The sequence below is a fragment of the Amia ocellicauda genome, chromosome 8 (genome assembly GCF_036373705.1).
Source record: "Amia ocellicauda isolate fAmiCal2 chromosome 8, fAmiCal2.hap1, whole genome shotgun sequence".
Taxonomy (NCBI): Eukaryota; Metazoa; Chordata; class Actinopteri; order Amiiformes; family Amiidae; genus Amia; species Amia ocellicauda.
The window spans coordinates 11256043-11531783 of NC_089857.1; the positions used below are offsets into that span (position 1 = coordinate 11256043).

At 40.8% G+C, this 275741-nt stretch overlaps 5 protein-coding genes and 1 long non-coding RNA gene across 8 annotated transcripts; 4 read left to right on the forward strand and 2 right to left on the reverse strand.

The window, feature by feature from the left end:
• Nucleotides 1-76936: 76936 nt before the first annotated feature.
• LOC136755431 (alpha-internexin) lies at nt 76937-161176 on the reverse strand. Of its 2 annotated transcripts, XM_066712007.1 has the most exons (11): nt 161017-161176; nt 129510-129559; nt 125394-125493; nt 123705-123793; nt 122230-122344; nt 106964-107086; nt 98604-98834; nt 84596-84754; nt 82630-82777; nt 80841-80975; nt 76937-78347 (listed from the first exon to the last, which is right to left on the reverse strand). In XM_066712007.1, the coding sequence occupies exons 1-11, from the start codon at nt 161053-161055 to the stop codon at nt 77866-77868; spliced, it is 1671 nt and encodes a 556-aa protein (XP_066568104.1). In that variant the 5' UTR covers nt 161056-161176; the 3' UTR covers nt 76937-77865. The 2 variants fall into 2 exon arrangements, with proteins under 2 accessions (XP_066568104.1, XP_066568105.1); XM_066712008.1 differs by lacking the exon at nt 129510-129559 and having other exon boundaries at nt 76939-78347.
• A 232-nt stretch (nt 161177-161408) lies between these two features.
• Nucleotides 161409-169758, forward strand: riok2 (RIO kinase 2 (yeast)). Its single transcript, XM_066712012.1, has 10 exons — nt 161409-161585; nt 161927-162065; nt 162244-162360; nt 162704-162879; nt 163395-163483; nt 164738-164929; nt 165063-165155; nt 165570-166043; nt 166573-166669; nt 169468-169758. Exons 1-10 carry the CDS (start codon nt 161520-161522, stop codon nt 169627-169629), a joined length of 1605 nt encoding a protein of 534 aa, XP_066568109.1. The 5' UTR covers nt 161409-161519; the 3' UTR covers nt 169630-169758.
• Nucleotides 169759-173257: 3499 nt separating this feature from the next.
• lix1 (limb and CNS expressed 1) lies at nt 173258-194754 on the forward strand. Its single transcript, XM_066712013.1, has 6 exons — nt 173258-173582; nt 182264-182427; nt 191819-191959; nt 192309-192404; nt 193717-193794; nt 194458-194754. Exons 1-6 carry the CDS (start codon nt 173501-173503, stop codon nt 194749-194751), a joined length of 855 nt encoding a protein of 284 aa, XP_066568110.1. The 5' UTR covers nt 173258-173500; the 3' UTR covers nt 194752-194754.
• A 5120-nt stretch (nt 194755-199874) lies between these two features.
• On the reverse strand, nt 199875-204623 carry LOC136755234 (uncharacterized). The gene is made up of 5 exons (XR_010817640.1): nt 204451-204623; nt 203793-203953; nt 201925-202111; nt 201360-201533; nt 199875-200971 (listed from the first exon to the last, which is right to left on the reverse strand). It is a non-coding gene; the product is annotated as an uncharacterized LOC136755234 (long non-coding RNA).
• Nucleotides 204624-204745: 122 nt separating this feature from the next.
• epg5 (ectopic P-granules autophagy protein 5 homolog (C. elegans)) lies at nt 204746-230487 on the forward strand. Its single transcript, XM_066712014.1, has 45 exons — nt 204746-204839; nt 205606-206065; nt 206768-207751; nt 208471-208714; nt 208911-209047; nt 209350-209457; nt 209760-209833; nt 210162-210276; nt 211094-211208; nt 211630-211780; nt 212219-212380; nt 212656-212813; nt 213013-213167; nt 213479-213619; nt 213706-213870; nt 214296-214418; nt 214791-215053; nt 215191-215331; nt 215697-215841; nt 216084-216281; nt 216404-216514; nt 216646-216768; nt 217157-217323; nt 217756-217983; nt 218331-218454; nt 218619-218766; nt 218961-219132; nt 220200-220362; nt 220697-220839; nt 220960-221116; nt 221262-221456; nt 221658-221871; nt 222347-222489; nt 223226-223433; nt 223656-223731; nt 224064-224167; nt 224612-224787; nt 225034-225219; nt 225499-225708; nt 225829-225973; nt 226233-226475; nt 226589-226808; nt 226973-227194; nt 227300-227414; nt 227791-230487. The coding sequence occupies exons 2-45, from the start codon at nt 206009-206011 to the stop codon at nt 227971-227973; spliced, it is 7812 nt and encodes a 2603-aa protein (XP_066568111.1). The 5' UTR covers nt 204746-204839; nt 205606-206008; the 3' UTR covers nt 227974-230487.
• A 27867-nt stretch (nt 230488-258354) lies between these two features.
• Nucleotides 258355-275334, forward strand: dnajb5 (DnaJ heat shock protein family (Hsp40) member B5). Of its 2 annotated transcripts, none has more exons than XM_066712017.1 (4): nt 258355-258436; nt 260754-261009; nt 265607-266238; nt 272522-275334. In XM_066712017.1, the coding sequence occupies exons 2-4, from the start codon at nt 260799-260801 to the stop codon at nt 272753-272755; spliced, it is 1077 nt and encodes a 358-aa protein (XP_066568114.1). In that variant the 5' UTR covers nt 258355-258436; nt 260754-260798; the 3' UTR covers nt 272756-275334. The 2 variants fall into 2 exon arrangements, with proteins under 2 accessions (XP_066568114.1, XP_066568113.1); XM_066712016.1 differs by lacking the exon at nt 258355-258436 and adding an exon at nt 258443-258591.
• The last annotated feature ends 407 nt before the right edge of the window (nt 275335-275741 follow it).

Sequence of the window (275741 nt, forward strand, 5' to 3'; positions counted from 1 at the left end):
CTAACATGACAAAGTTGTATTTTAAGCAGTGAAATAAAAGTTTTAGATGTCCAGCATTCCTCTGTGTGGACACAAAGCTTGTGTAGCATAAAATGTTTGAATGGCAAGTACTTCAGAAGGTTTTTGTCTTTGTAAAATATAGATAAATAAATAAATTAAACTTTCTTTGTCTTACTCGTAGACTAAACTATTATGCCCCCCCGAACCTCATTCACAGTGTGAACATTGATCTGCAGACTCTGAAATTCCTGTAAGACAGAATTCAGACAGAATTTTGTGACAGCCAGACAGAATCCTTGAAATCCCCAGACATTCTTATACTAAAATAACAAAATAAATAATTCAACACAATGAATTTTTCATGGACTTGTCATTTTAAGTAAATGATGCATATAATACAAAATACGGAAAAAATGTTTATGAGGAATAATGATTGTGTATAGTTTTTCTTTTTTTCTTTTATATGGAATAATAATGACAATATTATGAAATCAAACTGATTAAAATCCAATTGTTAGATATTCAAAATTAACTCTACAGCTATTTTAATAAATAAATCATAACTTCCCAAAATGAAAAACATGTAATGCTAGACACCTATGAAAAATTATTATTCTTGTATATATTTTATGGCTAAGTGCTACAGCATTTTGCAAGAGAATTAACAAAACCTTAAATGACATTAAGGATTATTGCAAATCAAACCACATTTATTTGCATTTGAATAATTCTAAAAATAACCAAGTGCAAAAATGGTTCCATATGATCTCTGAATGATTGAATTTGATAAAATCCTGCTTAATGGATCAGAAATTAATGTTCCCCAGCCTTTATCAATGTATGTAACACTGCAATATTCTCCTGGGTTGTTTAAGGGTGACCTGTATATGTACAAAAAATAGAATGTCTGAAAATAGTTTGTAGTCCAGTTTGTCTGTGGAGGATAATCGATAGATTATGTGTCCTTTTTTTCAAGCTTTTCTTGGAAAGCTGTATAACTAATACACTGGCTATGTGACAACAGTGAATTTGAGTTTGACAAAAAATTGTCTGTTTACAGTAAAAAGGTTTACTCATATATTATGTTCAATATTTTAAATTTGAATTTAAATCATGTAAGGCACAAAGTTATTGTTTGAGAATTGGAAAAATAATGTTAACATGCTGGCTTTAATGTATTCTTATGACATATCATTGGAGTTTTAAGTATGCCTCAAAGAATGTACACAAAATCAGTGAACTTGTATGCAATCTGCAGTTTCCTTTGCTCAGACCATGTGTGAATCTTCAATTGTTAACAGTCAGTGTGTAACAGTAGTCTAAATTCAAGGCCAAAGCAGTCTCCGTGAATATACAGCCCTCTGTGACCATTGCATCAGCACTACAACCACAGTCTGAGTCACTTCCCTTTAGCCAGACGCAACAGTATCTCCAGTGTTGTTGAAGCTTTGGGGACTGTTCCATATAAGAGAACCGCCTATTTTAATGCCACTGCAGAGATTGTGATTTTGATACGCAAAGACCCATAAAGATCTGGGCATGGAAGTGTCATAATTGGCCCAATGAAAAAAGCAAGAAAGCCAGTCCAATGCTGCCATCCCTAACATTTATTATTTTAGGAGTTTTCAGAGAGGATGTTTACTTGACCTTCGGTCTCCAGAGAAATCCCCAGCTGGGAAATGAGCCCACCAGTCCGAGAGAGAATGAGAGAATGAGAGAGAGAGAGGAAGGGAGAGCAAGAGGGAGAGAGAGTGAAAGAATGACATGACCAAGCAGTGCTGAAAGGCTTTCAGTGCTCCTGCTGTCATTCCAGGTTTTCTTTTCTCAGGATGCATGACTGCAGATGTTGATCCCATGGGTATCTGCCAAGCCTACGGTTCTAAGTGAAGCTGGAATTCCTGGGATACAGTGTGCTATTGTTCTAAGGGAAATGCATGCACCTCCATTTATATAGTCTTCGGAGTGATACTGTCTCAAAGAGCTGAATACAGCTACAGTTCAGAACACACATTATATAACATGTGTCTTCATGTCAACAGCTATTGGTAATTTACGTGTATTGTAATTCTGACTGAGAGAAGGAGCAGAAAGCATAACAAACAGCTAAGCCAGGCTGCTAATGAAAGATCCTTTTTGATCTACACCATGCTAACAGATTTAAGAACACAGCGTTTGGCAGGAATGGGTGTTACTTGTAATTTATCTCTTATGCTTAAAATCTTACATATTATAATTGCATAATCTGAAACAAAATAAAAATCAAATGAGAGTTCATTTCATTGCCTACATACTGTACCACTTATCAAATTCCTACTGCAGGAACGACACACACCAATCATTCCCCTTTCAGAGTAACAGATTCTTTATTGCCATCACTCAGATTACAACCTACCACTGAGAAAACCTTTATTTTACCCATACAACCTTCATTTTTTATGCTGCTGTTGATGGGACCTGACTAGACTGCTTTCCGTTAATATCTTAAGTTGTTTTCTGATGTGCGTAGTCTAAATTCTCTCAAAAGAACAATACCTATTTGTGGCCAAGAAGACACTGTAGAATAAATAAAGCATCCAAAAGAACAAGTTCTGGACTACTGTGCATAAATCTGACTTCCTGATGTAAAGGTAGGGGCATTCACTTTTTTTGTGTGTGTTTTTAAACCTAGTTAAGAAGCATCTGGTCAATGTATTTGTTGCCTTTTAAATTTGTATGGATAATTGGTTGATATAATAATAATCATAATAATAATATTAATAATAATAATAATAATAATAATAATAATAATAATAATAATAATAATAATTTTTAAAGTCCTCTCTTGTTTTTACATGCTTGAAACGGCTATATTTAGTAACCCATTGTTTGTGTAAAGAATTGTGTTGCTTTGCTTTAGTGGTCAGCAGAAGGTCACAAAACACTCAACTTCTCTCTGTGCCTCAAACCTGGAATGGCAGAAAGAAGGGAATATCACTGGGGGTGGTTCACCATCTTGAGCAGCCTCCAAGTCTTTATCCCACCCTCTCCCCCGCCACCCCAGTTTGGCTCATGGCCCTGACAGGCGGGGCTGAGGAATGTCTGGGCCAGACTGAAAAGAAATTGATCTCATATGCATCAAGGGACAGCCACAAATTCTGAGGAGCGGTGAGCCCCGGCACTTATGGGTTCAGGCATGACCATGGGATTAAGGGTCTGACTCCAGTATATGTTACAAACACCAAAATATGCAGGTTATTAGTATATTTATTAGAGGTATTAGCAAAGACGATACCACTACTTCAGACACTTCAATTCTTTTTCTTGTTTGTGTATGTGTAGCTTGATGAATGTCTTGCTATAGATGACACTCCTTTACTGTGAGGATAACCCCAGCAATCACAGAGCAGAGCTAATCAGGAGACTAACACCTCCTTAATACGCAGCCAAGCAATATATACTCTTGCTAAGTATTGGGAACACTGAATCACACACACTTTAGAATGGAAAGATAAACCGACTTGGGGGTGAGTGGATGGGGGGGGAGAGAATAAAAAGTAAAATCTCAAGTTAGCATGAATAATCATAAAACAATAAAATGTGTTAGATTCTCTCACTGCAGGCCTCATCTTTGTGTAAATTACACCATTGTACGAAGGAGAAATGAATCATTGCTTTTCTGGAGGTGACTGGTCTCCTCCTTTGCAAATTGCCCACACATGTGAGCACATGAGTCTGTGTGCATTTGCCGTTCTGAGGAATAGGCCCTAGCTGTCAGATACTACAGTTGATGCAGACTGGCTCTTCAGCTGGAAACTTGGCTGCGGCCCCCCCAAATAAAAGAACCCTGTATGATTTATATAGCTTTTTTTGTGAGCTGAGTTGTGAAATGTGTCCTGGCAGCTGCTGTGCTTGCTGCTCACTCGTTGAGTGCTGCTCGTTTGGCTCAAACTTAGGATTCCTTTCACCCCTGGCTCTATAAAAGAGCTTCATTCAAAACAGCACTAATTTGAGTACACCCTGTGCTGTCAGCGAGACACCTGTAACAAAAAAAACACGAAATTAAACATGTTGATCTACTTAATTAAGGTTTGTAGAAAGGAAATCCATGTAACCTTTTTAATTTATTAAGCTAAAATATATCTCCCCAAGGTTAACTTTTTGCGAACATTTGCTGATTTTTCCAGAACTAAATTAACACAGCAGGAAAACAGCATCACTGGGAGGCATTTTAAACAAGCAAAATTCACAAAATAGCCTTTCTAGAATGTATATTTAACATGTATTATCAATCTAAAATAGACACATGACATATATTATTGGACTCGGAGGAATGAAACTCACTGATTTAATACATTTTATAGATTCACTTCATTAGACCATTAGGGAGGGTGGGGAGAGGTAAGTGTTGATGTATTAATCAAAAACCACATTTCTGTGGCAATGGAATAAGTCTGCTAAAAATGAACAACTCAACATTTGTGTTCCTCTAAAGTTTGAGGCACATTGCATTTTGAAGTTTGAAAGTGCACAATGCTATTTATATGGTCATTATAAAAAACAAACAAAATCCCTTAGACTCCAAATACATTTTTTTCCTGTTATTCTGCACACCTTCTTGATGTTTCTTACTCAGATCACTCATGCACTTCTTAGAGACACATTCTGACTAAACCATGCCATGCATTACCCTGGCAAAGACTGTTGAGCTGGATTCACCGGTGCTGACTGAACCAGCCCGGTCTTAGACCCAAGAGAATTAATTGATATGAAGGACAGCAAATGCTTTACTGCACCATAATGTCAGTTAACCTGAATCTGCATGTTGCTTTGCAGATTCAGAACACATCACAATGTTGCACTGGGAATCAGTGGCGAAAACGTGATTTGAATTATTTGTGTGAATGGAAATGCAGTTGAGAATAGCATGGTTATCTTAAATGGTCAGTCAGCACAGTTTCACTAGTTACCCTGCAGCTATTTAGTCGTCATGCTCTGAAGAAGATCGGTATGACCAAACACAATAGCTGCCTCTATAAATAAACTCACAAATTGAAAACTGTGTAGGAGTGTTCCTTTGTATTTTTTGGTGCTCTTCTCTGGCACACCTGAGTTTGATCAGGTGCACATATGTTCTACTCTACTGGAAATCAATCACTCATGAAATACATCAGCCAGGACATTATTCACAAGCAACTACTTCCTCCGCCAATGACAACTGAAAAACTATTTGAGCAGCAGAGGCAGGCAGCACTGGCTGAGGGTTTAGTGAAGTTGTATTGCAGTTTGTCTTGGAGAACGTGAACAGCATTAAAAAGGGCAAGGGCAAAAAGCCGTCTTCTGATCAGATCAAAATCAATCATTCCTTTTTAATTTAGTATAGCGTCCTACGCAAGGTGTCCAGAAAGCACATTCAGGATTGTGAAAATAAACACATACACAAATAAACAATCCTTCCATAAGATCCTGAAATTCTTCTTTAAGGCTGAAACTGAAGTGTGTCTCTAATTGTATAACAGACTTCACACCAGAAATAGTGTCTTTGTTGTGCGAGACCAAGACACCCCTTCTGGTGTGAAGTGTTAAGTTACATCGCCAAAGATTGGTATAATTGTCTTCCTTCACAACCCACAGCTACTCCAGACCACACCGAGCTTCAAGTTGGCTCCACACTAGCAGCTCGGGCTCAGGTTGTACTCTCTCGTCTGTCTGCAGCAACATTCGTGTGAATTAGAAACTGCAAAGTGTTCATAACGAGCCAACCACACACATCAATTGTAAACATTTGACCACCCATCGTGGAATTAACACAGCGACATCTGACATGATCAGTAGGATTTGAACGTTTCAATGGTTGTGAAAAAATTGAAAAAATTGAAAAGCCAGAGCCCTGCTAATATGGGAGGCTCTTCTACATTCAGTCGTGTGACTCTGCAAACTACAGTACTGTGCAAAAGGTTTAGTGTTAAAAAATGCTGTAAAGTAAGAATGCTTTCAAAAATAGACTGCTGATGCAGTAGAACTACCTTGTGTCTTGTTGCTGTGCTCAGTCTTGCCATGGTGTTTGACTTTTGACAGTAATCTGTCTTCAGCGACCTCACATTGTTAGCTGAGTTTGGCTGTTCCTCACCCAGTTTTATTCCTCCTGCACAGCTGTTTCTGTTTCAGTTAATGATTGTGTTTCATCCTACATATTGGATTGATGATCATTAGCACCTGTTTGGTATAATTGTTTAATCATACACCTGACTATATGCCTACAAAATCCCTGACTTTGTGCAAGTGAACCTAGAAGAATTGATGCTGTTTTGAAGGCAAAGGGTGGTCACACCAAATTTGGATTTGATGCCGATTTTTCTTCTGTTCACTCACTTTGCATTTAGTTAATTGATAAATATAATCTATTAACAAGTCTATTTTTGAAAGCATTCTTACTTTACAGCATTTTTTCACACCTGCCTAAAACTTTTGCACAGTACTGTACATGCATCAAGAGTGCAAACTGGTATGTTTAAACTGCTCCAGGCTCCAACTGCACCACTAAGATATTCTCCAGTTTGCTTTATTCTGATGTTCTGGTATTGTCAACTATTTCAAAAAGGATTGCATCAACCTGAAAGACCAGGTCAAACACAATGCTCACCCTTACACAGGCATCGTGTTTCCTAATGAACAGCGGGGTTCCTTTTACTCAGGATTTATCCTTTTCATTTTCTGTCCAGTAATCTGAGCTGACACTGTGTATGCAAACTATTATGAGTAAAGGATTACATAAATGATGAGTCCATATTAAATCACCTAATTGAAAAGAAGCAAATTATGTTTTTTTTTTTTTTTGCCTAATTGTGCTATGTTTGAGGTTTCATAAACCTCTTTGTTTATTGCTACTCTGTGGTCCCAGGACAAGATCCTTACAAATTCATCAATCACACTTCATTAGGACGGTGCTCCAGTTTACACTCATCACAAACCCATCCAATATTAAAATGTAGCAGGCTTTTGGGATGGTTGATTATACGCTGGGATTAAAAATTAAGATGCTTGAATAATTTAAAGGGTTCAAATCACAGTTGATACTCTACCCTGCATCTGAGGCACTCTCTTGATCAGAAGAACACACCAGTGCAACCAGCTCTGTGTTCCTCCTATAATCCAACACTCCAGCTCCTGTCCCTATACTTTCTCTAAATACTTCACATGCCATTTCCCAATTACTGCGCACCACATTGTCTAACAGGGTATATAATTTTCTCCACTGCATCATTTAATCAAATGCCAAAATAAATAAATAAGGAGGATAGAGATACATAGCTACAGGAAATGCATCTGAGCACAGGACAGGCCAAAAAACGATGAACTCCAATGCTGGGGGCCTCAATAACACGGATCCCAGAATGTGATGCACATGAGTCCAGCACTGATGATACCAACAGAAGCAAAGCGACATTAGGGCTTATTTTGTCTAACCTGAATACAAAACAATCCTTTCATGCGGCCAAATACATGGTCCGGCCTTCCTGAAGAATGCAGCCTCCCCCTGTGTTGTGGTCTGGGAGCCTGGGTGTAAGCTGAGCCTTAAACAGGCTTCAGGTAATGTTTTTGTGACCCTTGCTTCCCTGAACAAAAGCCACCATCGATGTTCAATGAAAATTACCTCCTCTGTATCACACAGGAATTTTGTTATTGATTTTGCAGGTGTTCTAATTTCAAAACCTTTTTTTCTTTTTGTTGTTATTTTGCACTTCAACTCACACTTCAATTCCAAGGTCCAATGAATGCTATTTTGTAAATCACATCAGTCAGTAATGAGCTATTGTGCAGGTTTAAGCAACTCCCACCCCTTTTCGCCCCTACCTCCCTTAGCTACAGAAAGGAAACTCATTTGTCAACTGCAGCTTCTCATAACAAACATTTGAAAACTAAGATAGCTTTTTACATTTCTTTCCTTTGACACACAGTAACTCATCACATGCGGTGTGTTGGGATTGCTGTCACAATGATGTAGAATATTTTTGTTATCTTTCAAAATATAAGCAATGATACGGAGCAATGATACTGTTGTGATTTTTAACTAAACTGACCCCCATCAGATGAAACATCTGATATCAAACACCTAAAACACAAATTCACATCTCCTGAAAGGGCAATACAAACACTCTGTACTGTGTCTTCAGAAATATCTCAGAACCCACACTTCAGTTGTGATAAGTTGGCTAATTCTGCATTGCTGCCAGCTTTCTAAGGCCAGTCATCCGACATCTCAAAACTCAATTCCAACACATTTATGATTTCAAAGTCAAAACAAATTGCTACAATATTATTACACTTATAAAGAATTATTCGGTTATAGCTTATTCCGCAGGTGCTGAGAGGAGTTTGATTATATTTCAAGCATGACATTTCTCTTTATTGTTTTTGTTTTGTTGGGCATTGAAGAAAAGCCTGATCTTAAGATTTTATTGCTTTTTTAATGCTTTACATTTATTCCTATAGCAATATAACATTTATTTTTTACTGGGCGTGAAACTGGATTAAATAAAACTAAAAAACAGGGCATTCAGAAAAAACATAAATGCAAGCATCCATTGCAAATCCTGTCTCAGGTGTGTTTCCAGAGTTTAAAATGCAGTCAGTGAACACCCCAGGCTACCTTGAACATTTTCCATCGCAGTCTTCTAATTATGCCTCCCACTGTTTTTCTGCGTCTATGATTTGTTCTTTCTCTCCTCAACAGAAGTTTAGAAAGACGCTGGGTAATATTACTCCACTGGAAATACAGCTCTGAAAAAAATTAAGAGACCACTCCAAGTTCAGAAATCAATGTTAAGTGGTCTCTTATTTTTTTCCAGAGCTGTATATTCCAGCTTTGTTCTGTGTACAGGTATACACTGCTGATAATTTGTAATTTTCCTGAAAGTCATCATTACTTTACATGATGTAAAATGGTTCCAAGGCAACTTCCCTGCAAGATATAATTAGCCTTTTGCTATACGAACTTTATGCTTTAAGTGTTATAAGTACATAACACCTCACACAAATAAGTGAGACATTTGTGACGGCATTCCCTCACACAAACCCATGAGTTATGAAATAGGTTGGCCTTTCAGGGGGTTATTTTCCATGCCCTGCTAGAAGGCGCAGTTAATGAGGTTGTGGAAACCATTCCAAAACAAATAGCTGATGAACTTGGGCCTCCCGTTGTTAATTGAAAGTAAAGTATTGCGTGCTCTCTACATCAACACAGTCATGTCAAATTATAATTTGCCTGAAAATGTTAGAGAAAAAAAAATAGAATTTCTGTCCAAATACTTTTCCGTTCCACTTCTGAATACAGCATTAGAGATCTTGCCATTATCCCAGGGAGACGAGGCTGAAAAACGGCGGTGGACTGATTACAGAGAACCTTTTCGGTGCATTTAAATGAGAGCGAATGCACCGATCTCCAATTAGCCCAACGCCGTTTCACCAGGGGCAAGTAAATTGTCACAACACTTTAAATCACGCCGACTCCACAGCTTCCAATGCAATCAATGGGTCATGACATGTCAGTTAAAAAACACCTGCGTGATTTGAAATTATTTAAATTTTTAGCAGCGTGGGGCAGAATATGACTGGATGTAGAAAAGGTAACAAAGTGATAATGCAACAGCACTGTATCAATCACACTGCCTAGGCACTGAAAAATAACTAAAAGCACAATCGACTTTCAAGTGTGAAGTCCTCCGAACATCTTTGTGTTGAACTTTTAAATTATGGTCAGTCAGTGAATCGGTAAAATGTTTGGGTGTACTTGAGCAAGACGTGGATCAAAGTTGCTACTCTGGTCAAGGGCAGCTGACCCTTCCCCCTAGAACTGCCAGGAATTGAACATCATCTCATTCGCCTGTGAAATGTGTGACAGCTTTAATTTAGCAGCTCCTCACAGCATGTCTGACAAAGTGCTTCCTGACCGAGCTTCCTCCTCTTGCAGAGATCCATTAGCACAAGAAGGCAACCAAGCCCTCTGAGCGGGTTTTCACAGGATGCCAGATAAATGGCTCTGCAGATAATGGAATAAGTAAGCTCATGCACAGACAGATACACAGATACTGTACAAGCAAGCACATCATGATCCATTAAGGATGCTGAATCTCCATGGGCATTTTATGTCTTAGCTATAATTATTGTTTTTGATGGTGTTATTATTTTTTATATATTATTACTAATAATAATGATCAGATACACAGTATTAGTGTTGTGCTTTAAATAGCAGGCCTACGAAAACTACATGCATCAAATATTATTCCAGTATTATTCAAATATTAGCCTTTCGGCACTGAAAATGTTAATATTTTGGATTAAGATTAAGAAGCTATTAGAGTTTGAGTTGATGTGTTTTTCACAAACGGTATTTGTTTTGTTTCTATTTTCCTACTGAAAAACTAAAAGAATAAAGCAAGTCTAGCAACTTAAATATTTGAAACACAAACAGCTGACATCAAATATTGAAGAAACAAAACACTATTTGGTTTGACCGACTACCTTCAGGATTCTTTTGTAGATATAGTGGAAGCAGAGTAGGTGAACTATTGAGCTACATTATGCAGATGCTAGCAAGTTCTCCAATGAAAGCTTACATTAACAAAAGATTTCTTGTCAAACTGGGACTTTGTTCATTTAAATAAATGGAAATTTACGTTAAATATATTTGTATTATTTTTTTAAAGGCTGATAATCACATCCTCAGAGAAAAAGGATGACTCGTTTATTTTTTTCCTGACAGGCATCAAGACTGTTTAGAAGATTTCTGCAGAAACTAAGACTGTACTAATTTAAACATGAAGTGTGATTTTTCACTTCTTTCATTTTTTGTGTGCATTTAAAATGCATCAATATTATTCAGTCAACAGATCTTTAAATGAGAATTTGAAGGTATTAAATACAGCAAATATTCTATCACAGATTTAAAACAAAGATTTATTTCATACTGCATCTGAATTTCTAAATCATCTGACAGAATAATATGTTCCTCTGTGGCCTATCCGTCAAGTATTGGAAGAGATCAAATGAAAAATTAATCATACATACAAACAAGCCTTATCAATACAGTACAGGGCAAAAATACACAATGCTCTCTGGTTCACCTTTATCACAGTGAAACTGAAGAATTAAGTTCAATTGCTTGCTATTATGGTGAAATCCTTATGACATGTTAACCATTAGGACAGAACCCAGGCATAAAATTACACTGCTTTTACTGAGCATCCACTTTACACTGTCTACAGCTTTTAACAACTGACAAGCTGCTTAAAGGGGTGAGAAAAAAAGCATAAAATATTGATGGCCAATCCTGCATAAAACAAAGATTTATTGCACTCACAAACCAATTAGTGTTGTTTCAGTGCTTGACCCACTGACCATTTTACAGACGCAAGGTTAAAGTAGGGCAATATACAACACTCTTGAGTCAGTTACGCTCAAACGCATGGCTGAGCTCCACGAGCAACATAGTGATTTCACTTCTGCCATCATATAGAACTTCTGTCATTTCCTACTGACGATACTCTGCAACACATCAGCTCAAGAGTCAATTAGTGCCAGCAAAGTTATGTCACCTTTAATAAGGTAAAAATAATAATAATTCACCAAACTTTTGTCTCATTTTATGTCTCATGCAATAAATGAAATATCACAGATTTTTATATAGCAGCTGAGAAGCAAAATTGATTTAACAGGGTTAGAATGTAAAATATCCAGACATCCTGCTGTCACATTGCTGTGCCTAAGGGCCCTTTCGCCAGATTATACTCCAGGAAGGTTTGTTGATATGCCCAGATCATTTCCTGACATGGACCATCACTATAAATTATAAATATTTGTATGTGTATAAATACGAGACCCATGTACATCAAGTTCAATGACAGATAAAGCCACAGCCAAGATCAACACCTACTGGAGTGTGCTGTGCTTTTATCACTGAACGTAAAACTGAGCAGAACATTTGTGCAACTTTCAGCACTCCATGAATCAGCTGCTCAACAGGGGGCCCCCAGCCCCTTCTTACAGCCCAGGCAAGTCAGGATCCCCAGAAGCACATCTTATCTACGAGTCTGTACTTATCTGGTAACAGGCCAAGATCTGTCACCGTGCTCTGCAGAGGCAACACCTTGCCCTGCAGCCAGTGCATGGCTATAAAAACCTACCCCTACTATTAACCAATTGACACAGGTGAAGGGAAAGCTTCCGTTTCACAAAGAGGTCTGCCTGCAGGCCTGTCAGGTGTCTGACGCCGCCAGTGGCCAGCATGATTTGTTATGTCAGTCTTGGCCCCAATCTGGCTCATAATTAATTACTTCTCCGAGCTGTACTTTATTTGTCAGGATTGTCCATGACAAGGAACAAATTACTGGTTGAGAACTCTATAAATCCAGGACAACTGTTAGTGTTAGGCAAATATTTATATAGTGTAACTAAACTGAGTATTACATGGATATACTTTGAGTTCATTTGTTAGAGCCAATTCAAAAGTTTGACCCAACCACAAACACAGCCTATAATTCCACTTATCTAAACTCACCGTCACATTCCCCTTTTTTATTTTTAAGAGGGCTCAGACACAGACGTTTGATCTGCTCTGGTCCCAAGTTGGCAATCAATCATTCTCACTTTCTTTGTTTTACCGTTAGCATTGGCTCCATTTTAACAATGACTTTTAAAAACCCAGAAATTAATAAGTTATGTTCACCATATGAAACAAGCATGAGTCTTTGCATCTTAAGGGTGATATGCTATTATAAACAAATTTAGAAGTAGAGGTGAAGAGTGAGGTTGTGCTTAATTGCAGTCAGAATACTCATGATGCTAAGAAAAACAAATCGCAAGGTTGCTTTTTTTAACTTTCTACTTAACGCTTTCAATCACCACCGTCCTGGTTTTCAGATGTAACTGAGAAAAACAACAACAATAATATATTAGGTATATCAGCTGTGATTGTTTTCATGGTAAGTTCCTGAAGGCAGTAGAATGAAGTTGGTTCAGCTGAAAAGGATAGTATTCCTTTTGACTCAATTACTGCAGCATCTTAAATCATTGCTCCCGTTATAACGTTTCTGGCTGTTGTCGAAACCACTCCGCCAACATATCCCACAAGGCTGAAATTACGACTTGTCGAATTACAAGGGAGTTACATAACAAAAAAAAATGCAGGGGGGGTGGGGTGCTCTTCTCTCAGTCCTGTGATATAGTCATTCCTGATTAACAACAAATACCCTTTCACATTTATGAAACACTTATAATATGCTTTTAAAGAAGCAAATCAATAGCCAAACTACCATCTAAAACCAATGTGTCACCTTTCAATATGATAATCACAGATTCCTGATATAGGGCATACATTTATGTTTGGGTAATAGCATCTGGACGATATATTCAGATCCACCATTGTTGTGGTTTCCTATTCGGCGAATGTTTCAGAATTCTGATCAGCTTCCACTCCCACTCCGTTTGAAACTGCTCCAGGGTTCCCTAGACTCATGTCAGCATATTGGCTCTGCTGTCCTGAGGCAATGCACCTGGGTATGGTGATGTAATCCTCTGCTGACAAAATTTATGGTCACTTCAGGGTGTCCACAGATGTCTGAACATCTTTCGCATTTAGCTGGTCCATTTAGCTGGCGGTTTTCACCTGAGACCTGCCAGGCTGTCTATTGTCTGCACACAAGCCTCCCGGAACGCTCCCCGTTTCATTAATTGGCAAATGATCTATGCGAGTAAATGACAGAGTGCCAAGTGAGCACCCCACCGCACAGCACACCACACTGACACACAAAGCCAAGAGGAGAACGACTACAATGAGTGGCAAGGGGCCTTCAGCGATCTCAAGCAATAGAGAGCACGGACCCTCGCTACCTCTTACACTCGACTGCCAGTCATGGGGATGTATCATAGTATTGATATAACCTCAACCACTGTCCAGCTGATTGGTTTTTATAACGTCTTCCTTTGTGTTCACATTGGTCTCCAGCCAAAGATATAAAACCTCTCTTTTTCTTCAGATCAGTGGCAGATTATGACTGGAATGTGCAGGCAGCAGCTGAGCCAAAAAGGAGAAACTTTGATATTAGTCATGCAACTGAAACCTTCTTAGTTTTGTGCCTGTAACTGCAGAACTAGTAAAATGTATCTTGTGTGCTGCAGTTAACCTTGTCATACTTGATCAGTTTGTTCATGTTTCCCACTGCTCAGTATTTCTTTATTCTGTGCTATGAGTTGACTGTTAGCCTGATCACCAATTTCAATTTCAATATCACTCTCAGCTGCTAAAGCAGTCAAGATGGAAGCAAGATGTCCTCACAGAGTTTCCATTGCCCTGGCCATTTGATTGATAAATAGTGCTTTCTTGAGAGGGGCAGGGGGAGACAACTACTCTTCTTTCCCTTTTCTTTTTTAATCAGTTCAGTACAGAGAAACATTCTGTGCTAGCATTCACAAAGCAAAGTAAATATCAGATTTCAAAAACATCATGTCACTAGATTCTAAAATCTGGAATCTCTCTCCCAGCTCAGTTCCTCTGTTAGTAAGTGAATGCATCAGAATAGGCACACCATTCACACATGATTTACTGACACCATCACAGATATGTTCAATTCCATCACATTCTCAGGTATGAAGCTTCTTTAGCCTCCAGCAGAACCATGAAAGAGTTTGTTTGTACATGCACAAAAATGCAAATAGGCTAATTATGTTCCTTTCAAACAAGAAATAACAATAACAATACAAAAACATATTTTTGAGTAAATGAAAACCAGAATTCCACATGTCATAATAAATAATTTCACATCAGGCCCACAGTGATGATGTGCCAGCGAGCTGAACGATATGAATGTTAATTTTTTAGTTATGTGCTTTTGGTATGCATAACAAATCCACAGGCATTTTCTCTCTCATCTGGTTGGTATGCACAAAGCACATTTCCTTCACCCAGAGTGAATACAGAGGCATTGTGTGTTTGTGCAAAGGCTATGCATGTGCATCCAATCACTAATGCTCTTTGGAAATGGTATAAACCACTGGTTAGTGCTCATCATAAATGTGTCTTCTGTAAGCACAGCGAGAAATGGCAAGGCTCAGTCAGATGAGAAACCACACAGAAGAGTTCCTGGGAATACATGACCAAATGATGGCAAGAGACATGTTAGCTTGGTAATAGGTTGTTGTTGTTCTTTTTGGGGGGCAGGGGTTGTGTCTGTTTTAAGTAGGTTTGAGTCTACTGATCTAGATGCTGTGTCTAATGAGGAAACCTTAATGAACCCAGAGGATCAGCACTATACCATTAAGATTGGTAAAACATTAGAGAGAGTACAATGGGCAGAGGAAACATTCCGTGTCCTACATATCTATATTCAGTCAGTAAAGAGATAAAATCAAGGTTATTTTTGTTTGAACAAAGAAAACAATGCAAATGCAATATAAATAGCTTTTTAATTTACAATATACTTTATAATAATGAACTTTTGTAATAATAAAAACAATGCACTAAAATGCAAATAAACATAATAAACAAATGCTGAAACACAAATACAAATAATACGCAATACAATGGAACTCATATGAAAATAATAAACAACAAAATACACCGCAACAAAAATAAAAATAACACACTGAAATGCTATAATAATAAAACAATAATAATAATATAATAATAAAACTCACTATCAAAACCTGTGCCATCACCGGCTTGCTCTATGCCATTTATTGAAATGTTCAATACAATAAGCTTGGAAGACTCTGCTTCATTGCCTTCTATTGAGCACTGTTTTTTGAACGTATTGACATAAAAAAAATATATATATATACATAAACATACAAATAAACAAGTACAACTAACGATAAAACTAGCAATAATAATATACAACTATTTATATACTTGTAAAAGGTGAATGGATTGTCGCAATATACCTGAGACATCTAGATGCGCACAGGTAGGCTACATTGGCTCTAAACAACATGCGATTGTATAAAAACTTCACATGATCGCCCTCCCAGGCTTTCAATATACATTGTACAGTAAGCACTGCCTTTGGGAATGAAACCTGAAATGCTGGACTGATAAGCCACAAATAGAATAGAATAAGAAACTTGACGTATGCAGATATGGCATGGTACTGTGTGAGGGTTTTCATTTGACGTATGTGTGTACATCATGGTGCTGAAGTGGTTAAGGTTAGAGGTTATGTTACCAGTACACAAACAACAGGCGACAGTTAAAATAAAAGATTGCAATTCCATTCTGCAACGTCATGCTTTAGCCTCACTATGGTGACTTATTTCCCAACAATTACTTTGTCAATATTCAAATGCCCCTCGATAGATAGCCAGGCTTAACCTAAACTGAGACATCTTTCAAACTGAATATATTAATAGTTTTGATTCGTTTTAAACATTTAAACATTTTAAAATGTCTGGTTTATATGAGTTTCAATTAAGTTTCTTCAATCACAGACACACACACTCTCTCTCTCTCTCTCTCCCTCATATATATATATATATATATTAGGGCTGTGAATCGATTAAAAAAAATGACTAATTAATAGCACAATTAATCACATTTTTTCCCCAAGCTTGTAATCATCAATATTTAAACCTAATTAAATTAATCAACACAAAGGAAGTCTATTTTAAATAATATTTTTGTGAACTGTAAACAGACTCTCCTCAGAACTACAGAGTAGTCATTCCCATCAAATATACTGAATGCAGCAACATTATAAACAAAGTGTAAGTTGAATATTAAAACCATCAAGGTTATCAAAAAGACTGGATTAGCTTAGAATGTAAGCCAATAGGCCAAAATAAATACTTTCTTTATATGCACCAACAATATCAAACAAAACAAAATGTTAAAGTGCCAGTCTTTGCAGTGCCAGACATAAGTCTTTGCAATAAGAATAACAAAAGGAGAATGTTGATTTTTTTTTTTCACCCCAAGATTTTGTCTACTCTTTTACATTAAGCCAGCAACTGAGACAGACCAGTCGGTTTACATTATCAGGGGACAAAGCAGCTCTCTTTTTCTGGACATTGTGTCATTAAAGTCATTAAAACAGAGGCAAAAAAGTACTGTGTCAATTGCGTTATTTTTTCTAAATGCGTTAAACATTTCAAATTAATCGCAAAGATTAACGCGTTAATTCCCACAGCCCTAATATATATTCAAGTTCAGTTACTGTGCTTCCAGACATTTGCTATAAGTAAGGGGAACTGGAGGCGTTACACTAGATTAGACTATAATTGGAATATTACATTCTCCAGAAATAGAGAGGAAAGGGCTCTCCTGTCACTTTGGAAAGATAATATTGCTTTATGGTGCAATGACCTTCCTTCAGTTTCGAAGACTTCTCTCACTCTGCAAGTGACTTACCTCTCCAACATTAATCTCCAGGGTCTCACAGTGTCACCTGTCTTAATTAAAAAAAAAAAAAAAGTCCTCAAAGAAACCATTGGAGGATAATGCTGCATGGCAGCCCATTGAAATGAACTATGGAGCACATTTTTTACACAGTGAGACAAAGAAAATAAATCTTTAGTAGCCTCTGGCAAGACATAAAGATTCCTTATGACATGGAAGCAGTAAGAAGAAGCAAGCCTCTGATTGACCATTTGATGTTCATGACAATCCTTCCTATGCGCTACTTTAAATAATATTACATTTCGTACTTGGGAAAAACAAACGAAAAACACAAAAACAAAAATAATGATTCATGGATGAACACAATACGGATAAAATAAACTCATGATCATGTCTAAAATAAATAGTTCTCATGAAATGCATTTCTCCAGACGAAACAGACAAGGCCTGCATCCTCCCATACCGCCACTCAGGGGAACCCTGGGAATTAAGGGAAAGCCTTTGATAAATGAGCAAAACCATTCAATAAGAACACGCAGGGCCGAACGGTAAGCCTGAGCTCTCAATTCAGCATGAGAGAACTCTTCGTCCCTTACAGAATAAAGACATAAAAGAGGATCAAGGATCGTCTGTCCATTCTACTAAAGTGATAAATGATTATGAACATGATACTAGTTAGATGATCAAATAAAGAATAACTTGATTTTACCCACTCAGTCTTTGGCAATTGCTTAGGAACAGTCAGATATTAGGCCAGGAGAATGCTGAATGATTATTACATTAGGTTTAGAGAACAGTGATCTTGACATTTACAGAAAAAAAATTACACTGACTATTCTGATAAGGGATGAGAATTTTTCATATTTTTTTTAATGTTGATTGCATATGGTTACAAATCTAACTATCATGCATACAGAAACATTTCAGAAGATGGAGATGCTTGCCTGTTTGAGGAGACAGAAGAACAGTACTTCTTTGCTAATCACTAAGCCTGAGAAAAATGAAAAACAAAAGCGGTATTAAATATATAATAGGTCTGTAGTGCATTATTGTTATTCTTATTGTCATTGTATATACTGAACTTATTCTTTGCACGCTTTGTTTAAATAATCTAATTTTGCATTCTTAAAATAAAATGGATCTCCCAAAGGCATGCGTTCAAGCAGAAAATATTTTTTCCAAGATCCTAACAGGGAGTCTTCAGTCAATTATGTCTTATAGGCTGGGTTTTACCATTACTAAGAGATGGCTGCTGCCTGTCAAATCTTATTTTTCTGGCATATAATGAGTCACCTTCACAAAAACTCATCTAGATTGTTACAGGCCTAAAGAGCAATCTTATGATTTTAAAAATGAAGCATGAGGCCTTTCATACATAATATTGAAAGGTTATCAGTCTTCTCTAGGGCCAGAAGCTTGTATTTAAATATCAGCCAAATATTAGCTTGCTTTGTGCATGACAGTAAATGAGACATTAACTATGGCCTGGACCTCATCAAAAACTCTGACCCACCCAATCACATCTTCCAAACATGGTGCCTGATGATGGTTTAGAGAGAAGGAAGATTGTTCAAAAGTCACCATCAGGTCTGCGTATTGTAATTTCCCACTGATGTCACAAGTGGGTCTGGCTCCATGTTTTGGACATCATAAATATCAATAGGGCACAGTGTCCAAATGGCACTCGTTTGGTTCTGAAATCAATTGAATGACATCACACTTTTGAGAGGAGTTGTAAAATCTGTTCTTGTTATCATCTCACAGGAAAATAACAAAATGCAATATTAAATACAGGGTTTCCCACAGCCATAATCAAAAATCTGTGCAGCCTGAGCCAAACGAATGCGATTGCTCATCCCCTCGTTCGCTACCACCACCCCCAGTCAACAAATCAGAAAAAGATGGCCATGCCTATGTACTTCTCTGGGGGAAACACTGTTATAGAAATTAAAGACAACATTTGTTTACGGTTTATAAAAATGACCTTCAAGACTAAAATACTACTACTACAACTACTGATAATACTAATAATAAATAATGACTTGGCAACTGCTCAAACTGTGGCAAAAGGTCAGTCTCTTATCACAGTGGATTTGAAGATTTTCCCAAAAAGTGACAACAGTGTTGCAGACGTATACATATATAGCTATAAATGAATCTTTGGTTTTCCAATGAGTGTCGTCACAACGATTGCTTTTCTCTTGCTATCTCCGGGTCATGTAACACATGTAACACTTCAGAATATACTGTTAATTAAGCTCCACAGGTTAGTGAAGGTGTACAATTAATAGGATTAATGTGCAGATGTTGTTTTTGTTTGTTTTTAATCATCATGAACAGATTCCTAACTGGTCACCTTTTGGAAAGTAAACAAAAAAACAACACAAAGAATAATCCCCAGAGTTTGTGAACTTTAGTGGGAATGATAGTGAATTTGCCAATACATTTGCTAATATCACTTCTAAGACAACCATACTGTCTTTCTTAAATGGACAATATAAATGTCCTATGACCAATGCATTAGATTCAGTGTTTACAGAAACATACAGTTTTGTGAGATCTATTGATCTTTGAAACAGACTTGACAGGAATTATAATCAAACTCTGGACATACAGTAGCTAAGTGGGAATGATAAAGGCACATTGAAAAGGTTTTACTTTTTTTTTCTCGGTTTATGAATATGTATTTGTGTATCGAATAGATTTGTTCAATTTTATCTTCCTATGTCACATTAATCTCTTTAAGTCAGGTGTACAACACAAAAGTCTGAAAATTGAAAAAAAAACAGACATTTGATGTATCGATATGAAAGGATGCAATTGTGAAATCCACTATAATTAGCCTGTCACAGTCATTGCTGAATAGTAATTACTGACTAATTAATTTACCTGACATTGGCAAGCATATGAATGATTGCAAATCTCTATGCAGGGTACATGAGCTGAATGAACATTGATTCTTTGTTTCTTTATCTTTTATTTCAAAGGCAGGACTGGATTTCCCCTTTATCTTTTACTATTATTCATATTATTACATTACAAACCCAGATTTGGCAGGTTCATTATCATTTCTTAAATATGATTTGAAATAGACCAGCATAAAACTTGACTAGTTCTTTTCTTATAGATAAATAGCCATTACAAAAAAAAAGAAAAACATAATTTAGATAAATGGCTTTTATTGCAAAGCTGAACATAAATTTCAGAAAAATGAAGGTTCACTTACTAATCAATATTTAATCTTGATGAAAAAAATTAAACCCATTTTATCTAGTTTGAAGCAGACACTTCTATTTTTTTGTTGTTGATGTCTGAGTAGAAATGCTCAAGGGGAAGATAAATTACGCTATCTTGTAATAAATTCACTTTTTAAACATTGCAATTACTATCATTTGTCAATGTTTCCTTTGCTTCCCTGCTCATTAAATATGTTAGAGTGATTAGGCTCTGTTATTAATTTGAACATTGCATTCAAATTTTTTGAAGGTATAACCTTTGCCTTTCATTTATTTATTTTTATTTGCTTAGTTCTGCATTAAATCATTGAAAAAAAACAAAAACAAAAAAACAGCCATAACATTATGACCACCTGTCTAATAATGTGTAGGTCCCCATTTTGCCCTGACCCGTCGAGGCATGGACTCCACTAGACCTCTGAAGGTGTGCTGTGGTATCTGGCACCAAGACGTTAGCAGCAGATCCTTTAAGTCCTGTAAGTTGCGAGGTGGGGCCTCCATGGATCGGACTTGTTTGTCCAGCACATCCCACAGATGCTCGATTGGATTGAGATCTGGGGAATTTGGAGGCCAAGTCAACACCTTGAACTCGTGATTCATCAGACCAGGCCACCTTCTTCCATTGCACCGTGGTCCAGTTCTATATATATATATATATATATATATATATATATATATATATATACACTCACCTAAAGGATTATTAGGAACACCATACTAATACTGTGTTTGACCCCCTTTCGCCTTCAGAACTGCCTTAATTCTACGTGGCATTGATTCAACAAGGTGCTGAAAGCATTCTTTAGAAATGTTGGCCCATATTGATAGGATAGCATCTTGCAGTTGATGGAGATTTGTGGGATGCACGTCCAGGGCACGAAGCTCCCGTTCCACCACATCCCAAAGATGCTCTATTGGGTTGAGATCTGGTGACTGTGGGGGCCAGTTTAGTACAGTGAACTCATTGTCATGTTCAAGAAACCAATTTGAAATGATTCGACCTTTGTGACCTGGTGCATTATCCTGCTGGAAGTAGCCATCAGAGGATGGGTACATGGTGGTCATAAAGGGATGGACATGGTCAGAAACAATGCTCAGGTAGGCCGTGGCATTTAAACGATGCCCAATTGGCACTAAGGGGCCTAAAGTGTGCCAAGAAAACATCCCCCACACCATTACACCACCACCACCAGCCTGCACAGTGGTAACAAGGCATGATGGATCCATGTTCTCATTCTGTTTACGCCAAATTCTGACTCTACCATCTGAATGTCTCAACAGAAATCGAGACTCATCAGACCAGGCAACATTTTTCCAGTCTTCAACTGTCCAATTTTGGTGAGCTTGTGCAAATTGTAGCCTCTTTTTCCTATTTGTAGTGGAGATGAGTGGTACCCGGTGGGGTCTTCTGCTGTTGTAGCCCATCCGCCTCAAGGTTGTACGTGTTGTGGCTTCACAAATGCTTTGCTGCATACCTCGGTTGTAACGAGTGGTTATTTCAGTCAAAGTTGCTCTTCTATCAGCTTGAATCAGTCGGCCCATTCTCCTCTGACCTCTAGCATCAACAAGGCATTTTCACCCACAGGACTGCCGCATACTGGATGTTTTTCCCTTTTCACACCATTCTTTGTAAACCCTAGAAATGGTTGTGCGTGAAAATCCCAGTAACTGAGCAGATTGTGAAATACTCAGACCGGCCCGTCTGGCACCAACAACCATGCCACGCTCAAAATTGCTTAAATCACCTTTCTTTCCCATTCAGACATTCAGTTTGGAGTTCAGGAGATTGTCTTGACCAGGACCACACCCCTAAATGCATTGAAGCAACTGCCATGTGATTGGTTGGTTAGATAATTGCATTAATGAGAAATTGAACAGGTGTTCCTAATAATCCTTTAGGTGAGTGTATATATATATATATATATATATATGCACTTTTAAAACTTCATTTATGTTCACTTATGCACTTATGTATTGGAAAACAACTAATTTCCTGAGATTGTCTATGGCTACATTATCTATTCCTATTATTACACATGTAGTATATTTTATTCAAATTTATAAGAAAATAGCAATGCCTTAATGATTCACACATACACAATCATCTTTTTGTAGTGGTAAAAATACAAGATATATAACCAGTGGAAATATAGGCTAATTATTGGGCTTGATATTAAACCACATTTCCTATGTTATATTATTAAAAGCTTTGAATAGACAGACGACACAAACCAAAAGGGCATTGTGAAGAGGATATTATCATTCATTCTATTCCACAGAGTTCTGCCTTCATGAATAACAAAATACTGTTGTAAGTAAAGAAAACATACAAAACGAAAATAACCCGAACAAACAAAATTCCTATATGGATACCTGATTTATAGGTTAACCATTCAATCAGGCATAACACTAGACTTTCATTACAAAAAGAAAACAGACTAGGAATGCCCTCTTCCCTTATGGCTGAGGATGGCAGCAAGAATTACAGAAAAGCTGCACTTGATGTCGACTTCGGGACATCCGGGCAAACAACACTCCTGAAAAGACAAGAATGCAGCTATAGATGGTACCAGTACACCTCTCTAGCAAAGTAATGGTGTTTCATTTAGGGGAAGGACGTCACACCTACCTAAGAGAGGAAAAACGTACACGTATTAATGGTGTGAGAGCGCAAAATGCAATCAACTCTTTGCAGTGTTTAAGGTTAAAAACGTGGCATACAATGTCTGGATCAATAAGTGAAATATTTCCATATTACATAGTTTTTGCCAATTTCATTGTAATGCAACAAAAGCTACAAAAAAGTCATATTTTAGTCTCATAAGACAACAAGCTGCCACACAGATTATTTTAAAGTGCTGTAATTAAGTTAATATTTCTAAGTGTCATGCTTCATCCTGGCTTAGTAATTAGTCAAAGATTGATACTGAGAACACGCTTCACTCCGAATACAATCTTCTGAAATACTTGCTTTTTCTTCAGTCTGCATTAGGTTTTCCATTTGGGTGTTTTTTTTTTTTTTTTTACGGAACAGCTGACTAACAATGCTAACTGAGAAATGAGAAATCTTTTACTTTCGGAAACAGCTCACTGGAAGTCAAGCTTGGCAGTTAATCTCCTAGAAGTTCTATTACAATGGAAAATGAGGCCCCTGTTTTATATCGTAATCCCTTTGTTCCAAATATATGGGATCAATCATGGATTTGAAATAAAATAACAGCAATAATAATAATGCAAAAAACATTAATGAAAAGCACATTCTTTTCCGTTGGAAACCTGGCAATCTTGGTCAAACCTTCCATGAAAAAATATTTTCTGTGGGAAATGGGAGCACAGTTTTCATAACTGTGTTCTTTTCATTCACGTAATATATATTGTTTTAATAGCATTCAATACTACTGATTAGGCCTGGCCCTTGCATAAGCCGTGGACCCCCAGAAATGTATTCTCACCTATAACAGTCTGTCATCTTAGAGCAGTTTCAGTTTTTCTTTCCTGTGTGCCTAATGGTTTAGTTTTTCTTTGTATATTACTATGAACTTTTGTGTTATTTGTGTCACTGTGTGAAGCGCTCTGTGGCAATTTTGCGATACTAAAATGAAAACTGACTGGTTAATTGAATGATAGTACATTTTGTCTGTCTTATTTCTATATCAACCTGAATATATACTTAATGAAGTATTAAACATCTGTCCAGTGGCAAGCTCATACAGTAGATGTTGTTCGTGGGTGATCGTCACTCATGCTGTCACGGCAATGGAGTGGTTGTCAAAGGTTTAAACATCCTCTGTCTTAATGCAGTTTAATCAACTAGAAAAAAAAATATTGATTGATGAACAATATTTATTAAACTAAACTGAGCATCAAGTTATATTCTTTCAAATTAATGGCATGAATATTTTTGACAATATCTGTACATACACGCATGCATACATATTTTTAATCCTAGAATTTGCAAATAGACCCTGCTGTTTATTTGTAAGTAAGATGAGCTGCAGATCAATGTGCAAATATATAAAAAAAACACAGATAAAGTGAATCATCTTCTAATCAGCCTCAAGCAAAGTATTCTCCTGGTCATAGCCCATTACTGAGATCATCATCTTTGCTACTGGATCTGACCAATAGTATAAACCGCCTGAGGCAATTCGAGCTGCAACTTCTTCACACTTCTTCATACACACAGAAATTCTCTATGGCTTACGTACACTATTCCACACTATCTGTGTCAAAAACAGACTTAATTTCAATCATTTTAATAAACTTGTGTATTAATAATGAATCACCTTGATAGCCAGTCATGCACAGCTGTGCGTTGGGTTGCCAACATACAAAATAAGGGTGAAGCAGAATTGGTTCATTAAAATTCATATGAGATCAACTTAGTTTACCTAAGTGTATGCCAACAAGATCAGTGCGTCATTATCAGTGTTTTGCTTATGACTCATAACAGACTATAAATTGAAAGAAAGCAATACATTTCAGTCTGTTAGTAGGCAACCCTAATCTGGAATTGGATATCAAAATGCATGTTGTACTTAATGCAAATGTTTGTACCAAAACAAACAAAAAATGATTTGGGTCTTCAGACTTTCCTTTGAGAGCTAGATGGAGGTAAGATGGAAAAAAGCAAAAGCAGCAGTATATTTTGTCATCCAACATTTAAATAAAAGGAGGGGAAGAACAAAGAATTAGCAATAACTGTCACATATGCCTCTTTGCCATTTATAAATACAAAGCAGATTTCTAAAAGAGGATCTCCCCAAACCCTCCCAATACTATACAAATAACACTCTTCCCCCTTGTTCATCACACAATAGGCTGTTTTACTACCTGCAGCACAGTCAGCTGGAGAAACCTTTCAATGCTCAATAAACAGTCATACTCACTGACTGGGAAAGAAGAGATATTTAAAGTCACGTCACCCATCATACCTTGTTGGGCATTTTAATTCTCCTCCTCCCAGGCTTCCTACTCTTCTCAATTTCTCTGAATAGGGGAGTGGCAACCCTGCCCGGGATATGGCATGCTAAGCACCATGGCACTCCGGTGGCAGTGGGAGCTTGAAGGAAAGGCCCGATACAGCATTGTAACACTGTAACAGCAAGTGCTAACGCAGAACACTAGAGTGGCTACCCTCCAACTAATCCTGACTGAATTCAAATATCATCATCCAAAAGAAGTGAAACTGCTCCCATCCCTGAAGCAGTATGCGTCAGGAGGTGTACTCTGTATGCCACATTGTTACAGTGTGACACAATTCCCCAAGAGATATGATGAACTGTACTGACACACTTGTACAAAGTAGGCTGTGGACTGTGATTACAGAACTCGGGTCTGAGTGCGATGTAAATGCAGGCCTGTGCTCCTCAGTACAGAATGACACTGACAAAACAGTTTAACTGTAACAATAGCCACCCCTGCAAGAGCTGTGCTTCCTGCTGCCAATGCTTTAACATTAGCAGGATTAAATATTGCTCTTACGAAAGCACAGTGTCTAATGTATTGGGTACATTGAGAAACTGGATGAATAAACCATGATCTGTCCTATGATATTTTCCAAAATAAGGGGAAGTAAAAGGATGGTTCTCCTTCAGGAGTAATTGGATCTCATGTGACTTTAGGTTATGGTTGGTGAAACTGCCCTGCTGTCAGTAAACTGTATATTGCTGATCAGTGTAGACAAGTACGACTTCAAGACAAGTACACTTCAGAACTTAAAGAAAGCTGTCATCTTTGTTTTTGATGGGAGGAAGCATAACACACTGGTCAAACACTGTTTTCATCAGCACTGGAAGAAAGCAAGTGGATTAAATTATATAAATTGACCATAAAAATGGTTTGTGTATTCCAGGTAGTTCAAAGCACATAATATAATTGATACCATTTAGAAATGCTCATTCTAGACATTCCCCAGAGAGCTGTATTACTGTAGTACTCTTTAATATAATAATATAAGCAATTAGGAATATTGTTTTTTATTTCCTTATCCTCATGGTAACACAGCCATTGTATCACTAATGTTTAAAACAGCTCTTCAGAATTACCAGAATGTCTTTCTGTTTTGTAACAAACTGCATCCACAATTTATCAATTGAACACTTCTCCAAAATGACAAAAAAAAAAAAAAATACACAATAGAACTGGACAATGAAATGCATATGTGCTTAAAAAAATGTGAAGTAAAAAGGAATGGTTGAATCTCTTAGTTTTGTAAAAGATGCCTGGATCTGAGCCAGGAAACCTAAAGCATATACTGATCTTTTGAGAGGTCATTAAATACTATATGAAATTACCCTAATTGTAAAAAAACAACTAATACCACTAAATATGTATTTATGTATGTACGCTTCTATGTATTCCCATTAGAAGCCAATCAAATAGTGAATGGAGCATGGAAATGTGCCACAAGGGAGAGGTTAGTTACGTGAGGAAACGTCTGTCTGTATGTCTTTGTCTTTCATCATCTATCTGTCTATCTATCTGTCTATCTTCACAGACACAGATCTATTCAATTCAGAGCTGGCAAAGATGGGAGCAGAAGGATATGTATATTTTTATAAGGTAATGTAAAATACTTAAGTTTAAGATCCATGAGCCCCAACAAAGAAGAATAAATCAGTATGTCTTCCACAGACGAGTCCGTAACTACACCTTCCTTTGCCTTGGTTTCCAAGTCTTAAGAGATGAGCACTGAGCCCAAGGTTGCTCAAGTGATGACAGGCCAAGTACACAGTCCGCATTTGGTAAGCAAAAATGAAGAATGTAATTTCAAACGACTCCATGTTTTGCTGATTGAAGTTTATTGTTTAGGGTCAGAAGGTGTTCCCGCAATATATGGAGACTCACTTGGGGCTGATAAATCAAAACCTGGTTATAAATTGGGACACCAGGATACCACTGGGCAAGACAGGTGTCTGGAGCTGTTATTGTTACGCAGGAGCAGCGGAGTTCAAGGACAAAGCTTTTCTCCATTACTTCAGCGACAACTACGAATGTGGAGCAGCGGCATTTATTTTCATTCAGACCTTATTTTCTTGAGGACATACATTACTTGTTCTCCTGACCTATGGAGACGTATAGGAAATAAGCTACACCACAGCCAGAGTACCTCCTTAAACCACATCCAAGCCTCCTCCCAAATGTTGTTGTATTTCAGATAGAAAATAAAATTTGTGAAAGATGTGGATATCAGAGGTACTCTTTCATAGGTGTCATAGAGAAGTGCTAAATATTAAGCCTCACTCATAAATTAGCCAATGTTGTGTACTATTATAAAGATTAAATACATGTAATACAAAAAAATATACATAATTGAGAAGCATGTTTGTTTTGAATGCAGATTTTGTTCCTTTCAGTTTTAAATGGGGGAACACAGTCTCAGCAGTGAAGAATCTTATTTCCGTTGTATGATATACAGCTCTGGAAATAATTAAAAGACCACTCTGAGTTCATAAATCAATGTTAAGTGGTCTCTTAATTTTTTCTATAGCTGTATATCCAACATAGGAAAGACCATTGTAATGCCGAGCATTTGGTCTAGGTACGTAGCTACACGTTTGCATTCTTTATCTACCGTATATCAACTTTAAACTAACGCAATCACCGACACTGAAGGTTGCAATTGCGAATCATATGTTGTTGATACGGAGCAGGTTTGCAAAAAGGGGGTGATTTGCTGAGTCAACTGGACAATCCAGCCCTTATTCTCTACAGTCAGTGCGGAGTCAGTGCAGTGCAGTGCATGCGAAACCACTTACATACTCCGTAGTTGTCAAAACACCTACATTAGAGACCATCATGAACTGAAATCAACAAAGCCTCCCCACACTACTGTGACTTAGGGCGTAGGTACTCCACAAGACAAAAAAAAATCAAATGGTTGTTGAATCTGACATACCAGGCCATTATAGTCAGCTAAGGCTCTCTGAATTCTCTGCATGAGTACATGCCACTGGCAGCATAAAGTGGTAAACCGTAATTAAAATCAGGTAAAATGGTGGTTGTTAATCTGCGCTTTAATTCATTCTGTATGTGGTGTTTTAAAGACGTTGGTCAGAAACACTCAACTCATTTTACATTGAACTCAACTCACAATTAATAGCTTACTCAAGGTTAATTACTTCAATGCCTTATCCTGCATTAAAATATTTCAATTTTCACCACAGGATGGTGTCATAACCACACCCCTAATCCTACATTTTGAATTCTATGCAAAAAATATTGTTTTAATGAACAGGTTTAAAGGAATTTTTATATTGTGTGATCAATACAGTCACCTAGTAAAGAGTTCAAAGTAGCCACATGATTAATAGGCTGTAGAAATATGTAGGCCAGTTTCGCAAATGGACAGTGCACCGACCGTGCCTTATCATTCTAACCATGTCAGTATGTCGGGTTTATTTTATTCATTTATTTATTCCTACACTAAATGCCAATGAGAAGACCGAAACTCCCTTATTAAAGCTGTATGTAAAGGTTTTTCAGTTGTTTAATAATCAGCTGCAGCTCCTCTGAGCGCAGCATTGCGTGCACTCTCGCTGCTTGGCCGCGTATTCACCCAGACAAAATGCAATGAAATTAGATACATGTCACAACCATTGCATCTATAACAACTTGTGCTTTACATCCCGTTTGCAAGTAGTGCTTCATTATTCACTAACCACTGAACTCTCCGAGACCCCTCCACTTCCTCATGTTTGCAGCAGAAAATGGGATGAATTATTCACCGCGTGCTGATGAGAGCGCGTTTAGACCATCCCATGAGTGGTGCTGAACTCAGAGAGAGCAAAGCTGCCGCTTTCTCCACGGTGCTTTCATTTCTATCAGGGCCAGAGAAGGACGTCTGCCATCTCAGAACCAGATATAGTCGTACAGCTTTCATACAAATACAAACCGGAAATAAGTGCATAAATAAGCAAGGCTGGTATTCTGCAGTCCTTCTGAAGAGTATGAAATTAAATGAAATGGGAGAATTGAAATGCACAGCTTAACATTAATTTAACTAAGTTACAGTGCGTAATGCTTTTTCAGGTCAGCCAGGGGGGAAATAATGCCAGTGTGATTTCTCCAGTTCACTATACAATCTTTTTCTATGTGCTTCCACTCATGCTTTTACAGCATAATGGCAACCAACAGAGAAAGACATAACAGTGAGGAAAGTGTGAAGAGTACCATTTTCTTTGTTCATTTTTTTCTTTAAACATTTAGTTTCCTTTGAAGTCACAGACGTAAGTATATTGCAAAGTGGGGACGCACACTTTAGGATTCATGCCTGGATAAATACTTCCGCATACAGACTCTCCAGTCTGTTGGACCCAGATGCAGCCAGCATATTTGCACGGCTTTAATATTCTGCTTGCTTAACCTCAGATATCGGTATCAAGCTACATGGGGTATTAGGAGAATAACGGTTTGTAAACCCCAAGCACCAAATTAGTAATATGCAGCAAAGAGAAAGGTCAGACATACTGCAGTGTGCGGTATATGGGGTCAGATTTGCATTCTGGTTTGATGGAGAGAAGGTCAAGCTGGCTGAATCAATATGAATGAAGCCTCGTTCTGTTTTTTGTTTTTTTCCTCAGATCAAAGGGATTAAAGCACCAAAGTGTGTGTGCCGGCTGAATTAATGCCTCGGTTCTCCTGGTTTCAAAGTACTCTGCATTCAAATCTTCCTGCAGGAACAGACAATACAAGGGATGCCCCAATTTACCCTGGTCATGAAACTAATGGGAAATCTGGACTTAAAACACCATTATCTGTGCAGAGAAATCCACATTTCCATACTCATAGAAGAGGTTTTGGAAGGAAAACAGAATTGTATGTCATCATCGTCCCCCCACCCGTATACTCAGAGACACAGAGATTAGTTACACACTGACTCAATGGTAGCTTTAAGCGATGTAAACAAAATTGTGTTTGTGCCCAAATTAGGAAAAGGAATGAGGAGGTTTTACTTTTATACTGTGTTAATTTATGTATGTCTATCTATCCAAGCAGAGTACCTTCATGAATGGACAGCTGCAGACCTGGCCCAAGATACACAAATTGTCCACCTATACCATTCTGTGCTGACATGATCCGGTGAAGATGCTCCTATAGTTCAGCAATGTAATTATTGTTTGTGTTGAATAATTACATTCCAGTCACGGCAAAATAATTAATTTCATACATGTACTCTACTGCAGGATACATTTACAGGCACCATAGAAGGGTTTTGTTGTCTTTTCCTCAGCTTCTTTACTTGGAGGGAGTTTACCAGTGTTGAGTTTCTCAAGAGTTCAGTGTGATGCAGTGGCTTTAAGAAAGGCACTTGACCTTATTTTCTCAGTAGTTCATCCAGTATCTTGTATTATTGCACAGAAAATATTTAATTTGCACTGGAGGATTGCTACTCTCAAAATTACGATCAGCGGCCTTGGAGTCCCTGTCCTTTTAATGTCCTATGCACACTACCACTCCTGACAATTCTATTAAGGTATACTGACTTTATACGCAGAGATTGCTGCACGATTTATTTTTGTTTGTTTGTTTCTTAGTCAGAGTGGAGGTGACTTGGCTTTTGTATTCTGTTTTGTCTGTTTTGCAAGTATAAAAAAGGTAGGATACTGAAAATGGGTCTGAACCTAGGATTGTCCATTTGCAGAAAAATGTACACCATTAAAATCTTGAAGATTAATGAGATTGCATTAGGGGTGGAACTATCCTGACACAGGTGAGTGGATAGTGAATCTCACCACTGTAATACCAACCAGGGAATGAACGCGTGGCTTCTTTTCATGAACACTGCAATCTGGTTGTTTCTTTGAGACAACACGAAAGTCTTGCAAGCTCAGGCGGCCTTTGAACGAAACGATTTTGTTTTGTTTTTGGTTTCATCCACATATATTCATAATAACAAAAAAAGGAAAGGAAAAAAAAAAAAAAAAAAAGGAAACATGACCCACTGGGACCTCTGGCCAGCATCAAATCAGTCGGCCACAGTTGAGCCTGCAGCAATATTGTAATGAGATAAGTATTCATCACACAATGTTTGAGAAGAGTAATTAAAAAAAGAATAATGAGCCAAGGGGAATAACTTGCATACCTATGTTCTTTTTCTTTTACCCAGTTTAACAACTCTTAAGGGAATGCAGCACATTGTGAATACTGTACTGATGTAGAAATGGTAGAGCTATGAGCATCTCCAAACAAACACTGCTTCCTGCCTTTTTGTGTGCAGAGACTCTACACAGTGAGTGGCCTCAGGAATATTTGGGGTGTGTTCCTGTCTCTCCTACAAGCCTTGTTGCTATGCTACCTTTCAGGAGGCTTATTCCCCATCATCTGCCTAATACTCCTATTACAGTTTTATATATATATATATATTTTAACGTTTAAACTCAAATTGAAAGATCCATGATTATGAGTCCCGCCACATTTTTGTTTTTTCTTTTGTGCCTTAGCAAATTTGTGAATTATTAGACTTAGCAAAGTCCCCCCAACATTCATTTTCTAATTTATTAAAGCGTAAAAAACTCAATAGCAGATCTAGGTATGGAGGCCAGAACAAGGGGAAAATCAAGGAGTATTAAAACCTCTATATTAGCCATGAAACAGGCCTGCTTAGGGACACATTACAGGATCTTGTATCCAGCTCCAAATCTCTTCTGCAGAAAAATTGCTTGATGTTTATGGAGTATGACCTAAGCTGTGCAAACGCACATGCATATTCCAAGATTGTGTGTTTGGTTTTAGGGAAACTTAATTGAGTGCCTGCAGCATGAGGCCTCTGAGCAGTAGTGTGCTTGTTCGATGACCCTTTGCAACAAAAGATGATGAGTCTGTTTTGCAAGGCAGATTCTTAATCACCTAGGGGCGACCTCTACCACAGAAGCACAGGGAATTTCCTGAATTTGTCAGGGGGTACAGAAGCACCATTGAAATTGTTCTTTTTCTTGCCACTGCTGCACATCTTCCTGTCGAATCCCCAGACAACTGCTAGTCTGAGTCTTTTCTGACTTTTCCTTCTGTAATTCAAAATTACTATGACCTATGTATTGTGAATGTTGCAGGGTTATGATGCTGCAGGGGTCAGCAGGAGTTGTCTGAATATGACTTATATTCTATAGCTTAGTGGAAAAAGGCAGCTTTAAAAAATCTATATCCCAAAGGGTTGGTTTTATTTTTATTTTTTTTGCTCCTGACATTATTCTGACGCACTGAATTGAACTGAGGTCTGAAATAATAAAAATAAGTATTCATGGAACTGTTGAGATGAAAGGCCATTTAAGGTCAAACTATTACTTGTACATTTTAGAGAAAACTAAGTTAGGAAACTGCCACTTAGGTGGCAGAACTTGTAGTCCGTTAACAAAAGAAAATATTATTTCCAATTAATTTGATCTTCGACAGTTTATTTTAGTACCTCCAGCCGAAAAACTTTGCAAATGTATTAGCAACTTTCCTCCAGGGAAAGAAATGTTATGTTTCAGAACCCAGTGCTGTACAAAACACAATAAATAGGCTGTGTGTAGTAAAGATTTTTTATGAGATGTTAAATTTCTTGTAAATGACATCCTATTTCCAATTTGTTATTGTGTCACTGAATAGTTATAGAACACAATGTGAAGCAGACTCCTCCAAACATACTTTTCCCTTTTTATCCGTTTTCTAAATTATACCTGTGCCTGTATGCATAAAACATCTCAGAATTACACCTAGGAATCATGCTGAAAGTTAGTTTAGGAATAAAATTAACTACTACCTCCTACTCTGAGCGAGGAGTAGTCCTAAAGTCTCTTACATCTACTTTTAGCTGGGAGTAGGATCCAATCATAGGAAAAACATTTTTGCACATTTTCACAACAGTTTAGGTTAGAGTACGGCTCACTGTGACGTATGTTCTTCATTTTGGTTGGCGGGGAAATGCGTAGACAAGCAGAAGCGAAAATACAAATCAGGCATTCTTAACAATTGAGACAAAACTCATCCAGCCATACCATGTTATGTAATTTAGAGTAAAAATGTAATTAGAAATTGGAAAATGTGATCAAGTCTTTACTCCAAGTTACACACATACAGTATGCTTACAACTGATCAGGTTATTATGGAAATATTTTAAAATGTTTCCCTATTAAACTGTTGTGTCTCCCAAGAAATCCCCTCCACAACACAACATACTTCCTGATGCCTTTGAGTGCAAGAGAACTGCAGATGGTCTGAAATGAGTAACAATTGTTGATAATTTCAACAAAATATAATGATTTCATCATGGTCACAACCATAAGCTGTCAACTCCATCAGCCATAACCATTAAGATTTGATATTGATTTATGCACAAAATGGTTGCTCCCTGTTCTGTTTTGTTAAGAGTTGACTAACACATTATCTTCCTCTAATAATCAACTGTTATCAGCAAAAAGGTTACTTATAAAGCATGTAATAGAAGGGAATAAAAATAATTTACATTATTCATATAAAGTCTTACTGTTAGAACACCTTATTGTTTTCATGCACAATTTAATATACATACTGTAACTGTTATGATACATTTCATTTGATCAATACAATTATGAAATTAGAAATTATAAGGTGCAGATTAGCATTGAAAGTTTAATTTCAATTTGAGTAGAAAAAGTTGTGTGCATGGTTGGATAGCTTGTTCATGTGCTCTGATGTCAACTCCATCAGATTGGTTTTTAAATGAATAATACAATTAATGAAAATACATTAAGATTTTTCACAGAAATAAGGTTGATATACAAAATACTTGTTATTTAACACCCAGTGCTTTTCCTTTGTTTTTAAAGTGTTTTTTTTTTGTGTTGTTGTTGTTGTCATTTGTTTAAACAAGAGAGTAGGATTCGACACCAATTGGTGATGGAAGATTTCATTTAATTATGGCTATAATGATAAATGTATAAAACACTCTTAGGTTGTTTATATAAAATGTAATAATTTAATAATACATTTTAATAGTGTCACAGAGTTGACCAAATATTGGTCCTCAATTACAAAAAGAGCTTTTCACAAACATGCGCATTTATATGTAGGCTATTTGTTCATTTACTTATTGTTAGTAACATCAATAATCTTAAATGGATATTGGGGTATATTCGTGGTTATACTGAGGTATTTATGTTTTTTTTTCTAAATGGAATAAAATACAAGTTAACATTTTCACCCTGGAACAGAGGAGACTACGTGAGGACTTGATTCAAGTCTTCAATATCATGAAAGGCATCGACCACATCAAACCAGAGGAGCTTTTCCAGATCAGCAGGGACACACGCACCCGGGGACACAAATGGAAATTGGGCTTCAAGACATTCAAGATGGAAAACAGGAGACACTCCTTCACACAGAGAGTCGTCACAATCTGAAACAAACTCCACAGTGATGTGGTTGAAGCTGAAAATTTGGGAACATTTAAAATCAGACTGGATGGGATCCTTGGACACCAAATGAGCACAATGGGTCGAATGGCCTTCTCTCGTTTGTAAACTTTCCTATGTTCTTATGTTCTTCTTATGTTTAAGAAAAGGACTCCAGCAGCAAACTTTGTGGTTTCAGTTTACACACATTTATTTACACACTTTGAGGCCTTGTCCCTGTCTTGTGCTGGAGGTTTGACATGGGTTCCCACCACTGGCGTGCATTTCCCCACAGTGGAGTGCGTCTGTTTGTGAAGGAGTATGGTCTTCTCCACCAGTGGGGGACAGCACATGCAGTCTAGGCTCTGGGTCCTAACGGGGCCCGATGGCTGTGTTTTGTGTTGCGGATTTGTTTCAGGCGAGACAGCAGTCCTATCTGCACACGCCAGCCCTGCTCTCCTCAGACCCCGACATCAAACACCTTGGCAAAGGGTCCTGGAGGCACCTCGTGCTCCAGGGGGCTGGAGCTTCTCCTTTTGTCTGTAGCAATTGACCGCCACTGACCACGCCTCTCATTGGATCCTCTGGGTGGACTCCGGCACCTCTCCGTTCAGCTTCTTCCAAAGCTCTCTGCCTTTGCTGGGCTGCAGTCTGGATGCCACGGTTTTCCTTCAGAGACAGTTTAGCTCTGCTTTTTGAGGTGTGCCTCCACTGGGAGGTTCTGGAATGCTTGGGAGGGGCAGATAGGGGGTCTCCAGCCTTGACCACCCCCACCGCCCTGCCCCTGTTTGTTCTCCCCTTCGCTGGAACACGCGTCCCTCTCAGATGCCTCCCAGGTCACTCCAGCCCCACCAGGAGGTTCCTTTTTGAATTGGGTCTCCTCACCTACCTGGGGTCACTGACAGCATCCACATCTTCCTCACTGGTCGGCTCGGGGGTCGATGAACTGCCCACCGCTTCCTCCTTGATGTCCCCGACAGCTGGCCTCTCATCTTGATCTAAAGCACAAAAACATGCTAGCAATGTGGACCAATTTCACATGCAGACATGGGCCAGAGACATTCCCCTTTAAGAAAGAAAGAACATCCCTTTAACTGCTCCTTGACTTTTATACAAGATGGCTTCAGCAGATGAAGACATTTAATTGAACGGCTCTGTTAGAAGAAAAGGTTTCACTGACTAAATTAATCTCAGTTTTCAATTCTGGGATTTTATACCAGACTCCAGCTCCACAGAGACTTCCAGGCAAAAGTCAGATATTGAAACTAACAATTTGTCACACACATAATAAAAACTAGAAGAAGCGGTGGACCCTCGTCCCCCATGAGGAGTTAGTGGCCATGGCCAGTGCCTCGGCAGCCCCTGAAACACAGAGCGAAACACACATCACTGTTTCTGTCCCCCAGCAGTAGGAGGGGAGGTCATGAAGATGCTGCAGCGCCACAAGCAGACACACCTGTCTGCTGCCCTAGGCGTTGGCATAGCGCATGAAGTTCCGGGCCACCGCACCGCTCAGCTGCAAGGCCGGGCTCTCCTCCAGCGCGCCCAGAGGCAGGTCCAGGGGCAGAGATGGCTGCAGCTCCTGCAGCACAGGGCAAACGACATTGTACACGGGGTCAGCGCACGGTGGATCTCGTTCCTCTCTGGTGATCTCTTTACCAAACCCAGCACCTGCTCCCACAGCTCTCTCTCAATTGCCGCCTACCTGTGGAGCTCCCCACATGTCCTCTGCACACAGGTGCCACAGTATGCAGCTCATGGCGACCAGTACGACCTTGCGAGGGTCAGAGCTGGGCCTGATATTATGTCAAGCGTGCCAGGCTGCCCGAAACTGCAAGTAGGAGAGGAACCTCGGCTCATCCATGCTGGGAACCACACTGGAACCTGGAACCACTTCGGGAGCCACCAGCTGCGGTGACGTCGTCAGCCTGGACATAAAATGAACACACATATAACACATTAATACACACACAGACCACATGAACACAAACACACACCTCACTAGGACAGCACAGTAATATGAACACACATCTCACTAGCAGAGGGCAGCAAGACACTCACACACCCTCACGACAACAGCCCAGGATCATTAACACACTGAGTAACGCACTGACACACATGGTGCTACAGCGATCTGGACTGTGCTGTGGAGGGACTGCAAGTGTGTCTGTGTGTATGTCTGTCAATGCTGTGTGCTGGGGGGGCGGGGGCAGTTTGTTTGGGGCAGGGACTGCCAATCCAGTCCTGGAGGAACCCCAGTCCTGCTGGTTTTTGTTACAACCGAGCTTAATTGAGCCTTGTATTGTATTTTAAGTTCAATTAAGGATGCAGTTAAGCAATTAAGATCTCAGTTGGATCAAAATCCAGCAGGACAGGGGGTCCTCCAGGACTGGTTTGGGAATCGCTGGTTTAGGGGATTGTTGTGGTTTTCGGGGTTGGGAGTTGACCCCTCGTCTGCGGGAGCCGGTCACGGGAGGGACTCACCTCTGAGGGAAAGGGAACGAACGCGGCCAGCTTCTCCATGGCGATGTTCCTGCTGTCCGGCTTCAGTGGCAGCACAGACAGCTGGTCACCCTGGGCCGGCACTCATTATACAGCAGGTGTTTGGCCTGGCACTGAAGCATGGGCGCCAGCACGTGCTCAAAGCACACGAGCCGATATTGCGTCAGCGGCTGCAGCGCTGCAGGACTGATACAACGAAGACCAAAAACACTTCAAAAATACATCTGATAAGGAACAGAGGAGGAAAAAGGCTCGTCGATCAAGGGAATTGAACACTGCTTTGCTCTAAACTAATGGGACAAGTTAGATCAGCCTAGAAATATTAGTAAGCAATACATTTATAAATATAGTGTCTCCTTGTGTAGGTATATGGTGATGGCCCCCCTAACATTACAACTGGCCCCATTCAGGCCCCCCCCAGCTGAAATGGTCTAGATCCACCACTGCAATGCTATACAATACTTTCATTTTATTCGTATTTTGTTATTTAAAACATTTATGGATGAAATACCATAACTGGCCCAGGCAGAAGAGAAATGCGAGTAACAGCAAAGAGAACTTGTATTATAGAAGTGTGGTGTCTCGGTGGAAATCTGTTAAATAATGGAGGAGGAAAGTGATGTCTCTAAAACACCAAACTTAAACATCTGTTGGTACTCAAGGATGCAGATAATTGGGGAAATTACACAGAAAACAAAAGGGTTATCAATCATTCTCTCTCCATTACTGGCACTCTGATTGGGAAAATTGATCTCGGGCAATCAGACTTGCTAAGAGCTCTTTGAGGTGTTCTTCTTAAATGATGGGAAGTTGTTCACTTACAGTCAATGGCACTGACTGATATGGAAATTAAAGGCAAAGGAAAACACAGGGAAACGTGGCTACTGACACGATTCCTCGGCAGGGATGTGTTCCCTGTTCAGGCCTCATCAGTTCTGGAAGTGACTGGAAGTTTCACTACCAGTATTTTAATCTATTTCTATCTACCCATCTGTCTACCTGTCTGTCTGTCTATCTATCTATCCATCCATCAACAAACACTCTTACTACCTTCATTTTCCTGCATACAATACAACTACACAAATATATTTGTTAAGTTTGACAGCGCCTGTTGTTTTCAGTTGTCATACAGACATATTTTCTCTATTAATCAAAATGATTTATTTGCCTTCAGGGAGACATAATATTTATTCAGAGCTCAGTTTGTACCTGCAGTCTCATACAAAACAGAAAATAAATGTGTATTTTTTAAGTGGTGAAATGCAAACCACTTAATCTGATTAAATCTTCTTTACAAGATCTGCTAAGGGCTTTGCTTTGGTTCTGTGTGTCACATTTATCACACTCCTTTCATGTTTCACTAGTGCCTGTATTGGCAACCACTATTACAATAATAGCTTTATAAACAGTGTTTGTACCTAAAAGTATATGTAAATGCAAGTGTTTGCTGAAACTTGTGATTACTTTGCATTTCCATTAGTGTAGGTTATATATTTGTTATTATGATTATATACAATTTACTATTGTGAAGCACCTATTGACTTTTGTTTAGCAAATTTAAAATGAAAAACCTTTCAATTTCCTTCTTTGTAAATATTGTTTAAGGGGCTTGTTTATTCCTGGAGTGTGTCAAGGCACTCAAGCAGCTTGCTGGAGGTGTGATGTGGCGGGAGCAGGCATGACAGTGCGAGGCCATAGCTACCGGAATTAGATTAAGAGCAGTACTAGTAGGATTAGAAGAATGTAAAATCATATTCTGAAGTGCTTTGTTTTCAGCGAAAAGGACTATTCACAGTTTCACACTGCCTATCTGTCTACAACTACTGTGTTTCATATTTGTGTCTTCTCATTGCTGTTTTACAAGACACAAGCCATTGAAAGCAGAGTTTTACAAAGCATACGGGGCTCTTGAGGGTGCTGAGGAACCTTTAATTGTATTTTAAATTACCCTACAGAACTTACATTCAGACCTTAAAAAGAAATATAGACAGCAACCATTCATTCCTAATGCTTTCTTTGTTTCACAGTGGTCTTGAAAATTGTCTGAAATCGATTATATACTAGAAAAAAAAAAGAAAAGAATATAAATTGCGAGTCAGTGGGTGTTTTAGAAGAATATCCTTTCTATAATATTGACTAATGATGGAAGTGTTCAGGAAATACACCTGCACTTCCAACACACACTGATGAGCTCTTGTTGTGCATTAAGATGACAAGTACTTCTGTGGAATCTGATACCTCATTACCCAGTGAATTGATGTAATTGGTATGCGTCAGCTATGCACTGTTAAAGCATGTTTAATTCATGCCACATTCTGCTTTAATTCAGCACAATGAAAAGGAACTTATTGTAAAGTGTCAGCAATATATAACATCTATGGCGATCCACTCAAAACTAGCTATATACCCTTCGAGTGAGCATGTTGAATAGCTAATATTTAAAACAATGTGATCAACTGTGCATTACCTAATCCATTGTAATTCTACCACCTACTCTGTGAGGAACTATACTGCAAATGTCTACTTAATTCTACAGTAGCTTCAGCCCATTGACAATGCCTTAGACATATATTACACCATGCTGTTCCAGGGAGATTTCAGAACAGGAGCAAACTGTCATTATGATTCTGTGTGTCCTTACACAAATATTTACAGGACACAGAGAAGAATACAACTACAGTTTCAACGAGTAAAGAAAGCCTTCTTAAAAGTAATGACAGATCCACTTTACATTAATGACTGTAATGTATTTATCTATCTATCTATCTCTCTATCTATCTATCCATCCATCTACAGTGCATCCGGAAAGTATTCACAGCGCTTCACTTTTTCCACATTTTGTTATGTTACAGCCTTATTCCAAAATGGATTAAATTCATTATTTTCCTCAAAATTCTACAAACAATACCCCATAATGACAACATGAAAGAAGTTTGTTTGTAATCTTTGCAAATTTATTAAAAATAAAAAACAAGAAAAGCACATGTACATAAGTATTCACAGCCTTTGCCATGACACTCAAAATTGAGCTCAGGTGCATCCTGTTTCCACTGATCATCCTTGAGATGTTTCTACAACTTGATTGGAGTCCACCTGTGGTAAATTCAGTTGATTGGACATGGTTTGGAAAGGCACACACCTGTGTATATAAGGTCCCACAGTTAACAGTGCATGTCAGAGCACAAACCAAGCCATGAAGTCCAAGGAATTGTCTGTAGACCTCTGAGACAGGATTGTATCGAGGCACAGATCTGGGGAAGGGTACAGAAAAATGTCTGCAGCATTTAAGGTCCCAATGAGCACAGTGGCCTCCATCATCCGTAAATGGAAGAAGTTTGGAACCACCAGGACTCTTCCTAGAGCTGGCCGTCTGGCCAGACTGAGCGATCGGGGGAGAAGGGCCTTAGTCAGGGAGGTGACCAAGAACCTGATGGTCACTTTGACAGAGCTCCAGCGTGTCTCTGGAGAGAGGAGAACCTTCCAGAAGAACAACCATCTCTGCAGGACTCCACCAATCAGGCCTGTATGGTAGAGTGTCCAGACGGAAGCCACTCCTCAGTAAAAGGCACATGACGGCCTGCCTGGATTTTGCCAAAAGGCACCTGAAGGACAAAATTCTCTGGTCTGATGAAACAAAGATTTGAACTCATGTCTGGAGGAAACCAGGCACCGCTCATCACCTGGCCAATACCATCCCTACAGTGAAGCATGGTGGTGGCAGCATCATGCTGTGGGGATGTTTTTCAGCGGCAGGAACTGGGAGACTAGTCAGGATCGAGGGAAAGATGAATGCAGCAATGTACAGAGACATCCTTGATGAAAACCTGCTCCAGAGCGCTCTGGACCTCAGACTGGGGCGACGGTTCATCTTCCAACAGGACAACAACCCTAAGCATAGCCAAGATGACAAAGGAGTGGCTACAGGACAACTCCGTGAATGTCCTTGAGTGGCCCAGCCAGAGCCCAGACTTGAACCCGATTGAACATCTCTGGAGAGATCTGAAAATGGCTGTGCACTGACGCTCCCCATCCAACCTGATGGAGCTTGAAAGGTCCTGCCAAGAAGAATGGGAGAAACTGCCCAAAAATAGGTGTGCCAAGCTTGTAGCATCATACTCAAAAAGACTTGAGGCTGTAATTGGTGCCAAAGGTGCTTCAACAAAGTATTGAGCAAAGGCTGTGCATACTTATGTACATGTGCTTTTTATTGTTTTTTATTTTTAATAAATTTGCAAAGATTTCAAACTTCTTTCATGTTGTCATTATGGAGTATTGTTTGTTGATTTTTGAGGAAAATAATGAATTTTATCAGTTTTGGAATAAGACTGTAACATAACCAAATGTGGAAAAAGCGCTGTGAATACTTTCTGGATGCACTGTATATGTCTATGTACTTGGAGGCACATTTTTGGATGCTGTCTGCTTTCTCCCATTACCCTCACTAACAACTGATTCTGAAAAGAACATTTATATTCTCTTGCATAGGCTTTCAAGTCCATAGCTGTTTAATGCATTTATTTTTGCAACTTTTTTTTTTTTTTACTGCACTTCCTTCATTACATGTTTTATAAATTCAGTTTTAAATTCCTTTCTAAAAGGGAAAACATGTCCTGTCACAGACATTACTTTGGATTATGAATTTATGTTCTTTAATGTTCACTTTTTCTTTAGGCTAAGGCTAAGAAGAAATAATTTAATGCATAACTGAATGTTTCTTCCAGAAAAGTTCCTAATTTTCAGCTCAGCAGTAAGATAAGATGGTGTATATCAATACATCTAACAATCTAGGAAATTAAATCTAGATTTTTGTCTGATTTTCAGCTAAACGGTGATGCTGTGGCTTTATCCCTTCATCCAAACATTGCGAGCAGCAGACTTCACAGCCAGGCTGAAAATCTGACAGCTAAGACAGAATTGATCTGCATTCGTACTTGGTCTGCTTAAGCCCTGCAAGTACTCCAGTTACACTTGGGACCAATTCTGAAGCAGCACTGTAATTCCACATCATCCCTTTTGAGCTTTGAAGTAAAGTTCTCCCAATCGTTTGAACTGAATTAGTGCCGTTCCATTGATGTAAAGCTACCCAAATTACACTTCTGAGTGGGCAACACCTGAGAATGGCCGACTTCTCTCCCTCCTTCTCCAAGCTAATTGGCCCACTGAGTATAGGATAAGCTCTCAGTGACCTCCCAACGTGCAGCTCTGGCCAATCAGACAGGTGCTCCTTCAGGCAATGCGCTGAAGCATAGACAGCACTTTATCTCTTCCCTTTCTGCACCATTTGCGCCAATTACCACAGCAAGGCTAGGGATTCAATTAAATTGATAGCTGTGACATTAGGGCGTAGATCTGACTTTATCTTTAGAATATGTTTTTGGGAGGGGGGGAAGGGATGACCTGAGAAAGAAACTGCTTGAGTATGTTTATATTATCTGAGCATCAGCTTTACCTAGAACCATGCTGCATAAACCTTCACTGTTCCAAGGGATAGTGACAAGACCTTTGGAAGAAAGACGATTGCATTATGTATTGAATTATATATAGTATATATAAACTGGTATATACAAATATATACTTATATACCAATATATACCAAAATAATGTATTGGTACTGCTTGGTCACATAGCACAAAGAGGAATGTTGGAGGGCAGGGTTGATTAGAGAATAAGTGGGAAATGCACTCTGTTGTTTGTAGGATAAACCACTACATATGTGGAGGAAAATCACTATTGACTGAACAGCTGGTTATTGAGTCTATCTTTGAAACAACCTTACAGGAACAATAGAAGCTGAGGAAAAAGGGGAGGAAAGAAACAGTGACCAAATACTCAAAAGCATGGAGGGATTAAAAACAGCTGTTGAGCTTGTTAATAAGTTAAAAATGGACAAGGTAAAGTGCTGTGACTGGACAAGGCATCATAGCTTCCAAAGGTTTCCCTGTGCTAGCCATTATACACACTGGAAGATCCCCTGCTGTCAGAAATAACTAGTGGCTTAGCTCAGTTTCATAAGAACACAGACACCCTAGGTAAATGTAAAACTATGGGATAACAAACCCCACATTAACCTCTAAAGCTAACAAGCAAAATCCCCCGTCCTGTAAAAAAACAATTTGTTAACAACTTACTGTGAACGGCAGTCAATCTAAAATGGCAGATTTTCAAAAGGCAGAACAAAACACAAAGTAATATGTCTGTCTTAAATGCCACATCACGGCTGGAAGCCACACAGGCACAGAAACCCAGAAAGATGATCCTGACCTTCTTCCCTGGATGTCTTCTCAGTAGGAGACTGTGTGGAACAGAAAGAAAAGTAAATCAATCTGTGCAGGACTCTGTCTGAGATTAAACTGCATTCAGCATCACTTGGCAAACAGAGCACAATAAAACATTTTTAAGAAGTCTAACTAAAATTACGTATAATCATTTAATTTCTGAGTGTTTATTATTTTATTGTGATGAATCTATCGATATCTATATTTAAATCTATAACTATACATATACATATATGCTCTTTGTGTACAAGCAAGAAAAGCAGTGAATAGTTATTATATAAATCTATATGTATGCATGCATGATCAGAATTAATATTTTTTTTGTAAGTTTTGTAAAATATATATGTAATTTTAAATCTTTCTTTCAAAAATGTCCACTAATATTTTACCTATATGTGTATCTGTATGGCATTAGTACTATGTAAAATATGTATCCCACCAAGGTCTCAAAACAATGCTTCAATGCTTACTGGCACTGGCTAAATGAAATTATTCCTCATACAGAGCTGCCATTTGTGTGCTAATTAAACAAGGTCTTTGAAAATCTCCAAAAATCCTCTCCCTCACTCAAAGCCAAATGGCTTTGTAGGAATTGCTCTAACAAAATATTTACTGAAGCTGTTCAGCTAAAAAGTCAATTCAGCACATTCAGATAGTTTGGACAAAGTGTTGCATATGAACACAGGGGCTTTAGAAAGTTGGCAGTGCAAGGGTTCCATCTGTGGTGAGAGATAACCTGGTCCAAAATGGAAGAATGAAATAGCTGATCTTTATTACTCTGTGTGTGTATTTATTTATTTAGAAATTACTCATGAAAGGACAGTTTTGCACAAATGCAGTTCCTTATTTGAAGTAGGTCACCACTGCTCTTAGTTTCTATAGCAGCAGCATAGATATGGAGGGCAGTTAGCTCATTCCAGGTCAGATGCTGAATTTTTATTAGCTTCCTATTGTTACGTTGAGGTTGCAATTCACTTCCATCAGGACACCTCATTTCCACGTTTGTTGGTTTATTTAACAAATCTACATTTATATTAGAAATTCACAGAAAAAAGTCTATAATCCTCCTGTTTTATTCATAATCATACTCATCATTGTTTCATTGTGTGACCTGAACATTTGTAAATGAACAGAATCATGCAAGGGAAAATCTGTAATATATTATTGTTGTTTATGTGGTTGTTTTTGTTTAGGAAAAATCAGATATTTTCAGGTTTAATACAAACTTGCACCCACTGATTGTTAATTCCAAACCCAATACTTGGGAAGTACCCTGAGAGAAGCAGACTTGGAATATGTACAGTGAGGGAAAAAAGTATTTGATCCCCTGCTGATTTTGTACGTTTGCCCACTGACAAAGAAATGATCAGTCTATAATTGTAATGGTAGGTGTATTTTAACAGTGAGAGACAGAATAACAACAAAAAAATCCAGAAAAACGCATTTAAAAAAAGTTATAAATTGATTTGCATGTTAATGAGTGAAATAAGTATTTGACCCCTTCGACTTAGTACTTGGTGGCAAAACCCTTGTTGGCAATCACAGAGGTCAGACGTTTCTTGTAGTTGGCCACCAGGTTTGCACACATCTCAGGAGGGATTTTGTCCCACTCCTCTTTGCAGATCCTCTCCAAGTCATTAAGGCTTTGAGGCTGACGTTTGGCAACTCGAACCTTCAGCTTCCTCACAGATTTTCTATGGGATTAAGGTCTGGAGACTGGCTAGGCCACTCCAGGACCTTAATGTGCTTCTTCTTGAGCCACTCCTTTGTTGCCTTGGCTGTGTGTTTTGGCTCATTGTCATGCTGGAATACCCATCCACGACCCATTTTCAATGCCCTGGGTGAGGGAAGGAGGTTCTCACCCAAGATTTGACGGTACATGGCCCTGTCCATCGTCCCTTTGATGCGGTGCAGTTGTCCTGTCCCCTTAGCAGAAAAACACCCCCAAAGCATAATGTTTCCACCTCCATGTTTGACGGTGGGGATGGTGTTCTTGGGGTCATTCCTCCTCCTCCTCCAAACACGGCGAGTTGAGTTGATGCCAAAGAGCTCGATTTTGGTCTCATCTGACCACAACACTTTCACCCAGTTCTCCTCTGAATCATTCAGATGTTCATTGGCAAACTTCAGACGGGCCTGTACATGTGCTTTCTTGAGCAGGGGGACCTTGCGGGCGCTGCAGGATTTCAGTCCTTCACAGCGTAGTGTGTTACCAATTGTTTTCTTGGTGACTATGGTCCCAGCTGCCTTGAGATCATTAACAAGATCCTCCCGTGTAGTTCTGGGCTGATTCTTCACCGTTCTCATGATCATTGAAACTCCACGAGGTGAGATCTTGCATGGAGCCCCAGACCGAGGGAGACTGACAGTTATTTTGTGTTTCTTCCATTTGCGAATAATCGCACCAACTGTTGTCACCTTCTCACCAAGCTGCTTGGCGATGGTCTTGTAGCCCATTCCAGCCTTGTGTAGGTCTACAATCTTGTCCCTGACATCCTTGGACAGCTCTTTGGTCTTGGCCATGGTGGAGAGTTTGGAATCTGATTGATTGATTGCTTCTGTGGACAGGTGTCTTTTATACAGGTAACGAGCTGAGATTAGGAGCACTCCCTTTAAGAGAGTGCTCCTAATCTCAGCTCGTTACCTGTATAAAAGACACCTGGGAGCCAGAAATCTTGCTGATTGATAGGGGATCAAATACTTATTTCCCTCACTGTATATAATCATCATCATCATCAGTCTTTATCGATCCACTGCTGGATGAAGTCCTCCCCAAGATATTTACACTTGTTTCCATGTACAGATACCCAGACTTCAGCTTTCATATTCTCATCTTCTTCTTGGTCTTTTTTCCATATCTTAGGATCCACTCAATAGCTTTATTCAACCAACTTTGATCTGTTCTTCTTGCAATCTGTCCGGCCCATTGCCATTTTTACATTTTCACTATTTCAATGATGTTGAATTTTTTTGTTTGTTCAGTGCCAGTGTGTCTCATTGGTGCAAGAGCCCAAACAAAAGAAACTTGTGCAATCAGTTACACTAATAAAATATACATTAATAAAATTAGTTAATTAAATCAAACACATGAAGGAAGAAAATAAACACTTCAAATGAGGTAAAACAACCAATAAGTAAAAAAAAAAAGAAATGAAAATAAAGTGAATAAGGTCTGTGCTCTGGCACTGCACGTGACACGGCGCACATATGATTTTGATACCCCTCAGACCATTTACTTGTATCTTGTGTTTGTGCATGCTGCGCTTGTTAAATTAAAAGCAAAAGGTTTGGCTGGGGCCAATGCCAGTGCTGTCTTAACATAAATGCCCTGGAAATCAAATCTTGGATTAAATTTATTTTAAAATCATGACAGTGTCAGACACAGTTAAGGTAATTGATTGTCAAGTTTTTGTCTTGTGATGTCTTTGTCATGGATGTCCCAAAACCTAGCCAACATTTCAAGCAAGATTTGTTTGCAAAAAATTGAAGTGCTGTGGCAAGCAGGATAAAAACTAAATGTTTATACTCTGTGGACTCAAAAGAGAAAATAAACGCTGTGTAATAACTGCTGGGTAAGGATTACTTTAAATGGCATGACACTTTGTAAGATTAATGCATTTTAAGCAACAACGCATTTTGAGGGCAGTTATTCGTAACATGTACAATAGCTATATGATAATGTTGATAATATGATACAAAATATTGACACTTTGGTGTGCACTAGTAGCCTAAATGATTTATAAAATATAAGAAGATATGTATTGTTATTTAAAATAAACCTTACTTTATTATATACTTATATGATTTGTTTCCTCATTTTCTATTTACTATAAATATTCTTGAAAAAGTGTATTACCATCAGTGCAAAGGAAAATACATATTGCTTTGTGGAAGCATAGTTACCTCAATTACCTTAAATTAAGATTAAGAGCTGACATAAGAAAAATATACATGAGTCTTCAAATCAAAACTGATTTTGCACAGCTGAATATTTATAACTAAGTCACTCTGTATGGATCCATTGCAGAAATATCAAAATTGAAACTATATACTTTTTTTTTTTTTAGGAATTTCAAGGTTGATTGTGTGAAAGTCTTCAATATTAATAATCCATTATTCATGTATTTGCTTTTTACTTTTCAGGTGTTGTATTCATTTGAGACAAACTATGAGTCACAAATTCAATGCATTCAATATGCATGAATCAGTTTTGACTGGTACTAATGCATAGTATATGATGTGCACACTTGTTTCATGTAGAACAATCAGAAGTGGTCAGGACTTCAACCTCAAACTGCAAACATAATAAATTGCTGTCAAAAATAATCTTTTAAGGCTGTACTGTAATGACAGGCGAAACGGATTATAGATATTTTAGCCTTCAGTCATGACTGCAAAGATACTGTGACAGTCACTGTGACATTATACTTGGCTTGGCTGTGTCAACATAAACGTCACTGGGGGATTTCATGTATTAACTTTCTTATCTGGAGTTCTTTCACAATTCACATTCTTTATAGAAAAATACGTCTAAAATACTTTGCACCCTAGCCTCTAGTTGGGTGTGTTATTTATGCTTTCTGTCCCCTTGTTTGTAAAAATAAACCCCTGCATTGTAAGAGTGACTGTTTCCTTTAGCTTGTATTGATGACTGGTAACCAGACACTTGTGGAAACTTTGCTGTGGGTAACAAAGTCTTCTAACTTTGAACAATACTAGGTCCTGCGGAGATTGAAATCCAAAGAGTATACTACTTGCAAATATATTGTAAACTTTGTATTCTGTCTTTTTCTTTTGTCTTGGGCTTATGTTGGTATCCTAATGCAATGTATATGTAGAATTAATAAAACAAGAAAAATACCTTGATGGTATCTTCAGAGAAAAAAGCAATATTGCAGAAGCAAAGCAAAATCTGCTGAATTCATGAAATTATTAAAACAACTTGTGAGAGAATGTTGTAGTGATAAATCTTTGTTTATGACACCTCATTCTTCACATTCCCCCATTTTATGCAATTCCAACACTACTAATAATATTGTTCTGTTCTTTCTGAAACAAAACTGATTTTTGAAAAGGAAATTTAATATGCAACCACAGGACTGATCTACAGTTTATTCGCATTGTCTCATAAGTGAGGTGAATTCATCATTTACATTTTACATCTGTTTGTTTGTTTGTTCATTCTTGGGCGTATAACCACACAACCTGACAAACTAAATCCTGTTACACTTTATTGGACAGCCTTCATAAAACCTTCATAAAGGGTACTTAACAGGCCATGAATACATTCGTATTTCACTCATAACTATGCCTCCTGATGACACAACAAGCACAGAAATATCCATAATGCTGGTACAGCACTCATTTAGAATTAGGGTTAAGGAAAGAGGGTTTGGGTAAGAGGTTAATTTAGCACATTCTTTATTATATTATAGTCTTTATCATAGCCACACACCTTCGCTGTTGCGACCTCTGTCACAGATTAAGCTGAAACCATTATTGTTGACCCATGCAAAGACATTGAATCATTTGCCTTCTTAACCTTTGGGAAACCTTTAATTAGTGGAGGTCTTTGCTCTCACTGAAATCTTCAGCCTAGCCATGACAGACATTGATATGCGGGTGACGTCATTATTTTCCCTGGTTGGGGCCAGCTGATGTGCCACTCTTCGAAGACGAAATGGATGGTGTCCACCACCACAGTTTTTCTGTTTACACTGTGAAAATGTCGACTGTTCCTGTAGCTAATTTGTTTGCTTTCCCCGCTCCTCCATTACCTAATGTGAAGACTGGCATCTGCTGTTCTCGAGCAACAGATCGATCCCGCTTCCGATCTGCAAACTTTCAGTTTAAAGCAGAGCTGTATGACCCCCTCATCCCATTTATCTTGATATGTGTCCACCCACCCCATCCCATTCACAACAAGCTGCCCTCAAAACAATAGCACTTTCACTGAATGAACTCACTCTTAAGGCTAAATAAACAAATAAGAAACCACTTTTACATTGAATAGCTTTTCACTGAAACCACTCAAGTGTCACCATTCACAGCAGAAGGAAAAGACAGCACTTAAACAATCCTACACAAAGCAACACACTTATACTTCCTTAATGACTTTCTGTACCACATGAATAATCAGCGACAAATCCTTTATCATACTCCTACTTGTTCTTCTAATTTGTGTACATTTGCAATGTAAATGATAACAAAAGCAACATAACAAACAGACTAACAAACAAACAATAAACAACAATTATTGCATGATATCACAATGCAATGTTTCATGAAAGGACTGTTTTTGAAAATGTCCCCAAACTGGCAAGGCATTATTTAGCTTCAAGGAAGTCTTATCCCTGACAGCTAGTTGGAGTTCTTTCATTTCCCCTGACAGTTTGCATTTGTTTTAGCTCTTGGTTCAAAACTGGGATTATGTCTACAAATGTTTGTTCTTCTTCTGTAAATAGCATAGCTTTATAAAGATTACAACTAAAACTACACTGACAGAAAAAACAGCTTTGCCTGCTTTCAATTAACGGGAACAGAACACAACCGAAAACTACAATAGCTGCAACAAAAAGGGACAAAGCTAATCTGGGAGTTAGAGACACATTTTGTACCTCAGCTCCGCTACTCTGAACCCTCGAGGGTTGCGCGCACACTCTTATAATTTACTTCAGATCCGAAAGCAATTATAATAGTGACAGCAGCTGGCTGGTTATAGTTATGCCAACTTCTTATTATTTTGTGCTTGCAGAAGAAATTGGTGATAATTTAAGCAACAGAAATACACAATAAGCATTATCGGAAATCATGCACTATTCATTAAGATATCCATTATGTATCCTGACTCAAATATAAAGCTTGAGTGACACTTCATTGCCGTAGAAGTTATCTCTGTGTCTGAACCGTTTCGCCACTATGTTTTCTCCGCTTTGTTGGCTGATTGTCACATATGCCACTAATTGCTTGTGAACTTGCATGGAACCCCCACATGTGTCCTCTTTTGTCTTTGACTCTGTATCTGTTTTGAATTAAAATTGCCAGTGCAAGATAGAAAGGCTGTCTGCAGTTGGCATCAATATTCGATGGGGTGTTATGGAAAATGTCTTTCATGTCAGTGCTAATGAAATGTGTCAAATTGATAGAGATGAGGACAGAAGACCTTTATTTATTGACAGAAGAAATGCATAAAATTAAGTAACAGGCTGCAAGGTGGCTTTTCCTTCCTGTCTTGGAGGCTGATAATAAAGTTGTAAGTGTATTTCTATCTGTCTTCCTGCTTTCCCTTGACAATGGCATGATGGGAATATATCACTACACCTACCCCGGCAGTGGTGTCAGTACCAAACAAAATAAAATAATTTCACTCAAATCTTATGGATGTGTTTCTCAGAATATATCCCATGGGGCCAAAACAGTCCATCAGAAGCCCAAGGAGTGACTCCTCAATCACTTTGGTACCATATGTCAGATGTATACACTCACCTAAAGGATTATTAGGAACACCTGTTCAATTTCTCATTAATGCAATTATCTAACCAACCAATCACATGGCAGTTGCTTCAAAGCATTTAGGGGTGTGGTCCTGGTCAAGACAATCTCCTGAACTCCAAACTGAATGTCTGAAAGGGAAAGAAAGGTGATTTAAGCAATTTTGAGCGTGGCATGGTTGTCGGTGCCAGACGGGCCGGTCTGAGTATTTCACAATCTGCTCAGTTACTGGGATTTTCACGCACAACCATTTCTAGGGTTTACAAAGAATGGTGTGAAAAGGGAAAAACAGCCAGTATGCGGCAGTCCTGTGTGGCGAAAATGCCTTGTTGATGCTAGAGGTCAGAGGAGAATGGGCCGACTGATTCAAGCTGATAGAAGAGCAACTTTGACTGAAATAACCACTCGTTACAACCGAGGTATGCAGCAAAGCATTTGTGAAGCCACAACACGTACAACCTTGAGGCGGATGGGCTACAACAGCAGAAGACCCCACCGGGTACCACTCATCTCCACTACAAATAGGAAAAAGAGGCTACAATTTGCACAAGCTCACCAAAATTGGACAGTTGAAGACTGGAAAAATGTTGCCTGGTCTGATGAGTCTCGATTTCTGTTGAGACATTCAGATGGTAGAGTCAGAATTTGGCGTAAACAGAATGAGAACATGGATCCATCATGCCTTGTTACCACTGTGCAGGCTGGTGGTGGTGGTGTAATGGTGTGGGGGATGTTTTCTTGGCACACTTTAGGCCCCTTAGTGCCAATTGGGCATCGTTTAAATGCCACGGCCTACCTGAGCATTGTTTCTGACCATGTCCATCCCTTTATGACCACCATGTACCCATCCTCTGATGGCTACTTCCATGTCACAAAGGTCGAATCATTTCAAATTGGTTTCTTGAACATGACAATGAGTTCACTGTACTAAACTGGCCCCCACAGTCACCAGATCTCAACCCAATAGAGCATCTTTGGGATGTGGTGGAACGGGAGCTTCGTGCCCTGGATGTGCATCCCACAAATCTCCATCAACTGCAAGATGCTATCCTATCAATATGGGCCAACATTTCTAAAGAATGCTTTCAGCACCTTGTTGAATCAATGCCACGTAGAATTAAGGCAGTTCTGAAGGCGAAAGGGGGTCAAACACAGTATTAGTATGGTGTTCCTAATAATCCTTTAGGTGAGTGTATATCAATTATATTACTTGTTTTTAAAAACTCACACACAAATTAAAAGCAAGGGCCATCATTTCTGATGTTGCAGGGAATAAGGATACATTAGAAATGCATTACTTGTCATGTTTGGCGCTGATGTGGCCTTGCACTGTATCATAGATGGGAACATTGCCTGACAACACACTTCAGTTTTTTCTAGCTCCCCTTGCTTTGTACAAATAAAATATGCAACTAAGAGATTTGTTTTATGAAAATAGATTGTCACTATGCAGATCCTTACTATGCCTTCTCATTTCTGCCATTTAACCTGTCCAGTAGAAAAGTAATCTACCCGTTTATGCTTTGACAAAACAAAGAGAGCAGGCTTCTGCTGCTACCATATCTGTCTTTGAGCAAACAGCACCTGCTTATTCTGAGGAAGGCAAATGGTACAGTACATGTTGAAGCCCAGATTAATGTTTGTGAAATCCGTTTTTTATTCTATTTGCAGTTCATCAAGCAAACCTTTGCACATTTATCCTGGTTTTCTGACATGTGTCTGATAACCTAAATACACAAAGGATATTGTTCCTCTGAGCCACTAGCTGAGAAGACGCCCAAGCATAGATGAAACTACTCTATTATAGCCGTCTGGAGACTAAGCTGGGAGTCTAATGGTCTTTAAGCATATCTACAATGGCTTGCAGGAAATATTTACCTCAAGTGGAAATGCTGTTGTTAACAAAACACATAGTGTAGCTTTTCAAAACAGATTCAACAGTCGTGGAGGAACCACCGCAGGGTCCAGGATGTATGATCCCTTCAGGTACAGTTCAGAGACAGAAATGTAGACTTAGGAAAAAAGTTTCATTGAAGGATAAGGATAAGGATGAGGATTTGTTCCCTTGTCAAATGCAATCACAAATTCCAGTTTAGAAAATGGCCAGATTTAAAACCATTCAGCTACAGAGACATCTGTATACGTTTCCATATATTGACTTTTTCTAACTGTAATGATTGGTTGAATAGCATAAGGTTTTCTGAAGCTGGACAACAATAAAGCCATTTATGAGAGGTTGCATTTGCCATCTCTGTTGATGTTGTTTTTATTACACCTATTTAATGGTACTTAAGCATGTGTCCTAGTTGGAGTGGTGAATTTGCCATGATTTTTTTGATTGCTTCAATAAAATAAGAAAACAAAGCTAGCAGCGTTCATCCTTAACAGAAGCCCGCATCAACCACGCCATGTACCCACTAAAACATTAGCAATGCTAATATGAGCATCCCATTTGGGATTTAACATGTAGCTGGTAATTGCACATAATTATTTAGCATTGATAACAGTGGAAAGGCACATCTGTGAACTGAAGGGGGCCCAAATTAACTCTAGCAAAACCTCTTTCTGCCAAGCTGCCAGCCACCATTGTCAAACCCTTAATGTAATTTAGTAATCACAGTCACAGAGGGACAGTTTCTTGAATTGAAGAAAACTAGATTGAATGACCTTTTTGTACTACAAGGACTTTCCATATATATAGATACATATACATATACACACAGACACACTTATTAATCCAAATTAATCTGTGTCAGGTCTGTTTTCCTTTTTTTTTTTTTTTTTTTTTTTTTACCTTAATGGTGAAAAATGTCAACATAAAATAAAAAAATGTATCCCATAAACTGCACCTTGGAAATTATGTAGAATTGCTTGTATTTTGACAAGTTGGGCTTTAGCAGTAAATCTAATACGATCATAAACTAACAAAAAAAAACAGAAACCAAGGAATACACAAAATATAGCATGAAATCACAATTAGGCCTATACATGGTTTATTCTAATATAGAAGCTTCAGACTTGCAATATCAGAGACTTTCTGTCATCTGAACATTAATATTAAACCTCTAAATTGCACTTTTATAATGCTCTTATATTTTGTATGTCACCCTGGATAAGGGCGTGTGCTAATAAATAAATAATAACAATAAACATATTTGTTGCAATAGCATCGCTTTACTGATAATCAGGACAAGCTGTAAAGCAGCAAGTTCAGCAGATATTCAGGCTACCGCCTCACTGAGAATATTTTTATTGCAAGATTTGTTTTTGGATAAATTCAATTGAATTGATTGAATGAGCTAATCCAATGGGATTTTGAACATGTCTTGGCATAAATCAAGGTTTAGATATACAGTACTAAATTTTTATATAGCATGTTTAACTGAATTAACATCTTTTGAAATGTCTAGAAGTTTAACGTAATATCTACACTAACTAGTTTCCAGGTTCCATTGGATAACTTAGCTGTGCAACTGTAAATGTTTTTATAGTCTATATCACTCTACTTATATCATACAATGTTTAAATTACTGTTACTGAATGAACTCATTTCACTTATCCCTTTCTCCCCCAGGAACACCTCTCAACGGTTAAACAGCAATTTCTCCGAAAGGAGTGAGGCAATAACTGTTTTCACATCAAGAACAGTGACAGATAAGAGAAAAAACTACATTTCTCAAAATAATAACATAAGGCATTCTTAAGGGAGGACCAACTGGTTTAAACCGGAAATAAACTTTACTGCTATACTAATAATGACAGTTATTATTATAGATTTCATGAATGTCAAAGGCTGCCATAAAACAGTGAAAGTTGCGTTGCTAGATTCCTCCACTCCAGGGCACAGCATCTGTATTGGCAAGTGCCAGGCAGGCTGAGCTGATGGACAGGCGAATGGAGGGACTCGGCACAGAAATGGGTCAATGTGACACACACTGTCATTTGACAAGACACACATAACATCCAGGAAGCAGGCACAGGACATTGCAGTTTAAAGTTAATCTGTAATGATACCTGCATTTTCAGAATCAGCAGGCTGGTAAAGCCAGATCCCTGTGGCACCATAAGAATGACTACCTAATTAGCAGCCATGTCATCTAATGAGTAATAATAACAATAACAGGTACAATATTAATAACAATATTAATAAGAATAAGAATTCATGCAGGTTCCTAAATATTTGGCATGCAATGTTGCCCTTGCCAAGAACCAGCCCTCAATGCCATAAAATATAATCACGGCTGTATTTCTCAACATAGAACATAAATATACATTTGTATTAAAATGATATCCGTTGTCTCTGTTTGAAAAGGCCTAATCAAGAAACTGCACTGTATGGTGCTTTGCTGTGTCATACTGTACAGCACGTGTTTTCATGTCTGTTCTCCAGCAAGATGCAGTTCATTCTGGCAGTGACAGCACACCTGCAAATAACCCTTCAATCAAATAAAGCCATTCACACTGTAGTTTGCCCTAGGCTTCAATACAACACCACTGGAGCAAGAAAGCAACCAAAATGGGAGGGGACCCTACGGACCTCTTTGGCCAGGATGTTCTCAATAACAAGGATGATGGTTATTACTCCGAATAGCAATTGCAGAAAAGTACATTTGTAAAAGGAATGAGAAGCAGTGATTACCTTCACAAATGTGTTTTTATTACTCATTAAATGTAATGTGTTAAAGTCTTTAATCTGATTAAACCTAAAATAGAAAACCTCAGAACTACAGTAGTAATGGCATTCTTTTGTTACTTTTCAGTAACTGCTGTATAAGACATTCATAATAAATGCTTTCAGCTGAATGTGGTGTATCATGCAGATCTGCTTGTTAATTAAACATTCTCAAAATTATGTTATTGTAAAATTATAGCTTGACTAATACAGCTGAATACCTGAGGCAGCACAAGACCTACAACCCCACCAAGTGCTCATGAATATGAAAGTGTCATATAACTCTGTACAAACATATAAATGTCAAGTTAGCATTAAAGCATCTCCATTTGAGTCATTGTAATTGTACTTAATTGCAGGTAACTCCACAAATGTAAAGTAAAAAAGGTCAGAGGAGTGACGCTTTATAATGTTATTGAGATCGGGCGGCTGGGTGCTTAGCTTGCTCAAACAGACACAAATGTCACTCTTCACACCTCCATCATGAGCTATTTACTTCATTTTTGTGTGTTTTGTTTTAAAGGCTTACCTTTTACTGTCGTAGGCTTACAATATCACCAGTCTCATTACATGGTTAGTTTCTCAGTGCCCTGCACTTTCAGTATAGAACATAAAAATTACTTTATGGCTGGTTAGTTTTATTTTTCCTCTCTCTATCTTTCTAGGGCTGATCCCTTTGCTGCTTTTGAAAAATATGTTCTAACAGAAATGCCGTGAGAGACTTTGTTTAAAGTTTCCTTTTCTGTTCTGTTGTAACCTTGTGCAGGTGTGGATTCAGGATGTGCTAGAGCTGAGAGTCTATGAAATATGAATCAATTTGGACTTGCATATGGACTTGTTTTCACACAAGTAGAATTGCCTCAGATTTATTCCCTTCTAAGAATGATGCTGAGACCAACAAAGGTACTGTACAACAGCTTTTTTTTGTTTTTCCAAATGCTTTGCAGAAATTGTATTCAAGCACTTTGCAATGTACCCAGAGGACTGATGGACACCGGTATTTGACGACCAAACTGCTGTCAGTGCTCCAGGCAGTCACCATCAGGTTGCAGGAATGATTCGCACGATGGTGAGAGAACCATCCAAACCCCTCCCAGTCGTCAGAATGATCCCACCCAGCGTCGTTGCCTTTGTTGCTGCAGTGATCTGGGACGAGGAATGGCACAGGGCAGTATGGGTACTGTAGCAGGGGGCAATGGAGCACAGACACCACCTCCCTCCCGCTGCCTTTGTGATCGTCAAGCGCCTGTCTGTTCCCCTCGGCGCTGTGCGGTTGACATTCTGTTCAATGCAGTTATTTTGAAACTTTGAAGTGTAAAAAAAAGAGTTCAAGCCATGAGACCTCGCTGGCTCTCTCTTCATTTTGAGTTCTCTCTTCGTGTCTCAGCTGAAGCATATGTTATGTAAAGTTACATTTTTTAACTTTATAATTACTATCAGAAACATGGCTTGACCGCCTTCCTTTTCACTGATGTCATCCAGTTTGTCTCACTAGCACAGGTTCACCTCTAAGGTCTAATCCATTCAGTCTCTATAGTCTGATAACGGTATTTATTTAGTTAGCCTGCAGTGCTTTTGGTAAACCTTGAAAAGTGACCGTTCATGATTAACTGTGTTCAATACAGCAAATACAGTGGAAAAAGGAGGAATGTGGATGGATATAAAAAAGTATGAATACTCACAATAATACTTAAATAAGTCTTTACATTAAAGCTTACTTCAGTAGGAAATTAAAAAAAAACTCCATTTGTAATTACAGTAGAACTACAGAACACACTGGAATATATTTCTTCTAGGACGAACACACACACACACGTACACACACACACACACACTCACACACACACACAGACCAAAAAAACCCTGGTGTCAGACTGTTGAGTTTTATAAGATGAGAATTCTGTGACCTTCAATAGCTGGGGAGAGTGACTCCATTAATCAGAGTAAAGCCTGGCTCTGTGCTGCAGGAAATGTCTTAGAATATGATGACAGGCTAATCCTGGTCCTGCAACAGATAAAGGTCCTCAAAGTCAACACTCTAATGACAAGAACGTGAGGCGTGAAAATATTCTCACCATGCAGGCAAACCACTGCATCAGCCTCGAATCCGCTCCCAGGACAGACAGCGCGGACGGCTTATCACCGATGGCTTCTCATAATGCTCATCAGCAGTGTCTGCAGCCCGGCTTGTAAACAGGACTATTTCCCCCTGCTGTGCAGTGTTATCTTCCCCTCAAGGAACCAAAAAACACTGCTCTGTTTGTGTCATTTGCGTTGCTTCTAAGAAAAGAGTGAGGGGATTTGTTTTTTTTTAAGCAATGCAGTGTTTATAGACAGGTCGTATCCACAGTCGAGGTGTAATAATTGACAATAATCCGCATTAGAAAGAACCACTGCTCCACAGTCAGATGCCCAAAGTCAGTCAGCTGTGGATGGGCTGGAGTCCCCTAGTGCTGGCTTAGTGCTTATAAGCTCTTCAAGGGATTACATCGTGCATTCACAATGTGTCACACAGGACAAACTCATTTACACACACGTTTCTTCCTCATTGTGCACTGAAAAAAGGGCACAAGGAGATCTCAAGGTTGAGTGATCCATCCTGATAGAAACTGAGCGACCCCAGGGTTGTCATCAAAACCCCTGATGATTACATTTTTACACCAGGCCGTGTGACATCATCTGTTTTTTTCTGGGGAGGGAAGAATTATTGACTTGCTGATGAGATGCAAATTTTGGTTTTAAATAGAACATGATTACACTTTTTTTTATTTTTCACCCCAAATAGACCTTCTCAAAGAGACTATTATTTTAAAACGTATTCCTTACGGTTCAGAAAACATCAAATTTTGCATTGTCTGTTTAAACGACTGTATTGAGGCTGTTCAGAGCCTGACACTGAGATAATACAGTGCATCCGGAAAGTATTCACAGCGCTTCACTTTTTCCACATTTTGTTATGTTACAGCCTTATTCCAAAATTGATTAAATTCATTATTTTCCTCAAAATTCTACAAACAATACCCCATAATGACAACGTGAAAGAAGTTTGTTTGAAATCTTTGCAAAAAAAGCACATGTACATAAGTATTCACAGCCTTTACCATGACACTCAAAATTGAGCTCAGGTGCATCCTGTTTCCACTGATCATCCTTGAGATGTTTCTACAACTTGATTGGAGTCCACCTGTGGTAAATTCAGTTGATTGGACATGATTTGGAAAGGCACACACCTGTGTATATAAGGTCCCACAGTTAACAGTGCATGTCAGAGCACAAACCAAGCCATGAAGTCCAAGGAATTGTCTGTAGACCTCTGAGACAGGATTGTATCGAGGCACAGATCTGGGGAAGGGTACAGAAAAATGGCTGCAGCATTTAAGGTCCCAATGAGCACAGTGGCCTCCATCATCCGTAAATGGAAGAAGTTTGGAACCACCAGGACTCTTCCTAGAGCTGGCCGTCTGGCCAGACTGAGCGATCGGGGAGAAGGGCCTTAGTCAGGGAGGTGACCAAGAACCCCATGGTCACTCTGACAGAGCTCCAGCGTGTCTCTGGAGAGAGGAGAACCTTCCAGAAGAACAACCATCTCTGCAGCACTCCACCAATCAGGCCTGTATGGTAGAGTGGCCAAATGGAAGCCACTCCTCAGTAAAAGGCACCTGAAGGACTCGCAGACCATGAGAAACATAATTCTCTGGTCTGATGAAACAAAGATTGAACTCTTTGGCCTGAATGGCAAGCGTCATGTCTGGAGGAAACCAGGCACCGCTCATCACCTGGCCAATACCATCCCTACAGTGAAGCATGGTGGTGGCAGCATCATGCTGTGGGGATGTTTTTCAGCGGCAGGAACTGGGAGACTAATCAGAATCGAGGGAAAGATGAATGCAGCAATGTACAGAGACCTCCTTGATGAAAACCTCCTCCAGAGCGCTCTGGACCTCAGACTGGGGCGAAGGTTCATCTTCCAACAGGACAACGACCCTAAGCACACAGCCAAGATAACAAAGGAGTGGCTACAGGACAACTCTGTGAATGACCTTGAGGGGCCCAGCCAGAGCCCAGACTTGAACCCGATTGAACATCTCTGGAGAGACCTGAAAATGGCTGTGCACCGACGCTCCCCATCCAACCTGATGGAGCTTGAGAGGTCCTGCAAAGAAGAATGGGAGAAACTGCCCAACAATAGGTGTGCCAAGCTTGTAGCATCATACTCAAAAAGACTTGAGGCTGTAATTGGTGCCAAAGGTGCTTCAACAAAGTATTGAGCAAAGGCTGTGAATACTTATGTACATGTGCTTTTTTTTATTATTATTTTAAATTTGCAAAGATTTCAAACAAACTTCTTTCACGTTGTCATTATGGGGTATTGTTTGTAGGATTTTGAGGAAAACAATAAAATTAATCAATTTTGGAATAAGGCTGTAACATAACAAAAACTTTCCGGATGCACTGTATATCAGGTAATGCGTTTCATTAGGTTATTAAGGCCAACTTCACTCCTTTACTCGATTCTCCATTTGTTATCCAGTGTGAGATCCCTACTGAGCTCCTGTATATTACTACCAAAATCCCTTTCAGTAGAGCCCTCTGCTTCCACATTTTTGTGATGATAAAGACATTGGCACTGTTGTATACAATGACTGGGGGGTTTGCAGAAGCTTAGTCTTTGGGAAACAACTCTGGGAATGGAAAAAGGAAGGCTGAGAGAATCATTTTGTTCTAGCAGCCAACAAAATCCTAATAAGTAATCTTGCTCTACATCCCCCCCGCCCCCCTTCACTAGCAAATAAACAATTTGTGTTTCAGGATACAACAGACATGAGTTAGACCATGTCCTTTTATTTAAATGTGTAAGCTGCAGATATGGTTAATTTAATTTTGGACCTGTAATTCATGAAACACGCTGTACTACGAATCATGACACTGACTGGTAAACTGTGCAGCAGGGAGGTGGGAGGTGTCGAGCTGTGTGTATATGGTAGTGATGTTAACAACCATGGCAAGGCAGTGTCCTCCTCCTCCTGTCTGTGTTTAAATAGGTTTGGCTGTAGCCCATTCCGCAGTCTTTGTTAAAAGCCAACAGAAATGTGAAACATCAAACTCCTCCCACACAGATGGACAGGAGACTGCTGTTAAAGCTTCACGATTCCTGACTATAAGAATAATCTTTGCTGGACAAAGAGCAGTGAAATCAATTGTGGGTTTGATTTACCCTGCATAAAAAGTCTGTAAAAGTGCACAAGGGGGGCAAAAAAAGTGTGAATTCATGTATTTTTCAAAAACTGCCATTGATTTTGAAACTGTCATGTATAGGGGGGGTGAGGTCAATAAAAATTAAGGTCTTCTGTCTGTTTCTGTGTAGTAGCCTCACTTAGGGTGGGGGGGGCGAACGGGAAAATATAAGTATAGTATATAAAGTCTCAGAGCCAAGATAAGGACCGAAGCTGTGTTTGTGCCTTCAAGGACAAGCTTCACTTCACAGCAATAGGTAAAGGTCAGGTGATCAGTTTTTCTCAGAAACAATAGTCAACGTGTGTGTGTGCATGCATGTGTGTGTGTGTAGTGTGAGTGTGTGTTCACCGCTGATATGGATAACAGAGACACAGTGACTCGCAGTATGGAGGAAGACAGACATAGACACTATCTATATACATACCTCCTGTGCCGTGTAACTCCCAGCTGAAGCATACATAGATGTCTGCTTCCAATAAAGAAGAAACTCAAGGTGAGCACAAGCAGCCTGCACGAGTTGCTGCATTCATGTTTCATGCCACTGTCGGATACTAGACATCAGTCAAAGATCAGACAGGGAGGTCAGCCATAACTTCTGTATGAGACAAACTGAAATATTTCAGTTGTGACAACATTCTATTTATGGTTATTAAGTTGGTTAACCTCCACTTCCATCCATCTCATGTGACAATGGCCTCTCTTTCCATCCAGCTTCCTCTTCCATTTCAATCATCAGTTACACTGGGTAACTCTTTTTGTTCCCCTCTATCCCATCAAATAAAGCTGGAGTAGGATATTTCCTTTGACAATCTCTCCCAATCTCCTACTCCTCCCCCCGATGAATCCTTAAGGCAGTCTAGGTCCCTGGGCTCTGCAGAGCCTCTAATTGAAAAGCCTTTTGTGCTTGTTGCACGTGTGCGTGTGTGTGTGTTTGCGCGTGCTGCCTTTCCACAGCACCATAATGAGCTCTGCTGTGGCTATAGAGCACTGGAGCCCCCAGTCCATTGGGACAGTGATGCAAAAGCCATTTGGAGCCCATCCTTGACTGCAGATAGCATCTTTCATTAATTCAGTGGGGCTGCCATCGTCTGGCACACATAGAAAAGGAAAAATAATGTGAAGCCTTTCATTCCCCCCAAAACCTGTATTGGCTCAAACATGAGCTTACAATCTCATTCCAGAAGCTGCTAACCAAACTTTATCATGTTTCCTGCCAATATTGCTGTATACTGTGATGTACAATCTGTCTAGATATCAATGCAGGAGCTCTGTAGAAAGCAGTACCAATTTGTAGAACAGGAAGCATTGTGAATTGTGTGTGTGCGTGCGTGTTTGTGGGGGCGGGACACATAACGGGAGACTGGACTGAACAGTTTAGAATCCATAGTTTGTTTTCTTTACAATACAACCACAGTCTCCGTGATTCTAGAAAATAACTACAAATTTAAACTAAATGAACAAATATTAAATTCCATAGAGGCTGAATCTTGCTTGCACCAAGTTTTACAGCTTGTTCCCTTTCACATCCAGGGCTTTTTTTGCAGCACACTGCCTTGCAAATACATAACTATTCAAACAATTTGTCTGAATAGTGATTTCTGTCAATTACACACTGTGTATGATGGTGTGTATTTACATGGTGGCTGAATGCTAAATTCTCTTCTCTTGTGTGTTCCTCAGCACCTGAGAGTTGTATTAGGATTACAATATTCTCCTTGCTGCCATCACTTTCCCCACGCCTCACTGGGCACTCAAGATGGGGCTGTCCAAATATCCCAGGGACTTGGAATCAAGCATCATGAAAATTCCTCTCCACATTTGAATGTAACCAAGTCAACCCTTCACATGGTGTAACCAGATCTTGGCTTGAGAGGGTATAGTAAAGATTCATCAGTCCATCTGGATATCTAGAACATGCAGTGCTTATCCCACATAAAAATAATGTATTTGTTCATCCACTTTGAATAAAATCACTGAAAATGATTATTCTACTGGTAAAGTATTGTTCTTTAAAATAGGGTGGCAGGGATTTGAGTAGATAATATAAAGATGTTTATCTCAGACATGCAAATAAAGCAGGAAAAAATACATGAACAATGACCTGGACCATTTGCAAAACCTGGTTCATCAACTTTAACACCTACATCCAACGACAACAAAAATAAACAAACAAACCACTGTTTCCTGTGACAACATGAGCCGACACACTGGGGATTTGTCCAAACTTTCACATTTATTTGAATTTCTGCATCCAGACACCAGAGCTCTTATTCTGGCACTGCAGCAGAGAAAGGCAGCATCAGGACTGACCACTGCTGTCCACCTGAGGGCCAACAATTGAAGCTTCTTGGACGTTTGCAAAATGCCTTACAGGCAAAGCATTTAATCACATCTGCAGAAAACACAGAGACTGCCAATGCCATTTGCCAACGCGTCTGAAAATGTGGCATATTTGCGGAGATCCCTCTTCCAGCTGACCTACAGCAGGAAGTCTGAGTGGGCATGATGCCAAAATCAAAGTGTGTGGAGACGACACAGATGACACAATCCTCAACTGATGGCAGCAGTCATGGGGATATAGGCTGCAGCTTGAACGACACTGCCTGGCTTCTTTCTAAGGATGCTTTCCAAAGTCGTAAAGGTCAATGGCAACAATTTTAGATATTTTGGCAGTTTGCATTTTGGAGCTGAATGGTTTTATGCTGAGTTGTTATCATCTGAAATTCCCCAGATGAGAATAACTTGGCACTAGGAATACTAGGGCTTGAGTCCTTAACACCTCCTATAAGAATGCTTTAATAAAACTGTCCCCAGTTTGACATTGCCCAGCGTTAATCAACACAGCACACCATACCATCAAAGCAAAGATATAGACACACGCCCTTCAAATGTGCAGACTGTTCGATCCTTTCCCCTCAGCAAGTTGACCTAATAACAAAGGATAGCTGTATTACCTATACTTGTGTGTTCCTTAGCATGAAATGAGCCACATAAGAGTAAAGGAAATCCATGGGAGTTCTCAGTGTAACTGTAAAATTGTCTACCAAATATTCTAACTCAGCATTCTGTGAATCGCATTTAGACTAATTAATTTCACAGCTCCAGACTAGAGCATCTGAATCTTATACAGCAAATAAAGGGTGGGAACCAAGAATGGCCTTTAGTGTGACAGATTTCATTTCTGTTAACAACCAAAAAACTATAAGGGCTAGACCAAATCATACTTATCGCACCATGATGGTTTACCAAGATTGTACCACGCTTTAAGCATATTTCTACTGTGTTTTGTTCCATGCTTTACAATATATTACCATGTTCTCAGATTTACATATTATAAAGAGGTTAAGATGTAAAAGCAGTTTAATTACTTTTATTTAGTAATACTGATGTATACTATCTATATTCAATTATCATTACTGCCTGCTATTATTAGTATTATTATGATCTTTAACATTTTTCTACTTCTTGAAAGTAAGAGAATGTAAACGCAAAAGTGGACTTAAAATAATTAAAAGTTATTATTATTATAAAATAAACAAAATCAATGAAACTGTCTCATCCAATGTCAGTCAATCACAATCGAATCCACAGTTACCCATTGTTTAAAAACTAACACTGTCATCATTAATTGTAACCTGTATCCTCAGTACACTTTTAATGGAGCTTATTCACTGACAGGGTGACAGATCCCCAGTGACTTTGATGCCTTTGGCTGGAGGAATGACAGAGTATCTGCCTGAACATCTAAAATGAGAAGACAGTGTAAGACACTGGCAAGGGAGTCGATGGTGGCTGGGGTAGGACTGGCAAATCACTCACTATCAATCATGGGCAACGTTGCCTTCATTTAAATATTCATTCCAATCTCATTAAGTCTCCTCTCTTTTATCGCTTTTGTCTAATTTACACATCACTGCATGTAGGCAAAAAAAAAGCAAATGTCAACCAAAAAAATTCTGGGTCTGCTTTGCATATATGCAATTAGGGTGCTCCTACCTTTGTGTCTTCTCCCCAGGGTTATCTGACATGAATGTGGAGCATGCAAAGAATTGTGGACCGAGCTAAGCAAAGTTAGTCAGCCTTTGCAAACAGCAGGCTTTGATTTGTGAGCTGGTGGCATATGCGCTGAGAAGTCCCGCCGTTTGAATAATGCTGATGATAATTGTTTGGGAGTACGAGCGCAAGAGATCAGTGGTTTTGCCATTTCAAAGCTGGGGGATATTGATTTCAAACCCTTTAATTTCAGCCTCATTAGATGAGGTAGCAGGTTAGTGCTCAGGTGATAATGCAACAAGGAGGATGAATGCCCTGCTTAAAGTGAAAATGTATACTGAGGATGCATGCAATACTGTAATACACTAAAATATTTACACCAATCAGCCATTACATTATGACCACCTGCCTAATACTGTATAGGTCCCCTTCTGCCGCCAAAACATCCCTGACCCGTCGAGGCATGGACTCCACTAGACCTCTGAAGGTGTGCTGTGGTATCTGGCACCAAGACGTTAGCAGCAGATCCTTTAAGTCCTGTAAGTTGCGAGGTGGGGCCTCCATGGATCGGACTTGTTTGTCCAGCACATCCCACAGATGCTCGATTGGATTGAGATCTGGGGAATTTGGAGACTAAGTCAACACCATGAACTCGTGATTCATCAGACCAGGCCACCTTCCTCCATTGCTCTGTGGTCCAGTTCTGATGCTCACGTGCCCATTGTAGGCGTTTTCGGCAGTGGACAGGGGTCAGCATGGGCACCCTGACTGGTCTGCGGCTACGCAGCCCCATACGCAACAAACTGCGATGCACTGTGTGTTCTGACACCTTTCTATCAGAACCAGCATGAACTTTTTCAGCAATTTGAGCTACAGTAGCTCGCCTGTTGGATCGGACCACACGGGCCAGCCTTCGCTCCCCACGCGCATCAGGTAAACTCAGTCTACAATATCAAATTAGCAAATGTTGGATTAATGACCCAAACCGGATTGTCGCCAACTCACCATACAAGACTTTCATCCACTTTCTGTTCCTATAAATAATAAAACAGATATGTAAATAATTTCTGGCACAACATTTTACTTAAAGCAGTTGTTTTCTCAGGCTTTTTCTGGATTAAATCATCTGCCAGGAGTAAAATATTGTCTCTGTATAAACAAGATGTTTAACTGAGATGCAAATGTCTCAGCACACATCACCAATTCAGAATAATCCTTACGATATACACACTCATTATATTGTTTAGTCCTCTTTGTTCTATATGATAGAATACGATTGTCATTCTGTTGAGGTGTTCCATTTGCATATTTAATTGCATCACCAGTAAAGCTGTAGATCAAGTCTGTCCTCCTAATTGATTGCTATGTACTGCACCTGTGTTTGGGTGAATCCATCTTCAGGCTGAAGCTGTTATTCAGCATGTGAAATATGTACATTGTAGCTGTGCTGAGTGTGTGTGGTTATTCAGTTTGAAATGACTTTCTTTTCACAGTCATTTCTGTCTGACATTGGTATATGACAGACCTAAACTCCCCATTTACTGTGGATATGTCAGAGTACCTATAGCAGCACTTTAGATCAGTTGGAAACAGCACAGTAGTCAATTAATCTCAGTAGTCCTGAAATTACTGATGGCAACAACACCCCCGTCCCCCCACCGCCAATTATAACTGCGGTGACTCGTTCACAGCTGTGCTGGTTTCATGGGTCATTTTGTGGCTCGGGTGATTCCATTTTATTGTTTGTGGGACACAAAAGTATGTTATTAAATCGTCTTGTCTTTTAGCTTCGGGCTGTTGCATGTCTTTCAGTGAAGACAATGGCCTTGTAACCTTTATTGTTCCACTTCATTTAGTATAAATTGAATTTATGCATAATTCTGTGAGATCCATTTACAATCATTTCGAAGAACACGATGAAATTTGTAGCATGATTTTTATTAAACCGTGTAGGGTTTCAAAACAGGAGCAGAACAGAATGGATGACAATGATAGTGTAGACAAACTGAAAGGGACTTTCTTCAGCATTAATAAAAAAATCATCTCCTCTTTTCAAAGTGTGATGTATATTTTTATGTATGGATTGTAATGTTATATGAAATGTTATTGATATTAATAAATCATGGTCTAATGTTCTCTTTGCAATGTGGGTTATGGAGTTCTATTGATAAATACACAGTCACATTAAACATTGGTGAAAAAAATAGAATACGAAATCTTATCCACAAAGAAGAAGAAAATAAAGCATTAACGCATCATGAACGCATCATCCTAATCAATTAACTCAGACCAAGAAAACTCAAAAACAGGAATCAAAACAAAGCAAGAAAAGCAAAAAAGCTGAGAGCACGGGTCTATTCTCAGGATTCAAATAAGCGTCACTCTTGGGCATTATGAATCTGAACCCATTTACTGTAACTCATCACAGCAGACAGTAATCTGCAGCCTCTTCCCATCACTGTTTGCCATAATATCAGCGAGGTTGAAAGGATCTTGTATTCGTTGTCGTGTATGGCTGTGGAATAAGGTGACATTCATCAGATAGCACTGGCACCAGGCGAGCCCATTGTGATGCCCCTGCTAACAATGTTCATGTCAGATAAGCAGCGGCAGCTCCTGGAGTGATGAGGCAGAGCAAACCTGTCTGTGTGCCTCTGTGGGAAGTGTTCACACTGGAACTTTTCAGCCATTATTCCTGAGCAGCTTCCATCTGAGCCGAGTCCACACCATATTGAAACATTTTACCACTCATAACTACTCACTTTCAGGTGTTTATTGTCACTCTCAATGTAAATCTGTTTTGTTTGTATAGAATGTGAATAAGAGCAGCCTTGATTATGTTTTTGGTCATTTTACTTGGATTGCTTGGATTGTTTTAGTATTAATTGTAGAAGTTCATGCAAAATTACATTGTTTTGTTTTTGTTTTTAAACTGCAGTCCAACATGATTGCATAGGAACTAGGATTTATATATTTATGTGTATATATACACACACACACACACACACACACCATTGGTTTCTGCTTAGAGAATTTCAACAAGGCAGGGTGCCAGCCACTCGCAATGTGAGCAGATGTGGGGATCGAACTGCAGACCATAGAGTTATCAGCGGCACACTGAAAAAGACCTACTTTTCTAACCCCCATATGCAGTATATTATAATATTAATATTAGAATTTAATATTAAACTCTCTCTCTCAGATAACCTATCTACAGAGAGAGATATGGACAGTCTTTTCCAGTTTCTGTTGGGAATGCTTCCATATGTATACCTGAATTACCATTGTTTTAATGCCATATGATTAACACATCTAGCTTTAACCTTCAATAGCATCAGACGTGTGTGGAAACAGACACTCATGTGGAGGACCTTGAGAACTGTCAGTTAGGGCCATTGATTTTAATAAGGAGAGAAAAGGATTTTGCGTTTTTATAACACATTTCTTTCCTTTTATTTTCTTTATTTCGAAGAAAGATCAAGCACTGTCAAGCACTAGCCCTGTTTTGGCAACTGAGCTTCCCACTGAAGTCAAGACAGCAGAGTCCTTGACCTCCTTCTCGCGCTTACTCAAGACACATCTTTTCAGACAGTACTTGTAATTTAGTAATTTACTCTCCTGTAAGATTTCACTTATACAACGTTTACCATACTACTTGCCTTGCATTACTAGTACTCGTATTGTTTAATTTCATTTCCCCTATGCTCCCTTCCCCTGGCCCTTAAATGTAACCTAACATCTTGTCTGCACTTATCATCTTTTACAATCTAGGATGTAAGACCTTATATATTGTGTACATTAGAATTTGTAAAATGTATTACGCTTTGAATTGCACTGTATTATGTGAACTGCACTGTATTTTTGCACTTCGTATTGCACTTATATTTTGTAAGTCGCCCTGGATAAGGGCGTCTGCTAATAAATAAATACTAATAATAATACTACTAATAATAATAATAATAACCTTTGGAAAGGGGAGATTTTGTATTTCATTGTCCTGCTGTCTGGGGGATTGAGGCCTGCTCGCTAGCTGCACAAAAATAGGGTGCAGCTGTAAGGGCAAGGTTTGCTTCACAGGATATTGGTCCCCGAAGACAGCCCTCCTGGGGCCCAGGTGAAGCCAGCGCAGACCTTTAAATAAGGCAGGGTCTTTGCACAAAACATTGCTTCAGCCAAGAAAAAAACACTTCCCTGACACGAGCAGCAGCACTCCCTTAGATGGCACTATGGAATCAGAGAGAGGGAGGAGAGCTTTTATTTTAATGATTCAAAAAGAGCTTTAATGGCATTACACCCATTTGGCCAAACCATTTACAGGGGGTTCCAGTGCAAATACAGAACAGTGCAATGGACAATAATATCAATAAAATATACACAGGTGTACAGATATACATTAATATACCTCATACACAACATTTACAAAACAGTTCAACGTTGACATATATATATATACATATACATATATATATATATATATATATGTACACATGGTAAACAATGTCTCTACACTGCCTCTCTCAGTCTGTTGCAGGTGAGCACATAGTCAGCAGCCAGCTCTCTGTGTTCATCTTCTCCTTCACACAAAGGCCTCTGGTCTGGGAAAGGCACAGCTTGATGGCAGATTTTAAGTGGACTGATCTCTCCAGGGGCCACTAGTGTCTTAGAAGTATCATATAGTGTCCCGCCTATTGCTTTCCCAGTTACACCATTGGGACTAGTCCAAGACCTGCATTTAAATTTTAATTGAATTTGTAATTCATTGTAATTCATGTAATTAATTTGTAGTCCACTGTGTTTTTCTCTTACGCTGTAGCTGCATATTCGTATGATAAAAAGTTCAGGAAATATAGTAAAATAAAAATCAGACAGTAGCTCGTTTGACTACAAGATCCCAAGGTTTTCCTTCACTTTAAGGAACAGGATGTGCTTCAGGCCCTGGAAGTTCAGAAACCCCTGACATTCTCTAAACCCTCCTGTGGTTGGACAAACATTCAACGAGTCAAACGTTGGCCAAAGAAGCATTTTATACAAAACCTGATTGTATTAGTTTCATCATCATCATTTTGAGGGAGAATGCACACCTCAGATGGGACACCTTCTTCACAAAGGAGAAACAAGCATGTATTCCAAACCAAACTGGCGGAAATGCCAACACTTTATTGCTTAGGGATTTGACTGCTTCAACAAAAGGCATAGAAGGTGAATAACTACATGATAAGACAGACAAGGACTCATTAAAAGACTCACAAGGTCTCTTATGTCAGTCAAATCCAGTGAAACCAAAGCACACATGGTTTCACACATTAGCAAGGCATTTCATTTCAAAACTTTACACACAACAAAACAAAAACCACAATAGGCAGTGGTTAGATGACAAGCCACACAGTCATCATTAGCCAGTAAAAACATGAACATTGACTGCATTTCTAAAGCAAATATAGTCAACATAGTTAGAAACTCGTATGTGACTTAAATTTAGCTCTCCAGCTTATCCAACTGATCTAAAGAATATCAAAAGAAATGCTTCTGTGCAATGAGTTCAGATATGTTTAGTGTTATCACTGTCAAGCAAAGTGCTTAAGGGATATCATAGAATATGAGGAAAATAAATACCACTAATTCCACATAACTGCACTGATTAGCATGCTTTCATTTTGTAGTATACACACACACATATGTATAAAACATATATATTTTTTACTTTTCATCATTTTCTTTTAGTTTTTTGGTATATATTCAGCTAATGATAAAAATCAAATCAAATTAAATAAGAAAAACAATGGTGTAACCTAGAAAGCAACATTGCTTTGGCTGATAGACCCGTCCCTATGGTAACTCCTGGGAGTCCTGTGTAAACCTTTCTTCTTTACTCCCTACATTCTTGTAGCTATGCAGGGTGACCGCTTTTTGCAAGGCAGCTGGTACTGGAATCCATCCAAAATGGCTAATGTCTGTAAGGATATAATCAAACCCCAGCAGTTACAATCCAAAGGAAATGATTCATTTATTGAGGCTCTAATTACAGGTAATGAAACAGCTGGTTGTGGGCTCTGAATTCAAGACCACATTACTTTCCAACAGCTGTTCTTGAGAAAGACTGGGGGGCTGGGAGGAGGGGGCTGACTGTCTTAATCTCTGCACTAACTCCCTCTGACCAGCACTAAATGGTACACACCAATAAAGGTTAGGCAAGGAGTAATGGCCAGGTATGAGAGAAAAATGGGTTTGCTATAGCACAGCATTTCTGAATGTGCGTAGAGGCCTCATTGAAACATGGACTGTTAATGTTGTGTGTTTTTCAAAATCATTCGTTTACAGTTTGTTTGCAGTATTTCTGAGCTGTTACTCTTGCCTTGCCTCTAGAGAGTCATGCTTGCTCTTCTCTTCCTGCAATATGAGCACATGCTATCTGTCTTTATGTGATACTATTACAAGAAAAATATTTAAAAAGCTGGAATGCCAGGTAAAAGTTAACATGTACATGTGAATTATGAATTCGGAACATTCAGTGCAGAAGGGTGAAAAAGATCTTTCTCCAATGTGCTGTCCAGCTTTTAAAATGTAGACAGTGGAGAAACTTTAGCAATTTATCATGCGTGACTGTAATTGCATGTAATTAACTTTAGCCCATTTGGAAAATGAATGAACCACAAATGATGATCAGCACTGACTTGCTTTGATTGTGAATGATCTCAGAGGCACAGCGGATAGCTCTCACTAAATAAATTTGTGTGTGATGCTTTTTAAATGGCACAGAGCTCCCACTATCAATAAAAAGTCTGGCTACATGGCTTTGGTGGCCCTGCTCTTTACTAGGACAAGTTGAGACCCTGCTTGTTGAAGAGTATGGAAGAGCAGATGTCATTGCAGTTGTTGTCAACAGTGTCTCAAAGCATGCTGGGTAACAGGACTTGTCAGTTAGTCTTTACAGTGTTCTAACTACAGGAACACATGCACTACATTGTCACAATGTGTTGAGAATGGAATGATATCTGAAGAAACAGCTCCATATATGTCTGTAGGGTTGGGTAGCTGATTAACACATCTGTTAAAGATACAGATTTGTACTTCACTGTATTTTTGCACTTATGGATAAGGGCGTCTGCCAAGAAATACAAATAATAATAAAAAGAAGAAAGAGATGTCCAGTAAAAGTAGGCTATGCACACAACATCCATTGTCGCCTCTCTGTTGGTTATGCTTGTACACGTTTTTTAAAAGTAATGTTCTGGCAGCATAGCCTCCTTTCGCTCTTACCGAGACCAGACTGTCTTCGGTATCAACACAACTGAATGCCAATGTGTTTTCCCACTGCACCCTCACTGCAATATACAGCCATAGGAATGCAAACCTAGGTAACCTTTTAAAAGGAAAACAGTATAGCAAGTCTGAGTGTCTGAAATAAAATGCAGTAAATAATGTTCCGTACACCGGTCACTCACAGGATCATGAAATATGCGTTCCTCTGGGTACAGAATTCATATGCTGGTGTAATAAATATTTTGAGAGTTTTGCTCTCTTCTCTAGGCTCTGGAAATGCAAAACAGTTTAACTGGCTATCTAGCTCTATCCCACATGTTGGGTCTCCGGAGCAATGGATTGTCATCACCTATTTAATTTTTCAGTGCATGCTGCCTCAGCTTCATCTCCCTCAAGTACAGAGTATAAACTGGATAATACGCCTCAGCTCATAGTTTATGCAGCTGATGTCACTCGCTGGGTTTTGATTTAAAATCTCCTAATCCGCTGCTCCCAGTTGTGCCTCAACCACCAGAAACAATTCCTTCCGCCTGCACCAACCAGACAAACAACAGCAGAGTGGAAGAAAGTACATGTGAAAGTGTTGTAACTGACCCCGCAGTCTTGAGAAGACTGTCACCGGCCTCTTGATTGGGCACTTCTTTCTTTCCTGCTAGAAAGAGGATTGCCCTGAACCCTGAGCAAAGTCTAGACATATTTTGTTCATGTATTAAATCCATTTGAACCAATTAGAATCCAAAAACTACGCAACGCAGATTTATAGAAATACACCCTGATAATCAAAACAAGAAAGTGAAAATCCACTGGGACAAACACAAATTATTAAGACCCAAACTATATTCTTGACTTCAGTTCTATTACTTAAAGGCAACAACAACAACAACAACAACAACATCAATAATAATAATGACAAAAAGGAAAGCAGTAAAGCAGTACCCTATAGAAAATAAAATTAAAAGCTGTATTTCTATACTAAGTACTTTTATTATTATCACACTTCTTCATAGGAGTACTAAAACAGCAAAGACCAGACTCATTTCTATTACCAGCAGTGCCCATTATTAATGGTGGAACATTATATTCATTATTATTTAATTTAATGAATCCTTTTACTGTGCATCCTGATGGGAAAATGAGCTGGTGAAGCATTCCCAGGGCTCTAAGTTAAGGAAACAGCCAGCCTTAATGTCCCTGTTCACATTAATGAGCAGGGTCAATAAAGCAACCCAGCCATGGATTGCAGGTATGGCTATAAAGACACTTGTGTGAGACCCACCTTGCTCTTCTCTGAGGCCGGTTATTTATTCCAGTATACAGTTGTCCTCCCCCTCCTCCCAGCAAGCTCTACCCCCAATTGTGCACACGCATTATCACCGCTACACGTGTAATTAACTCACCTAGGAATCTGGGCCAACTGACTAAAAGCAGGTTGTTTGGCAAAGACAACAGATTTGTATTGATACTGATTAAGAAGCAAAACAATAGAAACAAAAATGCATAATATACATGTATGTAGTCACCTAGACTCTCCTACCTTCCACACCTCTGGTCAAAACTCAACATTCAAACCTCCCAAAATGTATTTTCTCCAAAAGAGAAAGTTTTTGAATTGGGAAAAGAACAACATTATTAATGAGGCTGAACTGACAGGAGCATCAGAGTGAGGAAGAAGCAGCGTTTGTTTGTATCACAACACAATCATCCTAATTATTGCAATACTAAGAACAAGACGAACACAGAGGATGCCAGCAATGAGTAACACCACCTGCAGCTGTAGTAATGATGTAAGCATAGATTCATATGAGAGTAAACATTCATATCCAGATTATCTCCCTATTTAGTTTAAAGCATTCTGTTATTGCGAGCTATTCGGCTATGTGGCTATTCAACACGTCAATAAACTCGATAAAGACTGGACGGCTCACGTTTGCGGCAGGATTGGAAATATTTGGTTCCCAACACATGTACAACTAAAGACCATACACTATCAGCACTGAGATCAAAGAAAGAAAAAAAGAAAAATCACTATTCATCATTGGTAAGTTCATAAAAACATTTTTGCCAGCCAGCTTGTTTGTCTGTAGAGGTCACTATGGGGATGGATTTTCTTCTTTTTTTTTCTCCATAAACAAATTTGGAGTCAGTACACCAAAACAGAACAACAGGCTAATCGAGTTAGGGCCGGACTGAGAGGAAATGGCTGGCAGAAATCCATTTACATCTAAAAGGCAATGGGGAGAGGCAGCTCATACATTATGCATAGGTAAGCACAGAATTTAGGGGATACATTCTTTTAAAAAATTAAGTGAGAGCCGTTGGCATAAAAAAGGTTTTTTTTCTTGTTATTTCTCTCTCTCTCTCTTTTTTTCTTGTAGCTGCCAGAACAAGACAAATGCAACTAGATGATTCTAATGAATCACACTTGTATTTTTGTCTAGGAAGAAGACAGGCAAGAAAATGGAAGGAGAAATTTCAAATACAAAAATCTCTGCGGCCAGTGTTGGGGACATTTATTTTTCATTATTCCGAAGGTGACTGCCACCTTGCATTCATGGAAATGCAAAAAACAACACTAACAACAAAATAATATGAGTTCATTATCATATGGATATTGGACTAAATATTCACAATCACTTTCCTAATTTCAAATACAACCATGAAATAGAACACCATACACAAGCTTAGAGACATTTCACCATGTATTATCTTTCTTTCTTTATGTATTTATCGAGATAAGTCCACCTATCTCTTCCTGATTTGCCATTGCAGATCATCCCAGAGGTGTTCTGTCAGTCTGAGGTCTATATAGTGTTGAATGATAACTGTACAGCACAGAAAACACAAGCCTCCACACTTTGGATAGAAAACTTTATTGAAAAAATATACAGCAATTTGTAGTTATACAGACACACACAGGATCACTGTGGGATCACTGGGATGAAATCAGACATAGAAGAAGCAGAATCGTCTTTTAATTTGTATGAAAATGGATTAAGTGTGAAAACAGGTTATGTTTGGCTGGAGTCCTACTGCAAATGTCTCTCATTAAAATACTATACCATATTATTTCAACGGGATTAAGGTCTGGTTACTGGGGAGACCACAGCAACCATTATTAACACCTGTTGTTCTCCCACCTCACTTTCTCTTAATTAGGAGAGCAAATCCAAAGTCACCAATTATAAATTAAGATCTCAGCAGCTGATGCAGTATGGTTATAATAGGAGGAATTATTCTCTCCCTGATAACCATCATCACAGACAGTGATGTGCAGTTTCTGGGCTGGTCAACCTGGTTGCTTCAAGTCACCTCTTTCTGTACTGCAAGGAGTAGAAGAGCCACAATAACCCACCATGACAACCTTCCTGCATTCATATAGGCATCTGGTGTGTGTACAATTCAGCACAACAACTTTCTTGTGGTTCCCTTCACACAGTACCATTCCTTGCACAGGCAAACTGGATACCCAATATCATTTTATTGCAGTCAACTTACAAAAAGCAATATGAGGAATAATACTTCAATGGAGGTAGAATGCCACTAAAATGTATCCACTGTTGTGTTTACAAATGGCCACTAAACATTTTCATGAAATGTTTTGTGTGTGGCTGTTCCCTGCTTTGTAGGATTGGAGTAAGAAACACAGGTGATCATGTAATTTGGACCAAATATACACTCACCTAAAGGCTAATTAGGAACACCTGTTCAATTTCTCATTAATGCAATTATCTAACCAACCAATCACATGGCAGTTGCTTCAATGCATTTAGGGGTGTGGTCCTGGTCAAGACAAGCTCCTGAACTCCAAACTGAATGTCTGAATGGGAAAGAAAGGTGATTTAAGCAATTTTGAGCGTGGCATGGTTGTTGGTGCCAGACGGGCCGGTCTGAGTATTTCACAATCTGTTCAGTTACTGGGATTTTCACGCACAACCATTTCTAGGGTTTACAAAGAATGGTGTGAAAAGGGAAAAACATCCAGTATGCAGCAGTCCTGTGGGCGAAAATGCCTTGTTGATGCTAGAGGTCAGAGGAGAATGGGCCGACTGATTCAAGCTGATAGACGAGCAACTTTGACTGAAATAACCACTCGTTACAACCGAGGTATGCAGCAAAGCATTTGTGAAGCCACAACACGTACAACCTTGAGGCGGATGGGCTACAACAGCAGAAGACCCCACCGGGTACCACTCATCTCCACTACAAATAGGAAAAAGAGGCTACAATTTGCACAAGCTCACCAAAATTGGACAGTTGAAGACTGGAAAAATGTTGCCTGGTCTGATGAGTCTCGATTTCTGTTGAGACATTCAGATGGTAGAGTCAGAATTTGGCGTAAACAGAATGAGAACATGGATCCATCATGCCTTGTTACCACTGTGCAGGCTGGTGGTGGTGGTGTAATGGTGTGGGGGATGTTTTCTTGGCACACTTTAGGCCCCTTAGTGCCAATTGGGCATCGTTTAAATGCCACGGCCTACCTGAGCATTGTTTCTGACCATGTCCATCCCTTTATGACCACCATGTACCCATCCTCTGATGGCTACTTCCAGCAGGATAATGCACCATGTCACAAAGGTCGAATCATTTCAAATTGGTTTCTTGAACATGACAATGAGTTCACTGTACTAAACTGGCCCCCACAGTCACCAGATCTCAACCCAATAGAGCATCTTTGGGATGTGGTGGAACGGGAGCTTCGTGCCCTGGATGTGCATCCCACAAATCTCCATCAACTGCAAGATGCTATCCTATCAATATGGGCCAACATTTCTAAAGAATGCGTTCAGCACCTTGTTGAATCAATGCCACGTAGAATTAAGGCAGTTCTGAAGGCGAAAGGGGGTCAAACACAGTATTAGTATGGTGTTCCTAATAATCCTTTAGGTGAGTGTGTATATATATATATATATATATATATATAAAATCATATACACACAGACACACACGTATATAAACTCTTTCAGAACATGTTCACACTAGATCAGTGTTGAAGCCCTCAGGAGAATTGTGAAGGTAATTAACTCAGAACACACAAGCAGCAGCACTCAAACATTATTCAGCCTTACAGAATTTGAAATGATACCAAAGGCTACAAATCTGCTCCCAAATGAGGCACTTGCCATTTTTATTTAGCTCTGGAAAGACGTGAGGTCAGTATTAACTTTTTATTAACATTTATTTAGGTACCTCTTATTCCTCGTCTCTCTCACACCGTCCTAAAAAGCAGTGAACGCACCACTGGAGCAAGTGAAAGATGATAAAAATAGACGTGTACTTTGCATGACACCAGAAAACAAGGCTCCTAAGTGCTTTTCATTTCCTTAGGAAGTGGTAGTACAGTCAAGCAAGCTATTAACGCATGTTTCCCTCTCTGTTTTATTCTGTGCCCTACTTCTTAGCCCTCACAGTGAGGCCAGGTCACAGCCAAGCTTTGGGTAGCGAGGTTCTATTTTCCCCTCGTCTCCCCGGAGAACGTCTGCTGCTAGTTTTGCCAAGATGGCCTCACCCGCGCCCTCATGCTCCCGCTCCGATGTAGGCTTTTTCCTCTCTTGTCATTGGGTGGCCTCCGAGTGCCTAGCGCCTGCTGAGAGACGCCACCCTCGGACACCGAAGACGTCACGTCCACAGACGGGGCTCTTTCCAGCACACTCTGCTGTGGTTTCACCGCCACTATGGGAGTTGGCTGTAAGGCGGATTCTGAACGTTCACCTTCACCTTTTATTTTCTCGCTTTGGCTGCCGCCTTCTTCTGCTCCCTCTGTGCTCCCCGCCCCTGACCTGCTCTGGCTACTCTTCTCCCTGCGCTCAGCCTTAAGCATCTGCAGGCTCTCGCAGGCACGCTCATATTCGGCCTTCAGGTTCTTCAGCTCACCGGAGGCACTGTCCCTCTGATCTGCACAGTCCTTCAGCAGCTGTTCTACCGACTGGAAGAACTCCTTCCCGTACCTGGAGAGGGCCTGATCGCCTGGAAGGAAAGAGGGTTGCAGGCTTTAGTAAGGAAGATATCAGAATAACAGTTATGCTTTGGAATACGTGTGTGGGTTACTCTGAAGTATGAGAAAGATGAAATACGCCATAATCAAGAGTTAGGTGGCAAAGCTGCTGGAGGTTTGTGTTTATGGTAAGACACCCGATTGATTAACACAAATTTTGTTTGTGGTTGGTAGTTTTATTTTATTAAACATTTAATTACCCAGCACAATAAGAACCAGTAAAAGTCTTATTTATGGTGGAAGGCTCCTCTGCCAGCATTTTAAAAGCGCTGGGGAGTTTAGTATAGAAAGTTCAAAACAAAGGTCATTCAGCAAGTCAGTGTACGCAATCGGATTCAAACATGGCAATGTGGGTTTTGGTATTTGGATTAGACTGTCGGAAGGGACAGCCTGCGAGAATCCCAAAGCACTTGACAGTTAAAGATGGTTATTATTCCTGGAAAGGAGCTTAATTCTCTACACCCATCACCACAGCACAGACACTGGTGTTCACATGGGCTTTCTCTCTGGCCTGCATAAGTTCAAATGACACAGCCTGCAACAGCCGGTTTACATTGAACAAGGCGATGCCAAACAGATTTACGACCCCCCCCCCCCCCCCGCATGTTTTAAAAGGAGAGGAGTGTGAAATGGAAACAGAGATAAAGCAGGGCTGCTTCTGACATGGTGTGGAATGTGTCAGGAATGCTGTAAATCTCCCGGCTTTAAGGGATCACCTGGCTCCCTTCAGCGAGCTCCGGCAGCCCAGAGGGAGCCTCTCTCTGAAGCGCCCCAGGGTCAGCTGACCCCAGGCAGGGGCTCATGCCAATCAGAAGGACACGGCAGGTGCTGGCATGTCGGGCGTGCTGCGGTGCTATCGAGCAGGTGTGAAATATGCAAAGGGACAGATTTACAACTGCAGATAGGCAGGCTGAGAGACAGATATATTGACAGACAGATTGACACGGATAGACGTTCAGATTGCAAGCAAAGACAGAAGCGCCAACAGATAACAAAAGGCACAGGCAGAGACTGTCACAGAGTCGATTGATGTGCAGATCGCTGCAAAGATACTCTTGGACAAGAAGACACAGTGGAGAAGCACTGGAGCAGATAATGTCTGGAAATAAAGCCTAGCAGTATTTTCCATAGTATCTCTTGAAGGTTACAGAGAAGATACACTTGAGCTGGGCAAGACAATATGGACAAAGCTTACTGACAGGCCGAAGGGAAACTAGGGTGTCACAGTGACACACTTGAAGTAGAAACAGTGTGCAAAGAATTGAGAGAATAATCACCTGCAAATAAAGTGGTCGGACAGTTACATTGCATAGTTTTTACTGAAGTGCATAATGGCAACTTGGTTATTATATATCGAAATGGAGATTACTAGCAGATGAGAAGAGACGATAGAACAAACAGCCTTCCACGAGGTACATGAAACACTGTGGTTAAAAAAAACAAAAAAACTGCAAACCACAGAACATGTAAAGACACGGCCAGATACAAATACATAACAAAACACCTAGAACTAATAATAATATAACTTGATTTTATCTTGGAGTAGTTATAACAGAGAGGCACTTCACAAGTCCTTGTATAAATATTTACGATGAACAGGCCTCGCTGAAATGTACCGAGTGTGCAGAAACAGAGGCCGTCCTCCAGGCCTGCGGTACTCAGCTCAGTCAGAGCTACAGGGGGCGGCCGCAGTGTGAGTTTCTCTCCCAGCCTTGCCAGTGTGGCCTCAGCGCTGCTGAAAGGAGACCACACACTGAGCTGCTCAGTGCCAGGCCACCTCAGTAAAACTGTGAGCAGGCTCTAGTCCTCTGCTGGTGTTAAATTGGCCAGGTAGTATAGAGGCTCTGGTTCCAGATTAATAGGAAATTCACAGCGTCTTCAGCTGGGTATCTTTAGAGATGGGTATGCATGGTAACCTGCAAAACCAGCTTGGATCCAAATTGATTGTGACTAATAATGCCTCGATGGGGTCCTTGGCCTTCTTCCAATAAGGAACTGCAGTCATTTGCGCAGTGAAATTAGATTTCCCATATTCTTGTGTGTGTGTGTGTGTTTATATAAATATTGAGTGAAAATCAAAATTAATCAGTGGGCTATCAGTCGGCTCAGCATGACTGTAAAATAATTTCCATGCTTGTCTTTTATTGCAATATAACATTCATAAACCAAGTTCCAGATGTTTCCATTGCGTTTTATTGTTTTGTTTATGTAGAAAGCAGGCATAGCTGTCTGTGAGGTGTCCTTGGAGAGGTCAATACCTTGATGTACAATGAATAACAACACATTTTCAGCAGTGGAACTCTTTCCTGTAACCCCAGCCGGTCACAAAGCTGTGCTTCATAGACATAAAACACAGCTACGGTTATAAAAACTACGAATCGCATCGGCATTATAACCGCTATTTTAAAGAGAGCTGCTACTGTGGGCTACTGAGGTTAGTAGGGAAGTGGTGCTGGAGGTGTTACCTTCATCCTTTGAAGGCCTCAGTGCTTCCACAGCCTCCTGGATCTGTTCGGAGTTGTTTTTGAAGACTGTCAGAAAGTCTCGGAGAGCAGCCTCAGAAGCTGTGCTTTTCAAGGCACCGTAACATGAAAGAACATCTGTAAAAAACAAGAGTCTGCTGACAGGCCTGCTATCACAACACTGGCTTTGAGAAACATCCATTCATAAAGAAAATGTATTATTATTTGAAATCTATAATTAATTTTCAATAATCACCTAATTTTAAATATGCACCAGTCCTGCTGTTTCTGTCTTTTGCTGACAATGAAACGTAAAATCTTATTGAACGTGTTTGAGCAACATTTTCCATCTGGGAGATCATAAAACATGTGGCCCTCTTGAAGGCCCATATTAGGACTGGTCTCTGTCCTTTTGGTGATTCTCTCTTGTGAGTTAATGATGTAACACTGTGACCCCACAGATCAGGTTTGTAAGAAATCAAAAGACTGAAAAGCACAATCTTTCAAGATCACTGGTTCATAAGTGACCTATTGAAGAGCACCTCAATAGTATATATATCAAAAACAAAATATCCTTCATGAATACTATGCAATAGGCTATATATTAACTGTAAGTGACAAGTAAGTGAAACCCTGTCAGTGGAAGCTTCATAGAATCCAGTGGAAGAAGTGGAATCAGAGGCTGTAATAGTCTTATATAACAAGGTCAAATCAATTAACAATTGTAGCACTATATAGTGACAGGCCAGAAGGCTTGTAAGCGTGTGGAAATAAATACATAAATAAATAAAATAATCTATACAATCTGAATGATAAAGAACACAGAATAAAGAGGTGGAAGGGGCAGTGGTGATCACTGCTGCTTCACAGCTTGTGGGACCCGGGTTCATCTCTGATCCAGGGTGTCTGCCTGTGTGGAGTGTACATTAGTGCCTTTAAGACAGGGCCTACAAAGGGCAGTGTATGTCTGGTACATGTGTGTTGTGAGCATGGGCAGTGCCAGGACAGCTTTCCTGTACAGGGAGATACCTGCAAGAATATGTCTGCAGCTGATTAGCACGGTAAGACTAGTGACCCTGCAGGAGCTGCACGTTGAGGTAAAATTATAATGGTCCGTGTTATACTCCAGGGCTCCGTACATCAGCCGCAGTAATTGGTTGGGTTCCATGGTGAGAGGAGGAAAGGGCCGGGTGGTGAGATCACAGGGTCTGCTTTGCTTTCAATCACTGTCCTTCACACGTAGGTTGCAGTCAAGTTATTACTCACACGCTGCTGGGTGAATTGCGGTAGATGCCACAGTCCCCCACAATGTGCGTTAGGTCATTGTCTCATGTTATTTTTGCCCCCCCCGGCGTAAATTATACAGTCATGTTTTAAGAAATACAGTCCCAATATCAAGCATTCCCATTGAGAGCCCACAAAGAACTGTCAATCCAGTCCAGGACAGAGACAATTGAAACACAGGCAGCGCACAGGCTCTGTCACAGGCTCTGCGCTCTGACCTTGCCTGACCCCTAAAGCCCAACCAGGTATCAGTCTGAGCAAGGCACACTGCAGATCTGTCACTCAGCCTTAACAACGGAGGGGAAATGTCAGGTTCTCATTGTCATTCTGCACCTCAGCAGGACTATTCAAACACTGACAAGTCATGAATTAAAAAGAAAAGAAAAAAACAGAGTTTTTTTACCACTTTAGTAGACACATGGATAATGGGCTCAGAATAGTTGAAATGGCATCATTAGACAGCACATTCCTGACTTTGATTTCAAGTAAAAAGCCAAATGAAGTGTACCTTGCAGAGGAGAGCATAGGCTCTCAGTGACGCTGTCCTGGAAAGCCCGGTAGGCCTGTCGAATCCCCTGGATCAGGGCCTCGGTGTACTTGATCTGCAGGTGGTATAAGCTCCGGTGGAACTCCAGCTCGGCCTGCAATGCCTCCACCTAGATCTCAAAGACAACACAACATGAAACTCCCCAAATGCAAGTGTTGCAGGTCCCATTTGAAGACAGCATGCAGTGTTGTGTTTTAAATTTTTCAGCTGGTTTTAATGAAGAAAATGCTCAGTTTCGTCGATCTGTTCATACCCTATTAGAAGTAGAGAATGTGCTTATGGTCCCTCATAAGTAATTGGAAATGGTGTTATGACTGGGGTAAGAAGACAGCAGAATACCAACAGGCAGAAAGTAAAACAAAACAAAAAATGAAAATGAAATATGAGGTCATATTTGACTGCACACAGTATGATTTTAATTCTCCGAGATCTTACTCAGCTTTACTTTTTTTTTTTATATACAATTTATTGATGTTACTGCTTATTAAATGAGGCTTAAAAAAAGTTTCGCACAGACTATGTACATGACTAATGCAAAAGCAAAATAAACAACAGAAAAGTCCATATTAGATATTCAAACATCAAATTGATATATCCCAAAAAATTTAGTTAAAAAGAGTCCTGTACGTATGTAAATTTCAGCCTCTCAGGTAACACATTAAAAGTCTAAATGATTACTGCCAAGGATCCTCGGCTTCTATTTAAGTATGATAAGTGTTTGTTAATAAATGCAGGCATCTTGTAAACACAATCTATAAATAGTTTAAATTAAAAATTAAAAAAGAAAATAGACAAAACCTGTCTGTGATTAACAGAAGGATAAAAGGGATAAAAGTCACCCCTCTAAATGCCTGGGAACTGGCTCGACTGATGTGCTGCTCTTTGAAGGCCATTTACATTAGGTTATCGTCACATTTTAAGTCTAGAATCTGTGATCCTTAAAAATGCATTAATGCCCCATAACTCCTATTCGTGAGGAGACTGCCTGTGACACTGAATGAAGTGTTGTGCATTAATCAGGGCACTTAGCTGGGGAGGCCGTTGTTTACTACTAATGATTGATATTTTCTTCCCCTCTCAGAAAGCGAATGCTCGTGTGTTACCTGAAACAGCTGCTCTGATGACCGCCCAGAAGAGAATCAGAGAAAAGGCCTCCCCGTCTGGCAAAATCATAACCTGAATGTTTCAGAGTGGTTTGATACCTGCCGATAATCACCACTGTAGAGGTGTGTGTAATTATTGTTATTTCATTTAGACTTTAAATACACAAACAGATTAGGAAACTCAGAGGAAAACCACAGTTTCCAGAATAAGCAGCATAACATGACAGGGCTCCATTATTTGTTAATTATTATGTTGTTCTAATTGAAGGTCTGATTAATTAAAGCCATACATTTTAGTCCACAAGTCAAACCTCAATCGAGGAAGCTGAACTTCTTCTAGGTTTGATGACATCTAGATGGGGGAATCACACCATCGACTCTTCAAAAAAGAATATGGTATTTGATGTTTACCTAATTAGCTGTGTTCACACCATTGAATAAATAAAATACTTGATTTGTTTTAATCTTATCTTTTCTTGAGAGACTATACTAATTACTCACAGTAAACTACATATTGTTCCCACAATACAGTACAGAAGGAATACGCACAAAGAAATCTCCGGACAAAGAATGTATGTCACAAGGTGTGCTCGGCACTTTGTATAGACACAAAAATAAACCAAACTGGGGGTGTTGGGAGTTGGACGATTGAAAGGGTATGTTTTTTTTTTTATGTCAGTACAGTGGAAGACAGATTAAAAGAATATGCCGGGTCAACCATGAGGCACCACACATCCTGCTGAAGAAAACAGGAACCCGGGAAGCCAGTAATATTCCATTGGCACGGCTGAGGGTTCTTACCCCACCCTCTCGACGGAGCCCACCTGCTGCAGTGCCATCAGCCGTGAGTAATTGGCGGTCTTGACCAGGGCCTCCGCGGCTCGCCGGGCCCGCTGCTGGGGGGCTCCTCTGGGGAAGGCCGGCAGCACGGCCAGCACTTTCTCTGCAGTGAGGTTCTGGCTCACCTGCTGCTGTGATCTGGCCTGTAAAACATGGACACTGTCAGGCTATGCATGTCCAGGAGCACTCTTCTTCAGTTAAGAGTGCCCTGAGAATGCTTTTGAAATCCAAAAGAAAGTTGAGTGCACACACATGTGAAGGCATTACCAAAAATGATATATATATATATGGAACTTAACATCTGTAGCAAAAGCGAGCCACTCTACACATGAGCTCATTGTTTTATTTCATGGAGTGGCCATTACAGCAGGCAGCTATTTTTAGTCTTTACGTCACACAAGATCCAAGCAATAAGTTGCAGTAAAGGCAGTGCTCACTCCAGTTTTGTCATCTGTTACACCGTCACACTTCCCTGACTCTGTCTGGCGGGGACCACCTTGCAAGCGGCTGATATTGCTCATTCTCATTGCACACCCTGTCCTTTGGCCTCCGTTTTAAGCTGCTTTCAAGGTCAGAAATGGGCGTAAAAAACAAAACAAAAATCACGTCACTGTGGTTGCCGAGTTGTAATGGAGGACAGCGTGGGGACTGAACTCTATTTACTTTCGCCCATCAAAGGTCCCATTTGATAATCTCCTGCATATGTTGTTAAACCACAAGACACAGCTCAGATGCCTGAGATTTTCCTCACATTCTCAGTCTGTTTAATTGTCTGCTTGAGTGTCCTTTGGTAAACTTTCAAGTCTGACGTCAGCAATTGGTGAAACATCAAATCACGTTCACCCACAATGGGAAATGAATTACATGTAGCTTGTTAGCAGGCACATTCTCTAGAGCTATTTTGATTTACACCCAGCTGATATTTCATGCTGTCAACTTTTGTTTCGAATAGAATCATATTTTGGAATCAATAGTAATGGAAAGTAGTATTGTTATTCATATTGTGATGCTCATAATGGTTTTATAAATATTAGAAGAGGATAATGATGAAGAGGAATAGGAAGAAGACGAAAGGGGTTGTTTTTAAGCTACAAAGGCATGATGGCAATGAAGTTAGAATGGCAGGGAAATTAAAGCTGTAGGATTTAATTAGTGAGGTCTATGGGGACAGATCTATTTGTTTGGGAATAAAGTTTGTGACAGAGCCTGGGGAATGCAAAAATAAAGACACATTTATTGTGCATCTAGATTATTTTGAAATATAGCTGGGAGGAAGCAAGAACGCTGTGTGAGTTTTGTTTTGAACTAGTGTAAAAGGCGGGTGTGCTGGGACCAGCCCTTCACTCTGGGCTGTTGCTTGCTCAGTAAAGTCTCCTTCTTGCCTAAGGGAACTTTTGTTTTATTTCCACCATGTATATTTCTTCCATGAGTAGCCTTGATGTAAATAATAAACATGCAACATAACACAAAACAAAAAATAAACCACACATGTACACAGCCCTGGCTGGCCTTCTGCATCGTGTAGAGTATGCTATAGACACTTAGGCTGAACACGTTTTGAACCTCAATAATAAAACTGGACAAAAGGAATTTAACCATCATGGGTAACTTCTTCTTTTTTTTTTTTTAAATAGAGTTGTTTCACAAATACTCTGCACCAAATATATAATCCAGAAAGTCCTTAATTGTCCCTAATGAGAATATCTACTGGAGATAAACTTGGAAACCATCTTCCAGTGTTATCTACCAGGGAAAGGGTTAAGCACTGAAGAGAGGTAGGCAAGGGAGGCTTAAACAGTCAAGGAAAGTGATCAGTACTTGTGAATGATATCAAAAAGGTTAAGGGTTAAAAGCCTTCTACCTCACTGTTTACTATTAACAGTGATACATTTGTTATAAAACCTGTGATCTATCCATCTCGTTTGTATAAACACCATCTATTCTTGTGACGCGGAGAGAAGCTGCACAAGTTCACTTTCCTGGCTCTTGAAAGGATGAAATCCCTTTGAAGCCATTGTTGGTTTATTTATTTATTTCGTTTTTTAAATGGAAAAATAAATAAGTAGATGAGGGCCAACCCAAAGTACCAGTCCGTAGAGAGGAGGAATGGACCATTTTCTGTAGGTTATACAAGATGTTTATTTAGTGATAGTAGTGGAGCACTGCCTATTACTGTATAACCAATCCAGCTTAAAAGGAAACTCACCATTATTCATGGCAAAATAAAGCTTAAAAACTGCATACCTTTAGTCAACTCGGATTGAACTGTGTTTAAAAAATGCACAAACACTCGTAACCTCTGTTAAAAGCTTTACCGTCAAATCAGCTGAAATAAAATTTTCTTGCAACAATCCTCATTAGGAGGAATGAGTTTCCTGACAGAGCCAAACTCCAGCAGTATTGAGAGACATCTGGTCAAGTGCAAAACACCTGCACATGCTGCAGCCAAAATATCGAAAGTTACTTGACAGGTCTTATAGGTTTAAATCCTCCTCAGTATGTTAAATATGAAAATAAAAATGACAGTGATTAAAGATGTGTAACAATACTTGGTTATGTACAATATACATTTTTGAAAATGTGATGATACAATTAGTTGAAAACTTAATTTGAATTCTGAAACCCATTCAGACCATTATACCAGGGAACAACACACCTCTTTAATAAAAAGTTCCACAGCTGTCATTAATTTATGTCTTTTTTTTTTTATAAAGATAGTTATGGTTTAAGGGAATCCAGACTGTTTAGTAGGCCACAAGTCTGTGTGAGGGAAAGTAAGCAACACAGTTCCCACCCTGAGTTGCAAATGTACATCATTTGCTGTTTTTAAACTTTTTACCCTTTATTCAAGTAGCATTCATCTTTTAGTTATAATGTAACGAACACAGCATATTTTTCCAATCACTGTAAACCCTTTCACCAAGACTGCAGTCTTCCTGTGACATCTCCTTCTTTGCCCTTGCCTGATGATACACAACCATCCCACCTCCCCCATGGAGGGACTCTACCGCCACCTGGATTTCGTCTCCGCCTGTTTACACATGCTCAGTGAGTCTGTTTAGCAGCATGCCTATCAGGTGCAAATTAATTGGTGACAGCTCGTGTTGAGGTACTTCAGTTCCGTTCTCTGGCAGGACTTTGATCCCATCTGACAGATAAGGTGTCTATGTTGTGTCTAAATCTCAGTTTGGAGTATATCCAATTAATTAAATGGGGGGGTTACAAAAAAATGAAAAAAGTCTGAGATATTCTATTGTAAAGAAACTATATACTTGAAGATTTATAACACTGTTCCTTTTTCCCCCAAATTCGGTGAAGACCAATTTCTGAAAGGGGAAAGAACAAATGCAATGGGCAGATTCACTGCCAAAAGAAAGACAGAAAGACAGAACAAAAACAACTGAGTAGCTAGACTTGTACTTAATAATGTGTAACACCTTTTCAATTCAAACTGGCACATTCCGTCTGCTTCCGAATGACTTCAATCAGAAAGCCATACGAGAGGTAGCTATGTCATTCTGCTTGACATTATCACACACTTTCAGGGGCCTCTTGGTGTTAGCCATATCATCATTAGTCTAACTCCTACCGGGGGAACACAGACTCAGAATAATCTATGGAGTTAATTTGTTCAACAGCTAGAAGATGACCTTATCCGTTTAAAGTTTGAAGCGAACTAAAAACTTTTTGACACTTCCCGAATGTTAGGAATTACTTTCAGGATGCAGAAGTAAATGACCGGGACAACAAAGGCAGGTATATCTCACTCACAGCTGAGCAACCATAAAAAACAAAAACAAGATTTTAAACTTGCCCAATGTGTATGTCACACAATACCAGTATCAAATGCAAAATGCAGTATGCCATTGGACACTTGATTATCTACATTCATGTAGAAGACTTTGGGGTTACAGTTGAGATCCAATATACAGCATCTTATATGATCATAAATAATATCCAGATAATAAAACAACAAATAAATTAGGAGGACAGTGCAGATGTTTAAAATACAACAAAACTTAGTTTTAGAAGTTTAATATGTTGTTTCAGTATTAGGCTATTCAAAGTCTTTTACAACGTACAAAAAAATTACACACATATTACATGCAAGGCCCAAATAAGTTGTCCTGGCATATATTTCGTGCACTAATCTCGTCCCAGTGGCAGCTTTTCCTGCTCTCACCAGCCTTCAGCCTATTATCAGGCACACGGTCTCCTGTGGAGACAAGAGCCTTCTCCCTCCTGCAATCAGTCCTGCTCTGTATTCACTGAGCCTTGCTTTTGCTTTTACACAGTATGGGTTTATACTTCAGAATGGGCTGGTGGTGGACCTCCCCTGGGATGATATTCACATTCATAGCAGACATAATTTCCCACCCGTGTGCTGAGAAATTGCAGGAGTTAAATGACTAGGTTTGTACATCTACAATCATAGTAATTAGTACTCTATTTGATTTGTCAAGGTATTTCAGCAGCTCAGAGCTCCCACACTGGGGCATTTTATTTTAACACATTTTATATATTTTATATATTTTTCTTTTTCTATTCACTCTTGAACTACAGCAGAAGATTCACGAATTAGGTTGGACTGTAAGTGAGATACAACTGTTTACCTTGAACTCTTGTTAATGAACAAAATGCAATAAATTAAAACATCAAATCCAATCTTTTTCAAAGAAAGTTTCTTAAAAGTTTCTCTCTCAACAAAGCCGGCTAAGGTGGCATGCCTTTTCACTGATCATGCAAATTAAGCCACAGCGAGAGTCCCCAAGATTCACTGAACATAATGTCTGCACTATTTCTAGAGGTGAAACCACAAGTAAGAGGCAGTTCAATTTATTAAGTATGTGTGTAAGTAAGTTGTGCAATGTATTGTTTAATGAATTCACTTATTGATAAAGGAATAAATCTGGGTTACAAATTACTACCTGCAGAATGATCCACAGCACAAGCCTTCACCGAAAATACTGCACAAAATGTTTTTGAAAGGCAAACTGATTCTTAAATGGGAATGTGTGAGCCTGAGTATAGTGTAATGTGATACATGGTTCTACATTAAAAATAAAACTATTAGAGATGACAATGTTTATAAACTATGGAAGGCTATAATTTGGACTTTCTGGCTTAAATATTCACACTAGCTCAACTCATTAACACAAACAGCATTCGGGCAGAGAGGAAAATTATTAGTATTTAAAGTATAACCATTACTTTCAAATGCTGACCAACAACAAATAATTCTGCAAGGGAGAAACAAAGCTGCTACCTGCTAAATACAGTTTGTTCAATTGTGCCCTGGAGAAACTGGTGCAAACATATGAGAAATACTCCTCTGAGAAATGTGGGATCACTACCTCAAACACAGTCTATGCTTTAAACAGCGCTGTGATACAGGATATTTCAGGACAAAGGGAAGCATGTGTACATTGCTTCACACGGTATTGATTAGGCTGTTTTCATGAACCGTTTGGAAATGTGTTTATCGCCTGGTCTTGCGTAGACAGATTGCAACTGGTGGGGCTCAAGAATGAGTACTGACAATCACAATGCCCTTCGCAGAACTCCCTGACCCTAATCCAAATCACAAGAAACCATTTTTTTCCCCCTTTACATTTTGGGTTGCATTCTTGAGCTCTACGTCTAGGAATTCACTTCCTTTCATATATATATATATACACCGATCAGCCATAACATTATGACCACCTGCCTAATATTGTGTAGGTCCCCCTTTTGCCACCAAAACAGCCCTGACCCATCGAGGCATGGACTCCACTAGACCTCTGAAGGTGTGCTGTGGTATCTGGCACCAAGATGTTAGCAGCAGATCCTTTAAGTCCTGTAAGTTGCGAGGTGGGGCCTCCATGGATCGGACTTGTTTGTCCAGCACATCCCACAGATGCTCGATTGGATTGAGATCTGGGGAATTTGAAGGCCAAGTCAACACCTTGAACTCGTGATTCATCAGACCAGGCCACCTTCTTCCATTGCTCCGTGGTCCAGTTCTGATGCTCACGTGCCCATTATAGGCGCTTTCGGCAGTGGACAGGGGTCAGCATGGGCACCCTGACTGGTCTGTGGCTACGCAGCCCCATACGCAACAAACTGTGATACACTGTCTGTTCTGACACCATTCTATCAGAACCAGCATGAACGTTTTCAGCAATTTGAGCTACAGTAGCTCGTCTGTTGGATCGGACCACACGGGCCAGCCTTCGCTCCCCATGTGCATCAATGAGCCTTGGCCGCCCATGACCCTGTCGCCGGTTCACCGCTTTTCCTTTCTTGGACCACTTTTGATAGGTACTGACCACTGCAGACCGGGAACACCCCACAAGAGCTGCAGTTTTGGAGATGGTCTGACCCAGTCGTCTAGCCGTCACAATTTGGCCCTTGTCAAAGTCGCTCAGATCCTTACGCTTGCCCATTTTTCCTGCTTCTAACACACCAACTTTGAGGACAAAATGTTCACTTGCTGCCTAATATATCCTACCCACGGAAAGGTGCCATGATATCGAGATTATCAGTGTTATTCACTTCACCTGTCAGTGGTCATAATGTTATGGCTGATATACATATATATATACATATATATATATATATATATATATATATATATATATATATATATATATATATGTATACAGTGAGGGAAAAAAGTATTTGATCCCCTGCTGATTTTGTATGTTTGCCCACTGACAAAGAAATGATAAGTCTATAATTTTAATGGTAGGTGTATTTTAACAGTGAGAAACAGAATAACAACAAATAAATCCAGAAAAACGCATTTCAAAAAAGTTATAAATTGATTTGCATGTTAATGAGGGAAATAAGTATTTGACCCCTTCGACTTAGTACTTTTTCTGGATTTTGTTTGTTGTTATTCTGTCTCTCACTGTTAAAATACACCTACCATTAAAATTATAGACTGATCATTTCTTTGTCAGTGGGCAAATGTACAAAATCAGCAGGGGATCAAATACTTTTTTCCCCCACTGTATGTATGTATGTATATATATATATAGATAGATAGATAGATAGATAGATAGATAGATTGATTGATAGATAGATATAAGTAAATCTCAGATTACCCTGCATACTATTAGGAGAACAGTTGTAGAATGACTTGCCAATTATTGAAAAAGTTCTGTGTTGATGGCATTTGTGTTACCTATGAAAGGGAAGGGAAATCTCTGTGATAAAAATCTTAATCACACACAGAGGCACAAAACAAGAATGTCACCAAAAGGACAAGAGAGGCGATAAGGAACATGGCAGTGCTGCCTGGAACTGCCTACAAATGGGAAGGCGTGCATGACTTTCTCCATCTGCGATTCTTCTATCATAGCTTTGCCCTTTCAACTGACAAGCTCCAGATGCACAAGGTGAGAAGAACAAGAGAACACGTTGGAGTTGATCTTTTCAATCTAATAAAAAAAAAGGAAAACAAATCTGTACTTTATTTTTATTGAAAAGAGGTAAAAACGTATGACTTGTATGTGGCAGTTTTTGTGTGTGTGTAAATAGGACAGTACAAATTACAAACACAATGAAGAAAAGATAAACAGGTCTGGTAAATGTTTTGAAGTGCTCCGTATTTTAAATGTACTTAAATCAAATAAGACGACTTCAATATGTGTACGTTAACATACCATATTTAAAGTATTCAATGACTGACTGTGTCCTATTAATCAGATTTAAGTATACAAATGAAATCCCTTGAGATACCAGGGCCACAAGCAATATTTAAAAGTAAGTGAAATTAATGTTTGTGCTTATTTTTCAAATGTTCTCCTTCATGGTTATGCTTAGTCCATATGGAAGTTGAAAATAGTTAATTTGTTAATGGAGCAAAAGCTCCCTAGGCTGAGATTCATACTGCAGTTTTCAAATAAATCCAGTTCAGTTAAATCAGAAGTTAGCTGTCTTTCAAAGTCTTTAGTTCAGGTTTGTATTTAAATACTGGTTCAAAAGAGAACAGAATCTGCAGTTTAAGCTAAATCTGGAATCCTTTGGGGGCTAATTATATTCTATGGTAGGATCAAGCCGAGTACATCAAAAACTCAGAGTAATAAAATTGAGTCGTTTCATTTGTAGTCACAGAAAGCTACATTTGTGAGTTCTGCAAAACAACCGTATATGTGTGGGTTGTATTTTTATCTTGTGAAGCAGCACACCAAATAATCAACATAGGGGCCAAATGCTATGTCAAACCTTCTCAATCGGTGATGGCATGGGTTTACTTCAAACACCTGGGACTGAAAAATTGCTGGGAGACTGATTTTTTTTTTTTAAGAATGAACATTTTACTTACAATACAATTCCAACTGCCAATTCTGCAGTTTTCTGTATACATGTATAATTTTATATTTATGAAGCAATACGAGTAAAGTTGTTATAGGCATTATTGCAATTGCTCAAAAACAATAAATATCAACCACATCACCAAATGCCTGCTGAAACAAAGAGCAACAACTCAAATGTCAATGTTTTCCTACCTATTCCCTGAGCAATGCACTCTGAGATTAAATAAAATAAAAATAGGCCTACAACTTGTGCAATATCAATCAATAATCAGGTAAGTCTGTCTATGAAATACATTTTGATACCCATAAGACTTACATCTCCATTTAACACAGTTGAAAACATGTTTTTGGGGGGTTTATTTATATGATTTTTTAACAAAATGGCAAAGACCAAATTCTTCTGAATCCACTGACCGAGAGAAAACAACCTTATCACATATCGGAACACAGAGAGCTACATGTTTTAAAATGTATGTCATAAAGTACATTTTTAGAATTAACATTTTATCTAGACAAACTCTCTAGAGTGCCACACTGGGAATATACCACAACACTTCAGTCTCTTAATGGCTTTTCACTGAAGAGACACTGGAAAGGGCAGGGTTTGGCAAACACTGCTCTGCACCTAAACTTCTTTCCAAATACATGTGTGCCTTTATGTTTTTGAAAGGAGAGTGTTTCGTACACTCATTCATCATTTTTCCTTCACTACAAGGCTGTAACAACAGAGATAAGAGATGTCGCTCACATGATAACAATGTCCAGAGGTTCTGGGGTACAACTGAACAAAACACACTAACCTGAATAATGACACCACATCTTATCAAGCAATTGTTTTAAAATAATCCCCTTTTTCAGTCTGTCGTCACAACGCTAATATCCCAGTTGTCTTATTCTAGTTGAGGCTTTGTTGATGGATCATGTTTACTTACAATACAAAGTCTTAAAGCCCCCCAAACCCATGCACACAGTCTAATAAGAGTAATCACATGGTGTCATAATACATACATATAGATATATCCTATTTAGTCCCCCAAATGGCATTTTAGGTAACCCTTGTTGTGTACCCTATGGGGTGCTAAGTCTGAAACTAATTTAAGCTTGGGATGATTAGCTTTAATGCAATGCTTGAGTGAAATCCATTAAAATGGGCTGTGGGAATGAGGGTATACTCATTTCAGAAGATATTGCTCACAACTCAGGATCACGGTGTAGGATCATTAAAGTGAAAAGTCCACTTCACTCCACACCCATGACTTCGGCAAATTAGGGGTTACTGGTTTTAATTCACTCTAACCTGGCTAGATATACTGTAGCACTGGGGGGTGGGGGGATGTGGAGCATTTGATTCCCTGCCACAGAAGTGCAGAAATGAACATCTTCACTGTCGTCTTTGTAACATATTGAGTTTGAAAAGTTCCTAAATTATATACGGTTTACATAGGTTTAAGGAGTGAAAAAGAACTGAACTTTTTCAATAATCTCACACAATCTGGTATTCATTAGCTTCTCTCTATTTATTTTTTTAATTACAGGCATTTTCCTGATGAGCTCCATCTCCAAGAATTTTTGCAAATTACTTAAACATTTCTAGGCCAATAAACAAACACACAAAAAACAATACTGATATACACACACACTGACACAGACAGAGTGGCTCAGAAAGCGGAGAGACATCTGGGGTTGCACTGTGGCCTGATCTGTCTACTGTTTACTCACATGTCACACCCTGTTCAAACCAGCAGCTTTTAAAAGGTGCTATTTGATTGAACAGCGCCCCAATTCCCCAACCAATTACACGCCTACACCGTGGCTCACAACTGCGCTTAGTATTTCTCTTGCATTGGTTCTCGCTGTTCTGCATTCATGCTGGGCTATAATCACCCCTAATGTTTGCGCTAGCATTTTAAACAGGTTTAACCAGCTCCATTGCACGTACATAACTGTAATCAATCGGGTGACCAGTATTTTCTCGTCAGGAAGCTCTGATCCTGTGACACGGCAAGGTCATGACTCCAGTTGGAGCCTCACTTTAACACTGGGTCACTTCAGCCTGCCCCTTGTGAGCATCATGTTTAAGGCCTGACAGCTATACTTAAGTTAATACGTTTTGTCATGAACAGTCACATGATCAGCGTGCCCATCAAGGTATAAGCTGGAGAATTGAGTCCTGGAACATGATTTATTAATTGACCTTCATCCCCAGGCAATTTATAGGGTTAATGAGAATCAGAATACGATATCTTCCACATTTACAAACGATGCACGAGGGCCGTTATGGGCATCACACTGGAGTAAAGTAAGCAAAGCACATACACAGAATGACAGAGCCCTTACAAAAAATCATGCAGGTTAGAAGAGCAGTCAGACAGGCTCAGAATAAGAAAGAGAGACCCAACACCTAAGCACTAGTCGAGACCTAGAAAAACCAAGAGGTGAAGATTATGGATCAGTTGACTGAGAACAGCTTAGCAGAATAAATGAAGAACCATGAGTACTGCCAGCCAACCCGGCGGTTTGTAACGGCACGGGATGAGAAGTGACACTGGTAATTGGCCAGTACAAAGACAGTGCGCTAGGTTTCTGTTTGAAGTTGTGAACCTTCCTTTTATTATTTTTCTCGGAAGGTGGGGGGGGTTAGAGGGGGTGCTCTTTCTGTGTGGACAAACAGCCTGCGGGGTCTTGGAACTCTGACGGATGGACGGGGGCTGCAGGGGACACAGCTGCAGTTATTTTCGATCAATTTTAATGGCAGGTACACAGAACCTCCCTGGACCTTCTGGAGTCCCTCCTGAGAGGGCAGCCTGACTTCAAAGATCTTCATATCTAACTACGAAATCCCACGGGCTACATCTTTCCTTTCTTGTCTTTCTGATGCTTATCGAGCTACAGTATGTAAATGCACCGATCTTTGAAACTATGAGAATAACCAGGCCTGACACCAAACCAACTCCAACCTGCTGTACGAGAAAGTAGTCGATGTAAAGGTGCAGTTCAACAAGATCCGTAATGCAGAATGCTCTTTGACACTGCTCAAATTGTGTACGTTTTGATAGCTGTAAGTAGCATCACTCTCCTTTATCAGCAAGGTACAACATGTATGAAAAGGTCACAGGGTAAGTCATAATACAAAGCTCAGCACCCCAAAATCCCATATATCTACAGATTCTAATAGTAACTATTTTTGGTGACTATCAAGCTAAGGTTAGTGAAGAGCAAATAAAAACAAAATACTGCATGAAAGGGCTTGTTATTATGCCAGTACAGGTGCAACTGACAGGTATCTTAAATTTGTGTGTTTCAGTTGAAGAAACAAGTCACACCCAACTAATCTATTAAACTAGGAAATGCTCACTGTTCCTCATCAATGACTCTGCCATCAAATAACATAGGCAGAACGTTTGCAGCCATATGATACTGTGATGTTTGAAGATGGTGAACTTAGATAAGAAAAAGTCTGAAAATATATACAAATGCACATCGGAATCTTCTGAAAATATAAATCCTTCATAAAAAGGAAGATATAAGGTTATAATTTTTATGCAGACAGCTACACCAAGCAGTGAAAACAGACAAATATAGAGTTAAAAAACAAACCATTATGGAAGACTATTTCTATTTCTGATATAGTGAAGTCAAATTATGACTATAAATGAGGTCCTGCTGATGTCGCTCTCACAACAGTCCTGTACAACAACAGGGAGAAAGGAAATAACGATCCTCCTGGCAAGACACATGGTTCAGGCCAGACAAATGAGACCTTCAGGAAACCCATCAGGAGGATATTCACACTGAATTCAGCCTCACGCTCAGCATCAGACAGAGAGGAACAGTCCTCCTATACAAGCGCAACAAAATACATTATTACAGTTCCTGCTGTTTTGCTTTTGACCAGGCAGGCACACCTAATAACATTTGTATATACACATCTAAATTAATAAATAAATCACCCTGACGATTTGTTATCAAACCAGATGGGACTCTTTATTCATGTTTAACAGGATGCCCATTTCAAGCTGCCTCCATATCTATCTTGTCAACATGCACACGGGGAGCATTTGGGGAGCAGTGGGGACCTGGGGTCCATTTCTGTTCTCTTCAGAGGGCTACAGCAGTGATGGATGTCCCACTGCACTCCTAATTAAGTTTTTGTATGTGCACCTTCACTCAGGCGGAAAAAGGGACCCATGCATGGCTTTCCATGGACACCAGCAATGTGATCAGTGTGCTTATTCATTGTGGCTCCCAAGAAACACATTTAACAGATGGGACCTACACCACCCCCCACCCCCACCCCCACCCTGTCTGCGGACCCCTTGTCTTGCGGCCAACAAACCAAAGATTCTTCAGTTTTGTTCTTGTGTGTTCAGTGTGTACAATCACAACAACAGACAGATTACTTTGAACAATACATTATTTAGATTCCTTTCTAATGTAACATATCCACTTATTCCACTTATGTCTTTTTGCCTCAGTGTTTTCATAAACTTTCTTAACTTCTGTCTTCTGCCCTTATTTCCTCCGATAACCACAGTGGGGCTGATCTCTTGCTGCTCTATTTTCTCTATGCAGCCTCCATTCTTCTTCAGAACACGTGTGGAAAACAGGTGAAGACGGATGTAACACAGACGCATGCCTGTTCATTAAACAATGCCTGTGCAGGAAAGGAGGACACACCAGCATACCCAAATCAAACGTGGAGAAATGAAAGTGCTGGGAAACCTTCAACGACAGAGCCTCTCACGACCTCATTGATTAAAGTTAAAAGTATCAACACTGAATTCAATTCAACCGTGATGAATGTACTTCTGCCAATGAGACAGTGTGCTGGAGGAAATATTTGTATCTGACCTGCAGAGCTAATGGAAGAAGACAGGCCTTGCATGAAGGGGCTTATGTCTGTAATACAATCTTACAGACAGGACAGCTTGACTCAGCGGATGTGTAGTTTTAATTTGGGAAAAGTATAGCAGAGTGATTTGAAGGCCTCTCCCCACACCATACTGCAGGCTGATCCTGAATGTTAATTCCAATATTGGAAGCTGACCACAGTCTAGGACTTTTCCTGTGACCCCAGTGACCTACCAAGTGTTGCCTGAACCCACCTAAGAATGTGTCCTGGAGGCTGGGTCAGAAATTGGGAAAGGTAACAGCACCCTGGCTAGAACAATCACCCTCATGCATGCATGAAGAAAGACAAAACAGTAACAATTATATCCATCTGTAAGAGAGCAGTACCAGAGAGCTGTGTGTTCTTGCCTGTACTGAAAGGACCAAACCACGACAATTAGATTCCATGTGTGTTTGTAAGTCAATTCAAATTTGGTGTGTGTTTCCAAGTAACATTTTTATTATTGTATTTAGTGCTTTCATTAAGATCATTTTTAAGGCAGTCACAGGCACACTGTGCTGTGTGTGTATTGAATTTAAATTCAGCATGATGACCCTCCTTGAAATCAGTCACAGGCTCTTAGGAACAAATACTAAGATGCGGACTGAGCAGCATCAAACTTTGCATTGGCAAAATTAGATTTAAAAAGAAAGGTGTCTTCCCAGATGCAAAAGAAAAGTTAAAGAAAAAAAAACAACTCTTCTCTAGGACATAAGAAGGCCACTGTAATTGTCTGTTAAAAAGTTCGTCCATTTTTTTTTTAAAATGGGGAAAAGACAAGGAAAACGGCCAACTTACCCACGGTGCTGAAGGTATGATTAGAGATAAGGTAAGCAGGTCTGAGCAGCAGTCCTCCAGGGACCGCTGGCACTGGCTGGCGTGATTGAACAGCCTGGCGTAGACAGTTGGCACGAGGAGCTGCCTGGCTTGCTCGCTGGCATTTGGTCCTGGGGCGAGGATAAATCCCAGCGTTTGTCTCACGCCGTGCAGCTGTTTGAACAGCTGGCTGAGCTTTGCTTCCAAGGCACTCTGATGAGACACAAGAAAAGGAGACAAGAACTGTCAGCGTTGCCGTACAGCGATACCCCCTGCAGGTGAGAGGTCAGGGAACTCGGGCACGGCACCTGCCAGCACACGACCATGCAGCGCTCACAACGAGAAGACTTGCTTTGACTGTGCATTAGGAGGCTTGTCAAAATTGTCAGTGCAGCAGGCCTCTGGGTTTTGAAACCTCCAAGCAAAGCTTTAGGTGGTGTGAACAAAAACAAACACCATGTGCTTGGAAAGCCACCCCACAACGACCAAAGTGCAGTTATTCATGAAGTTGGCCTTGAACTATGAAAAATAAAGATCAAACGCCAAGATCCGATACAAGCAACAGAAACAATCAGAGGTGGCTGGGTCTATAACATGGCCTTTTAGCCTTGTTGCAGGAATCATTCTGGAGGTGAAAATGGCAGATTTCAAATCCACATGCCATGCATTTTTAAGGGTTACTTTGTTTGTGACTAAAATTGGTGAAAGACATTCAAATTACAACACAAGGCCATCTGAAAATAATGAATAATGAAGAAAGTAAACATGCTTGAAGACAGCATTGTCAGTTCAGGGAAATCTATAAAAGTTGATCTAAAATTAATTCCTTTAAGGAGAAGAGATGAATATGTAAAAATATCTGCTTTCAGTTTGCATACAAAAAGATAACATTCCTCGGCAGGAGAATTCAGGCCCTTGCATCACAACATTAAGGATAATCGCCTTCACACAATAAGCACTTCATTCTGAAGATTGTTCAAATGTGTTCAGAATATTAATTACTGTAAAATTCCACTAAATATTTTTAATGGACAGTATAGGCCTAATTGCTCACTTCAGGAGTACTAAAAAATAACCACTACACTTGGAGTAGAAAAGAACATATCAAGGTTATTCTTTGCTTTTATTACCCTGGACAGTGTGTAAAGAATGCACAAACAGTTGAAACATTATGCTAGTATCCCATGTACAATAAACAGCGATTTTACACATAGAGTACTACACGCTTTAAACAATGTATTCAATATGAAACTGCAACGTAATTATTTTGTTGGAATAAGTGACGCACATTTTTTTTCTTATAGATTACACTTTTCATACACAAACTAAAGACGACATTTATTCCATAGGGTAGTTTATTAGTATAAATGTTGTTTTGCCCGATATCCCAGAAATTGTACTTTAAGCAAATTTCTTTCTTCTTTTGAAATGTATTATTGTACTATGTTTTTATCAATTATCATCCTCGTTATTATTATGACTTACATATTATTTGTTATATTCAAACATTTTATAATCTACAGCACATCTATAGAGAGGCTTGTAAATGGTCTACAGACATGCCTCCAAGCCAGATATGTAGGACAAAGGGGCCACAGATCCATAGCTTCATATGCAACTCATTACAGCTGACTTGTGAACAACGTGTAAAGTGGGCTGCTGCATGTGAGATTTAGGGGGTACACACAGTGCTTAACAATTGCAGGAACACGTTGCAGTGTGAAATCATTCCAGATGACATACTTCACCTCGATGTTCACCATATCTAACAGCCCTGTAAGTGCTAACAGCCTCTGGGTGCTAACTCTCAGACCAGGAGAGAGAGCAGGATCCAGTCACTGGGATGCCACACAATTCTTTTTTTTTTTTTTTACCCCCAGCATAATACAAAATGAAGCATAATCTTCTGAGTGTGAGAAAGCATGTGTTTTCATTTATTTATTTTTACTTTACTTGTTTAGTGAAATATATTTCTATGTGCAATATTAAATAAGTAATGCACATGTTTGACCAGCAGGGATGAGCAAAACAAGCACTCAATTTCCACTTCTTATACACACAGTCACACACACACAGTGACACACATACAAATACACACACACACACACACACACACACAGACACATCAAGTATATTAATAATAATAATATTATTATTATTATTATTATTATTATTATTATTATTATTATTATTATTAATAATAATAATAATAATAATAATAACTGACTATTACACTGACTCATTTCCTAAAAAGGGATATTTTCAACCTTCTGCAAGTAACGTCTTGGTTGCTTCAGTAATTTTATATATTTTACATTTGTTTAAAAAATTGTTTTTATTCTTGTGGCTTGAGAAGTTTTCATTATTTTCATTATTTCTTGGGCACTTTTATTCTGACAGAATGTTCCAAGGCTTTTTATATGTATTTGTTTTCAACGCTGATCTTTTCGTTAATGGCCTCAACAGCTGTATGCCTATAATCCCTTTCCTGGCTCATCTCGGTACATGCTATTGGATGAGAGGGCAACACTGTCAAGCACTGTCATAGACAAGTGGGAATCAGGAATTTCAGAACTGCTCTTTCTTGTTTATTATTTCTCTGTGTCTAAGAAAATATGGATGATGTCAGCTGAGCAGAAATAAACTAACAATTTAATCAAATTAGTTCTTTCCAGGAAAAACAAAAAGCGTGGCAGGTGATACCACTTTAACCATTCCTATTACTAAACACCAGAAATGCAAAACACAGGTCAGTGTGTTCACAGAAGTGACATTCATAATAATCAGTACTAAAGGTGACTGCTGCTACTACTACTACTACTTCTTCTTCTACTACTACTATTACCACTACCACCACTACTACTATTACTACTAATAAAAATCTAAAGTCTAAAAGCACAATATTTTACAACATAAGCTATCACTGTCTTTACCTCTGGCTCTTCTCTATCTCTAATTACAAAAGCAGCACTAGCAGATCACTACAGTCAGGCCTGCCAAGATTGACGATGACGAGTTTCTACACATCAACATCAATCACGGCGAGCTGTGGCGCTCCCTGTGCAGGAAGTGCTCTCCCGTGACTGCCGCGAGCTCGGTGGATGGCGAGGAAGAGGTAGAGCAAACCCAACATCTGCTTCTGCCATCTGGACTGGAGGAGCGCTTGGCAAGCTGAAAGCCCCTCTGCTAGGACTGTCTGTACAGATTATTGAAGGGGAAGGCTCCTGAATCAACATGTGTTTTACATCAGTGCAATGATCGGATCATCACCTGTCCTTTCAACTTTTTCTTCCTCCGCACATTAGACCTGCAATATCTATTTCTGGCTCTATCATTTTCTTTAATATCAAGAAAGAAAGGTTGTGATCACATGTAAAAGGAATATATCTTATTGTGGGCTAGGGTCAGGGGGATGGAATCGTCCACCTCCTAAAACAGAAGAATCTTACGTGATGTAAGCATTCTGGAAACCTTTTTGAGTGATAGACAGAAAAAGACAACACAAACACAAATACAATAAACCAGGTATATGAATAACTTTTTTACATTTTATTTTAATACTTAATTACACAATAACTCGCCATTGTCCATGGAGTATACGGGAATGCATATTTATGCTTGGCCTGATTTGACAGAGCTAGAGATCGGAAGTCTTATAATGTGTTAGCAAAAAACATACCAAGAAAGAGAAACCCTTCACAGAAGTGTCTTATGTTAGTAAGCACTTTATTTCTTGGATCCCATTTTTGTTGCACATATTTTAAACAAGGACAGGGACTTGCTACACACTTGATTAATTCAGACTCACATTCCAAAGCCTTCTCTGTGCTCTTCAAGAGGTCTGAGCTCAGTACTGACAAGCTTAAAGAGAACTGACAAAGAGTGCATCTGCAAATGCACTGAATCAAGGTAAAATCTGCTCTCCACCATTCTGCAACTTTAATCACTGCTTCCTCTAAGTCTGCAAGATCATGAAAAATAATCACCTGCCTCATTACTTTCATCTGGAAATCCAAATTTTGTTTTCTGAAAAATAAGGGGAAAAGGGCCTTAATATACATACTGAAATCCTAGTTTGGTGCTGAAGAAGAAACAAATCCTCTTCTAGCAGTTTAGTACAAGTCCATTTCCACCACAAAAAACAACACCTTGTAACATTGCATACTAGTGACTGTATGTATGCCTTAAGTATATTCAGAAAACATTTCCATCATGATTCAGTATTACATTCAATGTCGCAATTAAGCAATCTCCCAGCAGGGAGAACGTACAGACAGTTAAATACATTGGGGAATTTTATCACCGCAAGCAGAAGGGACTTGCCTGGATGGCTTCATTGTTTTTTCATGCGGCATAAAATTAACAAAACTGACACTTTATCACAATACATCCAATAAAATCACAAAAAGGCAATTTCTGTAGTAGAACTAGTGAATTATGTTCAAAGGTGTTAATTATCTTCAGATGAAAACTTTTTACGATGTACGAATGTTGGAAGCCTCCAGGATTGAATTCAAAGCTTTCGACTGTCTCCAACTATAGTGAGTATGGAGATCTAAATACTGAAGCACTGGGACCTTGTGGATATGAAGTAGCCAAGTCAAGTACAGAAGACGTCAGTGTGAGAAAGTATATTGCGCAAAAACAGACAGCATGGCCCCAGGAAGTTAAAGCCAGCAAATTAAAAGAAGTTAGTTCATTCCAATATTTTAAAGACAAGTCAATAGTCAAAGTCAATAAAACTCAGTAAGTAAGAAAGATGGGAAGGAAGGAAGAAAGTACATACACACCCATTCTTTGAAACAGTTATTGAACTATACTTTCATTTATTAATCACTGATATCTTTACAGTATTTGTTGAACACTGATACAGCCTGGATCAAAATGCAATATGACCCTTTGAAATATACAGAATTCTTCAGTTATTTATCTTGAGGATAAGAAAAGGAATGAAAAGGAACACAGCAACAACCCAGAAAATAAGAGATAAATAATGCTGGGATTGTTTTGCTTCCTTAGTCGTTAGTTACACTCACACAATATATATATATATATATATATATATATATATATATATATATATATATATATATATATATATATATATATACACACACACACGCACACACTTAGAGAAATGGCGTTCCCCGTTTCTGTCACACAGATCAAATAAATTTGACTTAACACACAATTTAGAGTAACACAAATTAAATACTTGTTTAGAGCCTCCAGGAAAGTTTACACTAGTAATAGATAATTGGTTTTGCCTTCCAGTGTGTCAACTGTTAAATACAGCAACTGAGCCTGAAAGCTCTCCAGACAGTATTACTGAAGACTGAAGTGTTATTAATAGGCTAGAGAAAGTGTTAATGCATTCTTTTCATACTAGAGTTTAGAAGGATTAGCAGAGCAATGGCCTGTATCAATGACAAACTCAGAATATGCAAGAACAATTGGAAAACTGCAGGAATCGGGATGTTCCAGACTTACTATCCACCCAAATATAGAGATTGAACCCATTCACTCCAAGCAACTCCAGTGTGCTGTTCTCTGTTCAGTGTTGTGTACTGTCGTGTCTCAGATGTCTCAGATGCCACTAGGGAAAAGACCCACTTTAAATTTAAATTGCTCTATGGGATTCCCTGTTGTTATTTTTTAACAGGAATAATGAAGCTCAGTAGGCGAGAATAAAGGAAATAAAATGAAAACTGGGTAAAGATTAAATAGTTCTCCCCCCTCCCAGGCAGAAAGAGATGAAGAATAGGTAATGGACATATGCACAGATGCCATTTTAGGGTGTGTGTGTGCTTGGACATGCATGAGTACTGTACATAGGATACTAATGTATAAGGCTTATTTGTTTTTTTAACTTCTCATTTATTTATTTATTTTAAGATATTTCACTACAATCAATTTTTCATGTTCATCAGAGATTACTCTCTTTTTCCTCAAAAAAAATAAATGAAGAACAGCTAATGCACAGGTAGTAACTACAATCCAGTATAACTAGGTGACTCAATTAACTGTACAGTCCACAAGAGATGCCTTTTCAATTGTGCCCTGTGTCATCAGAAAGTGCACTTCCACAGAAATTCAGAATTCCTGAAACCTGAAACAATCTTTAAAATATTTAGAAGAAGAACAAGAAGACGCCGAAGGAAGCGCCGACTGGAATAATTAGCAAAATATGTATTTAAAACATAGAAGGAGGATTGTTTGAAAGTACAGCCAGGAAACCAAAGAGAAGCACGCGAAGATATGCAGACAAAAAAGGATACCGCCTGGTCCCTTTAAAACTCCACCAAGTTTATTCTCCACTCAAAGGAAAAACAGCTCTTGAAAATGCAGCAGCAGCTTGCATTGCCTAAAGGTAATTCAAGTTACTGACTGCCTGAAGCCTTTTCAATGAGAGGAAACTGCTTTGAGGTAGTCCCAAGGGATTCTGAAGAGAATCTGCTCTGGTGAAAACACCGTCAGATTTTCAGGAAGAGTGGGCTGCGGTCCCTGGAAGTATCTGTAGACAGCATCTTATTCACTGTAGTGATTACTGCTCCACATCTCTTTGAATGGTAAATTAATTATCAATAAATTCAGCATTATAATGCAATGATCTGATATAGACTATAGTGAGGACAACCATAATTTACTATTCAGTACCTAATTAGAGCTGTCCCGATTTAACACAAAGGTGGCAGTAATTATAGAGCCAATTTAACATGTCTGCTTTAATGAACACTGACTCACATTCATGGCTGCAACTTGAAATGACCACATGTGAAAAGCTTAAAGCCCACAGTGAACAGTCAAGTTTTCCTTTCACGAAAACAGGATTAAACGCATTTAAGTACTAGTGAGACTCCAAAGCCTTTCTGAATAAAGATAAAGAAAATTAACTCTGGAGATTCTTAAATTGTAAGAATTTGAAGTGTTGTTCAGACAGTGTCAAAGGATTTGTAATAATCTCTTAGGCACGTGAGAGACAAGAAAATGGTTCAAGTTGGGAGAGTGAGGTTTCTAAATGGGTTAAGCACATTCTGTGGGTTTGAAGCAAATATTTGTGTGACATACTTACACCCCCCTGTGCTTAACAGGAGGAGAATTAATAATTAATATAATAAAAAATAATAATAAAACATATTTTTTTAAATGTGCTTGTCCTTGTTTTTTATTTAAAGGTGCTTTTTCGATTAGTTTTATGATCTACACCAAAAGACTACTGAAGAGACCAGCTTTAAGTTTGTCTGAATGTAGTACTGACTGACCATTTTTCTGAACATTTCAAGATTGCTGCCATGGTTCCCCACGAGTGTATTTCATGAATCTGAGCACAGACGTTGTCGAAGCTCACTGTTCGTGTGTATGCATGTGTGACTTGCAGCACTGCCTCCCCTTACCCATGCCACAAGCACACCTTGCTCAGACGTGAAACTGCTGCTGCCCAGATGAATGCTACATCTGCCAACAGCAATTACTCCCTTAACAGGAGCCCTGCTTGCAAACAGCAGCCTTTCATTCCATGGAAACAATAGAATTCAGATTTCGTTAGCCGGGCCACAGCGAGACCAGATGGGGCTGCCCAGATAAACCGGAAAGAACAATCACCCCTGTAGCCGAGGGCAGTGCTCATCTCTGGGATTGTGGTCCCAAACGCAGGGGTCAGGAACACAGAGCCTGTCGGAGGTGTTTGGAGACAACTGCCCAGCAGCTCTCATTTTATTACAAAGCTGTGCATCAAAAAACATCCAGCATTACTCTTCAAAGTCAGGAGCTCTCTGGAAATCCCTTCAATTAGGAAAATTATGTTCCCTGATGAATCCTTAAAGAGGCTATTTTAATAGAGTCTCTGACTGGTGTTAAATAAGTTAAATAATATATTATAAACTGGCTGACACTTAACTGAAAGGCTTCCGTTGTTCCCTGCAATGAGGTACGCTGGAAAAAATGTACAGTACACACAAAAAAATCCCATTACCCATTGTATTCTAGATTGAAATAAGTTCAATTAAAAGATGGCAAAATAAATTGAATTCTTCACTGGTATCAATTTATATCAGGCAATTTCTCTATCTACCCAGTCTTCATGTGTGTATGCAATAGTTAATATATAGGGCAAATAAATTATACAATAGCAGGAGGAAAGAAAATGTCTGGGGAGAATGGAAAGCTTACCTGTTAAAAGGCGGTGCAGCACACAATGCAATGGCATCGAATCTGTCACTCTTTGTCTCTGCTCAAAAGAACCTGTCTGCTTACCTAACCAATGATTGATCTGGTGCTAAAATACAGGCACAAGCTGACAGCAGAGAAATACTGCTCAGGGGCCTTCGATTAACTGGACTCACCACTTGCTGAAGGTTCAGGTTATTTGTCTTCCCATAGCAAAGATCCAGTAGGGTTATGGGCTCTTTGGTAAAATTTCTTCCAGACAATAACCATGGCATAGATAGGTTCTCCACACTGGTCACCTAGATGTACAGAACAGAAAAGTCAAGATGTTTTATCAGCATTACAGGTAGACTACAGGTTTCTTAACAGGTTTCAGTGGAAACTGTTTGTTTTAGTCCTTCCAGCTTTCCAACATTTTTTTTTTCTTAAGCAGGATAACTCATACATGTAACACCTATACAGGCAAGCACAAAGGCTCCTTGAATTACTGCTTCCAGCTTCCATCTTAGATATATATGGCTGGAAGTTACAATAGCGCTACTAATTACTGGGATAACTTACACAGGCATAACATTATAACGTTCTCTCCATAACGCTGACAGAGTTGTGCTGCTTTCTGGTGCGGCGCTTGCGAGCATTTGAAAAGCTATTCAATCTGGTGTGAAATTGCAGTCAGCAATCAAAATGAATGGGAACATGTAACAGAGGAATAATGCGAGAAAGCTTAAGTGCAGCATTTATCATTACAACAATAGATTTGGGAAGAAAGGGAAAGGCAGCGGATGAAATGAATATCGGAGCGCGCTTTGCACCGTAGTGGCTTTCTGAAAGCCGCAGACGGAAAAGGGCTGCAATTCAAAACAACAAAGGGAAATGGTACACATATTGGCATCTGAACAAGATACTGAATACATTGTAAAGATATTACAGCAATAATGTATGATTGCTTACATGTAAATGTACACGGTATCACCACATGACAACATTTATCATTAGAAAACAGAACAATGTCCCCCCCCACCCCCCATAGTAGAAGCAGACAGTTACTGCATGGGGTCTGGACTTCATGAATCCCCCGCGACAAGTCTCATCATCTGTCTCAATTGCAAGATGCACACAAATCCAGACTGCATTTTTCACTGAGCCAGAAATCACAGGCTTTTAAACCCTTACTGTACAGACTATGATTCCTCTTGGGAGTCATTATGAATTGTAAGGACTGGAGAAGGAACAGATTTGGAGGAAGTAAAGACATTCTAATTTTAAGATCCAATAAGAAGGAATCATTTAAAAAAAGATTCTTTCAGATCTAATCAACTAATAAGGGCAGCATATGGGTGCTACACAAGCCTGGGCTTTAAAGGTGCACCCAAGGCGTTCGTGCAATGCCATTATTAATCACACACTTGGCCTAAGTATGTTGGCACTGAGACACCTGACACTGTAGAGATGCACAGACTCTACTTTGTTTTAACATCAGTACCACATCTGTTTGTTTCTATCTTTTCAATGCAATTTACCCCAAAAGGCGCTGTCAGTCCGGCAACTGAAGTCTCCCCATGTTTGTGTGTTTATTTGCTTTTTTCAGCAGGGCTTTTTGCATTCCAATTAGTGACCTGGTTTACAACAGAATTAGGAGTCACGGCCTCATTATCGTGTTGACTCCAATTAATCAGCAGACACCCCTCAGGTATACCATTTGCATTTCAGAAGGATGCACACACATTAAGTACAGTTGGCGTGCCAACAGATGTTTTCCATTTGAAGGAGAATACAAGAAAGACACAGAACGTAGAAAGGCCATTACATCTCCCTGCTCCCCTTCATTGCCACTGCATCTCGAAACAGAATCCAATCTGCTCTGAAATAGTCCTGCAATATCAGAACTGACAACATAACTAGGTGGTGAGGAATTCATCCTGTTTCTCTGAAGAATACATCCTAACCTCAGTGCCAATTCTGACACTGCTTGGTTTCCAGTCTGTGGTCTCTAATCACGTTTCCTACACTCGGGAAAGAAAGGGTATAGAAATTGACATTTCCCATATTGATTCCTTTGAAGATTTTAAAACTTTGATAACCTTCCTCTAACCCCATCTTCTTGCAAAGCTGTAAATGTTTAGATCTTTCCACCTGTCCTTATAGCCGCTCTCCTTTCCCATGAGATTAGCATTGTTTCTGTGTTCTGAACTTTTTACCCTTTCATATTGTACTTCAAAGAAGTGTGGGGTGGAATGAACACAATACTCAAGGTGTGCTTTCATCAGAACAATATAAAACCCTGTCCAATCATTGCTAAACTTGCACTGTGAACTTAGCAATATGTCATTGTAAAATGGAAAATCACAATATTCATGAGGAGCAGTAAAATAACTTGTGTTGCAGTGCTTACCCATAGATGCAAAAAGGATCCAGGTTTTTTATTGTTAGAAAGCAGAGCACAGCATCTTTCCTTAAAATGCCCAATTGTCTACAAATATTCCATGTCATGCACATTATTCCCAAAAGGAAGGAGACCAGACATGAACCCTTTGTCATGTATGGTTTCCATTACCACTAGAGAGACATTCTTGCCTGTGACTGACCCCTTTGCAAACCATTGTGATGCGAAAGATGTTTATTTTAAACTGCAGACTCTGGCATAAACTAATCTGACTAGATGCAAGGAAACTACAAAATGCATATTTTTTGCATGTATACAAATGCTGGAATGGACTAACATTAAAGGCACCATGAAAGTTTATGACATGTTTGTTGCAATTGTGTGTCTGAATGAATAACTGGCAGTTAACTCCATGCCAATATGGCAAACAAATCTACATACTGCAGGACAATGGGGGCTGTGTGTGAAAAAGAGGCAAACAGTTATACTTCTCACACCTATCTGAACACACATGCATTATATTTTGATGAAGACACAGAGGAGCTAAACGTGGAGAGTTTGTAATTAATTGCAGATTGTGAATAACCGATTTAGGAGCTCTCCTGACTAACAGAATAGTATTCAAAATATCAATATAATATGTCCCAAAACTGCTTCCTTAAGTAGACAATTTATTGCTATGACGTGTAGCTTTAAAGTACTGATTTGGTCACTGAGATGATACCCATTTGTATAGTTAATTATCGGTCCAAAAGGCTTACATAACACAAAATTATGAAAAATACTTTTTAACACTCTGAAAGGTGATCCCAGTTATTCTATGGAATGAGGTAGACTCACTCACTGCCTCATCATTTCTGAGAGGAATTCACTGGCAGCCAGATCCCAGTTTGTAATAGAAAGACCATACAATGAGCACTGATTATGCCTTAGGCTCATGCATACTAAGTAGCAAGCCAGCACAGTTTAAATCTGTTAATTCAGAAGTCCTGGGGAACAGCTTTAAACTTTCAAATGACAAATACCCATCTTTGTCACTTAAATCATATTCAGTCTCCAGCTGTGGAGACTGTGGTCTTGGATGCAAGTGGCACACTACATGCCAAAGTTAATTCCCTGGAATATCTCAGCATTGAATCAGATAATGTTATATGCTCATGAGCCACTTAGTGTCTCTGGATAGCTGGGCCACAGACCCAGCCAGGGACTCGTATGTTTGAAGCACAAAAGCCAATCCACCTCATCTGCTGCATATAATATTAACTAAGCCACTTCCAAACAGCGACACAAACAGAAATTTGACAATGTGTTGATTTTCTGCTTGATTATGTGGTATGTAAAGAGTAGACACTGAATATTAAAGGCTGTGTTCAGGCCACCAAGGAAAATACCAAAGATGTTCATACTCAGTCCTGCGTAAACTGCTGTTCAGCTTCAGCAAATTGCAGTAATATTCCAGTAGCTGTATTTAGTTTTTGCATTTCTGACAATATTTTATTGCTTGTATTGCCCTATTCAGACAGACAGGGTTGAACAACAGTTCTGTGCTGCCATGCTGTAACTAAATTTGATACAATTTAAATAGAAATCTAAATCTATATCATTTTATGGGGGAAAATCCTGTAGTCTTAAAGCATAAAACAAATGATTCAAATGAACAGAATACACAAAAACAAATAAACAAGTTTAGAAAGATCGTTAGTGTAGAAGCTAAGGCAAAAGTGGATTTTGGCACATCGCTCCCCATAATGTCTTCAGACACATGGCAAGAACGCCTTCCAGAAGTATCCCATTTCAGAAGGTGTCCCTTTCCCAGCACCACTGTCTCAACCGCAGAATAAATACAGCAATGATCAATGGCTCTAAATACTCAACATGTGTCATATTTTGAAAAACTTAAAAGCAATGCTGCCATTAATCTTTTTATTTTTATTTTTATGCAGACAGTGACTCAGGCTAGCAATCCAAGTTAATTTGCCTGATTCCAACATTAACCCCACAGCAGCAATCCCTGTGTTTTTATTATTGGTGGCAAAACATGTCCTTGCACAAGGTCAGCAATTAATAGGAAAGAAGCCTCCCAGATAAACTGAGAGGAATAAATACACTCAGCAGAGTCCCTCACTGATCTGCCTTAGCCCCTCTAATTCAGTTTTGAAGCAGCTGGTTTTCCTTTACAATAAACATCCTAGTCATTTGTTTTCATTTTCCTCCCGCAGAGGGACTGTAAATCAGTTTGTTTTGTTGTCCATCCCCTCCAACTCCCTCCTCAAAAACAGACTATCATTGTAGTATTAAACTGTACCAGTTACTATGCAGTGCTACACAGAGTTGAAATCTCATCATACATTTCTAAAGGTTTCCCCTTTGCGTACCACAGTCGCTTTCCTATCCTAAACTGGTGACACACAAGCTATGATAAAAGCCACAGCCACTCTAGTGCTCACTGTGTTGAGCTGCCGCAGCAGGGAGGCCCAGGCCCAGCCCCAGGGGAACACAGCCTGGATCTGACCTGGTGATTTCCAGACCTCATCCTGGACTCTGCGCACAGACTTTTCTAGAACAAGCCACTTGGGAATCCAGCGAGAACCCACAAATAATTGTTTTGCGAATGCTGTGCATATGCTATGTGCATGGGTCTGCGTGATTTATACTTTCATGATTACAGCTGAGCACAAGACAAACCATTGATATTTGTATAATCCTAACACACTCTGGGAAAGTCTGTTAACTCAGGAGACACACCTTCAGGCACTGGGGGAGAGGGGGGTTAGACCTGAAGAGAAGAAAAAGAACAATCACACACCTAATGAGGGAGTACTCTTTTTAAAAGGCATGCAATTTGTACCCAAATCAGCACCACAGAATGCTTTCATGCTTATGCAACTGCCAAAAAGGAGCACCATTTCCTCTCCACTGCGGGTCTCCTTTCTCATCTGCTGCTGCCACTTTGTGACGGATGATGAGCTGACTGGAATGAGAGCCAGTTTTACACCTCCTGTACCTGTGCCAAGTTTACCATCTGGCATGTACCTCTGATCTACGCTGGTGCAACCACTGCTCCAGAGACCCATCTCCCAAACTCTTTCTCAGCAGGCTTGGGATCAGCCAGAAAGCTGTCATGTAGAAGCTAGCAGAGGTGTGTGTGTGTGTGTGCGCGTGTGTGTGTGCATGTGCATGCGTGCGTGCTTGTGTGTGGTGGCGAGTAGGGAGGATGGACATCTATTTTTGTATGCTACCTGCCAACCATCACCTGAGTATTTACATGAAACAACAGAAAAAAAAGAAGACAAATACCAGAAGACACTTTGATATAAAAACTTGACAGCAAGTACCACTGCTCCATTTATCAAAATCAAATGCTTTGTATTACCCACAGTAATTCTACACTAGGACATTCTCCAACACTAAAGGTGACTGACAGCTAGAAAATGTTATAAATAAGTTAAGAAAAAACATTGACCTTAGATTATTAATTTTATTATTGCCATGTTTTAAAAATAGTAAAGGTGAAGCACAAAGATGGCAGGAAGTTAAGTTTACTGAGCTAAAAATAAGAATACATGTGTTTTTAGTTGCAGAACCTTTGACACTAGAAAAAATATTAAAATATTTTAAAGTAATAAACATACATTTGTTCAAAGGGGACGAAATAAGTTAAAGAAGGAGAAAGAGAATAAAAGATCCCCTGGTACCCCCCAACCCCAGAGTTATAAACTTAGCAAGACTATTCACACTGCAAATCAACGCCTGCTTTACGCACCCAGCGAGTGAAACTCCATCATTGTAGGTTGTGCCCGTGCCCGCGCCCTTGGGATTGGCAGAGAGAAGGAACGTCATGCTGCCAAATTGTGCCTGGGGGCGTAAGAGATCAGGCGAAACAAAAAGTAGAAAATCACTGAAATGATCCAGTGGGATGACCAAAGGCTGTCCAGCCAAAACTACTGAATATTTAACAGTAGAAACAAAACAGATTTACCCTGTTCTGGACAAATCCAAAACACAGCACCCCCTTTCAGGAATAACATCTCCTGGACAGTTCTTGACACTACCACTACATGTTGTTGGGTTTCTAATCAGATATTTGTTACTGAATCGCTGAAGCTTAATATTTATGTGCTTTCTAAACAGCCTGCCATTTACATTTGAAAAGATCAATTATAGTGCTTTGTATTCTGTTTCATTTGAGTGTGAAGAAGGGGTTAATCATTAATTCAAAATGAATAATATAATATTTTCATGAAAAAAAGGAACAAAACGATGAGATGTCAGGCCAACTGTTAAATAGTTGATAACAGCTGTACAATCTGAAAATGAATATACTGTGAAGGTTGTAATTACTCCCTTTGCCTCTTTTTTCCCCCCAATGTAATAAAAGACCAATTCTCCTTACTTCTCTTCTTGACTTCAGCCAAGACAACACAAAGCTTGGTATTTGCTGTATGGGAGGAATTCCCAAGTGATCAACCAAAAACTAAAATCAGAAAATGTGTTGCTCTGTAATGTCACTTATGAATGAGGGAGGTATTTGCTGCAGGCCAAATTGCTTACTTACAAAAACTAGAAATACAAATGTAAATATGATTAATGAAATAAAGAGAAGGGTCAAAGACCCAACAGGACAATTGAAGCTGCCAATAATGCCAGTGGAAATATTACATTTGTGCAAGATACTAAGATATCATACAGAAAGTATACAATATATTCTTGTACCTTCAATAAAAAAAAATATATATATATATATATACACACATGCAAGTCCTTTTTTTTTCTTTAAGTAATATGTTCTAAACCTGAGAGTAGCACGAAAGACAATCTTTCACCCTAGGGGTTCTAATGACATTTATAAACCACTCAGGCTTGGTGAACATAGGTTACTGATGTCAACCAATCCCCCTCTAGTAAATTACAATCTAGTATCTTCTTCACAGGTAATATTGCTTCTTTCCAATTCATACAGTCACTGCTACACTGCCCTGCAGGGACCCTCATTACAAAAGAAAAAAAAAGTGCATCTTTGCTCTACTCCCTGGTCTTTCAGAGGCCCGCAATAAAATATAAAAAAATAAAAATAAAATAACAATATCAAACTCTGGACAGTATGGAGGCACAAAAAACATACTCACTCACACTTTCTCTCTCTCATACACACACATATATATGTACACACAAAGAAACACACACACACATACAAATAAAAAGAAACTGTGGATATTCTTGAAAATCTGATTATCCCCCCCATACTCCTTTTAACAAAGGGAAACCTGCCAAAGGAGCATGATCAAATACCTAAAATCCAGTCAATTCTCTATGCCTAATATTGACTGTGATGGCAGCAGCAACTCAGCCATCCTCAATTCTTTTTCATCTTTTAAAGATTTATCAGGCTTCTTTGGCATTCTTTGAATTTCCATAGACAAAGAATCTTGGTTTTGGTCCCCCCTCACCATTTAATTATCTCAGAGGTGCTTATACCCTCATTTAAACAAAAACAGCACAGCAGGACTACTGAGGATAAAATACCTTCATCAGCCCCTACACATTCAGTATGAAACTCAAATAATCATAGTGTGCATTTTTGTTTACAGAAGTGAAAGTCATTGAAAGAACGCAACCTATAACATTTACAACCTAGTGAAAACATTTACAAAATCAGAAATGTACAAGTATTAAATGAAATAATAGCATAATTGAAAGACACAGTAAATGTAAATAGGGGCTTAACCCATTTGCACTTCTTTTATACAAAACATTATTTGAAGCGCAAGTTAAAATTTTACAAATTTTATTTCTAGCCAATATAATAGTTGTACAGCAGGGATGGATAGACCTTTTTGGTGCTTTTTACTATTGGAGTTTCTATGGAGATAAGAAAATCCCTGCTGATCATTCCTGGAAAGAAAGTGTAAAACAAGTTTCTAATTATATCTAATTGGTCAATCTTGATAAATATAAAGAAAGGCATGTTAAAGTGGGCTCCAGAAGTTGGCTCTTCAAGCAGTGCATTAAAAGCAATCTGGTTTATTTTGCCACTTGCTCTGGTTTCTGTAGAAAATGCTCGCTACAGTTAGCTCTAGTTTGACCTTTAAAAATTTATTTCCCAAGTGCTGCAGTTGAATAATCTTTTATGAGGTTTGTAGACAAGATAAATGTAAGAAGACAAGATAAATAAGGGAACAGTTGGCTCGGGGGGAAAAAGTACTTCTTTATTCTGCAGCAATGTTGCAGGACTCCCAATCGATTCTCATAACTGAGAACCAAGTCTGAATTTGGATGTATGCAAAGCGAAAGGTTCTTGTATGTTCCTCAGTACATGAAAGACAGACAGCGCATGCACGAGCCCCATAGAGCAGCTGTTCAAGAGCACATCTACAGACCCATCTAACCTCTCCTTATCACACACTGCAGTTCAACCAGATAAACTGAGACCACAAATTACATGTTTTCTAGACCAGCTAGCTGAGAGAAATGCGAGCCAATAAAAACACTTCAGAAAGGATCTTTTTGTTGGAGTACTTTTCTTGCATAGAAAATAGAAAACACAGACATTTCCCCCGGGCTTTAACCCTGTGTCTTCAGCACACTTCCACAGTAGTGTTTTCTTACATGAATAAGACTAGTCTTCCATAAGCCTTTTTGGCATTTATTTGTTTATTAAGAAAACTACAATTTGGTGACACCTTCTGGAACAAGCTGACACAAGTGCAGTACAGCTCAGCATCGGACCAGGAATTTCTTTGATCAGAACAGCATTCTCCCATGCTTTTTACATTCTGCTATTCACTGCAGAAATGTGTCTGATCAGACAGATGCATTTATGGACAGACGGTCAGACTTAGACAGAGAGACAGACAGGCCTGACAGATATAGAAGATAACTCTAAACTGAGTTTGTATTAAAGCTGAAAATGCTTGTCTACAGCCATCCAGGAATAATTTGTCTTTGACTTAAATTAATATGCTTTTGTTTTTCATTAGTAGAAGCTGAACTTCACAGAGTCCTGTATAGCTCAGGAGAATACTTTGTGAGTCATAGTCAACGTAGTCGACACAAAACAAATCACTGGCAGGTTACAGCTAGGTATGCTATGTCAGCAGATTTGAGGTTGTAAAAATGTATTTTAGCATAACATAACTCAGTGTTAAACAAAAGAGAGAGACAGAAAGCTCATGAAGCAAAATGGAAGAATAGTAACCTTAGACAGAACAAATTAGGTTTGAAATACGTTACTGCAATTTTATTTTTCCTTTAATCTAATAACCACCTCGCCTCTGTGAGGTAATTACAGCGATCCACACACAGCTGACATGGTACAATTCTGGCTTCTGTTCAGGTTCAAGAGCAGGTCTGCTTTTGATGACTTCCAGACAAAGGGCTGCTGCGTACAAGCAATTAATCCAAGCAATTACATTTTATAGACACGCTCAGAGCCCAAACCTACAACTCTCCAACTCCTGTGCCCAAAAACCTACACACCTGACCCTGGTAACCTTGGACTTGCTGCATTTCACACTGATCTTCAGCTATTTAATTTTATACCTCGTGCACACACTTACTTTAAACGAACAAACATACATCCATTTGGCACATGTAGCACTGTCATTAAAAAGCTTTTTTTATTTTTCAGTGAATTATTTTTTTCAATATCTTTCTTTTGAGTTTTCCACATGAACATAAACCAGCTTCACAACTACAGCAAAGAACGAACAACCAAAGCCAGTCTTAAAGGAGATGAACAAATCATGTATTCATAACACAGATGCCTTGATTTCTGAACTGTATAACCCTGAAGGCATCTAGGGCAATGAAACAGTCTTCAATGCAAGCAGAATAATAATTTATTTATTTCCGATAATTAATTATCAACTGAATTCACAGCTATGATTCCCCCAAAATTGTTTTTCTCTTTCATTTTTTTAACATCATAACAAAGGAGAGATTGCTGGCTCAAATGTCCTTCTTGAATTCCAAATTACCAACATAAACTAAGCATCATATGCAGCTTATAACTTTGTATCAAACAGCAGCTAGCCTCACACACAACCACATCAAATAATTTTTGGTATTTAATATATATGAGAAAATGGGACCACTATTAAGTCTTAAATCCAACTATTACATTGCCTCTTCAACACCCCTATTTAAAAAAATATATATTTTAAAGGTGTGGTTTGATTAGAAATGTAACTGCTCGGGTTCCTCAGGAGAGAGCAAGTAAGTAAAATGCTATGTGGTATTTTTATGCTTCACAGCCATAAGTAAATTCGATTACATTACATTTTATCTTCAAACATTTAAAATAAGATAAAACAGGATACCACAAGTTGGACAACGCTGTAACTGGACAACACAAAGTGACATGACAGGTATCGCAATGTATTTCTTGAAGGAACAAGCTTCCTATTAATAGAAGTGATAAACAAAAATAAGAAAGTAATCATGTTAGTGTTGTTCATTCCATACTACTTGGCAGGAGTCTGTAGCAGTCATCCTCATCACCTTGCACAATGAGCACTGCCGTAATAGCAACATACCATTATGATTATTACTTTTTTATGTAAAAGGCACACAAAAAATAAAAAAAAAAAATTTTCTTTTGGTCTCAGTACAAATCTGTGGGCTCTTTGACGCAGTGTGTGATTTTAACAAGCCATAACATTTATCTGATGAAACCCAGATGGAGTAGCACCAGCAATCCCAGCACAAGCTGCTAGCCAAATAAGGCTCTTCCCTCTCCACTCAGATGAGAGAATGTGAAGCAACTGAAGGTTAAGCCCCCGCTCACAAACTCTCCAGGCGCTGCTAGATGTCCTACGATTACACTGACCCAAAGAACCAGTTGCTATTTCGGCGCATGGAAGCTCGCTATCAAAAGTGCTGTGTCTGAATGTATGTCCTGATTCACAGCTAAGGGAGTTACCTGTGTTGTCGGCATGTATGTACAATAGATACTTTCACATCAAATCAGGAAGAAGTAGAAATGTGTTATAGGTTTCAAAACAAAGAGACTAACCAATCCTTACGCTTAAAAAATTATTACAGTACAATACATAATAGCAAACAGATTTTACTATTTTAATCAGAAATGCAATGATATGGATGGTTGGCAGGCAAGAAGAAGCACGTTGGTCCAAAAAAATACAAACTTTCTCGCCTGAGGAGCCAAACCTCACTGAGAGGCAGATCTAGCGCTTGTCACACAAACACAGGCGCAACGGCAGGCAGACGTGGTGAGAATTATCTGGTTAAAAACGCAGACAGAGTGGCAGACATATAGAGTGAGTCTTGCAACTGAGAAGCAAGTGTTTGCCATTAGTGTCATAAGACTTTCTGCAGATTCATTGCTGCATGCCCCATCCCCCGCGCCCCCAAGTGCCCCATTTTGTGGAACATACCCCACTGAAGTGCTAACCACTTGGCACACTTTGCATCCCCTACATCAAAGAGCTGTGTATGAATCTGCATTCAGATGATGATGGATGCATGTTTGAGTCTGTGCAGGCCAATAAATAAAGGCAGACAAAGTTTAATAAGCCTTGAAAACACAGACCAAATTTTTTCATACGAGCTGCAATACCTTTTGCGTGCTATTATCTCATGGGTAAATAGTTACGGTGAAAGTAAGGTCTCCCAGAGCCACCAAGACCTCCTCCTGGACAAAAGGAGGAATTGCAGCATTGTTTGACTACTCAAATACAGTGCAGGTGGAGGGATAAGTGGTCATATATCACGGTTACAAACTTCAGTAACACTACAATAAATGGGCCAAGATTCCTAATCAAATCCTTCATGAATAACACAGGATAAACACATAAATAGCTCATCTTCTCAGCTCTAAAGTTCATCTTCTGTACAAGCCCCAGCTCCAGGACTAGTCTGTAACCTTAATCCAGAAACCTGACCCATCTATCCATCCATTTTCAAGACCTCTTATCCTAGAGAGGGTCCCGGGGAAGCCGGAGCTGATCCTGGCAGGTATAGGGCGTAAGGCAGGATTACACCCAGGATGGGACACCAGGCCATCGCTGGGCAACACACTCACACACACACACACACACCTACAGGGCAATTTAGTATTGCCAATGAACCTAACCTGCATGTCTTTGGACGGTGGGAGGAAACCAGAGTACCCGGAGGAAAACCATACGGACACGGGGAGAACATGCAAACGCCACAGCGCTAAGCACAGTGCCACTATGCCACCATCAGAACCCTGACCCAGGGTTATTTATATGTATGCAATTCATGAAATAATTAAATAGAGAATCCATGGCCATTACTGTGAGGTGTGACCCACATCTTTATCACAGATCGAGCATGTGTATTCACAGCCTTTCTGGTTTTGTTTCAAGAATGTCAGAATAGGGTCACCCCGGTTAATTGACAAAGAATTCACGATGAACATGACGCAATGCTGTTCTGCTGTACTGCTGCTCTCATCCACATGCAAGAATTAGGTTCTGACTCCCAACGGAAAGATGTGTTCCACCCAACCAGCACAAAGGAGGAATGGTAGAGACAAAAGCACCACAATGTGACAATGAGGATGTAAATATTATCCTGTAAGTCTAAAAAACCTGATTGTTCTGGATTGTTTAGAGAGCAGTGCCAAAGCTGGTCAGTAGGGAGATTTTTATAATTACAATGAGTAGTCAGGCACGAGATAATGCATCTAGCTGGTGCCTGGTAGTTTCAGACAAGAGGAAGGTTATTGCACTGTGTTGCAAAAACAATAACACTACTGGCAAGGGAAATAAAGGAAATTACTTACTCTGGATGCTTGAAGCTGGTCTTAGTACAACAAAAGCAATCCATGCACACTCCTTCTCTCTATGTCATTTCACTTGACTAGTCTTAGAACCACATTCACCATAGATGGCTGGTGCAATTAATCAATTAAGAGCATTATGCGTGCTCCACTCAGCCGTATTTAAACTTGTCCGACATAAATCAACAAACACATTTCTAATAAATCAAGACAGGGGTGAGGGACTAGTGGGAGGCAAGAGAGCCCTGGAGAGCAAGGGTTCCAGCTTTGGGGTTTGATGCACTTAACACAGCAAACCCATTGTTGGCAGCTACTTGTCTTTTGACTTGCATGACAGATGGTTTTTAAGTTTAAATTAAGACTGATGGGAAATTGATCATAATATGAAAAGAAAAGGGCAATTTTGCACTTACTAAACAGCTGCTGCAGGCAGAAGTCTTAGCAGGGGGTGCTGTGAAATGTTTCTTTTAATAAATTGTTTGACTTTATTTTGTTTTATTGAGGTTTATTTTTTGGGTGTGGGGTGGTTATTTCCAAAAAGTGTTATGCACACCACCCCTCAGAAAATACAGTATATATGGTGACGTGGCAGTTTTCCTTTGGTTACACAACACATTGATTTTGCTTTGCTATGGTTTTCATCTCTACCATGATTTCACTATACTTACTAGCCTTGGATTTCAAGTAATTTAAAGATCTGGTATTTGTAAGAGGTTGCTGGCCTGCTCCACTGAGAATAGGCCTTCCCCTCTCAAATTGCCCAACACGTTCTCCCATGTTTTTTAGTGTCACAATGTAGGGCATTGCATTCTCTGCTCAAATGCTTGTGTGCATTACTGTGAGAAAGAGAAAACCACCAAGTTAAGTCTATTAAAGATATGAAACAGTTCTTATTGATGGGAACAGGAGCTCACACAAAACAGGATATCTCTCAAGATGATCCCATTACTTTGTTCTGACAGGTATACAAGATTGTCTGTGAGCAAGCAAATGATAAAGTGCGTAATAAGGCCTTGGCTATTATTTAACAGGACTTTCTATCACTGTGGCATGTTATTAGCTAGCAGATAGAAGTGTTACATCATCCTTGGCTCCCAATTCAACAGAGAACCAGCAGGCAATGGGGGGTGGGGATAGTGCACTGCCAGATACAGTGCGATAACCAGAGACAAAATAAGTCAAGGCAAATAAATTTCCCAGCAAAAATACACCTCCTATTACTGCACACAGGAAATCCATGACATTAATGGAAACAATCAGCTTGTGTTCCCCGAGCTTAAAAGGTTACAAGTATCTGAGGCATGAAGGATCACCATCTCCTTACAAGAAGTGGAGAACACTAATTTTTTGTGTGCAAACAACTAAAAACAATGAAACAGTTGTTTTCTGAGAGAAGAACATTTACATACCAAGTAGCTGTAGAGCCCTGTTGGTTTTGAGCCTTCTGGTGTTTTATCTCATCACAAGGGTAATTAAAAAAATCCACCAAACAGTAAAGCACATTTGAGAAAGTTCACACGCCTGAAGCTTTTTAAATCCGGTACAGCGGGACATTACAGAGGGGACACGATCAGGTTCCCTAATCACGAATGCTGAAATACAGGATGTAAAAAAGCCATGTGAGGGCTAGTAAGGTTTTTAGTCGGTACTTTGATTGGACTGGCATAAATGCCCATGCTTGTAAATCTAAAGGTCTTTCACAGTTCCCGTTTACGTTGTTCCCACTTTCAGTGGCATGCGCCAGTATTTTAATTTATATTAGGCATGTTTGATTCATTTCTGTTTGAAGCAAGTGTGAGATAAAGCTGCCTTAGCAGATGATACTCAGCTGGCACTTCAAAGCAGATGGAGAGATGCCTTTCAAAAAACAGTTCTAGTTAAATTCTGAAACATGAAGGGGTTGAAAAAATAACATTTAAACCAGATATGTCCCACTAATCCAGATGAGGAGGTTGGAATACCAGTGTTCAGCATGAGAAATTCTATATATGTTAATGGGAGACAGATACATATATAATATTGTCTGGTTATTAACTTTATTCTGATTTTTTCCTAAAATTGTCCAAACAATGCTGCCATCTTTTACCTTCAGATTTAAGGATCGTTCACTGATCTTTTTCACCTTTGCAAAATACTAATTCAGGTTCTATTTATTGGAAAATGCTTACTAGCCTATGTATGTATAAACACACACACACATACTGTACATATTATATATCTGTAGGTAAAAAAATATTTTCTTGCTAAAAGTGATCAAAAGTCCTGAGCTCTATTTCCCTTAACTGCCGTACCTTGTTGTTTCTGTGCAGTTTCTGCCTGATCTCTCCACACGTCTCAATCAGCTGGGTGAGCTCTGGCCGTGTAATGGAGACCTCTGGAGAATAACTCTCAACGCTAAGTAGTGCTCTGTTTGAGAAACAAACAGCAGGAAAACACAGGTAGGAATTACAGTGCAATCTAGAAAATCCATGATGCACAATAAGCATTTATGAATGAAAATCTATATGGATTCCAAGACCCTTAAAATAATATCATACTTCATACTTTCAAACTTTAATACACAATGAAGATTAGTTTATTGATTTTGTTTGTTTGTTTTCTTGAAAGGAAGTTCTAGGGAACTAAGAGTTTTTTTAACTGTCATTTTACCAGCTAAAGAAAGTAGAAATATTAGGGTAGATATTAATAAAATACATAAGTTGACAAATTCGATTAACAAAGCACTTTCCTGAAATAAAGAGATAGTTTGAATCAGAGCCGTGACTTGATCGCATTTTTTTATTTTCGTTTTTAGTTTTTTTAATGCTGGTAATCACTTCACTCACTTAGTTATAGACAATAACTAAATTAAATTATGTTAAATAGAAGTACTATAATACCAGTGATTATTGGATTGCAATGCTACAACACCCACTGAGCTCTTACACACCATGGAGTTTATTATCCACCTTATCATTTCAGCTCATCACCCACAGAGAGCCACATAGGAGCCCAGCCACAGCTGCCTGCCTCGCAGTGCCCCGGCCTGGTTCAGTGGAGTATGCAGACTGAACCAGAAGTGTGAGGAGTTTCTAAACATCTTTACTGAACTGAAGACACAAATTAAGTCTCACAGGATAGACTTGCAGACAGGACCCAAATCAGCACTAAGCACCACACAGCAAAGGAATTTTATGGGCTTTATAGATGAGAATAAATTAACTCCTCACTCTCCATTCATCTTGGGTCCGCATTATTGAGGCTTTCAGGAGTTTGGACAACCCCAATAGACTTTTCCTGAAGGTAAATGGAGCTTATTGGGGCCTAGAATCGCTAAGGGAACGATGACACAGCCATGAGGACAAGGCCACCAGGTCAAATGAGCCAAGGAGCTGCTGCAGGGGTGGTGTTTGGGGTGGAGGAGTGAGGCAAAGCCACAAAGGCTGGGAAAGTGCATTTTTTGCCAGGTCTACACTAATGCTGGGCCAGGCGGAATCAGGTGCGAGAATGGGGTTGTCCAAACTTCAATTTAAAAATCGATTCAAACCCTTAACACTGACTTCATGGTCCACAACAGTGTGTGACTTCTTATATGCTTATTTGCTGAATGGAGAACCAGCCAAACTCCAGCACTGGAGAAGCGCTTATTTGGATCCACATTCTCAAAACATTACTGTAATCGTTTACAGTTTAACTGAGAGAGGCGTTTCCGAGCAAATTCAAGTTCACAGTATGCCAAACACACATCACAGCTACAGCTAATTTAGGGAAGCTGTTGAAGAAATACCTCAGTCTGTCTGTGAGGAAACCAAGAGCGTTCTCCACCTCCAGACTGCGAGCTGCCTGTGAGCTCAGTCCTTCTGCCAACAGGACCACCTGCACGCATGAAAAGCATTATAAGCAACAGGACAAAATACATCAATAGCACTTAAGTAACTTTATCAGAAGAAACAACATTCAACACAATAACGGTATGTACTACATATATAAATTTGGTAAGTCCAATTAAATGTAATACATTTGAAAGAAAAAGACAAGTTTAACTACATTGAGGACTGGATCAAATATGTCGCTTTTAGGATGTGCAATACTGGCCATTTTAGACCATAACATTTGAATATAACGCCTCAAAAAAGAAATCTCAACATGTTGCACCACAGTGTTTTTACACGATAGGGACACATTGAAAACCCTTGTATACACTCGGCTTACAGTGCGCCTAAGTATACCCACAAACATATCTCACTATCTCTATGGCATACTGGAAAATTCCAGCTATAAAAGAACAATATCCTTGATTATTAAAATATGGCAAATATACAATGGCAGCTGTATGTTAGGCAGTTTGGGTTTGCTGTGCTTGGCAGTCCCTGCTGCGGCCAATTTGAGTCAACATGAATCTGCATTAAAACCATGCATGCTCACCACACTCCCTGCTGCATTCTCCAGGATGTTTCGCAAGAAGGCAAGAACCCATCCCTTTGTATCTAATAATATACATACATTAATTTGGGTCGATTCAACGTTTCTCCCTAGCAAGGCTGATGCTGAACAATCCTCTTTTATTCACTGAGAAACTGTAAGTAAGTGGCTCCTTTAAAGCCACAGAAACTTGAATGAGTACCGTTTATTACAGAGAAGTTTAAGTCCATAGGATGTGCTGAGTATTTCCTACCCAAGAGTCATTAATGCTGATGCTTCCTTCTGAAATACTGTAAACTAAAGTGTAAAGGGTGTAGAACCTCTTGCTGTACCATAGTAAAATATTTAGCTTTCTGTCACTGTCCGAAGTTTCCATTATGTTGCGATAAGCCAATTGTCATGGTGGAAAACAAATTACTAACCCCCAACCTGAGCTCACAGAGGCCTGATCTTAACCTCAGTAAATCTTCAGTATGGTCATTTTCATTGATTTCATTAAAACAGATTATTCTCCGAGTCAGCTAAAGTCAGCTAAAGCAGATGTGGTCTTCATTTTTTATTGTCATGTTTTCACAATGTACCTCTGCACATCTGATCTGTCTACCTGGATAAAACTGAAAGGTACACCATTGTAACAAACATTTTGACTTGTTTTCTTCATTTTATTTTAGCTGGTTTGAGCGTAAATTGCTACACAAATTATAATTAGTAAGCAATGCAAATGCATGGTGATCAAATCAAATTTGGTCATGCTGTATTTTACGGACCAATTATTTGAATTTATCAACTTATCTACTAATTATTGTTTAAATCAAATGTTTGCCAGAAAACAGCAGAATTTAAAAGATTTGAAAATGTACTTCAGTCTCAATCGGCTTTGTGTTTTTAACCTAATCCCAGTCCGAGTGACATTCAGATAATTCTGGTGGAGACGGTGTTCATGTTGTGCCTTGGACAAACGGCTCGTTCTGAGATGAAGCAAATAAAGGACTCATCTCTTGGGTTCTACAAATAAGTTCACATTTGATTGGACTGAATCAGCTTCCCTGGTTACCTGTCTCTCCAGCTGCATCACCTGAGCCTTCAGCAGGCTCACACGCCTCTCCTCAAATGTCTCCTCCTTCCCTTCCTCCAGAAGCTGTTGATACTGAGCCCTGTGTTGAGAAAGCAGAAGAAATGCTGTAAAGAAAATCTGCCCAGCATGGCGGTTATAGGCGCACCGCTGCTTTACCTCAGTGTTAAGTCAAGAAGCAATGTCAACAATCGCCAAAGTTCTCCTTTTCTTTTGAATCCACTTTTAGACAACAAAATCTGTGTTCTCCTTAATTTTTAACCAGATTGCCTTTGAACGGGATCTCTGGTTTTCCAATACGGAAAACAACCATTTACTTTTGATATACATTTCCTCAATGTATTAGAACTGGATGTAGTCAGACGTTTTACAAACACACTGCAGACCTTTTTTGTTTTGTGAGCCATTAAAGTGATAGATTTTGTTTTTCCACCTGCTAGTGGCTTGGGATTCTTCCCAAAGCGAGTTACCAGCTAAAGCCGTGTTTGCAGAAGGTTTGGGTGCCTTTGGGGCCTTTAGAGAGGTGACTCATGAGAAAATGCAGCTGAAAGGTCTTTAAGAAGGCTTTAGGCACTGAGGAAAGCAGATACTTCCCTTGACATTTAACTTTCATTCATGTCTTCTTTAACTAGTTTGTACTGAAATGGTGACATTTTGTAGGCTTTAAACATATTTTTTAGGAAGTAATTTCACAAAAATGCTACCCGTAATTTATTATAATCTAGAATTTGTAGTTTATAACATTATTTGCTCATTATATAGCTCAACTGGTTACAATTCATCTAAAATTTACTGACCAGCTGTTCATTTCAGTCCAGTTACTAATATGGGTTAATCTACAGATTTCCTATCATTAGCAACTAATGTTGTAATTGATTAACAAGATAATTAACAGGTTTCCTATTGGAATACATTTAAAATAGTTGATATAAATATAATAAGGGGATGCAAAAGCATGGTTTATCGAGGAGAATAAATCCCACAGTTGTATTACATTGCTAACTTCAATACAAAACAAAACAATGGTAATTATACAAATAGTTTAATATATACACTATTGGTCAAAAGTGATAGAACCCCTCCATTTTTCCAGTGTTTATTGAAATTTAAGCAGTTCAAGTCCAGTGAATATCCTGAAATGGTTCCAAGTTAAGCAGTAATCTGCCAGAGGTTTAAAAAAAAAAAAAAAAAAAGGTTAGGTTACCAAAAATTTAAAAATAATGTACATTTCAGAGTTATACACTCACCTAAAGGATTATTAGGAACACCATACTAATACTGTGTTTGACCCCCTTTCGCCTTCAGAACTGCCTTAATTCTATGTGGCATTGATTCAACAAGGTGCTGAAAGCATTCTTTAGAAATGTTGGCCCATATTGATAGGATAGCATCTTGCGGTTGATGGAGATTTGTGGGATGCACATCCAGGGCACGAAGCTCCCGTTCCACCACATCCCAAAGATGCTCTATTGGGTTGAGATCTGGTGACTGTGGGGGCCAGTTTAGTACAGTGAACTCATTGTCATGTTCAAGAAACCAATTTGAAATGATTCGACCTTTGTGACATGGTGCATTATCCTGCTGGAAGTAGCCATCAGAGGATGGGTACATGGTGGTCATAAAGGGATGGACATGGTCAGAAACAATGCTCAGGTAGGCCGTGGCATTTAAACGATGCCCAATTGGCACTAAGGGGCCTAAAGTGTGCCAAGAAAACATCCCCCACACCATTACACCACCACCACCAGTCTGCACAGTGGTAACAAGGCATGATGGATCCATGTTCTCATTCTGTTTACGCCAAATTCTGACTCTACCATCTGAATGTCTCAACAGAAATCGAGACTCATCAGACCAGGCAACATTTTTCCAGTCTTCAACTGTCCAATTTTGGTGAGCTTGTGCAAATTGTAGCCTCTTTTTCCTATTTGTAGTGGAGATGAGTGGTACCCGGTGGGGTCTTCTGCTGTTGTAGCCCATCCGCCTCAAGGTTGTACGTGTTGTGGCTTCATAAATGCTTTGCTGCATACCTCGGTTGTAATGAGTGGTTATTTCAGTCAAAGTTGCTCTTCTATCAGCTTGAATCAGTTGGCCCATTCTCCTCTGACCTCTAGCATCAACAAGGCATTTTCGCCCACAGGACTGCCGCATACCTGATGTTTTTCCCTTTTCACACCATTCTTTGTAAACCCTAGAAATGGTTGTGCGTGAAAATCCCAGTAACTGAGCAGATTGTGAAATACTCGCCCGTCTGGCACCAACAACCATGCCACGCTCAAAATTGCTTAAATCACCTTTCTTTCCCATTCAGACATTCAGTTTGGAGTTCAGGAGATTGTCTTGACCAGGACCACACCCCTAAATGCATTGAAGCAACTGCCATGTGATTGGTTGGTTAGATAATTGCATTAATGAGAAATTGAACAGGTGTTCCTAATAATCCTTTAGGTGAGTGTATATTGTGTTACCACACCCTCTTAAGCATTATTTGTAAGTGTTACGCGCAGCTCCTGTGCATAGAAGTTACACTGTATTCCTACAATGTGCACATCGTTTGAAAGCTTATTCTCTTGGCTACCAGTGCGTTTCATTCTCAAACACAGTCTGCTCCAGGTGGGCGGCCTCATTCAGATGGTCACAGATCACTCAGTATTGTATTTATTTGCAAATAGGCTTGTTTTGTTCAGAACAACCTAACGATTAATCCAGTATATATTACTTGATGTTCTATCAAACACAGAGAAGTTCAGATCCAATTATGTAAAATCATTGTGTATTAGTACACTATAAACTGAGTTTTCCATCTTGACATTCTGAGCTCTACAGGTGTGTGTTGCTTCTACCAATACGTGGATGGTCTTGTTTTGATCAGTAGAATGTCTGAATCCAGAATTGTAAATATTTTCTGAGATTTTGTATTCCTACTCAGACCAAGTATCTCCCCACCCCTGGGGGGTGTATAACGTTCTTAGAAAGCTGTAAAATCTGAAAGCTGAAATTCTCAGCTTTCATGTGATACCAAACACTTGGCAAACAACACAACAGTGAAGACGTGCTTCTCTTTAATCCTATGGATTTGGTGCCCTTTAAAGGGTACCAGAGGGGTTTGTCATCTTAAGGGGTTACATTTTGTTAAACAAAACGATTCCATTATTTCTTTCTTATCTCCAATTGTTTATTTGTTCTATGCTTTCATTCAAAGTACATTAAGACATTAAACTGCGTAAATTTAGATAAAAACTTGAAAAATTGAGGTGTTCTAAATCTTTTGACCGGTAGTGTATACACACATACACACACACACACATATATATGTGTGTGTATCAAATATTTATTTTTATTTTGGCAAGAAAATGATCTCATCAGTTCAGTTCCATCTTTAAGGGAAATATGCCTGAAAGTAAAATGTTATAAAAATACACATATAAGTATTCTTCACTTCAGGGATGCATCTAGCCTACCCCTTCGGAGATGGAGAGACCAGTCATCTAACCCCATCTCCCACATATGATCCCACCCATGCATGTCACAGCTGAAGTTTCCTTAGCCAGATAGGAACTGAAGACATGATGCTTTCCTCACCACCCTTTTTACTTAACCAGCTCTATTAAGACAACCACATACCTTGTGGGTGGTGAAGCTGCACTAATTGTAATTCAGTAGAAAAGAAACCGCAATATTCACAAAAGCCTAAGTTTGGGGCACCTAGCCTGGAGCAAAACATAAACCTAATTAGATCTCTAAATTAAATTATAGATAATAATTAATGTAAAGTTCTCAAAATATGACCCTATAAGTCAACCTGAATGTGACCGTAAGACCTCCATGCCTTCGGCCTTGCGCACTGGTAATGCCAATTCAGCTGTGTGAATGTTACAGGATAGCAGTTGAATTTCACATTGCCGTTCCTACAATCCTTCCTTTTATGATGTCTTTCCTACTTAATGCTTGTATTTTAACTCTAAAAAATACAAAGAAATGCACAGAAAAACATGTAACAATAGAAGAAATTATACGCAACAAATCTATTTTACAATTGTCAAGAAATCTTAAAATCCATTACTTTTATAGATAAAATTCCATTATAAATGTCTTTACCTTAAATCCTTGAGCTCCTGTTTCAGCTTGAGATTCTCCCTTTGAAGTTTCTGGAGTCAAAATAAATAACAAAGACATTTCATTTCAACTTTATTGGAACCACTAGCTTTCTCAGGTACATTGTAATATACAACTATCATCCATAGGTTATCTATAGTAAGATGATTTGTCATGCATTTCTTGGATCGAAAATAGTTTCAGGTGAATATTGGTTACATTTTGTGGTATTTACAAGAAATAAAAAAGCAATGTAGCAAACACAAACACCCCCACTGAGAGACACAGGGCTCATAGACCAATAAACAGGTGTTTTACTAAAATCCCACAGGTGGGTCCCAGGAGGTTAAAAATGGGTCGCCAATAGCTAAAATAAGCCAGTACTTCGTTGCTTTTGCCTTTTACAATGTCTTATAAATGCAATATGCGATTTTCTGTTTTGACAAGAATAAAGACAATGTGCAGAAATAGACTGAACTCTGTGCCTGATATGCACGTTGCCCTCTCATCCTGCACATCTGACTGGACTGTTATATTGACAAAAAAACAAGCAGCTTATCTGTCCCATCAATTTTGAAACACATGCAAGCATTTAGACAAGGCTCAGCAGTGAGCAGTTCCCTTTCAAATCGAAAGACAGCCATTACCGAATGGGAAGATCCTTCTGACCTGCCAATCATTGAAAGCATGTACCAAAGCTGCCCAATAGGGGCCCTGCTGTCAGGAGAGACCTGCCCCCGGCATCTGTGAAAAGTCTCCTCCTGACTGCAGCTCCCTGCCATTTCTTCTTTCACCTTGCCAGTGAATGTGCTGATGGTTTCGCTTGCAATCCTAAAGCTTGAGAAGTGCACCCCCCTACTCCTCGGAGTTAGGTTCTATCGGATTATCCTTGATTATTCTTTTCACCTTCTCTTCGGAGCTCAGACTACGGTCTTTTCCTTTGTATTCTTTGCGTTTTCACCTTCTCTTTGAGGTAGGCGTGCATTAGGAGTCTCGCTTGCAGCCGGCTTTGGTCCCTCCTCTGAGATCTACTGCACGATTTTACCTTCTGTACCATTTAATTTTTTTTTACAGATTCGAGTGGTGTAGGAGAGGATAGAGAAGGAGTCTACTACAAGGAGCAGTCTTCCGCAGTTGTTCAGCCTGCTCTATCCTGGTATCTCGACCTCTGTCGGCGGATTTTAACCCGCTCAACATGCCGAAAACAGCTCTCGACACACTGAGCTTGTCGATCCCTTGACCTTGTTGACATCGACCAACCCCGATCCCTCGCCCCAGCTGCTCGACTTCTGTCTCGTCGATCCTTCAACACAGCTGTTGTCATCGATCAACCTCGTTGATCTCTCAACCCTGCTGCTCAACATCGACCAACCTACCGATCCCTCGCCCCTGCTGCTCGACATCGTCCTACCTCATCGATCCCTCGACCCTTCTGTTGACATCGAAAAACCTTATCGATCCCTTGACCCTTCTCTCGAGATCGATCGACCTCGGCGATCCCTCTACCCTCCTGTCGACATCGACCAACCTCATCGATTCTTCGACCATCAACCTCTCGACGAGCTCACGTCGACCCGCTCTCGACCTCGGGACGCCCGTATCGACCTCTAGGATCTCGATGTTGACAACCTCGACTTCATCATTGAGGGGGACAGTATCAGAGCGGAGGAGTTTGGTGAAGTGCTTCTACCACGAGAGCTGTCGATATACTTGGAGGATCTGGACGTGGATGATCTAGAGACGAACCTTCTCACAGGCATGAAGCCAAAAGGGGCTTTCCATTGCTGTTCCGGATGCCAGGGCAAGCTGCCCTTGGACGATGGACACTATCTGTGCGTGTGTTGCCTAGGAGAGGAGCACGCCAGGAATGCGCTGAAGGGGGAAGGCGGCTGTATGCATTGTGCGGCTTTTACTGAGGCAATGTGCCATAGAAGGGCTAGAAACTCCCCGTCTGCCAGCTGTCGCAGCAGAAGCTCCGCTCACCACTCCTCTGTGGGCTCTGCTCCACGAGGGACAGTAGCGAGCGCTTCTCCAGGGCGGAGACGCTCGTCCTGATCTCGCGCCTATTCAGCGAGATTGCAGTTGGCTTCCCCATCTCCAACCTCCTCGCAGACGCTCCCCTGGGAGGAGAGCACGCTCTCCTAGATGCAGATCCCTGAGGGCGAGATGCTCCCGCTCCCGATCAGCGAGGCGCTCCGCTCTACGAACCCCTCCACGCCACAGGAGACAAGAGACTGAAGGGATTGCGTCTCTAATTAAAACAGTTGGGGTGCTGACGAACAAGCTGGACTCTCAACAACAAATACTGAACACGGTGGTGGCCCGTCTTCCGACTGGAGAGGAAGCCGTCTTCCCCAGCCGCCACCCCAACTACCACCGCCACCGGGAGAGGTGCTATCTCATGTGGCTTCTCATTCCGATATCTCGGATGCACTTTCCTTTGTGGAGGAGACCAAGGGACCGAGCTCACTGTCGGAATCGTTTCAGGGGCTGAGCGCGGAGTTCAAGGCCCTGATGAGGTGGCGGTGGACGTCCCATGGTGCGCCCAGGAACAGGTTCCCAAAAAACGATTTGTCAGGAAAAAGACCGCGATGGGGAGATCTCTCACAGCTATGGTGGCAGCCAGACGCCATTTGTGGCTGATGCAGGCGAAGCTCCAGGACAAAGAGAAGTCCGTCCTCCTTGATGCTCCCATCACCCCGGGCCAGACTTTGAGAGTCGGTGGACCTCTCGATTGAGCGGTCAGTGAAGGCTAAAGAGTCAGCATCAAAATATGCTGACCTCCAGAAGGCGAGACGGCTGCCACAACACCATCTATGGGGACATCAGCAGCCCAACAAAGCATGGCTGAGGCAGGGGAGACCTCAGACTAGACCGCAACAGCCTACTGGCTCACAGCCTGACCAGCGCCGCAGGGGCCAGCCGCCGGTGAGGGGAAGGAACAGACTCTCCGGCTGGAAGCCTAGGGGCAAAACAGACGCTCAGCAGCCCCCTACGAAGCCGCAACCCCACCCCCCCCAACAGACTGACTGGACTCGACCTATGGCAAGCCTGCACCCAGGACTTCTGGGTGCGAATGACGATAACCCACAGAAACGCCCTCCAATTCCACTCTGGCCCCCTCCCCACTTCAGAGGGGTGCTGCCCACTACTGTTGGATGTCCCAAAAGGGATCAAGCTCTCTCTCAGAAATGATGCGGGAGAAACGAACGATACGACTAGTGGCCGACGAAGACTCTCGAGCAGGCTTCTACTCAGGGTACTTCCTGGTGCCAAAGAAGGACGGAGGATTCCGGACCATTCTCGATCTGAGGGGTCTCAACATGTTTCTGAAGAAAAGACTCGCCTCAGCTCCCCCCTTGGATGCCCACACATACGGGAAGTCATCACCACGGACGCCTCCGGAACAGGCTGGGGCGCTGTCTGGAATGGGAGGGGAGTCCAAGTAGTGTGGAGTGGTCTCTGGTCAGCCGCACACATCAATATACAGGAACTGTAAGCGATGCGGCTGGCGCTGCACCACTTTCGCCATGGTCCGACAGACAAACACGTCCTGGTCCAGATGGACAACACGTCAGTGGTGGCCTACATCAACCACCAGGGGGGTTTACACTCCCCCAGAATACATCGTGTGGTGTGCAGACCTCCTGTGGGCGCAAGAGAATCTCCACTCCATACGGGCAATACCTGCCGGGCGTGTCCAATACAGCGGCGGACATTCTCTCCAGGGGAGGTTCGGATAGCTCAAAGTGGAGACTGAATCCTCAAGTGGTAAAACAGATCTGGAAGAGGCTGGGACGAGTTCAGGTCAACCTTTTTGCTACACGACTCACTGTCCTCTGTGGTTCTCCTTGGAGATTGGAGGCGTGGACGCTTTTGCTCACCCATGGCCACAGGAACTGCTGTATGCCTTCCCCCCACTGCCACTTCTTCCACTGACAGTGGAGAGGATTCGCCAGGACAGAGCTCGAGTTCTCCTGATCACCCCCCGGTGGCCGAGACAATTGCGGTTCGCAACGCTGGCACAGTTAATTAGCTTGAACCCGTGGCAGCTTCCGCTTCGACGGGACTTACTGACTCAAGCAGAGGGACTGTTGTGGCACCCCAACCCAGCACAGCTGCAGTTGTGGGTTTGGCCCCTGATGTCTCTAGGGCTGCCTGTGAATATTGTGGAAACGCTGCAATCGGCCAGGGCCCAATATACCTACAAGTGGTCAGTTTTTCAGAACTGGTCTATAGAGAGGCGTGTGGATTCCATGTCGTGCCCCATATCAACAATCCTGTGCTTACTGCAACAGCTGCTTGAAGACGGAAAATCCGCATCTACGCTGAAAGTTTATCTCGCTGCCATATCGGTATGTCATGAAAAAATGTACAATGTCTCCCCAGGAATGAATGTCCTGGTGATCCAGTTTCTGAAAGGGGCAAAACGTTTGAGACCACTGATAAAGGACACAATTCCAGCCTGGGACTTGGAATTAGTGCTGAGCGGTGCTCCCTTTGAGCCCATCTCCACAACGGAGCTCCACTTCCTCTCGCTCAAGGTAGCTTTTCTTGTAGCGATAACATCGGCAAGGAGAATCAGTGAAATTTATGCCTTGTATGTGGATAAAACCTGTCTGATCTTCTCGGGAAGCAACAACAGAGTCACTCTCAGGACAAACTCGGCCTTCCTGCCCAAGGTCGTGTCGGCGTTTCATATAAACAAACCTATTGTCCTGGAGTCTTTCCATCCCCCTCCACATACATCGGCTGAGGACCGCAGACTACACACACTCTGCCCTGTCCGGGCTTTGAGGTGCTATATGCAGAGGACTGCGCAGAGCCGCAAATCCCACCAGCTGTATGTGTTCTGCCCCTGGAGCAGTTCTGTCCTAACAGAGTTGGTTTCCAAACCCTTGCTTCACTGATTGGCTCATTTACTTCTGCAGAGAGCCTTTGACAGGTTAGAATTATTTTAAAGAAAAAGCCGGGAGAAAGTAATACTGACGTTTGGAAACCTTGTGGAAGCAATCTGGATTTAACAGAGTCTGTACATGACTTTGCAGGAGAAAAGCCAGGTGGGTAAACTTTTATTAGTGATAAGAATATACTTTTTCTTTCTTGCTGCCTGGTGAATGTTTTTGGGGAGTTGGTCTGTGCAAATTAGAATTATGTCTATATTTTGTCTGTGCAAAATTGAGCCTAAGTTCCATAGAGTCAAAGATGTGATGACTTTGTTTAACCTCCAACCATGGTCAACGGCTGAACTGTTTCTGGCCGTTTCTGAGGAAACGCTGGCGAATAATGCACAATTGCATTTAGCCCTTTGAACACTGGAGCCAAAGATGCATCCATTTTTTACAGTCGTGAAAAGATAAATAAATAGTGTGCATCCAATCCCACCTTGCACACTATTGCTATGTGTCATTATGCATCATTTTCAGAATCGAAACGAGTTTGTGCCTTACAAATGACATTGACTAATGGAAAACAGTAGGAAGACATCTGGATTGATGGAAAAGCTTTTCTTCTGCTTGTCAAACCACGAAGACTGAAGTCTACAACAAAGCAAATAATAATTACGTCAATATGCAGGTTGCGCACAGTCTGAACTGGAGAAGAGGAGGTGATCGCTGGCACTAGCAGAGCTAATATTAGATGCATTTTAAATGTGCCTTTTAATGCAATGTCAAGTCCCCGATGATGAATAAAATAGAAGGAAATAAAAAGTAGATCTCGTGTTAAAAAGGTTGGAGACCCCTGGTTAAGATTAAATTCCCATACCATGCATATACTCTCTCAATCAGTAACATTGCTCGGTTTTTTAGATGCAGGGCGTTGAACTGATCGAAATTACTTGTTTGTTCTGCACAGTAATTCAGCAATAAGATTAATTTTATCAAAAGTGTAGGAATAACTAACACATGAATGTATTTCAGTTTAGCAGCAATTTTAAAATCCCGTTCTGTTTAAAAGTGTCCTGGGATTTTGGGGCCAGGTAGCAACTCTAGTCTGGTGATATGATAATAGAACTTCATGAGAAATGGGGGCATATGAACTTTGTCTGATTGCATGTTCAGTGCTTTTTTGTGTACTCACTGTTAGTTGGGACGTGAAGGTTTGTCTTTCTAAAAACTTTTAAATCTTTTGAGGCGTCCTGACTGTATGACGCGCCGGCCAGTGCGTGACGCAGATCAAGCCCCGCCCCCAGAGCCGCGTGTCTGAGTCAAAGAGACGCCGCTTCATCCCGCAGAATAAACACAGGCAGCAAAACAGCTACACACTGCACAAACAGTATTGTCTCTATATTGTTTCAATGTCATATCGATCTATAGCCTTTAATGTACAGATACATTTCGCTAGCCCACATCGTTATAGATATTTTATAAAAGGTATAGGCTAATGAGTTATAATGATGTAAACAGTTCAAACTACTCGGTCGATTCAAATAAAAGTGTGTAGCTGGTAAACATGCTATTGCTAAGTATGATTGAAGTCTGAAATGTAACCGCATGCATTTTACACGTGGAAATTGCATTGTGAAATTGTGAACGGGACCATAACTTTATTAATTATCCGCATTTTGCATTAAAACGGTATACATTTAATCGAAGCAGTTTTCCATTCAAATCAGTGGATTTTAATACGAGAACAGCTGATTACTATGCAATCCGAAATGCGATGATATTGAGCCGAGCAGCACAATCACAAATGCCGGCGTCAGAGGAAACAACTTAGCCGATGCACAAATGAAAGCGCGGTTACAATGAGGATGAGGATGAAGTTAAAACGTACGAGCGCTGCTGTCTGAGAATATAATAGAAGCGGCTATCAATCACTCGCCCGACCAAGTTAAACAGACAATAAAAATGCAAAGTTCAGACTTTGAAAATGAGAACAAACGCAATGGAGTCCAGAGAAAAGGTTGCACGTTTTTCCAAGGAACTCAGAAGAAATACTGAGCAGCAGCTGGGATTGCATGGGACACATCGACCTGCAGCAACAGCACCGAAGAGACACTTCTGAAGTACTGCTACTGTAATAATATATGTGCTGTATGTGTGTGTGTGTGTATGTAATACACATTTTCAGATTATAAATCTCAGTAGGCTATTCATAACTAATGCACACGATGTATTGTGTTAATGTGGATTCCCTAATAAAGGTGCTTCGCTTTCGGGTGAATTGTATAACAGCACTTTTAGACTTGCAGAACCGAAGACAGAGAAATATATAAATTCGAGATTCAAAAGATTACTTTCAAAGAAAATATAGAACCGATCAATAGCATGCATATATATATATATATATATATATATATATATATATATATATATATATATATATATATACACACACTCACCTAAAGGATTATTAGGAACACCTGTTCAATTTCTCATTAATTCAATTATCTAACCAACCAATCACATGGCAGTTGCTTCAATGCATTTAGGGGTGTGGTCCTGGTCAAGACAATCTCCTGAACTCCAAACTGAATGTCTGAATGGGAAAGAAAGGTGATTTAAGCAATTTTGAGCGTGGCATGGTTGTTGGTGCCAGACGGGCCGGTCTGAGTATTTCACAATCTGCTCAGTTCCTGGGATTTTCACGCACAACCATATCTAGGGTTTACAAAGAATGGTGTGAAAAGGGAAAAACATCCAGTATGCGGCAGTCCTGTGGGCGAAAATGCCTTGTTGATGCTAGAGGTCAGAGGAGAATGGGCCGACTGATTCAAGCTGATAGAAGAGCAACTTTGACTGAAATAACCACTCGTTACAACCGAGGTATGCAGCAAAGCATTTGTGAAGCCACAACACGTGCTTTTCTTGTTTTTTATTTTTTATTTGCAAAGATTTCAAACAAACTTCTTTCACGTTGTCATTATGGGGTATTGTTTGTAGAATCTTGAGGAAAATAATGAATTGAATCCATTTTGGAATAAGGCTGTAACATAACAAAATGTGGAAAAAGTGAAGCGCTGTGAATACTTTCCGGAAGCACTAATATATATCCTTTATTCTCCCTCATTCCGACTTATTTATTTTTATTTGTGGTTGTTATTTATGATTAAAATGAATGTAAAAATCCTGACTTCAATGCATATTTAACACAATTTGTCTCTGACAGGGAGAGATTTGAGGTATCCATGCTAGAAAATGTCTGTTTTGCATGCTAACAAAAAAGGTAAATATCGGATATTGGTAATCAGGAAATTTAGCTTCCCAATTATCGATATCGGTATAGGACCCAAAAAAAAAACGTATCGGTAGGGCTCTAATCTATTGCTTTACTGCGGTCACAGCTGCCTAATATCACAAGTCTGAATGCTACATTACATACTGTTATAAGCCACCATTTTACATTGTGATGAGTCAAACTCTTGCGCTGAATTGCTCAAAGCTGTTCACCCACAAGGTTTCAGGACAAAGACGTGTTCCGTCAATGAGATGTCAAAGTTAGGAATGGTGCAGAAATGCCATAGTAAAGGCACCATCTACATGTACTAACGTCTGTATCCAGGTTTCCTCTAGTAGCAGACCACTGATCAGGATCACTACATGGTCCATTTCCCTTAGTCAGCGGATTTCTGTTAGGATTTGGAGAAGGAAGACAGTTTGAGAGTGAGTATGCTTTGAAAGCTTCAGTCAACAGTGAGGAGGAGTAAGGAAAGTATATTTTAAACTTTAAAATACATTTCTTTTTAAAATATGAAAATAAGTGTTCAATACTATTTTTTTTCTACACCAATCCCTTGAGCAGCAACCCTTATATTTTTATTTACTGGAGGAATGTAGTAGAGATTATAGCAAAAACTATTTCTAATTGATTAATAACAGAAATTTTCAAAAACACCAACCTATATTTATAGCATAAATCACAGAAAGTGCCCTACTAATTATAGATGCAGCATTGTTTAAAAGACCTTGTAGTTTCATTAGTCCCCGCAGAACAGAACAATTGCAATTCAGACCAGAACCTTCTGCATTAGAGCTCAGTGACCTCGGTCACAATGACTTAATGTTCGCGTACAGGAACCGTCAACAGGATGTGTGTGTGTTTGAGAGTGTCTGTGTGTGGGGAGAGGGCCTTAATAAAATCATATTTCTCTATTGTGACTTAGGCAGCATTTCCTGGTTGAAAAACATACACCATAACTTTCACAATGACACCCTTGCTAACAAGAAGCCTACATTACTACTGACACTCATTAGACTAATTTACATGGCAGCTGATCTTAGTCTGTTAAGATAAATGAAATGCCCTGTAAATTAGTTACTGAATACATTATTCTTGAAGGCAACTGGTTACCGCCATCTGGCACCAGGTGGCATGGCCTCTGCATTGTATTAATCCTATTGTTATTTCATTCAGTGTGAAATTGAAAAGGTCTGTTTTTCCAGGAGTTGCGGGATGGTATTTGTGTTTAACAGATAAGATGATAGGAACTTCACAAAATAATAATGAATTTGCCCATCCCCAAGTTTAAAGTCAAATTTAAAGACAGGGTTAAGATATCACAATGTTAGGCAGTATTGCAATAATCCACATGTCCACTCCTGATCCCAAAGTGCATTTTATCAAGTTACGAATAATGTATTCTCTTTTTTAATCACTGCCATATTAGAAACAGCTGAAAGCAATATTATTTTAAGCAGATTTTAAGAAATGCCATGTTATCCATGAAATATTATCATTCTCTTTCAATTTGTATTGATTTATTATTTTTTCTGTCCTACTATTACTAAATATTTGAGAATGCTACGTGCGTTTTCAGACATTTTCAGCAGTAAAGTGTCAGAGTCCTGGGTTTCCATAACACTTACTGAACTCTTCACAAAGCTGGGAAAGAAGAGGAGGTTAAACAGCCTGATGCACATCCATCTTGTTAGGAATTACAGAAAAGCTGCTGCTAGTGAATCACAAATTGCATTTCTGAAGAATGGTATTAAGGAAGATTATTGTGTAGCCAGAAGAATTTAGGGAGCTGTCCAATATACATAGAAGCATCTCAGAGTCCCTAATGCTGCATTCCCATCTGCCACTCGGACTGAGTTGAGAGCAATTATTGGAAGATGCATTTTTGCAAACAGTTGGATGGTGAATGTGTTCTGGATACACTGGCTAAATAAGTTGTTATGAGAGAATTACAATTGAATTATGCTTTCAGAAAGAAATAGAAGAAATGGAGAGATTCAGCCATATTACAATATTGTGGCTGATCACTGGGATTTTTTCATTTTTTATTAGAGTGCTTTGATTAGATACAGACCACACAATTCAAATATTACACACATTGCAAAATACGATAATTTATCTGGGACTTCAAGCAAAGTTTTGACAGTCAAATTGAATAAGACTCACTGCTTAATTGAGGCTTTAAGATGTGCACCACATTCAAGTCCAATTAGAGCAACAAAGTAATTTGGTCTTTCATTTCCATCTCCAGGTAGTGTGTGCATACTTCCCATTTATTTTAATTGTTTTGTTTTTTAATATTAAACTATCCAGTCTACTCATGTTTACAACCTTAAGTACTATGCACCCCAGTTCACTAGGTTTTTGCTAGCAAGCTGTCGTGTCCTTTGTGACGCAAGCCCACTACATGATAATGACAATACAGGCCTGTTGGACTTTCAATATGCCGTTCAGTAATCCTAGCATTCCTTGCGTTAACTTTACATGGAAACTATCTACAGTCGGTATGCGCAGGTATTTTATATATATATAAATAGGAACCATAACAAACTTAAATCTCTTTTATTAGTGTATTTTACTCCCGAGATTCAAAATTCATTTTGTCAGAAACAAACAATTTCACCATCTTGGAAATTTTTTTTCTAACCGTCTGTTAAAACTATTGAATGTGCTCTTTGTGGATTTTTTGTGCTTCCTGCACATGCTCAAGAAGCATGGCAGACAGATTATATATATATATATATATATATATATATATATATATATATATGAGAGAGAGAGAGATGTAAAAATAATAATAATTTATTGCTTGCACATCCCGTGATGATTTCCCCTTCTCGCTGTCCCTCCCACTGTCCCCCTTCCCGCTCCCCACCTCAACTCTCCCTCTAGTGTATTGGGAAGCTTGATGTCCTTCACGGCTGAATTTTATTTAAGAAAAAAGAAATGAGGACAAAGTTGACGGTGACCTGTTTTTTACCCCAGCTGAATTCCCACCAGTACAAGCTGGGTCAGTGAAAACAAGGCTTGCGGAACTGAAGCGTGACGAAAGATTCCTTGAGACACATCTGGCTTTGAAAATGCACGGTTTCTAAATTGTGGGAAAGAACTTGTAATGGGCCGGCTAATCCATACAGAGAAGTTGTATTGTCAGCTTGGCTTTGTTTTGCTGCTCTCGCTCTTCTTTCCCCTCTCCTTGTCCCTCTGCTACAGAAGGGTTCAGAGAGGTAGATGTGCAGAGGCCCTCGTTCACAGCTGGTTTCTCCCAGTTCTTCCAGAGATGATTCTGCAGATGATTCTGAGCTGATCTCTCTTTTTAAGGTTTCGGATACAATTAGAGAGTCCCCTCTGATTAATACAATAAGACAATCTAATTGCTATGTGCTTTTGCTGTCTTCCTGTTGCACCTTATGGCCACATTTCTAATAGACTATTAACCAAATTGTGTCACAATAGACTTTAAACTACAATTAATTAATCATGTGTTTTGTTTTTTTGCTTTAAATCCTGCTTTCCTTCCTTCAGACAAGAAACTAAAAGTATTGCTAGAAAGCAAGCATAACTCTGAATCTCTTCAGCCACATGGACGCAAGGATAAATCTGGAATTCCCACATCCACAGCCATCAAAGACAGTGGACAACAGACAATAAAGATAATTTTGCAACAGTAGACAAAGAGAATTGGACTACTGTGTGTTGCAGCTGCAAAACGGTCATGGTCTGGGTTGAATAACTAAATTTTTTTACTTCTGAGACAACAAAAAATGACAAGTTTATACACATGAACGCAAAGGAGATTCTTGCACCTGCTATTTATGCTTAAATAAGGAATGCTGCATTCCCCTACCATGACCCACCAGTGCCGAGTTAGGCCTAATTGTATCTGAGCTTGAAGCAGCTTTCCTCTGTCTTTTGTTCAAAGGATTTGGAGTCACATCAGCTTCCCTACACAGCTCTGCAGGGCTGTCTCGGTCTTTGACAAGATGAAAGCGAAGCGCCAACACATAAGAACGAAAGTGCAATTAACGTAACAAACTGGTGAGACAAGAGTGCCATCTAGGCAGCAGAAGAAACACTACAGCCCAAGGTCTGAAGGTCAGGGTTGATCTGCCATATTCATCCTCCAGTTGAAAAGCAGTAAGCGAGGGGGTGGAAATGGAAGCACCGATTGTTCTTTGATCCCTGCATTATACCATGCGCCTATGGACCTGAGCCTAATGCATTACGTGTATGTTTGACCTAACCTAAAACTCTACCAAGCAGGATTTTATTAAAAGTAAGAAGTTGACAAAAAGACGACGAACCACTGTACATTTTCCTGGTCAATCTGAAGTGCAGGATATTTGTGTTCTGGAGCTCAGCTTTGATGATGAAGACTTAGGCCTATAAAGAATTATGAAGTGTCCAACGTCTTAGGCAGTCTCGTGCAGTTGCTCCTAAAGGTCTGTGCAAAAGAGGCTGTGTGCAGTCATTCTCAGCAGGCACCCTACCCCATTTTAACTTGAAGCGCCATAGTGTGGACAGCAAACCTTTGATATATTTACTGTAAGTACACCCCTATAAAAGTTTGAGAATATCAGAATGTCTTCTGCTCCACCAGAAAACATTAAATGATTTAGTATCCTTACTAGGAGACTGGAAGACTTGGTTTCCTATCAGATTATTTAAACAAGAAAGAAAAAAAAAAAATATATATATATATATATATATATATATCTTCCATAAAAGTAATTCTCAATGAAGTGAAGCATGAGTAACAGCCTAAACCACTAAGATGCATCTGTCATCCATTAATAAAGCCAAGACTGGAATGATCTTGTCTGCTTTTACTGTAACACTCGACAGAACCAGAAATATTGCAGACTAGAAAATGTATGTTACTTTTTGACCAACAACCGCCGACTCATTTATATATTTTGGTCACTTATATTTATACATATTTATATATTTATACTTTGACTTACCTCTCTGTATGAAGTTACAGTGGGAGTATTTCTCCACACTCCATGGCTGTGTGCTTTTCCTTTATAAGCACTGGCATTTTTCCTATAATGTGAATGATGGGATGAGTGCAATGCTTAACAAAAGCTCAGAGAACACAGATGTAACTCCCTTGGGTCTCTTGCATTAAAGTTCAGAAAACCGCCATGGTTCCCATACAGCATTAAGCATGGTGTATCCATACATTCAGAAGGCAAAATAAAAATGCGTTAACAGTTTTAAACCAAACCTGGATGCCACACGATATGAAAGCTGAGAATTAAAACAACAACGGAATATAATTTGATAGGCACTGCCCTGACTCTTATGGACAGATTGTAATTTGATAGGCACAGCCCTGACTCTTATGGACAGATTGTAATTTGATAGGCACAGCCCTGACTCTTATGGAGGTGCACAGGTCAAATGTAGAAGGCAGTGGAAAGAATTATCTTATACATGAGAGATGATTAGGATAATTCATAGAAAAATAATTTGACCTCATAGTAGAGACTTGTGGGAAGAAGCAAACCTCTCAGCTAGGAATTAATGCGCCTTGATTGGCCAACTGGGTCGTAGAGATAAGCTCAGTCAAAGAAGAGTCAAAGGCCCAGCGGTATCTGTTATGTGAAAATAGATTTCAACCTTGCTACATCAGTGTGACAACATGTCGAGTGTGATAGTATGATCAACAGTATATTGTAAGTAAATAAATGAATCACTGTAAAAGCCTTAATCTAAGGCTGTGTAGATTCACGGGGTATTAAAGTTCACAAAAGGACACTCTTAATTATTGGCTCACAATAACTATCCAGTCTTATCTGCTCCACCAGATGAGCAAGAGCGCCTTCAGACCTCTGGGCCCCCAGTTCCACAGAGTCTGTCTGTATTGTTGTTTAAAAACAAAGATAACCCTGCCAACCAAAGCGAAAGAGTGTGTGAATATGCCATTACTGTACCCAGAATAACTAATATAAAGAGAAAAGGACACCTGTGTAGGAAATGGAGTGATATCTGAATCAACATTGCATGTCCACCTTCTATGGCACTTTCAAAAGTATTTAAAAAAATAAAAATAAAAAATAAATCCTTCTATTAAAGCAAGCACTTCATGGCACTCCCGACACCAAGGTCAGTTGTTTGTCAGTAATGTAGTCTCTCTCGCCCTGATAAGCAGCAAATGGATGGAAAAGCCTATTAATTCCATGTAGAATTAATACCCTGCAATTGCTATTATTATTATAATTTTTTTTCCAGCTGAAAAAGGGAAATCAGGGTGTCAGTTGGGATATAACCCACAAACAGTGGAGCTTATCTCGCCAACACAACAGGCTGAGCTGAGCAATGGCACTGGGAGAGAAGCAACAGGCTGCAGGATGTTCTTACTGAACAAATTACACAGGGATCAGGCCCTCCACACCGGCCACTGCGGTACTGTGATTGTCTCGAGTTTCTGTTACTGTGTCAGAATCACTGAAGCATTTTAATGTGGGAACCATTCGGTGCTGCAGTAACATTTTCATTATTTCTATTTGCCAGTACTGCAATTCAGCACCCAGGTGGACAGTAACGTAGTGAGACACCAAATGTACTGCTGTATATAATACAGACACGAGAACCAACAATTGTATATACAGGCTACTATATAGAATACAGTCTAGTTAGCAGACTACTATATAATTATGTATGTAATATAGAACAGGGAGCTGACTACTGTTAGTGAGATTACTGTGTTATACAGTGCATCCGGAAAGTATTCACAGCGCTTCACTTTTTCCACATTTTGTTATGTTACAGCCTTATTCCAAAATGGATTAAATTCATTATTTTTCTCAAAATTCTACAAACAGTATGTAATGTAGCATTCAGACTTGTGATATTAGGCAGCTGTGACCGCAGTAAAGCAATAGATTAGAGCCCTACCGATACGTTTTTTTTTTGGGTCCTATACCGATATCGATAATTGGGAAGCTAAATTTCCTGATTACCAATATCCGATATTTACCTTTTTTGTTAGCATGCAAAACAGACATTTTCTAGCATGGATACCTCAAATCTCTCCCTGTCAGAGACAAATTGTGTTAAATATGCACTGAAGTCAGGATTTTTACATTCATTTTAATCATAAATAACAACCACAAATAAAAATAAATAAGTCGGAATGAGGGAGAATAAAGGATATATATTAGTGCTTCCGGAAAGTATTCACAGCGCTTCACTTTTTCCACATTTTGTTATGTTACAGCCTTATTCCAAAATGGATTCAATTCATTATTTTCCTCAAGATTCTACAAACAATACCCCATAATGACAACGTGAAAGAAGTTTGTTTGAAATCTTTGCAAATTAAAAATAAAAAACAAGAAAAGCACATGTACATAAGTATTCACAGCCTTTGCTCAATACTTTGTTGAAGCACCTTTGGCACCAATTACAGCCTCAAGTCTTTTTGAGTATGATGCTACAAGCTTGGCACACCTATTGTTGGGCAGTTTCTCCCATTCTTCTTTGCAGGACCTCTCAAGCTCCATCAGGTTGGATGGGGAGCGTCGGTGCACAGCCATTTTCAGATCTCTCCAGAGATGTTCAATCGGGTTCAAGTCTGGGCTCTGGCTGGGCCACTCAAGGACATTCACGGAGTTGTCCTGTAGCCACTCCTTTGTTATCTTGGCTGTGTGCTTAGGGTCGTTGTCCTGTTGGAAGATGAGCCGTCGCCCCAGTCTGAGGTCCAGAGCGCTCTGGAGCAGGTTTTCATCAAGGATGTCCCTGTACATTGCTGCATTCATCTTTCCCTCGATCCTGACTAGTCTCCCAGTTCCTGCCGCTGAAAAACATCCCCACAGCATGCTGCTGCCACCACCATGCTTCACTGTAGGGATGGTATTGGCCAGGTGATGAGCAGTGCCTGGTTTCCTCCAGACATGAGTTCAAATCTTTGTTTCATCAGACCAGAGAATCCTTCAGGTGCCTTTTGGCAAACTCCAGGCGAGCTGTCATGTGCCTTTTACTGAGGAGTGGCTTCCGTCTGGCCACTCTACCATACAGGCCTGATTGGTGGAGTGCTGCAGAGATGGTTGTTCTTCTGGAAGGTTCTCCTCTCTCCACAGAGACACGCTGGAGCTCTGTCAGAGTGACCATGGGGTTCTTGGTCACCTCCCTGACTAAGGCCCTTCTCCCCGATCGCTCAGTTTGGCCAGGCGGCCAGCTCTAGGAAGAGTCCTGGTGGTTCCAAACTTCTTCCATTTACAGATGATGGAGGCCACTGTGCTCATTGGGACCTTCAATGCTGCAGACATTTTTTTGTACCCTTCCCCAGATCTGTGCCTCGATACAATCCTGTCTCGGCGGTCTACAGACAATTCCTTGGACTTCACGGCTTGGTTTGTGCTCTGACATGCACTGTTAACTGTGGGACCTTATATAGACAGGTGTGTGCCTTTCCAAATCATGTCCAATCAATTGAATTTACCACAGGTGGACTCCAATCAAGTTGTAGAAACATCTCAAGTATCATCAGTGGAAACAGGATGCACCTGAGCTCAATTTTGAGTGTCATGGCAAAGGCTGTGAATACTTATGTACATGTGCTTTTCTTGTTTTTTATTTTTAATAAATTTGCAAAGATTACAAACAAACTTCTTTCATGTTGTCATTATGGGGTATTGTTTGTAGAATTTTGAGGAAAATAATGAATTTAATCCATTCTGGAATAAGGCTGTAACATAACAAAATGTGAAAAAAGTGAAGCGCTGTGAATACTTTCCGGATGCACTGTATATGCATACAATATAGACTAGTGAGCCATCTACTGTGTTACTATATAGGCCTACAATACAGACTAGTGAGTCTACTGTTATTATATAGGCCTACAATATAGACAAGTGAGACATCTACTGTTACTATATAGGCCTACAATACAGACTAGTGAGTCTACTGTTATTATATAGGCCTACAATATAGACTAGTGAGACATCTACTATGTTACTATATAGGCCTACAATATAGACTAGTGAGCTGATGACTGTGTTACTGTATACAATATAGATTAGTGAGCCAACTACTGTGTTACTATTTAGGCCTACAATACAGACTAGTGAGTCTACTGTTATTATATAGGCCTACAATACAGACTAGTGAGTCTACTGTTATTATATAGGCCTACAATATAGACTAGTGAGACATCTACTATGTTACTATATAGGCCTACAATATAGACTAGTGAGCTGATGACTGTGTTACTGTATACAATATAGATTAGTGAGCCAACTACTGTGTTACTATTTAGGCCTATAATATAGACTAGCGAGACATCTACTGTGTTACTATATAGGCCTACAATACAGACTAGTGAGTCTACTGTTATTATATAGGCCTACAATATAGACAAGTGAGACATCTACTGTTACTATATAGGCCTACAATACAGACTAGTGAGTCTACTGTTATTATATAGGCCTACAATATAGACTAGTGAGACATCTACTATGTTACTATATAGGCCTACAATATAGACTAGTGAGCTGATGACTGTGTTACTGTATACAATATAGATTAGTGAGCCAACTACTGTGTTACTATTTAGGCCTACAATACAGACTAGTGAGTCTACTGTTATTATATAGGCCTACAATATAGACAAGTGAGACATCTACTATGTTACTATATAGGCCTACAATACAGACTAGTGAGTCTACTGTTATTATATAGGCCTACAATATAGACAAGTGAGACATCTACTATGTTACTATATAGGCCTACAATACAGACTAGTGAGTCTACTGTTATTATATAGGCCTACAATATAGACTAGTGAGCTGATGACTGTGTTACTGTATACAATATAGATTAGTGAGCCAACTACTGTGTTACTATTTAGGCCTATAATATAGACTAGCGAGACATCTACTGTGTTACTATATAGGCCTACAATATAGACCAGGGAGCAGACTACCGTGTTACTGAATCAGCTGGTTTACAGCATTGATTAAAGGTCCTTTCATACATATTGATTTATACTCTCCTTAAAAACAGAAAGATATGAAAGTGAGACACAGAAGTGCCAGTTTTTCAGAACATCTTAAAAGTCGGAGTGAGTCTGCATAACAAAGGAGCTGCACAGAGAGGAGGCAGAGCAGTTGCAGGTGGAGATGAAAGGAGAGAGATTAATCGGTTTAGGAGATAGGATACATTTATCTGTATCCTCTCTTTTATCTCCTGCTGTAACAATAGATCCAGATTGTAACTAGAACAAAGCTCTAAGATTGTTTTTCTCTCTCTTTTAACTTTTTTCATGCTGAAGCTGCGTATTGAGGCGCCACAAGCACAGAATTTGGCGTCCTTTTCTGTCGCACCGCTACGGGTTTTCACATTTCGAAAGGGATTAGTAGTGCAGTACTAGTGGAAATAACTGGCTTATGTTTGTGTCCTGGCTGTCAAGAAAAATAGATTTTTTAAATGTTTTATTTATGTATTTATTTATTTTACAGGAACACCAGCCTTCAAAATATATATACCACAACCCAAATACAAATGTCCATGATCCTATATGTGCTTAGATACCTCTTCAGGTTTTCATGCCTCGTGCTCAAAAGGCAATGAATAATGCTCACAAGTGCGGCTGCTTCACTTAATCTTCAGCACATTCACATGCAGAAAGGACCTGGCCACCCATCTGTCCACCTTTCCTTTCCATACACAGTTGTGTAAAAAAAATCATTAATTTTAAGGATTAAACTGTGATTCACATAATTTTAATCTGTAATTGTATTAGCAGTCATGTTGTTGTCTTTTATTATTCACAACACCTCGGAAAATTGTATTTTTGTCACATATGACACCATGGTTAGAATGGTCCAAACTAAGCCACCTGATTCTGTGTCAGACTGATTCCAGGAGGTTTAAACAGCACCATAGACTTGCCTGACCTCCAACTGGATCTGTAAACTCGACTATCACCATTCACATTGTGATCGGATGCAGTATAATATATATACTTTTTTATTATAGGCTCCATAACCATAAGATCTAGATTGTACTTGAACACAGGAGACTGCCAAAATAACTGCCATAGCCTGACACAAGTTGAACTCAGTAATCTACTGAGGCTCCAACAGCGGCAATGCAAAGGGGGGGAAACAAATAAATAAAAACTTAGCTTTGTTTCATCATGCAAATGTCACAAACTTGCCTCGAGAGAACATCTTAGCCATTTGCCATCGAACACTTTTGAAAAGTGAACATGAACAACATTAATCCCAGTAGGAAGTCCTGCAGACCTGACACTTCCAGTGCCAAAACAAGGGGCTTAATTAGGGAGCAGTTCCGGTCTGACAGTCAAGGCCATGACCTTCCTGGGGGAATAATGAGCCTGGCAATGTTTGGGGCCTCAAGCTATGGCCTCGGCACACAACATGGGTGCTGAATGCTGGTTTAGACGTGCTAAACTGACAGATCCAGGTGACCGGACAGTGAACCGTACACTTGGCACAGAGAAGCTGAAATATTTTTCTGCAGAGTGGGGTCGGTCAAGTCTCCGTTTTGTGTGTTTTGTCTCCAATTGGTGAAGCTAGATAGGATTGGTCAGTTCATATTCTTGCAAGCCAAAGACTATTTAAAGTGAGAGATGCAGTAGGGATTTGGAAGCTTGCTCCTTTTCACAGAAAAGGCAGTTGCTCTGAAAAGCTGTCCAAATAATAGCCTAGAACATCTGGTACTTTTTTAACACAAAAAGAAACTGACTATAGACAGGAAAATAATGCGTGATGTGCTAAGAAATTAGGGGAAGTAGAATAAGTGTTGAAATACAGTGAGTCTTCACAACTGGTACTTGTCTGGTTTGTTCCGAGACATCATTCTCTTATGTCCAGTCCTGCGCTGCCATAATTGTATCTCAGACATTCATGATATTGCTCAGTGAAGTTACTCAGCCAGGTTTTGTTTTGTTTAAACTTCAAACAGGTCTCTGTATACTTAGCATGTTGCTTGAACATACAATACCATTTTCTCCCACAGGATAGCCCTAGCCTACAGATTACCTACTTTACAGAGAGTGGCATACTGCAGATAAGAATGCTGGGCTGAATTCAAAAGGCAACAATACAGAACCAGATAACAGCACACAAACTAAGAGGAAATGCTTAGGTTCTTATCTGAAACAGTCAAAATACTTTCAACGAGGCGTAGTTTACCAAGATCTGCCCGTAACGATCAGTTCTCAGATTTTATTTTTTTATTTTTTTTATGTTCTTACATTGTTTTCTGAAGACATATATAAATAAAATAAAAAAAATAGTTACAGATGCAGAACATGCAAGATTTGATAGGGTTTGTACAGTATCTGGTGACTGGCGGCCACCCAAGACTCCACAGTAAGGTTCTCTGCCAGGAAGGAGCTGCAGTAACACAGTCAAACAAAACTGCTGATCTCATGCACTAAACAGAAAAACATGCTGTTATCTCTCAGAGAGTGAAAGGTGCACACAGTGAAAAATACAAAACACTGAGAGCAACCTAAAATGTCTTCTTCATGAGATTACATCTGCACTGTTTGGTGCAGATAATACATTTGGGTTCTTCTATAGAAATAAATAAATAAATATATGAAAAATAAGATGAAAAATAACTAGCTTCCTAAGTGGTCCAGCTTGTAAAACGATCTACACTGAATGCATGATGAACGCTATAGAGTGGAGATTGCCTGTTCAATTCAAGACTATTACTTACCCATGGAGAATCAAATGGTTTTAACAATCACTACATTCAGACCTACACAGTATTACAAGGGCAACAACATCACTCAAAAAAGAAGAATCATTTACACAGTACAGTGTTCTGGAATTTTCCCAGTGGGACAAAGACAGGGCCAGCAAGGGAAATTGGCACGCCCAGGTAACACTGGCCTGATACACAGCTACACAACTCACAGCGAATGTTATGTACTAGTCTATGTCATGCTGTGGGTCACGTGGAGGAGAGTGAGAAACGCTCTCTCAGATGAAGCCATGCTGATTCTTAAGGATTCGATTCCATAATATATGTGGCTGGGGGTCTTAAAACCAAAAGTTCTTAGACTGAAAACACACACACAAACATAATGACAGATCTGTTAAGAACTGTTGTCTATCTTTTTGTATCTGAGAACAGTTAACTCCACATCTAGAACACTATGTCACATGACAATAGTTTTGTTTTTGGGGGGAACACTGCAACATCCCTTACAAATCATCCTGCCATGTAAAATGCATCACATTCTTAGAAAAGACACATCTCCAAACAATAATTTTGATTGTACCTTTCATTTTATCATGCAAAGTATAGTCTACATTTCAAATACAATAACCTTATTACCCAGTTGTCACAAAGTGGATACAGTGAGGGAAAAAAATATTTGATCCCCTGCTGATTTTTTACATTTGCCCACTGACAAACAAATGATCAGTCTATAATTTTAATGGTAGGTGTATTTTAACAGTGAGAGACAGAATAACAACAAAAAAATCCAGAAAAACGCATTTCAAAAAAGTTATAAATTGATTTGCATGTTTATGAGGGAAATAAGTATTTGACCCCTTCGACTTAGTACTTGGTGGCAAAACCCTTGTTGGCAATCACAGAGGTCAGACGTTTCTTTTTAGTTGGCCACCAGGTTTGCACACATCTCAGGAGGGATTTTGTCCCACTCCTCTTTGCAGATCCTCTCCAAGTCATTAAGGGTCATTTGAGGCTGACGTTTGGCAACTCGAACCTTCAGCTCCCTCCACAGATTTTCTATCGGATTAAGGTCTGGAGACTGGCTAGGCCACTCCAGGACCTTAATGTGCTTCTTCTTGAGCCACTCCTTTTTTGCCTTGGCTGTGTGTTTTGGGTCATTGTCATGCTGGAATACCCATCCACGACCCATTTTCAATGCCCTGGCTGAGATTTGACGGTACATGGCCCCGTCCATCGTCCCTTTGATGCGGTGCAGTTGTCCTGTCCCCTTAGCAGAAAAACACCCCCAAAGCATAATGTTTCCACCTCCATGTTTGACGGTGGGGACGGTGTTCTTGGGGTCATAGGCAGCATTCCTCCTCCTCCAAACCAACCATGCCAAAGAGCTCGAATTTGGTCTCATCTGACCACAACACTTTCACCCAGTTCTCCTCTGAATCATTCAGATATTCATTGGCAAACTTCAGACGGGCCTGTACATGTGCTTTCTTGAGCGGGGACCTTGTGGGCGCTGCAGGATTTCAGTCCTTCACGGCGTAGTGTGTTACCAATTGTTTTCTTGGTGACTATGGTCCCAGCTGCCTTGAGATCATTAACAAGATCCTCCCGTGTAGTTCTGGGCTGATTCCTCACCGTTCTCATGATCATTGAAACTCCACGAGGTGAGATCTTGCATGGAGCCCCAGACCGAGGGAGACTGACAGTTATTTTGTGTTTCTTCCATTTGCGAATAACCGCACCATCTGTTGTCACCTTCTCACCAAGCTGCTTGGCGATGGTCTTGTAGCCCATTCCAGCCTTGTGTAGGTCTACAATCTTGTCCCTGACATGCTTGGACAGCTCTTTGGTCTTGGCCATGGTGGAGAGTTTGGAATCTGATTGATTGATTGCTTCTGTGGACAGGTGTCTTATATACAGGTAACGAGCTGAGATTAGGAGCACTCCCTTTAAGAGAGTGCTCCTAATCTCAGCTCGTTACCTGTATAAAAGACACCTGGGAGCCAGAAATCTTGCTGATTGATAGGGGATCAAATACTTATTTCCCTCATTAACATGCAAATCAATTTATAACTTTTTTTAAATGTGTTTTTCTGGATTTTTTTGTTGTTATTCTGTCTCTCACTGTTAAAATACACCTACCATTAAAATTATAGACTGATCATTTGTTTGTCAGTGGGCAAACGTACAAAATCAGCAGGGGATCAAATACTTTTTTCCCTCACTGTATGTGGATACTCATTTAATGGTACAAAAATGCAGTCTTTTGTTTATTCAAGCACAGAAAAAAAAGTTTAACTGTATTGAGGTCACCAAAACACATTACACAATACACATTACACAAAATAAAAACAAAAACAAAAAACAGAATACTTAATAGCGCTGTTCTATAGATTTGTTCTGTTCAGGGTCTCAGAAAGGCAGACCTTCCCTCTCCCGTGCTCATGGCACAATAACCATTATATAGGCGAGGGGGTAAGTGACCCGGCCCAACCATTTGTTATCAGTGACATGGGTTAAAGAAAACACATCACTCCAAATCCTATACGCACTGGCGGAATAATAAACAAATGATGTATACATGGTCATGTACATGGAATCAACACCTGTAAATAAAGACCAAAGATAACAATTGCAAAAAATGAAATAATGCTGCCATTTCCCCCCTCTGACAAACTAAACCCTCCAAACTTGATGTATCTAGAGGCTATAGGAACTGCGTGCTTATCATAAGGGAGATGCAAACACTACAAGAAACTCATTCATCTCATGATTGAGTGCAAGTTATAAAATTCATTTTTATACTAATTATTTAACATATTTAAATTATAAAGATAAACAATGCACAATAACCCAAACGAAAAATAAACATTTCATAAACATATAAACATTTGTCTTTTCTTCACCTTTAACAAAGCCAAAACCACCTCCTTATAGCACCCTCAATACATAACCAACTTACATATGATATTGGTGCTTATGTATATTACATTACATTTTAGTATAACTCTAATTAATATAAGCAGCGAAAATGCTGCTGTGGGGGAGTACAATAGCCTCAATAGCCGCTCCGTCACACCAATATACCATTAAATAGGGGAAGTGACCCAATTAAGCCCACCAAAATCTAAGTTTTACATGTTTTCTTATAAATGTGTGATTTTCTTCCCAATAAAGTGGATATTAAATCAAAGATTAATCTATCATCTAAACACTTGTGGTAGATTTTGTCATAAATTGACTAAATTAAATTAACTTATTTAATTGGAAATGTGAAAAGTCCGGTACATATGTACCCTTTTAGCCCACGCTACTCAAATAAGCCCACGAGTTTTAACAGTAAATACTTCAAATTGTATTGATTAAGCTCTTCATATTTTATAGTTTATTGAATTCAGACCTCAAATAACCAACATAACCAATTACAATTGTATTTTTATATTATCGGAGACTAATTTCCATCACATGGAATTGTTGCAGTTGCAGAGGCAGTTTATCTCGCTGGTGTGCTGGTTGTTGGGGTTCGGGCCGGGGCTGTTGGGGCTGTGGAAGTCTGCACAGGTGCTTCAGAAAAAGGAGCATGATTTGTGGACACTTGTCTGTCCACCCGGCTCTGGCTCACAGGGAATATTCCAGTGCTCTCAAAGCCACCAATGAAGTTTTCTGGCTTGAGAGCAGCGGAAAGCACATCAAGTTTTGCAGGGAATTCCTCCTTTCAAATTCTGACCAATATTTCTGTCTGATGGTGCAGCTTTTATTGCGTCTAACTAAGCATCATTTGGTCTAGTCATGTACTTTTAACAAAATATGAATGGCCAACACAAACTGCAATGCAGTTCCCCCTCGACCTGCTCTCATTCTATAGGTCAATAACGATATAACAGATATCAGATATCAGTATTGGCCCAGAATTTTCATATTGGAGTATCCTTACTTTCGACTTCACTAAACACTGTCTTGTCCAGTGGCTGGAGGATGTGGGTGAGGTGAGGTGAGATGGGAGCCAGAGAAGTATAACCCCATTTTCTCTAGCCTTGGTTGCAAATGCCAGGAAAATATCTGAGGCATGACCGTCAAACATTTAAACTCTTGGCAGTCCCATGTCAAAGATCTTTGACAAAAACAGCTTCTCAAGCTTTTTCAAGACTGTTATTGCAGTCCCTATAATTTTTTCTCTGCCTACCCATTTTGTCCCCATAATGAAAATAAGGTAAGTAGGTAAGTTCATGAATGAAAAGGATGTATTCTGAGAAATATTAATTAATTTAAGGCTTTTTTAATATGAGGTACAATGGGATCTGGGCTTAGTGGGCTTATTAAGAATAACAGTGGTCCATGGGAAATTAACCTCAATCATTTTTTCCGAGTTAATGTAAACATGTAATATCTTTATAATAAATCAAATACATTACATTTTACAACTTAGACTATGTTTAATATTGTTGGTAGAACAAATTCAAAAATTATTCTGCTTTAAAGCCATGTGCTAATAGGCTTTTCAAGGGCCCTGTTCCTTTTAAGCCCATATGACAAAAACAATTAAATGTTTTGATTTACTATGGTCATCAACAGTTTTTCTCAATTTTTGTTGTTCTACTGCATCTATCTGTGTGACAATCATTCTGACAGTGTCCCACACTAGCTCCAGAAACTCATGAAATCTATATTTTCTATAAATTCCAGAAAAATGGCTTCTTGGGAGGGCCCCTCATAAAGCAAAGTTTTGGGGTGACTTCTAAAAATGCTTCTGCACAAAGCAGCACAAAGTCATGCATAACTCAGGAACAAAAAATGTGATTGGATCCAAATAAAATGTAACATGACAGTAACAACTTTGAGCATTTGCTCTGAAACAGATCATCCTTCTAAAATGTCCTGTCTTTTTTTGTATTTCAAAATAAAAGAGCAAGTGGGCTTATATGGTACACGGGCTTAATTGGGTCACTTCCCCTACATATTCTTTACATGGAGCACCAGTGACACCATGTGGTTAACATACGTTTTCATCAAATGCTCCTAGGTCACCTTTCACTTTCCGTCTGCGCTGATACTTAATCGGCCACAAATTTAACTCAAACGTTGATACAGAGCCAACCAGCTAAAACAGTCTTACTGCACAAAGGAACAAGATACATGGCAATAAAGCTCCAAACCATCTTCACTTCAGGCAGGCCAATCTCCTGACCGGTCACAGAGCTGGAGTTTTCACAGCACGCTCTGCTGAAGGGCTGACCCTTCCATGTGACTTACATTACTACAGCTTGCCATGTCACCCAGAGCTCATTGTGGACAGAGCCGTTGCCCCGTTCAGCCCGGACCTGCAGGGAAGCTCTTCACTAAGGGACTGGCAGGTTGTTCTTGGATCTCGGTGCAAGCAGAATCAGTTCTTACATGTAAAGCTCTCCATAAAATAACATCCTAAATAGGGCAACATGGAGGTCTGCCTCTCCACTCTGAAAGAATCCACTGTGCGCTACACGGCTGCAAGGGTATTACCATGTTACATAACAGTACCCAAATCAGAGCACTCCGATACTGGGTATTTAAACTGGGATGCTACATTGATTTTGATTTTGTTTAACAGGGAAAACACAGAGCTTTGTCTCAACAAACAAATATTTTATTCTCGAAACATACTCTGCCAGAATCATTTGCAAGAAAGATCTGCAGATTTAGAATAACATGAGATATTGTAATGGGCCTCACAGAGAAGGGATTCTGTCTGGATGTGTGTGACATTATGATTCAGTAGGTGGTCATGATGGATTTGGAAGAGAATGTTCAGTTTATCCATTATTTTTCAAAAGTGGTTGCATAAGAGCACCAGGTTGTGGACAGCAGTGTCCACTTCACCAGGCTTCCTTCATTCCAGAAAACAACTTGTGGGAGAATGTGCTGAGTGAGCTGCTCATATGACCCTCCCTTTCTGGGTAAAGTAAATGGCACAAAGCAAAGCTGGGAAAATATCCAATGCTTTTTTACATTTTTGTGAGCAATACCAAGCATTGTGAGTCTTGTTCACTTTGCTTCATGGTAGCAACTCCACAGAACATGGTGGCATACTCAAAAAACAAGACATCCAATCACAAGATGCACTGAATTCTGCAGGAATCGGTGAAAAGACAAAATACGGGTTGAAGCATTGCAAACCAGAAGAGGGACCAGATTTTTTTTTGACCACACAAAGAAGTCTTGGTTTTCAGATTCCCTCTAGCTACTGTACACCACAGTCTCAGACTTACTGTAAGCAATTCATTAAGACCACTTATCCACCTTCGCTGTAAATGCTACAATGTATATTCCAATTTCTCAGGGATTATTTACCACCAAAGCTATTTTCAGCAACACACAGTTGGAACATTATTCAGTTCTTTTGGTGGATCTTAAAGTATTTGAGGTACGAGTCTGCTGTAAAGCCATCTTGATCTGTTTGTAAAGAGTATTTACAAAGCAATGCTAGATATCTCTCTCACAGCCAAGAAATGCTGCAAGGCAGAGACTACACCACAAACAGAGAACCACAGACCAAGGTCGCTTGTTTGTTAGATTTTACAGTAGTCTAGTGTGATTCCCACTCCCTTAGAAGCAGACGTCTAAGAGTCAGAACAAAGTCCCACAGTATATGAGTATCTCTTTATGACTGAGCCTCATACGCAGTGCGAGAGCCAAACAGTTGTGGGCTTGAACCTCTGCTTGCTTTTCTGTATTTTTCTGTATGATGATTTTGTATAAAACTGCCCAGCAACACTGACAGGAATCAGTTTGTCCAGCAGTGTCCTCCTCCTTTAAATTTGAAACCCCAAAATCTTTCACCATACTTACAGTATTGTCTGATTTTCCTAGACAGTTAAATTCAATTTCATCAGCTAAGATTATATGTTTGTGCACACGTTTGTTTTTACTCTGAAGCTCAGTAGTGGATGATTTATAAAGACATGTCTGTGAAGCTGGGTGATTACACCTTGCTGTGAAGCTCTGTTCGGTTTATGACACAGACACAAGACTTCCAGTGTTTGAATCCCAGAGCCAGTATTGTACTTGTTTCCATCTCAATCTTTAGAAAACAACTCCATTCCCAGGAGACTGTGCCATTTTCCATGGCATTGTGAGAAAGAACAAAAATTAAATTATTATTATTATTAATATCAAAACAATAGGAAAATTAGGAAAATAATTAATGTAATCCATTTTGGAATAAGGCTGTAACATAACAAAATGTGGAAAAAGTGAAGCGCTGTGAATACTTTCCGGATGCACTGTATCATCTCCGTGGACCCTGGCATGAAGCCCACGGAAAAGGAGTTTTGAAGGTTACATGTGTTCTGGGATAACATGCCCTTCTGTATAAAGGGACACTTCAGACAAGCTGTCAGTGGCAATGGCTCACCTGAAGGATTTCTGTCTAGCTCCAATATAACTACAGTAGGCCAGCAATAATATTCCCTTATTTGCACAAGCCCTGAAAATATATATTTTAAACAGTATCCAGAACCACAAAATGTACCAGGTAGCTTTCCAGCCTCTCTGCACCAGATAAAAAGCCACGTCTTATGAAATAGCTCAGATTCAGTCTGATAGAAGCCGTGCGCGTGGTTGTTGAAAGGTTTTAAGTGCCTCTTTTTCAGTGGAGCTTTACTGCTGTGCCAACTTGGTAAAATACAACCCCTACAGAATGTGGAAAAAAAAAAAAAAAAAAAAAAACAGAATGCCTTTTAAATTTAAAAAAAATCTGTGAAGCTGCAACAGGGTGTGGACTGCATAAGGAACACAGTGCAGGTGACATCACAGCTAATACATAGCTACCCCTGCCTAGCTGGGTGTATCAGTGAACTGAAAACAGCTCAGTGGGCGCTGTCTGGAACTGGCAAACAAACTGCAAACCAACACAGTCCCCAAGGCAATTCTGTCTGCTACAGTATACCCGGTTATAATTCCCAGCACATGACCATGGGATAAGGATTAAAATATAGGCCTATATCTTACATTATGATCAATAATTATAAAAAAAAAAAAAAAAAAAAACTTCCAGGGAAATTCAGGAATAGCAGGAGTTTCAGTCCATCCTGGTTGCCTGCCAGATGTGTATAAATTGCAATTGTTTCCGCCTGGAGTCTGAAAGTGCTACAATCTGCAAATACACTCCTTTCTCTTTTTGACAGTTGCTTTAAGGAACTCTGTTAACCTGCTTCTGTTTGCTGTTCCTGTCAAATAAATCACAGTAATCTAAGGGGGAGAAACAGCATTAGGCTATACTTTACTAATTTAAACGGCTGAATGCATTTTAATTTTTTTGCTACTACTGTTATTTCTCCTGTACAGTTTGACACACATTGTGTGTGTGTGTGGCACATTGAGCAAATGTGAAGAACACGGGGGTAGAGTGCTGTATCTGGCTCCTGCGTCACTGCTGGATCTCAGGTTGTATAACAGGAAGATGATATGGCTCCAATTCTACTAGCTGAAGCACTTAATGGCTGTTTGTTCTGTTATGCCTTTGCAATTTTCTGTTTACACTGGCCTTCCACGTTAAATTAATGCAAACGCACTGTAGTTCTCTTTCTTACATCACTTTTAAACTCCATCCCATAATTGATTTCCCCAAAAGCAGGACACAGTGCTCATGTACTGCAGCAATAATGTACTGCACTCCTCTTGTAGGAGTTCTACAAAACTGTAGACCTTTTCCCTCCTTCTCTCTGCCTCTCCCATTAAAGTTGGTTGGCTGGTTAATACATGCCAGGACATCCCCTGAGACACAAGCACTTGCTGGACTGCAAAATGTAAAATAAATGACTTGAGGAATTTGAGTCAACAACGATCTTTGGCTTAGCTGCTTCTGAATTTATTAAACCAAAGTTCTCTCTCTTTTTTTTTTTTTTTTATACGTGTCTGTATGAAAGCCAACACATTTTGCAATAAACCCCAACTGTTAGACCATAGCCCTCGAACAGAGACCCATCTGTAGGCCTGGACTCAAGTGTACACATTGCCACAGCCGCATTCGCACAACGCTCAACCTGTTTATAAATCTACCTTCAGGATGGAATGCACAGTATTTGCTCAACTTGGCAACAACACTGCTGTTCATTGCCTGAAACTCGACTGACCCTTGTTCATCGCCCTGCCCAGCCCCTTGCAGTTCTTCTTCTGTTCGTAAAACTGTTTCTTGTGAAAACTGTAAGTTTCCCTGGGCATGCTAAGAAACACATCATAATAATAATAATAATAATAATAATAATAATAATAATAATAATAATAATAATAATAATAATAATAATAATGAGGCGGGATCTGTAAAACAGCAGCTTTTATAGCATGGGAATGAAACCTTATAATTGTCTCAAAATAATCCAACTTTATTTACCCTCTTGGCAGTCAGACCAGCCTTCCCCAATACACAAAACACTGCTGCCAGACAGCTCCATATGGAACTCAAGAAACTGAAGCAGATACATTTCTTGAGAGGGCTGGGGGTTATTGTATCTTTACCAAATTGTATTTACCTCTTCAACAGGATCAAATGTTCTGTTGTGAATATATTCTAAATCAACATTTGTGTAATATAATCTTAATTTGTTTATTCATAAATGGATATTTAACTGTTGTGCTGTTGTTTTTTTAAATCGCAAAACACAGCCAAAGCAGTCATACTTGTTCAGTTTGGTTACGATATAATAATCTAATACAATGCAAAAACAATCTAATACACAGTTATAACAGTGATTTGCATATGCCACACTAAAGTCCATGCTACTCAAAACCAATCAGTCAATCAATCAATCAATCAGTCAGTCAGTCAGAGGACAGCCGGTAACGCAGGCGCATGTGCAGATCAGATCTCAACCACAAGGTGCCCATTTGTAACGAAATGTTAAGTTGCTGTGACTGAGCGACAACACAAGGTGGCACTGAAACTAACAGCTAGATACTTTTTTTATTTTACATGTTTGTATAAACTCGTTCACTGGCACAAAAGATGGGACACCTCCCGATTTATTTCCAGTGATATAATAATACAATAATATTACACCTTCAATACATAATTGATAGACTCGACTGTTTTTGCACAACTCAACATATAGCTATAGCGCGTAATAAAACGCATGGGAGATTTTTGGAGACCGTGTACATCGATTTCACTACAGTCATAAAATAGACGACCCTTAAATATTATTTACCATTGAGCCATACGTAATGTATTCGCAGAAATCAATGGAGAGTCAGTCCACAATGTACATAACCCCCCTCCCAACTTCAGTTATCATCAATAACTTAAAATATATAACTGATAAATAATAATTAATGCACAATGTTGATTAAATGAATCACTGAAAAACGTGGTTTCAAAACAAAGGGGCGAAGACTATCGATATAAGTAGTGATGCTACAAGATACACCAACGTACCTCTGTAGGAACATATTTAAGTCATACTTAAATTAAAAATATATGTAAAAAAGTTACATCTCAAGGTAATTATCGTCTCCTAGAGAGAGAGAGAGAGAGAGAGAGAGAGAGAGAGAGAGAGAAATTATACCTTCAGTTACAGTTACATGCATACTAAGTAATGCATGAATAAATACAACTTATCATAAGTTCCTGATGTGCAGTCAACTCGAGTCAGGCTTAGCTGCCTTAACTTACCTTTGTCGTGGCTTCGCTGGTGGAATTAAGATATGCCATGTTGCATTGGCTGTGTAATTATTGCTTTACTTGCTGTGCAGGTCTGTAGGGAGGTGAGTGGCTGTTTCACTTCATTTCACAGCAAACAACAGATTTTTCTTTTGCTTCCGGGTACAGCAATAGCGGCACTGACGCGTCACCTAGGCAGCCAATCCTGCATGAAACATACACACAAATGTGCCGTTTCTCATTATACACGTTCAAATAATTAATAAGAAGAGACATACACGTTGTAATTTTATATATTATATATTTAAGGTTAAATTAAAGCAATAATAATTATCTTATATAATAATATATGTATATTGTTGTTATTTCCCGATAGGACCTGACGTCGCCTCAGACGCTCGGTTGTGCGTGACGTGACCACGACAGTGCACGTGTATGCGGTGGAAGAATGTGCGATACTGTTTTGCTTGGAAATACAGTTTCTTTTAGTTAAAACTATATCTTTCACAACTGCCATGGGGAAGTTAAATGTTGTGATCCTGAGGTATCTCTCTAGGGATGATTTCCGGGTGCTTACTGCGGTACGTAGCTTTGCGAATAACTTAATATTATGAGAGAAGTAATTCTTCTCTCCAGGAACAGATGATGTACAGTAAACAACTCGGGCCTATTTATAAGTCATGTATGTGACATTATTGCAGAATGTTGTTTCGTAGTTAGATAAGTAAGACGTGTTGTTTGTTTCTACATCATAAAACGGTATCATGTATGATGTTGCCAATTATACATGGATGGATCGTGCATGGATTTATATTGTATTTGGTATTACGTAATTGTGCATGTAAATCAACTAAGGACACAAGTATACGATCTATGTATTAAGTTACACCTAAGTATGTTGTATATTTGTTTAATTTCGCAGGTCGAAATGGGAATGAAGAATCACGAAATCGTCCCCGTTAGTCTCATCGCATCCATTGCATGTCTCAAACACGGAGGCTGTAACAAGATCCTGAGAGAGCTCGTCAAGCACAAGTTGCTGGCCTATGAACGCAGCAAGAGTAAGGACGAAGCTGCCTTTTCACCCCATTGAAATCCTTATTCCAGTGATATGAATAACACATTTGACATATAGTTAAAGACGACAGCAGGTTTAGTAAAGAGTAACGATTGAGTTGTGCTTGAGGTCGTCTGAGCTAATGTTTACCACTAACCCACTCATGTGCGCTTCCATTTCAGCTGTGCAGGGATACAGGTTGAATTATGGGGGATATGACTATCTGGCCTTAAAAACTCTGTCCGCCAGAGAGACACTGACCTCTGTTGGGAACCAGATGGGAGTTGGCAAGGAGTCGGGTAGGTACTGTGATAGGTCAGTGGCAAAGGCATTCATAGCAGTGGTTTTGTCATGTTTATTTCTGCTCTCAACAATCGTACACATTCTCACATCTAAACCCCAGTTAAATGTGTCCATCAAAGTCAGTGGAAGTCATCAAAGAAGGTGGAAATATTTTTTTTTCCCTAGAACAGGGATTCTTAACCGACTGGCCCCCCTGAACCCCAAGTGTTACCCATGGACCCCCATCCCACATATATCCTATATTGTCAAGAGGCTCCATTAGAAATTAGAGTTGCAACTTAAAAATCAAAATATTGTCCCCACAGAACATGTATATATATTTATTTTGCTGCTTCACAGATATTTATATTGTTGCCAATGCCGAGGATGAGCAGTTTGCTCTGAAGCTGCACCGGTTGGGCAGGACTTCGTTCCGTAACCTTAAGAACAAGCGAGATTACCACAAACACCGGAACAAGATGTCCTGGCTTTACCTTTCTCGACTTTCTGCCATGAAGGAATTTGCATACATGAAGGTATGTGTGCTTGATTGTATTCCAATATATATATATATATATATATATATATATATATAAATAGATATTGACACGTTTAATTGATTTAGTTTTTATATGCATCTTAAATTATTCCAGTGATATTTATTTCCCCCTCACTCATACCTTAGTTAGTTTCTTCAGAGCAGTCTCAGGGTTTTCAGCGCATCTTATTTTTATAATGACTTCAGCTAATTATTTAAGGTCTGGGGGAATGAACACCCTGCCTTACATTATTATCGGACCATTCGCAGGGTGTGTCAGCAGTGGGTGGTGAAGCATAATGGAAGTCCATCCCAAATTACATCTGTTTTTAAAATCCCAATTGAGGACCTTCCTCTTTGTGTTGGCATTTTCACTTCCTGTCTTCCTGCACTATAGTGGTGGTGGTTTGTTTTTGCTCAACTACATTTTTTGTGCTGTGGAAGGACTTCATTCCTATTAGCAAAATACACAATGTTTGTTTTTGATTCTAAATCCTCTGGGGTCTCTTACAGGCTTTGTACGACAGAGGATTCCCAGTCCCCAGACCAGTGGATTACAACAGGCATTCTGTCGTGATGGAGCTCATTAATGGGTACCCTCTGTAAGTATAAAGTGGTGCCTGCATCTGTCTATTTGAAATGCAGCTTTTGTCTTCCCAGGAGCAATGCTCAGCAGCACTAACTGCATTAGGGGCTTGTAACTCCAGGCCCAGTGGTCAGGAGTGCATTCCCTGCTTTGTCTTTGTACGGGTAAGAGCAGACCTTTTCCCACTGTGTCTCTGTGTAAAATTGGAAGATCGTTGGTTCTGATCAAAGGGCAATGTGCAATACGTCAATATCGTTCTGCTTTGTTCATTTCTGTATGTTTCCCATGGTTTTCCCATGTATTGGCGATGAGTACTGACAGAAAGAAAAAGAAGAGTGTTCCAGTAGTTGACTTGCTGCTAAAATTAAAAATGGAAAAATAAACAACAAAGTCTGGTTAGAAAGTTCAGACAGTCGGCAACACAGGCGAAGAGCTGCATATTATTATTCTGGGTTCAGTTGCATGGGGAGATGAATTCTTTATTATTTTTTTAATCTATATTGTTTATCTCCAGATGCTTAATTGTCTCTGGAGAAAAGTGCTGGGGGTAGCGGTTCTCTCGTGTGGTTAGACATTGCATAAGGTTGTTTTACTGATAAGATCTAAAAGAGTATTTTGAGGGGTGAAAAGACACTGTTATCATTAAATATTCCATGAGAAGCACATCTTGCTTTGTTTGCACAGCTGAGAGCGGAAGGCTGTTTCAGGACTAAAATGGAGTATGCTGTGACCCTTTCTTCCCTGCCTCTACCTTTTAATAGCTAAAGTGCACTTTAGAAAGCCCCAGACAGACCTCTGTCAATGGGACTGGGTTATTATTCTAAACAACATCTGCAGAGGCATGGTTTTAATTCTTTTTAGAAATGGAAAAGGGCAATATGTAAAGCAGGGGCCACAATCATTTGACTGCAATTTTCCAAGCAATTATAGTTCAGAAACAGCAGCTGTTCCTGTTCCAGTCTCTCTGTTGGGGTGAGCGGATCACGGAGAACTTGTCCAATTAAAAATGGATTAGCAGAGCAGCCCAATAACATCCTTTTGGGCAATATGGTTTAAACAACATTGGCAACATTTTTTATTAGCTGCATGTACCTTTTTCCCCTTAAACTCATTCTAATATTTGTTAAATATGGATTTTTTCCAGGAGCATCTTTGAATTGAAAATACCTGTATATGTCCTCCAGTTCTCCATCATAAGTCATTGTGACATCCTATATGCACGTTGAAGTACCATTCATATCATTAATATATTTATTTGGTTTTTTTGTAGATGCCAGATACGTCAAGTAGAAGATCCATCTGCCTTGTACAGTGAAATCATGGACCTGTTAGTTAAACTTGCAAATCACGGCTTGATTCACGGAGACTTCAATGAGTTCAACCTGATGCTGGACGACAAAGATCGCGTGACGATGATTGACTTCCCTCAGATGGTGTCGACTTCCCATCTGAACGCTGAATGGTGATGCTCATATCAGTTTACAGAGGTTTGGAGTGGGGTGGGCAGGGGTTGGAGGAGGCAGAGAAGGAGGTCAGGTCCAGTTGTTTTGGCAACCTGACCTAATGTAATTTCTTTTTCTCATTTCTCTTTTTAGGTATTTCAACCGGGATGTCAAATGCATTCGGGATTTCTTCTTGAGACGATTTGGTTATGAGAGTGAGCTTTATCCAACGTTTAAAGATATCCGGTAAATCCAATAATTTAGATTAATTAAAAATGTACCTGTTAACCAATTAGCCATCAAGTAAAGGGGAGGTTTTAACACACTGTATGTTTTTCCAGTGCCAAGAAAAGGGCACCAAATAAAGCTACAGTATGAACCTTAGTGTGAGTTAGTAATTCTAATATGTCTGTGGAGAGGAGCGTTTGTCTTCATTATGACATCAGCTGTAAAAGGTCCTACCTGTAGCTGAGCTGTCTCGTCCTCTGAGTGTAAATGCTGGTAAAATCTTGAGAGTAAACATCCAGTCAGCAAGATGTGTTTATAGTATTGGCATAACAGTCGAGAATAACAGAAAAGTCCTTGAACTGCACACTGCTTTCCTGGTTAAAAGTTTGTATTATCACTATATATTAAGTCCTTAATGCCTGTGTATTACAGTAAGGAGGTCTCTCTGGATGTGGAGATTTCAGCCAGTGGCTACAGCAAAGACATGCAGATGGACGATGAGCTCCTGCACCCAGCTGGGCCTGAGGGAGAGGAGGCCCAGGGCCCGGACAGTGAGGACTCTGAGCACAGTGAGGATGAGAGCCTGGGAGCAGCGTCCTTCCTCACACCGGGTGAGCCTGTAACGCTCGGGGATTCCGTCCGCGAAGGGGGAAACAAGGAGTCGTCGGTGGACATGAGTGAGTTCAACGATGCCCTTCTGGAGCTGGAAGGCCTGACGCTCAGTGGGGAAGCTCAGCCAGGCCTGGGCTGCCCTGAGCCCAACGTCATCCAAGAGGACGGTAGCCTTGAAACAGCCCGGGACTCCACAGACACAGCGGATCCGGAAAGCGATGAGGAGGAGCAGGCGGAGGAGTGCCCAGATTTAGTGGACCTCTCTGCAGCTAATAAGAAATATCAGCCTTTCAGGTACAGAACTCTGTGATGCTTCCTCGATGCTACATGGGGATTATGTTACACACTTCCTCTTTCAGTGGCAAACGTTTTTCTTCAACCACTCTGATTAAGAAGAGAACTCCCAGATAAGATTCAATAATGCATATACTGTAAATTTATTCAGAAAATGCCCGAGTACTATTAGTTCCCTCGCATGTATTGACCAGTACACTGCTTTGCAATCAGCGTTTGATGCTTGTATTGTTGCCCTACAGTAATGAGAAACCAGAATCTACCCTTCTGTACCCAGTACAGTGATCATCCATGATTCTAACAAAGGCTCCTAGAAGAGACTTACTGTGTTTCAGAGACCACTGTGTGCATTATCAGGGTATGGGACCTACAGGGTGTTCTGTAATGGACATCATCTTTAAATCGCTGAATTGTCACTAGGATACAATGGCAGTAGGTCTTATTCCACTGTGACCCGAGAGCCTGCCTTATTGGGCCTTGACAGCTCACAGCAAAGGTTAATTAATTCCTTCTGCTCCTCTTTGCACAGAGACGAGGACAGCATGCTTCACATCGATGCACACAGACAGAGAACAACCAGCACTACGTCTGTGGGCACCATGGGGAGCTGTTCCACCATCGCACCTGTGAGTAGCACCACTGGTTTTGTTAAAGGCCGATTAGGCTTAAACATCAACCTTACTCTGTAAGAGCACCACCCACTTGTTTCACTCTCTCTAGCACCAGTGCCCCTATCTTTGATGTTACGCCCACAATGTGTTACCCATTCTGTATTTGTTTCGGGAGCCCCTCTATTCAGAAGGCTATACAGCAAAAGCTATGAAGTAGCATATGTGAGCAGAGTAATAAATCCCAGATAAACAGTATTGAATAATGTATTTTTCCTTTGTGGTGTTGTCAAGAATTCTGCTCTCATATGCTTGTTCTTTGTTTTAAAGTATTACTTCCTTTTAGAAACCATGCCTGATATGTAGAAATGTTTTTTGTGTTTTGTTCTTTTAAGAGAAATGATAATCCGCATAATCTCATCCAGTGGGTTATGGTTTTGAAAAGGCTGCTCATCAGTCAATGGAAATGGCTTCTGACTTCTGGCAGAGTCACAGCGCCACCCTGTGGAAAAAGATGACACTGCAGTTATGGGCAGCCAATTAGGGCTGTTCTGTTTTCTTAACATTATATGACTGCCTACAAAATACAGACAAGGAAAACACATTTTTAAAACTATGGTTGTAGTCACACGTTTATTACTCCTATTTTAGCCGAGCTGTGTTCACCATGTCTGATACATGAAAAGCCCATTAGGAAGCCTCCTGAATTGCATAGTATTGGTTTCCATTTGCATTGGCCTTTTTTGTTTTAATGTCAGATCAATTTTCGGTGGTACGCTTCATTCTGCAATACTTTACATTACAATGTACTCTTTTGCTTCCATTATGCGCTTTATTGAAACCACATTTGCTCTTGAATCTGAAGTCGGCTTGTATTAAAGAAATGGTGCGTGCTTGCCCCTGCACTGTCAGAGGCGTAATGGCTCTTCCCCCTGGATGCTTGGTGCCAAATGTACATTAGTAATACAATCACAGTGGTTCTTTTTAATGTGTAAAAGGGTCAATGCAGGATCTGCCAAGCCGAGATATTAAATGAAAAGACTAATGCATTCTGCACCAGTGGGCCATTAATACAGCAGAAAGCAAAGGCAAAATCAATTGCCCTGGACACAATCCATCATTAGATCCCGGGACCCGATCATTGCTTGTGCACCTTGAGTGGTTATCTCAGGCTGGGGAATGAAAGGCCCACAAGCTCTGCTGTTTGTTTCCCTGGCCTGCACCGTATTGGGTTGCACGTGTTTTTTGTTTTTTGTGTGTGTGTTTTTGAAGGGGAGTGCATGTGGTCTGGAGAGCAGGAAGCTGCCAACGTGAGCTGCCACGGCCCACGTCAGTCGTATAAGATTTCCAGCATCAGACTACAGTGCTGCGCTGTGTCAAGCAGGTTTATTTCGCAAGTCTGCGCTGAAGGGCACTTTAGTTTTCATAACCGACTTAATAACCTAATAAATAAGCAACTCACGTTACATTTATTGATGTGTGTAAAGCATCCTGTAAGAAAGCTGCCTTCTGTCAGCTAAAATGTTGTCAGTAGCAGATCCCTCCTGGACTGCGTCTGAAAGAGCTTTAGGAAATTTAAAATGTAAAAAAATCCTAAATGTCTTTTTTACATTTGCTGTATGCAGTTTTTATTTTATTTGGCAGCTGTAGTATGGGCATATCTTCACCCCCTCACATTTTCCTCAACACACTTTAAATCCGCCATGCAGTTTAGCATTAAAAGGAGTGGTAGAATTTAAATAGCTTCAAAGGAGCAATGTAAGTCTTTATCCATCCCGCCCACACCCCCACACCATGTACTACTTATAAATAATTCCAGTTATACTGTAGGCCTCGGTGTGCCCACAGAAATCGAGCGCAGAAGACTTGCACTGCAGGCTTTTAAATCTTGGCATCTATCAGTTGCTTAGTGCTTATAATGCAGGAATGTGCCTCCATTACATCCCGAAACTTCCCCGAAGCCCACTGTCTGCAGCAGTGTGTCTAAACTGCAGGGATCAACCGCCAGTATTGGTGGTTGAATGGCTACTGGTCCCTTAGATTTCCACAGCATTTCCTGCTCTGCTCAAAAAGAAGACTCGCCTGAACCAAGTGCATCAGGCTGCTGATCTAGTCCACTGTGTTAAGGCTGTTCAGGAACTGTAGAGCATCCCAATATCAGTATTTCTTAGTGGTAGTCATGTAGAGCTGTATTTAGGAGCAGCAATTCACACAAACGTTTGCAGCCTTTTTTTGTTGCTGGAAATGTTTGTGAAAGGGTCTAAGCTGGCATATTGACGCAAGGAATTTTCCACCTCACAACCTAGTCAAAATGCTGTCAGATTTGTGGCCATGTGTCTGTTGATAGGAATGCCAGCATATAACGCATCACGTCCTTGCGTTGTTGTGACACAGTACTTTAGTTAACTGGCATAACTAATCATCGATTGTGTTTCCCTCCTGACAATTTGTTGTTTTCAAGAACCTTGGTCCTGAGTACGAACCCAACTGGTGGCCTGCTTAGAACAGGAGCCCAGATAACGCAATGGAAGGAAACTGACATAACGGGGAAATTATCGAACAAACGCGTCCAGAATATCGGTCCATGTCTCCTATTGCATGTCGATCCCAAGGCTACAATGCTCTTTCCGGCATTCTCTGTTTTGTGTGTGAAAGCGTACCTCCCAGCATTTTGCCGGCATTCAATTCAGTGTGAATGGGGGTGCTGGTATGTAAGTGTGAAAGGGGGTTTTCACTGGGAACGCAGCTCCGTTCCATACAGTTCTGCCTGTCAGTGAACATTCCCAGAATTCCAACCGGTCCCTGTTCTCTTGCAGGAGCTGGTGAAGCAGAAGGTGAAGCAGCAGCTCTCCAAGCAGCAGAAAGCAGCCCAGAGAAGGCGTCTGCAGAGGGGGGAGGCCAGCATGTACACCAAGGAGCGGAGGGAGAACATGCTCAATATTAAGAGCAGCCTGGACGCATCTTCCTTCTGGGGATAAGCAGGAGACCCAGTGGGAGACATTTGCAATCTGGATTTCCAGTTTCCAATCTGGGTGTTTAATTTTTGAAGTTACAATCTATTTTAAGTGTGTAAATGTATTGTATACCAATTAAATACGTTTGTTTAATGATTGTTTTTTTGTTTTTTTTTTCATTCCATTCCTCAACTTCAGTCAGATTAAGATACAAATTATAATATAAAGAATATCTGAATCAATATAATCTATAAATGAGATTAAAGTACATCAAATTTAGCTTTTTTTTTTTTTCATTTTGTGACCTGGTTCTTATTTCTGCTCTTTTAAAAATGTATGCTTTTCATATTGTTAATCTATTGCCTGAATGATATCAGTAAGTAACACGATTACAGTATAGCCTCCAAATGAGGGAAGAACCATCTGTTTTTAAAGGGTCTCAAAGACTCTTATGATGCTTGGGTTGCGATCACGCAGTCTGTCCTCTGACACAGGTGACAGGGCCCATGCGGGGAGCACTCCGGGATGGCTGGAGAGAGCACGGGCAACGATGGGAACCAAACCTGGGACAATACGCCCCCCCATGGGCGCTCTGGTAGGCTTGGGTGTCCTCTCCGGACGCAGTGCTGCCAGTGAGGTCCGCCGCTGCCTTGTGTGTCATTAAAGGTCAGACTCCAGGTTTACACCCAGACCAAAACTACTGTATCTGCGTTTACATTTAAACTCCAGGGGGTTTTACACAACGGGCACTTTCTGCAGGAAACTCTGAGGTTATGTCAACACTTTTTCCCTCACATCCACGATAAACAGATACATTATTTCATCACACTGACAAGGTAAAAACAAGAGCAGGGTAAGTGGGAGCAGCACTCTTCAAAGATACACTAAGAAGAACATGAAAAGCTGCCGAGTTTCAGCAGTATGCCAGATGTCTTTTCATAACCACCATAGTGGAGCCATAGACACAGTGCAGTGATGACAAAGCTCCCAGTGATGTAAACTGTAACCCTGCCCTAATCCTAGCCTCGAGACCAATAGCAGAAGAGCATTTCCATTCAGAAACATTGTGATGCATCGGGAACTGCCCCAACACTTGCAAGCAAATTTGACTGCGAAGGCCTCACAATACACATGCATAACAAGCTGCTAAAATGTTTGAATTACTTGGTAGTTCATGTTAAAGAGCCGAACAGCAGCGCTTAATTTTAAGGGGTGCAAGACCCCACTCTTCTCCTAGCAAAGGGACACACATAGCAGTCATATGGTAACGTTTAGATGAGAATTAAACACTTATTTCCTCTACAGGCCTATTTCATTCATATATAAAAGACAAGGGCGTCTAAGTTTAGTGAAAACATACAAGTTCCTTCATTTCTTTGAAGCATTAGCAAGTCTTCCTCTCAACCGTTTGTTTTCTCTTCCTTTACATCCTTTGGGCTTCTCTGAACGACATGGCGGCGGAGGGGGGTCAGTTGTTTATACAAATCTGCACATGTTGGGATGCAATGGATCTAAGGTCCAGACTCTCTGAAATATGAAGAACCTGCATTACAGAATTAGGTACCAGTCTTATTGAGCCTCAGTATAGAGTACTATACTATAAGTGCCATGAAAGCAAGACAACCATTTCAAACATTTGACTCCCCCCACCCCCCCCCCCCCGAGTTGTGATCTTTTGAAGAGCTCGAGAAGTGAAGAACTCACGGCCACTTGCCATTCTTCTGTGTCCGCAGTCGTTAGGATTGCGTCCACTCGAGCACTCATTAATGCAAAGTACTGCTCTCAAATGCTGAGCCATACTGACAAAGGAAGTGGCAGCTTAACAAAAAGGAATGGTTATATTCCCCTGGAAAGCCCCAAAGAATTTCAAAATCGGGATTAGAAATGGGGGGCATTTTCCAAGTATAGGCAACTGACCAACCGTAATGAAATAAAACCTACATGGAAGAAGTTTACCGATAAGAGAGTGGGAAATAATAATTTTCAAGCTGGGAAAGGGGCTTATTGTTCTGAACTTCTGAAGAGTACAGTCATGATGTTTGTGAAACTTTACCCTGAAGCACTGCCAGATTGTGGGCCACATTCATGATGTTACATTAAGTTAACACCTGTTTTTTCAAACAATAAAAAAGTGTCCAATACAACTCTGACTGCCAATTAAAGTTAACACATGCATTTTAAAGTTTTGTTGCATCAGGGATACATTTTTCTAGGTTTCTTTAAAATATGTAAATGCATTTTATTCCTTTAAGTCATGATACTGCACTATTTGAGGTAGATATGTTGATATAATCCAGTAAACTACTGCCACTGATGCTATTGTGACTACTGTGACATGCATGGCCTTGGGGTGAGTCCAAGGGGCACGTGGCTTAACCTCTTGGCTGTGCGTGGCGAGGTGTGAGAGAGCAGGGATCGATTCCCTGTGCCCCCTGCCAGGCCCCCACCAGTGTTACAATGCATTACATATGGAAACATTTCAGCCACAAAATACCAAAGCACCTACTGCATAGCTGAAAAATATTCCAAGGCAGGTCAACTTTCAAACTCAAGTTTTCTGCTAAGTAGAGGCATGTCACAAGGTTACCGATGGAGATAAATATGATGGGATCTGGTGTCTGATTTAATCAAAAAGTAATGCTAAGGGAACACAAGAGCACATCCTGGACAGTATGAAACTAAAGAGCACAGGTTTCCTTCATCAGTCTTTTAAAACAGCCCTTTGGTCTGCATCGTATCAAAATGTTGGCGCTCCTGTGACCACAAAAGAAACGGAGCTGCAACTGAGGTATGGACTCCCACTTTAATTTCGGTCCCACTCTCCTTTGTTCGGATTCCATGATTACATTTTTATTGCATTTTCCACCAATCTGGTATCATTTTGAAGCTTCCGCCAAGTTATTGTGTTACTGCAAATCCTTTTTAGAAGAGCCATTATCAGTTTAAGGTACTTGGCACATCAAATGCAAAAATCAAATAAACTTGGGTCGTGTTCTGAGCATTAGCATAGACGGGTCCTGTGCTGAAATGGATCAGACTTCCTTTTTAGTGCACAGTAACGTGATAACATGGTTAACCCATGACAGCACAGTGCGGTTTTCTCTGAAACCAGTGACTTGCTTCATGAAAAAAGTATGACAGAACTAAACAAGTGCTTTTGGAAGTATATTTGAATAATTAATAATAATAATAATAATAAATAACCCTTGTGGTTCTTATTTGTCTTGGTAAGCAGTGGAATTTATTATTTCTCTGATTGGAAGTTTAAGGTTTTATCTTATTATTTTCTAATTTCTTGTCTGTTTTAAAGAAGCTTTGTGTGCTTGGGAAAACAAAAACTATGCTTCTTGCAAGACTTCTAAGGCAAGAACACCAAAAAACACAAAAAATGCTTAGCTGACAGCAAATAGACTGTGGTTCAGGATCTGCTTTCTATTAATCCTTTATTGTGTTACATTAAGACGTACTGTATATGTGAGCCTTGTGCTTTAGCAGCCTGTATGCTGCAGCTGCTGCTTCCATAGACGCCTGAGTTCAGGGGACTGCATTCTTGGGCTCGGATTTAGCTGAATGGTTTAGGTAGCCAGTGGGTGTGCTTAATAGGATGGAGAAGAGGGAGTGAAGTATGTCGACCAGCCTCACAGCTAATTAGTTCACCACTTAACAAAGGTGGGCCAGCAATAGAGGAGGACCCCTAGGGCAGGCTTCACATGCTGCTCTGTGCCTGATTGGCAGATGTAGAGAGAGAGAAAAAGAGAGAGAGAGAGAGAGAGAGAGGGATTCTTTGCATGTGTTCACACTGGACCTATGGACGGGCACAAGTTCAATAAAAGTTGTGCTCTCCTATAGGCATGAGGACATTGTCTGCTTGTATCTGGGACAGGAGAGTCTGGAGATGGATAGTGTGTTGGATTCTCTGGAAGCGGTCGTGTCCCGGGTGCTCCCCCACACCGACTCGGGCAGCGTGTTCAAGGACTGTAAGTACCATCCAGTCATTTGAGGCAGTTCTGTGTGCAGGGGTGCCAAATTGCACAACATCCCACTCGTGGAGTTTCAGGATTTGCATTCAGGGGGAGATGGAATTGGTTAACTGCAGATGAATTATAGTGTGTCTTTCTGCATTTATTCATGTATTCCTTTATGTATACTTAAAGGGAGCTGCATAGGACAGGAAATATCAGGCATGATTTGCTTAAATAGAGAAGTCAGCGGATCTTTTCATGTTTCAGCATGGACTGCTATCCAACAGCAAGTTAAAATGCTGCAGCAACATCTCAAGCGTGTAAGAAAATGAATGTGATGTAGTTAATATAAAAAGCACTTGTTTTCCCAATCATTTACAGGACTTGGCATTAAATTCCACCAACTATTTCACAGAAGATTAGTTAATATTTTGTTTTCTGGCTGACTGGCTTGTGAGTTTGGGAATTTGTAACTTCACTTTGAAAGAAAAAAATGTGAGAGTTAATGTGTGTATGTGTATAAGAAGAAAACATTACTTCTCTGTGCTTTATTTTAATTTAATTTAATTTAAGTCAAAGTTAACTTGTTTCCATTTCCTGTGGGTTTTACTTGCTCATTGCAATGGGATCGAATCTTGTCCCACACTGACATGGAAGATGTATATAGAAAAGCCTGGATCTTTAGGAGAAAACAAAACAAAACTTGAAAATGCATTGTTAATGCATAAAATATGACAAATATTGTGTACTTTATGTATTTTGTTTTGCATAATTGGGTGTGCTCATTATAGTTAATATATAGCTTGTGATAGAAAACACATTGGGTGAAATATGTCATTAATACAGGGTTCTTAAGTTACAGACTCATTTGGAGTGTTTACAGTTAATCACATCTGTAGGAAAGTAAAAGCAGTTTACAGTAACATCAGTGGTATTGTGAGTAGAGATCACTGTCGGCACCTGGGTTGCTCTACAACATCTCAGTCAACTTTAACTTGAGCCTTTGTGTGTATTTTATACGCCAAAATACGGAGCTGTGAATGTTTTCCTGACAGAGACCATTTTCATGCATTAGTCCAGGGTAAGACTAATATGCATCAATTGTGCTTTCTAATCTTTTGAGAAGTATGTAATTAAATATGAAAATAGAAGTAATACTAATTTACAAAATAATAATAATAATAATACAAATTGCAAGTGATTGCCTTTTCATTATAGTCTCTGTATAAATATATGCAATAGAGACAGCTAGGTTTTTTTTATTCTCCGTGCTAACATCTCTGCAAAGATTTTTATAAGCTAAATCCATCACTGCTCTCATTTGATCTTCGTGAAATGTATCCTCACAAAAAATCCCCTCACATCTCCAAGCTGGAAACTTGTGTGGAGGTTCTGAGTAATACATTAACAAGGTTTATGTTCGTAAAAAAAAAAAAAAAAGTGTCTGCAGATTGTGTTTGTTCCTGTTCACAGGAGTGTCAATGTGGTTTTTGTTAACTGAGAACAATTCCCATGTTTCTTTGATTTGAGTGATTATCTAATTAATGGAAGCCCATTACCACAGAGTGTGAGTCATTTGGAGAACACTGAAGAAGCAACAGTTTCTCTGGCGCCACATCAGACCAGCCTGCTCTTACTTTTCACACTGTAAACTTTAAAATTATCATATTTGATGATCATTTCTAAAGGGAACCTTTCGAAGCTGAAAGGCAGACACTATTCTTTACAGTTTTCCTGTTAGAAAGCCATTGAGGCTGTGTGAGGTTTGACAGTTTTGGAGAGTATCAGCACACACAGTTACAGAGCAAGAAAGTAACTGATACAGCGTCAGAGTCAGAGTGTGCCCTGTGGCAGGAGCAGAAACAGATTAGTTAAAACCTGTTACTCTTTGGATCCTGACACGATGTATGTTCCAATGGAAAAAAATGTAAGTCTGGATATAAAGTTATGATATTCAAAATATGTCACCTACAAATCACCTACAATAACTCCTAACACAGGTGATACATTTCTCACACCAGTTGCTTCCAGTTTGAGGGAGTCAGGTCTGCCTAAACTGTAAGAAACTGCACATTGCTTTTCATTATGGTCACAAAACACTTTTTACTTCTACCCAGTCTGAGAGGGGGAATGGCCATTTATTTGGTCCATGGCTCTACCCCTTCCCTCACTCAATGCTCCGCTAGGTCTGCCCATTGTGCAGCAGTCTTTGACCCTTTGAGGATATTCCTTTTGCACTGAGAGCAGGTAGGTGGGCTGCATTCAGGGCTTTTTTCTAAGCAGGGATTGGGCTGCATATGAACAAAAGCACTTATATTTGGCATGCCGGCCTGGGAAGGGTTGCCCTGTATCTTTTGTATAAGCGAATCACTGTGAGCTAGGGCAATTTCTTCTATAAAAACCCTCCGGCTGTGTGTTGAGGATCCCTCTAACTCGCATAGGCTTATTTATGTATGAATAGCATTTGTACAGCTTATATGTAAGCAAGGGATCTATTAGAACATTTTACATGCATGACTGTAGGCATTGAGACAGTTAATAACATGCAGAACATGTTTTCCCTGAAGCAGATGTGTAACAGGTTAAATGAAAGTGACCTCAGAAGCATTTGCAATAACATGACAATTATCCAAATTTAACCTGACAAATTGTCTCAGCTAAACAAGCTTCTAGCACAGTTTGCATTATCCTTTGTAAACTGCATGCAAAATAGACCAAATCACAACTTTGACCTACATAACCTGGAACCAAATTGGTACCCTGTCACATTTGGATTGAGAAATAATGTCTAAAGTTTTTTTGTTTTTAATTAAAGCCTCCCTCAACCAAATACATAAAAAAAGTATTAGAAGCAAGTGTGCAACACAAGCATGTGATTAGGTTAACAACAAAAATAAAAGCACCAAATATAAATATTTATTAAAAAAAAACATACACTATTGTTAAAAAATAGAATGTAATTAATTTGTCTGGTTTTGACAGCCTATTTTCATGTACTCTCCAACTGGGCATTTTCGTCCGATCCGCTTGGTAGACTCACATGTGTGGTAAACTCTCAGCGGCTGCATCTGACACTGATGATCTTCATATCCAATATTTGTCCTGACACTCTTTTCCCCTCTTAACTTAACTTCTGCATTTAATGGCACACATGTGTAACAGATTCAACAGAGAGCTGTTTTTCAGAGGCATGAATCATTTGCTTCATAAAGGGCAGGAAGGGAGGGAGAGACAGGGGACAGAGGGAAAGTGGGATAGAGACAAAGTAATTTGGGGGATGGAATGAAGGGTCTCAGGGTCAATAAAATCAAAAGGCTCCCAGGTATGCAGACTGCTTCTTACAATCAGGTTTAATTGCTAGTACTAAATTTCTGGGTATTTTTTTTTTCTGTGGATCTTTATGATCAGCAATTTGCAGGGCAGTTAAGTATAATTATGTTACAAATGTATGTTATGAACCCATTCGACGTTAATGAAGCATTACATTTATCTGTAAGACAAAGGCTTTAAACGAGACAAACACAATGTAAAACGGTTCCTTTTTGCCCATATACTAAAATACTTTAAAGGCCTAAAAAGGCTGACTTAATCTGTTAGAGCATCAGTCTCTAGGGGCTGAAAGCTTGTTTTAGCAGGAGATGTGAAAGTTTGTTTTGTTTTTAAAGAAAAGAGGAAAGAAAGAAAGAAAGAAAAGTCTACTTTAACCAGACCAAATCAAAACTTGGACCAAACAGCCACTCACAAATTAAAATCAGTAGGCAAAAGGAACTAGGTGAAAGGAAGATCCCTAGATCACTTAATAGGATAAGTACAGTATGTTTTTCTCTTTTGTTTAAACCAATCCAGATTACACATGAAGGAATTTAGTCTTTAAAGTCTTTAAAATAGAAGAAGCACTATCTGTGGCGACCAGGAACTGGATTTGGGAACCGCTGTCTTTAAACTGCAGTCTCTATTCGCATAATACAACACAAAGGTTTCCTTCAGGAGGGTGTACAGCTGGTCTGCACCACCTGGAGATACCACACAAATAGTAAGAGCCTTGCACACTGTGGAGCTGCACATCTAACGTGCACCTCTTCCTCTCCCGACTAATTTATTCATGCAAGAAATCCCCCCAAGATCAAAGTCTGAAAGGCGTTGGAGAGGTGGACTGCCCAGCACTAGCATTGATTTTCTTCTTTTAAAAGCAGGTGGACTGAACACCTGCAGCTTGTGACTGGAAAAATCTAAAATAACGTGTCCTCAATTTGAAATAGATGTGTCCCAAATGTTCTTTCATTATCTGCAGGTTATTGAAATTGAACCCAGGGCAAACTCAGGTGACAGTAGACAAAAATCAAAAGAAAATGAATACTGGTATTTTTTAAGGCAAGTTCTGAAATATCTCTCCTTTCCAAGAAGAATGAGGAAAAATCATCACTCCCTTGTAAGCAAAATAAGTTGTCAGATGTTGATCAGCTGGGAAACTAAACTTAGGGCTTTTAAAATGTCAGTTAAGATTTGTGCATTTAGTCTGGAAGCCATTTTGGCACTCATTCATGAACGCTTTTTAAAATTAGACATTGTTAATACTATCCCATGTAATACTATCCCATAAGACACATCTATAAGAAAGGCGATATTCACTAAACTTTTAAGTAAATGTCCCTTTATAAGCAGATTGAGAACGTGGCTTATTTTAAGGTTAGTGGTACGCATGAGTTGCCCCTGAAGATAAGGGATCTGGTATGGAAATGATGCCTCACAGAAGCCACGACTCAAACTCTAATCGATTAATACAAAAATGATTAAAGTCTTACCTCCCAAGGAAATTAAAAATGACTCTCTAGTATATAGTATAAATTCCCCCAAATATCAGTGCATTTTATCTGTAAAGTGCACCTTATGCTTCAAGATGTGTTTGATCATGGTTGACGAACACAGCTTTAACAGATAAGACGCATTGTACCTTTAGTGAGTGACATCCTTTTGCCTCTAATGAAGCAAACTAAGTGAGTTCTGTGTATTTCCTATGAGGTAACAAACAGATTAGATCAGAGCGGGGCGGAAACTAAAACCTGCTACTATAAGTTACAAGATCAAGCTCAAAGTTACAGTCGGCCTTTTGCAAAAGGTGCCGAGGCTACACTTCATGTCATCTTCAAATACAAGAAGACTTTGCCATTCAAGACGAAGGCTTCACTGCGTAGGTCAAGTTCAGCACCCCCCAACACATTGTTTCTGTTATGATAGAGGCCACGGGGAAATTGGCTTTCCTGCAAAAATCTAAATTGGGACTAAACCCTAAAGACAAATTGACGGTTGTTAGAAGCCTGGTACTTCCTCTCCTGGGCTGCCCAGATGAAGTGTGTAGAAATGGGAAATTCCTTGGCCCGGGATCAAGTCGGTAAACAACAGAGCAAACCAACCCTGGCTTCTCTTTGTTTCTTTTTTCATTAACCATACATACATCTGCAATACTTACTGTCCACATCCCTGTGTGGCTTCCATTTTTATTTCTGTAGCTGTGGTTCTGCTTTAAATATCCAGGCAAACTATGTCACAATTTAATTTAAAGACAGTGTGAAAAGCTCCAATGGCCAGCAAGTTATGATCAGTTCATAAATCATACAGCTTTATCCCACCTAGGGAACAATGGTAGCTCTCTCTTCTTAGTCTCGGTAAGGGGGGAAAACATATAAAGTTCCTGATAGCCAATAAGTTTACCATTGTTTAAAATCTCCCTCATCCACTCTCTTAAGCAGCACCAGCATGATGCCTTTTGCCCTGTATGTACATGTATTTTTTAAACTTTCCTCTGGCCTCCTTCTCTTATCTATGTGTTTATTAGTACAATTAAACCTGTTCAAAATCACCTCAATCTGTATAAATCCCCACTCATTATCCCTCCACAGAGATAGCCTAGTGGGAATGTATCTGCAGGCAAAGAGCATGTTCTCGTGCCATTTGCACTGATGTCATCATAGTTGGACATTTAACACCAACAGTGCTAAGGTGCAGCTCTTCCCTGTCAGAAACATCTCCATGAAATTCATTATCTACTGATGAAATATTATTTGAGGACTAACATAAATCCTTATTATTTATGATCACAAGAAAAGTTACAAACAGTAGAAAGCCTTTTGACCCACTTCGCTCATTTAGTTTATTGTAGTTTATTGGTTCTAACCTGCTCAAGTTTTTTTTTTCTTCTATGATTCTTGTGAAGTAAAGTGGTTTTATCCACTCAATCCTGGACACCTTGTTTGTTTGTTTTTTGGTAAAGAAAAAAATAAGTTCCTCTTATGAGTTATTCTATACCTTTGAGGATATTGTAAGCCGCCCCTCAGAGTCTGCTGCATTCAAGATAAAAGAGCCACCATATTGTATACCTCGAAGTAATAGTTGTAAGCAAGCAGTCACTGGGTCCCTCTGCTTTGAAGTCATGAGAGTTCATTAATCATGTTTTGGAGGCAGGGTGACTGCACTGTACAGTTTTAATATGACTGCTCTTTGAACCTTTTCAACTCAAGTATTTGCCTAAGCTGCAGCTCCAGTGTGTTGCACTGTATACCGAAATCCATCATAGAAAGATAGATGAATGGGCCTTCAACCCATCCCTTTGTTGTTCCACCAGGTGCCTCACCCCCCTTTGGTGTTATCCATCCCCTGTGTTTCCTGTGCATAGTTAATGCTTATGCATGCGTTACCCTGAATTCCTACAGCTTTCAGTCTGAAGAATGAAGCTTTCATGTGGAACGTTATCAGGAGCCCTCTAGCAATCAGACGACATCCTGTCATCTATTACTTCCCAACACATTTTGAGAGAGAAAGTTTTCCTTTTCTGTTGCGATTGTATTACAATGCTGAAATTAAATAATGATCCTTTTTTTCGATGTTCTTTACAAGTGATGTGCCTGCAAAACACTTAGATGGTTTGGTATATAGAAAAATATATAGAATAGCAGTGTGACTTTGGAAAACAACAACACTACATAGATCTGTAACTGTACATATTATTGAAGCACAACAAAGACACATGTCCAAATAATCGTTGTTATCATTGGCCTGTATTTTTAAATCTAGAATGATGGAGAGCATAACGTTATTGATGATTTCCCGTTGTTTACATTGGATACCTGTATTCCTTCCCCCATTTGCACATGAGTGTGTCAGGTACAAATTTAATTTGGCCAAGACTACCGCACACTAAGACTTTAAGAAAGAAGAAACTCTCAAAGATAAATGAGTTTGTGCGGCCCTGAAGGATCTATTTAAAAGCTGCCAAGAGGTAAATGTTACAAATTAGCACATTAAAATCAAATTGGAAAAATCATTTGCAAAGAAGATTCAACGGTATGAATGATTATTAAATAGAATTACATCAAAGTATTTGCAGTCCTGGCAGTATGCCTATAGCTTGAAAATCAGAGCCTCTAAAACCTCCCAAACTTCTTTTTGTTTTATTAACTTAAATGGTGTATTTACGCTTTCAGATGCTATGAGAAAATTCTTCAAAATGAAAAGTCAAAAATAATGGTTAATTATGAAGCTCTATTTTCATTTTGGCGCAGAACGTAAAGAATACAATACATGAAAAAAGCATGCAAACTGAAGAAATTATGAATAAGTAAATATACATTTCTGTGTCATGTAATTAGAAAATTATCTCTGAAATGCCCTTTTCAGGTTCATTTAGCGTAACTGGTACAGGGTTATTTATTCCGATATCCTATACAGACAATCTGTTTCAGTATCTAGTATGTGGTAGGAGTTACAGCTTAAGTAGATTAAACAAGCTCCATTTGATTCTCTTATTTATAAATCACTGAGTAGAAAACCTGGCCTTTCCTGCACTCACAGCAGAGCCAGATGTGTTTATCAGTGCTACAGTACGCCAGATGTGCACCCTGGATCCTCGGGCAATTAAACTGGAGGGTCAATTATCACTTGAAGACGCTCAGATTTCCTCTGTGTTTTGTCCGGATTTAAGTTTCAATGGAATCATCAACGCACAAGAGAAATCACTCAGTTGATCCCAATAATTCTATCAACTGGTCCGAAGGGTGTATATGAACCTGTCATTTGTGCTAATCCTGCTTTCCCTTTGAGGAATTATGCCATTCAAATTAATATCTTGATCATACAAAATAGGGAAAAAAAGTATAGTTCACAATTTATAATAATAATATTTATTATTAGAGCTATTTGTCTTTCCATTTTCAAATGTTTTGTGTTTGTTTGGTTCTTCTGTAATTTATCTCACGTCTAATTACTATGACAGTATGTGTTGTACTGCCTTTAAAAGAAATCCACACAAATGTACTTTGAAGGAGCTCTATATTGTCTGCTTGGATAATAAACCTTTTAATACAAATCTCTGAATCTGCAGTACTGAGACACAGATGATGGTAGATTAGTCAACTAATTTCCAAAACTTAATGTTAAATGTAGACTTTCATAACTGTGGTAGTGATTCCTTTTGAACAGACACACACAGACTCATAAATACACAAACCCAGTGCAGATGTCTTTTCCCAGTGTCTGGCCTGTATTTTACAGTCAATGATCTGGTAGACTGCCTATCCAAGAGACAGGCAGGAAAGAGGATTGGCTATTTAAATGCAACAGACCTTAAGTTTGGCATCCCAGCCATCACATCAGTACATTGAGTCCATCGCTCCTGAGTCTTGACCCATGTGTTGCTTTGGCAGTGAACGTGGTGGGGATGCTGCATGAGTTCTGGGAGAGGAAGCAGGCAGGAGGCGTCCCGGTCCGGCCAGAGAACCTGGTGGTCTATGAGTGCGCCCCCTCACCCAGCCCTCCCTTCATCTGCTACGTCACCCTACCAGGGGGCAGCTGCTTTGGCAATTTACAGGTAATCCTCTTATATATCTACTGTCTTCTATTGCCTTCTGTGTCTGCTGAGGCCTGTTGACTTTAAAAGAAACTGAAGGAGTACAAACTGATAAATATATATACAGCTTTGGAAAAAAATAAGAGACCACTTAACATTGATTTCTGAACTTGGAGTGGTCTCTTAATTTTTCCAGAGCTGTATATATATTGTCAAAAGTTTTAGAACACCTCCATTTTCCAGTTTTTATTTAAAATTTTACGCAGTTTAATGTCTTAATGTATGCTGAAATTAAAGCACAGAACAAATAAACAATTGGAGATAAAAATGAAATCATGGAATCCACCCCCCCAATATTTGCTATGAGTAGGAATACAAAATCTCAGAAAATATTGACAATTATGACATATTCTGGAACCAGAGAGTCTATTGATCAAAACAAGACCATCCACGTATTGGTAGAAGCAACACACACCCATAGAGAGCTCAAAATGCCAAGATGGAACACTCTGTTTACAGTGTACTAATAAACAATAATTTTACTTCTCTGTGTTTGTTATCAAATAATATATACTGGATTAATCGATCAAAACTGAGTGATCTGTGACTGTCTGAATGAGACCCCCCCCTCCCCCCGGAGAAGACTGTGCATTACCCCCCAGGCTCTGAATGACGGCGGCGACACAGAAACTGTAAATTGTATTTGTTTGATAATGAAACGCCAAAAGAATAAACGTTTAAATGATGTGTGCATTGTAGGAATACAGTGTAACTTCTATGCACAGGAGCTGTGCGTAACACTGCCAAATAATGCTTAAGAGGGTGTAGTAACACACTATATAACTCTGAAATGTATATTATTTACCAGTTTTTGGTAACCTAACCTTTTTTTTAACCTCTGGCAGATTACCAGTTACCTTTGAACCATTTCAAGTTATTCACTGGACTTGAACTGCTTACATTTCAATAAAAACTGGAAACATGGGGGTGTTCTAAAACTTTTGACCAGTAGTGTCACCATCAGCCTATATCAATCCTCTGCTGGATGACACCCCAAGATGTTCCCACTTGCTTCAATCTACAGCTACTCCTTTCAATGTCATGCCTGCAAAGTGTATAATTTCTTCATACATAGTCTAGCTCTGTACCTCGTCTGGTGCTTTGTCAACATACAAATAAGTATTTTAATTATTCATTAATTAAGCTAAACTGTTTCTACACATGTCACAAATAATGAATAGAAAATGTTTATTGACAGTGATGGATTAATCTAATTAGGCCAAAGCCATCTCAGTGTGAATGATGATGTTACAGTGGTACCAGCCGTGCAGCCATTTACCAAGATCTAACAGGTCTGTGTTTATAAGAAACTGCAATCCGCAGTAAGACTGATGGTGAATGTATACATATCTTTTCAATCTTTCAGCAAAAATGTTAAACAAAGTTAAACCCGGAAAGAGCGAGACTTGGAACACCTGTATAATTTAATCCCTGCTTGATGAGCTTTTCCCTGGAGATTGGAAAAGTGGAAAAAAAAAAACGTGGATTGGCCAGTGGAAAATTACTCTTAACCTAACTCTCACTTCCCTCTATCATCTGCGCATTAACATCAAATGTTTCTAATGATGGCCATTAAGTACCTGACTGTTTTATATTTTCCTGATCTCTTTTTAAAAGTCTAGACTATTGCACGCAATTTAGGATCAGCATGAATCATCTTGCTGTCTCCAGTTAGGCGGGTTATTTTCAAGTAATTAATGTCTGTAAAGTTTCAATCACATCCATGGCCACCACACATCAGATAATAGGTACAATCATTCTGCGGAGATGACAGATCCTACCACCTGGGACTAAACTGGAATTGTGTTACTGTTCTGCAATTATTATTTTTTTCGCTCACCACAGTTTTAAATTGAAATAAAAACACTTGACAGAATACATGAATTACAGACATCGTTGGCAAGATAAATATATAGGTGTGAGTGTGTATATGTACTTTTTTGAATGTAATGAAGTAACATTTGGCTGATATCCACTTGCACAGTTTGAAATCTCAGGAAGTGCCTGCAGATTTAGCTGAGCCTGCCTAACTTTGTGCGGCACACGCTGATTTTGAAGCGGTGTCACAGTGACAGTGTTTTGAGCCCTGTCCTCATGAAATGATCCACAGTTGGTGGATTATGGCTTATATCTATCACAAACTTGTGATATCCATACAGGGAATAGAGAGAACTAACTGTGCTGTAACATTCATATTTCATGTTAAAAATATGTAACAGCTATGTGTGGAAATAGTGGGGTGGTGGTTTTGTTCTCAAGAAGGATTTTTTCTTCTTCCCTACTGACTGACTGGCTAAACTTAAAGAGCAAATTACACCAAATTCAATATATCTGAAAGATACAGTGCACGTTTAGACGTTCCAATGTAAATATGTGAGCATTTACTACAGTACAGTGATTTTCCATTTCATTCACTATGTAAGAAACCATGCCAGTCAGCACATATTGCTGCACTAGTGAGCCCCACGGGACGAGAGCGTAGGCCGAACAATTGCTTCCTGGATAAGAGGTTAGTGTAGTGCAATGAAAAACACCATCTTCAAATAGTATTTATTTCCTTACTCCCCAGAATTTTCTTTCCATTCAAGTTCAAAGCCTGGCAAAGCAGGATGACTTTGGACTCAGGCCAGCAATATCCAGACATAGACGATGTTCGTATTTAGCATAATACACTTCTGGAAATCCTAAAAGACTAGAATTTAAATCTCCAAAACCTGTTCGCTTAATTATTGCAATTGATAACTTCTTCAAAACATTCCAGGTTAAACAAAAGCAGCTGCTTAATGCAGGAGAATGGCTGGCTGGCATCACAGCCGGCTCAGGTCAAAGGATTCTCCAGATTTTTGTTTCGCCTAAAATAAAGGTACCAACATCAGAACTGTTTTGTCTCACCGTGTGTTTTGTTTGTTTGTTTGTTTCGTTTTTTGTTTGTTTGTTTGCTGTTATGTGAATATGTCGGCGTTTTGTGCAAATCCAATGTGCAAAATCTATGAAAATAAACTCAGCGCCAGGAGCCTGGGCAGAATCCAGACCTTACTCAGCACGTAGTAAATACAAAGCCGTTATGCTAAACTGAATCCCCTTTCAATAACTCTATTCAGCTCATTTCCCCTGTAGCAGTGGTGAATAACGCCATGTGTGTGAACAGGGAGAGTCGCAGATGGTTCTCATTAACCAATTAGGGAGACCCACCACAAATCAAACTGAGCCGTATTCTTGTAGTCGAAATTTAATATTTTTATAATGTAGACATGACTAGTTAAAATCAACAACAACAACATATAGAAATAGCTTGTAGAAATACAAGCTGCATTGCTTCCATTTTCAAATCCCGTAAGGTGTTAGTCATAAAAACCTGCCCTGCATTATCAATAAAGACATAACCTGAATTTAAAGTATCTGAAGCTATTTGGTCTGCGTGTCTACTTTTTGCATGTTATCGAACATGTAATATTGACATGGTAGTATGTCAGTATCTCTGTGTCAGATTATCTCCAATAATAAAAACAAAATGAATACTAATAGTATTATTTCTTAATTAATTTAAGACATTATGGAGCCAACCATAGCAGAGTACTGTAGCTAATAATTGCAGCATATGCCGCGTCCCCTATGACACGTCCAATCCTCTATGAGACACCCTGTCCCCTATGACATGGTCTCTCCCCTATGACACGCCCCGTCCACTATGACACGCCCTGAATCTATGCCACACCCTGTCCACTATGACATGCCCTCTCACCTACCGTAACCCCTTGTCCTCTATGACACATCCTCTATGACATGCCCTCTCCCCTACAATACACCCTGCCGTCTTTGACACACCCTGTCCTCTATGATATGCCCTCACCCCTACAATATGCCCTGTCCCCTATGACACGCCCTGTCCTCTATGACATGCCCTCTCCCTTAAGACACTTCCTGTCCTATATGACACACCCTGAATCTATGGCACACCCTGTCCACTATGACACACCCTGTCCTCTATGACATGCCTTCTCACCTACGTAATGCCCTGTCCTCTATGACACATCCTCTATGACACGCCCTCTCCAATATGATACACCCTGCTGTCTTGACACACCCTTTCCTCTATGATATGCCCTCTCCCCTACGATGTGCCCTGCCCTCTTAGACACACCCTGTCCTCTATGGCATGTCCTCACCCCTATGATACGCCCTGTCCCCTTCGATACGCCCTGTCCACTATGACACTCCCTCTCCTCTATGACACGCCCTGTCCTCTATGACATGCCCTCTCCCTTCTGATACATCCTGTCCTATATGACACACCCTGAATCTATGGCACACCCTGTCCACTATGACACACCCTCTCCCCTATGATACACCCTGTCCTCTATGACACACCTTCTCACCTACGTAATGCCCTGTCCTCTATGACACATCCTCTATGACACGCCCTCTCCAATATGATACACCCTGCTGTCTTGACACACCCTTTCCTCTATGATATGCCCTCTCCCCTACGATGTGCCCTGCCCTCTTAGACACACCCTGTCCTCTATGGCATGTCCTCACCCCTATGATACGCCCTGTCCCCTTCGATACGCCCTGTCCACTATGACACGCCCTGTCCTCTATGACATGCCCTCTCCCTTCTGATACATCCTGTCCTATATGACACGCCCTGAATCTATGGCACATCCTGTCCACTATGACACGTCCTCTCCCCTATGATACACCCTGTCCCCTATGACACGCCCTGTCCTCTATGACACACCCTCTCACCTATGTAACGCCCAGTCTTCTATGGCACATCCTCTATTACACGCCCACTCCCCTACAATACACCCTGCCGTCTTTGACACACCTTGTCCTCTATGATATGCCCTCTCAACTATGACACATCCTGTCCTCTTAGACACACCCTGTCCACTATGATCTGCCGTGTCCTCTTAGAAACACTCTCTGTCCCCTACGATATGCCCTATCCTCTATGACAAGCCCTCTACCCTACAACATGCCTTTTTCTACCCCAAGACTCCTTTTGGCTGTTCCCTTCTATAGTGTATTTCTGTAACATATATTGTACTATATTATACCCTATTGTAGCGCTACTATTTCACTCCTACTCCTCCCACTAATGTTACCAATAATAATAATAATAATAATAATAATAATAATAATAATAATACATTAGAGCAGTGACCATGGCACTTCAGCCTTTGTCACAGAGTGGTCACCAGTGGTAATATATTTCCATTGGCAATTAAATACACCGATCAGCCATAACATTATGACCACCTGCCTAATATTGTGTAGGTCCCCCTTTTGCCGCCAAAACAGCCCTGACCCATCGAGGCATGGACTCCACTAGACCTCTGAAGGTGTGCTGTGGTATCTGGCACCAAGACGTTAGCAGCAGATCCTTTAAGTCCTGTAAGTTGCGAGGTGGGGCCTCCATGGATCGGACTTGTTTGTCCAGCACATCCCACAGATGCTCGATTGGATTGAGATCTGGGGAATTTGGAGGCCAATTCAACACCTTGAACTCATGATTCATCAGACCAGGCCACCTTCTTCCATTGCTCCGTGGTCCAGTTCTGATGCTCACGTGCCCATTGTAGGCGCTTTCGGCAGTGGACAGGGGTCAGCATGGGCACCCTGACTGGTCTGCGGCTACGCAGCCCCATACGCTACAAACTGCGATGCACTGTGTGTTCTGACACCTTTCTATCGGAACCAGCATGAACTTTTTCAGCAATTTGAGCTACAGTAGCTCGTCTGTTGAATCGGACCACACGGGCCAGCCTTCGCATCAATGAGCCTTGGCCGCCCATGACCCTGTCGCCGGTTCACCGCTTTTCCTTCCTTGGACCACTTTTGATAGGTACTGACCACTGCAGACTGGGAACACCCCACAAGAGCTGCAGTTTTGGAGATGCTCTGACCCAGTCGTCTAGCCATCACAATTTGGCCCTTGTCAAAGTCGCTCAGATCCTTAAGCTGCCCATTTCTCCTGCTTCTAACACATCAACTTTGAGGACAAAATGTTCACTTGCTGCCTAATATATCCCACCTACTGACAGGTGCCATGATAACGAGATTATCAGTGTTATTCACTTCACCCGCAGTGGTCATAATGTTATGGCTGATTGGTATAAATTTACAAATATCAAGCTCAGAATAATAAATAGATAAGTAGATACAAATAAACACACACACATACACACACATGGAAGATACACATCTGGACAGACAGCAGAACTGGATCTACACTATATTGTTTTTTTCTAATTAGTAAGCAATTAAAGCATGTATGTCAGAATAAAAGTTTTACACTAGAGAAGGCTGTTATCTAACGTCTCAAAGACAACACAACATGGACTTTTAGTACCAGCAAGAGCAATGGTCTCTGTTGCTTTTTCTTTTTTGAATCACACATTTGTTTACTAGCTTCAGTAATAAAAGCCATTACGTATTTATTTTTCATGTACAATTTGGATCAGTTCTACAAATGAATGACACCACAGCTGTGTTGCATTTTGATAATTGCAGTAAAGGAGGTATTTGTGTCAATGTAATGAATTAAAAGGTATATTATGATATAACTCTCTTATGGGAATATTAAATTAAATGTACTATTTAAAGGGGTTTTAAAGTTGTTCTGTCGTTTTTCCTTCTCCACATCGGTGACTGAGGCACATGGTCACAGACAAACAGTGGTCTTATTTCATAGTTATTCAAGGGTAGACAAGCAGCTGTGGTCCTGACTGGCCAAAGCACACAGGGTCTTTACTTTTGCATTGTTGTTCAAATTTGAGTGAAAGCCTGCTCTGCCTTTGATCTCCTCGAATCTGTTCAACACAATGGGAAAGGGCTTTAATCTCTGTTCCTCATCATGGCTTTCATTTTGCGTTCTTTTACCCACTGACCACACCAAAGTTGTTGCAATGAAAGGTTACAATGAAAGGATGGCTCCTAGATCAAAGAGTGTGTGCTGCCGACCCCAGAGCTCTCCCTTCTTCGGCATTCTATGCACACGCACTCCGCTGCTGCGTTGCCTCTCTAAGCTGGATTTCACAGCTTCCCTTCAAAAGGATTACGGCGGCTCGCACAACTGCCTTTTTATCAGCAGTGCAGTCGAAAGCTGGCTTCAGATCAGTAAACTTCAAAACCGGAACTAAAGTAGAACCCAGCCTGTGGCACAACCTGCAAAGTTGTGAGAGTGAGAGGCTTTGAGGCATTTATTCAGGAGGGTCTACTTAAAGCTCTCTGCTGTTTCAACCTAAACAAGGCAGATCAAACCGAAACAAATTGAAGTTGGAAGTTACAGTTGATAATTCTTAAGCATAGTATTGTTCAGTAGTGGAAAGCAATATGTTTTCATATTTTCTGGTAAGCTGACAGCTTTCTGATTCAGAATTGGACACTGACCTTCTTCAGGAAAGTCATGCCCGCATGATCCTTAATATCTATAAGCACTTCAGGGGTGGTCCCAAGAGCTGCCAATGCAGGTATTCAAGCAGCTTATTCAAGGGGAAACTCTTTTTTTTCACAGTATTAAAACTGTTTTAGGGCAGAGGTATAGTTTATTACATAATCCAGGTATTTGTTTCTGACTGCCACCATCCTGTCCAACTTTTTAGGAGTCCTGTTCAAATCTAATAGCATTGCAATGGACACCTGTAGATTGCAGCATTGGTCCGGACCCTGTTCCTGGTGTGAAGTGTTTATAATTCTTGATTACATTGCATGCTCAGGCTTTTGTACTCTTATACAGTGAGGGAAAAAAGTATTTGATCCCCTGCTGATTTTGTACATTTTCCCACTAACAAAGAAATGACCAGTCTATAATTTTAATGGTAGGTGTATTTTAACAGTGAGAGACAGAATAACAACAAAAAAACCCAGAAAAATGCATTTCAAAAAAGTTATAAATTGATTTGCATGTTAATGAGGGAAATAAGTATTTGACTCCTTCGACTTAGTACTTGGTGGCAAAACCCTTGTTGGCAATCACAGAGGTCAGACGTTTCTTGTAGTTGGCCACCAGGTTTGCACACATCTCAGGAGGGATTTTGTCCCACTCCTCTTTGCAGATCCTCTCCAAGTCATTAAGGTTGGGAGGCTGACGTTTGGCAACTCGAACCTTCAGCTCCCTCCACAGATTTTCTATGGGATTAAGGTCTGGAGACTGGCTAGGCCACTCCAGGACCTTAATGTGCTTCTTCTTGAGCCACTCCTTTGTTGCCTTGGCTGTGTGTTTTGGGTCATTGTCATGCTGGAATACCCATCCACGACCCATTTTCAATGCCCTGGCTGAGGGAAGGAGGTTCTCACCCAAGATTTGATTTGATGCGGTGCAGTTGTCCTGTCCCCTTAGCAGAAAAACACCCCCAAAGCATAATGTTTCCACCTCCATGTTTGACGGTGGGGATGGTGTTCTTGGGGTCATTCCTCCTCTTCCAAACACGGCGAGTTGAGTTAATGCCAAAGAGCTCGATTTTGGGCTCATCTGACCACAACACTTTCACCCAGTTCTCCTCTGAATCATTCAGATGTTCATTGGCAAACTTCAGACGGGCCTGTACATGTGCTTTCTTGAGCAGGGGGACCTTGCGGGCGCTGCAGGATTTCAGTCCTTCACGGCGTAGTGTGTTACCAATTGTTTTCTTGGTGACTATGGTCCCAGCTGCCTTGAGATCATTAACAAGATCCTCCCGTGTAGTTCTGGGCTGATTCTTCACCGTTCTCATGATCATTGAAATTCCACGAGGTGAGATCTTGCATGGAGCCCCAGACCGAGGGAGACTGACAGTTATTTTGTGTTTCTTCCATTTGCGAATAACCGCACCAACTGTTGTCACCTTCTCACCAAGCTGCTTGGCGATGGTCTTTTAGCCCATTCCAGCCTTGTGTAGGTCTACAATCTTGTCCCTGACATCCTTGGACAGCTCTTTGGTCTTGGCCATGGTGGAGAGTTTGGAATCTGATTGATTGATTGCTTCTGTGGACAGGTGTCTTATATACAGGTAACGAGCTGAGATTAGGAGCACTCCCTGTATAAAACACACCTGGGAGCCAGAAATCTTGCTGATTGATAGGGGATCAAATACTTATTTCACTCATTAACATGCAAATCAATTTATAACTTTTTTGAAATGCGTCAAAATCAGCATTACAAAATCAGCAGGGGATCAAATACTTTTTTCCCTCACTGTAGGTTCTGTTTGAAATACATGAGGGTTATCAGATGGGGATTGTAGGACACTGAATTCTGTATCTTTGGCTTTAGTTTCACAGTTAAGAGCTCACATGACTCTCCTTTGAGAACACTGTCCTTGGCCTTAAGTAATCTGTCTGTGTCACGTTGTTTATTTCCTCCCAGTGCTGCTTCACTAAGGCAGAAGCCCGGCGAGATGCAGCCCGCATCGCACTGATGAATTCGATCTTCAACGAGCTTCCCTCTCGTAAAATAACGCAGGAGTTCATCTCTCGCAGCCTGCAGGAGGCCGCCTCTACCACCAGTGTAAGCTGAATGATCAAGCCGCGAAAAGATCCGCCAACCAGTGTCCTAGTAGAACTAGAACAGCTCAATTTGCCCCCACTGCCATTCTAGCATATCTGCTTGTATCTGAGCTTCCTCATCCCAGCCAGTAATCTCAGCTCTTCTAACCAGTTAATCGACAACCAGAAAAACTTTCATACTAATTATGAGTGGGGCTATTTCTGTGGCAGGCTGAAATGGACTCTGATTACAAAACAGCCTAAAACCACTAGACACCAACTGACAAGTACAGATTTTAATATTTGATCATTTTATTTTATTATTATTATTATGACATGTTTTTCTTGTTTTTCTGGTTCATCATTACAAGGGCAGTTTAGGGGACGCCACAGATCCCAGCACAAGCATAGGTGCCTATTGCTTAATGCTGGAGTCAAATGTCGGGAAAACCATGCTGGAGTTCCAGGTAAGGGAATGGTTCTATTTTCAGAATTGAAACGGGGGATTCTGTTGTCCAGTCTTGCAGGGAACTACAGCACATTGCCTATTAATCGGGTTTGCAATTAAATCCCGGTTCTGAAACTATTTTTTTATGCTGCTTGCCCTTAATTCATTACAGTACAACAACATTTACATCAGATGCACAAATATTTTGTAGAGATCTAGAATACAGACAGCATCTAACATTCACTCTGAATTGTGTTTGTCTACTCTATTTTCAATGTTACATTCTATGCCACTGTATCTTCCAGGTTGTCTTTAATCTCTCTCCAACAAGTGTTAGTAAACCATATGTTGGCATACTTACTGGAGCCTCAATACTTTGGGAAGTCAATGAGAACAGAAAAAGAAGAAGAAAGAAATGGTTTAATTTTCCTTTCAATTGAACTTGGTGTCCATGGAAATAGTCCAATACATACACATACAATCCAGGAGTCAAACATTTCCAAGTGTCATTCATTTGATACATATTTTTACTGACAGGTACATTAAGCAACCTTGGTAACTTTTAATAAGGCACTCTGACTGGTAAAACAAAGTAATGAAGAAATTGACCATATGTATCTTGAAGCTATATTGTTTTAAACCACTAAGTCAACAATACTTTCCCCCCTCTGAGTCTCAATGAATCCTGACACATTTCACCTGCTCTCTCTGGGTTGGGTCCGACATCCTTAAATGTAATCACATCCTTCTGGACTGATGACATCCATTGTTTATCAGATGGTGTACCTGTTGGCAGGCTCTGTATAAACAGTCATCTACACTACCATAATCAACATCATTAACAATGGATGGATGTATTTAACTTGATCGTTTTCATATTGGCTTGGAAAGTCACATGGAGAAAATTTAAACAGAGAAACCAGAACAAAATGAAACACAAATTAATTGAAACCATATTAATCCCAGTTGTTTGTGTGTTTTGTCTGTTCATGGTATGTTGAATGGAATTGCGCACACGGGCTATACAAGCCAATCCCGGGACTGCTCTGTTGTCATGTGGAGGGGATCACCATTGTAGGATGGCATCAGGAAGGAGGCACAGAAAAGTATGGAAAACACTGTTAGGTTATGTTAGTAAGCGTTATGTGACAGTGGTGTACGTTGAATTTATTGGGTAAAGCTTCACACAGGCTGTGCAAACTGGTCTAGTAATTGATTTACGTGAAACAATAGACATAATGTTGCCTTCCTAGCCTGACTTGTGTCCTCTCCTTGATTCATTGCCCATCTCGTCATTACGTGCTTCTTGTATTTCTTTTCCAAACCCTAAGGAGATCATGACAGTTTTCCAGCTCCTGCACTGGAACGGGAGCCTGAAGGTGTTCAGAGAGAAGAAATGCTCTCGCCAGGTACAAGATTGCTCAGATCTTTCCTTCAGGTTTTATCAATAACACAAAAAAGTAATGAACATTTTATTTGCTAAGGGTCTGAAGAAATGTTCATGGAAATGCTGTGCTGACACAAATGTAATAGTGCAGTTCCTCTATGCTGATAATCTCTAGAATAAATGAGACATTTGGTTCCTGTACGGATACGGCCAGCTCTGCAGTTATGTTCACTGCACATGGAACTGGTTAATTGAATTCTACGTTCTAAGTGTTTTTGCTATTTTATTAATTTGATAGCCTCTCAAGAATATTATTTAACTGTTCAGTTAATGTTACAAGGTGTTATTGTTTGATTTCACATTCCAACAAAGTCTTTAATTGTGAAGGAAATCAAGAAGAAAATATTTCCTATGGGTGTTTATTTAACTGCTCCACTACACTTTCATTCAATCAACTGTTCTTAATTTGCATCATTCATTTTGTTATATTATATATATATATATATATATATATATTATGCAGCTTCAACATTATTCCCAGTTATTTCACCAGAAGTTGCATAACTATGATAATCATAGTTAATATTTTTGGCTAGTACCGTTTTTGAATGACTAAAGACAAAGAGCTGCTTGGTCCATATTAACTCACAGGCGCATGCTCACACACTACTCTTCTGCCCGACAGGAAGTCATCTCCTACTACTCCCAGCACCACCTGGATGAGTACACCAGGAGCCACATGGCACTGGACTGGATCTCCAAAGAGCAGGAGGCCCCAGGGCTCATCTCCCAGGAGCTGCAGCTGGCACTGAAGGAGCTGGGGGAGGCCCGCACGGCTGGCCGAGAGCTGCGCTTTTACAAGGAGAAGAGAGAGATCCTGAGTCTAGCCCTGAGTCAGCGCTACAATGAAGACGCTGGATCGACCTGCAGTGGGCAGAGCAGCCTGTGTGAGGCACAGTGGAGGGAGCCTCACCCATAGCAAGGGACTGTAAGCCCTGGGGGGATTGGTGTGATCGCAGAGCTACGCCACCATCACCCCAGCCCCAACAACGAGACTGTATTTGCAGCACCTTCAGTCAGTGATCCCAAGACGTCTCCCATGGAGATTAATAACAATTCCACCACCCTACCTTGTTGGAGTGGCAGCAGCCTGTCTGAGACTTCACAGGTCCCGTTCCTACAGTGTTTGGAAAGTGTGTTGGCTTTCGTTTACTGTACTAATTCAATTAACAAGAGAGCTCCAGTTAGTTCTAGTGCGAGTATATGTCTTGTTCAGCACACCCTAACATTCCCGCTGCCAAATAGCTGTATCCTAACTGTCATTCACAGCCATTAAAGTCCTTGATACTTCCAATACTCTGCCCCTGCCACCTGACAGTGCCTTTTTAATATTGCTTTGCCTGACCCCACCTTATAAGAGTTTCCTGTAGTGTGCCATGGTAAACCCAAAGTAAAGTGTAGAAAAACAAAGTGGAATCCTGTTAAAGTATGACGCAACCCACAGAAAACCCAGGCAAAGCAAAGTATGTGCATGGAAACACCCTGTGACAACTGCATGCATATTATGGTCAACTTTCATTAGAGTAGACTGGCCTTTTTCCAGAAGACCTAAACCCAGTGTTGATGCGTCACACACCAAATGCCAATCAACACTTCTTGACATAGAAACGGGCCGATTACACGTTAACTCCTTGCATGTTTCCATTGCCAGGCCCAGCTTGTATTTTACAGCACAAGGATTGTGTTAGTAACACTGTGGAGGAAATAGTGAATTCTGGACACTCACTCTACCCCCCTCACTGCACCTTTAAGCGCTGCAAGTCAAGTTATATCTCTGCATTACATAAGTTACAGTGTCACATGTACCTATCATGAAACTAAATAAATGGCTTTTGATAACTTAAGTGTCCATCTGTGAATTTTAACAACATGCTAACTAAATATAATCCAACAATGTACATAAAACAAATACTACATTATTACCTGTAAACTTCACAGGAGTCAACAGCCATTGCCTACGTCTGGCTTTCCCATCATCCTCTTCACAACTGAGCTGTCAACACAGAATGCTGTATTTTTATTCTACATTGTAAAACCTGTGATATAACTCATCTATATAGTCATATGAAGTTTTATCATTTTTATATTTTAAAAATATATATATATGGATATACTTGTAGCATGTGCATTCACACTCCAATTGGGTTCAATTCTCACATCTCCAAACAAGCACCAAACCCACACCAGCAAACGACCGGTCCCTTGACATGGGGGTGGGGGCTAAAATGCTCTTCCAAGAGTAGGTGAGTGTTGTTATGGAATGGCATTATACAGAGAATAAGGCCTGTTGCACTTTACCAGGCAGAAGTATGATTGTTTTTATTTAACTTCTTCTTTCTCAGATTACAGGTGTGGCGTGGCCTATACAATTGTAATGGGCATTGATTGGTTGTGAGATTAATAACAATTTGAATAGTGTCAATATTAGTATATATTGGGATACTGGTATAAATGATAAATTCTCCATTAGTTATGAATGCAAACTATCTCAAACTACAAAATAGAGCAAGGGATATAAAGTATTAAAGTTGAGCAGACAAAACAAGATAAAAGGGACCATGAGGCGAATATTCACAAGGAAACTGAAATAGTTGCCATGAAGAATTAACCTCTGGAGCATTTCATGCATTTATAATTTTTCCGTCTTGCAAAATCTTCAGGTTCCTGATTTATTAATATGCAGGCCTGGAGTTGGCACGGCGAGGGAGCGGATATCAGTGCCAGCAGATGTGGGTATTATCCGGGGCTGCAGCTGCGGGTAGGGGGAGGGCTGCAGCCAGTATCTCTCTTTACCAGACATCGGTGAAGAGCCAGGGGCCGGCGGCCTGCACCCCATTCAGCAGAGGCTTCAACAAACTCTGCCTGCAGACCACGGCTACCTCATCCCATGAGTTGCAGTTCTCACAGACATTAAAAGGTTGGATTGACTGGGTCCAAGACAAAGGGCCTATTCAGATGAAAGAAGATTTAATGAATTCAAATTAAAAAAATTAAAATGAAATAATAAAAAAGTTAATCTATTCTCTATGCAATATTTCCACTGAAGGGAGAAAAATAAATGTTGACATGTTGAGCCTCATCTATACAACACAAACATCGGTCAGTGGTGTTTAGTTAAGACTGAGAGCATGTGTGTCTGATCTCAGTACTCTTAGGATTCAGGTTTGTTCAAATCTAGACAGGACTTTTTAATTTTTAAAGTTTTAATCCCTGTTTCAGACTATTCCATCAGGGTTGTTACAAACACAATGTATGGAAATTCATCTTGCACTGGTAAGCCTTGGTAAAGCTGCCAAAAGACACATATGCTCTTCTGAATTATTATTGTTTTTAATTAAAAATATTATTGTTAACTACACTTTGAAGCAGAATTAGAAATATATATTTTCATTGGAACATGATTCTTTCTTCATTCGTGTAATTAAACTTGTGTCAAATTTGGACAGAATGTTACCATTATAATTTTCTGCAAACAAAGCATGGTTTGGCACAACTGTATATATGGTATGTAAAATAGCGCAAGATAAACAGGGCTTTCTTCTATTAATATTGCGATGGAGCCATGACTGCAAAAAAAAGCATTTAACTTTTTTTTGTCTGTTTAATAACATTCCTAGGAATGCCCTTTTCTATGCCTCATTTAAACTGAATTCTACATGAAAAACTCCTCTTAGTTGAACTAAACAACATCTTATAAACACGGTGATCAAGTGTAACACAACACATCACACATAGACCCCTGGTCTATAATCTTGGGGAAAATCAATCATACAATGCAGCCTCTGCATGGCAAACACTGGACAGACCAGTGCTTCTCTGCTCTGGATCTTCAGAGCACATGACCTTCTGTTTTCCATTGTAGCTGATCAACTAATTAGCTAATTGAGCCAATTATTCCCTTAATTAGTCCAGACCTCTAGGACTAGCAATCAGTCACATGTAATCTGATCACATCCTGCTACACACACATACATACATCCCAGTCGCACTGGGAAAATCTAAAGCAACTGCGCAAAAGGTGACAGAAGTCTGCATGATGTAGAAGGAGTGAGAGAGAGAGGCAAACAATCAAATGCGTTTCTGTTTCTGAAAGAGTTGAGCAGTGCGATTTCACAGTACAAACTGAACGAAGGAAGACCTTCAGCAACCAGCATTTGTTGAAGCCACTTCCCTAACCACTGTAATCGTTTCCCTCCCCACTATAACCGTGGTTGTTTCCCGTCCACCACATGACTGACGGGAAATGAACACATATAACTTCCAGCATCTACGCTGTCACCGGTCTGAGGAACCAGCCAGAGATCACAGTAGCTCACCTTGTTTGTTTCTTAAGAGCCTTCTGGACCATGTCAGAAGCTGGGCTGTAGTGCTTGTACCAGGTGACACAGATCTCAGAGTACCTGAGCAGGAGCTTGAGGACAGCTCTTAGCCCCTGGACCAGGCTGAAAAAGATGGGCTTCCCAGCCAGCTGCCAGACGTACAAGGTGATGAGCTCCAGAGTGTAGGAGGAGGGCAGACACCGGAATCTACAGAGACGATGAAGAAGGGTTTGGGTGGGCACAGGTAAAATAGTAGCTGAAAATTAAGTCTAAAGGAGGGATATTTGTATTACTTTTTCAAGGTTCTATTAAAAACATGATTGTAAAGTACAGAATATATTATATACAGATAGAGTACCGTGCAAAAGTTTTAGGCAGGTGTGAAAAAATGCTGTAAAGTAAGAATGCTTTCAAAAATAGACATGTTAATAGATTATATTTATCAATTAACTAAATGCAAAGTGAGTGAACAGAAGACAAATCTAAATCAAATCCATATTTTGTGTGACCACCCTTTGCCTTCAAAACAGCATAAATTCTTCTAGGTACGCTTACGCAAAGTCAGGGATTTTGTAGCCATATAGGCAGGTGTTTGACTAAACAATTATACCAAACAGGTGCCAATGATCATCAATTCAATATGTAGATGGAAAACACAATCATTAACTGAAACAGAAACAGCTATGTAGGAGGAATAAAACTGGGGGAGGAACAGCCAAACTCAGCTAACAAGGTGAGGTTCCTGAAGACCGTTTACTGTCAAAAGTCATACACCATGGCAAGACTGAGCACAGCAACAAGACACAAGGTAGTTATACTGCATCAGCAAGGTCTCTCCCAGACAGACAGGGGTTTCCAGATGTGCTGTCCAAGCTCTTTTGAAGAAGCACAAAAGAAACGGGCAACGTTGAGGACCATCGACACAGTGGTCAGCCAAGGAAACTTATTGCAGACACGTCATGCTTACTTCCCTTCACAATCGGAAGATGTCCAGCAGTGTCATCAGCTCAGAATTGGCAGAAAACAGTGGGAACAGTACACGAATGAGTGTCTGCAGGCAACAGTGAAGCATGGTGGAGGTTCCTTGCAAGTTTGGGGCTGCATTTCTGCAAATGGAGTTGGGGATTTGGTCAGAATTAATGGTCTCCTCAATGCTGAGAAGTACAGGCAGATACTTATCCATCATGCAATACCATCAGGGAGGCATCTGATTGGCCTCAAATTTATTCTGCAGCATGACAACAACCCCAAACATACAGCAACAGTCATTAGGAACTATCTTCAGCGTAAAGAAGAACAAGTACTGGAAGTGATGGTATGGCCCCCAGAGAGCCCTGATCTCAACATCATCGAGTCTGTCTGGGATTACATGGAGAGAGAGAAGCAACTGAGGCGCCTAAATCCACAGAAGAACTGTGGTTAGATCTCCAAGATGTTTGGGCCAACCTACCTGCCGAGTTCCTTCAAAAACTGTGTCCAAGTGTACCTAGAAGAACTGATGTTGTTTTTGAAGGCAAAGGGTGGTCACACCAAATATGGATTTGATTTAGATTTTTCTTCTGTTCACTCACTTTGCATTTAGTTAATTGGAATAATTAAATATAATCTATTAACGTATATTTTTGAAAGCATTCTTACTTTACAGCATAAAACTTTTGCACAGTACTGTATATGTTTATATATTGTCTTTTAATTTTATTTTTTTTCTCATGTTTGTTTGTATTCTGAAACCCTGTGTGAAGACCTGTTTACTTGGCTGGGCTTGGCAAATGATGTCTTGAGCCAGTGTTTCACCAAACATATCAGATCTTTGACCCTCCCAGACGCAGTCTTCACAAAATCCACTTGGTATTGCAGCAGACACAAGGAGAGAAGCTGCAGCTAAACTGCTTCAGGTAGAGTTTCCTCTTGGACTCTGTGAAGGCACAATGCCAAGCAATACTTCCCGAGGTATTTTAGGAGCCCAAACAGATGATTTTGCCAGTGTACAGCATCATATATTTCTTCACTTTACAGGATTGTAAACCTGGGTTACAAGAAGAGACCGAGCACTTTATCAAAAGACACTTCCACAGTGAAAATGTTATTTCAGAAATGCAGATTTATGAGATACCTTTCGATGGCACAGGACCCAGAGCGTCATAGCATGGCATGACATCAAAATGATGACTGTGAAGGTTTTTGTAACAATTAAACTGAAAGCGAAGGGAAACTGAAGTTTTCTTGTCCAATAGTATCCTGAAGGTTAGAGAGCTCAGTCAATAAAACCTAACATCCACATAAATCCATTTACTCTTCTGCATATCTTAGTCATCAAAAGCAATACTAGTATACACCTCCCTAGGCAATATCAATACATACCCATTATATTCACTTTTCTTTTATGCTCTTTTTCCCTGTGACCTAACTGATCTGTTCCACATAATCCCAAAACATCCTGTACTGTTTGATTTAATTGTTATAATCCATAAAAACACAATTGTTCTGTTTTGACTCAGTGTCTTATGCTGACTCCCCCTCCCTTATAGTTTCACTTTTATCATAGACACTTATTACTGTACATGAGTGGCGTCTCAGAATATACAGTCATTTTAGTTCAAATAGAAGCATTCTCTCATCCTCACTGCTGAAAAAATACACAGTCTTGGGGAGATGTTACCGATTGGTCATTTCGCTCTTCTTAAGGTTGATTTGCAAACCTTCCAGCACCGATGTCCTCTTCTGCTTGCAGTCATCCAGACTGGCGAAGGAGTCACTGAACAGTGCTATGTCCATGTCGGACCAGTCCTGTGTGTCTGTTCCTTCCACATAAGAGCCACCCTGTGAAGTGCAGTAGTGTTGTATTTCTAATGCCCCAATCCCTGGATGTCAATATGGCTTCCAGGGTTGAGCACATACCAATACCTGGCTATGATAAGCACCATTATTATCATCTGGTTGGTGGAGGCAAACATTTTTTTTTATTTGTTCTACACAACCTGGTGTAGAGCATATGATCTTCACCCTGGCAGTTCACAATTTCATCCTTCCTTACTCAGTTATAAATATCCACCATTTGATCTATAACGCATTAAAACCTAAAGACAGCTGAGATTTTCTAATGTAGGCTGCTTGTTGTCATGTCTTTAGTGGCTCAAAGTGAAGCGGCAGACTATTATTCTACACAAAACACTTCTAATGGATTTTGTAAATCAGTATTTGGTATTACCTTGACAATTCTGTTGACTGGCACAGGACAGCAGCTGTCAATCCACTTCTCCGGCGCAGTCTCTCTTCAGGAGTCCGGACTGCGGCCTCAGTTTGGTTTCTACAAACTGTTCAAGCAGGTGTGAGCTCTGCATGTGCAGGACACTACTGCAGGAAAACCCTGTAGACATCCTAGCTGTACGGAAAGTGAAGTAAAAAATACAATTTGAAATCATGGTAACTGGGGTTAGGATTTAGAAACCAGTTGCTTGATAAAACCATTTTTGTCTGTTTGTATTTGCACAATACATTTATTTTTTGCGGTTGTGTTTTATTTCAGTTTTTGTTTACACATCTGATTTTGAGCCCAGAACATAACAGATTTGGTGTTGATGCAGTGGAAATGTATGGCACTGTAAGTCCTGAAAACCTGGATTAAAAACCTCTTCACATACATTTAAGCTAACTCAATAAGAGGATAACATTATATCTCATCTCATAACTGGAGTAGAAGTAATAGGCTATACACCATACTTTGCTCCTGTGGTGTCTGTGTGTGTATTTGCTTGTTGTGCGAGCTGTCATACCTCTTTTAGACAAAGTGAAATTATGAAACTGTCTCTCATGCTGCTCTTTGCCAAAAATGGTGCCAAACGCTTTGTGACACATGCGACATGTAACAGACGTCTCGGGTGCGATGAACCTCGATGCTCATTGAACAGGGATAGACCACACCTGCTGGCTCTCTTCCAGCATTTCTCCACAGTGCTCTGCCTGCAATGGAAATACAAATAACTGATTTTAAAGTAAGGATAAACCTCAATCAATCAATCCATCCATTATATTGTATTTGTAAAATCTGTTTTTTGCTGAGCACCACCTGTAAGCACTTTGCCATAAGTAAAAACGGCAGACGTTAACATTAGCTTATAAATAAGATATACACTCACCTAAAGGATTATTAGGAACACCATACTAATACTGTGTTTGACCCCCTTTCGCCTTCAGAACTGCCTTAATTCTACGTGGCATTGATTCAACAAGGTGCTGAAAGCATTCTTTAGAAATGTTGGCCCATATTGATAGGATAGCATCTTGCAGTTGATGGAGATTTGTGGGATGCACATCCAGGGCACGAAGCTCCCGTTCCACCACATCCCAAAGATGCTCTATTGGGTTGAGATCTGGTGACTGTGGGGGCCAGTTTAGTACAGTGAACTCATTGTCATGTTCAAGAAACCAATTTGAAATGATTCGACTTTTGTGACATGGTGCATTATCCTGCTGGAAGTAGCCATCAGAGGATGGGTACATGGTGGTCATAAAGGGATGGACATGGTCAGAAACAATGCTCAGGTAGGCCGTGGCATTTAAACGATGCCCAATTGGCACTAAGGGGCCTAAAGTGTGCCAAGAAAACATCCCCCACACCATTACACCACCACCACCAGCCTGCACAGTGGTAACAAGGCATGATGGATCCATGTTCTCATTCTGTTTACGCCAAATTCTGACTCTACCATCTGAATGTCTCAACAGAAATCGAGACTCATCAGACCAGGCAACATTTCTCCAGTCTTCAACTGTCCAATTTTGGTGAGCTTGTGCAAATTGTAGCCTCTTTTTCCAATTTGTAGTGGAGATGAGTGGTACCCGGTGGGGTCTTCTGCTGTTGTAGCCCATCCGCCTCAAGGTTGTACGTGTTGTGGCTTCACAAATGCTTTGCTGCATACCTCGGTTGTAACGAGTGGTTATTTCAGTCAAAGTTGCTCTTCTATCAGCTTGAATCAGTCGGCCCATTCTCCTCTGACCTCTAGCATCAACAAGGCATTTTCGCCCACAGGACTGCCGCATACTGGATGTTTTTCCCTTTTCACACCATTCTTTGTAAACCCTAGAAATGGTTGTGCGTGAAAATCCCAGTAACTGAGCAGATTCTGAAATACTCAGACCGGCCCGTCTGGCACCAACAACCATGCCACGCTCAAAATTGCTTAAATCACCTTTCTTTCCCATTCAGACATTCAGTTTGGAGTTCAGGAGATTGTCTTGACAAGGACCACACCCCTAAATGCATTGAAGCAACTGCCATGTGATTGGTTGATTAGATAATTGCATTAATGAGAAATTGAACAGGTGTTCCTAATAATCCTTTAGGTGAGTGTATACCCCTATTTAAGAGACGTCCTACATAGATATTAGAAATAAACAATTGCATCAAGTTATATTTGTAATTGAAGTGAAATACAAATCTTGCCAAACAACATCTGAAGGATTTTGCAAAAAGTAATATTACAAAATTACAAAAAATTATATCAAATATCAAAAACGTCCAAATAAAATGTATAACTCCAGAGTGTTTGACCACTTCTTATTTAAAGAGTAGAAATAAACAACTGCCTCAAGTTATTCTTGTAGTTTTAATTAGATGTAAAATGATTGTTTAGGATCTCACCTGCTGGTGTTCCTTCAGTTTGTCTCGTGTGACTTCACCCCCACACTTGTCACAAATTCCCTTGCCACAATGCTTGGCTCGAAAGTGTTGCTTCAGAGCTGTAGGGCTAGCAAAGTCACTTCCACAGCGTTCACAGTTGTTCGACTTCCAAGCTAGCATGTCTGTTGAAAACTCAAGAGACTGGTTATTGTTATCTTTACTACCAATACAGAGAGAACTGTAGCTGTACAGCTCACTTACAGTAAATACAAAACTATAATTACTGGAGTATATCCTACAACTATATTGTAGCCTCAGTATACAGAGCATGTATGACTATGTACATGAAGGTGTGTCTGTGTTTCTTTGTCTCCAGGGAACCTGAAGCATGAGAGTTTATAACCATTCTAATCCTCATTCATTTTAGATTATCTTCATAATGCCAATCTTTCTCCTACAGAGAAATATTCTCCCTGAACAAAATGGCTTACTGCACTATATACTGAAAACAGCATATAAAATGTCTGCATTGCATAATTAAGTAATATACCAGAAGCAGCTATACCAGCATTGTAATTTACCATAAACCACACAGTCTGTTATTATTATTCTGCCTTCACCGGTGTCATTATTCCACTAGATGGAAGCAGTGACGAAAATACCCAAATAAACGCCTTACCCTTAGTTTGAATAATGCCTGCACACAAATAAACCGATCAGCTTCAAATGCACTGTCGTCGATTGCAATCGGAGGCACTAACTGTCCTTCATTTTTCATTTGTTGTTATTACTACATCGGATACATTATATTTTCATGCAAATTTGTTTCAGCGTTGTCACTTCAGAGCCAAAATGGCGTCCATCTCCCATCACGCTAAAATTCCAAGTGTGTGGGGAGTTTGGCCCTCGTTGTATTCCGTAGGAACGGGGGCGGAGTCGGAGCGATGTCGGTCATGTGATTTGATTCTGTCTTGTGACAGTTCCTGGATGAGGAAAACAAAAGGGACGAGCCAGTGGAGTTTGATACGAAGGGAGATACATAGAAACGGTCACTGCCTTCAAGTATAGGTATGCGAAAATACATTGTAATTTATAGGGATTGGATGAAAACGACAGTGTTATTGCTGTAAGCCCATGTTCTGCGACTGTTTGAGAAACACTGAGTCTTCAGCCAGGTGATTTTGTTTTGTTGTTGTCTGGCCAAGAGCTGGAAGGTTGTGTTGTGCTAATGCAAAGTATTTAATAAAAATGTCACACGAAAACAAAGATGTCATCGTGTTATGTGTCTTCATTTTGGTGGTGTATCTTTCAAAGGAAAAGCTACACACGATATAATCAAAGCATTGTAGTTGTTTTTAACCTTTTTTCATAATATCGTCGAGTGTCAGCAGCTATATTCAAGATATGTGCAACAAAACTCTTTAATTACCCCTTATTCTTTGATTATACATCTGTATATTACATATACACAGAATAATGCATGTTAGTTTAACCCAAAGTTGTTTGACACATTGTAAACTATTAGAATTATGAATTCCTTGTTAGACTTGTTGTATTGTAAAGTCGTATTTCACAACGTAAAGGTATTAAGGAGCTTGTATTATAATAAATATATCGTTATACCTCAAAAATGCCTTGCTGTTTATTCAGCATATTTAATTGTATATGTGTATAAATGTTCCGCCTGAGATTTGTGTGCATTTGCGAAAATAATATGAACCTTAAGCTATTAAATAAACGTCTGTTTTAATATTGAAGCTAATGTGATTTTTGCTATTGTGTATCTAAGAGCGATTGCACATTCTGATCATTTCTTCAATTTTTTTTTCTTCAGATAAATAGGACAAACGGACCACCTGGGGGGGCAAGTCCCACCAGGTATAGTATTCTTCACAGAAGATTTCTGCATCAAACGTTTACCAGTATTTGTGCGCAAATAATATTTTAAATAAAAGGCCATCTGTTGTAGATCTGAGGAACTTTAAGTAAAGACTACTAACAGCCCTCTTGGTGCTTGTTCAAAGTCTAAATTCACAACCAGCACTGTACTGAAGCCTAGCTACTGGTCAGAAGTGGATCATATCAAAAGCTGCTGTGTTTTCAAATGGAGCTACGGACACACAGCTGCGCCACTGGGTAACAATGCTCCCCAGCTCGGTGTGCCCTGGAAGAGTTGGAGAGACTGACCGGTGAACTGGGTGTGTTCTGAGACAGATCATGTGCAAACAGTTCCAGGAATGGCTGAAGCAGTGAGACCCAAGAAAACCAAGCCCAAGCAGAGTGCCAGATCTCAGGTAAGGGCATCTGTCGTCGCGGTACTGCTATTTTACACTGCAGGCCATTGCCCTTAACATTGGGATTGAGGGCGAATGTGAGATCTTGTTGATGACAGGGTGCCCAAAAGCGCCACCATGTATATTACTGAGATCACTTATAGTCCCAAAAAGGAAGGAATTCATATTTTGTTCCATTAGACCTTTAATAATACAGGAGACAAAGGTATTGTAACACTAAACTACTTATGTAGAAGTGAATGTAAAGCTGCTTTCTCAAAAATGTTTTTATTTCAAGTCATCATGTTTAACAGTGGTATTAGAGTGGGTGTTAGTGGAAGCAATCTGAAAGTCAGTTGTAGTGCAGTGTATGCCTTTGTGTATTGGAGATTCATCCCGCTGTATTCAGTCAGCACTGCAGGAGCATGGGCTGTTTGTTGTGAATTGCAATACAATTCTGAAAAAGTACATGGTTTTTACCATTTACATTGAAAAAAACGATAACTTTAGTTTATTGTCACCCACCAAACAATGCTGAAACTGTAATATCTAACATGGAAAAAAATGCTCATGTGAATATATGTAGACAGGAGGCACAAGGTGAAAATTCCCTACTATGGGAATACTATGCCATGTCCATCATTCAGTCACCCATCAGGGAAAAACCCTTAATGTTTCCTTTTCTTTATTTTAAGTGTCCAATTTCTTTCTTTGACCTCCTAGGACAAAAAGCAAAAGCCAAATGTAGGCTTGAAGAAAGTGGGGATACCAGCTGCTCCAGACAGCCAGGAATTTGTTTCTCTCCCTCTGAGGGAGTCCCTGCCACCTGTCCTTAGGGCCGAAAGTGACCTGCAGTCCAGCGATGACTTCACTGACATCCCTCTGTGTGACCCAGCTGAAGGGCAGGTCAGGGGTGAAGGCCCAGAGCCACCCATAGCACAGCCCTCATTAAGCCCAGACGCGGACGGTGCGGAGAGTGAGGCTGGGGGAACGCATGCTGTCGAAGCTGACACAGGGCAGGAAGACAGCAATGCAGAAGAAAGAGAAGTCCAGCAGGAGAATGTCCAGCAACAAGAACAACTAGATTACGCTATAAAAAAGGAACCCCCCACACCCCCACAGTCTCGAACCCAGGACACCCGCCTGCTGGATCATGGTGCTGAGCTATCCTGCTTGGACAGTGCACACGAGACCAGCAGAGCCCCTCTCATGGTCTGCTCTGTCCCCCCTGCCTCACTGGAGACACAGCTGCAGGTGGTGGAGGAGCATGGCCTAGGGGACACGCCACTCTCACAGGCCTCCAGAGTGACTGACAGGACTGAGCAGAGGGCTCCAGCCGTGCTTCCCCTGGTGGAGCAGGAGTCGCCCCCCAGCCTGCTGCCTGTGAGCCTGGTGAAGCTGGAGAAGCCCCTTCAGAGGCTGTACCCCGAGCTGCCGCAGCTCAGCCCGGCCGTCCAGCCCTTCACTACGGAGCAGCTGCGGCTGTGGGAGCCCGGCTCTTGGCTGGAGAACGTGGAGTTACATGCGGCTGAGTTCCAGTGCATGGCTCACCAGGAGGGCCACGAGCTGCACGAGCTGCTGATGCACTACTGGCGATGCCGCAAGCAGCTGACCCAGGCCCAGGCTGAGCTGCAGGCCTCCAACTCCGACTGCAAGACCACCCAGAACCGGCTGTGGCACTTCAAGGACGAGCAGCTCACCCTGCAAGTGAGTAGCATGGCAGCTCCAGTATTAAAAGTTAAATGAGGAAAAATATTTTAATTACTATCTATTAAATCATTAACAAGGGTGTTAAATATTGCATATTGTTATTTTCATATGATTTTAGATCTAAATACAGGTACATAACATATTAACCTATATTAAAGGATTACTTTGATTTAACCAGAAATAATTGTACCTGATGATGTTTGTCAAGGGAATCCATTATTGAACACACAGATTTTCTGGTGTCTCTTTCACCCCTTCATTGTCATTAATTCAAGTGATGCAGCCAGCGTATCCTGGCATTTCTGGCCTCAGTGTACATTGCTGAATAGGGGAAAATATTTAAGGGATCAGATTAACTTGACATTCATTGAAATATCTGTCTGAGCTTTTTGACCTCAGCAGTATGACAGCGGAGGATTGCCTTTGCTCCCAGGAATGGTGGTTAGGCCACACAGCACAATTACATTTTTCATATTGTGTTTTCTGGCAGGGGTGTAGACTGACACATTGACTGAGCCAATTGTTCTTGAAAAATTCTAAAGAAAAAAGCGGCAAGATTTTATTTTGATCAGTAAGGGCCTTGGCTGGTGTCACTCTTTAACCTTACCAGAAAACAACCCTCTGTATAATCAAACAGCAATGTCTGCTCAGCACTGTGCATCTGCATGTGTCCCTATCTCCTCGTATGTGTTAACAAGCCCTGCTCTCCTCGGCAGGGCGTCTGTGCGGACCAGGCCAAGGTGTGCGGCTACCACCGCTTCCAGCAGGTGGTGTTGAATGAGCCGGTGCTGGGGGAGCTGCAGCGACAGTTCCAGGCCCGGGCAGAGCTCCTGCACCAGACGGTGGCGCTGCACTCCTACACCACGCTGCTGTCGCGGCTGCAGGTGGAGTCCTACCTGTACCGCCTGCTGAGCGCCAACCCCTCCACCAGGGCGGCGGCAGTGCTGGAGACTGGGGAAGGTGCGTGTCTGTGCTAGGCGGCCTGATTGGGCTGATGATCCACTTAGAACTACCGCAGTCACCTCCTGCAGTTCATACAGTATTACAGGGATGGAAATGAGATGAGATGCATCTTTTGCAGCAGTTTGAGCCATTTCAGGTTTTTACGAGCTGTTTGTGACTGATGTTAATCAACGGGCTGCCCTTGTTTCTTCAGAGTGCTCTGACCTGGAGTCCCAGCCATCCTCTCTGCAGCCTCTGAAGGAGAGTATTAGCGTCCTCTTCAGCTTCACACGCAGGGTGCTGGATGACGCCCAGTTCCAGGGAGACATGCACCTGTGGTTGCAGAAACTGGTACAGTGCAATTTAACTTTTTCTAATGCCCCCATATCCACAGAGGTCAAAGGCCAATGCACTGCGGAAGGTAGATTCCAGTCCCTCTGCAGACATAGTGTTGACTGCGCTGTTTCCTGATTTTTTAAATGGAGCTCAGAAAAGCAATGAAGCAGGGAAATGCTGCAGGATTCAGAAATGCGTTTCGTGTTGATGCTGTTGATGCTGATCCTCCAGTTGGAAAGTTTGGGTTGTCAGGAGTCCCGGTGGGTCTGCCCGGTCCTGTCTGTTCTGTGTGTGCTGAAGGGGTTGTCTCGTCTCAGGTGGCTGTGCTGCACAGAGTGGGCTCTGCTGGGGACAACCTGTACCTGCTCCACCACCTGCTGTGCTGCCCCGCTGGAGTGGGCAAGTGGGCCGTGCCGTTCCTACAGGTGGGGGCCACTCTCAGTATCTTTCTGTCAGCAGGACAGGTCAGCCCGTTCACTATTCTCTTCATATTGGACAGTACAGTTCTTCTAGGTAATGTTGTCTATCAGAATATCGTAATTTGAAGACCTTAGAAAGTTGACCTTGTCTTTAGTATTAAGATTTTCCTGCAATGTAAGGCACTTTTCTCTCTACCATCATATTCCCACAGAATCAGCATCAATCTGTTGTTTAAAATGGACTCATTAGCTTTGTAGGTTCTATCAATATTCATTTAATTTGCTTTTAAATACCTTTTTCTCTTCAGATACGAGTCTTGGGTAATCCCTCTGGGGTTTATCACTTCATGCAGGCGCTGGCCATCCTGATGTCCCCCGTGAGGTCAGTACAGTGAGATGGACAGGACTAGAGGGAACGGATTGCACTGATGTCCAAGTGGGGGTGGTGGTGGCTGGGAGTTCACACAATGGATGTCAGTTTGTTTTATATATTTTTTTATGCTGTCCTAATAGCCACTAGAAGTCATTTCAATATAATTTTTTTTTTTAATCAAAGAGGAGATATTATTTTCCTGAAGCTTTCTATTCGGTCATTCACTTAAATTTGGATGATGGTTCATTGTTGTTTTTGCCACATTAATGCCATGTAAGAGAATGAAGCTGGTGCGTACGCTAAGCCTGAGCTCACTGTTGTGCTGTGTTCCCTGCAGGAACCGCCCAGACTTCCTGTGCCACATGAAACCCTGCGAGAAAAAGGGCAGCTCCTCCTCCAAGTCTGGACAGGAGTCGGGGAACTGGACCCTAGTGGACGAAGGAGGAGAGGAGGTGATGATTGAGTTTAATCCACATCACTCAGTGGGGCCTACAGTCTGACAATCCTTATGGTGCAGTTACATCACAACTGGTGTACAAATCAAGAGTTTAATGTTATTCTTATATTTTTTCTTATTAATTTCTTACTAGACACCCTTATCCAGGGTGACTTAGTTTACACAAGAAACATTTTAAAGCATTACAAATTCTTTACATTAATTATTTTGAGTGAATAGAGTTAATTGTAATTGAGAAACAGTACATGGATAAACCATGCTAAATATGGCTTTAAAAGAAGGTGGGGAAAGTGGAAATAAATATTTAATGTGAGCAGGCCTATTGATTTTGAAACAGTTTGATTCATGGGGTTTGGCATCTTTTCTCCACTCAGCAGAAGTCTTTTCCCATTCAGAACAATCCCTTATTTCCTACTATATATCCTTCTGACTTTTAAACCTTTGGATTTAAAATGATGCTCTCTCAAACTTCTAAACTTTTATACTATTAAAATGGAATTACATTAGATGGATACACTATTCCTTTAAGAAGCAGTAGGAGTTAAACTGTATATTTTCTCTAGAATTTATTATGTTTTATCTTTTTTGTTTTGCATTACCAGTGGTTTAATTAATTTCATGATCAAAAATCTGTAATCAGGCACAAAAAAAATCTTTATTATCAGTTAGCAGACTGGGAAGCTGTTTGCATGTGGTGCAACATTTTGCCTTTATTAGATACTCACTGTGTTATTTTAATTATATATGAAGTATGCAGGAACATGTACATTGCATATCCTGATTGGTCCATTGAGATTTCTTCTTCTTCTCAGGATGAAGACCCGGAGACAAGTTGGCTGCTTCTGGCAGAAGATGACTTAATCGCCCTTTTTTCACAGTTTCCGTTTGATGAGCTCTTCAGGCATTTATTAGGAATGACATCTAAAGGTATATCCGGGCAGTTCTACCAGGAGTGTGTATGCTCTCCAGTATCTGTAGGTTGATTGACGGCCACGGTTTCCAAGCACATCTTCTGCCCTATTAGCTATTATTGGATAAGGGTGTCTGCTAAGAAATAAATAATAATAATTATCAACAAATGTATCATGAATGTAAATGAAAATGCAGCCATTGTGTCAACTCAAAGAAATTACTAACAGCTTTACCTCAGTGTGTTTCTGTAAGCGAGGGAAGTCATCACTACATTCAGAACCCATAACCAGAATCAGACAACACATAGAAGGAGCTGTGCAGCCTGTAATTGTCACAGTTTGTTAGGAGTGCCAGTTTGCCATGAGGTGCCGTGGTTTCATAATTACACTCCACTTGCTCTGGTAATCTCGGTGTTCTGCTTCTCTTTCCTGACCAGGTCATTATCAGCCTCAGTCAACTACCGGCCAGAAGATGATGAAAATCTTTGCTTTTGCCTCTTCCTTGGTGGAACTGTTAGCGGTGGGCCTGGAAACGTACAACAGAGCCAGATACAGACAGTTTGTGAAACGCATCGGCCACATGATCAGGTGGGTAGACCGCTCCACTCACCCTCGAATTAGTGGGTAGCCTGAAAACAACCTCTCTTGTTGTGGTTCACCATCTGTGTACCATACTATAGAAATCGAAATAGAGGTTACATTCAGTAGTTTTTGCTACAATACTAAGGTTTCTAAGAAAACCAGACATTGAAGCTTTTCTGTGTTGTATTTAAGGCCTTCTGAATATTATAAGACAGGATCAGGTGTACACTACAGTTTATTTGGTGTTCAATAGGAACTTAAATGAGTATATTTCTCCCAGCCTACTCCTATCGTCCTCCCTGTCCTGACTGGCACAGGTCACCTACCCGGGTAGGATCCCACTCCTGACACCAAAGATTCTTTCATCAGATATTAGAAATCGAAATGTGTGACTAGCATTAGATTGTTACAGGCTCTTTTTGGCCGGTCCCCTCTTTCTAACAGGATGACACTGTGCTATGTGAGTGACCACTGGGCTCAGTACGTCAGTCTGACTGGTGTGAGCAGGACCACGATGCAGGAGCAGTCTTTCTCGATGGCAAAGCTGCAGGTGGAGTTCGACGAGCTGTTCTTGAGAGCTGTGCTGCACGTCCTAAAGGCTAAAAGGTATGGGAGGAAGCCAAGTCCAGGACCTAAGTAGTGCAAGTTATTTGTAGTAGCTCTGTAAAAATGCTGGGGAAGACACGGAGACAAAGAGAAATGCATTCTCTTTTTGTTTGCTGTTTTGTTATCAAGTTGTCTTTGCTTGCTGAAACAGAATGGATACCCGCTCTAAGTTCATACCTATATCTCAGTGATGTTCCTTCAGTGGAGGCTGGAGTTGACTGGGCAGGCTCGCTGTGGTGTGTTAACAGTGCTGTGTTGCTGCTCTTGCCCTGTAGGCTGGGCATCTGGCTCTTCATGTCAGAGATGCCCTATGGGACCCTTTCAAGCTCCATGCTGTGGAAGATCTTCTACATTATGCAGTGCACAGAGACAGAGGGCATGGACAGGCTGAGCTCAAACCTTAGTGTTGATGTTTGCATCCAGAGACTGAAAGGTGAGAGTCTGTGACTTACAGTGACATCACAGGAACTTCGGCCCCATCTGGGAGAGTAAAGGCCTTGACAAATCTTGATGAAAGAGTGACTAGTCTCTACTGGGATTGAGCAGAGTAGAGCTGAGACTTGACTGGCAACATTTGTTTTGAAATGCAGGGTGGGACGGCAATAGATGATCCTGTCTTTTTCTCCCTGCAGAAGTGGAGCTGCAGGAGAAGTTCGAAAGCTGGCTGGCTGAGATTAATGGCTCTGATGGCATCTGCTTGCTCACCACGTTCGCACACATGGCCCAGCCGAAACGCACTGATGTGGATGCTGAGTTTGTGCGAACTGTAGTGCTGCAGATATATGAGGTACTGAGGGACACCCAGAGGCTACTTATTTCTGCTCCCCCATTCCACCAACTGCCTTCTATTTATTAAATGTTTAAAATATCTGTTATAATGATGTGTACAGTTGTAGCTGTAGCTAAAAACGTTCACACCCTTCCATTGTAATGCTTTTCGTTGATTAATTTAGTTCATATCATTATCCCTTTTAATCAGCACTGGTGTTCTCACTCTGGGAATGTGTTCGTAGGTTAATTTGCAGTGTGTTTGTTTTTTAATGGAAGGGTCTACAGGTAAGTCAAGTCTCACAGGTCCCTGTCTCCTATTTCTTTCAGGTGTCGTATGTGACCGTGGCTACGAGGGAAACCTTCTCCAAGGTGGGCCGCGAGCTGCTGGCGGCCATAGCCACAGCTCATCCACACATCGTCTCGGTACTGCTGCAGCGGCTCCGGGAAACCATCGACAGGGTTGGAATGGTGGGTGAAGCGGTGAACTGTTCAAGAACCGTCCCCCCTGATCATTCACGAATCAGTTCAGTTATGTATTGACTCTGTCTGTCCAGGTGTCGCTGTACCTTTTCAAGGAACTGCCTCTCTGTCTATGGACGCCTGTGGGAGCGGAGATAGGAGTGATCCGAGAGTGGTTGTTGGGCTACAGCCTGTCTGCCGTGGAGAACAAGCTGGCCTGCATCATCCTGGAGGGGCTCAACTGGGGCTTTGAGGAGCAGGTGTGTTACAGCTCTCCACAGTATCCTGCACGGCACTATAGCTCACTGGGAATTACTCCAGAGCAACAGTTGTGCACAGCATTTACAAGGGTCCTGTTATCGGTCTGGCCTATCCTTTACCCAAGTATTCCCTGAGTTTGTATGAGACTGTATGAGTATAGTGTGTACACATTAGCAATTGTGCATGTGTGTCCTTCTCTTCCTGTTTTAGTCTATAACTGTTATGTATTTGGATACATCTGTTTAAATAAACTCTTCTCCTATCTTTGGGTTTCTCTGAGGAGAAAGAAAAACCCCACTTCGAATGTCACAGAGCAGTTAGTTAGCACCTGAACTGTTCAGGAATGTTTCGCATTAAGTGGAAATTGTGATTGTTGCTGTACATTTGAATAGTGTTTGGTTAAATGACACTATTTATCCCACAGAGCAACTGTCTGGCCCTTGATCGTGCATTGCACACGGAAGTAGCCCTGCTGGTGGTTGAAGCCTACCAAAAATACCTCACCGATAAACCGTACGCAGGGATCATCTCTGAGAGCATCAAACAGGTCGGGGTGCCTGATTTTTCAGTCCGATTTGCACTCCCTTTTAACAGCTCCTTTTAGCTGTCATGCTTTGCTTTTTGTTTATGTTTTTTTCCAGCATCCCAGAAAAGATCAGACCTCAATGTCCTGGCATTTTTAGACTGCAGTTAAAGAACCATTAGAGTGATAGTCGAGATTAGACATGCTGAGGTATTTGGTCTTGTTGTGAGAGTCTCAGTTCTCCCTTCAAAACTCTTTTCTTTCTTGACACATTTAAATTGTAGACTCTTCTCTGATAAGGAATTCTATAATATGTTGAATTATTAGCAGTGCTATGGGCTCTGACATGCTGATGGACCTCTCTCACCCTCTCCTTCTCCTTCTCTCTGCCTGTAGGTCTCGTACCTGGCCAATGTGGTGCGGATGGGGCACACCCCAGAAGCCTCTTTTAACCAGTGGGCCTGGGACCTGGTATTGAGGCTCAAACTGCACGTGAATGACCACAGTCCACAGGACGCCTGGGCTCCCCTGCCCTCCAGCTGTGTTGTCATCCCAGAGGTCACAGAAACTCCCACCATGCACCCTGTTCTGAAAGCGGTGAAGGCTGGGATACCCATTGGGTGCTTCCTTGCCCTAACCATGACAACGATTGGGCACAGGTATAGAGGCCTGCGTGTGACCAAGCTTTGAGTCGAATTTGAACTTATTTTTTATTTTGTGGTCGTGTTCTATGGTGTTTACGTGCTGCTAAGGTCAGCGTGGGTACGTGTGTTGAGGGCCTGTCGTGTCTCCGCAGCCTGGAGCAATTCTGCAGCGAGGGAGTGGGATTACTGAAGAGCCTGGTCCAGTCTCGCCACCTGCGCGCTGCGGTGCACGTCCTGGACAACCTCCTGCCCCTGGTCTACCCCTGCCAGTACTACCTGCTCAAGAACGAACAGTTACGGGCCGCATCCTTAATCTCTCCAGTTCACTATCTTTGCTCTCGATTACTGAAGGCCCATAAGTCTGCGATGTCTGTTGATTGGGTTAAACTGCTGCACACAAGCCTTTATTTCAGGATAATTTTCCATTCCCATTAGATTTCAGACCTAAAAGCAGATGAATGCCTTGTCATATTATGTTGGTTAAACCCTTTTAGTGCAGAGTGGGTATTACACTTTTCTTTTATTTCCAGCCAGCACTAAATTACATGAACGTGATTTTCCCAGCCCCATATACGGACGGCATGTGTAGTCTGTCAGAGTCTCATTTCCGTAATTATTAAATACTAATTAAATAGTCATTATTTGTCTCCCTTTGCAGGTTCCTGAGCTGCATTCAGCTGTTCCTGCAGTCGGACAGCGTGGTTCCACAGGGCATGACACAGCAGGTCACCCACAAGGTCACTCAGCACCTCACAGGGGCCACATACGGAGAGAACGTCAAACTTCTCAACAGTGTCATCCAGGTATGACGGATACTGGCCCAATACCTGGGGTCTCGTTATCCAGATGGGATCGATAACCTAAAGTATGATTTAGATTTTTTTTTTTTAAAGCATTTCTTGAGGTTTGAACCATTGTTAAGCCATGATGGATACAGACAATCACAGTAGATCCCTGGGTTTTGAGATTCTATAAGTGTGTTGTGTCTGAAGTGGTCAGCAGAGCGTGTCCTGTCACTGACGGCTTGTTATTCTACCGCACCCAGACCCACGTGTCTGAGGGCTCTCGCAGCGGCCGGGTGGGAGCGGCAGCAGTGCTGGAGTTCTGGACGCAGGTGCTGACGGGACAGAGCCTCTGGCACCGGGACAGGACCGTCCTGTACGTTCTGGACCACCTGTGTCGTGCGGCCTTTCTGCACCAGCAGGAGGAGTGCCTGCATAAACTGCTCTACCAGCAGCACAAGGTGACGGAGAGGCCGAGAAAAGGGGCGGACCTTCAAACTCAACGTTCTGCTTTTCAAATACATTTGCTGTTTGAGTCGATGGAAAACGCTTTTATGTTTTTTGTCTTTTTTCGTTCTTAAAGAATGCGTTGGGTTACCATGGAGACCGAGGCCTGCTGTCCTCGTTCGTGGGTTGGATCGTGGCGGGCAACGTCACGCCCTCCTTCATTGAGGGCAGTGCGTTACCTGGGGAGGTAAGGAATCCGAAGCAGAAGCGATTCTCACTGGCTCTCAGTCTCGCTGTTCACACGTCTCTCTTGTCTTTTGCTGTTGCATGAAGCGAATTGCCCGTGTATATTTAACGCTGATTTCACCCTTCTCTCAGGTGTGGTTTTCCTGGGTGGTTCTGAACATGGAGTCCATCTTCGAGGAGGATTCTCAGCTGCGTCGCTGTGTGGAGCACGAGCTTCTCACCAACCCTTCCCTCCCTCCTGACCAGGCCCTGAAGGTGGCAGCTTTACTGAGCTCCTCACCTTTCCCTCTGCTTTTCTACTTTGTCACTATTTGTTCTATTCTGTGTTTGGTTTTTTGACATGTACTCTATTCCAAAGGGCCCTTTCTTGCTTCAAAATCTAAATTCAACACAACATGATGAATTCAAATGCAGGATTATGTTAATTCTTTAAAGGGGCCTTTCCAATACTCCTGTAGTCCACAGGCATGGTGAGGACCAGTGAAATACGCACTCCTTTGAGAGCTCTGTGTACCAGTCACTTGCTAAGTAGTTCAGGAGAGATTATTGTGGTTGCATAGACGAGCTCCTGTCATCTCTCTCACCCTGGAGTGTGGGCCAAGTAGAAGGCTGCTGTCCTGACTGCCGGCCTGTGTGTTTACAGAGAGCCCAGGCTCGCTTGAAGCTGCACGTGGTGCCGTCCCTGCAGAGACTGATGGTGTACCGATGGGGCCAGCAGGCCCTGGCCACACCAGCAGACCACCCTCTCCTTCCCCTCATCTGGCAGAAGTTCTTCCAGCTCTACCTGCGTCAGCCTGGGCCCGAGTTCGGGTACATGTGCTCTCATTGCCTTCGACCGGTGCTTCATGGTGAAGACATACAGCTCTGAAAACAATTAAGAGACCACTGCAGATTTGTCTTAAATCAGCATCTCTACATGTATGGCAGCCATTCCATTCCATTCATATTTTATGTGGAATTTGGGAGAAATGTTGTCAGTAGTTTATAGAATTAAACAAAAATGTTCATTTTACCCAAACACATACCTATAAATAGTAAAACCAGAGAAACTTTTGCAGTGGTCTCTTAATTTTTTCCAGAGCTGTATAGTGAGACTTTTAATTTGTTTTCCTCCTCCTTTCTTAATAAAAAAGTATATATATTTATCATCTTAATAAACAATAAAAATGAAAAGACCTGTTTGTCAGCTTGCAGTCTGCACTGAAATCTCTTCATTTTTCAATGTGTCTGGTCCGGTTCCAGGTTGGAGGCGAAAGGCTGCATCGGGATGCGCTACTTCCACAGCCCTGCTCACGCCAGCCTGCTGAAGGAGCTGAGACAGCGGCTGGTGGAGGTGGCCGACTTCCACCATGCGGCCAGTAAAGCCCTGAAAGTCCCCAGGAGCTCGAACCCCAGCGAGGGGGAAACCAGCCCAGGAACCCCAATCATTGACCACATGACCTCCCCAGAGCTGCACATCGAGCTGGTCAGGTAATCACACACACCATTACATGGGAACACGGTACCTTATGCTATACCTGTCAATATCAATTACATTTATGAGGTGTTTTGTAATTAACTAAGATTCCTGAGGCCTGCCTATTCCCTGAGAAATTATTCACAATTTGAAGGTCGTTTAAATCACATCTTGGCTTAAAACATGTAAATGTGAAACTCAGAAATGAAACTGTAATGTCCAGAACTACCTTCTTCTTTGTGGGGTTTTAAAGCACATGTGATGTATTTAGATGTTGAAGAGGGGAATTCAGGAGTGGAAATTGACTGTGTCATCTGAATTGTAGCCCAGATCTATATTGCCATGTTTGTGTGTGCTGCAGGTTGTTCAATGTGTTTGCTGTCTGGCTGGATGATGAGAACCTACAGAAGCAGGAAGTGTATTTACCTTCATTGCCAAAGCAGTATGATGCTCACCGATTGGCCAAAATCATGCAAAATCAGCAGGTTTGTTTACTATATATATATATATATTGTGCCTTCAAGAGTTGTAGTTGTGTCCTGGGACATTTTTGTTAAATTTTTAATATATTTTTTCTACTTCTATTTTAATTAAAAGCTTAATTTTATTTTAGAAGCCTTCTGAAATCAATGACCGTTTCTGTTTGCAGGACGTGTGGATCGAGTATGTTGATATTGACCGAGTGCAGCATGAGCTGAGGGAGGTTCTGGGTCTGTGGCTGAAAGCCCGGGCCGAGCCCTTACTCCTGCACAGCCACGGCGTGTCAATCTTCACTGATTTCATCAACCCTCAGGCTGGTGAGTCGGCACAGGGGCCCTGCAGCACACGTCATAGTCCTGTTATGCTATCCAACCTGTAAACATACACATCTGAACCGTGTTATTTCTCATTGGATGACCTCTGTCCTTCAGGTCTAGTGCTGGATAGTTCATTACCTAATTTTGGTAGGAAGCTTTGCTCCAGCTAACCCATGCATTGTTTCCCTTCGAAGCCAAGGACCGTATCCTTGCCAACCTGAATAAGCATGACGCTCCACAGCCCTCCATAGGCATAGTGCCCATGCGGGCGCCCGTGCCCGATGTGTCTCCCGGGAGCCTGTCGGATGAGAAGGCCGCCACCAGGCTCATCCAGGAGGACCTCAGCAAGCTGCAGCACCAGGCCAGGTGAGTGAGAGCCTGACAGGCAGTGAAAATGTGCTCATTGAGAACATGTGACCTGTAACTCTTCAACCCAGCATTTGCTTTTCTTCTCTAACAGTTTTCTTTGTTTGTCCTGTCTGTCTGTCCATCCACCCTGTCTGTCTGTGCCCCGTTTGCGGTTTAACAGGTTTTAAATTGTGTGAAAACCGAACCACACTTTAGTCCATTCCTTTTGTTTTTTTTTTTAAATAAAAAGCAATTAAAAAAGATGTTCCCCTGTAGGTTTCATCAGTGTTAACAGCTATTTTAATGTTTTGAATTATTTTTATTGTTAAATATTGATGAATCTGTTTAGACTGTATTCAACGTAATTTTATATATACACTTATATGCAAATTACATTTGGTTGATTTTCTAAGTGAAAAGAAGTTAACACAGCCTCTGCAGAGAACAAACTTAAACTTTACATATTTCTGCAGTTTTAAATGCATAGTTATTATTTATTTGTTGAATTTCATAGATTGAAAAACATAAAACAGTAAATGTGGAATGAGCAAAAGTTTGGGCATCCTATCAGTCAGTACTTATTTACACACCCTTTGGCATAAATCACAGCTTCCAAATGTTTCTTGTAGCCAGCGAACAGTCTTTCTATTCTTGCTTTAGGAATTTTTTCCTAAATATTCTGTGTGAGATCTACCCACAGATTTTCAATAAAATTCAAGTCTAGCGACTGTGAAGGCCTTTCCAAAACCTTAATCTTTCATTTCTTGAAGTAGTGTATGGTTGATTTTGAGGTATGTTTTGAATCATTGTCTTGTTGTAATATCCAACCTTTTTTCAGCTTCAGTTTCTTCACTGACTGTGGGACATTAGAATCAGTAATCCGAGATTACTCTTGGTCTCACAGATCTCTTCTTTTCACTTCAAATCAACAAAACATATAATTTGGCCAGGGGTGCCCAAACATTTGCATATAACTATCTGTTTCACTCTCCCCCCTTGTTGTCTTCAGTAATATGAGATATCAGTGATGGCTGTTGTAGTTATTGTCATTCCCCACCTGAGTGTGCTGTGTGCTGTGTTGGCAGGCTGGCCGCCCTGCGTGAGACCCAGCAGGTTGCTCTGGACAGTGAGCTGCTGGACACTCTGCCCCAGCTCTACATCAACCGCCAGGAGCAGCTGGCCATGCAGCTGGAGTGTGGAGGCAGCGGGGGCCGGCCTTGCCAGGGCTCAGCACTCATCACCGTGAAGGTAAGGGGATCTGGGCTTGGGCACAGGAATGTCCTGCAATCTCTGATACTTCTGACAAGCATAGGCTGCTTCAGAGATTTCAGCTGTATTGATGGGATGCGGTCTGGAACATTTCTTGGCAGGAATTGCATTTGGAAGAGTAGTTCCTCATCTGTGATTAATAGCCCTTAAATATGGGTTTCTCTTTTTTCAGTGCGCTGTGTTGAGCTATGTTTCATTAGTGACGTGAGCCCCTTAAGTACAAAACCACGAATCATGCTTTTGAGAGACTCTTATCTGACACATTTAAAGCTTTTTTGGGGTTGGTTGTTCTGTTTTATCGTTCTTTCCCCAGTATGATGGCATGCACAAGCTCGAGCCTGTGCAGAACCAGATCCAGTCCCTGAAGCGTGACATCAAGCAGCTCCAGAATGACTCCATCAAACCCCCCCCGCAGAGCGTGGCCGAGGCCGCCGTCCACATGGAGAATTTCATCACGTGAGTATAAACTGTGCATGCATCAAGGAGGCAACAACATGCGTGTTTATTTAATTCTGGGATGATAAAAACATCCTGTGGGATACGTCAGTCACCTGTGTTCTCTGTTTTGCGTGGTAGGGCTCTTGTTAATACCTTCAAGATGCAGTCCGCTCCCATCGTGCAGAAAGTGGGAATTGCAGCCTTCTACCAAGTTGTGTCGTTTGTTTGTGAGGACACTCAGCGCCACCCTCCAACCCGGCAGTTCTTCTCCTCCTGCATCGAAATCCTGGGGCAGGTAGTCGTCTTTTCTCCTTTCTTCCTGCCCCCGCCACCCTCCCCACCCTCAAAAAACCCCACATTGCTTTTGGCCTATGTGTATGTGTAAGTGATGTGCAGCGTCTGCCTGTGAAAGCCACCCTGTGATGTGCTTCTTTGAACAGGTGTTTATCAGCGGTGCCCCGGGCGAGTGTCAGCGCATGCTCAAGACCATCCTGGAGAACCGGCGTCTGTGTAACCTGCTCTCGCCCTTCTTCACCCCCAACGCCTGCCCCGCCGAGCTGCTCTCGCTGTACGAGGAGGTGGTGAACGCCCTGCACACCGACAGCGGAGACGTGGTCTTCATGCTGCTCACAAAGGTTCCCCCGCTTCTTTCAGTCTGATGCCGCTTGGTTTCTGCATCCTTGCGTCAACCCAAAATGTGCTGTACCTTCTGTTTCTCTATTTCTAGTTTTTTTTGTTTATTTAATGGTATAAAAACAAAACAGAAAATTCCCTCTTCAATGAACATGCCACCAGGTGTCCCTTTCTCCGCTGACTCGTGGTGTCTCCTCCCCCAGTTTGACCTGCTGCAGTGGCTGTCGTCCAGCCAGCCGCCCTTCTCTGAGAGGAGTCGGCTGATGACGCTGGTGCACCAGGCCTTGGCCGCCTGTGGCCTGGAGCCCGAGCAGGAGGTCCTCATGCCCTTCAACCTCTTCTGCAAGCACTGGACCCAGCTGCTGTGCTACCAGTTCCCCGACCACTACAGCGACTTCCTTCGGCTGCTCATGCAGAGTAAGGGATGACCACAGTATCTCTTTGCTCTTAGTATTAGTTCTTTTAACATGCTTTGAGAAGAGAGAGAAAATTCATATTCAGTTGAATCCTTCCATATGCTATCGCAGATGTACAAAAATGTCCTTGGGGGAAGTGGTTTTCAGAGACCACTAATTATCAGACTAATTGTGCTTGACACAGCGGGAAAATATGTGTCTTATAAATACTAGCCTGCTCCTCCTTTTGCAGCATATAAAGCTCTTTAACTGTAGTATCCACATTATTTTCAGAGTACAGATAATTTTACAGATGATATACACATTCAGACACCTAATAAATTGTCCTAAAAATAAACACATTTCCATCTCAAACAAAAACGTGTGTTTTTCCACCTGATAAATAATCGATGCTAGCCCTGCAGGTGTGAGTTTTTACCACAGACGAGTCCTGCAGGTGTGAGTTTTTACCACAGACCGTGTGTTGACCCATGCAGGTTCAGCTGAGCAGCTCCTGAGTCCTGAGTGCTGGAAGGTGTCTCTCCGAGTGCTGGGCTGCTCCGCTCCACCCAAAAAGAAGTCGTCCAAAAACCCTGCTTCTGCATCAAGAACCACCACCATCGTCCTCTCTCCTCAGCAAGTAAATAAGGGTCCACTGACAGTGCTGCTCAAAGTATACTCTTCTTTAACTCGTTCAGGTTTCACATGCCTTTAACAGAATAATGCCCAATCATCTTACAGATATCAGCAAATCTTTTCGTATTGTTTCTAGTTGTCAGCATAAAAAGCCTTCTGTTAAGCTAAAAAAAAGCTTAGTTGCACTATCATATATATATATATATATATATATATATATATATATATATACAGCTCTGGAAAAAATGAAGAGACTACTGCAAAATTATCAGTTTCTCTGGTTTTTCTATTTATAGGTATGTGTTTGGGTAAAATTAACATTTTTGTTTTATTCTATAAACTACAGACAACATTTCTCCCAAATTCCAAATAAATATATGAATACAATGGAATGGCTGCCATACATGTAGAGATGCTGATTTAAGAAAAAGTTGAAAATGTTTTCCAGAGCTGTATGTGTATATATACATACACATGCACACACACACACACACACACACACACACACACACACACACACACACACACACATAATAGATGTATACTCATAGTTTTCTCTAATAAAGACCTGTATTTGTATGTAAACGTAATCTTGTTTACTTTATAATTTATTTGGGTAAAGTAGATAAATTGATTCTGCCACTATACAGAACAAAAGGACGTTTGACTGGGTGCTCCCTGGGTATTCTGTTACTAGATGATTAAAATAATCATAATTATACAATTCCTTTCACTTTCAGGTCACGGAGACGATAGAATGGCTGTCGGATTTCTTCCTGAAGCTCCGTCTTTCCAAAGCGGATTTCCGCAGTTTTGGCCTGTTTCCTAAATGGGGTCCCTACGTGGAGGAGGTCAAGCTCTTCTGGGGATACCTAGTGAACAACACTATTAACTGTGTGCTGGCTGGTTTAGCAAAGGAGCCGGTGGGAAGCAGCACCACCGTTCACGGTACAGAAAGCATGAACCTCTCCGATCACTTCCATTTATCTGCTCTGTCCCACGCAGAGCCCTATCAGGTTAACAATAAATGTTTGTGAAGTAGGTTTCCACTTAGTCACAGTTACTGTTTGATTCAGAAAATTGGTAAAATAGCATGTTATACAGAGCTTGCTGATCCCATAACAGTGAACAGTTGAAGCACTTTGGCTCAGTGGATTCTTCTCATTTCAGCTCTGCTGACTCTGCACTCTCAGATCGCTGGCCTTTTTAAACCGTGGATCCTGGTCCTGGACACAGACGATGTCAGGTCTGTGTGCACCATAGTCTGCTGCTGTTCTCTGGCATTGACTTTCCCCTCACATCCTTGGCTCCCACAGTGATCTGTTGTGTCCCATTGGGTTGTTTAGAATTTGTTAGCCGGAGTGCTTTGTATGAAATGTCTATTTCATCCTGTACATTTGTACAATTTGTAAGATGGTTACCTGGCGTGGCTCAGTTCCTCGTAAAACTGTAACATTATCTTTGGTCAAAAATGTACTTGTAGTGCTGGTCGTTGTAATATATTTAGTATAATAATAATTATGGTATTATGTTATTATGAAAAATCCACAATATTCCCTCTTTATCTTCCTCCCCCAGCAACCTGCGCTGTTACCCATGGCTGGAGACAGACACCCCTGCAGCCGCCAGTATGGTGGCCCTGTATTCCCAGTTCACAGACACTCTGCACACTATCTTTAAAGGTAGGATCACATTTCTGTGGTTTCCCCTCACCGTCAAGTGATCAGCCTCCTCAACTGAAGCCAAATTGCAGGAATCATGAGGGAACTGTCCAACTCCCACAACCCACCTCACTGAACTGAAATTAATCTAATTTAGTTTTAAGTAGTTTCAATTTCTTTGGTGTGTGACATGAAAAAGGTTGAAATCAAACATCACATTGATCATTAGAGCAGATATCGTCTGTCCTTCACACAGAGGCTGGCGTGAGTCGGGTGCAAGTCACCCTGGCGCATCACCGAAGCAGAAACACTGTGATCCTTTGAGAGACGATCTCAAATCCCAGGGTCAGCTGCCTCCAGATGAACTAAGCAGACCTGCTCCTGTTCGTAATCCTCCCAGTGTCCGCGTGTTCCTGTGTTTGACCTTCTTTTCTTTTCCGTCTGTCTGTGTCCGTTGTAACGCAGACCGGCTGCTGCCAGGACAGAGGGGCACCCTCTGGCTGCATCTGATGCACTACTGTGACTCATGCACAGCCCCCAAGATGCCAGAGTACCTCCTGTACACCTACCACACCGAGTATAGCCGCCTGCCCTGGAGAGACCTGCACCCAGACCGGGCCCTCATGGAGCAGCTCTTCAAGGTGAGGCGTCTCTCCTGCACAGGCCTCTGTTACCCCCCCATTAATTATTTGAATATTACACTCTATAGAATGAGAGCCGTTCTCGTGAGTCACTGCCCACAGGCGTGATATTAGCCTTCTGACTGAGAACACTGGTGTAACAGTAGTTGTAGGGGAGTATTTGAACCGGTGCTGAAAGGCAGCAGCTCAGGTTGCTGAGGTATGTGATGGTTGGGTTTCGAGTCCACTGAGACAGTTTGTGTGCAGGTGGAGAGAGGCAGCCCCAAGAGCTGCTTCCTGTTCCTGGGGGCGGTGCTGTGCGAGGTGAACTGGGTCAGCGTGTTGAGTGGAGCTCTTGGCCCACAGCCCAGTGCTGAGACCCAGGCAATGGTCGTCTACCTCTTCTACATGATGGTGTTCCTGGCCAAGGAGGACCAACTCCTCGGCAAACCTGTGAGTGTCACACCTGTAAAGTCTAAACCATTTCTATTATATCAGATATTAAGATTTGAGGGGAAAAAACTAACTGTCTTTTAAAATTGTCCTACTTAAAGCAGATAAGATTAAGTAAGTACAGTGGATTCTACGTTAGTTCTTGTTTTCATACCCGTTATGTCGCTACTTAGACAGCAGCATCTAGGGCGTCTTCTGTGTATTGGTCCGTATTTAAAATGATCTGCATACTTATTTCTCCTGCTCTGATTAATGTGTCCTTGTTGTGGATCCGTGTAGGACTCTCCACTCTTCAACCTGCTGGGCCAGTCCACCTCGCTGCCCTGGCACTTTGTGGACAGTTCCTCCTACCAGAACGTCATGAGCTACGTGAACAGCCACTACCCCGCCGCGCTCATCCTGAAGAGGGACTCCTCCTCAGAGCTCATCGTCAAACTGCTGAAGATGGCCGCTGGGTTTGGACCCTCCTTTGAAGGAATGCTGCACAGCGTGAGTACCAACTGAGCACACCTGTGTTTGGACAGGGTAGCTGTGTGTAGGATATATCTGACTTCTGCGGAAAAGGACGCTTGCATCTGTGAACATGTTTTTGTGAAAATGTGTCAGCAGGACATGACTCTGAAGTGCCAGGCCTTTACCCGCCTGGCTGTTCAGTTCCTGACCACCCTGGACCAGCGGGGAGACATCAGCCTGGCAGCACTGGAAAAGGAGATGGAGAGACTGCTGGAGGACATTGTGTTCTTCAACCCACCAGGTGCGAAACCGCCGTGAGACTGAACATGGTCTAAGAGAGTGATATCCTCTTTCTGGAACATTGCCTTTATTAGCTTCTGATCCCTGAGGCTACCCTTGGAGGGGCCTGGTTTTGTTAAACACCCTGTAAGGGTCTTGGCATAAAAAATATATATTGTTCTAGAGACTATAGGTGGCGTCAATAATTAAAATAGAAATGGACTCAGCTTTGTGGCAAGTGTTTCACTTTGAGTCTGAAGGCTGTGTTGTGTCTCCCTCAGATGCCAACCTGCAGCAGCGCCACATGGCCACATGCGCGTTGTGCTCCGAGGTGCTGACGGTGTTAAACAGCACGGGGGTGTCCACGGCCGAGGCCCTGGGCGGGAAGCTGCACGCCTGGGTGGAGCGCAGGGCCCGGGCCCTGGTAGTCCTGCCCCTCCTGACCGCCGCATGCCGCTGCCTGGCCTCCGTGCGCCACATGGCCCGCACCACCGAGGCCTGCATCCTGGCCTACTTCACTGACGGTGAGAGGGAGCAGGGGAAGAAGCAATCCTCTCAGTCAGTATGTGCACAGCTCTCTGATGAATGCTACCCAATCTTATGATATTCTTCCACCTCCCTGTGTCTCTCATGCCAGGAGCTTGTGCAGACCAGTACTCCGGCTGGGGTCCGATCCTGGTGTCCCTGCAGGTGCCCGAGTTGACGGTGGACGACTTCCTGCAGGAGAGCCTGGCGCTGGGCAGCTTCCTCACGCTGTACGTCTACGTCCTGCAGAGACTCAACCTGGAGCAGACGCTGGTCAATGAGAAGAGGACCCTGAGGCTGCTCAACACCTGGATTAGCCAAGTCTTCCCCAGGTGAGGTGCACCTGGAAGTCAAGTGGTGCCTCTCGTGTGCAGAGCCCCAAGCGCTTACATCAGGGCCAGGGCAGGACAGAGCGCCACGGAACTTCAGAGTAACGAGACTGAACCTGTCTTTTGTCTGTTTCTCGTCTTTCTGTTTTAACCCTGACTGAGTGCAGCAGTGCGGCAGACGAGGCCAAGCTGTTCCTGTGGTGGCACAAGCTCCTGCAGCTGGTGCTGGTGCAGGTGCAGGTGGAGCAGGAGGAGGGCTGCTCGCTGGAGCCCTTGATCCTGGTCCTGCTCAGCCTGCAGGCCCAGCTCACCCAGCTGGGCGAGGAGAGGATGGCCTCTGGGATCCTGGGAGCGATAGGGCTGGGCAAGAAGTCCCCTCTCTCCAACAGGTGGGGACTTGTAGCAGCGCTGAGCAACTGGGTGTGACCTCGTTCTTCTACAGACCATATTATAATTCTCCATTCATCTGGCTGAGGTCTCTGATGTCGTTGCAGGTTCCGGGTGGTGGCTCGCAGTATGTCCGCCTTCCTGATGGTCCAGGTCCCGGCCGAAAACCGTCTGAGACTCCAGCAGGGCACAGACCTGCAGCTATCGCCCAAAGCACAGCAGGTACGGCACACTGGGTTTCTAAATGCTTTCGGCCGTACCCCTCCTACCTCACCAAATCATTGTGGTAACAGTGCAGCATATAGTGAGTGTCTGACCTAGTGAAGGTACAGAAATACTGCATATTGTCACTGATTCACGCCAGTACATAAATTGTCAATGTAAAGGCGGTCATTTCTTTGTGGTTTCCTAAACTAGTTGGACATAGTGGTTGTAATGGGTTGAGATATTTTAGAGGATGGGGGGGTCGCAGCTTGTTGGTCATCCCTGCTCCTAAAACTTGTCATGTAAGCTCAGACACAGAAGTGGTTAATGGGCCCGAGGCACAGGAAATGTTTTCAGTTCAACATGCTGTGATGCGCTGCTCGTCTTCCCGCAGGCTCTGAGCACCCTTGACACCATGCCTTCCAGTAAGCAGTACTCCACGTTCCAAGACACCCTGAGTCAAGTCTGTCAGTTTATCAGATACCCCGGCCACTGTCTGCAGGACGGGAATCGCCTGCTCGCTCTCCTCGTCAATTCCCTCTACACAGACGTGCATTACTTGGACATCATACGGTAGTGCGTCTGTCTCTGCCTGTGGGCGTGGCAGCTGCTGCGAGTCGACGGTGCCAGATCTTGGTTTCTCGCTAGACTGAACATGTGGGCGTCTTAACTCCACGAAACACGGGAGGGCAGTGCAGACTCAGAGCTCGAATCCGGCAGCCCAGACCAAGAACAGGGATGCTCTGCCAAGCTCTGGAAAGTCTAATTTCTCCCAGGAATTGCTGACTGAAACACCCCGCACCGTTCCCAGGAGAGGGCCTGCCAGGGATTTTTCTAAGCACTGGAAGTAACCAAGTACTGAGAGACTGTATCAGCTGCCTACCCCACCTTACCTGTGTACTGTCTTTGAGCGGAAGAGACACCGCTCTTTTATCATCACACAACATTCTTAACTAGGGATGCGGCCTTCTCTGAATGTACAGATAACTGAGGTTCTTTCCTTCCTTTTCCTGGCTGCTAACTGTAACTCGAGGAATGGATTTTAGATTTATAGTACTCAGAGATCTTGCCTAAGAAACGTGATCAGTTTGAAAATGATGTCTTTCCTGGGTTGGTGTATTATTTTGATGATCAAGTTTTAAGCCTTTAAATCCCAGTATCAACTAATCAAGTAAAGTGTCCTTCAGAATTCCAATTGAAAGGATTATGAAACAAGAATGAGTTCAGGACTTCTAAGTGCTTTGTTAGAATGATGTATATTGTAAAATGTGTATAGGTGCCTGACTTGGATCATGCTCTCTTATCTTTCAGCTACCAATTACAAATGTAAATCCTTCTTGGACGTGTAGGTGAGATTTTAAAGTATAACTTCCCCAGATGTCGCTGAAAACAGTTGTAGTGTATAAGCGATCGTCACTGTATTGTTTATGTACATATATGCATCTGTGTGTGAGTTTAAAACTATATCTTTGCTTTAAAATGTACTAGTAATTCTGGTTGGTTTAATGTATCCTATATAATTCTAAGACTGAGTGAGTGTCCCATAAAACCTTCCCCTGTTGCTGGGCTGGAGATCTGGACATTTGATAAGTAGAAATCTAACTCCTCTACTTGCTGTTGCCTCCAAGGGGTTTCTATTTCAGTGCACACATGACTTCTGCATAACCCTGGAATATGCAATTTGTATTAGAAAGCTCCAACTACATCAATTTCTATAGCATTTGAAGCCAATCGGCTTGAAAAAAGTGCAAAATGTTGTCTATACTGAATACCTGGTGCTGAAATTACTCATTGACAGTCCGTTAGAAATGTTTATTATTTTCCCTGTGTTTTTACTTCTGCATGTTTTTTGTTTTTGTTTTTTTTGTGCCAAATCAAACCCTCCTGACACACATTGGGCTTGGCAACTTAAGCGCCAAGAGTGACAAATTAAGTGAGGCCCAATAAGTCATTTTCATTTTGAATTCTTCCACCTGTTTCGTATCAGACATTATATACACATTTCGGACTTCCACACAATGCTGATCTTAGCCTGAAAGCAGAATCCTGCCCCTCCCCCATGTTCAGTAAATAGTTTTGTGTGCAGCTGCCCAGCATTAGGAATCCATTTTGAAAACAGCCAAAGCACAGACAGATACATGTGCTCTGCCATTATGTGTGAAACTTCCATTAATAGGATGTATAGATTTTAAACCTTTACAGTGGATTAAGGTGAGATTCCTGTTTGCTTGACAAAACAACTTAAGAATGTTACAATATGAAATGTACTTGCATGCAGATTGTTGGTTTATTTACTTGTATGAAAAACAAAAATTCTCTTCTGGAAGTTTCACTATGGGTTTAAAGTATCGGTAATGCTAGAGATTGTAGTCGGTATTACCTGGTTATGTCTCTACACTCATATCTTCAGATCTTCTCATTAGGGACTTCTTTAGTTTCTTCCCACTGTACTAGTTTGCTGGTGTAGTTTATATCGGCCCCTTTTTGTATATTCCCATGTTGCACTATTCTCAATCAGTTGAGTTTCTGAGCAGGTCACCTGAGGTCAACAAAGCTCCCCAATGCTCCGCAGTTTATTGTGCAGGTGTAGTAAAATGATGTCAAATTTGGATTCAGTCAAAATAATGAAATCCAATTTACTAATGCCATTCCAATGCCTTGCTTTAGAAATACTTCTACTTTTGGTAATTTACCAGTTGTAATGTGATTTTCCCAGGTTTCATTTAATGCCATTGAAAGGATTCTCTGATTATTCTTAAGCAATTGGGTGAAACTCTGAATGGTTAATAATTGCTGTTAAAGTCCTGTTGGATCTGAGATGTAGATGTGTCCTCACATGGATGTCCTAGCACACCGCCTGATAATCTGCAGCTTCTGTTGTCAGCCTTACCAGTATGCCTGTTACGTACTGTACTGCACTTTTATATTTCATTGTGCCATGCACAGATGTCCAGGATCACCACAAGCAGATTTTAATAGTGGCTCATGCACAAGAAAACTCACTGTGTTGGGTGGGTGTAAATTGATATTTGTTGTTCCTTAGAACACTGTAAATGTGATACAAATTAAAAAAATAATAATAAATGACAAATGTTGTGTGAGTTTCACTTATGTCTGAAAAGCATAAAATCCTGAACAGGGCAATATGTTAGATACCACACACTTTCACAGGAAATTATTGTTCCAGCAATTATTTTGTTGTTTTCACAAAACTGGACATATTCCCAAAAGCTCTCAAAAATATGCTTCCTTGTGCTACTGAATCATGTTATTACAGATGTATTGAAGTTTTAGGTACTTGTAATATAAATATTGCAAATCAGGCTGAATCTTTATGCCATTAAAATTATATTATACATTAGGTTTTTCTTGCATTAGTAAGGGTGTCTCCCAATAAATAAATCACTATATAATAATACTTTGCCTTGTAAATATAAATACAAATTCAAAAAGGTTGCTTTCTGCTATCGCTCACGATGCTAATTGTAATGCATCTTGTTATTTTTATTACCATAAAATGTTTTTAAGAGCATATTATTTTTGCATGTAAAATGTACTGAGTTGTCTATCACTGTCGCGTAAAGTCTGACATTAGCATTGCACAGTTACATAACAGTGTCTGGGAGCTTAAGCAACCATCTGTAGGTGTCTGAAGGCAATTATCACCTCAAAAAAGTAGGCTAAATCCCTTCAAGAAATGCAGTTTAAAAATGCACTTTCCAGACACGAATGGAAAGAATTACACAAAATGAACTATTTAATTCCTTATTCTTATATATCGTTTCCATTTCTTGGGGGGTATTGCAGATTTTACAGCTAGACACATGCTAGCACATCAGGGGTATCAAAGAAACTGCATTAGCTCTGCAGTTTGCCCACCCCTGACCACTGTCAATCAAAATGACCAAATCCCCATTCTGGTATACCTATTGTTGTGCAATTTATTATTATTATTATTATTATTATTATTATTGTTGTTGATTATGATGTTATTCAAAGAAGACTGGGTGTTCATTTCTGTGGCTTCTCGTGTGTGTGTTTTTTTTTTGTTTTTTTTTTTATTGAAATCATAATTGGACGCAGAAATTGATGTTTTAGACGCCAGCACAGGTTAGCCATATGTATTTATAATAATGATACTGACCTTTAGTAACAATCATGCATTATTCATGAGGATCTAAGGCACAGAATTATTCTAGGACTCCGACACTTTGGTTTCTCAGAGTGCACTGTGAACACCGATTCCCTTTTGATTTCACCTGATTATATTGATCCATCCATTTTTTTGTCCGTTACCTTGTGTCAGTTGCAGTGAGGGTGTCCCCCACCATGAAGCTTCGACCCTGTTGTGCTGGCCCAGATCCTAGAGAGACGGTTGTTGCCATGGAAGAGGAAAGTTGTTTTCCTGGCAAACACCACCCCCCTCTGTCAGCAGCAGATGGAAATGTTTAAGAAACACTTCAGGGACACGGAGTGAGTCTTGTACCATCGCAACTGTTTTTTTTTTTTTTCCTCCATCTACCATACATTCTGTATGATTCACAAGCCGTTACTCACCAATTCCTGCTGTGTTTCTGCACCGTGCTCAGTTTCATGCTTTCACCGTTCTTCGGGAAAGTTTGAATTTCTGTTCTAGTTTTTCTTGTGTATTTGTATTGTTTGGACTCTCTTCATAACGTGGGAGTGAAGGTGTAACGTACTGTGAATGTCAAGCTAAATAAGCTGTCTCGCATGCGAAGAGACTGAGAAACAGATGCACAGACACTCAAATGTCAAGCTGTTTGAAATGCCAACCATGATCTGCTTGAGTTATGTGCTGTGTGTGGAATATCCAGCAGATGGCATCGGTGTACAGAATTAAAGTGGTCAGATTTCGAGGATGGTGGGGAGGTAATTCACAATTTCATGTACTTGGATTTGGACTGTGACCAGGAAGCAGAAGAGACCGTGGCAGTGACTAAACTGGACTAAGCTATTCCTGAAAAATTGCACCTGAAAAGCACCTGTACAATGACCCGATCTCCCTTTGTATTCAAACTGAAGTTAACTCTCACAAATACATATGTGCCTTGTGTTCTTAGAATGAATCTGAGACAGCAGATTGAATCCAGGCGCTGCCCTACATGCTTGCCTCGGTGTTGCTCTGCAGGTATTCAGTGACTGGTCTCTGGGGAGAAAGTCTCTTCCCATGCCATGGTGGGGGGGGGGAGAGCTTTAACGTTGTAGTGATGAACCCCAAGATTTTGGAGCTGAACTGGAAGGCTGAGAAAATCCCCAGTCTGTCCACGTTCTCCTTCATCGTCTTCATCATGAAGTTGTACATGGACATCCAGCTGAACTCTCCAGGATCCCCTCTCCCTCGGGTTGCATTTCCAGTTCACTTGGTTTCCACTTGGAGATGAAGACCAATAAAGCTGAAGCGTTTCTCTCAAAGGATGTGAGGAGAACCTGCCAGCAGCCCGTACGAGATTCCCATATCGAAGTGTTATACGGCACTCCGAGGTGTTGACAGTAAACACTGTTTACCGCTAACTGTCAACTGTGCCAAAACATATTCCTGACATTAGATGTTCAACATAATCATGATTGTTTTCATATTGGAATTCATATACCCTGAGTCATAAACCAAATGGGGAAACGACAATTTTACAAAATGTAGGCTGTGAATTGGCAGGAGACGAAACACACGGTGAGGATTGCCACATCTTTCCAGAGCTCGAATAGTAAAAGCTTCGTCTGACTAATGCTGATGTGGGACCTGGGATATGTGTTGGCCATTTTTAGAGCATTAAAATGTAAACGTTGGCATTGCAGTGACAGCACATTCTAACGATAGACATCCCGGGCTTGTCCTGTAACACAAACACCTGTTTGACCTACTGCAGGTACGTATAAGGATGTTGATGTTGGGAATTCAGTTTGAAAGAAATCTAATGGCAAACGACCCCGAAAACAAATGTTTCAGCTTCAATATTTTTTGTACATCAACAATGCAAACATGCTTTTAAGAAAGTTAGGGAAAGATGATGCACAACTCCATATAAAACCGTCTCCCCAGGATACTCTTTATTTATTCACGATTGAATATTGAATAAGTACAGACAATGATTTGCATGATCCTCCTTAAAGCCTCTCACGCTGCCAGTCCCGAGTACACTCATTTGTCTGCTGTTGTTCATTCCTTTGGATTCTTGGTTTAACAGTGTCTGTAGGGGTTGGGAAGGCCAGGAACAAAGAGGGGACCCTTGAACACATTTACTCCTTGTGTGCCAACTGGGACACTGACACCATTTCCTATTGAAATCCAATCTGTTTTCACTAGGGCTGAGTGTATACACTGAATCTTTTTTTTTGTAGGCTACATTAGACTTTGACTAAACGTGAGGTTTTCCTGCTCTTCAGTCATTTAGAGAGGGATATTTTCATGCCAAAAGTCTTTCAGAAACAAGTATTTTGGACCCGTGTGACAGCAACCCGTTCCTGGACATCGTATTGGGCCTGATGGCACATGTGGAGTCCATTGCAGCACAACATATCAGTTAGTTAAGTCAGAGCACAGAAATAAATCTCATATATGCCCAGTACACTATTTTGAGTAGTTTTGGGATTCTGAGATCCTCAACAGTCTCTTACCAAGTGGAGACTTCAAGAGAGGCTCTTTTTATGGTATAGGAAACTCTGTCCCAAACCTATGGACACCTTTGAACTCCAGGGGTTAGTCAGAAGATCTAAGGAACTCCAGGAACCTTCCACAGCAAGACAGGGGCGGAATAGCAGCTCTAATCAGGTCTAGCGGCTAAGTGAGTAACACATTTTCTGTACTCATTAACCTGTTCTATGAATAAAAACAACTGTTTTCTTTTCAAACTCCTGTATTGCTGTGGTCTCTCCTAAAAATGACTTAAAACAAGAAACAGAGTTTGGGTGTGATCTTTAAAACTGTGATCTTTGTGCTCTGAAATAAACAACCAACACTTGTGGAGAACACAATGTGAAAACAGGAAATGGAAAATATTTGCTTTTCCATACGTGTCCCATTGTAACAGAAGAACACATTCAGATAAACACTTACCAAGTTAATTCTACCTCCTGTGTCATGCTGTTCTTTTTCTTTATTGTATGTTTCCCATTCCAAACATGGATGTCAGAGCACTGATTTGTATTCAGGGTACAGAAAGCAGCTCCATCTCCTTAGTAACACAATGTTCTTGGTCGATGCAAAACTGAGTATTGAGTTGAATTGGTAGACCTACAGCTGAGTGCTTAATGGCTTTACCTCATTTGATCTTCCTGTTGAAGAACAGAGCCTTGACTATATTGCATTACGACAAATGCTTTCAAAAGCATCTTTATCTTACAAATAAAATCTTTATCAGAAGCATAGCTAGTTTTCTACAACAAAACCCACAGACCTTTGCTCTTTGCAAACATTTTCATTCACTGGAAGCAGAGATGAATGCTAATCCCTCTGCCAAAGATTGCCTTACTGAGATTGCCTTTTGAGACAGATTTCATCTATTGGACCCCAGGTCATATAAAACTATTTTTACTGTTACAGGTCAGGTGGAAATACTGTGCAGCTTACCAGAAATCGAACAAAGTTGTTTCATTGTTGAAATCCTGCAAAATTCATAGCTGAATTGGTTTGATCCAAAAAAAACAGGTTCGGTTATTTACAAATTCAAAAAGGATGAATATCATTAAATATATTCTCTCACAAATAAATAACAGTGTGATGCAACAGTCACTCAAGGTATGTGTTTGTTTGTCAAAGAAAACAAAGCACCCCAAAGCTGTTCAAATCCCAGAGCAAGGGCCTTCTATCAGAGCCCGATGGACCTGGCATTCAAGATTACATGGCACCATTAATCCAAGACATATGTTTGTAGTATTTTCTGTAGCCTGAATGTTTCGGTTACGTGCAGTAGCTCAGCCTCACATTCTTCGGTGTTCATCATCATGTTCAGCTTCTTCTGAGGTCTCCCTTTTCAGTCTTTCAGCCTTTCAGCCATTTGCTGTGTGACAGAAACTGTGCAGCTTGAAAGATGAGTGTGAAAAAGACTATACGATCAAACAGATGACAGAACAATCTTTTTTTTTTTTTTACAGGAATTGTCTGCTCCAAGGTCATGCATTGTACACAGCATCCCTGTGACCCCACTGCAAGGACATGGACGTCTTAATACGAACAGGTCTGAAGCAATGTTTTCTTTAGCAACAAAATAACCCGTAGACTTTACAAGTGTGTAGCTGGGGGCAGCATCCAGAGCTTCGTCCCTCTATTCCATATCTGTAACACGCTGCCAGTTGGCTCCAGAGGTGTTTTTGTTTTTTAAGTTGCTTCTGAACTGGAGTACAGTAATCCTTTGCTAAACTGCTGTTACCTATGAAGAGGCAGTATTAACATATTGTAGTATTATGCTGCGGGAACTAAAAATTGACATCATTTTGGAAAGGTGAGAACGACTTTGGTTGTAGTGAGGTCACTCCAATGATGCAGAGCAGAGCACCTTGGGCATCATGTCATACTTTTCTTTCACATGAAGTAGGTGATGCCAAAATGTGGGCTATTTCTAGTCTTCAGAGTCAGTATCTGGACCCAAGTGTTCACTCTGGAGAGGTTAAAGAGGATACATGTATGTTAAATAAATATGTAAACCTATGTGGCTGGCTTGCCTAGATATTAGCAGCAGGAAGGCAATAGATTATAAAGATAGCTATGTGATATGGTCATGAGAATGCGAGTGCACTGGCCTGCAAGTTCCTTCAAAGTTTTGTTCTGAAGTTAACTGAGATCTTTCTAAGAAACAGATGATTTAAATATGAGAATCCAAATGCGTGTGACATGCTTTCACATGAGACAGTGTCATGTACCTGTGTCTGATATTCTGTCACATAATCTTCACCAAATTAATGTGCTGCAAAGTGCAAGTCCAGGAATCAAGCACTGCTTTTTATATCAGATTTTTGTATTATTGGTTTTTAACTCCTGGAGTGAGTTGTGCCCAGACTGCTCTTTATACTGAATCCCTAATTTGCCAGGGTGTGTCTTCTATTTTTGAATTATTAGTAAGTCTGTTGTCAAATGCCGCCATGCCAGTGACCTCAGAGCTCTAAGCTGCTCTCAAAGGCTGCTGAGGTAGGGCCCTGTTATAGAGATGTGAATCGAATGGCGAGAATTCAAGGAGTTTCCAGATATTAATAGATGGGGGATTGTGGGAGTTATATGGGGGGACAGGTGGGAAATTAAAGTGACGCACAAGCTACCCTTCTTAGATGCATGCCCTGATAAGCAACAGTCACTGCGGAGACCTTGCAAATGGATTTCACCTATTGCCGAGCTAACTGTGAATACAATGCAAACTGGGCTAAAAGTGGACTAGGTGGGATAAAACAGCTTCCTCTCCTCACTAGAACTAAATCAGTTCTCCACGCTGCGAGAAGCCTGAATCAATATGTCTTTTAGACGGCCCCCCTGGCACACTGCCGAGCTGTTCCACACACTGCCGCAGGAGCTGCTGCCTCGCGTACACCTGTTGGCAGGAGCCTCTCTCCAGCACACGCTCAGCTCGGCAATATATAAGCACCTCACGCAGCATGAGTCCTCTTCCCATTACCTGTAAGTGTGGGGCTCAGTCGCTTGACCTACTTTCAACTCACTCCCATAATTCACCTGCACCTCAGTAGTATCCCAAGGAAGTGGTTTATGTAACTGTTCTTAGTTAGGAGGAAAATGTTCTGTACTTTGACCCAATCAAATCAGAAGTGGATTTTGTTTCTAGAATTCCTGATACTACAATCAAGAGAGTTTAGCTCCCAGTTGGATTAGTGATCTCCCTGCTGCTTTCTCTCCCTCCGCTCTTAAAATCCTTAAGTACTGAGGTGCAGTTTAAGATAATCATCAAATGCTGTGAATTCCCAGAGGCTTCTAACTCTATTCAAGGGGATTCTGTGAAGACGCATTAAAAAAACGAAAATATATATATATTTATTTTTTTCCTCTGGACTTCAAATGAGCATTCACATCCCAGTTAATCTCAGATATTCAAGAAATATTAGAGAAATAAGAGCAAAGAACTCAGCTACAGTTACAGAGCAGACTGTGTACGATGCATAGATACATAAGCATTGAGATTCAAGCCCTAAATAGTAGGCGGACTGTACCAAACAACCACAAGAGTAAGAGCTAAGAAAAAGGAGGAGACATGTTTCAGGCCCCTCAGAAACACAGCTCCAAAACAGCATTTGGAGAAAGGTATTACCTCTAAGCAGTCTTTGACAGATATAACCGACGATGCTCTATGCAGTCATACATCAGAAATTTAGGACGCAAATACACTTGTTTCCTGATTTCTCAGCTTAATTGGTTCAGTTAACACACAGGGCCAGTGAAGGGATCACGAGAGGAGAAGTACTAGTGCAGAATAGCGAGAGTCTAGTTGCCATGGCTACCACTCCTCTCTAGCGAAGCATGGGTTTTCATCCTCGCCTTTTGCTTCCTTTTAGTCATTCTGCACATATGCGTTACAGAGTGATGACTTTAAACACTGCCTCTTCAAAGCCAGGCTCAACCTGACAGCGAACGATCTCTCTGCCTCCCTCCCATCTCTTATCCCATTCCCCCCCTCTCCTCCCTTCACCACCTCTCTCATTGTGATGCTTCTCTGTTCCATACTACACCAACACACCCACACACCCACACACACACACACACACACTCACATTCTGAATCTCCTCCGTCACACGGCACAGACATGTGAGTGGGCAGATGTGTGGAAGAGCATGGGCAACTTCAGAGCTGCCACTGCGGCGTCTAGCCAGCTGTAAACGAGGCTGGCTTCCTCTGAGAAGCTAGTGCAGCCCACTCCTCTGTCTGTGGGCTTGAGAATCAGTGGATCGAGTCGTGCCACAGTAAGAGGGCAGGAGAGGCAGGAGATCTTTCTATGGGAGAGAGATATAAATTCAGGGGCAAAATACTGCTAACAAAAGACAGCCTGCTCATTGAGGAACACAGCCTACCCACACTGCAAATACATTTATTAATTACAGAGTATCACTGCTGTCTCCTGCCCTTTCCCTGGTTAAGAAAACCTATAATCGAGACGACGCCTGCTCGGTGGGAGGGTGACCTGACGCATGCTTTGTTGCATGCTTGTTTTTGACTGTCTTTAGAGGCGGACAGAAAAAGCAGAGGCTCTCAGTGATGTTTTTCAATAGCCATCTTCAAAATAAATCCACATCAACATCCTTATTTTAGCTGCTAATAAACAACAGGGCCTATACACAAATTACACTAATTTCACATTTTATTTTATGCATATGAAGAACAGGGGAACTAGACAATAGTCATGCATATTTTTTGGTACCATTTCAAAGAGGAGTAATGTAATATATAATAATATAAGTAATATATATATATATATATATATATATATATATATATATATATATATAGAGAGAGAGAGAGAGAGAGAGAGAGAGAGAGAGAGAGAGAGAGGGAGGGAGAGAGAGAGATAGATAAATATATATATATACATATATATATATATATATATATATATATATATATATATATATACACTCACCTAAAGGATTATTAGGAACACCATACTAATACTGTGTTTGACCCCCTTTCGCCTTCAGAACTGCCTTAATTCTACGTGGCATTGATTCAACAAGGTGCTGAAAGCATTCTTTAGAAATGTTGGCCCATATTGATAGGATAGCATCTTGCAGTTGATGGAGATTTGTGGGATGCACATCCAGGGCACGAAGCTCCCGTTCCACCACATCCCAAAGATGCTCTATTGGGTTGAGATCTGGTGACTGTGGGGGCCAGTTTAGTACAGTGAACTCATTGTCATGTTCAAGAAACCAATTTGAAATGATTCGACCTTTGTGACATGGTGCATTATCCTGCTGGAAGTAGCCATCAGAGGATGGGTACATGGTGGTCATAAAGGGATGGACATGGTCAGAAACAATGCTCAGGTAGGCCGTGGCATTTAAACGATGCCCAATTGGTACTAAGGGGCCTAAAGTGTGCCAAGAAAACATCCCCCACACCATTACACCACCACCACCAGCCTGCACAGTGGTAACAAGGCATGATGGATCCATGTTCTCATTCTGTTTACGCCAAGTTCTGACTCTACCATCTGAATGTCTCAACAGAAATCGAGACTCATCAGACCAGGCAACATTTTTCCAGTCTTCAACTGTCCAATTGTGTTGAGCTTGTGCAAATTGTAACCTCTTTTTCCTATTTGTAGTGGAGATGAGTGGTACCCGGTGGGGTCTTCTGCTGTTGTAGCCCATCCGCCTCAAGGTTGTACGTGTTGTGGCTTCACAAATGCTTTGCTGCATACCTCGGTTGTAACGAGTGGTTATTTCAGTCAAAGTTGCTCTTCTATCAGCTTGAATCAGTCGGCCCATTCTCCTCTGACCTCTAGCATCAACAAGGCATTTTCGCCCACAGGACTGCCGCATACTGGATGTTTTTCCCTTTTCACACCATTCTTTGTAAACCCTAGAAATGGTTGTGCGTGAAATTCCCAGTAACTGAGCAGATTGTGAAATACTCAGACCGGCCCGTCTGGCACCAACAACCATGCCACGCTCAAAATTGCTTAAATCACCTTTCTTTCCCATTCAGACATTCAGTTTGGAGTTCAGGAGATTGTCTTGACCAGGACCACACCCCTAAATGCATTGAAGCAACTGCCATGTGATTGGTTGGTTAGATAATTGCATTAATGAGAAATTGAACAGGTGTTCCTAATAATCCTTTAGGTGAGTGTATATATATATATATATATATATAGATAGATATTGTTTATTATTATTATTTTCCTTAAAACAATTGGAAAACTATTGTTTTTCCAGGAAGCATTATATATGTGAGACATGGTCTTCTTGAATATCAATAATGTAAAGAATAAGCACAATATAAGTTGATAAGAATTAATCTGTTAGCCTATTTATAAGCTTCTACAATGTAACATCCCAAAAATGCCCCCTCAGTCTCCCCTGCAGCCGTACACCAGCAATAAGGGCAGACTGAAACTCTATGACCGGCTGCTTTGTGATGTTGGCTTTAGAATATGGTCTTATAAATCATACAAACTTACACCAATCAGCAATAACATTATGACCACTGACAGGTGAAGTGAATGACACTGATAATCTTGTTATCATGGCACCTGTCAGTGGGTGGGATATATTAGGCAGCAAGTGAACATTTTGTCCTCAAAGTTGATGTGTTAGATGCTGGAGAAATGGGCAAGAGTAAGGATCTGAGCGACTTTGACAAGGGCCACATTGTGACGGCTAGACGACTGGGTCAGAACGTCTCCAAAACTGCAGCTCTTGTGGGGTGTTCCCGGTCTGCAGTGGTCAGTACCTATCAAAAGTGGTCCAAGGAAGGAAAAGCGGTGAACCGGCGACAGGGTAACGGGTGGCCAAGGCTCATTGATGCACGTGGGGAGCGAAGGCTGGCCCGTGTGGTCTGATCCAACAGACGAGCTACTGTAGCTCAAATTGCTGAAAAAGTGAATGCTGGTTCTGATAGAAAGGTGTCAGAACACACAGTGCATCGCAGTTTGTTGCGTATGGGGCTGCGTAGCCACAGACCAGTCAGGGTGCCCATGCTGACCCCTGTCCACTGCCGAAAGCGCCTACAATGGGCACGTGAGCATCAGAACTGGACCACGGAGCAATGGAAGAAGGTGGCCTGGTCTGATGAATCACGAGTTCAAGGTGTTGACTTGGCCTCCAAATTCCCCAGATCTCAATCCAATCGAGCATCTGTGGGATGTGCTGGACAAACAAGTCCGATCCATGGAGGCCCCACCTCGCAACTTACAGGACTTAAAGGATCTGCTGCTAACGTCTTGGTGCCAGATACCACAGCACACCTTCAGAGGTCTAGTGGAGTCCATGCCTCGACGGGTCAGGGCTGTTTTGGCAGCAAAATGGGGACCTACACAATATTAGGCAGGTGGTCATAATGTTATGGCTGATCGGTGTATTTTTGCAAATATATACACAGATTCATATACCTTCCTAATTGACTTTATATATTCCATAAACCAGGGCAACAAACCCAAATACAAACTACATGCAGGTACCAAGCTTTAGCTAGCTTCTTCCCCAGTTTGATAACAAACAAGAAAAGCTGACTTTTTGGTAAGGGAATTATTCATACATCCTAATGTACCTCCACTGACATGGGCATCAGACTTCAAGTCAACGCAATCTGACAGCCCTCCCCGCTATTGAACGTCTGCATAACTGAATCTCAGTAAACCACACAGGTAGTATATTTTGTGTACTAGTCAAGGATTAGGTAAATCACAATTACATAAAACCTAGCTGTGTATGGGATCTAAAGTGTAGGAACAGGTAGCGTAATACTATTTTGTTATTTTACATGTTTTGTGCCTCAGGTCCAAACTCGAGTATTATATAGATGTCTTTCTCCTGACAGCTAGGCCTCGTCACAGTGGAGGCCTAGCGGTCAGCCATGACAAGCATCAGTGAGTCCAGTGAATTGTACCTCCATCTCTTGTACATACTGAACACATGACATGGTGGTGCCATACTGATGATAACTGGTTGGTATAAACTCCTGCAGGCTGGTCTGCGCACTGTAGAATTATTTTTCATTGTGTTGATTTCACGGTGGTTAATGACATAGAGATGAAGCTGGCTGGAGGACTGCATTTGCCTCTGAACCGTGACAAACAGAAATGCCATTTCACCTCCAGCTTGGCAGGACTTCACACTGGGGAGCATTGCCTTACGACCAGCCTTAACAATCAGCTGAAAATGAGAGGGTGGCACCCATTAATATAACATTTACAGCTGCTTCTTTTTTTCTTTTCCTCCAGTGGTTGCTGATTATTTGCATTTCATAATTGTGGCCTTAAGTTGAGCATCCATAAATTACTGCACTGATGAACGGCAGATTGGACTCTGTGTCCGAATATGTCGGAAAAGGATACAGTGGCTCTCAAAAGTATTCACCCTCCTTGGACTTTTCCACGTCATTGTGTTACAACATGAAATCAGAATGGATTTAATTAGAGTTTTTGCCACTGAACACAGAAAATGTCCATAAAGTCAACGTGAAAATTATAATCTGCATATTGATCTAAATTAATTACAAATAAAAAACAGAAAATAATTGATGTGGAAAAGAGCCACTGTACATCAGATTGGACATAAATATGCATGTGTTTGGCTTGAACAACAGATAGAAGAAGAAGGGCAAACTATTTAATGGGCTTTAAGTCTCAGCTGCTATGAACAAGACAGACCACAACCTGAAAGGAAGCTTCATATGATCCGAGCCCAGCCTGAATCTGGACTTTATTTTTCACAGACAAATCAATTTTGACATCGTAACAACGTGAAGGGTGATGATGATGAAACGATCCTGATGTCAGGGGCTCGTGCCAACCAGAGCAGACCTTAGAACTCTGCAAGTCATGCCAACCCCCAAATCCCAACAGCACCGTGCCAGTCCGGACCCTGGTCTTCACACCAGCTTTGACCAGAGGAGACACTTGAGAGCCTACCCTTCATTACCTCTCACACGAGGGGACACTATCCAAAGACTGAAAGACACTTCACAAAGTCTGTTCTAACCGTGTACTGCGTGCCCTGTGTACACTTGTTTGCAGAGTTTTCCTACAGCTTCTCCCAGCAATCGCAGACCTGCCTCGTCTGCCTCTCGGGGGGGAGAGAGTGAGGAGGCTCAGGCTCCATCCCCGGGAGGATAGAGACTGCAGTTCTTTTCTTAGGAATCACATTCATTCACACCTCTGTGCCGCCTCGTCGACGGGGGTGACTCACACCACAGCCAGCATAATGGGAGCGAACACAGCAGAGCGCACAGCAACCTTGCAGCCTCCTCCACCTCGCTGAGCACCGCCACGGCATGGCAGGGAGGGAGGAGAGTGTGTTTCACGCGGTGACAAGGTGCTCCGAATGAAGCTCTGCCCCGGGAACAGGTCATCACTGCTGTCTGGAACAGGAGGCTGAGAGACGGAGGCAGTGATACTGTGTTTAGAAAGCTGATTTCATCCCTTCACTGTGACTTTCTGCATCCATTAAAGTTTTACAGATGCGTCACTTTGCTAAGTCTTGAAGATTGTGTGCCAAGATAAACATAAATCTATATGTAAGTGTACGTATATATTATTATTATTATTATCATCATCATCATCATCATCATCATTTGTTGTATTTAAAATGTTTCTTTAGTGCCAAATATACCGGTTGAGGAATCTTGTTTTTTCATTCACCGCCTTTCCCCTAGTACATTGTTCTGCGTTTACCACTCCACACCGCTCTGCAAATATATAATCGCATACATTACAGCTGCGCACCAACCAGACTGGACAGTTTACTGCAGGCACTGTGCTCATAAGCATTACATCGCTGATCTCTCCATTTAGCTGGAAATGGATATTTTTACATTGGATCTTGTGCTTGGTTTGCAAACCATTGTCATTTGTGCTTTTATTTATTTATTTTCAATCAGCTATAACAGGGTTATCCAATCCGCCTGACCCAAGGGTGCGGCCTGCCTGAGATTTTTAGCAGATTTATTTTTTTCCTGATTAGCGAGCACACATGAACTGTAAGGGCCGAACCACCTGCCCACTGACTGCCACCAGGAGTCATGTTAGAAGGCTATAGATTACCATTGGTCAATACAAAATTCATATAACCCACACTCTGGATTACTGATTATGTGTGGTCCACTATTGAAAAGAGAGAGAAAAGAGGAAAAGAGCTGTAACATTTGCAACCTGATCCTGTCAAATCTCCAGAGCTAAGCACAGCTGGGCCTGGTCAGTACTTGGAAGGATAATTACACTGCTGCTGTAATGCTACCATAAATTACATACAAGTGTCGTGACAGAGGGGGCCCTGTGTCGCAGGAGGTGCTGCCTTTTAGATGAGCCCGAGATGCTCACTGTGGTCATTAAAGTCACTTATTTCGGCGTGTTAATTTTGCTCAAATTAAATGTCTCAGTGTAGCCTTTCAGACTTTGGCCCCTGTATTTAATTACCTGAGCAATTTGTCACTTCTGTATCTTATATACTGTATACTGCGCACAGACACGATCGCCACAGAATCTTTATTGCACTTCAGTCGTGATGAAATGAGCCCTTTGTTCTTGTACGGCAGTTGCGGATCATTCAAGATGGACGCGTTACTGAATAAATCCAATATGTTATTTTGAATATCAGTAGTAGTTTTAAGTTTAAAAAAAAGTAAAAGGAAGACAGGTTTAAACATTTGTATTTCAGGAAAGTTGACTATTGTCCAAGAGAGGATTCAAAACAGGCCTGGAATGATTCCTCAGTATTGAAGTGTCCACCAGCTGAACTGCAAAACAGCCTGTGTTCCTTTGGCCCTGCTTTTATTTAGCAGTGAAAAACATTCAAAATATTTGACTAGTGTTTAAGAAATACCATTTTGTTGACTTGACTAAGAAGTTTAGCCCTTCGTCATCATGTTTAATCTTCTGGAAGATTAACAGTACAGTAAATATTACAGAGCAGTAATCCCCAACTTGGTCACCGGAAGCATCCAAGCTATTGTTGGAGAGACATGCATTACAGTGTTATTTAATTTGTGTGCTAGGAAACAAGACTTTGTTCAAATGGGAGCATCAATGTACACTCACCTAAAGGATTATTAGGAACACCTGTTCAATTTCTCATTAATGCAATTATCTAACCAACCAATCACATGGCAGTTGCTTCAATGCATTTAGGGGTGTGGTCCTGGTCAAGACAATCTCCTGAACTCCAAACTGAATGTCCGAATGGGAAAGAAAGGTGATTTAAGCAATTTTGAGCGTGGCATGGTTGTTGGTGCCAGACGGGCCGGTCTGAGTATTTCACAATCTGCTCAGTTACTGGGATTTTCACGCACAACCATTTCTAGGGTTTACAAAGAATGGTGTGAAAAGGGAAAAACATCCAGTATGCGGCAGTCCTGTGGGCGAACATGCCTTGTTGATGCTAGAGGTCAGAGGAGAATGGGCCGACTGATTCAAGCTGATAGAAGAGCAACTTTGACTGAAATAACCACTCGTTACAACCGAGGTATCCAGCAAAGCATTTGTGAAGCCACAACACGTACAACCTTGAGGCGGATGGGCTACAACAGCAGAAGACCCCACCGGGTACCACTCATCTCCACTACAAATAGGAAAAAGAGGCTACAATTTGCACAAGCTCACCAAAATTGGACAGTTGAAGACTGGACAAATGTTGCCTGGTCTGATGAGTCTCGATTTCTGTTGAGTCAGAATTTGGCGTAAACAGAATGAGAACATGGATCCATCATGCCTTGTTACCACTGTGCAGGCTGGTGGTGGTGGTGTAATGGTGTGGGGGATGTTTTCTTGGCACACTTTAGGCCCCTTAGTGCCAATTGGGCATCGTTTAAATGCCACGGCCTACCTGAGCATTGTTTCTGACCATGTCCATCCCTTTATGACCACCATGTACCCATCCTCTGATGGCTACTTCCAGCAGGATAATGCACCATGTCACAAAGGTCGAATCATTTCAAATTGGTTTCTTGAACATGACAATGAGTTCACTGTACTAAACTGGCCCCCACAGTCACCAGATCTCAACCCAATAGAGCATCTTTGAGATGTGGTGGCACGGGAGCTTCGTGCCCTGGATGTGCATCCCACAAATCTCCATCAACTGTAAGATGCCATCCTATCAATATGGGCCAACATTTCTAAAGAATGCTTTCAGCACCTTGTTGAATCGATGCCACGTAGAATTAAGGCAGTTCTGAAGGCGAAAGGGGGTCAAACACAGTATTAGTATGGTGTTCCTAATAATCCTTTAGGTGAGTGTATATCACATGTCAAATGAGGAGGGCTGTGATGAGTTCTCAAAAGTGGAAAGTATGTTAAAAGTTGAACGTGTCTCAATCCATAAACTGCAATGTGTGAACCAAGCTTGGGATTAGTGAGCACGTGTCTCCAGCATCAGAAAACCTGATGTTGTCCCCTGCATTAGAAGCTGTAGCATGACTTTCCTTGACTTTCACGGCTTCCTTGGAGAGAGTGGCGTAATCGCATTGATAAGACACATCAAAGCTCTTTGCGTCCCTTTACGTAGAAGAGTCAATTTCTCTGAATGGTCAAAGGCAAGCTAAATGTAATTGGTGCATTATATAATCCTAAACCTTCTATTTGGAATGAATTTATAATAATTTTAACTGTGCATTCACTGTTTTACACCACACTATTAACACTGCAGACTCTGTAGACTCTTTATTCAGCCTGTCTTCATGCCTACTTTTTGTAGCTCACTCCCCCTCATAGACTTAATTCCAGCTAGATCCAAGGGTACCACTAGGGCTCACTGACAGCACATGCACCACAGAGTCTTGTTTTAACAAGCAAACCAGCCCACAGTACCTTATCTTCTGCAAGTGGTTTTATACTGTTACATCCAGTGGGAGAAACCGACTTACAGCACTGGGAATAAAACTCCCCTTCCCATAGCAATTTACGCATATTCAAGCCACACACATTTACCGAGCTAAACAGACGTCTCTCTTAAATCAGAATATATCTCAAATTACCCAAAACTCACCGAAGGAGAACCAAATGTGAATCGGCACCATTCATTTTTATTGTCCCACAGTTACAGGTTACAGTTTAATCATTTACAGTATATACTTGGATATATTAATGAATTAATTGTAATGCTAGAGATTGCTGGGAGTGAAACCCTGATCCCCCATGCAAATCACCCTGCCAAAAGATATTAAGCGCTCCCTGGCCCCACTTCAATATTGTTCTTGGAATAAATGAAAAGAAGAATGATGCTGGAAAGTTGACCTCCCAAGAAACTGAAATAATTATTTTGTATTTGGTACACAAAATCACTCTTTCCTACATAGACAATGGTGTGTGGACTGCCAAAGGACACCTAACTGCCAAGTAACTTGTACTTTATTTAAGTAGTTTGAAATTACATAATACTAACTGTCTCACCCTTTTCCTATACATCAAAATGGTACGATCCTCTCCTGTAGTGCATGAGAATGGCCTGTGTTCGTTACACAACAAGATACGAAAAAACAGGATGTACTGTGTGAGAGATTAGCAAAGCGAGATCGTATAATTCAGCTGCCCCATAAAAGGCCTTCATTTAAAATCAAGCGTATGTAAAAATAAATCACTTAATTAGTTTATGGAACAAGCGTTTCAAGAAAGCCCTGAAGATATTCCATTATGCATTACATAACACTCACCCCTCTATATTTCTATATACACTATACAATGAGAAAACGTCTAATAAAAAAGGATGTCTTCGAGAACCGTGGCAAGGCAAACACAGATACGGTGTTCATGCGATAAAGCACAGTTAGTTAAAGGGAGAGGTGAGAGTGGAGCAGAATAAGCCTGAGGAGAGAGAGAGAGAGAGAGAGAGAGAGAGAGAGAGAGAGAGAGAGAGAGAGAGAGAGAGAGAGAGAGAGAGAGAGAGAGTGAGTGAGAGAGAGAGAGTGAGAGTGAGAGAGTGGAGAATGCGGGGAGGGGAGGGTCCAGCTCACTGAAGAGAAGAGGAAGCTGTGGGAGGATGGGGGTGGATAAAACACAGGGTTAGTCGAATGCATTAACCAGCACAGGAACACATACAGATATAGCTGCTTGTTTCATCGTCATCCACGCAGCAGGCGTAGCTGCCTCTATCACATCAGACTACCACCCCTGTCTTCTCCTTTCTTTCTGTTCCAACTGAAAACCACTCTGCATCTTCCCCGAGAGCCAGAGGAAAAAAGCATCCAGTACAGCAGAGAGAGGTAGAGGGACATCAGTAGCCAAGGTCAGACATGGTGCCTGAATAAAATGATCCCAGAATAAAGCTTCTGAACAGTCTTAGAACCATGTGCACACAGTACGTAACAACAGCCACAACGAAACTGTAGTGAACTTGTGTTAAAGCATGACCTTTATGATGTTACTTTCTCGTGGGAAGGTAGTATATGTCATGACTGCATTGGTGTTGGTTTTCTAAATGATAGTGAAGGAGGCACTTTGGGTTAAACTGTCCTTCTTCAGTGACAAATACAAGCTTGAGATCGTTTGGGCAACATGCCACACATAGAACACATCACTCCAGTATTAGCTTCTCTCACTGTCTCCCCGTGTGCTACAGGATCGATTTCAAAGCTCTCTTATTAGCATTTAAAGCACTAGGGACTGGCACCTCTCTACTTGCAAGACCTTCTTATCCAATACACTCCAGGTGGGCCATTGAGATCCCAGGAAGCTGGTTACTTCGTGGTCCCTAGAATACACAAGAAAACTGCAGGTGGCAGAGCATTTAGTTATAGGGCCCCGAAACTGTCAAAACTGAAACGATCTTCCAGCCAATGTAAGAGACACCCCTTTGGTCTCAGCCTTTAAATCACGGCTGAAGTCTCTGTTTATCTAGTCATAATAACCAGGGCTTTTTCACTTTTTCCTGGAGCCCTACCCCCACCATATGTAAATATGTAAATTTGTCATTAAATATTATGCAACTAAATTGTTGCATAATTACATATTGTAAAGCTGAATTTTGTATTGTTTCTACTATGGAAGAACCAAGGTTTTGGAAATATGTAATGGAGCTCTGCTTTTAAGCCCTGATTATAACCCATAGTGCTGCCGGTGTGTCATGGACATGCTATGCACAATGTATTCTATTCTATCTATCATCTCCTGCATTTTATGATCAGCAACTGAGCACAATTAGATTTTTTGTCATCCAGCAATAACCCCCTCTGAGGGACTGATGAGGCACCTTGACCCCCCACTCTGGAAGCCCGACGAGGCACAACCCACCCTAGAAGGCTGACGAGGCACCCCACCACGGACGGCTAACAGTGCACCCACACCCCAAGGACTGATGAGCCATCGCCATCCAAGGGCTATTGATGTCAGCGAGGCACCGTTTAAGAACTTTGAAAATGTAAAATACTTCAACAATAAAACAGTATTTTAAGCGGCGAGCCAACCCGGAGTGAAACATCAGCACTGGGAAGCAAAGCAAGAGTATCACTCCTCGGCCTCCTCTGCAGAATGATTTATTTAAGTATTTGTTTTTAAAATCTGAAATGCAAGACTGATTGTCTTTGTTTTAAATGTTTTTAAATGCACAAGGTTTTGATTTGGGTTTTTATGTTTATGGTTTGTCTGATGTGTTTGGCTGTTTATAAATATTAGAAAATAAATGTATTAGACGGTTTTGTTTGTTTTAGTGGTTTTGTCTAATGCATTTACCGTTTATTTGAAACAATACATCAGATTGTTTTGTTTTGGTTTATTATAGTTATTTTGGCAGTTTGCCACATTAACACTGATTGTTTTGATAATTATTGCACTTTTGAATTCACTTGTTCTGTTTAAAACTTTTAAGGATTTTAAAAGTTTTAGAAATTATTTTAGAATTATATTTTTAAAGGGTTTTAATCACGAGTATTAAAACTTTTGTATGTTTTTTATATGTGATGTAAAATACTTTACCCAATAAATAGTATTTTACCTCTCCGAAGGGTGCTATACAAATAAAAGTGGATTGATTGATTGACACACACACTGCTGACTGATTTTGTCATGGCCTCCAGGGGGATTAACGACATGGCCTGTGATGGACAGACCCGCGCCCGTTCAGGACCACTGTCAGAGAGCTGTGAGAAGCCGGGCGGGTTCGACATTGAGTGACCCTTCAGGCAGAAGGATGTCAGGGCTTTTCGGTTACCATCACAGCACCTGATGACTGGCATTGCTCGGGGCAGGCAGGCCATGTGTCAGGCACCACCTGAAGCTATAAACATTCAGCATTGTCATGGCAAAGACCAGAATTGAGTTTTTCCAAATTTGACACAAAAGCTTCCAGTACTCCAAGTACAGCAGAAAAAGTACAGCATAAAATACGTAGGGGGCTGCCTTATTTAAAAACCAATCCCAGCACCCCACAGGGGGTTCCAAGTTTCCAACTGGATTCTGGTTCCTGTTTAATGGAGTATGGGGAATTTATATTTTCTCGTAATAGAATTGCAGTTCTCTCTTGACTTCGCCTCCCAGGGAACGACTTCATGAAATAAATATTGGCAGGCTTCTGAATGTCTCTTTAACTGCTATCATCCGCGCTGGATAGAAAAGAGCCTCGGTTCAAAATCAAACACCGGAATAAATTCACAAAAGCTTTTCTCTCCACCGTTTTACTAGCACTGTTTGATATACACCGATCAGCCATAACATTATGACCACTGACAGGTGAAGTGAATAACACTGATAATCTTGTTATCATAGCACCTGTCAGTGGGTGGGATATATTAGGCAGCAAGTGAACATTTTGTCCTCAACGTTGATGTGTTAGATGCAGGAGAAATGGGCAAGAGTAAGGATCTGAGCGACTTTGACAAGGGCCACATTGTGACGGCTAGATGACTGGGTCAGAGCATCTCCAAAACTGCAGCTCTTGTGGGGTGTTCCCGGTCTGCAGTGGTCAGTACCTATCAAAAGTGGTCCAAGGAAGGAAAAGCGGTGAACCGGCGACAGGGTCATGGGCGGCCAAGGCTCATTGATGCACGTGGGGAGCGAAGGCTGGCCCGTGTGGTCCGATTCAACAGACAAGCTACTGTAGCTCAAATTGCTGAAAAAGTTCATGCTGGTTCTGATAGAAAGGTGTCAGAACACACAGTGCATCGCAGTTTGTTGCGTATGGGGCTGCGTAGCCGCAGACCAGTCAGGGTGCCCATGCTGACCCCTGTCCACTGCCGAAAGCACCTACAATGGGCACGTGAGCATCAGAACTGGACCACGGAGCAATGGAAGAAGGTGGCCTGGTCTGATGAATCACGAGTTCAAGGTGTTGACTTGGCCTCCAAATTCCCCAGATCTCAATCCAATCGAGCATCTGTGGGATGTGCTGGACAAACAAGTCCGATCATGGAGGCCCCACCTCGCAACTTACAGGACTTAAAGGATCTGCTGCTAACGTCTTGGTGCCAGATACCACAGCACACCTTCAGAGGTCTAGTGGAGTCCATGCCTCGACGGGTCAGGGCTGTTTTGGCAGCAAAATGGGGGCCTACACAATATTAGGCAGGTGGTCATAATGTTATGGCTGATCAGTGTATATAACATGTTAAATACATTTCACATTAATGTATACATAAAACACATACATAGCTATCTTATTATTATTGAAATACAGATTTTCACATCTTACACTTACAAATGAAATATCCAATTTTAATATATTTCAGGGCTGATGTATAATATACAAGTCTATATGGTAATACTACTGCTAAAAGATGGAATAATGTTGGATTCATTGAGAGCTTTGCCAGGCTATATCTTAATACCTGCACACTGTCTTTTTTGCATTTCCCTTTGATTATACGTAAAATAAATTTCAAATTAGTCTACCGGCTGATGCCAAACTGGTTGAAATGGTAAGACGCCGTTCATGTTACAGTATGGAAAACAGTCCAAGCCTTCTAATTACCCACAATCCCTGTGTCCAGGTAATAACTGAAGCTGCTACCATAGCAATTCTTGGCCTTGGGCAGGGAAATAAACTGCACCTCGGTTTCCCTCTGTCTCATATGCTTTGGACTTCACAGCGATTCTTTTAAAATGTATTTCTAGAGCTCTAGGTGCTGCAATTGCTAAGCTAATTAACAGAGAAACTCAACTAATTCAGTTACCAATTAGAAGCCAAGTAATAAAACCAGCCCAGCACTCCTAGACAGATAACAAAGCTTTAATGCACCAATTATTTACAAATGCTTTTTTATTTAAACCATAATAAATCTGACATTATATTTTCTTCTGCCCTAAAACAATACGATGTGGCATTGCCACTGCAACATAATTTGATCTCTATACCAGATTAAAAAAATACAATAAAATGTATGAATCTGCTCACCCATATCCAAGCGATGTTATCCTCACTAGACTGCACAGTAAATTCTAAATGAACATAAGAAAGTTTACAATCGAGAGGAGGCCATTCGACCCATTGTGCTCGTTTGGTGTCCATTAGTAACTAAGTGATGCAAGGATCCTATCCAGTCTATTTTTAAATGTTCCCAAATTTTCATCTTCTACCACATCGCTGTGGTGTTTGTTCCAGATTGTGACGCCTCTCTGTGTGAAGGAGTGTCTCCTGTTTTCCGTCTTGAATGCCTTGAAGCCCAATTTCCATTTGTGTCCCCGGGTGTGTGTGTCCCTGCTGATCTGGAAAAGCTCCTCTGGTTTGATGTGGTCGATGCCTTTCATGATTTTGAAGACTTGGATCAAGTCCCCACATAGTCTCCTCTGTTTCAGGGTGAAAAGGTTCAGTTGCCTCAGTCTCTCAGTAGGACATTCCCTTCAGACCTGGAATAAGTCTGGTTGCTCTCATTACTGCCCTTGTTTTAAATTCTACACTTTTGACAATACACTCACCTAAAGGATTATTAGGAACACCATACTAATACTGTGTTTGACCCCCTTTCGCCTTCAGAACTGCCTTAATTTTACGTGGCATTGATTCAACAAGGTGCTGAAAGCATTCTTTAGAAATGTTGGCCCATATTGATAGGATAGCATCTTGCAGTTGATGGAGATTTGTGGGATGCACATCCAGGGCACGAAGCTCCCGTTCCACCACATCCCAAAGATGCTCTATTGGGTTGAGATCTGGTGACTGTGTGGGCCAGTTTAGTACAGTGAACTCATTGTCATGTTCAAGAAACCAATTTGAAATGATTCGACCTTTGTGACATGGTGCATTATCCTGCTGGAAGTAGCCATCAGAGGATGGGTACATGGTGGTCATAAAGGGATGGACATGGTCAGAAACAATGCTCAGGTAGGCCGTGGCATTTAAACGATGCCCAATTGGCACTAAGGGGCCTAAAGTGTGCCAAGAAAACATCCCCCACACCATTACACCACCACCACCAGCCTGCACAGTGGTAACAAGGCATGATGGATCCATGTTCTCATTCTGTTTACGCCAAATTCTGACTCTACCATCTGAATGTCTCAACAGAAATCGAGACTCATCAGACCAGGCAACATTTTTCCAGTCTTCAACTGTCCAATTTTGGTGAGCTTGTGCAAATTGTAGCCTCTTTTTCCTATTTGTAGTGGAGATGAGTGGTACCCGGTGGGGTCTTCTGCTGTTGTAGCCCATCCGCCTGTTTTTCCCTTTTCACACCATTCTTTGTAAACCCTAGAAATGGTTGTGCGTGAAAATCCCAGTAACTGAGCAGATTGTGAAATACTCAGACCGGCCCGTCTGGCACCAACAACCATGCCACGCTCAAAATTGCTTAAATCACCTTTCTTTCCCATTCAGACATTCAGTTTGGAGTTCAGGAGATTGTCTTGACCAGGACCACACCCCTAAATGCATTGAAGCAACTGCCATGTGATTGGTTGGTTAGATAATTGCATTAATGAGAAATTGAACAGGTGTTCCTAATAATCCTTTAGGTGAGTGTATACCCTAACATTCTGTTTGCCTTTTTATTGCTTCCCCACATTATTTGGATGGACAAAGTGAGGAGTCCACATAGACTCGTAGGTCTTTCTCATGTCTTTCTCATTCCTCCCATGGTGTAATTATAGTGTACATTTTTGTTACCTGCATGTATTACCTTGCACTTGTCCACATTGAATTTCATCTGTCAGGTATCGGCCCACAACTGAATGTTATCTAAGTCCCTTTGAATAGCCTGTGCTGCCAAGATTTTATCTGCTGAGCCACCTATTTTAGTATCATCTGCCAGGTGACACGTTTGCTAACTATCCCAGAGTCCAGATCATTAATATAGATTAGAAAAAGCAAAGGCCCTAGTACTGATCCCTGTGGAACTCCACTAACAACCTCACACCAGTTAGAAGTGACTCCTCTAATTGACACCCTCTGTTTCCTATACATCAACCAGTTCATAATCCATATACTTACATTACCCTGAATGCCTACAGCTCCCAATTTGAGGATCAGTCTTTGGATCCTTATCAAAAGCTTTTTGAAAATCTAAGTATATCATATCATATGCTTTCACGAGATCTACAGCTGCAGTTGCATGTTCAAAAAATTATATTAAATTAGTAAGACATGATCTGTCTAATCCTTTTTTCCAACATTTTACAGGTGATGCAGGTGAGAATGATTGGTCTGTAATTTCCCTTTCTTGTGGATTGGTATGACATTTGCTGTCTTCCAGTCAGTTGGCACATCCCCTGTTCTAAGTGTCATTTGGAATATTTGAGTTTGCGGCCTATAAATAATTTCCTCATTTAATTTAATTTCTCCCTCATCTGGCCCAGGTGATTTGTTTGTTTTTAATTCTGCTAGTCCCTTTAGTACCTCCTCCTCATTTATCCTGATCTCTCTTAGGGTTTGACTGGACTGGTTGTTAACCTGTGACATGTTATCTGTCTTTTCTTTTATAAAAACCTCTGTGAAATACTCATTTAGAACATTTGCCACATCTTGTTCATTTTCCAAGATACTTCAATTTCAACTTTATCTGTTTCACTTCCTCCTTTATTGACCTCTTGAATTTATTTGTAGTATTGAAAAAGGCTCTTTGCATTAGTTTTAGCTCCAAGAGCTATGTTTCTTGCTATTTACCTCTTTGCTTTCCTGATCCCTTTCTTAAGATCTGTTTGCAGCTCAACATATTCTTTGTATTTTGTTTCATCTCCATCCCTTTTGTATGCGCTATACAACATTTTCTTTCTCTTGATATTTTTTTTCATACTTCTATTAAACCATTTTGCCCAATGTTTTTTGTTCCTCAATTTGCTAAGTTTTGGTACAGATTTCTCCGGAGCCTCAAGTAGTATATTCTTAAAATATAACCATTTATTTTCAGCTGAATCTGTATCCAGTGTGCTCCAGTCTACCTCTTCTAAGTGCCCCCTCATACCTTCAAGGTTTGCTTTACTAAAATTGTAGACCATTGTTTTGGACTTGGTCCTTGAGGAAGTTGTTAAGGAAGTTACTTTTAAGCAATATCAGCAGTATTCCGGCACTTGCCATTCACTGTAAAAAAATGTAGGCAGTTACAAAGGTTTCCCAGTAGATGGCAGTTGAATGGTGTACATTTAATACAGACTGATGACCTTGACTATCCAAGCTTACGAAAGAATGCTGCTCAATGACCTTCATGATAAAGGGGTAGATCCTTCAAGAGACAGCAGTCTTCTGGTCATGAATAATGTTGAATCGTTGCAAAGTACTTAGCTGGGTTCTTCCTTTTACCCTGCTTAGCAAAGTCGCTTCCTTTTCTTTTTCTTAACTACCTTTAATCTTCAGATTGTTTAATCTGTCTCATTCCTTCATTTGGTTCATTTCTTTGCATTCTGTTCACTGCAGATATCAGCCCATACTTCACTGTGGACACTCTGGACAGTAAATGGACCTTAGCTAATGTGTGCTGGTCAAAACCATGACATATCTAGACACTTTCTTACTCTGAAATGCTTGGGGAGGAAAAGCCATTGTGTTCTGTAAAAGCTTGCATGCTTCTTTATGTGAAACATGCCAATACTTGACAGGAACAAGAGGCAGCCCTGTGCATTAATCAAAAACATAAAATACACAACCATTCCAAAAAGGTAACGTGTTCTCAAGGGTTACTGAGAAAAGTAAAGTGCCATTTAAAAAATAAATGTCACTAAAGGACAAGAAATTCAACAAAAAAGGCAAATGAGCTTCAATACATTTTAATCTACTTAGTGAAGTACCTCGTTTTTCTATTTTTGCAAGCAGACTAGGGTACAAACTGTTCAATGCCAGTGTGTGCCTTCAATCAAAAAGACGTGTACGTAGAGGAGGGTTGTCATGGTGAGCCTCAATAGGCCTGCTTCAAAAAATCACTACTATGCACGTGAATAAACCATAAATAGCTCTAATGAGGGTCAAGAGCAGAGATTACACCTCGAACAGCACATCCCCAATGGCATTAAAGTTCCTCCTCGTGACAGACAGAATAACCTGTTTGTTGTGGAAGTGATAAACTTGAATTACTCTTTACTGTACAAAAAGCAGCCTTTCAAATTGTGGCATTTAAGTGTAACCGGAGGTGGGACTGAGAGAGTGAGATGAAGCATTTGTACTTGTTACATTTTCAGAACTCGGTGACTCATAATCCCTGCCTTTCTCTTTTTTTCAGTTCACTTTTTTATTTTTTTATTCAATGGTTGTCTGCTATTGTAGAGCTGCAGTGATTCCTGTGACGGTCTTGGAGAATACACAAAGGCAAACCAAATTTGTCCCCGTTTCCTTTTTTTAAGGAGAATCCTCGGTTACAACTCGTCTTCCATTGGCTGCGTTCTGGAACAGGAAGCATGGCCATGTAAGTCCTGTGCAGAGCGAGAGCGAGAGAAAAATCACATCATGCAGCAAAATGTTTCATAACCAATGTTCCCAGTTACGGAGCCATTAATAAACGTGAGAATGTCACATTCATGTCAGATTGGTAGGAAGACAGTGTTCCAGTTATAATTATATCAAGAATAAATTAATAAAATTATCAAGATTCCACCGGATAGCTTCTTACAACACCTCTTTATTTTCAATGGAAGTTACATTGGAACACATATGATAATGTATATATAAAAGTTAATCCTGATGGGACAACCAGCTGAATGCCAATTTACCATAAAATGTATAATAGTAAACCATGATAGCTTTCACTATTTCATGGATGTACTAAAAATAGGAGTGCTTCACACAAATTCCAGATATATTTGCCTTTGGAAAAAGCAAAAACATTTAAAATATGTATTACTGTATTGCCTTTTAGGGGGGAATGGTTATATCTAACAAATCAGGTGATACGTGAAGAATATTGTTAATACCACTAATCTTGCCAAATCTGATCTGGAAACTAGTTTGATATCAGAATAGTGTGTGATAGTGCTGTACATCATTGTACATATAGCTTCTAACCCAAGGTCTGATTTTATTGGAATAAGTTACACCTAATCTACAGAAAAAAACCTGTACCTTTTTCACCCAGAGTTCACTAACAAGTTAAATCAGAATAAGAGCAGATACAATTCCGTGTGTCATGTATACTTGTTTTTAATCATTGTGGAAGCTATAGCTAACACACTTCGTTTGCATTCCCTTACAAATAGTTGCACTGGGTTTGACAACCGCATAAGCACCATTATAACCTGCTGCCAGCCTAAAAATGATAATTATGCAGCAACAACGCACACGTGTGTTGTGTGTAAAGCATGCATCTGGCCAGTGACGATAACCCCATCTGCGGCGGCACGAACTGCACTCAAAGCGACGTGCATGCTGAGGACCTGCCGGTCTGCTCCCGCCGCCGGTGCCTATTCATATCTGGATGCATATGAATATGTAACGTCCTGGCAACTCCGGGAGCACGTCATTGATCGTGACAGCCCCGGTGTGGGTTATTGTGAATGAGTTGGAGTTGGCGATGTCGTCACCACATCTTCTGGAAGCTTCCCTGCGAGCCCGCCTCTGACTCACGGCGACAGGAATGCCGGAGATCTGAGCCAAACACGAAAGCGCGGAGCGGGGGCCGCCTTCCCCGGCCCGGCGCGGCCCAATCAGCGCAGCGCTCCGCAAGTGACGCGGTGATCCCAGCCAATCAGGGCGCGGTCTGGGCGGCTCACAAACCCGGGGCGCTGTGCTCTTGAGTGGCAGGCCTTGGGACCAATAGAGCAAGGGAACTCGCTGAAGGAGCCAATCAGAGAGAGGAGATTACCGGAAAGGCCTAACCTCAGGTGGAGAGAGGCGGGGTGTTTGCCGTGACGGATCGCCCAGTCCACCAATGGCGAGGCAGCCGCGGCGATTGACAAGGTATTCCGGTATTCCCGCTGGTGCGTGGAGAGTGGGCGGCTCCCGGGGAAGCTGGGTCGCGGGCGTGGGCGGGGTTTGCGGAATAGGTTGACAGGCGACGCGGAGTCTGACAGTCCGCAAAGCGCTGCTCGGACACGGTAAGGTCCAGGGGTTTTATATAAATACGGCTGCTCGCATAGCATTGCTTTAACTTTGCATCATGGTTTTGATTTGGACTCAGCTTGGCTTAAAACACAGAAACTTAAAGTGTAAGGTGCGTGTTATACACAGAAATGACACCTGGATAATGGGGGTAAGATTTAAACTCTTATTCATGTTTTGTTTTAAGTTATCATTTCTTAAGAAGCACAACAAAAGAATAAGAACATCGAGCTGTGTGTGTCTGTGTGCTGTCCGGCAGGGAAGGCAGCTGCTCTTGCTCCAGTTTGTCCGCCATGTGTCTGTAAGTTAGCCGCGAAGTTCACAGCCTAGTCTGCGCTGCGGGGTCAGTGAGACGCGGATCTCACTACCCGCCGTGTCGTTATTTCGCTTTGCTGCTTGTGTGGTGTGATCGTCCTGTGCTTTTCTGCGGTGGCTGGTGTTTCCAGACAGTGTGTAACTGTTGCCGGCTGCCTGCAGTGCAGACCGACCGGTTTCTTCAGTAGATGCAATATTGATCCGCTCATGTATGTTGGTCAGCCGTGTTTAAAGGTATATATTGCAGCACTACAGTTTTTCCACGAAGAGTTTGTGGCTGTATATCGAAAGAAAGCTGTGATTGTAGTTGTGCAAAAGACCATAGTCAATAAATGCCATTTTTAAAGGTGTTATTGTCAAGGTGTATTAATAAAATATGAGTGGCTGCCGCAGTGATGTGGTATAGCGATAGTCATGCCTTTGAAGGTGATTTTAAGGTAGTGTAATATCTGGGCAGATTTCTCCTGTCGTACCGGTAATCCGGGGGTCTGAAACACTGGGGTCATGACGTCAGTGTAGCTGTAAAATCACCAGATATTTGAGATTTTTGTGCAGGTCTGATTCCTGACCCAATTATCGCAGGGATTGCTTGTGTGATGCTTTAATACAGGGACACCCATTCATCCGGTGTCTCCTTGACATCGGGAGCACTGATGCGGGATTTTTTTTTCATCCCAGAACGACACTAGTATTAAAAAAAAAAAAAAAAAAAAAGCGAGGAAAAGATATAGGGTAGAGTCATGTCTTTCTAAATTGTACCTTTCGTTCATATGAAACCTCTGTTCCCGAGTGGGACCTGTCTCTCCTTCAGTCTGAGATTGAATTCAGCTTGCATGTGTTTCATGTCTTTGTTCATTGTGAATGGTCTGCAATTCATCTCGACGCTCAGATTAAGTGCTGAAAACCAATATGCCTGAGTCAATCTAATCGGAGTCCTTTGTCTGCTGTCTTGCTCATCCGTCGTGATCTCTTTTACCTGCACCATATTTCAAAGCACAGAGGCGGCTCTTTACGGTATGTGCTCTCTTGGAGCAGCCTATAATCATGCAGCAGACACAGGCAAGTGACCTTAGCATTCACCAACTGCTTTGTGCTGCAAACTGCAGGAGGCTGATACACTCTGATTGTGCTGCTACAGTCTAGTAAATGAATAGCAGTTCTTTGCGAGTCTTTTCATTGAGAAAATTAAGAAATTGATCACTTTTGGTGTGATGAGAGAGAAGATGGTTGCATGTAAGCCAGACTGCAGTTTTTCTCAATGCTACAGGCTTCCTAATAAGTCAAGTGCAACAGCCACTATTGTAGAGAAAGCCCCTTCTGTAAATCGGTGGCCGTTAGTAATGCAGAATCTCCACTAGAGTGAAGATTTTCTTCTCGGAGGACATTTTCACTCCTGTTCCGGTGGATTCTCATCAGATGATCAGTGTTGGTTTTATCTGAGTGGCATGCATTCGAGTGAGAAGAGAGCTAAAGGCAACTACAAGCATCAGACAGGGAGAATCAAAACCAGAACTAGTGTTGATTTCAAAGCAGTTTGGGGCTTTTTTCGAATCTCCAATTCCACTTTACATGGGTGTGAAAAGAAGCCTTCCTTTGGATTTCTACAGGCGAAGACTGCAGATCAGAACTGTTCAATCTGAACACCTTTGATTTGCGGTCAGGAAAGTGACAGGTGTCTGTCTTGTTCAGATGAATGCAAACACATTTTGGCACCATTCATGTTGGCAGATCAGCTTCCATTTTTTTTCCACACTTTAATTTCTATTGTTGAGGGCGGTGGGGGAATCCAATCTTCATCTCACAAGGCAGCAACAGCAGGAAACTCTGTTTTGGCTTTCGCTGTGCTCCCACAATCCACCACAAGGTCCCAGCAAAAGTGAACTGCTGCGGTCTTATTTGGATGAGATTGGTGCACCCTGTCCCCTGTTGCAGTAACTGCTGTCTGTACTGTGTTTCACCTGTAACTGGCTAACTCATCCTTAACCCTCCATTTATCAGCAAGCAAGGGTGGTACCTGAAGCACGCTGTCTGTCCATCGCTGCCATGGGGAAGGATTACTACAAGATCCTGGGCATCCAGTCGGGATCGAATGAGGATGAGATTAAAAAGGCCTACAGGAAAATGGCGCTCAAGTTCCACCCGGACAAAAACAAGGAACCCAACGCCGAAGATAAATTCAAGGAGATCGCAGAGGCCTACGAGGTGCTGAGTGACCCCAAGAAGAGGACCATTTATGACCAGTATGGAGAGGAAGGTGAGTTGATCTTCTGTGTCTGGTTTTGGTACACCTCAAGAGAGGGCAGGGGGAGGAGGTGGCGTTTTTTGTGGGGGAATAGGGGGACCCCTTTTGCAATGCAACCTGGTGGTATTATACATCAAGCATTAGTTTGTTATGTGATGCAACTCCCTTGACAAATAAATAATCTGATTTTGTGGCATGTGTAATCCAATCTGTCCCACCGACAGGGGCTAGTGACTCGCCTCACATCACTCATAAGGCTTCACACCCACCTTTCTCACGAAAAAGATGAAACTGTGATGCATGAGTTGGAGCTCGCAGTCATCCAACTCCGGAAGCGCCTACTGATAGTGATGCCTAGCCAGTGCATCTCTTGTATTGGTCTGCATTTCTGTTGGCATTATGGGCTTGCACGGGAGTATAGCCACTGTCTGGGACATCCATCACTTTTCCGGTTTATAAATGCATCTTAAATGTTTCTGATGTTCTCGGTGCTGTATCCTAGAACTGATAACAGCTGTGCAGATTTGGTAACTATATATACACAATCGGTTACCATCTAAATTAAGTTTGAACCTTACAGTACCTCACCGTACACACACACATGCACATTTCACAAATTTGACTCTCGTTCCTGGAAGTCTAGAATAGCATTTCACCACCTTCAAAATATTGTAACAAATGTGATCGTGTGATAAGACCGGCTACCCCAGAATAGGGGCGCAGTAACACCTCACCGTGCGTGTGATTCCAGCAGGTGGAGCTGTGTGTGATTCAGTATTCTAGCACTGCCTCTCTGTGACAGCGGGCATTGCCAGCAGAGCAGATCTATATTTAGAAGGAATGTTCACTTACAATACACTACAGCTTCAGAGCTGCCTGGTGTGGAAGAGCATTATACAAGCTGTACAGTCTGACACTGGCAGCCCCCTTTCTTTCTGCGAGAGCACGTGCTAGAAAGGTTAGCAGTACAGCACGCTGCCCATCTGATGCGGAAGACCGGATACTGAGTTCAGATTTGATGTATTCTTTTGTGCTCCTGTTTCACACCCTGTTGCAATGAGAAGATTCCTAACTACTTTGTTATTCCCGAGGCACAGTAACCATGCTCCACACTAGGTGAAACTGATTTATCTTGGGGCGTTGCATGGATGTGCCCTGGTGCCTTTTCTCAGTAAGCAGCAGTAAGTGGCTTACTAATATTTTAATATGTTCATGAACTTTGGGCTTATTTTAGCAGGCTGAATAATTTAAGGAGATGCAAAATAACTTCAAAATTAATTAATATTTGAACGAAGCAACCATATGGGACATTTGCTTAAGCTGGTATAAACCGCAGAATTGATTAACCAATACTGAACACTGAACACAATACCCAAGGCCATATCTCCAGTCATCCAGATGTCTTTATTTTGTGTGTGTTTTTTTGGTTTCTTTCCCCTTTCATAATTTTAACATTTCGTGGATGCTGTTCTTTGTCTTGGACTTGAGTCTGATTAACTATTTTGAGAAGGGTGCAAGTCTTCATTGCCCTAAATATAAATAGATTTGATAGCCACCTTGCACAGACGGTGGGGGTGAAACCTGAACCTGTCGTGGCCTAATTCTTGATTATTTTTGGTAGTACCAGAGTTCAGATGACCGATTTTTCAAATTAGGGGCTAGACAGGGTGTGAGACTATTTCAGGAAGGTTAGGATACCTTCTTAAAATAGAATGAGCCTGGTAACCATTTTTCAGATGCATACACAAAATACAGACCTTCTGTGCACAGGCTAGCTGATTAAGTAGGCGAGGCACATAACCATTTTCCTAGAAAGCTTTTTTTTTCTTTTTTTTGTTATTCACTCACAGAAGCCCCCTATTGGTCAGTTTGAGTCTGTGATTTGGACAGCTCATCTAAATCCAGCATGTTGCTTTCACAGGAGGCCTTGATAACTGCAGCTGTGGAAAAACACTGTGTACCGTATCTGACCTTGCCTTACCTCCACCCTGGGAAATAACAATGACAGACTGCATACTGAAACCTCATAGTCGAGCGTCAATCTGCTCTTATTAATTTTCCAAGCTCGTGATAGGAAAGGCAAGGGACAATGTCATCAAGCTAAAACATCGTGCCCTCGGTTTTAAAAATAAGTTTCCATATCTATTCTATATCTAGATTTTTTTTTTTTTTTTAATTAATTTTATTTTCTCTTTATATTGCCCTTCAGGCGTGGTTCCACAATCACTGCCTGCTAACAATCATCCATTTGTATGCTGTTAGTAGAATGGCTGTAAGTAACTACCAGAACAATTAAATCTAACCTAGTCTATCAATTTCTTTTCAATAACTTATGTAACAAACAGACTTTCTGCTTTAATTATAGTGGTTTATATTGAATATTGTCTAGAGGGTGTGGCCTGTAAGTTAATGCACATATTCAGACTAGATGTCAAAAGCTCTTTATGATGGAAAAATGTAATAAAAACTGAGGGATGCCCAGGGAAAATCCAGATGGTAACATGTTTTCAAGCAAGATATCCAATGCAGGACAGAAGACCACTTGCTTGTCCTGAATTGTCTGAGAGGCTCTGCCTTCCTGAGACATCCAGTTGTCCCAAACCCCAGAGAGAACTAAACTGAGCCCAGCAGCAGTATATATAATTTTTGAAGGAGTGACTCCTTCAGAGCACGGCAGATGCTTCTCAGTTGAAAGATTGCTCTAATCATTTCAAAACGAGGCAAAGCCCGCTAACACCTTCAAAAGTGTGCAGTGTGCAGAAAAAGTGACACACATACTGTATTCTGATCCCATTCAGAAAAAGCCTAAACCTAGGATTACCCACAGACCTTAGGGGCTAGCTATGATGCAAAATCTTTTCCAAAAGAAATCATGTGCTTCAATTATTTTAGTCTGATTTAATCTTTCACATTACAGACGGCATCTCTGAGTGTCAACTAAAAGTGTTGACCTCAAAAACCTGGGATTAGGATTGAAAAGTCTCCAGTGTAAAATGGCAGAGAGAGATTTCTGAAAGAAGTGGCAAACTGACGAATGATCCTTACTGCTACATGGTGACATACACATACACACTCTGAAACAAAGCCCACCATGAAACGTTTCCAGTTTTACAAGCAAGGATCAGAGCCGATATTGCTGTTTCAGGCTTTGTATGTTCACGGTAAATGTCAGAATATCACTTGTGGTGCAGTGAATCAGAGAAGCCGGCCTTTGCATTGAACCGCAGCTGCCTCGAACTACATAATTGCCATGTACTTTACTCGTACAGAAGGACAAAGTAATGGCTGCACAGTATGTGCAGATTGTTCCCTGGCAGAGAGCACTCCCTGAACTCTGCAGCACTCTGTCTGCTGCGCTCTAGCAAATGAGGTGATGCCCCTCTGTATTGACGAGAAGAACAATGGTACATCCGAGAGTATTCTGTATCAATCATGCTTCGTGTGGTTATGAACCAGCTCCAGTCCACAGGATCATTATACAAGCAGTCTAGTGCTACGCTGGCTTAAATGAAAATTAATTTTAAAAATATAAATGCAATTGAAAGTAACCACAGGAAGCAAGGTCACTTCAGTTTTAGACTTGAGCGTGCTCAGCCAATCAGAGGAATCCAGTCTGAAATCTTATGTTCCCTTCACCTCAGCACTGCTCATTTTTCAATTTATGAGGCCCAAAGAGTGGTATTTTCCGAATGGAGCTGTATTTTTACAGAGAAATGGACATGGCACAGCGGGAGACTGAAATCACACATCTCTGTCCATGTTCCTGTCTTGTCTCTTCTCAGGCAAATGGGCCGCTGCACCCCAGCCCCTGATCCCCCCTGCTCCTCCTGCACTTTTATAAGTACAGGCTGCCTCCTCTTAAGTCGTATGTGCCTGAGAAGTACTCTGTCTAGAAACTGCTGTTATGATCTTATTAAACTGCAGTGCCAGTCCGCAGATACTGCGTCTAAAATTAGAGCTGGCACTCTTCGCATCTATGAGAAAAGCAGATCAGCAAGCCCAATGAAACAGAGGAATATGGAAAATGGCTGTCCTTTTCTTCCAGCCCTTAATTCTGCAGGCTGTAGATTTGACACACAGACTTAAGGTTTAGTGTTAATCCTCCCCTGCTGTATGCAGATTGTTCACATTTCACAGAGATCTGAAATGCATACCGTAAATAGGACAGATGATTTTGTCAATATCATAAAAACTTCAGGATAAGGCGTCTATCCGGTGGTTGCTCTGTGTTCTTTGGACGTCAAGAGGAATTATCTCTGCAAATCTGTGCATGACAGTCCTCATCTCATCTTCAAGGGCAGCCATTATGACCGCTGCATGTAAAATTATTCTGTTTCTAGACTAGATGAAAAAAACGAAAACATACTTTAATGTTGCTCTTCGAGTTATCAAACCCCTGTCCTTCCGAAAAGTGTTGTCTAAACCGTCAAAAGCAAGGTGTTCACAGATCTCAAAGAAAAGGGCTTTGTGTGGGGTGGGGGGTTCTGTAGGGGGGAAAGGTTTGTCTTGTGATCCTTGTAATTCATGTTTGAAATGACGGAATACATTCAGAAGTAATGCGCTCTGCTTGGCAGCTGTGGAAATATATGGGTCTTGTTCTTCCCTGCAGGTCTGAAGGCTGGAGGAGGGGGATCGACAGGGGGCCCAGGAAGCACTTACCACTACACCTTCCACGGAGACCCTCACGCCACCTTTGCTTCCTTCTTCGGGGGCTCAAACCCATTTGACATCTTCTTTGGGCCCGGGCGCACTCGGGGAACCACCAACGGTTTTGACCACGGAGACCAGGACCTGGACATCGACATGGAGGGAGACGATGACCCCTTCAGCGCCTTCAGCCGCTTTGGTTTCAACGGCGTCAACGGCTTCCACCACGGTGGGGGCAGGAGGCACCACTCAGAGTCCCTGCACAACCGACGCAAGATGCAGGACCCCCCTGTGATCCACGAGCTGCGTGTCTCGCTGGAGGAGATCTTCCACGGTTGCACCAAGCGTATGAAGATCACCCGGCGCCGGCTCAACCCCGACGGCAGGAGTATGCGCACGGAGGACAAGATCCTCAACATCGTCATCAAGAGGGGCTGGAAGGAAGGCACCAAGATCACCTTCCCCAAGGAGGGAGACGAGACACCAGAGAACATCCCCGCCGACATTGCCTTCATCCTCAAAGACAAGGGCCACCCCCACTTCAAAAGAGACGGCTCCAACATTGTCTACACTGCCAAGATCAGTCTTAAAGAGGTAGGTGTGCCTCTGGGGTATCGGGGAACCAGTGAAGTGGGTGGTCTCCAACCCTGTCTCCTGTACAGCCCCAACTGGGTTTTATAGATTACCCTTCAACCACCAACTGTGAAGCTGATCAGTTCAGCAGCAGGGTTTTAGCAAACCCTCCCGAGCTCAAGCACCAGACTTCCTCAACACATGGGGTCAGTAACTAACATGTCTTCCCAGTCTTTAGAAATTGGTGATTTGGGGTGATAAAACTAAGTGAATCGTGGGCCATACAGGACCAGTGTTGGGCACCACTGCAGTGCAGGGAACTGGAGAACTAATTCACGCAGAGTGCTCCTCTAATTATTTTTATAAATCTGGCAGTTGGTTTGGATAAAATATGACTATCTTAATAAGGAATCTATTAAGGTAGTTCAATCAAAGCAGAAGGTTTTTCTAAGAGCAATGGTGGAAAGTTGTGTGCTGCATTGCTATTTATGGTAGTTTGACACATTAAGCTTAGTTTAATCTGAAATACAAGTCCCTAGTTGGCCAACATATGTTTTGTAACTGGAAAGTAAAGGCCTTGAATTATTGAAGCTGTTTAACCACTTGTGATTAGAAAGATGATTCTTGCAGAAGGTCACAACAGAAGAATGCATTATAATCTGTCATTTCATGTATCATTTGTATTGCCATAGGTGTAAACAGATTGGCTCTTGAAATAATTAGTATATATACCTGTAATTCTGAGCCTAGGAGATATTAGTTTTCTGAATCTCAGTTACCCATTCCTACAGCTGGCGTATCTCTCCCCCCCCCGTCAAAAAAAGCTGTAGAAGTGGAAGTATTGAAGTGTAAGGGCATCTATTGTGAGGCAAGAGGTGGCATGAAACCAAACATCCCAAGACACACAATTAAATCTGAAACTTGATGCACAGGGACAATTTTCGCAGCCCAATTAGAATTGCAAATAATAGGTTCACGGGAGGGCTGTGCTGTAATTAAGTCTTGGATTGAGGTACAGGGTTAGACTGGAGATGGCCCTTCGCTAGCTTTCAGCATGTACAAAGGCTGTTTTGTCATTGTTTATGGCAGTTAATTGAGGCTGATGAAGCGCAGCTAAAAAACAAGGCTTGGAGAGGAGATTTTATCAGGCTTATCTGCAGAGCGGCTGTTAATGCTGTATTTAAACCAGAGGAATGGAGAGAGTTACAGATCTTCATCCAGTTCTGCATATCACCTGGCGATTGTTCCAATTCAGCAGCCCTCATTCATTTCCGTGGAGGTTTACACAACACAATAAATCCACACCATCCAAAACCAGATCATTTGAAATTAACCCTGACCTAATGACAGAACATCCATTTTGTTTTCACCCCATGGAATAAATAAATCACATAATTAAAACAGGACCATAGATAAAGTAAACAGAAGTGTTTTTTTCATGTGTTATTCTCATGGTAGACATTATGGAAGCAGACAGTCCTATCGCATTACTGTCCATGTTTACCACTACATGTCTGCCACCTCTTGCACAGTCTTGTCTTCTCCCAGTTGGCTTAAAGGGCAAAGGTCAGGTGACTGTGATGCCCTATCTTTGTTGACAGAATCAACTTTAAAATCCCCATGGTGAAAGGTTTCTGCCCTTCACACAAAGTCCTTTGACCTCATTCCTGAGAATGCTACAGAAGAATTCAGCGGGAGCTCAAGGAATTCTGTGGTGTCACTTGGCGATTGTTCTCTGTTGAGTGGGCACTAGTGTCAGCTTGCTACACGCATTTCAGACTAGTACCAACAGAAACGGATGCAATGTGGAGCCATGCGCTAAACCAGAGCCCTTCCAGGGGACTGAAAGCCTACCTGTAGAGTGTGCTAGTGGGTGGCTGCATCATACATGCAGCTCCTAATGAATCTTGAGAGCCCACCAGCCTGTGGGAGCCTAACTGTTGTCAAGCAGCTGCAGGTTTGTGCCTGCCCGTAGGTCAGGGCCATTCACACAGCAGGCAGCTCAGCAGCTCTGCCACTTCACGGCAAAGGACAACTTCAATTAGACATTCAGGCATTCTATAAAAACGCTGCTCTCCATCACCTTGAACCGTCAGCACTCAGGAACTCATTTAAACACTAATAATGATAGCAATTCTTTGTTATAGTGTCTTGGAACTTGGAGTTTAAGCTCGGAATGTGTCCGTTCTGTAATCCTGGGGATGAGACTACAGACTATGTTGTCTTCTGCCTCATCTGCTTTTGTTGTAGTTTAGTACTTGTTTTGAGTATAGTGTTTTTTTAATTAGTATTATAACATTTATATAGTGCAACAGTGATATAACTGAAGGAATACTGAATTAACTCAAACCTGCCTGCGAATGCTTGTGTTTCATCTAACACACTCATTAATGTGAGCTTTTGGCTGAAACAGCTTTAGGAGGCCCTACAGAGACTGGCCAGAATAGACCCTGTAACCGAGGCCAGCGCCACTGATGGAGTTCAGTAGCTGGCAAACCAACTTGGCATTGACCTGAGGCTCGGGTTCATATCACAGGCTGGCCACCTGTCCCCCAGGCTGGAGGAATCTGTTGCTAACCCTAGAGCTGGCGGCTAGTTCTGGCAATTTCTGCTGAGGATTAGACTGCACAGCACTGACCTACTGCAAAAGCACGTTCTGTTTATGACCAGCAGCAAAGAAGACCTTATGTAGTAATATTTTATTTTCTCCTTCTTAAAGTTTGCTTTAACAATCCCCCAAACTGACAATTAAGTTAAATTGAAATAAAACCCTTAGTCACAATTTCTGCACCATGTGTTATACTTTTTTACCAGGAGTGTTCCCTGACACAGGGGGCGCAGCATGTTGGACACATTTGCTTCATACCTTTACGGGAATGTGCAGGGGCACCACAGTTGGCCTAGATGTGTATCTGCATGTAGACAGACCACATGACAGCTGCAATTCCCATAGACAGTCAATGGGGATCTCTTGGTAGGAACTGGGGGTCCAGTGCTACAGTGTGCCCCTCCAGTCTGCCAGCTGTGAATGTGCGAGCTCGGGGAATGATTTATCATCTCCCAGGGCGTGAGAGAACCCAGGAATCTCAAACCTCTGTGTCATGTGTCCAGTTCCAGGGATCACGCTCTGAAAAGCCTGTTCCAGCACTATGGCTGAAGAGAGGAGGGATTGTCATGTCAGGGTGGCAAGAGCAAGGGCAGAGCGCTTTGGGTTACTAGCTTAATTGAAGAAGGATGTTTATTATTATTGTTATTTTTATGATTAATTTAACTTCACCACTTTAGTTTTGACAGCATTAATGCTCCTATACAGGATGCATGTGTGAGCACTGTAGACCTCCGAGATACTTTTACTAAGAAAGCACTGAGAGGGTGTCTAGATTATGTTCTCCATGTATGCAGAACTGAAACTAAAGCCTTGGACTCTACTTTTAGCAGCCTTACTGAATATAAGTGTTTTGTTGTTGTTGTTGTCCTTGCCACACGATTGGTTGCAGAATTGGTATCTTCATATAGTTAGTTTTTTTTTTTTTTTTTAATCTCTGGCAATGTTTGGTAAGATATCACTTACTTCATCTGGGGTGTCTGATTTCAGGGCTCAGTTCCTCTGGAAGCCTGCCAGAAGAAAGTACACAGTAAATCGCTTTCTGCCCAGGCTGTTTCCACCTTCCTGTGACCCGGGCATTCTTGCATGCAATCTATACAGCCATACTGCGCGAGACCCGACGTCCTAGTGGTGCATCATGGGACTGTTTTCCGCTTTCATATTTTAGTTCACGGCTGCTAAATAAAGGCACGCATCAGTGCACCTCCGTATTGCAGGCTTCTGGTGTTAAGTCCTGCAGAAGAGCTCTTGCACTGAGGTCTACACAAGTGCTATAGCTGCAGTAAATCTCCTCGGCAGCTGCACAGTTCAGGATCCCATGAGCGAAATAGTAATATCTAGTGCTACATGGATGCATAGGTTTAAAAGCGAGATGGCAGATCTGTGTGCTTTAATGGCGGCTATAAACAAATTATTTACATAAATTATAAGTGTGGGTGTAATTGGGAAGCCCAAGCCAGCAATATGGTGTTGAGCCAGATATGATGCAATATTTTATATAAGTAGGCTGCATTTTGTATCCCCATTTTCAGATTTTTTTTTTTTCCTTTGGCAGCTGCAGGAAAGGATAAAAAAATGTTTAAGTTTCATGGCAAAAAATATAATGCAGTGAGCCCATTGGTCGTACTGCTGTATGAACAGGATATTGCTTGAGTTTATGAGAATAGGCTTTGAACTTGCAGTCCTATTTCAGTTACAGTTATGACATTTTGTGTGCATTGTATTTGTAGCGTTATCCTTGGGATTTGTAAATCAAACATCCCTTCTCTATTAAACATTGTTCAGCTAGATCTAGAATTAATTTTCTCCAGTGCTTTTACAATTTTATTTCCAACTAATAAAATTCAAGTTATTGTCAGAGTATGACTGTGGCTGGACAACTGTCTATTTCAAAAGGTTTTTGTTTGTTTAGCACCTTGGTAACAGGGCTGTGTAGAGAGCTCTTCTTTATTTAGCCTCCAAATGGCAAGTTTCACTCCCAAGAGTCAGTGTTTTGCTGAACAGACATATAGACTCACGCTTTGAAGTGTCGTGACATTTTTCACTTAGTCATCCTTAAAAGGCCAGCATTCTTTCATAAGTAGCTCAAGCTTGTAGAGAAGTCATGTCTTTCCGAAATCTGAATTTGTTTTATGACTTAGTAGTTCCACTAAACAACTGAAATTAGCATTCCTCGTTTTAATGCGAGAGATCTCTTTAGCTTTCAGTTAAGTGGTAATACTTGGCCTTCTTCATTTGAAAGAGGGTTGACATTGATGAGCTAACCTCATCTTGGTTGTGCCCTTGAGTTATCAAGTTTGTAGTTGTGTTTGTAATGAAATTATGTTGGATTGCTGGTCTTCTTTCATTCCTCTTTCACTGCTAGTTCAGGAGCAGTAAAGCATAAATGGGTTTTGATTCAACTTTTTTTCTGGAGAATTCTGTCCTTTGTCTTTGTGATTGGCTGCCATGGACCTGAGCCTGCCGCCCTGATTTTAATTACACTCTTGCTCATGATCACTAAGAAGAAAGTAGTTACAGTAATAATAATAATAATACATAAACAAAAGAATCCTTTAACTTGACTTTGGGTACATTTTGATTATTTTGGGTGAAGAGTCAAGCTATTCTTCTTTAAGATCTGTAATGGAATCAGATGCTAGTAAATGATGTGAGGTAATTAGGAAGCATTGCTTTTATCAATTTGGAGCCCCACCCTCCGCACCCCAGTACTGCTCCTGTTCCAGTCCTTTAGGAAGGAACTGATATCAGGGCTGATGAATTCTCTTATCCCTTGACACAGCTGTCACCAGCCCTGTTTGAAGATATTTTTACTATCCTGTAGGCCAGACACCCTGACATGAAGATTTTTTCTTGGCAAAAGCCATTCCCTGGTGTGTTTGGATCTGAGCAGCTTAGAAAGAATACAAAATGGCCAAAAACCCTTGGTCTGTTGCAGAAAACATAATCAGTATTAAGACTGACACATTTTCCATATGCCTTTCGTAATCAAGCACAGGAAGAGAAATAAGGGCACATTTAATTTGTAATACTTCATTCATAAACTACTCCTTCGCAATACAGTATACAAACCAGATCGTAGTGTTCTTCCTTCAGGGGCACTCAGTTCATTAAAAAAAGAAAAGAGAAAAACCTTAAAACGCTTAAGCCTATTGTAAAGAATCTCTGTACTGATTTTCTGTCATTTGTACATTGTGTTCTGTTCCTTCGCCCACTTAATTTTTTCTCTCTCTCTCTCTCACTCTCCCACACAATTTTCATCCCACGTTTTCTCTCTGCCCGCCACTGCTCAGTCTGAGCCTGGCTGACAAACTCCTGAAACAATGTATGGCCTCAGCTGATTCTTCAGTTACCTCATCAGCATCGTGAAATGAGAACGCGGTCTAAAATTAGGCCCCCTCAGCATCCCCACACACACACACGCACGCACACACACTTGCAATATGCAGCATTGTAACAGTTCTGCAGCCAAATTTAGCTGAATTACATAACCAACCCGTTTTAAAGACAAAGACTTTGCGGACACATGAACAAACACACAAACAAACATACAAACAAAATCTGAAATACAAAGAAAAGCTTGCTTACTGTGTGACTACAAGTTAAAATGCTTGTGACTTAATTTATTATTGAAGAGAGCTAGAGCGTTTAACTCATGTATTCTTTCTTTTTCTCTCTCCCCCCCCTCTCTCTCTGCAGGCTCTGTGTGGTTGTACAGTTAACATTCCCACCATCGACAATCGTGTGATTCCTCTGCCTTGCAGTGACATCATCAAACCCGGCACAGTGAAGAGACTGCGGGGGGAGGGGCTGCCCTTCCCAAAGAGCCCCTCACAGCGCGGGGACTTAATAGTGGAGTTTCAGGTGCGCTTCCCTGACAGAATACCCCCCCAGTCCAGAGAAATCCTCAAACAGCATCTGCCCCTGTCCTAGGACCCAGCAGGGAGCAGAAGAGAGGGGAATCCTAGGGCTTTTTATTTTTTATTATAATTACAATCGTTTCACAGACTCTAATATTTCGAAGTCAAGAAGAAAAAAAAAAAAATGCCACAAAGAACTGAGTTCATTTTATTATCTTTTTATGTAAAGATTTTATTTTGTTTTGTTTTGTTTTTTGTAAATGCTTTTCTCCTTTTCCTTTTTTGAAGTTTTAAAAATGAAGCCACAGCTTGTGGGACAGATCTCCATTGTGTAACTTCAGGAGAGTTCAACAGTGGAATTTTTTAAGCCCCCCCCCACAGTCCTGGGGGATCTTTTTTCTAGAGGTTTTCTCTTTTATAAGGACGAGTTGAGGCTTTTTTTCCAGGCTTTTTTTTTTTTTTTTTTTTGGGAGGAATGAGAATCAGGATGGATCTTTATTTGTAAAGAACTAAACCTGTCTCCTTTGAATTTTCCAAAGGTAACCTGAAGTTGTATTTTATACTTTGCATAGTGGAGATCGGGGGGACTGCAGCCAGCTTCCTTCGTGGCCTTTGTTTTCCCAGATAACCGAATTCAGCTCTCTCTCGCAACGTGAACAAGCTCAGAATTTCCAATAGAGTAGAATCTACTGTGTGAGACACTTCTGCACGGGGGTCACCTTACAGTACTATGCTGGATGACTGTTGCCAAGAACTCAGACTCCCAGAACCAAGTCATGTGATCAGACTGGCTGCTTTAAAAAGGTGCTTCTCTTGTCCTGGGACTTTGGTTTGAGCCAGAATGACTTCATGTTATTCTCACCCGCCTTAAATTTGCTTAGGACTTTACACCAGGTATTCAAATCAGAGAGAATCTGAGTGCCTTAATTAGGCTACATCCAGCAGCCTCTCAACAGCAGTTAGACTTTGAGCTTTTATTCCCTTCAGATTTTAAAGGTAAAAGATACAAGATAGGAAATTACTCCAGAAATTAGAAAAATATTAAAAAAACAAAAAAAAAAAGTTTAATAATTGGAGCAACATCCTGGCACTTTACTGTACGCTGGCCCTGCAGTAGCGCAGTGTGTGTGGGGCATCGGGGAGGTGAGAGTCAGTGTGCTTTATGCCCAGTGTCATGTCAGAGGCTACGATGCAGAAAAGTTTCACACAAATTTGTCTGTGTGTTTCCGTTTGTAATCAGCCCACGTGGGGCTGCATAATGAAGAATTGTGTTAATACATTCACTTGCTGAATACTTTGTGAACCTAATTGCTGTAGTGGATCTACAGACTTTAGGTTTCACTGTAAAAAAGACTGCAGTTAATACAGATCACTGTAACGGTCATGTGGGACTGTCACTGTTTTTCTTTTTTTTTTGTGAAAGAATGTCTAAGAATGCCTATCATGTCTCCAACAAACTGAATCCCAGAAATGAGTATTCATTTCATTTGTCCAAAAGCCTTTGGTTTGCGAACTGTAGCCCTTTAAACCCAGAGGAAAACGTTCATAATTCCAGACTAGGTTGATTAAAATAAAGGCTTCCAAATACATTTAGACAGCAAATCTCATGAGGGGCAATAAGGTGTTGCACTGAAACATGACCCCACCTCTGAAGAAAAGAGCAGTCCATTTTTTTGGTTAGTTTTACTGTTGCAGTTGCTGAAGCATTTCTCCATAATTTCTTGTCTAGAATCAATTTGCACATCCAGCTACACTGCAGTTGCTAAGGTGCAACCCAACCATTTCCTATGCTTTCTTGCATTTTTATTTATTTATCTCTGTACTCAATTTTATGTAACTGTACTCCCAAGTTAATGTATTCCTTGCAACCTCCTTGAGAACAGTAGACTGACTCATCCTGCCAACTCTGCAATGTAATGCATAATAGCTGCTCCACTTCACCTTCTCCTCCTCCTGGGCTGGAAACAATCATCCTCGAGCTACTTGGACTTAGACGCACCTTGGAATTTCTGATAAAACTCTTGGTCTCAAGAAAGTGATAAAACTGATAGAAGAGGTCCTTGAATTAGTCTGTTGATTGGAAGCTCCTCTTAACCGAATATGACCATGCAAACCCTTTTGAATGCTGTTTGTAGTGCATTTGGCAGTGATTTGTATGTTTTTTGTAAACCACTTTACAGCAACAAACAAAACTAAAAAAATGTAACCAAATACTATTTTTTTCTAATACGATCAATATATTTACATGGAATCTGAATTTTTCAAAAAACATATTGTTAGTCGCTTCTCTGTTATTGTGTTTCTATAAATGCAGAAGTGAGAAAACATCTGGAACGGGCTGTTACATTAAGCTTTAAGTCTCCCTCAGCTGACGGTGTGATGGTGAACACTAGCCTGTACCATGTACACAGGCATATACTGGCCACTGACCAACAGCAAAATTGGTTTGCCCCTTCTGTCATGCATTGTTTTTTCAGTATTATCAATTAAAATAATTGCACTTTAAAATATTACTCTATCTTCACCTTTCTAAAGACTGATCTTTTGTGTCAAAATGTAGCCAATGAATGCATTGGTTTTCATACCGCTTTGTTAAAAACAAAATCCATGTGATGAAGGTTTATAGTAATAAAAAGACATGAAAACTTGAAAGTGTGTGCTTTTTCTTTATTTAAATTCTCACAGTTGCATGCACAAGGGGTGCCATTATTATGATCTACAAGTCTATAGCACCTAATAGTAAAACTGTTGATGTTGCTATGGCAGTACACCAGGGTTTGAAGGGATTGTTGCTCTACTGTATAAATTACGGGTTCTGTTCACAGAACATTCTTCTGTATATATATACATATATATACATATATATACATATACATATATACACATATATATATACACTCACCTAAAGGATTATTAGGAACACCATACTAATACTGTGTTTGACTCCCTTTCGCCTTCAGAACTGCCTTAATTCTACGTGGCATTGATTCAACAAGGTGCTGAACGCATTCTTTAGAAATGTTGGCCCATATTGATAGGATAGCATCTTGCAGTTGATG

Excerpts from the sequence above, each read along its gene's own strand:
- LOC136755431 (XM_066712007.1), bottom strand. The coding sequence starts at position 161,055 with ATGGCATATCTTAATTCCACCAGCGAAGCCACGACAAAG. Across the intron at positions 107,087-122,229 it reads AACTGCACAGAAACAACAAG|GTGACCAGTGTGGAGAACCT; the intron begins GTACGGCAGTTA and ends CTGTACATCTAG. Across the intron at positions 78,348-80,840 it reads GAGGCCTTCAAAGGATGAAG|GCGATCAGGCCCTCTCCAGG; the intron begins GTAACACCTCCA and ends CTTTCCTTCCAG.
- riok2 (XM_066712012.1), top strand. The coding sequence starts at position 161,520 with ATGGGGAAGTTAAATGTTGTGATCCTGAGGTATCTCTCTAGGGATGAT. Across the intron at positions 162,880-163,394 it reads AGGAATTTGCATACATGAAG|GCTTTGTACGACAGAGGATT; the intron begins GTATGTGTGCTT and ends GGTCTCTTACAG. Across the intron at positions 166,044-166,572 it reads AAGAAATATCAGCCTTTCAG|AGACGAGGACAGCATGCTTC; the intron begins GTACAGAACTCT and ends CTCTTTGCACAG.
- lix1 (XM_066712013.1), top strand. The coding sequence starts at position 173,501 with ATGGATAGTGTGTTGGATTCTCTGGAAGCGGTCGTGTCCCGGGTGCTC. Across the intron at positions 192,405-193,716 it reads AAACCATGCTGGAGTTCCAG|GAGATCATGACAGTTTTCCA; the intron begins GTAAGGGAATGG and ends CCAAACCCTAAG. Across the intron at positions 193,795-194,457 it reads AGAAGAAATGCTCTCGCCAG|GAAGTCATCTCCTACTACTC; the intron begins GTACAAGATTGC and ends TCTGCCCGACAG.
- epg5 (XM_066712014.1), top strand. The coding sequence starts at position 206,009 with ATGGCTGAAGCAGTGAGACCCAAGAAAACCAAGCCCAAGCAGAGTGCC. Across the intron at positions 211,209-211,629 it reads ATTAGGAATGACATCTAAAG|GTCATTATCAGCCTCAGTCA; the intron begins GTATATCCGGGC and ends TTTCCTGACCAG. Across the intron at positions 216,282-216,403 it reads TGCTCTACCAGCAGCACAAG|AATGCGTTGGGTTACCATGG; the intron begins GTGACGGAGAGG and ends TCGTTCTTAAAG.
- dnajb5 (XM_066712016.1), top strand. The coding sequence starts at position 258,499 with ATGGTTTTGATTTGGACTCAGCTTGGCTTAAAACACAGAAACTTAAAG. Across the intron at positions 258,592-260,753 it reads ATGACACCTGGATAATGGGG|CAAGCAAGGGTGGTACCTGA; the intron begins GTAAGATTTAAA and ends TCCATTTATCAG. Across the intron at positions 266,239-272,521 it reads CCAAGATCAGTCTTAAAGAG|GCTCTGTGTGGTTGTACAGT; the intron begins GTAGGTGTGCCT and ends CTCTCTCTGCAG.